This window comes from Xenopus laevis, chromosome 1L (assembly GCF_017654675.1).
Source record: "Xenopus laevis strain J_2021 chromosome 1L, Xenopus_laevis_v10.1, whole genome shotgun sequence".
Taxonomy (NCBI): domain Eukaryota; kingdom Metazoa; phylum Chordata; class Amphibia; order Anura; family Pipidae; genus Xenopus; species Xenopus laevis.
The window spans coordinates 176,354,600-176,593,508 of NC_054371.1; the positions used below are offsets into that span (position 1 = coordinate 176,354,600).

A 238,909-nucleotide genomic window follows, 5' to 3' on the forward strand; every position below is an offset into this window, starting at 1 on the left:
CACATTCCCCAGCAGCAGGTACAAGTGGATTAACCCCTAGCCGTCGCATGTCCGTATACAGTAAAGTTCCAGAGGATTCACTGGTGTTTCCTGCGCATTTGCCTGTTACCTACTCAGTACAGGTACAGTTGAGATAAAGGGCGCCCACCTACTAGTTGTATCAGTACCGTAAACCTTGTTGCGAAGGCGCACACATTACCCTATGACATAAGCGAGGATTCCCAGCTGGATAAACCTGTTGAGGAGTCCGATCTTCCTGCTCTTGATGAGCGCTATTCGCGGAGTGTCGTAGTCGAATAAGCAGCTGTACACTTGCCCACAGCAGCCGTCCCTAGACATGGCTCAGTGCGGCTCTCCGGCTACAATGGTCACATGATCGCTGCTCGATGCTTCATAAGCCTGGGAGGAGCCGCACTCGTTCAGGACTCTCTGGCTCCTTCCAATTTGTTATCCCTGAGGTCGGAGGCTTGTGCAATCAGTAACAACAGGAGATGAGATTTAAAGAGGCAGCTCACTTTAAAAGATTAACTTTTAGCATGATCTAGTGGGTGATGTTTTGAGTAAAATTGTGTGATTGTGATTCGACTTAATTTTTTATTTGTCCTTCGCTTTCTGTATAGCAGCTCTCCTGTTTGGAAATTCTACACCTACCTGGTTGCTAAGGTCTAAATTACCCTAGCAACCAGGTAGGGGTTTAAATGAAAGACTGGACTATCAATAGGAGTTGGGCTGAATAGAAATAAGGCAAATAATTCAGAAACGATACCAATTAAAAAAAATAAAAAAAGAAGGCCAACTGGAAAGTTGCCAAGAACTGGACATTGTACATTATACCAAAAGTTAACTGAACTGCTTCTTTTAAATCAAATTTACCAACTAAAACAAAAGTTTAAAGTAGCATTTTGGCTGCGCATTATAGCACTATAATATAATAGCTATACTATGTAACATTATGTGCACCTATATACTGTACAGATATGGGGCCTGTTATCCAGAATGCTCCGGACCTGGGGTTTTCCCGATAATGGATCTTTCCGTAATTTCGATCTTCATATCTAAAGTCTACTAGAAAATCATTTAAACATTAATAAACCAATTAGGGTTATTTTCTTTGCAATAAAGATTAATCATATCTTATTTGTATGAGGTATAAGGCTCTGTTTTATTATTACAGAGAAAAAGTAAATTTTTTTTAAAAAATTGGATTATTTAAATTAAATGCTCATGTGGCGAGTTTGTGGCCATTATCACCCTAATGACATGGCCTTAGTTGACATGTCTCTAGTTGCACCAACATTGATAGCCCTTGTTGTAACTTTCCCTCAATTTATTATTATAGGACTCTGTCCTGTCACATTGTTAGATATATTACAGTGTCATGGAGATTTCATGATGTTGTTAAGACCAAAACACACTCCTTTGCACCTCCATATAGTTGCATTAAATATCAGGATGCCAACCCACTCTGCACTGCTGATTTATGCACCCAGGCCCAGATTTGTGGTGAGGCCACAAAGGCCCAGGCCTGGGGGCGGCACAATTTTAGGGGCGGCATCCAGAGCCGGAACTAGCGGTAGGCAGAGTAGGCACGTGGCTAGGGGGCAAAACTGGGGGGACGCCAGGCACGTACCTGCTCTGTCACCTACCCCATTGACCGGTCCCGTCTCTCCCCGACTGCCGCTGATATTTTCTCCTCAATTGTGCTTCTGCGCATGTGCGCTAGAGCGTAATTTCGCACATGCGCACCTGAGAGTAATTTTGCGCATGCGCACATGAGCGTAATTTTGCGCATGCGCACCTGAGCGTAATTTTGCGCATGCGCACTCCAGCACGCACTCAGCCGGCGCCGTGGCTGCCCAGGTTGCCTAGGGCTCCTGGCTGGGTTGGCCCGGCTCTGGCGGCATCTATTGCCTACGGAACACTGTGTGGGAGACTTTGACAGTAGATTAAATCTCCCGGCACTCAGCTGCAATCCAAGGGAGCACTGAGGACGCCTACTCCTGTACGCATCATCCCCAGTGCTCCGATGCATGCGCATGCTCATGCACGATGCAAGTGCAGATGCCGGCACTAGGACCCAGTGGCCTTGTGGGCGCCGCAGCATGAAATCCGGTCCTGCTGATGGCACGATGACTGCATCAACTAACTGATGTGGTCCTCGATCGCAAGGGAAAAACAAACCTGCCCGATCAATATCTGGCTGATGGAGAATGCCCCATACATGGGCAGATTAGCTGCCAAATTGGTATATGTTTTCATAACTGTGGTCAAATAACATATGACACAGATCTGGTGACAATGCCCAAAAATAATGAAGCTTGGGTCTCACAGATACACTCGCAGAGAATATTACAGGCACTCATTTACAGAGAAACCAGGTAATAGCATAGCTGAACAAATGTATAGGAAACAGATAACATTTAATTTGCTTAACGCCGTACATAACAGTAACCTATACAAGTCAGTGTTTAGACAGCCCTGCCCTACTTAGCACTTCTTATATTACCTCTGATCCAGTACAGTTTTATAATGATTTTACTTGGCAGCACTGTTTATCCAGGGTGTTACTATTGGTACTTAAAATACAGCACATCTTTTATTACTTTGAAACTAGCCAAGATGTCATACTTACCTGTTCAGTTGCTTTTGTACTGCCAAAAAGCATTAATTTCTTATGGAGTATTGGTTCAGTGCAGCTTGGTTGACCACTAATACCTATCCATATCGTGATCCCCAACCAGTAGCCTAGCCTGTGAGCAACATATTGCTCTCCAACCCCTTTGTTGTTGCTCTCAGTGTCCTCAAAGCAGGGGCTTATTTTTGAATTCCAGGCTTGTTTATTGCATAAAAACTAAGTATAGTGCCAAGCAGAGCCTCCTGTAGGCTGCCAGACCACATAGGGGCTACCAAATAGACAATCACAGCCCTTATTTGGCACCCCAAGGTAGAGCGGATCGGGTACCCGCAAAAACCTACGGTACCCTGTGGGTTGGAGGTAGAAGTTCTGGGTGCGGGTATAGACGCAGGTTTGCGGGTCGCGGGTCGGGCGTGGGTCTTCTCAATAGTGATATTTACTCCTTTTTTCTGGTCATGTCTACTTCCGATGACGTCACTTCCGGTTTACAATGATAGCACTTCCTGTTATACTTCTTTTTTCTGATCACGTCTACTTGCGATGATGTCACTTCTGTTTACAATAACAGCACTTCCTGATTCTTGATGGTCATCGGGTCGCGGGTCTGGGTTGCGGATAAGGTACTTGCGGGTCGGGTCAGGTAGTGGGTCCAATCAGGTAAGAATGCAGGTTGCAGATTGCAGGTTGCGGGTACGGGTCCCAAAAAATGGACCCGCGCAGGACTCTACCCCAAGGGACTTTTTCATGTTTGTGTTGCTTCCCAACTCTTTTTACATTTGAATGTGGCTCACGGGTAAAAAAAAAAAGGTTGGGAACCCCTGATACATATGTTAGTCCCCGATACAAATCACATGGGTATTTACAAGTGGCTTAGTGAGTCAGTAAAAGTACATTATAACTCCCCTGCTGTGACAGAGCTGCAACAGTGTGCCCTACAAAGAAAATGGCATTCACACAAATGGTAAGACTTTTTTTTAATCATATATTATGCAAGTTTAACATATTTACAGTGAATCCAAACAGTGCATGGTTACTGGAGCCCCCAGCACTATTCTATGGGATGGTAAACTCCTTCAGGCAAAGAAAGCGACTGGCCCACTGCCCATTGTATGACAAGCCTGAGAAACAGTATTATGTCAGTAAACTAGGGTCTATTGACATTCTTCTGCAATATGGAACAAATACATAAACCCTTGTGCCCAATAAATTTAACAAGGGAGGGAAAGAAGACTAACTTGGGTGTTACCAAATAACGAATATCCCAGAGATGCAGTGAAGTGATACAAGTACATATTGCAGCCTGAGAATCCCAGGAAAAATAAAAGTGAGTGCTTTGTCCCTAAGGTGTGTTTGTCTTGTACTTTCTACCCTCTTTAACACATATGCTTATTGTTTTAAAAGACAGGGTTTGCTAAGGGATTTGTTTATAGGACAACTAAAGCCAAGATAAATGACTAGACTTCTTAAGGTAGCCATATAAGCACAGATCAAATATTTTCCTATGATATTCTTTGGGTTTATGCGGGCCCACTGATCAAGACCGATATCCAGGTACTATTGATAGGGGATCAGCCAAGTTTCAAAATATAATCTGTTGATGCAGCATTTGACCAGTGGGTAGGGGCTGGGGAGGATTTAGCCCTCGGTGAAAAAACAGCATTCAACGGACATTGATTACAGGTAATGCTAGAATGCACATAAAAAATAAAACAAGTTAGGGACCGCCATTCGGGGTTTACCTTGACGTGGTATGGTGGCTTATCAATTTTATGATCATAACTTTGTAACAAAATAACCCCTGTTTGGGTACATATGCAATAGCATTTATTATACTTATCTATATATACTTTAAAGCCTTTAGAGTGCTCCCACAACCCTCCTGTTTTGATATGTATATATATATATGTATATATATATATTTTTTTTTTTTCCCGGAATTCCTCTGACACAGAATATATACATTTATCTATAGAGCATTATACCTCAAGCAGATAAAACTGATTCTCTGAGAGTTTTTAGTTAAGGAAGAGAATTTAATTTTCACAAAACCTACAGTATTGAGCAGGTCAGTAAAGGTGGCCATACACTTTAAGATTGCCAAACTAGCAGATCTTTCCTCAGATATGCCCACCAAAGGCTAATCCAATCATTCAGACCTAGGGCTAAACGATTGGATTACAATGATGGGAATAGGCACCAATGGGCAGGGACCGCATCAACTAGCTGATGCAGTCCTCGATCGGAGTGAAAAATCAAACTTGCTCGATGGATATCTGGCTGATTTTGGTCAAATATCGGCCAGGGAGGCCTGTCGAAAAAGCCCTATACACGGCAAATAAGCTGCTGGATCGTCTCTAAAGGACCCAAATCAGCAGCTTAAATTTGCCCATGTAGGGCCACATAAAATCAGACTGCTAACTTTCTTAATGGGAAGTTCACTTTATAAGTTATAGCCAGGGGCAGTTTGCTAATGCTGCCCATCCCCCCACCTAACATTTGGAGCGTCTGTGCAGGTCAAGGGGAGCTGCATCGTTATTGCAGAGAGTGCAATTGCATGCTTAATTCGCCTCTGGTTACAGCTGGACCTATTCTAAGCACAATTTCAGATGGTCTTCAACAGATCATCCGGGTGAGGACTACATAAAGGAGTCAATGTGGTCCTTGTCCCAACCATATTTTTGCCCAGATATCAGTTGGGCAGGCATATTGGAGGGACCCATACATGGGCCAATAACCACTTGGCACTTTGTCTGGAAGGGTCAAGTCACCAAATTTTAACAGCCCATGTATGGCCAATTTTGAATATTTCTTTCCCTGCTTACTGTGGCAGCCTTCACCCCAATATAACCAGAACCAGAAAAGGCTAAATCACTGTGGGGCAATTGTCAGACACTTCTCAGTGAATAAAGGGATTTTTCCCCCTTAGCTAGTGCTCTTCTTTATGTCTTTCAGTAAAAGCTTCCTACTGCCATCATGTTACCTGTATTTACCAGGAAACCCTTGTGTAGATCTAGACTTGCGCATATGCAGTATATCAACATTTTCTGGTATTAGTATACTGTATATGTGAAAGCAGTAAAGACACAGACTATAGCAGTCACTTGTTCAAGGGAATCCTGTATCTACCGCATGCCATGAGCAGGAAGTAAATACAGGGTTCCTTATGGGCCTTCTGTTTGCAGGTTGCAAGTTTCTATTGCAGTTTTACAGCAGTTGGGGATCACTGCAAAATTTAACATATACTTTCTGCATCCAAAACGCCACTCAACATATTTTTGCTTAGCATAATATCTTAGATGCTCTTTGCTTATTGGTGTTTTCGATAAAGGATTGTCATACTGGAAAGCATATTCCAAAGATTCTCTGTTCAAAACCAGGGAGTTAAACATTTTAGTATCTGTAATACATTCTCCCTCTTCAAGTCTGCAGCACAACTGCTCCTCAAGATGTGTTGTATTAATGCACTTGTTACACTTGCACCAGGCAGGAGGCAGCATAGCAGATCTCCCTTTTATTAGCCTCATTTCATTTTCATCTTGCTTGTGAGAATCCTTACATTTGGCTTTTGTGTCTGCAAATCTTTCTCTCTGAGGCACAAAGAAACAATGAAAAAGAAGCATTTCATTCGTTTTTGTAATGTTTACAAGACTTTATGACTGTAGAGTGTGCAACCTGTTCATAGATATAACATATATATGTATATAATATATATAACATATTACAAATCAAGATGTACCGATGTCCAGTAAATATCAAGATGTCCTTCCATCAACTCACAAATTAATAAAAGTTTTATTAAAGGGAAGTTCACCTTATTGACCTATTCTAAGTAACTTTTCAGTTGGGCATCTTTAATTATTTCTATGTTTTTGTATTCACATTTCATTTCTGCCTATTTGTAACTGAAAATCCCAAGTTCGCTGACCCCAGCAGCCAAAAAAAAAAAGATTTCAGTTTTATTGTTTTGTTTTACTTATCTTTATTTTTACCCCCTTCCCTTTTAATGTCTGGCTGTTAAAATTCCAAGCTTAATGCTTGTGGCATATGGGCCATATTCTCTGCCTGTATTACAATGTGTCATAAAATTCTGCTTTCTCTAAATCTAAAAGTTGCATTTAAGGTGAAGAACTCCTTTACCTATACAAACAGTCTTAATTACAAATGATCAAAATAGGGTGGACATGACCAGATTATGTGAGCATACAGCATTTTGTAAATCATAATTTTATTCCCGTAGAACGCTCCCAACTCCCCAGGGACAAAGAACCATGTTTTTCAAATTTTGCACCATGTAGTGTAGTGAACACCTATAATAGAATGTACATTGATCTTTGCTCTCCAGAATGCAGCACAAAGACCAGGCCACCATGATAAATACATCTTTGCATGTGTTCACCTGTTTTCATGAGGAGGGAGTGGCACATAAGCATCCCTTTCCCCACCCCTGAACAGGGTCCCTGTACTTATTGCCTCCCCTATGGCAAATGTTAAGCACAAGGCTGCACTTGCCCACAGCAGCTAGAATTGTAAAATGACCACTCTGGTTGCTAGGGGTTATTGCACTGATGCAAATCTTCACAGTGTTTGTTAATAAGTAGGGATGCACCAAATCCACTATTTGGGATTCGGCCGAATCCCCGAATTCTTTGTGAAAGATTCGGCCAAATACCAAACCGAATCCTAATCCTAATTTGCATATGCAAATTAGAGGTGGGAAAGGAAAAAGTGGGGAAACACATCCGTTCACCCCAGTCTTTATACATTACATTTTTGGCTAATTAACTATAACAAAATATTTTTTTATTTTACACTGTATAGACAAATAAAAAAACAGATTAAGCCGAACCCCGAATCCTGGATTCGGTGCCTCGTTATTAATAATAACTGACTGCTGTTTCATGTAGTTATTGTGTTTCGGGGGCTTAACCTTTTATACATCAAAGGCCAAATTAAAGCACTATCCTGTTAGACTGCCTTCATCATATTTGGCAAAGAGGGACACTCATAACTTCTCTGTGTGCTATTTGTCAGCATAAGGAGAGACAAATGTGTTGTGGATTTCTAGGGAACAACCTGGACTTTTTTGTGTCAGAAGCCTGTTTGGTGCAATAAATTTTCTAAAACGCTTTTCTGACACATTCAGATTCATTGAACTTATCTATGTACGTTAAACTTTTGGCAGAACAGCATATGAATCACAAAGCCTTCGGGTAAGGCTTAGCGCCCTCATGAGGTACTAAATGTGTGTTTAAAACAGGAAGTAGAATAGTATGGCTTCAGCCACAGTTTCCTATGTGTTGGTTATACTTTCATTTCTGGTTCTGCAAAATGTGTATAAAAGAAGTCTTAAATTCTTTCTCTAGTAACAATCCATTGTCTAATGGCCTTCGACAATTGTATGGTAAGCAGAAGTTGGTGCGCTGATGATATTACAACAAATATTTGTTTCTTCTTTCATGAACACAGAGCAATCACTTTCTCAGTTGTGGTTCTATTTGCTTAAAGATACTGAACTTACCTGGATATATGGGCCCGAAGCTAACTGCAAGCTACCCTTTAATTTCTGGTCCACCATCAAAATATCTTCTTTATCCACAAATGACACAAATTTTAGGTGTGCTTTTAGGTTTGCCTTTGAAAAGCAGAAATAATGCAGTTCAGTTTTACTGCCAACACTTTCGATAAGGATGCTTAGAAATACATTCCAGACAGAATATAAATGGGGACAGTCCTTATTCCGGTATATTTTAGTGGTCATAGGAAATCGCTAAATGACACGAAAAAGTTCAAACAATCTATTTAAGATATCTTATATTTCAGGTCTACTTGGCCCAGTGAGCCAAGATCTCATTGGACCACCACAGCTGCCCCAAGCAATTTGTAATAGGACTACCTTCACACAGTAACACCAAACAGTAACACAAAAAACGAAATGTTTTAATGCAATTAAAATGTAATATGCTGTTGCCCTACACTGGTAAAACTTGTGCTGTTTGCTTCAAAAACACTACTATAGCAGTGCTATGTTGCCATGGGGGCAGCCATTAGTCTGAAAAGAGAGAGAAAGGGCACAGATAAAAGAAAAGTTCTTTAGAATGCAGTGTCGGACTGGGGGGCACAGGGCCGACACGGCCTGCAGCCTCAGGGGCCCCCCACACTATCCCCCAGCTGCAAACTTCTCTGTGCAGCCGATATTCTCCCCCTGCGCACGAGAGCACATGGGCACGCGTACGGTTTTCCAGCGATGCAGCGAGAAAGAAGAGGGAGCGCAGGAGCGGGTCTGGGCCGACGGGGACCACTGGATTTTTTCCTGGTTTTCCACCGGCCTAGTCTGACTCTGGTAGAATGCCATTGTACTCAACAGAGCTTATCTGTTACATAACCTGTGCCTTTTATCCTTTTTCAGCTTTGAATGGCGTTAAGGCAGGAAATAAAGAAATAGCTTATGCTTATTGTGGTGTTCATACAAATGACCTGTACATGTCACCATGTACAATTCATTCAGAAGCTGACTGAATGAAGCTGTTAATAAAGTACTGTGTTCGGCTGCCAAACACAACATTTTTAGAAGTAGATGTGAGGACCAGGCAGACTGACTGCACTGCACATTTACTTATTTTGACTTTCCATTAGAACAATAGTAAATGTTCCTCTGTGATATTTTGTATTTATGTTTACCTGCTTCCAACAGTGATGATAAAATTTGTTAAATAAATAATTGTTATGTTGAGTCCTTCTGGCTGATCAAAATTATGAGGCATTTGTGGGCAAGGTAGCCAACTTTTGTAGGAAAAAATATATAGTTTTATGTTTTTTATTTATTAGCATTGGTATCAGACACCATTTTTACCAACGCGGCTAGTAAAATACTGGACAGGTAGCAAACCATTTATTAAAATAGCCCTGAATACAAAAATATGTAAAATCAATAAATATGGATATATGGATAAACTTGTCACAGCATGGTCTGCCAGGTTTTGGGTGGTTACCTAAGGTTAGTTTCATCAAATGTGGGATGAAACTTGAGCACACAGATAAACCCAAGGAAACAATGAATTAATGTGCAAGCTCCAGGTCTCCAAATTGCTCTTCAGCATTTGAAAAAGTAGCCAGGAAGATACCTTTACAACTATTGTTTTTCAAAATGGCCTCTTGTTTAAGAAAAAGGCAGATAATTCCCAATGGTTTCTAAAAAGGACAGGTATGGGATCCATTATCTTGAAGCCCATTATCCAGACAGCTCCAAATTACGGAAAGGCCATAGAATCCATTTTATCCAAATAATCCAAATGTTTAAACATTATTACATTTTCTCTGTAATAATAAAACAGTACCTTGTACACGAGCCAAACTAAAATATGATTAAAGATTAAAGAAGCAAAACCAGCCTACTGGGTTTATTTACCGTTTACATGACTTTTCTAGAAGACAAAGCGGTTGTTCACCTTTGAGTTAACTTTTAGGGGCAGATGTAAGAAGGGTCGAATATCGAGGGTTAATTAACCCTCGATATTCGACCAGGAACTAAAATCGTTCAACTTCGAATATCGAAGTCGAACGATTTAGCGCAAATCCTGCGATCGAACGATCGAAGGATTTTAATACAACGATCGAAGGAATATCCTTCGATCAAAAAATCACAGGCAAGCCTATGGGGACCTTCCCCATAGGCTAACATTGACTTCGGTAGCTTTTAGCTGCTGAAGTAGGGGGTCGAAGTTTTTCTTAAAGAGACAGTACTTCGACTATCGAATGGTCGAATAGTCGAACGATTTTTAGTTCGAATCGAAGTCGAAGTAGTAGTCGAAGGTCGAATAGCCCAATCGATGGTCGAAGTAGCCCAAAAAACACTTCGAAATTCGAAGTTTTTTTAATTCGAATCCTTCACTCGAGCTTTGTAAATCTGCCCCTTAGTGTGATGTAGAAAATGATAATCTGATACAATTTGCAATTGGTTTTCATTTTTTATTATTATTATATTAGCCATTCTATAACATACTAAAAGTTTACTTAAAGGTGAACCACCCCTTTAAGGTATGAAAATCCAGATTACGGAAAAATCCATTCTACGGAAAAGCATTCTGGACCCATACCTGTACTTTTATACCTATAATTCTTAGGCACAATGCTAATTCATCTGAAACAAATGTAATTGGTTTGGGTTAAAATAAAACAAGAAATAGCAGTATTTTACCAGTGAAACTGAGGGTCCTGGGATTGTTTCATACTTTCTGTCATCATAGTATTTTAGAACTGACTTTGCGTTACAGCAGCAAGAATTATACTGGCCAATGATGAAATCAATTGCAAAGGAAGCCTGTATATGGAAAATAAAAGCATTTCACTTGCATTGATTCACACAAATATGTCTGCAAAGTTGAATCATTACACACCAAATGTCAACTTACACATCCAAAGTAAGATAGACAGGATCCAATAAATAACGCTAGTTCTAATAAATTAAATTTACCTCCCTGGAAAAAAAACAAAAAAAAGCATTACAATCACAATTTATTCAAGCAAGCTAGGCAGTAAATATTGTGTTTTTTTTCAAAAGGTATTAAAATAAAAACACTTTCTTCTATTTTACATTATTTGAAATGGTTTGATGCATTGTGAAAATTTATGCTATATGTCCCCTTTAAAGAGACATTCCATGCAAACAAGAATTCAGTCCCTTCTGTCTTAAAACCCAGAATGCATCTAACTGCAATTCTTTCTCATATAACTATTATGGTAAGCAATGTTCAACTGGGCATGTTTTGCCACCATTGCATCGGATACAGCTGGAATTATAGAAAAAAAACACTGCATTGTGGGCAAAAACATGACATCCTTTCATCTGAAATTGCAATTCGCACACTGCACTTGCAGTCACGCACAGCGCAGTATCAGGAGGTGCAGGTGTACCCTGTCTTTATCATGTGTTACACCTGTGACTGGTTGAGGGACTGACTGCTTCTCCATAGCTTGTGCTTCTGAATGACGCTTAAGTTAGGGGGCAGAAAGAAGGGATGCCTACCCGCATCCCTCCCAACTGACCCTTCTATATAGAGCACTGTCTAACAAAGACTGGGCTCTGTTCAATGAGCAAGAACAGAATGCAGTGACTGAATGGATAGTGATTGAATGGTAGAGAAACATGTTTCCTAATGATATTAGATTAATTATTACCGTGCCATAGACTTGGATGTCAAATCGAATTCCATATGCCTTTATTAGGGTCCTTGTCTCTGTTCCATGTGCATTTTTGTAGTATCTTGCAAATCTTGGGGGAAAAAGTATACATTTATTTGTTTTACCATACTTTATAAGTATCAAATCCACAAATCTATTATAATTGTGTAAATTATCTCAAAAACCTTCAGCAATGGTACCTTCTGCTTATTACTTACCATTCTGACTGCCTGATCAGAATTCTAAGGGGAACTAACAACATGATGATATAGATTTTAGTTTTCCAGCTGAAATACTCTGGAATGATGAAGTAATGAGTATTTTGAAAGCCCTGAAATCTCTATAATATAATATAATTATAAGTCAAATCAACTGGACTATATTCTCTTGAAGATGTTTCGCTAGTCATCAAACATCTCAGTGGGGCCCTTAAAACATGTGGGTATCCAGACTGGACCTTTATTAGAACTAGTAGAAGGAGAAAGAACAACACCAAAACTACCAGTGAAGGTGAAAAACAGGATAGACAAAAGAACTTGGTCCTCCCATATATTTCTGGGGCGTCAGAAAAACTTAGAAGGATAAACACTGCATCCCGGTCTGCTTTAAACCCAGAAACACACTGAATCAACAATTGGTTTATCCAAAAGACACAATACCAAAACATATGAGAAGTAACATTATGTATGTAGCACATTGAGGAGTGCTTGGACTCCATGCTGGTTATACTGACAGATTATGCTGATTGGAGAAATAGGGATGCACCGAATCCAGGATTCGGTTTAGGATTCGGCCAGGATTCAGCCTTTTTCAGCAGGATTCGGATTCGGCCGAATCCTTCTGCCCAGCATCCCTATGGAGAAACCACAGAAAGATTTCTGTATAGGCCATTCTGAATTGAGAAATCCAGTCAGATGACTAATGAAACATCTTCAAGGGAGAAAATACAGCAAGTCCAGTACATTTGACTTATTACTATAGATATACCATGACCTGGCTGAAGAAGAAAATATAGGGGGGTTATTAATAAAAGGTCAATTATGTTTTTCCCAAAAAAAAAGGTTTTCGAGGGTAGTTTCAGTAAAAACTCAAATTTTTAAGCATAAAAAAACTCCTAGTTTTCAAGATTTATTATGCCCCAAAGCTGCAAAAAGCCCAAATCCAAAATACTCCAGCTTAAACCTGCCAAGGTCATGTAGAAGTCAATGGTCCCTTGAACTATTTGAAGATGTTTTTAGCCTTCATGATTTTTGTTTTTTTTTCAGTGGTTTGTGCTCGAAAAATCATTCAATTCAAGATATTCAAGGTTTTATTCGCTGATAAATCGATCAATTTGAGTATTCAAGTTTTTCCCCGAATGCATTAATTCAAGTATTTTACAATTCAGGCTTTTTCATAAATAAGCAAAAATTTGAGTTGTCAGTTTATTTGAGGCAGAAAAAAAAGACACAAACTTGACCTTTGATGAATAAACCCCATGATATATATAAATAGTGCTTAGTGATGTCTTAATTTATAATCAGTGCTTAGTGAAGTGAGTCACGTTACAGTGAAACATACAGTATGTAATGTAAAAAAAAAAATGTTCCTCGTAATGAGGATATTAGCAGTCACCTTAGAGTTTCATGATCTGCATACATGATCATGAATGTCCTTGGTAACTTCTAATAACCTTATTTTTACAATATGGTGTACATTATTCCCTTTATAAGGCAGTAATATGTTGCAGCAAGTAATAATGATAGACAGGGAAACATATTTGCCGTTTATAATGAACAAAATAAGCCATGTTATTTTATATGATTATAGGGCAGAAAGTGCATTATCATAAATCTTAAACATAACCCTGACTACTGCTCACCTTCGTCTGTAGAGTGAAGTATTTAAAAAATGATGTTTACTAGGTATAGGTCCCTGGCTTGTTATACATGTCCCCTATAACTGAATCACCCTGTGCCACCTAGAATGTCACCTTACCTAAAGTTTAATCCAGGATACAAGCTTTCATCAACAACTTTATCATCCAATCGTCGGAAACCGTAATGAGGTTCACATTTGTATCTCAAGGGATCAAGATCACAGTCCCAGTTGATCTCAATGCCCATAACTCCACCCTAAAAGGTAGATTAATGTAGAGATGCCCAGACTGAATGACAGACAGACAGATGGCAATAATCACAGATGAAGTACATAAACAACAGACACATATCCACTATTTATTCAGTGTGTTTGTGTATTGTAATCACAGACTTAACTGGATCTTAAAAGGAATAATATATCATATGCTCTGGTAATAGTATCATCCAATATTTTGTTTTTATTTCTGTAGCAGTTGTACCTCTGCACCCCAAGTTCTCGTCTCACCTAACATATTCAGGCAATTCCTTAGCGTGAATAAAAGATGAACAATAGGAAAAGTAAAGGTTGCAATTCAGTCAAGCTGAACTAGGGCCATTTCAGCAAATATTCCTTTCAATAATCAGGTTAGTTAAGAAGTGGAATTCAGTTAGTTTCCCTTCTTGACAAACAGACAGGTTTATATAAGCTAGGGATGCACCCAATCGATTATTTCGGATGCAGCCGAACCCCCGAATCCTTTGCGAAAGATTTGGCCGAATACCAAACCGAATCCGAATCCTAATTTGCTTATGCAAATTAGGGGTGGGAAGGGAAAAACATATTTTACTTCTTTGTTATGTGACAAAAAGTCACGTGATTTCTCTCCCGGATTCGGTTTGGCATGGCAGAAGGATTCGGCTGAATCCCGAACCCTGGATTCGGTGCATCCCTAATAGAAGCTAATTGTTCATATTATAAAAATAACTTTAAAAGGGTTTGTGAATGAAATCATGACAAAACTAAAAAATATGAGGCATATTAAATATTGGGCTTCACAAGGAGGTCTGTTCCACAAGACACACAACTAATATAATTACTTTCAATTTGTGGCCTCCATGGTGCCTATGTTTGGGCATTGTGGGGTTCTGTAATGACACTTCAAGCAAATCACCATGGGCCTCATTTAAATTTGTCCCCAATAAAAGTGCTTAAACACTAAGAGGAGCAAAAGCACATCACTTAGCAGTCATTCAGAAAGCAATTGTGGCTGGGGAATACCTGTGTTCTGCATCTTGCTGACTATCGTATAAATACAGTGTCTGTGGGTGTTAACAACAGGGCAGCATGCAATGTTCAGAAAGTATGGTGCTTGTGCTTGTTTTTTTCCACTTCACATCCAGTCCTGTCATTTATAAATCTTCTGATTACCAGAAAGACTGCAACCCTCCAGTTTCATCACAGAACACTTCTAAAAAGAAACACAGTTCTACATGCATTATATGAAATACAAACCAATACTGCTACTTGGGAAAAGTTTTCTCCAGTTTCCCTTAAAATGTCTCCTAAACGAAATATGGGACAGAGAGGTGCTTTGACTCGGTCGTAAATGCATGATACATTATAATTTGGTAGAATATTTTTCCTGAAAAAAAAAAATAAAGATAGTGACAAAATCTATTATTATAAAGAATTAGCAGCAGAATAAGCAGCTTATTACTTACTTTGTGAAATTGAAGGCTGCAAAATGTATATTGTTCTTTATTAGGACAGTGAAATTTTCAGCACTTTCCAAAACAGCAGGACTGCAAATATTCAAGTAACACATGTAAGTATACAGCATGAACGATAGTCATAATCTTTATTTATTTACTGTATATAGTTCCAATAAGTTCCAATGTGAATTACTGTAAATCTTGGCTAAAACAGGCCTTCTCAAACTAGTGACAAGTAGAACATGGGTCACGATGGACTTCCCCCACCCCCAGATGGGGCTTCGCAAATTGGAAGAGGAAGGTGAGGGTGTTGTGGAATTGCTCTTCCAGCTGTTCTGTAAGAAGAATGAGGATGCCAGTGGCTCTTGCCTAAGGCCGGAACTAGGGATAGGCATAGGGCACAATGATAGGGGGGCTCTGGGCAGCAACCTCTAAAATTGTCTTCTGCCTACCCCTAGTCCGTGTTCGCACCCCTCAATCTTACTCCCCTTCCATCTGTCACCCACCCCTCCATCGCTCTCCCCTTCCTGCTGTCACTCTCCCCTCTGTCGCTCTCCCCTCCATCGTTCTCCTGTCCCTCCTATCATCCTCATCATCATTGCCAATAAAATAACAAAACAGTTTTATTGTCCAAGCTAATCCACAGGGTCCAAATAAGGAAGTATTAAAATAAAAGCAACCAGTCACAGTCAAAGGGGGAAAAACACAATATGACACCCTGTGGAGATGGCCTGGTAGGTTTCTAACAATAGTGGTCTGGATCTCTAACTGTAAAAATGGATGATGGAGTAGAGCATAACCTGAATCCCTCTTCAGTACAGTGGTCTCTTCACTTTAGATGGAACCTAGGGGAGAGCTACCTCCAGATATCAATCTTTGTTGGAGTAAATTGGAAAACTGGGCAGCAAACTGGAAAATGAGGTTCAATGTTGATAAATGCAAGGTTATGCACTTTGGCAAAAATAATATAAATGCAAGTTATACACTAAATGGCATTAACTCAAGCGATGAAAACATAATTATGCCTCTTTATAGGTCCCTTGTAAGGCCTTGTCTGGAGTATGCAGTGCAGTTTTGGACTCCAGTCCTTAAGAGGGATATAAATGAGCTGGAGAGAGTGCAGAGATGTGCAACTAAATTGGTTAGAGGGATGGAAGAGTTAAATTATGAGGGTAGACTGTCAAAGTTGGGGTTTTTTTCTCTGTAAAAAAGGCGCTTGCGAGGGGACATGATTACACTTTACAAGTACATTAGAGGACATTATAGACAAATAGCAGGGGACCTTTTTACCCATAAAGTGGATCACCGTGCCAGAGGCCCCCCCTTTAGACTAGAAGAAAAGAACTTTCATTTGAAGCAACGTAGGGGGTTCTTCACAGTCAGCACAGTGAGGTTGTGGAATGCACTGCCGGGTGATGTTGTGATGGCTGATTCAGTTAATGCCTTTAAGAATGGCTTGGATGATTTTTTGGACAGACATAATATCAAAGGCTATTGTGATACTAAGCTCTATAGTTAGTATAGGTAAGGGTATATAGAATTTAAAGTAGGGAGGGGTGTGTGTATGGATGCTGGGTTTTCATTTGGAGGGGTTGAACTTGATGGACTTTGTCTTTTTTCAACCTAATTTAACTATGTAACTATGTAACTATGTAAATGGTTCTGTTTCTAACTGTTTTATTAGATTATCTTCCTAGAATGTACTCTGACAAAAGTTAAACCTAAAACTGAGTTTGCCTCGTTCACAGGGTCCCTGTTCCCTGACTTCCACTAGAAGGGTTGTCCCTGTAGGGCAGAATTCTTAAAGGGGACCAGTCACCCAGACATAAAAATCTTAAGCTTGCCTTAAAACAATGTCCACAAAATGGCACCTGCCTGCTTCATGTGATTTTGAATTCCAAGATTAAAAGAAGCAAGATTAAAATAATTTATACAATATAAGTGAAGTTTATTTTTCTTGACTAACATCATAAAATAGGATTTGGAATTATTTCTTAGGGTGACAGGTCCTCTACAACTGGACCTTGTTGACACCAGGTGGTCACTATATCTAAGAACCAATAACATAGATATGTAAATGAAAGAAAGTAGATACATGGCTGCTTAGTAAATATGGAATAGGAAGTGCAGGAATTTAAATAAATAGGGACTATGAGTCCATACATTACTATATTATTAGAACAAAATAAATCTTAGCTTACCATGTAATGGGATACTTTTTTTGCCCCTGGACTATTTATTTTCCCTTAGAAATGCAACCTCTTCTTATAACACCTTACAACAGGTAAGTCTCTCACTGTGCCATACCCACATCCCTATCTTTTCATACCTACTCCCCTTATAGTTAGTTAGACAAAAATGTAATGTATAAAGGCTGGAGTGAGCAGATGTCTAACATTATAGCCAGAACACTACTTCCTGCTTTGCAACTCTCTAACTATGAGTTAGCCAGCTCTCATTCTGAAGATTACTGAAGAGAAGAAGATGGCCCCATGAATCCCGGCTGGACAGAAACTGCATGGAGGGGTAAGTAAACAGTTAGGGGCATTTGCCTGGGTAGCAGCTAGGCTGGGGGGAGGGAGGGGGAGTCTATAGGGTAGGGAGGTAGGGTTTTATTTACTTTACAGTTACATTTTCCTTTAAGGGAAAATATATCAGACAGAGCAATATTAGAGTCAAAACATGTATTCACTCTGGAGAATTGCTTCTGATTCTTAGATCATTGTGTTGTTTTTTTATATAGTGCACAATATGTTCTCCAGTGTAAATTCATGGTTTTTTTTTTTTACTTTAATGGAATGAAAGGCTGCATGGTGCCTTTTGACTCTATATAACATATTGCTAATAAAAAAGGGAAAATATCACTAATTTGTGGTGGTGGTTTAATGCACACAATATCCTTGCATATTGATTATGGGTGAGTGCAGAGAACCTCTTGTCTTTGTCTGTAATTTAAAAGGGTACAGTGACTTTTAAATCCTGATTTATAATAGTAATTTATTAGAATGTTTTTTTCTTTAAAACAATTAACACATGAAAGAGGAAGTCACTGAAAGCATGCATTGTATTTATACTCTACTGAGTTCAGATCTGAGGAGCATGTAAATAATTGTGACAATGGAAATTATTATAATAATATTGCATTCAATTCATTGCTAAAAAAGATTTAACATATTGTATCAGAGCAAATTAATGCCACAGCATTTTACAGTCCCTTTCCATGTTCTGTTGCCATGGCTGGGTCACTTGGCTACAGCTCTATGTGTGTCTAAGTGGGAGCTGGATCTCTACTTTTACTGAAAAACAAAATACTGCATTGGCTAGTGAAACATCTTGATTATTATCTGAAATGCAAAAGAGAATTTTTCAGAGTGAATACTATTAGCAGGCCTCCCATCAGGTCCGGACTGAGAATTTAAATAGGCCCTGGCATTTCAGGTACACAGAGGCCCAATCAGCCCACATAGAGGCCCAAACAGCCCCCACCAGCCCACTAAATACTGACTTTCTATGGGACCTTATAGCAGCCCCTCTGGCATTTGCCAGAACCCACAGATTGCCAGTCCGGGCCTGCCTCCCATAACCAATACCCCTCCTCACTACTAGCTCATTCATATTTCTAAGGGTTGTTCACCTTTCAACACTTTTTTCAGTTCCGTTGTTTTCAGATAGTTCCCCAGAAAGAAATACATTTTTCAACTACTTTCTATTTTCTTTTTGTGATAATTTTAAATGTTAATTTTTCACCTTATGCCTTTCAAAACCAACTTTGGGAGGGGTGTCACAGACTCTAAACTGTTTTTAATCGTTACATAACTTGACACATTTCTTATCTTTGGTCTTGCTGAGTAGAATGCTTGAGTTCCATTCAGGCAGTGGTTAACAATACCATAGTTGCTAATATTCTACAGATGCTGCTGAGAAAGTATCAAATAATGTAGCAAATTGTGACAGTTCCGAATCTGCACCTGTGCAATAGACTATAAGGGGCAGATGTATTAAGGGTCGAATATCGAGGGTTAATTAACCCTCGATATTCGACTGGCGAATTAAAATCCTTCGACTTCAAATATCGAAGTCGAAGGATTTTGCGCAATTCGTTCGATCGAAAGATCAAAGGAATAATCGTTCAATCGAACGATTAAATCCTTCGAATCGAACGATTTGAAGGATTTTAATCCATCGATCGAAGGATTATCCTTCAACCAAAAAAAGGTAGCCAAGCCTATGGGGACCTTCCCCATAGGCTTACATTGACTTTGGTAGCTTTTAGGTGGCGAACTAGGGGGTCGAAGTTTTTTCTTAAAGAGACAGTACTTCGACTATCGAATGGTCCAATAGTCAAACGATTTTTAGTTTGAATCGTTCAATTCGAAGTCGAAGTCGCCAAAAAACACTTCAAAATTCGAAGTATTTTTTCTTCTATTCCTTCACTCGAACTTAATGGGCCCCTAAGAGTATAGTGTACTCATAAAACCAAAAAGTCATATAAAATGTAGCACAAACCTTTTTTTCCCTACTAATTAATAAACCCATTTTATGTCAATCGAGTGTTGGGGGAAGGTGTTTGTAGCTCTTTCAATTTTGTCTCTATGGGGAACTATTTTTTTGGCTTGTGAACTGCAGCTGGAAATTTCCCTAGATCCCCATACAGCTGAAATTATTGTAACAGATTATCCTGCTTACTCAAAAAGATATGACCTTTTTGTAATTAATCAAAGCTAGGAACACAGACTAATATTTCCTTTATTCCCATCCCGTATGCTGTTCTGTAATTTCTGGCCTTACTGGTCAACAGGGAAAACTGGACTGGCAGATTACTCATTTGAATGATGCAGGGGGGCACTGATCAATGTGGAACTGCATAGGTCATACTCTCATTGCAATTAATATTCTTTTAACCTATTTTTAATTTCAATAATTTCAACAAAACATTTTCCAAAAATGCAGTCTCCTCAATTTGAATGACTAAAGGACAAAATATCTTATATAGTGTATCTTTAGCATAAGCTCTGTGCTATTGCACCCTCAAGTACCTTTTCTGTTGGAATACTAGCCTTTCCATCTGTTCTTCTCTTTCCCTCTTAAAGAGGTAGTTAACCTTTAAGTACATTTTTAGTAATTTATGGAATGGCCAATTCTAAGCAACATTTCAATTGGCCTTCATTATTTATTTTTAATTATTTGCCATTTTATTCTGATTCTTTCCAGCTTTCAAATTGGGTTCATTGACCCCATTTAAAAACAAACGCTCTGCAAGGCTACAAATGTAATGTTATTGCTCAACTTTCTATTCAGACCTCTCCTGTTCATATGCCAGTCTCTTATTCAAATCAATGCATGGTTGCTAGGATAATTTAGACCCTAGCTACCAGATTGCTGAAACTGCATATTGGAGAGCTGCTGAATAAAATGCTAAATAACATAAAAACCACAAATAATAAAAAATTATTTCAAACTATCTCAGAATATCACTATCTACATGATACTAAAAGTTAACTCAAAGGTGAACAACCCTTTTAACAACAGGTACAAAGTTTGGTGCAGTAGCCCATAACAACCAATAAAATGGCTGCTTTTAAACATGTGGCAAGTACAGTAAATGCTGTCTGCTTGGTGTTTGCTGTAATGTAAGTGCTATAGCAAAACATTGCAACTTTTATTACATAAGTGTGTTTTCTTAATGGCTGGAATAATAATGATAATGTCTTTTACACATGCTACTCAGACTGATCCTTTCTTTGGTACAGTAGCTCTCACATACACACAAAGCTCATAACTGAATATCACTCACAATTATCTTTGTTATTATTATGGATTAACATAAAATGTAGTCTAAGTTTAACAACTTACACTGGGGTGGTCTGTGACTCCACAGGGCACCACGCTGACACCTCACAAGTCTTTAAAGTATTGTTAAAGTTTATACATCGTCCAGTCTGGATACCTGTAGAGTGAAAAGTAGAGGTTGTATAATGTGGAAGTTTAGTCTAAAAACTGTCTTATACCTCCCAAATTACTGTCTGGTACTGTGGGATGTCTGGTCCGAACATTGTTCTTTCTAATGTTCCTAATTCCTTCTAACTTTTTGGCACACTCTAAAAAATCTTTCATGTGCTTTTTAAAACTGTGTGCACAGATGAGTGAAAGAGACGAGTGGCTTGGAACAATTACAGTACAGGTATGGGACCTGTTATCCAGAATGCTCAGAACCTGGGGCTTTCCGGATAACAGATCGTACTGCAATTCGGATCTTCATACCTTAAGTCTACTAGAAAATCATGTAAACATTAATAAAACCCAATAGGCCAGTTTTGCTTCCAATAAGGATTAATTTTATCTTAGGTTTCGATCATGTACAAGCTACTGTTTTATTATTACAGAGAAAAAGGAAATAATTTCTTAAAATTTAGATTTTTTGGATAAAATGTAGTCTATGGGAGACATCCATTCCATAATTCGTATCTTTCTGGATAAAGTGTTCCCAGATAAAGTATCCCATACCTGTACTACATTTTTAACTCTCAGTCACATAACTTTCTGTGCACCACAATTTATAGTGTGCATTGGCCTCAAAATTTGTGTGTCCATAAGGGTATGGCTTAGAAAAAACATTCATTACCTGACAAACACCCAGCCCCAAATCAGTCGTATTTCCATTAACCTTCAGGTCTTCTGGGCTTCATGAAGCTAACTGGCAATGATTAAAAGCACTATACAGGTGCCACAGTGCTGGTACACTCTGGATTGTGCTTGACATACACATCTTTTTGTGGCTGTGATGTTATACAAATAATAAATACAACACATACCATTACTTTGTGGGTCTGCAAGGCCTTTTTTGCAAATATCATCACGAGAGCAAATTGTTTTTTGGCTTGGAAGCTAAGAGGTAAGAGAAAGTAAAGGTTTACAGTGTTAGATCTCTGAAGCAGCAGCTGAGTATGTCTTCACAGACACATTTACATACCACTAAGAGAATTCTGAAACAATGCAAATAAAGCTTTCTCCTCATATGTAAAATATGTCTGAATAAACCATATATAAAAAAACATTGGGGGTGTTGGGGAAAAATCCAAAGACCAGAGATCACTTGAGGTGAAAGGGTTAACCAAGTTTATTATTTATACTGTGTAATAAACATACACAAGCTACATGGATCTTGTTCTCAATAGAGACAGAAGACAGAACAAAGGATTGACCAGACATTATATACCCTCTGATCATAGAAATGGAGTTAAGGGAGTAATGAGCAGAACGTTGCAGTGTCCAATTAACTTATATGTGAAAATAAAGGAGTAGCTGTAGATGAGCTCAGGGATGATACTCCTAGGCACAAGAATACAAAAACAATATAGGATACTGATAAGAACCGACTTTCTAGAAGAGCCCCATGGGCACTTTGAAACTGTTCACTCCACTAAGGGGGGCCAAGCATGGCCTGCAAAACTTTTCCTCCACAATTACTAAAAAAATAGTTATTCACATCTGAATATTGCACTACTGAGTGCAAATTTAGAGTACAATGTGGCATATCTTACTTCATAGTTTGTGTTTGCAAGCAGCACTTTATACAGACTCAGATGCAACTCTTTTTGCTTCCTTACGCTAGTGGGCAGGTGCATTTTAGGCAGAAAGCATAGTGCTGTATTTGCCTTTTGCACCTTGCCTCCATGATATATGAGCTCTCATATACATTATAGCATCTATATTTTGCCTTATCTTTCTTGTCCAGGGGTATTTCTGTTTCTGAGTATACTGCATTTTCCCATTCGTTTCCCACTTGTATGTATGTACACCCATTATTCAACCTATTATTATAAACAGATGGAAACACAGAAGAAAAGGTGCGTGTTTAATGTTTAATACATCTTCACATGTGCTTACTCTTTGTGTAAATATCCTGAACTTTATTGTACCCCAATACTGAATTCATTTTTCTGTCCATGTCTTTGTCTTTAGATCTGCCCTTTCCCCAAATTTGTACTCTGCTTCCTGTTTTGGAATAAAGGGTTCATTATTGCAGAGGATTATGGCTGAGCAATCTTTTCCAGAGTGTAAGACAAAAACATCTTACAGACTGAATAACTGTGAAGAGTGAGGGACACTGAAGTCACAAGGAACTGTTTTTACTGTTGGTTAATTTTCCATTTGTCTCCCCATTTCCAATATATGAACTATTTATTGCAGATCAGTTATATCTTAACATCATGCATTGAATGACTGACCACTCACCTCTGAACATTTACTTTGCATTTGACCTTCTGTTTTAACTATGTTAGTTATAACAAAAAATGAGTCTCCTCCCTAAAAAAAGAAGGAAAAGAATAAAATTCATTGGAAATTCTTTTAAAAGTAACAGATTTAGATGCAAAGAAGAAATGATGCGCCTGTGGCAAACACTTGTTTGTGACAAAGTTTCAGTGCTTTAATGCCTCACCTGAGAATAATAGGTAAAAAAGAAGACAGGGCTTATTTACAAAGCTGGGTGCTAACTTGCACAAGGTTTTCATAGTAACCAATATTTACTACCAGTAGATTTGTGTCACATAGCTAATTATTTCCATTAACACTTTAATGATTGTGGACCAACAAGCAAAAAAAACTCCAAATAATTACAATCACAAATGAAACACTTGAATGGCAAATACCGAATTCCCGCAACCTGAATTGATTGAGTTTTTGGCTCAAATCGATCAAATTGAGTTCTCTATTTGAGTTTTCAAGCAAAACCCTCCGTAAAAAAAACTTGAACATCAAGCAGGCTGTTAACCTCTTCAAATGGTTCAAGGGACCCCTGCCACTGACTTCTACAGAACCTCGACAGATTTTAGATGTTGTATTTTTGGATTCAAGCTATTTACAGAGCTGGGGTATAATAAATCTCGAATATATTCCTGGGCTTTGAGAAGGAGCCAGCACTTCAGGGTGGAACTGCTTTAAGACAGCTATTGTTTCTCCCCTTCCCATTGTATAATACCACGACATGGGTCGTATTTGCAGGGTTAGTCTACCTAGTGGTCACGTTTGCAGGGCTAGTCTACCTAGTGGTAGACATGAGAATAACACCAAAGCAGGAAAACCCCAGATTTTTTCCTGCTTGGGTGCTATTCTTATACGTATCTACCGCTAGCAATGCAAACAAATCCTTCAGCAGATGTGTCAGATAGCTATCTGGTTAGCTGCCCATTGTTTTGTTAATGGGCCCCCAGAAGCATAAAGAATTAGAATTTCCATGCAGGGGAGCAGAGCCAGAGTGGCCAAAGAAGATTGCTGGGTGATATGCCTTGTGAGGAGAACACTGAGAACCTGTGTGCAACCTGTTCAACATATTCATACTTACAGGGGATGGGACAGTATATTCTGCCGTGTCCCAGATCCTTGAATGAGCATCTGCAAAGCCTTTTACTTTCGTGTGAACCGAACTGATAATAGAATCTTTTTTCTGGTAGCGCTTCTGTGTTATGAGGCTGTAGCTAAGAAAAAAATGAAAACAAAGAAAAATTGTAATAACCAGTTGCCTTCCATTTAGCTGGCTTCACAACATTGATGTAGCTATTAATCCAATATTAGGGTAATTAGGTTGCATGTGTGGAAGTAGGGTTGTCCTTAAAGGAGAACTAAACCCCCTGTCTAATAAAACCCCCTACCCCTTACCCTCCATTGTCCCCCCTCCTTGCTCCCCCCTGCACAGGTGTTAACACAAGTTAATAACCCTTAGCCGGTAATTACCCCTTGTTGTAGTCAGCACAGTGGAGCTCAAGGGGGCCATATTTAGCCGCTTCGGTAATCTTCAGGTCTTCTTCCGACGCTTCGGTAACTTTTGTACAGTTGTAGCGATCCAGGAAAATGCTCCAACTGCGCATGCGCTGATACAGAGCTTCCTTACTGAGATTACCGAAGCGGCTAAAGATGGCCCCCGTGAGCTTCGCTGCACTGACTCTGCAACAAGGGGTAATTACCAGTTTAGGGGCATTTACTTGTGTTAACTCCTGTAGGGGGGGAGCAGGGAGGGGGGACCATGGAGGGTAGGGTTTTTTATTAGAAAGGGGGTTTATTTCTCCTTTAAGCCCAGGTAACAGACAGCAGCTCAGACCATGCACAGGGAATCTACAGAAAAGAAGATGGGGAGCTACTGGGGGCATCTTTGAATTATTTATTATTTTATTATTATTATTATTAGTATTTATATAGCGCCAACATATTGCATAGCACTGTATTCTTCCTTGTGTTATGTATTTGCATAAGCTGTATTAAGGTTTATAAAGTTAATTGCTTTTGAAGGATGTCAGAATGTTGCAGCTTTGGGAATAGTGGGAGGAGACTGGGAAGCTAGTCTCTCTGTGTGTGAAAATAAAGATGGTGAATTGATAACAGTCCTGGCCTGCCTGCCTTTCTGAGATACAACACCCTGCTAAAGGCCTTCGGCTAGAACAGCTTCTCAAAACATAGGGGCAGATTTATCAAAGGTCGAGTTGAGTTTTCACGAAAAATTTGAGTTTATCTAGGTTAGTCAAAAAATTCGATTTTTCGGGTAAAAATGTTTTTTTTACCCGGACAGCCCGGTTTTTTAAAGGGCTGCCTGGTTGTCCAAATTAGGAAAACTGGGCAAGATTCTCTATGATTGAAGCGGCAATCAGCCAATCACTGATCACCACGTCATAGCCCCTCCATGACATTACAACCTGCCCCTGTAGCATCATAGACACACCCCTACTGTGTCACAGCCATGCCCTCTGCCTGGATTCAACCTGGGCCAAAAGGTGGCAACCCTACCTTTGATAAATAACCCCAGGTTACATTTTAAAGGGGAACTATCACAAAAATAAACATTTTATATAAAATAATACTGAAATAAGAAACTCTAAACACAATCAATTAAAATTATGAGCCGTTTCTGAAAGAATCAAGTTTTACTTCACTATCCCTCTCAGCAGCTGTCTCTCTTCATTCTGTCTTTCATTTTCATGATAGGTCCCCTTTAAACTATGCAGGATCCATTACCAACAGAAACTGCTGGCAAACAAAGGTTAAAGTATATTGGATTGTTAGGAATCTTTTAAAATCCATTTAGTCATATTTTCAGCAGTGGATTTTTGTGTGAACTTGACTGTGTTGTGGGATCCTTGGTTTCATGGCATTGAAAAGTGTTTCAGTGATTCAGTCATAATCACACAAAAATCACTGCTAAAAATATGACTAAATGGATTTTAAAATATTTTTAAATATTCCTAACCGTTCAATACACTTTACCCTTTATATGCCAGAAGTTTCTGTTGGATTGTGGTTAAAGGGGGCCTATTACAAAGAAGTAGGGTAGAAATGTTGCACATTATGTTTTGGGATTCTATACCAGGCCAATTGGGATCCTTGGTTTCATGACCCTGAAAAGTGTTTCATTCAGGGGCCCCAGAAAACACAGTCATTGTTCTTCTTTGCTTACTTACATGATTTTCCAGAGCACTAGGGCTGTTCTTTAATACCTTACTTTCTCCTATTTTTAAAAATAATTTTATATTTTTTTGCAATAGTATTAATTATTCTGCTGTACAAGGGGTGCATATTCACCCTACTTATTATGTTCATTATAATAAGTTCTGAAAAAGCTGGAACTTATCTGTGTTCGTGTAAAACTAACTGAACTGTGCCTTTTGTTTTTTTGTTTTGTTGTGAGTGGCCTATTAAGCTTTGTTTTTATACAGCTCTACCCTCTGCATCAGTAGTGTGTGGGCATTTCTGAATATCCCATTCATAGGCATTCAGTTTGAACCCAGATATAAGAGCTGGATTGTCCTTTAATTCCAGCATTGTAAAGTATTAAATTCAAGTCTTTTGCTTCAATAATTTAAAGTTTTATTCTACTGTAACATAAATGCTGAAGGCCCAAGTCTCTTACGTGGCTCCATATATTATTTTTATGGTCCCATGCATGTGCAACATTCTGCTTACAGGGAAGCTTGAAGTGTGAATCTAGCTCCTGTAATCGCTCTATATATTATTTTTATGGTCCCATGCATGTGCAACATTCTGCTTACAGTGAAGCCTCAAGTGTGAATCTAGCTCCTGTAATCGCTCTATATATTATTTTTATGGTCCCATGCATGTGCAACATTCTGCTTACAGTGAAGCCTCAAGTGTGAATCTAGCTCCTGTAATCTAAAGGTGGCATGCATAGGCAGATTTAACCTGGAGATTCAAGCTCTTAGACCAATTCAGCAGCTTCTCTGTCTGTTTAAGGGGCCTCCAACGGACCCAATCCACCAGATGTTGATCGAACAGGTTCGATTTTCACGTTGGATTGAGGATCACATCTGCTAGTTGATATGTTCTTTGCTCTGATGGCTTGTATTCCCTCTATTATAATACCATCTTTTGGCTCTATGGCCAAAATTTGGATTAAGCCCAATATCACCTACCTCAGGTGGGCATATTGGGGAAAAGAACTGCTTGTTTGGCAACCTCACCAAATAAGCAGATCTTATAGTTTATGGCCAGTTTAAGGGACAGATTTGTCAATATTCAAGATTATGTCCCCCCTCACAATTCAAGAAAATTGTGGCAAAAAGATCAGTTTCAAATATTTGAGTTTGAGCGTTTAAAACAGAAAAAAAAATGTCATTGCAAAACTTTGGTAAATAAAAGCTCCCGAGTTTCTAGATAAGTACCTGGGATGTAAATTTGCAATCAACTCTTTTTGTGTGTTTTTCGTTAAATATGCTAGTGATCATAAAAAAAAAAACTTTTGTTGTGATTTTTTTTCCCTGCAAACATAGTTTTTAAAAATGTGATCTCAAAAATTAATAAATCAACTTACCCAAGTGTGAGATAGATGTAGCTAGTATGAGAAGTTCTATGCATCACAAGGAGGGATACTGTGGGGATAGTTCACCAGATTCACCCGAGTAGTGGCTTCAGTGTGTAAGTGTATAATGTGCCCTGCTGAATATCCAGTATAATGAGTCTGACACCTCTGGTGACATTGACCCATGAAAGAAATGTGTTATATCACTGTGTACTGATGAGTATGAGTAAGCTATGCCTGTGTACTAAGCCTAGTATCCTTTTTCCTTCATATTTTACTTGTAAAGGCCATCAGTGTAAGAACCACCAACGGCCAAGATTTATTCTGAAACGATGTAGGGGTTGTAGTTTAGCTTGGATACCTTTTGCCTCCACTGTTCTGCGAGAAGCCAGCAGAGTGAGGGTTTCATGTGGCAGTACTCTGCCTGAAGAGCAGTAGAAGTAAAGTAACCCCTGTGTCCATGTTGCTACACATGTTATAAATCTATGCAATTCTACTTGCTAAAGCAATATCTGTACTTTTGAGTTCTGCAAATGCAACACACAGCAATACAGTAGTAAGATAGAGGTCACTAAATTATAAAAATGTTTCTTTGGGTGGGAAACCTTCTGTTTTTCCCATTAAGCATATTAGTTACCTGAATATGACTTTGTGCTAAAACAGAAAATATGCCCCCTGTTTGGCATGAGCTCCTGCACCTTTTCTACATAAGCCCAACTGAAAGAGCTCATGTGAAAAGTGGGGCATACTTTCCCTTTAAATAAAGGGCAGTTCTGTTATTAAGAAAGAGACATGTCTGTACTCACCACACAAACACAATCACACCGAATGTAATGCACTGTTTCAGGATCCCAAGGGGAACGCTTTGTATGCGAACTTCTTTTTTTGTAGAATAATCAAAGCAGTCTGCTAAGGTCAGTGTCATTTCTGCAGGGCTCCAGACGTGGGCTAAAGGGCTAAGTGTGCAGCAATGCTTCCTTCCCTCATACACCAGCTGTAAAGCTGAACTGAAACTAACTCAATATGAATTATTGAGACAGGATGCAGGGGGAGGTATGCAGCCCAGAACATCCTATGTCACTCTTTTCTAACAGATCACACTGGTGGTACAGCTGTTTTTTTTTAGATGCAAATGAGAAATGTAGCTAGCAGGGAAGACTGACTCAATGCTCCTTTGTTCATTGTGTCAGGACAGTACGAATGTCCTATCTGCAGCACATTTTGCTTGTTTTATTATTGTGATGGCAACAGCCAAAAGATCTGCCCACCAGAAAACCTCATTTAAACAGCCCACCCTACAAACATTCTTTTTGTCCTCTCTCTCTGCCCTGCACTCGTTTTCTCCCTTTCCTGCCACTTCTTCTAATTCTCTCTTATCAACAGCTTTTTGCTATATCAGAATTTGTATATTTCCCCTTTCTCTGTTACCCTGTCTCCTCACTGTTTCCTCCACATCACCTGCCCAGAAGAAGGGAACTTCGTGCTGCAGGAAGTGGTGGGTGTGGCTGCAAGATGGCAGGTAGCCCTGCCAAGCAATGTGTTGTCTAAAGGCAAATCTGTAAACGGTAGAGCACATTGACTTTTTTCCTTTCTTCTTATTCCTTTTTTTATTTGGTTCTTTGTTAACTTAGAAAACAGACCAGGACAGCAAACATTGTCCTGGTAAATGTTGAACAAAAATAAATGATATGTTTATTGTATATCGTTGCTATGTTTGTAAAATATGGACTCTATAAAACGTAACAATTACGTACATAGCCTGTATAAACTTGCAAAGGCATTATAAAAACAGCATAATTAACACAAGGGCAAAAAGAGAGATGTAAAATTGAGCGTTCACAATTCTGCAAGGTGCTTACAGTCACAAATGTTCCTTTAAAGGAAAACTTTACCCCCAAACTGAATACTTAAGCAACAGATAGTTTATATCATATTAAGTGGCATATTAAGAAATCTCCCAAACTGGAATACATATTAAAGTAAATATTGCCCTTTTTTATCTCTTTTTGGATTAGACAGCACAGAGACAAGGCAATTTTTCTTAAAAAGCCTTTATATAGAGGGCTTTTTCCCAGACAGAAATACAGCACAGCAAAGTTTCAGGCTTACAATAGCCTTTCCTCAAGCTACTGGGTACAGATTCATGAATATATTTCATACACTTTAGAGTAACGCCATCTATTGGCTATTTCAACTCTAAAACACACAGGTGCAGTTCCTTAAGTAAATTACATAACAATGTTGCAAATTGACATTATATACATTTTAACATCTTATAACCATTTTCTTCCTTTATATTGTTTGGAGTATATCCATGCATAATACATCAGTCCAATGAATCAATGTCTGAAAAAAGATAAAAACATTTAAAATGTTTTACTAAAAATGATTTAAAAAACGATTTACCGGAACAGGTAAAGTGGCCCTTAATCTTTATGGGGGTACCCTTATGTGAATGGAAAATAACGTCGCCCCACTGGCAGTTGGAACAGCAATTGCATGTCAGACAAGGAAAAGTGCCCTGTTTCATTGGTCTCAATACCTGTTGTGTCTTACTTTTACTCCCCATGTTAGATTTAACTAAAAGGGAACCCAGGGTTTTATTTTTCTTATAAGACATTGTTGGTGGACCTGAAACTCCTGTATACTAGGTATACCATCCTTGAGGAGTCCCAAATCTTTATATCTTTTATATCTCTTGCCTTGAGCCACCTGTTTGTGATGGTCTGTGTGTTTCCTCAGCGTTCACCTGACCAGAAAAACTGCAGCTCTAACTGTAACAGGAAGAAGTGTGGAAGCAAACAACAGAACTTTGGGCATGTTTACTAACGTTGGAGATAAATATCTTCAGAGATCTCCTGAGATGTTACCCATGGCAACCAGATTTAATCTACAAGTTAGAAAACAAAATTAAAGATCTGATTGGTTGCTATGGGCAACATCTCCGGAGATCTCCAATGTGAGTAAACATCCTCTTCATCCATTAATTGGCTAATGTGACCTAACATGTATAGTTTTTGTTATGTTCACTGTGATTCGTAGGATCCAAGGGGGTGGCCATTAGTTCGTAAAACAGCAATTTTCTATTTAGGATTACCCAGAGCTGGGCCAGGCTGGCCAGGCGTCCTAGGCAACCTGTCCAGTCATGGCGCTGGCTGGTTGAGCACATGCGCAAACCGCCGCTCGCGGCACACATGTGCAAAATGCCACTTTTGGTGCACATGCGCAAATCGATGTGCAAATACAACAAAAATAAAACAGACTGGTGGAGAGAGGGGACCGGACATGGGGTATGCGACAGAGGCGATACGTGCCTGGCGCCACCCCAGCTTTTACACCCTACGCATGTGCCAACTCTGCCTACCCCTAGTTCCGACCCTGGGATTACCCAATGGCACATACTACTAAAAAAGTGTATTACTATGAAAATAGGGTTGCCACCTTTTCGCCCCATGGTATCCAGGTAAGGGGCGGGGGCGTGACGTGGCAAGGGTGGGATGATGACGAGGCAGGGTCATGATGTCAGGGGCAGGGCTATGACGATGTGATCATCAATTATAGGAAATCCTACCCAGTTTTCCCAATTTGGCCGGGTCAAAACCGGGCAGGAGGCAACCCTAAATGAAAAAAGTGTATTTACAAAAAGCAAGGTTTACATATGCTGTTTTGCATAAGCTGTTTTATACAATATATTTTTATAGAGACCTACATTGTTTGGGAGTATAGTTTAACTTAAAGCTTGCTGGTGGCTGGTAATATATACATTGTTCCTTTAGCAAATGGTGTCAACCAATCCAAGCCAAGAAAATCATATTCTAATGCTAAATTATGTATTTCAGAAATTAACCCATTCCAGCACAAATGATGGGGAAATTGCAAGCAATTTGACATGTGTCCATATTCATGCATTGTGCACAAGTTGCTATGGAAACATCTTAGCATGTACCCACAGTAAACTAGATTCTGGGAATGCTGTATTGTGGGTAAAAAAACATGTTGCTTTTGGTCCAAAACTTGCATGATAAAATGTTCTAAATTAAGTTATTGTACCTACTGCCACTAGAGTATTTATGTCCCATTCACTGTGGGAACCTGGCAGCAGCCCAGAAGTCTTATATTGTTTCTAAGTCAATTCCAGGATGTCAGAGGGAACGTTATTTTATTGGTTGCTGACCTTGGTGTTGACTTAGCTTGGCCTCATACAAAGCACATTATTTGTTCGCAAAGAGCCTGACCACAGTATCTTTATAACCATCAAGGCAAATGTAACTCCAAACCACTTTATACCTGGCATGCAGCTATGAATGGACTAAAGGAGAATTTAAGGAGGGCACACGAGGTCAGGGGAGCCCACCATCAACTTTTTCATCTATGATAACTTTTGAAGCAAGTACCACCCCTCCTCCCTAAAACAGTCTTTTTTAATCAACTAGAAAAACTCTGCTATATGACCAGGGTGGTTTCTAAAAATTTTAGAGGACCTTTGGATGTTTATTTAGGTTGTTTTTTTCGAGCAGACAGGAAAAATATAAATACTTGTATGAATTAAGTAGGTTAGGGAAGTATTGCCACATTTGTTGTGGTGTTGGTGCTTCTGGTTTTTCAGCAATGGGGCCTTAGCCAGGCTTCACTGGTTCCTTAAAGGGTCATGGTTTTTATGGTGTAGTTTTTATTTCTAAATTACACTGTTTACACTGTAAATAATTCTTTCTACCATATAAAATTGTATTCCTGAACCAACAAGTGTATTTTTTAGTGGTAATATTGGTGTGTAGGCAGCCATCTCAGGTCATTTTGCCTGGTCGTGTGCTTTCAGAAAGAGCTAGCACTTCATGATGGAACTGCTTTCAGTTAAAGGGATTCTGTCATGATTATTATAATGTAATTTTTAATCTAAATTACACTGTGTAGGGGATCACACAAATCTTTCCCCTGTTTTTCTGTCTGTGACATCATCCAGCCCAGTTACAGGCTGGAGAGCCATCCGATTGGCTGGGTGCCCCAGTGCATCCTTGGGAGAGGGGGAGTGCCTGGATAATACAATAGGTTTAGTCCAACACTTCTACCTGTGTAGAGTGCTCACTTTCCAACCGGGCCACACCCGTAGACCAACATGTAATCACTCTAAATAGTATGGGATGGAGCACACAGTAGGCAGACTATATAAATTTTATTCGGATCACAACATGTTTCGGATCTACATGGATCCTTTTCACTTGAAAAACTTGAAAAAGGATCCATGTGGATCCGAAACATGTTGTGATCCGAATAAAATCTATTGCAGCAGTGTCTGCCTACTGTGTGCTCCATCCCATACTATTTAGAGGGGGAGTGCCTGACTTTGGAGCCAAATGTACAGGGTTTCCGACAGAGCTTATAAAGGGATCCCTGCTGCAGCAGTCAGAGAGATCCAGATCTGTGGAGTGTGACAGTACTGTTTGAAAGGAGTTTCCATGAAGAAGGAAAAGTAAAGGCTGCATTTTGCTCTGCTTTGAGGAAGTATTTGAGCATCAGGGAGAACCAGTTTCTAACTCCTGCCCAGGCCTGTACTGGCAATCTGTGGGTTCTGGCAAATGCCGGAGGGGCTGCTTTAAGGTGCCATAGAAAGTTAGTATTTAGTGGGCTGGTGGGGGCTGTTTGGGCCTCTATGTGGGCTGATTGGGCCTCTGTGTACCTGAAATGCCAGGGCCTATCTATATTCTCAGTCCGGACCTGCTCCTGCCTGTGGATACGTTGGCCACTGTGCGTTTCCCCAGGGTGAGGACAGGTCTTGCCCATGTACCTGCTACATGGGAGCGGCTACTACTTTAAAAGGGAAAGGTGCCTTGGGGCAGGTAGTGCTACCTGGGTACATAAGAGCTCTTGGGGAAGGGACATTGAACTGACAAATTTATTCTACATCTATCTGGAGTGGAGTGTGGGACTGTGGCATTGAGAGACTGTGCCAGGGGTTGATATTCCACAAAGGGTCCCCAGAGCAAAGTGAAATTGTGTGATTTACATTTACAGTCATTGCATACAGTTTTACATAAAGTTTATATTTGTTTTATTGCAAACTGTGTGTGTTTTATTTTTCCTAGTGGAAATCCCTTGAGGTGTGCTCCTCAGTGTTCCCTGGGTGGAGGCACTGCATTGTAAATCCCAGTTCCCAGTACTTTTCATACGCAAAAGGGACTCAGGGCCCTGGATGGCCATGGGTTAATTGCTATTTAAAGACACAGTGACTAAATTAGGTTTATAACTGTTTACATTGCAAATAATTCTGTCTACAATATAAAATTTCATTCCTGAACAAACAAGTGTATTTTTTTAGTTGTAATATTGGTGTGTAGACAGCCATCTCAGGTCATTTTGTCGGGTCATGTGCCTTCAGAAAGAGTCAGCACTTTGGGATGGAACTGCTTGCTGGGAGGCTATTGTTTCTTCTACTCAATGTAACTGAATGTGTCGCAGTGGGACCTGGATTTTACTATTGAGTGCTGTTCTTAGATCTTCCAGGCAGCTGTTATCTTGTGTTAGGGATCTGCTATCTGTTTACTTTCCCATTGTTCTGTTGTTAGGCTGCTGGGGGGGGTGATATCACTCCAACTTGCAGTACAGCAGTAAAAAGTGACTGAAGTTTATCCGAGCACAAGTCACATGACTGGGGGCAGCTGGAAAATTGACAATATGTCAAGGCCCATGTCAGATTTCAAAATTAAATATAAAAAAATCAATTTCTCTATATCTATATCTCTTTTGAGAAACACATTTCGGTGCAGAATTCTGCTGGAGCAGCACTATTAACTGATGTGTTTTGAAAAAAAAGCATTTTTCCCATAACAGTATCCCTTTAAGCTATTGTGTCTTCAACTCAATGTGACTGAAGGAGTTGCAGTGGGACTTTGATTTTTACTATTGAGTGCTATTCTCATATCTACCACTGTTTTCCTGGCCATCCCCCGTCAACATGAAAATTCACTAATGGGTTAATCTCCTGCTACTCCCAGCCTGGACAGAAGATAGTTAATTTTAAGAACCCATGAAGCCCACCCCCTCCTGGCTCACATCAGTGTTTTTCTTCTGTCCCATAGTGTGAGAGGGTTAACAGTTTAAACTAACTCTCTTTTCTTTATTTTACAGGACAAGAAAGTACTCACTTATTTGCCAAGTTGTAGATTACCGGGTGCAGTTTTGTTTGGAGGTTCTTTCTCCACCCGAAGCCCCTGTTCCGTATTGACAACTGCGTTGTCAGGAAGGGGACCCTGTGCGGCCGGGGTATTATTGCTGCTGCTTTGCAGTGCCTGCTGGTGCTTTGCATACCCTGTATGGAAAGCTGTTTGGCGCCAATCTGGATTTTCCTTCCTGCTGCTGCCTACATGTGCACTATGAGGATCTGGCTGCATCTAAAATAGTTGCTCCAAGAGCTGCCGAGTGAGTACCATGCTTTGCACTTCGAAAAAATAAGAACCTCCAGAGTGTTATGCTTATTATGCATTCTCTTACTGTTTTAAGTGCCTCTGCTCCTTCTGAAGAGCCCAGTAAAAGTGGGTAAGTGAGATTCCGAAGCATTTAACAAGTCTGCAATGAAGGGCATAGAATTTGTAATACATTTTCATTGAATATCTTTCTAAGAAGGTGAATTGTTTCACATTATGCAGCCATTCCTCCTTGCCAGATCAGGAGTCTTTAATTAAGAGAGAGCAGTATCCCAAACTCTTAAAGAGACAGTGCTTCTGCTTAGGATCTCTCTGTGCCTATCAAGGTTTTCTCTATCTAGGAAATTTCCTTTAATATAGGGCCAGCAGCTAAGCTCAGTGACATGGTCAGCTATTAAAGAAAGCCTACAGCTGTACTCATTTGCCTTGTAGAAAAATCAAAGCTCTGCCTTTTATACAGCTTAAGAAGGGGGGCTGAGAGAGAGATCTTGCTATTTGACAAAAAGCGTTTAATCCCCTTATTAAGACTATTAAATGTACCCTCAACCTGGAGGAGTTTGACAAACTAACCACTTCTCTTCTTTTTCCAAGGGCTCAGACCTTGTGGCACAGCGCCTGGTTTACGGCTGTGGAGCTTTGAGTTCGAATACCGGCTGTGATCCTTTGATGAATACTTAAAGGGATACTGTCATGGGAAAAAAAAAAAATTCAAAATGAATCAGTTAATAGTGCTGCTCCAGCAGAATTCTGCACTGAAATCCATTTCTCAAAAGAGCAAACATATTTTTTTATATTCAATTTTAAAATCTGACATGGGGCTAGACATTTTGTCAATTACCCAGCTGCCCCATGTCATGTGACATGTGCCTGCACTTCAGGAGAGAAATGCTTTCTGGAAGGCTGCTGTTTTTCCTTCTCAATGTAACTGAATGTGTCTCAGTGGGACATGGGTTTTTACTATTGAGTGTTGTTCTTAGATCTACCAGGCAGCTGTTATCTTGTGTTAGGGAGCTGCTATCTGGTTACCTTCCCATTGTTCTTTTGTTTGGCTGCTGGGGGGAAAAGGGAGGGGGTGATATCACTACAACTTGCAGTACAGCAGTAAAGAGTGATTGAAGTTTATCAGAGCACAAGTCACATGACTTGGGGCAGCTGGGAAATTGACAAAATGTCTAGCCCCATGTCAGATTTCAAAATTGAATATAAAAAAATCTGTTTGATCTTTTGAGAAATGGATTTCAGTGCAGAATTCTGCTGGTGCAGCACTATTAATTGATTCATTTTGAAAAAAAATTTTTTTCCCATGACAGTATCCCTTTAAGGATTTTATTCAGGCAGAGTAGTTTAAAATCTCCAAAAGAGTTCTGGTTGAGAGATAAGTGTAAGAGCTGTATCATTTTTTTTTTCAGGTGAGACAAGTGGATCTGATGGCAGACTCCAATGGTGAGATTAGCTAAGAAGGCGGCTTTGCCAATAGATGACATTTCAGCACTGAAACATCCCAGGAATTAAAGAAATGTTATATGACTTCTGGATGGCCTATAGCCTACTGTAGCTCTGTGGCAGTTACAAAGGCCCGTTCTATGTATGCAAAGAATCTGGAACAAGTCATTGAGGATTACGTTCCCAGAAAAATAAATAAATAAATATTTAATAAAACTTAAAAGGTCTGGATGACTTCAGAATAAGTCTCTCTAGAGCTTGTCCAGCTGTCAGCTTGCTCTTTGTCATTGAAGTTCCAGCGCAGCGCCCTTTTGGTTAAAACATGGTTTGTAGATACTGGCTCCAGGAATTTCTTTGCAAGATGCCTTTTGAAGGGAAAGGATTATTTGGGAAAGCCTTAGATGACATGGTCTCCAAGTATTCAGGGGGAAGAGTACTTTTCTTTCCCAAGCCATTTTTCCATGACAATTCCAGGAACATTTGTAGGTCTTCTCCAGAAGAAGGCAGGACTCCAAAAATTTCAGAGAATAATTTAGATTTTCATCTTGGCGATCAGGACAAGGTTCTTTCAGGTCCAGAGTTGGAGTCCCAAGATCTCCCAAACCTTCCTCAAAAGCTCATTTACAGTCTCTCCGTCCAGCCTACCCCAGGTTGCTCACCTTTCAGGAAGTCTCGGCTAGAAAGGTTCAAGATTCAGGGGTGAAAACTTATGTATCTTTCAATTATTTGTTTCTACTGCAATTCCTCAAGACGTAGGGGAAAAGGGCATTTCTTGCCAGTGTTTCCAGGGCTGTTGTTAAAGGGATACTGGCATGGGAAAAAAAATTTTTTTCAAAATGAATCAGTTAATAGTGCTGCTCCAGCAGAATTCTGCACTGAAATCCATTTCTCAAAAGAGCCAACAGATTTTTTTATATTCAATTTTGAAATCTGACACGGGGCTAGACATTTTGTCAATTTCCCAGCTGCCCCATGTCATGTGACTTGTGCCTGCACTTCAGGAGAGTAATGCTTTTTGGCAGGCTGCTGTTTCTCCTTCTCAATGTAACTGAAGGAGTCTCAGTGGGACATGGGTTTTTACGATTGAGTGTTGTTCTTAGATCTACCAGGCAGCTGTTATCTTGTGTTAGGGAGCTGTTATCTGGTTACCTTCCCATTGTTCTTTTGTTTGGCTGCTGGGGGGGAAAAGGGAGGGGGTGATATCACTCCAACTTGCAGTACAGCAGTAAAGAGTGATTGAAGTTTATCAGAGCACAAGTCACATGACATGGGGCAGCTGGGAAATTGACAAAATGTCTAGCCCCATGTCAGATTTCAAAATTGAATATAAAAAAATCTGTTTGCTCTTTTGAGAAATGGATTTCAGTGCAGAATTCTGCTGGAGCAGCACTATTAACTGATTCATTTTGAAATTTTTTTTTTTCCCATGACAGTATCCCTTTAAGAGAGCAAATTCAGTGGTTCCATCTCCAAAAGAAGGAAGAGTTTTCAATTCTCTGCTATTTGCTACTGGAGACTTATGTCCCATATTAGATTAGATATTAGATTCCCGAAGATCCAAACTTTAACTGAGACCCTTTGTAGTTTGTCCAAGAGATTGGCTAGCCTCTTTAGATTAAAGATGTTTATTTGCATGTGTCCATTGCTTTAGAACATCACAGATTTCTACAATTTTGTCTCTACGACCAACATTACCAATTTTGCGGTCTTCGCATTGACCTTGCTACTTCTCCCAGAACTTTTACCTTCGTTCTTGTTGTGATAATAGCCAAGCTAAAGGGCAGGAGAACACAGAGATCTACCATTACCTGGATGATTTACTTAAGGGGTGTGTGATCCAGCCACATCACCATCCATCTGATAAAAAGGAAATTTTAGAGAAGTTTGGCTGGATCATAAGGGTAGCCAAAAGTCAGATGATACCATGCCAGAAAATGGCATACCTTGGAGCTCAAATTGACACCTGTCCTTCAGGTAACGCAATTTTGTGAGAGGTCATTCATATCTGTGAAGTAATTCGTGATCATTCTAGGCCTTCTGATTTCAACTATAAACTTGGTGAAATCGACCAAATGGAGGATGAGGTTTATTCAGTTATTTTCTCAGGCAGTATGATCCTATAGTTTGAAACTGGCAATTCAGATCAACACAAGAGTGCAAGAGACATCTAGCCTGGTGGAAAATACCCAGCAATCCCTGCAAGGAGTTTCCCCTCGGGAAACCAGCTTGAATAGAGGCGTTCACAGATGCCTCAGGGTTAGGTAGAAGACCTTTTTCCTAGATACTGACCAATATCCTGGAGCTCAGTGTGGTTCTCCTAGGGTCTGCAGTGAAGATCAGTCAAGGCAGTGGCTGCAGCTTATTTTAGAAATCAAGGAGAACAAGGAGCAAGTTCTTGCTCAAAGTGACTGTCCCAATCATGGAATGGGTTTAGACCCACCTTCAAGATTTAACTGTTCTGTGCATTCCAGGAGTGCAATATCTTGAGGCAGATTATCTCAGCCAGCATCTATTGGGACTGTCCGGAGCTGAATATGATGGCAATAGATCTGAACTCCAAGCTTCAGATCTTCCTCTTCAGAGTCCCTTGTGTGGGACTGTGGCAGTGGATGCCTTCTCCCAGAGTTGGGAGGGTCTGTTTGCTTACATCTTTCCTCGAGTACGGATAATATTGAGAGTCCTGCAAAGGATCTTATTGTCAAGGATGGACATGATGACCATTCTTCCGCTTGGCCCAGAAGACCTTGGTATCTACTCCTGAGAAGACTGTCAATTGTGTTTGTTACTACTTCCACAAAGTTGGAAGCATGCAAACCCAATCACCAACTGATTAAAAGGAGAATCCTAAGAATATGAATAGGAGTATGAATGTTGTGATCAGGTCAAACCCTTATCAATGACAGTAAATTCAATACAAATTGTAAATATTATAAAAACATGGCATATATTCTCTTACTGGGCTGTTGAGCTGCATCTCAATCCATAACACCATCTGTGATGGATATCCTGAAGTTTCTTAACACAGGGCTACAAAAGGGTCTGATTTTCAGCACTCTAAAAGACCAAGTCTCTGCATTGTTGGCGATTTGGAGAAGAGGTGGTCGAGAGATCCATTAGTAGATACGTTTTTCCAATCAAAACTCAAAATACGTCCACCGTTGAACTGGTCTATTTGTCCAACCATGGGTCTTCCTCTTGATCAAAGATCCCTCTCTACTGCACGACTGAGCATTTAGATCAAGTTCTTTGTGGTTGCTTACTCCTAGTTAGCTGTGAAGTCAAACTTTTGACGTCAGCCCTTCGAGGCCCAGGCCCTTCAATAGATGCTCCTTACAGGATGTTCCATGAGGAGAAAATATTTCTCAGACTGTAATCAGTATCCTGCCTTAAGTTGTTTCTAAGTTCCACATTAATTAACCAATTGTATTGCTGTCCTTGGAGCCTCCAGCATCCTCTCGGGATGAGGATTCAAATATAGATATAGTCTTACATTGCTTTGAGATTTATTCAGAAGAAGAGAAGACTTCAGAAAGTCTAGAATACTGTTTGCTGTGCCAGCAGGAAGGAAAAAAGGGGAACTTGCCTCCAAGTCTACTCTTCCTGGATAGTCAAGACCATATCAAGGGCTTGTAAATAGCAGGGCAACTATTTGCCTAGGGGAGTAATGTACATTAGACACTTGGTGTGGCAGACTCTTCAGAGGCATCAGAGGCAGGAGTGCCATCCGAAATGATCTGCAGTTACCCCTACTACGTAAAAACAGATTTGAGGTTTTGTCTTCATCTCAGGTCCTGTTTGGACAGTTAGTTCTCTTATTTTTTAGCCTGTTGGGCCATATAAATTGAAGTATAATTATTTTCCCTCCCTTGTGGTTTAATTGCTTGGGTATGACCCATTAGTGAATTTTCATGTTGACAGGGGATGGCCAGGAAAATAGAAAATTCATATCATACTTACCGGAATTTTCTTTTCCTGGCCATCCTCCCCGTCAACATGCCCTCCCTATGGTGGCTTTATAAACAGACTGATGTGAGCCAGCAGGGGGTGGGCTTTATGGGTTCTTAAAATTTACTATCTTCTGTCCAGGCTGGGAGTAGCAGGAGATTAACCCATTAGTGAATTTTCATGTTGACGGGGAGGATGGCCAGGAAAAGAAAATTCCGGTAAGTATGATATGAATTTTCTATTATCTAGGGAGCTGGTATCTGGTTATATTCCCATTGTTCTGATGAAGGGCTGCTAGGGGGTTGGGATGGGGTGATATAATTCCAATTTGCAGTGCAGCAGTAAAGAGTGACTGAATCTTATCAGAGCACAAATCACATGACTGGGGGCTCCTGGGAAAGTGACAACACATCTAGCTCCATGTCAGATTTTAAAATTAAATATAAACAAATGTCAGTGCTGAAGCCTGCTGGAGCAGCACTATTCACTGATGCATTTGGGGAAAATACATGATTTCCCATGACAGCCTAGTGTTCAGGTACAATACAGCTGGGTTCTACATTGACAGGGTAACATTTTATTTAGGGGAAAGTTATAGGATATAGGAGATTGAGTGACTGGGGGCTAGTGGAGACTCCACACCAATCAGAAATAACAAACATGTCTGTGCGAACGTTCTCTCTCTCTCTTGCTCCAAGCTGCTGTGCGATACTTTTAGCTCCAGGTGGCACTACAACATCAGAATTCAAAGCCGTTAACCAGTTATGAAAGCACAGGTTTCGGGTCCATCAAATACCTCCTGGTCTATCCGAGGAAGCGACGTCACAGACTAACGGAAGCGTCGTCAAGGTAACTATCTCAAGCGAGCTTGTTGTAGAGAACGTTTCGCTGTTCTGTCAGGTAATGAACTGCTGTTTAACTTATTGCTTTGCTGCGTAGCCGCCTCTTGTAAATTTGATCACTCTTTACAGATTTCACAGCGTTCCCAAAACTTGCCCCTGATCAAAATGGCTGAACGTATTTTTCGATGTCCAAATGCCAGACTTACATCTGTTATGATAGTGTAAAAGTGTCCAAAGTTAGATCCCTGTAATGCTGCAAATAAAATTCTGCCAGAGAAAGTCAGCGATGCAGTGGTCCAGTGTGATGCTAAAGTAGCTGATTAATACTTATTGTGCTCATACTACACAGTGTTCAACATGTTAATTAGGCCCATATCATGAGGGGGGAAATGATCCACTCCTGGCTTTTTTGAGAGAATAATGCAAATGAATGTATTCAAGTGCAGTGAGTAAAGTGACATTTTGAGCGCAATGGAAATGCTTTCCCCCAGAGTCACTTTGTCATTGTATTTTCAAAGAGGTGTTAAACTTTATGCAGCTGTGGTCGATTCAGCAAAATGTGTTTAATCGCAAATCAGACTTAGTTGCTCCAAATACATTTTGAAGTGTGCCTGGCATCATTTACGGTGTTCGGCATGCTCACTGTTCATTGAACTACTGTGGCTGCCACCTTTTCTGGAAAAAAATACAGGCCTCCCTATATATTTATCTTTTTTTCCTATTAATAACATTGGGAACAACCATCATTTTTACCGGCCAGGTGGCAACCCTACCGACAGAGGCAAGATGCTGAGGGAACTCTGCCAGAGGTGCCAGATGTGCAACTAACTGCAGGGAAAGTGTGGACTGCTATCACTGTCTTATGTTATCATTTCCAGTGAAGAGGAATTCAGTTTTAGAAAAATCTAGCACTGGGTTGTTAATACCACATGCCATATCATACAAGTGACCTGTTTTTATACAGGTCATGGAACTCCAAGGTAACGTCTAATATCCTCATATTTTGCAACTGGGGGTACTTTATTTATCATAATGCACAAGTTTCGGTGAGTCATGTGACAGAAATTACATCAGAACTCACCGTTTATACCTAATGACATCAGAACTCACCGTTTATAAGGATATAATTTACAAGATATTCATGGCTTTTGTGTATTATATCCTTATAATACACAAAAGCCATGAATATCTTGTAAATTATATCCTTATAAACGGTGAGTAGTGATGTCATCTGTTATAAACGGTGAGTAGTGATGTAATTTCTGTCACATGACTCACTAAAATTTGTGTATTATAATAAATAAAGTACCCCCAGTTGTAAAATATGAGGATATTAGAAGTTACCTCGGAGTTCCATGACCTGTATAAAAACACTCGGCCTTCGGCCTCGTGTTTTTATATGGTCATGAAACTCCTCGGTAATTTATAATATCCTTATATTTTACAAGAGGGGGTACTTTATTCACTATATAAATGATGCTGAAGTGATGTCATTTCTGTCACATAACATGAAACATGTGTGTTATAATAAATAAAGTACCCCCTGTTGCAAAATATGAAGATATTAGAAGTCATCTCAGAGTTTCATAACCTGTATAAAAATGTTTGGCCTCGTGTTTTTATATGGTCGTTGAACGCCTCAGTAACTTATAATATCCTATACAAGAAAGGATACTTTATTCACTATATATTGTGTATTTCTTGGATTCAGTGTTAAACTGGGGTACCTGGGGCCCAACAGAGAACTTTACCTCACCACCTTGGCCAATGCCACAGAAACCTTCCCACTGTCAAACCTCTCCTTCCTTCAACAGAATTTGAATGAGATGCCAGTCCAGCCCTGCATGGTTTTGTGTGCTTTATTATAAGTGACTCATGGCATAAATAATTTTCTCTTAGGTCTGAAATTCCATTGAAGATGAGTGACCAACTGAAATTCATTGTTGAAAAACTCAACAAAGAACCTTTTAAGAAAAACTACAACCTAATAACGTTTGATTCACTGGAACCGATGCAGTTATTACAGGTTTTGAATGATGTTCTTGCAAAAATTGACCCAAAGGTAAAACATTTAGAATTTCTCTTTAAAAAACTGTCCTTTCTATTTGTTGTCTTTCCCTTTTCCCTGTAAAATCCATAAATATGCACGATTTTAATTACATTTTCAAAACTGAGAGTTCTAATTTCATTTAAAGGAGTTGTTCACCTTTAAATTTGCTTTTAGTATGATGTAGAGAGTCCTATCCTGAGACAATTTGCAATTGGTTTTCATTTTCATGCAATTGGTTTTTGAGTTCTTTGAAAAACACAAGTAATAAAAAATGAAATAACTTATTTAGCTTTTTATTCAGCAACTCTACAGTTTGCAGTTTGAATGAGAGACTGGAATATGAGTAGCAGAGTACTGGAATAGAAAGATGAGTAATAGAAAGTTCCAATAATAACAAATGTGTAGCCTTACAGAGCATCTGTTTTTAGATGGGGTCAGTGACCCCTGTTTGAAAGCTGAAAGCTTGAAAGAGTCAGAAGAAGAAGGCAAATAATTAAAAAAGGAGTAAAAACATAGTTTGTAAGGGTTTACCAAACAATACAGACTCACCCCTCCTCCCTTAACTGGAGTTAAAGATGGACTGTTGAGGATTCAGTGTGCCTAAACTCATGCAGAGATCCTCCAACTGCAATTATCCAAAACTAAAAAAGAAAAAAAACTGAAGGCACACCACCTCATAAAGTAAAAACCACTGTTTACTGTAACATAATAAAACAGGTGGCTGCTATGTAATGGATGCCTGATGCGTTTCGAGAACACGCCTTAATCATAGGCTAAATGAGATGACATCATGAAGTTTATTGATACATTTGATAACAGCGCCATGTCCAGTATTTTTTAAGTGAATTCAGCTATATGTAGACATTTCAGTAAATTTTATTTAAAATTAATTTTTGCTAGCTAAAATACAGCTGTTTATTATTAATTGGCTGTGAAGTAACTGAAATGTCTTACTTATATCTGTTACCTATTAGCCTTCTTCTGTTATAGCACTCCGTTGACATCCGAGAGGAAATGCCAGATCAAACTGCTAAACGAATGTTGAGTGTTCTTGGAATCCTGAAGTATAAACCTCCAGGAAACATAGGAGATATGTAAGTGCCAATTACACCATTGCTCACTGATATAACAGAAAGCTGAACCTAAGGGTGCTGGCAGAATGGGACATTTAGCCTGTTTGTAAGTAAGGTTTAATATATTTCCATGTAACCAGGGCTGGAACTAGGGGATTAGTCGGCCAGCGACAAATCTTCTCTACTGCGGCGACTAATCTCCGCGAAATGCTTTCCCGCTGGCAAGAATACAAATCAACAGCATGATGGCAAATGAACCGTTTTGGATTTCTGAAGTCGCCCGAAGTTTCCTCGTGAGGCAACTTTAGTTCTTCAGACTTCAGAAATCGGAAGCAATTTGTATGCCATCCCGCTGGCAATTCATATTCTTGCCGGCGGGAAGGCATTTTGGGAGATTAGTCTCCCACAGTAGAGAAGATTTGTCACTGGGCGACTAATCTCCCTGTCTGCCACCACCCTAAATGCTTTCTGCCAAAGTGGCTGACTTACCTCATCTTCGAAGGGTTAAGGGGTATATTATACAATTTTTATGTGGTAGCTCTTTCATTGCAGTGGAAGAACCCAGCAAATAGCAAGTTATTTTGAAATGCAGGTATAAGATCTATTATCCGAAATGCTTGGGACCTGGGACCAGAAAAGGGATTATGCTATAATTTATAGTCATATGAGAAAGTTTGGGAACCCCTCTCAGCCTGCATAATAATTTACTCCACTTTCAACAAAAAACATAACAGTGGTATGTCTTTAATTTCTCAGGAACATCTGAGTAATGGGGTGTTTTCTGAACAAAATTTTTTAGTGAAGCAGTATTCACTTGTATGAAATTAAATCAAATGTGAAAAATTGGCTGTACAAAAATTTGGGTACCCTTGTAATTTTGGCAATTTGAATGCATGTAACTGCTCAATACTGATTAATGGCAACAAATTGGTTAGATTAGCTTGTTAAGCCTTGAACTTCATAGGCAGGTGTGTCAAATCATGAGAAAAGGTAGAGTATGTACAGTAGGATGCCCAATTGCAAGTTGTGCTTCTGTTTGACTCTCATTTGAAGAGTGACAGCATGGGATCCTCAAAGCAACTCTCAAAATCTGAAAACAAAGATTATGGTTTAGGGGAAGGCTACACAAAGCTATCTCAGAGGTTAAAACTGTCAGTTTCAACTGTAAGGAATTTAATCAGGAAATGGAAGGCCCATGTAAAACCCAGGTCTGGCAGGCCAAGAAAAACACAGGAGCGGCATATGCAGAGGATTGTGAGTGGTTACAGACAACCCAAAGATCACCTCCAAAGACCTACAAGAACATCTTGCTGCAGATGGTGTATTAGTACATTGTTCTACAATTCAGCGCAATTTGCACAAAGAACATCTGTATGGCAGGGTGATGAGAAAGAAGCCCTTTCTGCACTCATGCCACAAACAGAGTTGCTTATTGTATGCAAAAGCCCATTTAGACAAGCCACAGTCATTTTGGAACAAAGTGCTTTGAACTTATGAGACAAAAATGGAGTTATTTGGTCAGAATAAAAATCGCTTTGCATGACGGCACAAGAACACTGCATTCCAAGAAAAACACCTGCTACCTACTGTCAAATTTGGTGGAGGTTCATGCTGTGGGGCTAGTTCAGGGACTGGAGCCCTTGTTAAAGATGAGGGCTGGATGAATTCAACCCAGTATCGAAAAATTCTTCAGGATAATATTCAAGCATCAGTCACAAAGTTGAAGTTACACAGGGGTTGGATATTCCAACAAGACAAACACAACCTGACCCTTCACACACTTCAAAATCTACAAAGGCATTTATGCAGAGGGAGAAGTACAATATTCTGGAATGGCCGTCACAGTCCCCTGACTTGAATATCATCGAATATCTATGGGATGATTTGAAGCAGGCTGTCCATGCACGGCAGCCATGAAATTTAACTGAACTGGAGAGATTTTGTATGGACGATAGGTCAGTTTTATGCACCTGTCTAATTTTGTTATGATGCATATTTTCTGTTTATCCAATAAACTTTATGTCACTGCTGAAATACTACTGTTTCCCTAAGGCATGTTATATATTAAAAGAAAGTTGCTACTTTGAAAGTTCAGCCAATGATAAACAAAACTCCAAAGAATTAAAAAAGTTTCCCAAAATTTTCATATGACTGTAGATCACTATACCTAAAGTCTGCAAAAAATAATTTAAACATTACATAATAAAATAATATGGATTCATGCAGCTTAGTTACCATCAAGTACAAGGTACTGTTTTATTATTAGTACAAGGTACTGTTTTATTTTAAAACTAAATCATTTTCTTTTCTAAACTATTTTCTTAAAATGGCCATTTATGGATAATGGGTTTCCAAATAAAGGAATCTCATACCTCTACAATAGTTCTATTACTTCATTATGGCCTGTGGAGTGGAAACCTTTCTGATAAAAAATATTAGGTCCCAGGAAAGATTATATTTGCAGGCTTATATGTGTATAAAGGAATGCTATTTTTGTGTTTTCCATATAATGTCTTTATTTGTGTATTTCATAAATCCTAAACTATTGCTATTTTATGAATTCAAAATTTTTGTTTCTCTTTTCAAGGAGTGTATTTCGACAAGGATTAGTTGTTGGAAGCAAACCTGTAATTCATCCAGTGTTGTTCTGGCTACTCCAGCGAACTAATGAACTGAAGAAGAGGGCTTACTTGTCACGATTCTTGGTCAGACTTGAAGTTCCAGAAGAGTTTCTTCAGGATGATGTAGTATCTGAGACTAATATGCAGGTATGAGCAGCCTCATGCATTGAAGCATGGGATATTGCAGGATTATTATATTGTATATTGTATACTTTATGTATTTTAGCTTTTATAAAAATGTCCCTTTCCATACAGTCTCCCTTGTGGTAATGATTTGAGATTGCATTTTTTCACCACCTATAGTCCTATATGGTACACTTAGGTCTAACCTAAAGGTCAGAGTATGGCCTAATGCCATTACAAAGCATATGTGTTTGGAATTTGGGCAAATTTGTTTACAGAAGATTTAGAAAACTAACTGGTAAGCATTCAAGCAAAGTTCACACTGCCAAGCTAGTTACATCCTCATAACTTTTGACCATCTTGCAAGTGTGCAAGAGTGTTTATTCATTTCTAGTGACATACGGTAAGCTGTCGATTATATTTGCAAAGTTGCATCCGAAACAGGTTTCCACATACAATGCTTGGGATCTGGTCTTTTCCAGATAAGGGATCGTTCTTTAATTCACCAAAGGGGACCTGTCATCCTAAGAGATAATTCCAAATATTTTATGATGTTAGATAAGCAAAATAAATTTCACTTACACTATATAAATTATTAAAAAAAAATGTCATTATGCTTGGAATTCACAATCACATCAAGCAAGCAGTAGCAGTTTTGTAGACACTGTTATTGAGGCAAGCATTATATTATGCCAAAAATGTTTATAATTTTTAGAATGGGGCACCTGATGCCCATGCACTTGCTGCACATGATGTTGAGAAGGGAGGCGAATGTATGGAGTGCAGTGACATCTAGGAAGTGCAGAATGGAAAATTAAGGTAATTGCCTGCCCTGCCTATATGCCTCTAAGTGACATTTGAGAGTTTTAAACCAGATTATAACAGGTATGGATGTTTAATATAAAAAAAAATTTGGATTTCATGTTTAATTTGAAAAGGACTTTTATTATATAGCTTTTTATGTCCTCTGTAAGTCTGCTAAAAACATTTAAATATTAAATAAACCTAAAGGATTGTTGTGCCACCAATAAAGATTCATGCATCTTAGTGAGGATTAAGTACAATGTACTGTTTTATTATTATTATTATTATTATTATTATTTGCTTAAAATGGACTCTTTCTGGTTAACGGGTTTCCATATGTGTATTTATTTCCACTTCACTTTACAGAGATAATACATCATTCACAATAGTCCCTGCCCCAGTGGAGATTACAATCCAGGGCCCCTATCTAATTGACGCACAGTAGGGCCAGATATCATTAGGAGTCAGTTAATAGTGGAGAGCCAATTGCCTGGGTGCTAGTTAGATACTGTAAACAAATTAGCAAAATATTCTGCACTTTTTTTTTTTTTGCATTTTCAGTAAAAAGTTCTTTATGTGATGCAGTTGATGGCAGTTCCTTCCATTTCTGTAGTCAAAGCTACAGTGACCCTAAAGAACATATTTAAGACTTTTAAATATAAATAAACGTAGAAGTTAGAAGTTGCGCTAGCAGAAGCAGTGAATGCAAATAAACCATTTGGTGCATGATGCAGCTGCTTCTCAGGAAACAATATTGTTAAGGACTTAAAAAGAGAGACGAAAACTTTAAAACATTTAATGAATCAGAAGAGCTACCGGTATTAAAAACTTGTTAAAATAGTTTTTAGTTAATGCCACCTTACAGAGCAGGAGTCTCCTTTCTCATATGTCTTTGAACATGTAGAAGAGTCCTGCATGGAACCAATTTTTAAAAGCCAGACCCGAACCTGCATTTTGTCCCACTTGGACCTGCTACCCGACCTGCAATTGCTTTATCTGCAACCCAATCCACAACCTGCTGACTACCATTAAACAGGAAGTCAGTTGTTGCAAACTGGAAGTGACATCAGAAGTGGACAGGGACAGGAAAAACATTTTTAAAAATGTATGAAGGAGTAAAACTGGCTATAGATACAACCCACAGACCCTTAAACCTGCATCTATAGCCACATCTAAAAGTCCTACCTGTAACTTGCAGGTTACCTGCTTTTTTGCTATTACACTATATAAATATAACCCTGTTCTAAAATTCACTGCTATAATATGAAGATGCAGCAATTTTAAGCCAAGTTAAATCCCTTACACTTGTACCTGCAAAAATAGTAGGACTAGCTGGGCTGGTGTAACGGTTATGCAGTAACAATCTTTTTTATATATACAAATAAACAGCTATAAAATTTGGAGGAATGCACTCGCCTTGGGCTGATAATAGATCCAATAATTAGAAAATATTTATAGCACTTAAGTATTACCAAGCTTAATTGTTTATTACTATATTTCTTTATTTACAAAGAGAAGACGCAGCAGTAGTGATGGGCGTAATTTTTCTCCAGGTTTTGCTGTGAAAAATGCCCCATAGACTGCAGTGTATTGTTAAAATGTATCGTATTGTTAAAAAAAAGTTGAAACAAGTATGGGACCCATTATCCCATTATGTTTGGGACCTGGGGGTTTCTGGATAACGGATCTTTCTTTTTTTGGATTTTCATACCTTGAGTCTATTAGAAAATAATTTAAACATTATATAAACCCAATAGGCTGGTTTTGCTTCCAATAAGGGTTAATTATATCTTAGTTTGGATCAAGTACAAGCTACTGTTATTTTTTTTTAATTATTAAAGGAAATCAATTTGAAAAATGTAGATTATTTGCATAAAATGAAGTCTATGGGGCAGAGACTTTCCACAATTTATAGCTAGAGATGTCGCGAACTGTTCGCCGGCGAACTTGTTCGCGCGAACATCGGGTGTTCGCGCTCGCCGGAAGTTCGCGAACGTCGCGCAACGTTCGCCATTTTGGGTTCGCCATTGTTGGCGCTTTTTTTTGCCCTCTCACCCCAGACCAGCAGGTACATGGCAGCCAATCAGGAAGCTCTCCCCTGGACCACTCCCCTTCCCTATAAAAACCGAAGCCCTGCAGCGTTTTTTCACTCTGCCTGTGTGTGCTGAAGAGATAGTGTAGGGAGAGAGCTGCTGCCTGTTAGTGATTTCAGGGACAGTTGAAAGTTTGCTGGCTAGTAATCGTTTTGATACTGCTCTGTTATTGGAGGGACAGAAGTCTGCAGGGGTTTGAGGGACATTTAAGCTTAGGTAGCTTTGCTGGCTAGTAATCTACCTTCTACTGCAGTGCTCTGTATGTAGCTGCAGTGGGCAGCTGTCCTGCTTCTGATCTCATCTGCTGACTGCTGCAATAACAGTAGTCCTTGTAAGGACTGCTTTTATTTATTTTTTTGTTGTTTTACTACTACTACTACTACTACTACTATAAGAGCCCAGTGCTATTAGTCTAGCAGTGTTGGGGAGTGGGACTGGTGTGCTAATCTGCTGCTCCTAGTAGTTCAGCAGCACCAACTTTAATTTTTTTTTTTTAATATTCATTTTTTTTTTATTTTACTTTTTTTTATTTTACTACCACTGTAGTAGTGTATAAGTTGACCTTTTAGGCATTATTTGCCCTGTAGGCATTATTTGCACACTGTTTTCTTCAACCCTCCATCTAGCTGTGTGACCTTGTTCACATTCTGTCTAAATATCCATAATATTACCGTCTCCAGAAAAAACACCGGAGTGACTTTTTTCAAGCAGCCATAATATATTTTACGTAATCCGTATCCACCGCTGTAGTAGTGTATACGTTGACCTTGTAGGCATTATTTGCACACTGTTTTCTTCAACCCTCCATCTAGCTGTGTGACCTTGTTCACATTCTGTCTAAATATCCATAATATTACCGTCTCCAGAAAAAACACCGGAGTGACTTTTTTCAAGCAGCCATAATATATTTTACGTAATCCGTATCCACCGCTGTAGTAGTGTATACGTTGACCTTGTAGGCATTATTTGCACAGTGTTTTCTTCAACCCGCCATCTAGCTGTGTGAGCTTGTTCACATTTTGTCTAAATATTGATAATATTATCGTCTCTAGAAAAACCACTTGAGTTACTTTTTTTCAAGCAGCATTCATATATTTTACGTAATCCGTATCCACCGCTGTAGTAGTGTATACGTTGACCTTGTAGGCATTATTTGCACACTGTTTTCTTCAACCCGCCATCTAGCTGTGTGACCTTGTTCACATTCTGTCTAAATATCCATAATATTACCGTCTCCAGAAAAAACACCGGAGTGACTTTTTTTCAAGCAGCCATAATATATTTTACGTAATCCGTATCCACCGCTGTAGTAGTGTATACGTTGACCTTGTAGGCATTGTTTGCCCAGTTTTTTTGGTCGCAGCCACTGAAGCACAGAGGCCAGAAAAAATATGCCATATAAATGCTGAAAATAGTCATTTTTTGCCATACGTTGACTCAACGTATATGGCAAAAAATGACTATTTTCAGCATTTATATGGCATATTTTTTCTGGCAACTGTGCTTCAGTGGCTGCGACCAAAAAAACTGGGCAAACAATGCCTACAAGGTCAACGTATGGCAAAAAATGACTATTTTCAGCATTTATATGGCATATTTTTTCTGGCAACTGTGCTTCAGTGGCTGCGTCCAAAAAAACTGGGCAAACAATGTCTACAAGGTCAACGTATGGCGAAAAATTACTATTTTCAGCATTTATATGGCATATTTTTTCTGGCAACTGTGCTTCAGTGGCTGCGTCCAAAAAAACTGGGCAAACAATGCCTACAAGGTCAACGTATGGCAGTTGTTTAAAGAGAACAGTAGATTACTAGCCAGCAAAGCTACCTAAGCTAAAATGTCCCTCAAATCCCTGCAGACTTCTGTCCCTCCAATACAGAGCAGTATCAAGCAGATTACTAGCCAGCAAACTTACTATCATCTGTCCCTGAAATCACTAACAGCTCTCCCCCTACACTATCTCTTCCAAGCACACACAGGCAGATTTTTCAGATACATTTTTGCCCTTGATCCCCCTCTGGCATGCCACTGTCCAGGTCGTTGCACCCTTTAAACAACTTTAAAATCATTTTTCTGGCCAGAAATGTCTTTTCTAGATGTTAAAGTTCGCCTTCCCATTGAAGTCTATGGGGTTCGCGAACCGTTCGCGAACCGCTCGCATTTTTGCGCAAGTTCGCGAATATGTTCGCGAACTTTTTTTCCGACGTTCGCTACATCCCTATTTATAGCTTTCCAGATAATGGGTTTTCAGATAATAAGTTCTTTACCTGTATAGATAAAGTTGCACTGAGTAAGATTTCCCTTTGCTTCAACCTGCTGATATGGAAAGATTTTATTCTGGCATTATTTCTGAAAGAATCAATGTGAAGAAACAATTTTAAATAATTTTTTTCTGCTGGAATGCCTGGTTTATGCTAAACATTTGCCATACTGACATGCAGAGTGTGTGTTTTGATAGCACAATGGAACAAGAAGTATTTACTCTGTGTCTGTCATTGCTATAGGAACACCAAGGGCAGATTTAACAGCAGCAAACTCAAACCAGACTGAAATTTGTAAGAAATTCTTTTGCTCGCCCACCTATTTCCGCCCACACGCACACACTACCTGATCTTGTACTTACTTGTGTTAATAACAAATTTCATCACTCCACGCACTCCAAATGTAAGACTGTTCCGAACAGAATGTTTTTTTTTCCATTCAAGGTTATATACTGTTTCTATATATTTTTAAAGGAGCTGTCCACATATTAAGCTAATTTAAGGTAATTTGCTAATTAGGGTTTTCCTAAATAAACAATCATAAAGGGAACTAAAGAGTTAATTACCAAAATGAAGAGTTTTAAGCAGATTTTTGTGAACTTAAAAATTAATATACTTATTTCTTATTTACTTATTATATTCTTATTTCTTATTATATTTACTTAGGGAAGACTGAAGCAGCATGTCAGTATTCCCAAAGTCCAATGTTTGAAGTGTCTTTCCTTTATGTCTATCCCAGTGATCCGTAACTATTGTTGTGAGATACATGTTGCTCACCAACCCATTTCCAGGTGCTTTAAAGCAGGTGCTCCATTTTATATTCCTGTCTTGGAAGCAAGTTTTAAAGCCATAAAGACACAACTCTTATTTCCTCAGGAACTTTATTTATATTTGTTCGGCTCCCCAACATTTTTTGAATGTGCTCGCAGGTACAAAACAGACCTAGCCATTGTACCTTTGCGTACAATTGAATGCAATTTTTAACAACCTTGTTTACTGTATAAATGGTTTACATGGCGATATTCATATTTTTCATCACAAAAAATGCAATTTTGTTTTGTGATATACAGGCTGATGAGCCCTTTTCATAAAATTGTATAAATGTGTTATTCAAATAGTCTATGTTTACCAATAAAGACCCATATTTGCATGTTTTTGTGCACATAATCTGGTTACCTTATTTGTAGGCCTCTGCCTAAAGTCTTTAGCTTAACAATATTGCTGCTTTGGATAGTATTTGACTTGTGTTTTATTAATACTGAAATAATGAGTTCTTTTTTTATTTGTTCATCTGTATGGTTCTATGCCAGTCTGTATATTTTTTTTTATTTGATGTGAGGTGATTAGATGTGACCTTACAGAATTTGGGGTAAAGTAACAGGGTTCTTTCATTTTAGTGCAGGTATGGGATACATTATCCAGAAGCCGGTTATCCAGAAAGATCTGAATTACGGAATGGCTGTTTATAATAAAATAATCCTAATTTCTCTGTCATCATAGGGGGACACAGGAACGATGGGGTTAAGATCCACCCTCCAGGAGGCAGGACACTTACTAATAAAATTGTGGGCGTGCCTAACCGGCTTAACCCCCACACTCCAGTTTATCCAATCAGTTTTTTAAGTGTCCTGCTACCAGGAGGATGGACGTCCAGCGACATGGATATGTGACATGGGTTCTTACTCTGGGCAGTATATATTTGTCCTTAGTACAGTCCCAGTATTCTCCTCCCACCGGGGTCATTTTCTAGCCGCTAAAGGCTATAACGACCACCCAGGCATATTCCTGCTAAGCTTGGCGATGGCAGACGGTCTGGCCGGGATGGGCACGAGGTGAGTATCTGCCTTGGCATAACAGCTCACCTCACAATTCTGGCTTGGCAGCCTCCCCCCTAGCGTTACTCTGAAATCCCCCCCCCCTTCTCCCTCTCCTTACTGTGTGTAAAAGGGTGCTGGACGTTCTCCAGTACTGGCCAGGCTCTCTCCCTCCATTCCGCTTTTAGTGCAGGGGATCGGTGCACTCGCTGCGCCTTCTGGCTAAGTGAGGGAGACGGCTGAGGGAGGAGAGGGCCGGATCACGCTGCGCTGGAACGCATGATGCGTATGCGTTCCAGCGGCCATCTTGCGTACCTCGTGCGCGTGATGCGTATGCGTTCCAGCGGCCATTTTGCGCACCTGGTATTTCTGCTGCGCACCGAGCGGTCCACTTTCTCCGCTCCTGCACGTTTAAAATAGCCGATTTTGTAAGCGGTTGGTGGCTTACTCCACACTCCTTCTTATTCAGTCTCCATGGCAGAAGGTAGGTCAGAGGGGTTATTCACCAGGGCGGGGGGGAAGGCTGCCAAAACAGCGCAGATTAAATTTTTTGCCTGTGCCAATTGCAATGTTAAGCTGCCTCGAGGGCAGGGGGAGCCGCTCTGTAAATCCTGTTTAGTGGGGCAGAGTACTGCGCTCATTTCAGAAGATGTTTCGAGTCTTCCAGCAGCTCAGCCAGAGAATCCTACAAGGGAGAGTATTTCTCAGAGTCAGGGGCTCAGCTCGGATACTGATGTGCCAGCACCATTGTGGGCTATTCAATTAACACAGTCCCTTGCTTCCTTGCAGGGTCTTCCCTATATTGCTGACAATTTAGGTAGAGTGTTAGCCAGACTTGACCAAAAGACTAGCTCTAAGCGTAAGCGGTCTGAAGAAACTAAAGTGGCCACTACTTCTGTTCATTTTTTATCTGACGAGTCTGCAGCTGAGCAAGTATCCTCACAATCTGAGGGAGAATTACTTCCCTCTGAAATATCGTCGGGTGAGGAGGAAGAAACTGTGGAGGACTAAAGAGATCATGATAGTCAGCATGATGTGGAGGGTATTATTAAAGGTGTTATGGATGTATTAAAGATATCACAATCGCCCAAGTCCCAAGATGATTTGGGGTTATTCAAGAGGAAGCAGAAATCCGAAGTTTGTTTCCCTTCTCATGAGCACCTTCTTCACATAATACAAGAAGAGTGGAGTGTCCCAGAAAGAAAATTTCAAACTACTAGAAAATTTTCTAAGTCTTATCCATTTTCTAAAGAGCTGGTGGAAAAATGGATTAATCCCCCAGCAGTAGATGCACCGGTATCAAGGTTGGCCAAGTCCACTACATTGCCTGTCACAGATGCGGCATCCTTTAAAGACCCTTCCGACAGAAGATTGGAAGGTTTTCTTAGGTCAATTTATTCGTCGTCTGGGTCAGCTCTTCGACCAGGCTTGGCCTCGGCTTGGGTGGCCAGAGCTATTCAAGCGTGGTCCGAATCTCTTGTCAAGGACATCCAGAATGCAGTTTCCAGATCCGACCTGTTATCATCAGCCAGTGCGATAGCAGAGGCATCGGCTTATCTGTGCGACACCGCACTAGACACTGTTCAGGTTACGGCACGTACATCCGCTCTTTCTGTGGCAGCACGTAGAACACTATGGCTGAAAAATTGGTCAGCAGACCTGAGTTCTAAGAAGTCTTTGACATCTCTTCCATTCAAGGGACAGCGTCTGTTTGGTGAGGAGCTCGAAAAGATTATTTCTCAGGCTACGGGAGGAAAAAGCACTTTTCTTCCACAGACCAAGAGTAGGACAACTACTTTTTCCAGACGGGGAAGGTTTTTTCGTGGCTCAAGTAGGCGATACACACGAAGAAACAATTCACCACAGAGGTCACACTTTCGAGCCAAAACAGACGACAAAAGTCGCATGCATTGGAAGACCAATCGACCTAGTGTCAAGCCCGCAGCAGATAAATCTTCTTCAGCCTGACGGGGCACCCCCTCCGGAGTCGGGGGAGCGCATTGGGGGCAAGTTGCTCCGATTCCGGGAGGTGTGGAACAACCATGTGTCCGACATGTGGGTGAACGAGATCATTTCCGAAGGTTACCACATAGATTTCTCAGCCATTCCTCGCAAAAGATTCATCATGTCCAGGGTACCTGCAGACCCAGACAAAGCTGCTGCCTTTCTAAATTGCATCACAATCTTAGAACAAACTGGAGTCATTATTCCAGTGCCACATTCAGAGAGATTTTCCGGATTCTATTCCAACATTTTCATTGTGCCAAAGAAAAACGGCTCGTTCAGGCCAGTGCTAGATCTCAAGCAACTGAACAAGTTCGTCAGATCAGTACGTTTCAAAATGGAGACCCTAAGATCAGTGATAAGAGGGATGGAGAAAAATCAACTGCTAATGTCTATCGATATCAAAGATGCGTACCTCCATGTACCAATCTGGCCGCCACATCACTCCTTCCTTCGATTTGCATTCAGGAATCAACATTACCAGTTTGTGGCTCTGCCGTTCGGACTCTCTTCAGCCCCCAGAGTGTTCACAAAACTAATGGCAGTATCGGCTGCAGCATTACGTCTACAAGGGATTTCAGTCACTCCTTATCTGGACGATCTGCTTCTGAAAGCCAGATCAGAGAGGAAGGCAGAGGAAGATCGGAGTAAAGCAATCAGTCTTCTACAGAGTTTCGGCTGGACCATAAATTGGTCAAAGTCCAATTTGCGGCCCAGTCATCACATGACATTCCTGGGTCTCGAGTTCAATACCATCACACAAATGGTGCATCTTCCGGTGGACAAGCAAATGAAGGTCAGGAATCAAGTCCGTCTACTTCTCCGAGATCGGAGTCCAACTGTTCATCTAGGAATGAGAGTTTTGGGGCTCATGGTCGCTACCATAGAAGCCGTTCCATTTGCACAGATTCACTTACGACCATTGCAAGCAAACATTCTAACATCGTGGAAAGGAGGAGCTCTCACTCGCAAGCTCAATTTATCCCAGTCGACAAAAGTAGCCATTCAGTGGTGGCTGCGTCTGACCAATCTCTCCAAGGGTCAATCCTGGGCGACTCTAGATTGGAAGATAATTTCCACAGATGCCAGTCTGAGAGGTTGGGGAGCAACCTGGGACAACTTGTCTGCCCAAGGCCAATGGTCTCCAGGGGAGTCCAAACTTCCCATCAACATCTTAGAACTAAGGGCGATAAGACTAGCTCTGGCCGAATGGACAGAGTTATTACAGGCAAGTCCGGTTCGGTTACAGAGCGACAATGCTACTGCAGTGGCGTACATAAACCGCCAGGGAGGTACTCGCAGCAAAGCGGCGCTGATGGAAGCTCAGCAAATTCTCAGTTGGGCGGAAGCCAACGAGGTACAGCTGTCCGCGATTCATATCCCAGGAGTTCTAAATACCAAAGCAGACTACCTCAGCAGAATTCGTCTAGATCCGGGAGAATGGGAACTTCATCCAGACGTGTTTGCAAGATTAGTTCTCCAATGGGGACAACCACAGGTCGATCTAATGGCATCAAGAAACAACGCAAAGGTGCCTCGATTCTTTGCTCGTTACCGAGAGAGTCTGGCGGCAGGGGTCGATGCCATGACGCAGAATTGGCAGTTCAACCTAGCATACATATTCCCTCCACTTCCCATGCTGCGACGAGTCCTCAAGAAGATCAGGCAATCCAGTATCACGGTAATAGTAGTAGCTCCATACTGGCCTCGAAGGACTTGGTTTTAAGACCTTCAGGAAATGTCAATAGCACAACCGATACGCCTCGAGAACAGGCCGGATCTTCTGTTCCAAGGGCCCGTTGCTCATCACAACCCAGGACTGTTCGCTTTGACGGGATGGCTGTTGAGGCAGACATCTGGCGAAAACAGGGGTTAACAGAAGAAGTTATTGCCACATTGTTGAGAGCTCGTAAGTCTTCATCTTTAAAGTCATATTACAGAGTCTGGCAATCCTATCGAAGTTGGTGCGAGGAGTTCAATCTATCTTTTCACGAACTTAGCATCCCGAGAGTTCTGTCTTTCCTGCAGCGTGGGCTCCGGCGAGGTCTAAAACTCAGCTCTCTGAAAGTGCAAGTATCAGCTCTGTCAATCCTATTTCAGTCCAAACTGGCCTTGAATGATACAGTACGCACATTTCTGCAAGGAGTGGCACATATAGTTCCTCCATATCAGCCTCCAGTTCCAGCATGGGATTTAAATGTTGTTCTCGAGGCTCTTCTTGATCCACCATTCGAACCGATGGGATCTATTTCAGATATTTGGCTTACCTGGAAGGTAGTGTTCTTATTGGCAATTACATCCACTAGAAGAGTGTCAGAACTGAGTGCACTATCGGCAGATCCGTCTTTTCTAGTATTTCATAAGGATAAGGCAGTTCTACGCACAGTCCCATCTTTCCTTCCTAAGGTGGTTTCGTCTTTTCACATCAACCAAGACATTGTTGTTCCCTCTCTCTGTCCAGAACCAAAGAATGATAAAGAACGTCGGCTACACAATATAGATGTAGTTAGAGCTTTACGATGGTATATTGAAAAGTCAAAATCTTTTCGACGATCTCAAACTCTCTTTGTATTACCATCAGGGCCCAGAAAGGGTCATCCTGCATCTAAAGCTACCATTTCTAGATGGATCAAGGAGACCATCAGACAAGCATACATGTCCAAAGGGAAGAATCCACCAGAGGGAATTCGAGCTCATTCCACAAGAGCAATCGGAGCTTCCTGGGCTTGGCGCAATTCGGCCTCATTGGACCAGATTTGCAGGGCGGCTACCTGGTCCTCTGTACATACTTTTACAAAATTCTATAAAGTTGATATTTTTTCTTCAGCTGAAGCTTCCTTGGGGCGCAAGGTGCTTCATTCTGTGCTGAAGTAATGGTTAATTCTTTTTTCCCGCCCTGCTGTTTTCGGGGGCTGCTTTGTTAAGTCCCCATCGTTCCTGTGTCCCCCTATGATGACAGAGAAAACAGGATTTTTTATACTTACCGTTAAATCTGTTTCTCTGTGATCAATAGGGGGACACAGGGCGGCCCGCCCTAAAGATTTCTTTTGTTGTTAACCATTTGGTTATGATGGGATGATTCCCTGATTTACCTTCTACGTGGGTAATTATTATTTTGTTTATTACGATATCTTGTTACAGCATTTTTTGTGACAAACTGATTGGATAAGCTGGAGTGTGGGGGTTAAGCCGGTTAGGCACGCCCACAATTTTATTAGTAAGTATCCTGCCTCCTGGAGGGTGGAGCTTAACCCCATCGTTCCTGTGTCCCCCTATTGATCACAGAGAAACAGATTTAACGGTAAGTATAAAAAATCCTGTTATTTAAACATGATATCCATTTTCTCTGTAATAATAAATCATTACCTGGTACTTTATCCAAACTAAGATATAATTAATCGTTATTGGAAGCAGAACCAGCCTATTGGGTTTACATGATTTTCTAGTAGACTTAAGATATGAAGATCCAAATTATGGAAAGATCTATTATCAGGAAAACCCCAGGTCCCGAGCATTCTGGATAACAGGTCCCATACCATACCTGCATTTTTAATTTATAGGATTTAATATTTGTGAACTCTCAGGTGTTGTTTTATTTATTCTTAGACAAGTTCAAGTAAATACGTATTATTAATATGTATTAAAAGGGCTGCCATCTTGGGAGGAAGGGGGCTGTTGAGATGGGCCCGGTTAAATCTGCACCTGAAGGGGGGCCTGGTCGTGGCACAGAAGTTATGCAAATTGTGGAAGTTACATTAAGGGGGCTATTTATCAAAGGTCAAGTTTGTGAGGGGTTTTATACCTAGAATAAACTTACACCTCTGTTTGCATTCATTCGAGTTTTTTGCATTCAGGTTTTTTCAAAAATGGAAAAACTTGAATACTGAAATTGATCACGTTATCAGCGAAATACCTTCAAATACCTTGAATTAATTGAGTTTTGATCATCTGTGTACTCCAGTTTCCCCGTTGATTTTGACCTTTGGGCTAGATGCTCCAGTACACGTCGCATTGCATTGTCTTATCTACATTGATGCACTACATTGAATCATGGCCCTTGCTCCCTTGTCAGAGCAGTGGGATAAAAATCTTACACGCTTACAGTTTGGCATACTTATACAGGTATATGATCTAGTATCCAGAATTCTTGGGACCTGGGGTTTTTCAGATATTGAATATAATTGAAACATTAAACAAACCCAATAGGATTTTCTAGCCGTCAATATGGAGTCATGCAGCTTATTTACATTAAGTACAAGGTACTGTTTTATTATTACAGAGAAAAGTAAATCATTTTTTAAATAGAATTATTTGTTTAAAATGGACTCTATGGGAGATGACCTTCCTGTAAGCTTTCTGGATAACAGGCCAACAAACATAAATATACTGCAGTCAGTACAATTATGTCCAGCTTTACTTATTGCAGAGATTCTTTGTTGTCTGTGTCTGGCTGTCCAACAGCTAAATCTCTTATATTGTGTTTCCTTACAACCTTTTACCTTCTTTTTGTAGTATGAAGAATTAATGGCGAACTTTAAAATTATCCATAAAGAGTGTGAACAACTTAAATCCTCTGGATTTTCCACTGCAGAAATCAGACGGGTATGGTTGATATTGTATATTATTCAAGACTTTTTTGTAATTATTGGTTTACACATATACTGTATGTAATTTGGAGGAAGTAGAGGCTTTAAAAAATGGCATAATGTATAAACACAAAACAGTTCATATGTAATAATATCTTTGACATACCTTTTTATTTTGTAAGCATTCTTAATATGCAGGTTGTGTAATAATCCATTGATTATTACATTGATTATTATTATCCATTTTTTTTTCTCCCGACAATGAGCACATTTTGAAACTTTGTGCTTGGTCTTATAGGAAACTTTGCCTCAGTAGGCATAATGTGGCCATACACAGGCCAATAAAAACTGCCTGCTGAACTTTTCACACCATATTCGTACTACCCTTACTACACTTACTATGTAAGGGGCCCTTTCGTTGCCCTGACCAATTCAGATTCAATCAGCTATAAAATCTATGCAGGTAAGAATATCCTGTGAGAACAGCACTGGCACATTTATGTGGTCCACTTTCAATAGTTTTCACTAGGCCCATGATACTAGACTTATGCCTGCCAGCTAAACAACGGGATTTCTATGTTTTGGTCCAGTTTGTTGGGGGGCAAACTTGGTAAAATCTGCACATATACTTTATGCTATCAGTTACGGCTTAGGGACAAACAATATGTACTTTTGTTCTATAGTTATATTTAACTGACAGTGGACTACAGGGTGCATATTGTAAACGAGCTGAAAAAAAGATTAGAACCAAAGGTGGCATCTTCAGAGGTAAAAATCTCTGCTAAAGGGCTGTGGTGGCCTTGAGCTGATACAGCAGACCAAAATGTCCTATAGGAGTAAGGAGGAGAATGATTTCAGTCAGCATGCTGAAAAGAAAAAACAAGGCAGTAGTTCCTTCTACTAACAAAAGAAATATTTCTGACAAGGTATTGCTGTTATACTTGCATATGTGCTCTCATTGAAATTTGTTAAACATGCAAAAATATATGAATGTTTAAATAATAATAAATAATGTGTAAATACAAAATAGACACATTTTTTAATTCTATGGGGCAGATGTACCAAGGGTCGAATATCGAGGGTTAATTAACCCTCGATATTCGACTGCCGAGTTAAAATCCTTCGGATATCGAAGTCGAAGGATTTTGCGCATTTGATTTGATCAAACGATTAGAAGGATTTTAATCCAACGATCGAAGGATTATCCTTCGACCAAAAAAAGATAGCCAAGCCTATGGGGACCTTCCCCATAGGCTAACATTGACTTCGGTAGCTTTTAGGTGGCGAACTAGGGGGTCGAAGTTTTTTCTTAAAGAGACAGTACTTCGACTATTGAATGGTCGAATAGTCGACCGATTTTTAGTTCGAATCATTTGATTCGAAGTCGTAGTCGAAAGTCGAAGTAGCCCATTCGTCAAAGTAGCCAAAAAAACACTTCGAAATTCAAAGTATTTTTTCTTCCATTCCTACACTCGAACTTAGTGAATGGGCCCCTAAGTGTATCCTAAAAGCTTCATGATTAAAAAAAATGTATCATTAATTTCTTTGTTTTAGGATATCAGTGCAATGGAAGAAGAGAAAGACCAGCTCCTTAAGAGAGTGGAACGTCTTAAAAAAAGGGTAAGACAAAAGCTGTCACTGTAACTGTTCAATGTCAACCGTGTTGGCTGAAGGAATGCAAACAAGGATTAAGAACCAGCATGTTGTCATTTAAGAATGATACTAAATGTGCAGCTGCAGGAAAGGGAATCTCCTTAGGCCGCTGTCCAAAGCTGTTAAATATCTTGTGTCCAATTCCTTACTGTCATCTCCTTGTAAGATACACAAAGAGGAGGCGCTAAGTGCCTGAGTAAAACATGATACTACTACCACATTTACTTAATAATTCAACTTAGATTACTGCATCTTTTGTGTAGGTGGAGACAGTGCAGAATCATCAGCGGATGCTTGAAATAGCAAGACAGCTGCGTGTTGAAAAGGAAAGGGAAGAATCCTTGGCACAGCAGAAGCAAGAACAAAAGAATCAGGTATATACCACATGAACTAATTCTATCATTTTAGCCTGGTTTGAATTCAGCGATTGTATGCATTCACAGACTTGGTAATAAAGATTTCAAGCAAAAGGACCTCAAATGCATCTGTAAAGTATCTGAACAAATGAACAGGCACTTTTGTTTACATATACAGTGTAAGCTTTTGGGATCCACAACAGACTATGGGGTATATTTATCAAAGAGTGAAGTTAGAGATCGCCACAGTCCTCTAGAGTGAAATTCCGCCACTCTCCATTGAGGACTGTGGTGACCTCTAACTTCACTCTTTGATAAATATACCCCACTTTCTTCTTTTTAACGCAGTTTATTTATACACAGGGGTGACAGGATACAAAACAAAAATCATAAAAATATATCCTGCCCCCTGGGAGCTACCTTCACATGTTTGGTGAGTTCCCTTAATAAACTGGGCCCCTTATGGACTACCAGTAAGAAAACTTGTCCTAGGGTCACCCCTGTACTCATGATTCTTCTTGGGGGACTGCTCAGCCTCCTGGCTTTCCTCAATCAGACAGACTTATGGGCTCCCTCTGCTCCTTGCAGTTGCAGGCAGCACCTCCAGCCCCTTTGGGAGTTCCTCACACAGGCAGGTAACCTCCCTGCTCTTTGCCCTGCTAAGATAGATATTTCTAATAATCCCACTAGCATTAAATACTTTTCCACAGTCAGCCTTCCTGTGAAAAGTGAGCTCCAACATGCGAGCTGGACTTACGGAATGGAGTATCTGGCCTGCTTGTTCCTTCCAGAATACTCTAGCTTTCAAGACCTGGCTACTAAAGTCTTTAAACAGAGAAACCCTTGTGCTTACATCTCCTACCTGAGGAGAAATTAAAGGGAAAACACATCTTTTTATAATTTTCTTTGGTCACGCTAAACCATAATTTTAAACGTCTTACCAGGATAAACATTTTAAATGTGGGAACAATGTAAATTCAGAACCTAATAATAAGCTTACCTGGAAAAATATAAAACTGGGGAACCTAAGTTTAGCTTTATGCATGCATTAATTTACATACACATGCTGTAATTCCAGGGCCAGTTGCATAGATAACATTCTTTACTGAGATATAAATTTTCTGAAGCACCAGAAGTGTTTACTTTACACTTAAGTTATATTTTTTTTTAACAACACAAATGTTTAAATAAACACCTTTAAATTCAATTGGAGCCAGTGTATATGGTTTGCAAACTTATGCCTGAGCTTGATTGGAACAAAACTAGCTGCATGTTACTAAAGATGGCAATAGACATAAAGATAAAGTCATATGAAAAGAAGGTTTGGACAACTTTCAGACTGTGTGTGGATTCAGATATATTCAGATATATTTCGTACCATGTCGATCGGTCGTTTAGTCGATCGGCTAGGTTAGAAGATTTCTGTTGGCTAACGATAATATCTCTGCATGTATTGCCTATCTGACTTTATTAATGGGTGACTGTCACTACTATTTGTCGACATAACTTTTGTACAATTGCTGTCTGCCTATTCATGGCCAGAACATTGCCTGCTTTGTTATTTTTACGACTTTATTTAATCTGAATGGTAAGTAGTAGATCGGAAGATTGCAATGGACAATCGTTCACATCTGTGGCCAGCTTAATGAACCACATATACAGGGTCGGACTGGCCTACCGGGGTACCGTTTAAAAATCCGGTGGGCCCTGGCATTGGTGGGCCCTAGGCCCTCAGATTACATTAGTGGCGCAGAACTTCCTGGGCCAGCCGGTTCGTCAGTACCAGTGGGCCCCACTGCCATCAGCCCAGTTGCCAGCCCGCCTAGGTTGACTCTACACTCACACAGCAAGTGACATGTCCTGGTCCTGCGATAGTGGAGCAGATCCCAGACACTGTCAGCTGACGTGTACTGTGTCTGCATGTAACCCATCCTGGCGAGATGTTCTCCCAGGCTGCCCAAGAACATTTAGTGCACATGTGCAGGCGGCAGTATTAATGGTGTGGTTTGGCTGGGGAAGTGGTGAGGGCCTGGGGGAACCAGTAACAAGAAACTGTAAGCAGAAACAGAATCACCTCACACTATTTGACTACTGCTAGTAGTTACTACAGAACATAGAAGCTTGGAGTTCTTAATTACTGGCTGTGCTTAATCCTCAATTTGTCCACTGCTGCAGCATCAGGTATTGAAACTGATTGAATCTGTAAAGCTTTTCTTTTATTTTAAAAAGAAATGGACCTGGTCTTATATTTTATATATATATTTTTATATTTAAAAGATAAAAAAAAAGTTCTTAAAAAAGTCCAATCTGTTACTAACGTGGAGATAAGCAGATAAGAAATTATTACAGCAGGCTTTTCTGATATATAACTCAACATTTGTTGAAAGTTTTTTACCTCTTAAAATTAAGTTTCACTGTAGTGATGAGTGAATCTGACCCATTTCGCTGCGCCAAAAAAGGTGAAGCTGTGGAATTCCTTGCCAGGTGATGTTGTAACGGCTGATACATTTAAAGAGGGTTGTTCATTTTAAGATTTACTACTATCATGTAGATTATATATATATATATATATATATATATATATATATACTGTATATTTACTAAAAAGCTAAATTTCAAATCTCTGAGTAAAACTTAGCTTCGAACTGCAATTTTTCATTGGAGAAGTTGGATGAGATAAAATTTTCTTTTTATCTGTTTTTCTATAATTGTGAGTTCTGTACTGCTTTCTATACATTTGGCTTTATTTTGTTTTGAAGCTGTTTCATGCAGAACAGAGGCTGCAAAGAGCACAACATCAGCTGAAGAATATGCGCCATGCTGCTGCAGATGCAAAACCTGAAGGTTGGTAAAAGCTTATTTTCAACTGCAGTAGCTAAAGTATGGTGCAGTTCAAGTTACATGCATGACGTTGTAATTGTAGAAAATTATAACTGATAATACATACATTTAAACTTTTAATACATTTTGTTCAGTACTCCTCTCATAGGATGTTATGCAACTGAAATACTATTGCAACTGTAGATGTGTTAAAAAGTGAAAAGCATTTAAAGGGAATTAACACTTTAGCAAGTAAGGAATCATCTGTTGTTTATTTTGGGGGGTGATGGAGAAGGTTTTGATAAATGCAGAAGTAGGTGGAGTGGGGTGTATAAACTGTTTATCTAGAGGTTAATTAAGGCAGGATGGTTAGTTTACTTCAATAGACTTATCAAGAACAGCTCTGAGTTTGCCTCAGTGGAGAAGAAAGTTAAACTGTCAGTTAATTTATAAACCATGCTTATGTACCATATTGAGGTAAAGCAAACATTTTGGGGCAGATTTATCAAGAGTCAAAGTGAATTTTCGAAGTAAAAAACTTCGACCATTGAATAGGCAAAAATTCAATTAAAATTGAAAAAACTTAAAAAATTCGAAAATCAAAGTACTGTCTCTTTAAAAAACTTAGACTTCGACACTTCACCACCTTAAACCTGCCGAATTGCTGTTTAGCCTATGGGGGACCTCCTAGAACCTATTTGAGGCTTTTGGGCAAGTTTTGAGAAGTCAAAAGTTTTTTTTGTAAAATCCTTCGATTCGAGCGATTAATTTGTTTGATGGTAAGATTTTAGTTAGATCGAATACAGACGTTTTCGCTGGAAAAAATACTCTGACTATCAAAGGACTCAAATTCGATGGTCGAATTTCGAAATTTTTTTTTTTCAAAATTCGATCCTTGATAAATATGCCCCTGTGTGTTGAAAAAGCTTAAACCTCACATTAAAAAAAGCTCAGTGGTAAAATGCTAAAAATACATGTTTTCCATAAATATATTATATGACATAGTACTGGATCAGTATGACGTATGACCTTACCAGAAATGAGTATGCATACTGTATTAACAAGCCTTCTTCAAATTATCTTTCTTTAAAGGTTGTTAACTTTTAGAATGATGTAGAGAGTGATATTGGGTTTTGTATGTTTCTGTTTGATGTTCTGTCAAGGTCTTATGAAAAGACTGGAAGAGGAAATGAAATTTCATTCATACATGGTTTCTGAAAAGCTTCCGAAAGAACTAGAAAGTAAACAACAGACTTTGCATTTCCTGCAAAAAGTTGTCACAGAGCCAGCAATGGGTCAAGCTGATCTAACTGAGCTTGAAGAAAAGGTATACATGATTTTTTAAATAAATTTTCCTATTATTTACTAAGAGTGCATCCATGAAATTGCTCATTTATTTATGCCTTTACATACTCAGTGTTCTCCCCAGTTCTCTCCTACTGGTGCCAAAAAAGACTGGGCAGGGGTGACCACCTACACTCCTCGGCCACCCTGCATAGGCTGTATGCACTCATACACTTTTTTGTTTGTTGCAAAATATGGGTACCCCAGCACTCTTAGAAGTATACTTGCTGTGCTTTTCGGTGCTCGCTACAATCGGAGACGCCGTCACATCCAGTGTTGGACTGGCCCACAGGAATACCAGGAAAAGTCCCGGTGGGCCCAGGTGTCTGTGCCCTCATGCTGCAAAACATTTGGCCTATTTTATGGTCATTCCTTATTTCTATTAGAAAAAGAGGCTTAATAGATGGAATAATAGATTATAGTATGTAAAGAAAAGAGACTAGGAGAATAGAGGTTGAATGAGGAGAGGAAGAAAATAGTAGTGAGAGTGGACCCCTAGTCTAAAGTTTTTTGGTGGGCCCCTGGTCTAAAGTTTTTTGGTGGGCCCCTGGTTTCCCAGTCCGACACTGTTCACATCCCCATACAATATAGAAATATGGAAAGAAGAAGTAGCACTCGTGTATTGCAAAAAGATATGTTAGAAAATCAGTGCATCACTTAGCGATGCTAAGTGATGCACTGATTTTCTAATATATCTTTTTGCAATACATGAGTGCTGCTTCTTCTTTGCATATATTTATATATATATATATATATATATATATATATATATATATATATATATATATATATATATATATATATATATTTATTATAACGAATGATGATATAAAAACAAATGCTGGTTCTAACTGTAACAGGAAGAAGTGCAGGAGAACAATGTACAGCCCTGTCTATTCATTGGCTGATTCAACCTAGCATTCGTGCCTGTGGCGGATATGGGATTATCCAGTGACACATACTATTAGAAAGATATATTTTTCATAGAAATATATACCAAAAACAGCCCATATTCAAAATATGGTTTTACATAAATTAAAAATATTCTTTCCCTAAGTAGGCCTAACAAATTATCTACATAAAACATATAGTTTCCATATGTAAACACTATGTAAACTAATATTTCCCAGGTAGTAGGCCTTACATTTTCAAAAGATTGAGCTTGTAGACAAGCTTGTACTGAAAGGAATCATAAAGCCTTTCTTAGAATGTACAAAATTATTAAAAGAAACATAGTATTTGTTTTTATTTTAAGATCCATGAAGTCAATTTGCAGATTAATCAGCTGATTGAAAATCGAATGAGAAATGATCCAATGGATGACAAACTGTCTCTTTTCCGGCAACAGGTAATACATTTTTTTTTTTAACAATTACCAACTTGAAACACATTTATTTAATATACTGTATTGAATGCAAGGTAATACAGCTGTAGGCTCAGTTAAATTTATGAAGCGACCATGTCAGTCATTTTTAAAGGTTTATGAAAAAATCTTTGCTGGCTTTTCAATTTTTGTATTTTCTGTCTATAAACCAGTTACAGACAGCTTTTTTTTTTTTTTTCTCAGATGAGTTTCTGTTCAGTCAAGAGCTTCAGTGATAGATTGTTGTTAGATTGGCAGTTAAGATATCAATTGCCCATAAAATTACAAACAGGCATTTGTTACAAAATAAAATTAAAGTGGGCGAGAAGATACAATGAAAGAAAAAACTATTGAGCAAAAAAATATCAATATAAAAGCATATTGCTATACAATAGTAGAGATAAAGATAAAGTACAATAAAGACAGAGCATAGCTTTGATAAAGTGGGGGAGGCTAAAAATGGCCTCCCTAGTTTTGTAGCATACAGTGTTTCTTCAGTGTTAAAGGGGAAATGTAATTATCATTAAATTATATAAAATATAATTTAACCAAATAACACATATATTTGTCATTAGGACTCTCTTTTCAGTCATGATGTTTATTGTATATTTATAATGAGGATAAAATGTAACTTTCATATTTATTTCCTTTTAAAATTAGTGATTAATGTATGTATACAGACTGACCATTGTGCGGTATCTTATGATTTCCTGCTCAAAACAAGTTACTTTCTCTGTACCCTGGAGAGTATTGGTGACTGGCCTGTCACCCCTGTATAGAGCCTGTTGATGAGGGGCAGCTCTACAGGCAGGAGACATTATGGCTCATTTACAATCACATCCAAAAAGGCAAATCACTAGTTTGGACACAAAATTGAGCGTGTATTGATTGATTATTTAAAAAGATACTTGTTTCATACCTACTACCAGCAACTAGCAGTGAGTGCCCATTCAGCATGCAGTAAGAAATTATGTGCAACTGCATACAGGGATGCTATCAAACCTTTGAAGTAGCTCCAGTCTGGAACTTATGGTAGTTCTAAGGTTCCCATAGCTGGTTAAATCCATTGATGCAGCTGACTTGCTCTTATCAAACTGGACACTAAATGATGTGAACCCCATCGCTAGAACAACCTCTGCTGTCAAAAAATGCAACCAAAATTTGAATACATATTAACCTCCTACTTTTTCAGGAAAAAACTGAATCATAAATGAGCCATAATGTATATGTAAAAGTGTGTGATTCACAGAGTCTTAGATATGCTGCTTTCCAACAACAGAAACAATATTTGAGACAAAAGTTCTTGTGATTTAATATCTGGTTCTGAAGAGTGTAGGGCTCATTATGAAAGTAATTCTGCAAAATTTGGATGAAAATAGCAATGTTTTTCACAGATTTTGTATAGCAAACATTTTCCTTATGTGCAAATGCATCATTTCTGGCACTAAATGTCAATAATAGCATTAATTTGTGATTCACTGGATGCAAGCCAGTGTGTGTTGGTATAACCTTCTAAATGCCATTGTGTATTTGCAAGTACTAGCAGCATGTGCCAACTGACCCTAGGCACTTTCTGTTCAATGAACGGTAAGCAAACTAAAGTGAGAAGCAGCATTTTAATCACTACCACAAGTAGCATTGCTCAAAATGCTGAGTGAACCATGGAGCTAAGAAGTCTGTGGAGACAATTAGCTACAAGTTGTTATGGGGTGGGTTAAAATTGATTAAGTAACTCTAAACACCATAAAGAAATAAATCAAAAAATATTAGACTAGTATCTCCTAAAGAAGGATGTGTTTAGATAGAATTTGAATATTAGCACTGTCTTTCATATAATGGCAGCACATCTTTAAAATCAGTGTTTAGGGGGCAGATTTATCAAAGGTCGAATTGAAAATTCTAATTAGAAATTCAATTTTTTTTATGGTCAAATTCAACTAGGGAGTTATTCAAATTAGCTTCGAGTTTTTAAAAAAAATTGAATTTGATTTTTGAGATTTATCATACTCTGGCCCTTTAAGAATTTGACGATTCGCCACATAAAACCTGCTGAATTGCTGTTTAAGTCAATGGGAGAGGTCCAGGGTTCAAATCTGAGTTGTTTGCAGCCTTCCTAAATACATTTAGAATTTCGAATTTATGGGAGTTAAGAGGAGTTTTTAAAAACATGAATTTGAAATTTGACCTTTGATAAATGTGCCTCTAGGTTTCCTTGTACTGTATATGTTTGTGTGTTATATGTGTTTTTGTTTTCATAGGCAGCTATTATTGCACGAAAGAAAGAAACCAAAGCTGAGGAATTACAGGAGGCAAAAGAAGAGATTGCCAACATAGAAAGAGAAATAGCACAAAAATCCACACAGGCTCGAGATATTGATGGCTCTGAGGTATTAAGAGGAGATGAGGTAAGAAGCAACTTTAGATGTACTATGTGCATCTGGAATTAATTTTATCATTGAAGCAGTTTCGATATTTCTTTGTTTCTTAACATAGAAATATAGTTTTTGTTTTAGATGTAAAATATATTTTATTCTGCACAGAAATATGTGAGAAATATGTGAGAATGTAGTGTTTGTGACTAGGTTGTAGAGTAGTAGGCTGAATATGGTTTGTTAACAGAATGTTTTACATTTACCATAAACCATGGCAAGGTTTATTATGTTGCAGCAGGCTAACGCCACATCATTTTTTAAGGTGAGAATATGACCTGAAAAGAGTGTATGACAGGTGAGTGTAGGTAAGCTTTACTGCTGTGGGTCAAAGCCCTACTGCACATGTGCTGTGTCTTCTCATTTGCATGGCATTACTTTGATAGGACCTTGCAAAGGTGGACATTCTACAATTTTAACATCATGAGACACACATTCTGGCTAACATGAAGTAAAAGAGTGAGAGATTGAGTGCAAGAGCTAAAGTTATCTTACTGGAGCATAATTCACTTGTAAACATTGCTGTTGGGAAAAGTGGAAGAAGTAAAATTTAACAGGCAGTCTCCCGTTAACTGTAATGTGTGAAAATATAACAGAGGTGTTGTTTTAATGACTGGTTTGTCTGTTGCTGATAATGACCCAGTCACCCAGATTAGTATTTTTCACAATGCTGACGTTAATATCCAGCATGATCATGCTAAGACAAAGGAGACTGACTACATAATTAAAAACAAACAGCTTGCAGTGCTTAGGTAGTCAGAATCTCATAATGTACAATACTCAGATGTCACTATTTGGAGAGCTAAACATGGGCATCTTTCAGCGCTCACATCTTTTGCGTCCTCTTCTGCACACTGTTAAAATTTGTATAAATAAGATCACTGCTAAAAAATATTGCCATTTTCTATAATGGCTTCATGGTGTTTCTGTGTGTGGTTTAAGTTGCATCTTCATAGTTTAACTATTTGCATATATTTGTAGCCTTTTTTTTTAATTTTCAATAAACTTCATGTTCTGGTATTGCTGCATTGTCAGACTTGACTATGACGTATTTTTAGCTTGTTGCTGTTTAACATGGAACTTCAGAGAAGGGCTCAGTCCATGGGGTACATTTATCAAAGAGTGAAAATAGAGATCACCACAGTCCTCTGGAGTGAAATTCCGCCACTCCATTAATTTTTATGGGATTTTTAAAATAGTATTTATCAATGGGTGAAAGTGAAAGTTCATCCTTTGATAAATACACCTTTCTCTGTCATCTCTGGGGGACACAGGGACCTTAGGGGTTAAACTCCATCCTCCAGGAGGCAGGACACTTATAAAATTGTTCAAAAGGGGCGTGTCTAGATATCCAGCTTAGCCCCACACACTTCCTTATCCCATCAGTTCACAGGAGGATGGACAACTCTGATATTTCAGTCAGGGACATAGCATTACTTCAGGAAAAGCAGGGGCAACCCCAGGAGCAGGAGTAACCCTTGCAGCCTAGAGGGTTGGCCTCCTACAAGGGAATTACACTGGGGGAAATAATTACAGCCAGAAAAAGGCTGAATAGACCCACCAGACGAGCCTGTATCCAGTAGGTCTGACCTGTAAAAACGGGGAGGAGGAACAGGAGCAGCGATTAGATGCACTAAGGTGAGAAGGAGAGCTTCCCTCTACCTCCCCTTAATCTCCCTCTGCTTACCAGGGCACACTGTCGGCTAATACCAGCAGAAACCAGGCAGGCTGAGTCCCTCCAGAACAGGGAACAAATGCTCCGTCTTCTCCCTCCTTCTTATCTCGGCTATACGGCTACCATCCGGGTCAGAGCGGCTCCAATGCCGCTTCTCCCAGAGAAGAGCCAGTAGAAAAACCCTGCGTTCGGTGTTACTCCCTTTCTGGCGCAGGAAGACTCAGCATAGCTGGGGAGGCGTGCGACCGCAGGGAGAAGGGCGCAAAGAATGCGGCAGCATTTTGGTTCTGGGCACGTAATAAGATAGGCGCGCCGACGCAGGCGCCATTTTGGTTTTGGGCACGGAATAGGAAAGGCACCATTGATTTGGCTCTGGTGCGAAAACCTCCAGATAGCACCGCTTCCCAGTCCTTCTTGCCCCTCACGCCAGTCACTCCACAAGCTCTGCTCAAGCCTCGGTTTCAGGATTTATAGCACAGCTACACAGGGAGGGAGCAGAGTTGTAAGCAGCAATACCCCACACGCCTGCTTAATCCAGCAGCATTTACTGCACAATGGCAGAAGGTAAGACAGGATGTCTCTTCCCTAAGGTGGGGGGTAAAACCACAACAACGGCGCAGGTGTTATATTTTGCCTGCACAAAATGCCAGACAAAACTTTCGGGGAACCACAATGAGCCATTATGCAGAGGCTGCTCGGAGGGACAGGGGACACCCCCCACGCAGGTGCCCAACCCCAAGCAATGTCTACCTCAGGCGGGGGGCTCAGTTATACAAGGCACTTCTCAAGACACAGGGGGAAATGCAACACCAGAGGCCCCAGCCCCACCATGGGCTATTCAACTTTCCCAGTCATTGGCTTCCCTGCAGGGACTTCCTGCCATTGCAGATAATAACCTAGGCAAAGTATTATCTAAACTGAGCAATAAGCACTCCAGCAAGCGCAGGAGAGCAGACAGCCCTAAGGCTGACAACCTCACACAATAGATCTGATGTCTCATCTGCAGATCAGAATTCCTCCCATTCAGAGGGTGAACTCCCTACGTCCGATGCATCCTCAGATGATGATGAAATTCAGGAGGAGAGCAAGGATAGAGATGCGCAACATGACATTGATGGAATCATTAAGGGGGTACTTGATATACTCAATATCACACAAACACACGAGAAGGACCAGTCTACAGGTCTTTTTAAATGACAACACAAAGTAACAACCTGTTTTCCCGATCATGACCAGCTGACTAATTTGATTCAAGAGGAATGAAACTTTCCAGAACGAAAATTCCATACGTCTTATCCCTTTCCAAAGGAATTGGTAGAAAAATGGTCCAATCCCCCCGTATTCGACGCACCAGTGTCACAACTGTCAAAATCTACCACTTTACGAGTCACCGATGCCGCAGCATTTAAGGACCTGGCAGACAGACGAATGGAAAGTAACCTGATAGCAATTTACTCCTCTTTGGGGTCAGCCCTACGACCGCTACTGGCTTCAGCATGGGTATCTAGAGCCATACAAGCCTGGGCAGAGGGACTCCTCAAAGGTTTACAAGAGGGTGTGCCCAGATCCGATCTCACTGTAACCACTCTTTCAATTGTAGACACATCAGCATACCTATGTGATGCCACCCAAGACGCTTCCCAGACTACAGACAGAACTTTAGCTCTCTCAGTAGCAGCAAGACGGACCCTGTGGCTAAAAACAACGGTTGTTCGTCGAAGAGTTGGAAAAGATAATTTACCAAGCGACAGAGGGGAAGAGCACATTTCTCCCCCAATCGAAAAGCAGAGCAACAACTTCTTCCAGACGAGTAAGTTTTTTTTTTAAGAAACAGTTCTCCACAAAGGTCACACTTTTGCTCCAAACCAAGTGAAAGAGGAATACCAACATGGAAGAATAACAAGCCCCACAGTAAACCTGCAAACGACAAATCGACGACAGCCTGACTGGGCACTCCCTCCGGAATCAAGGGAACAAATAGGGGGCAAGTTACTGCGATTCCGGGAGGCATGGACCCACCCCTCTTCAGATGCTTGGGTCAAAGAGATTGTATCGGAAGGTTTCCATATTGATTTCATCACTCCCCCTTGCAACAAATTTTTCATGTCCAGAGTCCCCTCCAGCAACATCAAGGCTCATGCCTTTCTGGACTGCAACACCATTATGGAAGAATCAGGAGTCATAGTCCCAGTACCCCCACAAAAGAGGTTCTCTGGGTTTTACTCACATCTCTTCCAAAAAAGGATGCAACCTTCAGACCAGTACTGGACCTCAAACTGGAAATCTTACGATCAGTGATCAGGGGAATGGAACAGGATCAGCTCTTGATGTCACTGGACATAAAGGACCCATACCACAGCTTCCTTTGCTTTGCATTTGCAAACAGACACTACCAGTTTGTAGCCCTACCCTTTGTAGCTCCCTGAGGCTTCACCAAACTGATGGTGGTATCGGCGGCAGCACTGCGTTTGCAAGGGATATCAATAACACCTTACCTGGACGACCTCCTCATAAAGGCCAGAACAGTGAAGGAAGCGACGGCAGACCTCAGCCTAGCAATTTCAATGCTCCAGAGTTTCGATTGGACCATTAACTGGTCCAAGTCCAACCTATACCCCAACCACCAGATGACCTTTCTGGGACTGGAATTCAACACAATCACGCAACTAGTCTGTCTTCCACAAGAAAAACAGAGGAAACTCAAAGATCAAGTCAGACGACTTTTTCACAATCAGAGGGTTACGATCCACGCGTCAATGAGAGTACTAGGGACGATGGTCTCGGCCATCGAGGCTATACCATTCGCACAGATGCACCTGCGTCCTCTACAGGCGAACATATTAGTGGTTTGGAAAGGGGGACCCCTATCTCGAACCTTCTCTCTGTCTCAACCGACAAGGAACTCTCTCCTCTGGTGGCTGAGACCCAACAACCTGAACAAAGGCCAGTCATGGGCGACACCAATTTGGAATGTCATAGCCACAGATGCCAGCCTTCGGGGATGGGGAGCGTCGTGGAACAACTTATCTGCACAAGGGCCATGGTCGCCAGAAGAGTCCAAACTTCCGATAAACATATAGCAACTAAGAGCCGTAAAGCTGGCACTCAAACAATGGTCACAACTGCTTCAGAAAAAAATAGTAAGGGTGCAAAGCCAAAATGCCACCACAGTGGCGTACATAAATCGGCAGGGAGGAACACGCAGCAAAGCTGCCCTGACAGAGGCTCAACAAATACTATGCTGGTCGGAAGACAACAATGAAGGGTCACAAAATATTTCACACAAAATCAGCATCAGGAACAGATGCAATGACGCAGAACTGGTGCTTCAACCTAGCGTATGTCTTCCCACCTCTTTTTATGTTACCATGGGTACTAAAGAAGATCAGACAATCGAAGCTCACAGTAATCGTGGTGGCACCATACTGGCCACGGAGAACATGGTTCTCAGACCTACAGGACATGTTGATAGATCATCCAATACATTTGACTCCCAGGTCAGAAGAGGTCATTTCTACCATGCTGAAAGTTCGCAAACATCATCTTTTAGATCATACCACAGAATATGGCATGCGTACTACAACTGGTGTGATGAAGAGGGGTTTCCCTTCCTAGAACTCAACATCCCTAGGATACTATCCTTTCTCCAGAGGGGTGTAACAAAGTCCACTCACCCTGGTGGTCTAGTGGGGGGATGGCAGGGACGCCTGCTGCCCCCTCGGTGGGGATGCCTGCGGCGCCGGTATCTTAGGGCGCGCGCCTCTTCCTGGTTTAAGGCGCTGGCGTGCTATTCTGTTTAAACCTGATCCTGATTACCAGTTTTGACTGGCTTTTTGACGATTCTACATTCTGTATCCTGACCCCTTGCCTGATTACTGACTTCGATCCTGCTTAACCCTTCTGATTGATTTCCTGGTTTGACCCTTGCCTACCTGACTACGTTTATTCTCGGCCTGATCTGACTACTCTATTGTATATAACGTCTTGTACCACGACCTTCGGCCTAAAAGACTCTCACTAACAGTCGTGCACCTCTGCCTATCCAGAACCGCTAGCCTTGCACCTCTCGTTTAAGTCCTGGTGGCATCCAAGTAACTGAGGGCTCCTCCCAAGGCCAAAGGCGGTCACACTACAGGTGAAGTACGAGCCGAGACCAGGGTGCTTGGCATTTTTCTGGTGTTGGGTGCCGACCGTGACAAGGGGACTCCAGTTAAACCTGAAACTCAGCTCTCTAAAGGTGCAAATATCAGCCTTATCGGTATTATTTCAAACAAGACTGGCGTTTGATGATTCCATACGGACATTCATGCAGGGAATACAACATTTATGGCCCCCCTTCCATTCTCCAGTACCAGGTTGAAACCTTAACCTAGTACTCGAAGCCCTACTCACCATTTGAACCCATGGGATCAGTTTCAGAGTCACTACTTACCAGAAAGGTGGTATTTTTGATGACAATTTCTTCAGCCAGAAGAGTGTCTGAGTTGAGTGCACTGTCATGCGATGCACCGTTCATTTTCCACAAGGACAAAGCTGTTCTACGAACGTTACCATCCTTCCTACCTAAGGTGGTTTCCCAGTTTCATGTCAATCAGGAAATTGTAGTTCCAACATTATGTCCTGATCCTAAGAACGACAATGAGCGACAACTGCACAAATTGGACGTAGTTAGAGCACTCCGTTGGTATATAGAAAGATCCAAACCATTTCAACATTCTACATCTTTATTTCTGATCCCATCGGGACCCAAGAAGGGTCAGGCTGCGTCCAAGGCAACCATTGCAAGATGGATCAGAGAAACAATACGCCAAGCTTACTTGTCCAAAGGGAAGACTCCACCAGTAAAGGTTCGAGCCCACTCTACTAGGGCAGTTGGAGCTTCCTGGGCGTGGTGCAACTCTGCCTCAGCCTAGCAGATTTGCAGAACAGCTACGTGGTCCTCGGTTCACACATTCACAAAATTTTACATCCTTGACACGTACTCCTCAGCCGAGGCGGTGTTTGTCTTAAAAGTGCTGCACTGTGTGGTGCAGTAAAGTGTCAACACAATTCTAATCATTCCCACCCGTTCTGGGGCTGCTTTGTTAAGTCCCCTAAGGTCCCTGTTTCGCCCAGACAGAGAAAACAAGATTTTTGTTACTCACCGTTAAATCTGTTTCTCTGTCGATTGGTGGACACAGGGCTTCCCGCCCTTATTAGAAATTGTGGGTCACGTTGGTCTAAGTGGGAAGATACCTTCTGTTTTATTGTTTTGTCATTGATCATCGTTTATTGTTATAGCAATATCTTTGGTACAAATTTATGGAATAAGGAAGTGTGTGGGGTTAAGCTGTATATCCAGACACGCCCCTTTTGAACAATTTTAGTTCAAAGTGTCCTGCCTCCTGGAGGATGGAGCTTAACCCCTAAGGTCCCTGTGTCCCCCAATCAACTACAGAGAAACAGATTTAACGGCGAGTAACAAAAATCTTGTTTTCAAAGTTCCATAGAAATGAACGGAGAGTGGCAGACTGTGGCTATCTCTAACTTCACTCTTTGATAAATATACCCCTATGTCTGCTGTAGGAAAAAGAGTACAAAATTTAGAAAAGGGCTAACTGAACGGCATCTTCATATGCAAGTCCCACAGTCCCATATGTACGTCCTTAAAAGTCTACAGTTATGTACATTTTGTCTCATTGTGTATGTATGTATGAGAGAGAATGTGTAGGGAATGCTACGGAAATTTTAAGCATTTTTCTGATACATATTTCAATAATCCTAACCCCCTATAGCCTGTCACAATATTTCTTTACTCCTCTTCACACTTTCCAAATTGCAACACAGCACAAACTTCATGGAGATCAAATATATACATCATCCTGTGATATTTTGATTTATTTTTAGCACAAATTTTCAACAAACAATATTTTTTATTTAAATAGGAAAATATTAATTGTATAATTCAAAAGAGAAATAATACTCAATTTAAACAAATGTGTACCTTTACTACCTCAATCAATAACAGTTGAGATAACTGTAGGATACTCTTTCACTGTGTTGAAATGTAGTGCTGCTCTGAGTCCTCTGTCAAAAGAAACACCACATGTCTTTCCTTCTATTGTGTACACATGGGCTTCTGTATCAGACTTCCTGTCTTCATCTTAAACCTTATTGCCCTGGGCAAGAGCATGCTCATTTTGCTCTTTTCCCCCCACTTCTCTGCTGTAATCTGAGCCCAGAGCAGGGAGAAACTCAGGCAGGAAGTGATGTCACACCACGTTAATACTGCAACTCCTATCCTAAACAAACAGAGAGTTTCTAGAGCTTTTTACTCAGGTATGGTAAAACATTCTACAGAATAAATATAGTGTTCCTAGCTTGCACTATTACAGCTAATCTATTGGCAATAAAATGCCTCTGTAGCTTTCCTTCTCCTTTAAGGGGCATATTAAAGAATCTTACCAAATGGTATATATATTCGAGTAAATATTGCCCTTTTACATTTCTTGCCTTAAACCACCATTTCATGATGGTCTGTGTGCTACCTCAGAGATCACCCGACCAGCAATACTGCAGCTCTAACTGTAACAAGAAGAATGATTTATTTACACGAAGCAGGGTTTTACATATGAGCTTTTTGATGCAATATTTGTATTTTTTTTATGCAATATATTTTTATAGAGAAATACTTTGTTCATGGGGTATAGTTTTCATTTAATACAAACAATGCTTCATGCTGTTGCAAAAGTAGGTTATTAGGTTGTGAGCTTTTGTGCGATAGACACTCCCATCCTATCCATATTTGTTCTGTAATCCTTGTTTGTTAAATGCCTCTGTTTGTTATAAAATTATTGTAAAGCACTGCATAGCTCACTGGCACTTTACTACTGTAAATGTTGACAAATGATAAATTATGACAATTAGAAATCCATTAAATATGTTGGTAGTACTTCAGTCTGCTACAGTATATGAAGATTTCAGATATCTGCATTTATTTGTAGAGGAAATGTATGAAAACCTTCATAAATTTGTTTTGCATGTATTTTTGGAAGTGGCTAACCTGAAATATCAATAATCTTCAGACCAGCACTCCCTTAAAAACTTGGTAATTTTATTATTATTCTGCAGTATCAAATACCCGATGTTTCGGTCCACATTTGGACCTTATTCAAGGATGATACAAAACTTTAAAAATCCACAATAAATAACAAAAGTGCTCCAAAATAGACTAATCAGTGCCCTCATTCAATTAACAACTCAATGTGAATCATGTGTTACAACCAAGTGTCTCTCAAATATCATGTGTTATAATCAAGCTTTGGAGTGCAGATACTCATTGGAAGAAAAAAAAAAAAATATATATATATATATACCCATTTGCATTTATACCATTAGCTAACATTGCTGCTATAGTCCTGTAGCCAATTTTATTAAATTAGATGCTGACAATCGGCCATTATTCTGACATTTATCTTTCAGTGTCAAGTTCATACCATTGCCAAAGAAAGGCTAGCCTGCATAGAGCACATTCAGACATTTTTAACATTTGTCCTTTCCTCAAAAATGTTTATGGCGGTTGACTTCCAAAATAGTTCTGGAGTATAACAAGCTTTAAAAAAACAAACAAAAAAAAACAGTTGGCTTCAACGTTGTAGAGGATGTTTGATGAAGAGGTTAGATTTAATTTTAGGCACTGTGCCCAGGGCACTTCTAATAGTACATAAAGTTATTCCAGTTAGTTAGTTTAAATTACTTATGCAATGTTTGTTAGTTATACTCATAAGAAACCGAAAATAATGATGTAATAACTCCAATATTCTTACATTTGAACATAAATTAAGTTGGAAGTGATAAATTTGTTTCCTCCGAATGTAGCCGCAGATCATTTGAATACTTCAGTGTTTCACTTTCATTTTGGGACATGCAGAAGGTCCAGTGGGTTACAGTACCTGTGTTATCATCAAGCCTCACAATTCTCTACTTGCTTATAATGAAGCATTTACACATTTACCAGCAGGATTTAATAAACACAGATACCAAGCAGTGTTTTGACAGATTTCGGGAACAGATTAATGTGTTCACACTTTTGAAAGATCACACAAAAAATGTTTCCCATAACCCAATTTTTATTTCATTGTACAGGGCCCAAAAGTATTTGTTCGGGGTGGGAGCACTCAAAGGAGAAATCTTTTTTTTTTTTCAATATCATGTCGTTGACCACCCCTTCTTAATTTTCAGTTAGGTAGAGGGTTCTAAAATATATTTTATGACTACTAGCTTTTAAAAGGGGAGGCGTTGCGGTCTTTTGTCAGCTGGAGAACCCCAGTGAAATAGGTAGAAGTTAGGAGGATAGGTATAGGGTTTGGAGGTGTCTGAGCAGTAGAGCTACTCACACATTGTTTAAAAGGGAGTCATGCCTATTCTTATTCCAGTCCTTTGTACAAGGCTACAAACATTAAATACAGTGGTGTAAAAAATTAAGATGGGGCAGGGGGTGCAACTGCACCAGTGCCCACCCCATGAGGCCCACCAGGAGGTCACCAGGCAGCAACGTTGCTGCAGGATGACAAGCCAAATTAAGAAGGATAATTCTTTTGCAAAATCCTACCACTCTGATAGCCCTTTAAGGCTACTTAAAAGCATGTAAACTTGAAATAAACTCAATAGTATTGTTTTGTTACCAATATAGATTTATGCAGCTTAGTTAGTATTAAGCAAAAAATGCTGTTTTATAAGGCTGATGCCACATAGGGCTGATTCTTGGCCTGCAGATAAACACAGACGGAAACAAGCCCCTTCACTAGCACCGGCCTTCTCCTGTGACTACACCCAGAGCCACTGCATTGGCCTGGGTTCTGGCACACCAATCGAATTTCAGTGGCAAAATGCTTTATAATGCCAGGGCCGGATTTGCCTCTCTGTCGTACGAGGCCTTGCGGTCCTAGCGCCCGTGGTCTGCGAGCATGCGCTATGGCACTGGGAACGATGAGTCCCTAATGCAGCCACCCTAGGCCCAGGCCTTTGTGGCCTCACCACAAATCCGGCATGCATAATGCATTACAGTACCAAAATCTTCTCTGTGTGTGTACATTTTATTGCTATTTCAGTGTGCGTGGCAGAACCACTGAGGATATGAGTAATTTTTCCTATTGCACTTAATATGAATTTAACTTATTTAACTTAATTTAACTTTAAATGCTTGCTGCAATTTAGACCTTTAATATCAATCTGAAAAAGTTTTCATGTAAATACTACAAAGCTATCCTGTGTCATTACACTAAAGACATGAAATTATAGCTTGGTCCATAAAATCCTGACAGTTTGTTATATTACTGCTGTGATATTTCATCCAGAAATGTACATCTTAGGATAATGGTACTTGTAGAGTTTGCTTCGCAGGCGACCACTGATGCAAATGGAAGTTACCAATCAACAACAGTGACATGCATTTTATTCTGGAAACACCCATTTTAGCATTTTCCCTGGTCACCACTGGTAACAGGCAGTTTCTGTCCAATTCTATGGAAGACAGCATATTACAACTTTCTAATGTTCAGGGGTAAGATGACCTACTAGAGCACCTTTGTATTACATTCTGGCACAGAGGGGTGTAGTTTCATACAGTCCTTTAATGCTGGTAACTTTTCTTTAGAAGAAATTAAATGTACAGTTAGGTCCATAAATATTTGGACAGAGACAACTTTTTTCTAATTTTGGTTCTGTACATTAGCACAATGAATTTTTTTTTTTTTAAAGCGTATATTTTATTGATTTCCAAAAAGAAAAAAAAAGGAAGGGGGGGAAGGGGGACAAAAGAAAGGGAAGGGGAGGGACGATCAATTACAACACAGAAAACATATACATTACAGTCTGTTGCACAAATCAGCATCATGTATCATACCGGAAAAATACTGCAGGTAACAAACAATAGCCTTGAAGGGGCATCCCGACACAGCTGCCTGTCCGTTTTAAGGATCATGTTCTGGGTGTGAGTCTAGCCAGGGGGACCATATCTTATCAAATTTGGAAGGACATCCTCTCGCCTCATACGTCAATTTAATGCTTACCAATGACTTTCCTACCAGCGAGAGCCATTGCTGTACAGTGGGAGATTGGGGGGCCATCCATTTCAGTACTAGGGCCTTTTTAGCATAAAATAGTGCAGTTTTGATAAGCATTCTGGTCCTGATGAGGGGGAGAAGGTCTTCAACGACCCCTAGTAGGCAAATTTCAGGCGTACAGGTACCGGGAAAGTCTAAATACCCAGTCAGGTGGTTCATTACATCCGCCCAGTACTTAGAGATGTGCGGGCATTCCCATATAAGATGGGCAAAGGAGGCGTTGGGGGATTTGCATTTGGGGCAGCGTGCTTCATTGGCCCTCCCAAACTTCTGAAGCTTAACAGGGGTGAGATAGAGCTGGTGTATGAGTTTAAATTGAATAAGGCGATCTTTAACAGATATTAAAAAGCCATAGAGATTGTCTGTGGCCTCATCCCACATGTCTTGGTCCAGAGAAGGAATCACAGTGTGCCATTTCTGCTGAGCTTTAAGGAAAGGGGGCGGTAGACTAGCAAGTAGGGACTGATAGAGTCTAGACATCAGTTTCCCAGCTTGGGGGTCCCATAATATCCCTTCAAATTTCGGGCCATCATAAGAAATTTGGAGTGTAAGGAATTGAGGTCTGAAGGCCTCCCTGAATTGCAAGTATCGAAACCAGTGTAACGCTGGCTGAGCAGTTAACAGTCTAAGTTGGTCCATGGTGGGGAATGTGAGGTCTATCAGTAGGTCACCCATGGATCGAATATGGTTCTGGGGCCAGAAAGAGAAGTCCTGTAGACCTCGCAAGTGTGGCAAATTTGAGTTCCTCCATAGAGGTAAGTGGGGAGATCGTAGGGGGGTCTGCATCTTGAAAAGTTTGCACGCCATCCCCCACACTTTACAGGGGGTAGAGATGGTAGTAGGGAGTGAATCGTAATCGCTCACCCTTCTATAGGGGGCACTACGAAGTGCCTCCAGCGAGCCAACTAGGGTTCCCAGTAGTGAGCTGCTCGGGTTGTCTTCAGAGGGGTGGAACCATGCATGGATATGATATAACTGCCCCGCTAAGTAGTACAGTTGTAAGTGGGGGAGACCAAGGCCACCCTTAGTAGTGGGGGCTGTCAGAGCTTCCCATGAGATTCTGGGTGTCTTGTTAGCCCATAAGAACGGAAGCAATGCCGACCTAACCCTTTTAAAGAACGACAGTGGGACATACACCGGAGAGTTCAATAGGGCATATAAAAATTTAGGTAAGTATATCATTTTATACCCATTAATCCGTCCCCACATAGTGACAGGCAGTTTGGCCCATGTGGTGAGAGATTGCTTGAAACGGTTAAGTATGGGGTCAAGATTATTCCCAGCAAAGTCTGCAACGTTCCTAGTAACATGAATGCCCAGGTATTTGAAGCGGGTCACACACCTCAATCCCTTTATGGTGTCGGAATGAACTGGTATAGGGTCAAGAGGTAGTAGCACGGATTTCTCCCTATTTATAGCCAATCCGGAGTACCCCCGAAATTCTTCTAAAATGCGAAGGGCTGACTCTAGCGACTCGTCACTATCGCCCAGAAACAGCAACAGGTCATCGGCATAGAGAGCCAGCTTCTCCTCTCGGAGACCTAAGCGGAAGCCCCGAATGTTGGGAGATTGGCGAATTCTCATAGCTAGGGGTTCTATAGCCAAAGCAAAGAGGAGGGGCGACAGAGGACACCCTTGTCGTGTACCTCTAGATAAGGGAAAGGGTCTTGAGTTAAGGTTGTTGACTCTAACCTGGGCCGAGGGGGTTTTATACAGCATTCGAACCCACTTGATGAAGTTGGGGCCAAAGCCAAATTTAGACATCGTAGCCCACAAATATTGCCACTCCACTGAGTCAAATGCTTTGGCCGAATCGATTGATACCACCACCCTCGACCCTTTGTTGTCATGATCAATTTGAAGGTGTGTATGTAGCCGCCTTAGGTTTATCGCAGTGGATTTTTGGGGCATAAAGCCGGATTGGTCTGGGTGTATTATCGAGGTGATCACCTTAGCTAATCGCTTGGCCAGAATCTTTGCTATCACCTTCATGTCCGTATTAATGAGGGAAATAGGGCGATAGGAGTCCCATTTTCCGGGGTCCTTCCCTTCTTTAAGTATAAGCGTTATTAGGGCTGAGTAAAAGGATTGAGGTAGTGTGCCCGTCTCCATTGCATCAGCAAGTGTACTGCAGAGATTGTTGAGTAGTGTGTCACCTTGTGCCTTGTACCAAGCAGGGGGGAGTCCATCCGGACCTGGGGTCTTCCCGGAGGGGAGGCCCGCTATAGCTTCCTGCACCTCTTGTCTAGTGACTGGACTATCTAAGTAGGCGGCCTCTAGGGGCGATAGGGTGGGGAACTCCAGGGACGCTAGATAACGATGTATCTGCTGGGGGGTGGCATTGTTGCGGGAGGTATAGAGTTCAGAGTAGAAATCACCCATGGCATTGGCAATATCAGAGGGATCGGTTATGGGGTCGCCCCTGGGGCCCTGTAGTCTAGGGATTACCATGGGTGAGCGGTGGGGATGGGAGAGATACGCCAGGAGCTTGCCGGCTCTATCGGCTTGTTCAAATACTCTCTGGTTAGAATACAGGAGTTTCTTCTGAGTTAGCTTAGTTTGGACTAATTCCAGGGATTGCTGGCTCTGCGTGAGCCCAACATAGTTGACATCAGTTGGGTCAGAGGCATACGCTGCTTCCGCTTGGGAAAATTTGGTAGATGCCTCCGCAACCTCTTGCTTAGCCCTGTTCCTAGCTGATGAAATGGCATTAATCAGGGTACCTCGGGCCACCGCCTTAGAGGAATCCCAGAGAGTATCTGTGGAGGCCGAACCATTGTTACTATCCCAGTAATTGGCATATTCTATCTGACTTTGTTCCAACACTTCTGGGTTCGAGAGCCAAAGCGGACTAAGGCGCCAACATCTATGTGTTTTCCCCATGCCCTCATGTAGGGTGAGCGCAAGGGGGGAGTGGTCTGAAAAGGCTCTTTGTAAATACTCCACCTGTTGGACAAATTGAGGGAAATCTGGGGTGCACACCGCCATATCTATTCTGGAAAGTGTTTTGTGGGTGGCTGAGTGGCACGAGTATTGTAAAGTGTTGGGGTGTTTCCATCTCCATAACTCAAGGAGCCCCATGTCGTTTACCCAGTCATTCAGTAAAGGAGAGTGGGCAGAGGAGAGTCCTAGTCTGTCTTTATGGGCATCCAGGGTAGCATTGAAATCACCTAGCAGGCATGTAGGGACAGAGGGAAAATTGGCCAATACAGTAAATACATGCTCCAACAGAGTTAGAGAGAATGGGGGTGGTACATATAGGTTTACCAAAATCAATTCTTGATAGAAAAAATTACAGTGCAAAACAACATATCTACCATAATGATCCGTCCGAATGGACAATAGCTCAAACGGTATGTTCTTCCGTACCAATATAGACACACCTCTGGAGTAGCATGAGTACGTGGCGTGGTAGGCGTGGGCCACCCATCGTTTTTTGAGAGCTAGGATTTTCTGTCCCATTAAGTGTGTCTCCTGGAGAAGTAGAATTGAGGGGTTAAAGCGCTTGATATAGTCGAACAGTGCTGCACGCTTAAATTTAGAATTTAGGCCCCTAGTGTTCCAAGAAATAATTGTAGGGGAACTCATGTCGGAGGTGTGTCTATATAAGCATCAGGAGCAGGAGCAGTAAAAAGGAGCCACAGTAAAGGCTGCATACAGAAATTAGGCAACATATATGTGACTGCAGTGCATTGCATAGTTAGGTGTAACAACAGACCTGTAATTAGAACAGAATAACAAGCAGTCACCAGCTGAGGAGCCAGTGTCTGCACACCCTGTCTACCCCCCAAACTTGGGTAGACCTGTACCCTAAACATAGAAAGCAAACCGTTAAACTTTTAGCAGGAGGAGTAAGAAGTTCAGCGAAGTGGTGTAAGTCCTGAGCCGCCCAAAAGAGAGGGCTCCCCGCTGCTGTGTGAAGGCATGCAGATATAAACAAACGGGAGAGTAGGTCAGCCGAGTTCCCAACGGCTTCCTCGATAGAGCCAATCGGCCATTGGAATCTCAGGAGAAAGTACTGAAGTTTCAGAGAAGGAAAGCAGTTATAGGAGAAACCGCACTTCCAAACAGCAAAACAATTGTAATTCCAGCTGGGGCAACATAACTAGAACTGCATCGATTAAGCAGTGAGGCCCGTCCGCCTGAGAGTGGAACAACTGCAATACGCCTACAGACAAATCGCTGGGCTTGGGGGGGATCACGGCCACCGCCCAGGTGTGGGTTACTGAGCATTCCCTTCGCCCGGATCGTTGGGGGGGGCGCCCCGTCTGCCCCTGCCATCCAGCCACTTATCCGCGTCAGCAGAGGTGGTAAAGAAATGGGTGGCGTTGCCCGCCACTATGCGCAACCTAGCAGGGAACAGCATGGAGTACACCAGTCCTGCCGAACGGAGACGTCTCTTTACCCCCAGGAATGATGCCCGTTGTTTTTGTACCGCAATGGAATAGTCAGGATAGAGCGATACATTGGCACCGTCGTGTGTGATTTGCCCCTTTTTCCGCGCAGCAAGCAGTGCTGCGTCACGATCTTTATAGTTAAGGAAGCGCATTATTAGCGGTCTGGGTGGGGCCCCTGGGGGTAGCGGTCGAGTGGGCACTCGGTGGGCTCTTTCAATGGTTAGTAGTGGGGAGAAGGGGTCCAGGCCAAAGGTGGTTTTAAGCCAGCCCTCCATGAAGGCTTCTGGGGATCTCCCTTCCACCCCCTCCGGCAGCCCAACTAACCTCACATTGTTGCGTCGCAAACGATTCTCTAAGTCGTCAGTCTTGGACGCCATTTCAGCGAGCTGAGAGTGAATGCGGGCTATATCTGATGGCAGGGGTGCTGTGACGTCTTCCAGCCGGGAAACGCGCTGCTCAACTGCGGTAGTGCGTTCGCGTAGCTTCTGAAGGTCTTGGCGAATAAGGGAGACATCGATGGTAATAGCATCCAGCTGTGTCGTAGTATTCGCGTGTGCCAGTCTTATCGCCTCCAATATGTCTTTGTTGGATGGTTCCACATCCGCATCGTGGTCTGTGGCGGGATCTTGGGACGGGGCGGGTGCGGCCTGCTCAGGCTCCACTCCGGAGGTTTTGCCTTGCTGCGACGGTTGCAGGTAACGATCGAGCTTCGAGCTCGGCTGCCTGTTGCCGGATTTGCCCATAGTCGAGTCCCCCAATTGTCAGCGTGAAAATGCAGGTAGAGAAACCTGGTTGCCTGAATCACAACGTGCAGAATAGGTAAAGGATGGGACTCGTAGCAGGGAGCTCCTCAAAACGCGTGCTCTCAGGTCGCCATCTTGGCTCCGCCCTCAGCACAATGAATTTTAAATGAAACAACTCAGATGCAGTTGAACTGCAGACTTTCAGCTTTAATTCAGTGAGTTAAAAAAAAGATGTGAGGTGAGGAACTAAAGCCTTTTTTTAACACAATCACTTCATTTCAGCAGCTCAAAAGATTGGACAATTGACTCAAAGGCTGTTTCATAGGCAATTCATTTGTTATATCATTATCAATGAAGCAGATAAAAGCCCTGGAGTTGATTTGAGGGGGGGTGCTTGTATGTCAAAGATTTTGCTGTGAAAAGACAGCATGCAGTCAAAGGAGCTCTCCATGCAGATGAAACAAGCCTTCCTTAAGATGCAAAAACAGAAAAAACCCATCCGAGAAATTGCTACAATATTAGAAATGGCAAAATCTACAGTTTGGTACATCCTGAGAAAGAAAAAGCACTGGTGAACTCAGCAACGCAAAAAGACCTGGACGTCCAGGATGACAACAGTGGTGGATGATCACAGAATCATTTCCATGGTGAAGAGAAACCCCTTCACAACAGCCACACAAGTGAACAACACTCTCCAGGAGGTAGGCATATCAATATCCAAGTCTACCATAAAGAGAAGACTGCATGAAAGTAAATACAGAGGGTGCACTGCAAGAATAGAAGGGCTAGATTGGACTTTGCTAAAAAAAACATCTAAAAAAGCCAGCACAGTTCAGGAAAAACATTCTTTAGACAGATGAAACCAAGATCAACCTCTACCAGAATGATGGCAAGAAAAAAGTATGGAGAAGGTGTGGAACAGCTCATGATCCAAAGCATACCACATCATCTATAAAACATGGCGGAGGCAGTGTGACGGCTTGGGCGTGCATGGCTGCCAGTGGCACTTGGACACTAGTGTTTATCCATGATGTGACACAGGACAGAAGCAGCCAAATTAATTCTCCGGTGTTCAAAAACATACTGTCTGCTAAATGCAGTCAAATTGATTGGGAGGCTTTCATAATACAGGTGGACAATGACCCAAAACATACAGCCAAAGCAACCGAGGAGTTTATTAAAGCAAAGAAGTGCAATGGCCAAGTCAGTCACCTTATCTGAACCCAATTGAACATGCATTTCACTTGTTGAAGACTAAACTTGGGACAGAAAAGCCCACAAACAAACAGCAACTGAAAGCCGCTGCAGTAAAGGCCTGGCAGAGCATCAAAAAGGAGGAAACCCAGAATCTGGTGATGTCCACGAGTTCAAGACTTCAGGCTGTCATTGCCAGCAAAGGGTTTTCAACCAAGTATTAGAAATCAACATTTTATTTTCAGTTTTTTAATTTGTCCAAATGCTTTTGAGTCCCTGAAATGAAGCGATTGGGCTTTAGTTCCTCACATTTTTATCTAATCTTTTTTTAAACCCACTGAAGTAAAGCTGAAAGTCTGTGGTTCAACTGCATCTGAGTTTCATTTAAAATTCATTGTGGTAATGTACAGAACCAAAATTAGAAAAAAGTTGTCTCTGTCCAAATATTTATGGACCTAACTGTATATGGGAAACTATTATTATAGTATGAGAGGATCAAACACAGGAACAGGAAACTAGGGTCTGAAAACAACTAGAACCAATAGGCAATTACATGCATCACACACAAGAAATGACATCCTAACCTATAGCAGAGGAACTCTGGGAACTGTTGTATTCTTAATGTAGCATAAGTAACATATAGAGAGGTATAGGGTCTGTTATCCAGAATGCTTGGGACCTGCGTTTTCTATATAAGGGATATTTCTATAATTTGGATCCCCATACCTTGTCTACTAAAAATCATTTAAACATAAATAATACCATACAGGAATGTTTTGCCATCAGTATGAATTAATGATATTTTCGCTGGAATAAAGTACAAACTACTGTTGTTTTTTTTTAAAAAAATTAGAATTATTTGCTTAAAATGGACTCTGTAGGAGATGGCTTTTCTGTAGCTTTTTGGATAACTGGTTTCTGCAAAGGGATTCCATTCCTGAAATTTGTGACGAAGATTCAACACAGCATGAGTGGTGACAGGCAATTCTATGCTGGCAGAAATACATCAGAGGAGCAACTTGTACATGTGTTATGAGCCATAGCCAACATCTTTGCATTTTTGCATGTAGCACATAACTGCACCTGTCAGTAATTTCATTTTCATCATGAATAGTTTTTATTTAAATGTTTCCAGGAACTTGCTTTGTTACTTTTTCCTGAATCAACCTCAACTGCTCATTTTGGGGGATTAGTTAGCTCAACATCCAGTGGAATAACTATTAGCAAATAGCAATACAGGTTGTAAATTTGTTGTTGCCTGTATCTGTTCACCAAACGTTATGTCCCAGAGCAAAGTAGATATGCAGGAATCCAATAAATTGTGGAGAGAGAAACAGATACTCTGATGCAGAGATGTGCTGCTACATTCTACAACACATCAGTTTTAAAGGGGTTGTTCCCCTTTCAAACCCTTTTTCCACATCAATTGTTCACCTGAAATAAAGGCTTTTTTTTTACTGTTTTTCCAAAATTGAAGCCTAAAGTTTAATATTGCTCCCCCCTGATGTTTCAGTCTGGCAGCTCAGTAATCCAGGCACAGATTCGAAACTGTTACAATTTGCTACATTAGCAGCATTTGTGGAAAATTAGCAACCATTGTATCAATTATTACTGTGGCTTTTAATGAACTGGGGATTCTGCTCAGCAGGGACAAAGATAAGAAATGTATCCACTAATGTATCAGTTTCAAACAATTTCTAAATTCAGAGTCGTTGATCCCCCCTCCAGAGCTGATTGAGAAAGACATAACATAAGTTAGACCTCAGTATTAGAGAAAAAAACCAGTCACAAATAGAAAATAGTAACATCGATTCTGGTGAATGGATGGTGATCTGAGAAAAATGTAACTGAAGTGTTGGAAGGTGAATAACCCTTTTAAATAAAGAATGTAGCAGCACAGTTTCTACATAAGAGTATCTGTTTCTTCACAATTTATTGGATTCTGGGTTACATAGATACGCAATACAATCGTATAACTACACACCAGCCTGTTTTGTACCAGTGAATTTTGTTGAGAATATTGGTTAATCCTAAAAAAAACTTCCATAAATAGGTATGTGGAGGCCAAGAGGACATAGAAAGCCTAGCTTACATCTAGACCTGTCTAAATATGGGTATGCACTTGGCGACTAAATTTATATATTAAATTCTTGTTCATGCCATGTACAGAAAATGGTCTCTCTTGTTTATGTTGGCATAGCATATTGTTACTGAATTCAAAACAATTGTGATAAATGTCAGCTTGGTTTGCATTGATCTTTGTGTTCTAGATATTAGCATGTCCTACTAAAAGTTGTTTTTTCTTGTTTTTTTCAGTTTAAACATTATGTCAGCAAACTAAGATTCAAAAGCTCAGTCTATAAGAAAAAACGGCAGGAGCTGGCAGAACTTAGTGCTGAGAATGGTGTCTTGCAGAGGACAGAGGAGATCTTGAAACAACGACATGAGAATATACAGCAACAGCTGGTAATGACAAACTCTGTTCCTTAAATAATCATCTGTTTACTCTCCAGGAACAGATGTGTCTGTCTGGGGAAGCTACTGAATTTATATGCTTGAAAATAGATCCATCAAGAAAGGAAAAATACCAGGCTTCATTCCTAATTTAAAATTATTATTTACTTGGTAAATATTAGTGCAAATTTGGGGTTAGCTACTGTATATATTTTCATTTTGGTGCACATTACAATTTTTAAAACAATTATACATTTTGATATGAAGCTGTATGCTACAGAACTTTCTCTTTAGCAAAGGTAGGTAGAAAGGATTACATATTTTATACAAACATATTCATGATGAGTCAGTCAGGGAAATGCAATGCATTTCTTGCACTACTTCTTCGTATGACTGCAAGGGACCACTTGAAAAGTAGCCGTAATATTTTAGAGAGGATTAATAGTAAAATGGACTATTTGCAGTATGATAAAAAGCCAAAGTGTTAAGAGATAATTGATGTGTGCAGTAACTATTGGAGTGGATAAAACAAAGTATGGCACTCAAAAGTTGAAGAGATGCCAAACACAACTTAAAATACTGCACAATACTACATGAAATTCCCAGTCTCATTAAGTGTTGCACAACAACCTTTAGTGCATATACAGTATATGCACCTCTATCTACACTGTGGTTTTTTTTATGTTATTTTCAGTTTGGTACATAGTTTACAGCTCTTACCAAAATATTGTTATATATTCTGAAAGGATCCTCAATATATGCAAATGAAATGTAGCAAGCTTAACAAAGCATGCACATAATTCAAACAGCTGTAATTAAAATATTCCATGTAAATATCACCAGATTCCACAGGGAATTCTCAAATTCCCACTTTCTTCACACTTTTATTATACAACATCAGATTGAAGCAATGCAGCTCTTGCATGCAAGAATGAGCAGCTGCCAACCAATCTGACCTGCAAGCCAATATGAATAGCAGTCCATAACATAAACACATGCTGACTATTGTATAGCTTTACTACTCTAATCTGTAAAAACTTTAATGCTGAACTACTGTACATATTTCGATTGAGTACTATGATATGTCCTTCCATCTGTTTCACCTCTTTGTTCCATACCTAAATACCATACCATGATACAGACCAAATTGTCATCTTGCTCGCCAGTCTGACCCTGATGCCTTGTACATGATATCTAACCCAGTAACAGCACCCCTACTGGTAATAATAATAGCATATTATTGCATTTTTATAGGGGCTCCAGCAAGGCAAACAACATGGCAGCAGGGTGCAACTACAACAATGTAAATAGGTTGATTTATTTCCCTTAACTGGGAGTGTTGACTGTAAATGCGATTCACTTTATTTTTCCTATAGGTGGAAAAAATACAGTAATTTACATAATGGAGTGCTGAATGTATTTTGTTTCTTGCAGCAAGCAATTGAACAGAAAAAAGGCATTCTTGGGTACAGTGACACGCAGGAAGAATTGGAGAGGGTTTCCGCTTTGAAGAGTGAAGTGGATGAAATGAAAGGAAGGACTCTGGATGACATGTCTGATATGGTGATTTTGCAGTGCATGAGTATACATTATATTGCCTACTTTAATAACCAGAATAAAGACAGTGTCTTTATTCTGTACTGCAAGCTTTTTATTATCAATGTAAACAGATGTTTTGGCTACTTTAAATAACTGTACCATAGACCTTAGAATGTAATTTTTTGCTAACTAAACCCAGAGGGATAATAACATTACAGTTTTTAGAAAGGTGGCTTCCCTATGTCTGCCAGTTGTGCTAAGAGATGCTATATTCTGCTTAGTACAGGGGGATACCTATGTTAGTATAGTTTTATCTCATTTTTCTATAAAGGTTATAATAAACATAAATTGTTGTTGTTAGGCTAGACACCTTGCTGGTTCCTTGTAAAGGAATTAGAGTAATATATCGGTACTGTGACGTATGGCTTGAGCTGAGGGTCTGAGAACTGTCAGGCAAGACCAAAACTGCAAGCACCCTCAGTAACACTTTTAGATAATAGGTAAATGATTATACATTCTACAATGAATATTCCATTGGATATATACAATGGTAAAATAAAAAAAATCTAAATTATTGAAGATTTTACAGCTGGGAATCCTTTTACGCTGGATAGTCAGCAGATGATGGCACAGTAAAAATAACATGTTTTGCCTGCAGCAAGACAAGCATAAAATCATGATACAGGAGACCTTGTTTCAGTAATAACTGCCTCTAAGTTTCCTATTTATTTGTTTTTTGACAGGTAAAGAAATTGAATTCCAGGATAGCAGAGAAAAAGTCAGCACTGGCACCAGTTATTAAAGAGTTGAGACCATTACGTCAGAGATGCCAGGTCTGTGAAAAGAATGTAAACAAGTATATAGTTACATGTTTGTCGTCATGGATGGTGCATACTGTAGAGTGACTTGACTTGTAATGAAGAAATATAGAATTCCACTAATGCACAAATTAATTCATTGTACTGCTGCAGTGAACCTATTACAAATCGAAACAAAGAAAATCCCATGAGGGATTGTAATATTTTCAGACTGGATTATGTTTTAAAATAGAATTCAGGAATATAACTGTTTTATATATACGTAAATAACATGTCGTTTAAAAGTTCCTCATATTTTAAGGGCTGACCTATCAAAATTCAGGTTATGTTCCGGTTTCGATTAATTTCAGTTAAGCGCTCCCATCAGTCCCCATTCCCAGGGAAATGCCTCATTTCAGGACCTTGGTCCAGGGGAAAAGTGTCCCCATATAAATAGTGCCTGACATTAACAGCAATGTTCATAATCATATACTTCCAAAAGTGAAGTGGGACTTTGATGGCACAGTTAAAGCACTCTATTTTGTGCTAAAACATGCTACACAAATATGTTATAGGCTTGTTTATTACATAATAGATTAAATGCTTTAACCAAACTGAGATTAATATTCTGTAAACGACTGCGTGTACACAGGTCAAATCCTTCTCTCAGAGCAAAATTTTGTTAAATAAGAGGCAGGCTAAAAAAATGTGTTTCCTTTACCAGTCTTCTGTTTGAAACAAACCTCTGCTTGCTTTTCATTAGGAACTGACTCAGGAACATGATGACAAGAAAGTCCAATATGACAGCTGTGCTGCTGGTTTAGAGAGTAACCGTTCAAAATTAGAGCAGGTATAAACTAACTTGCCAATATTTCAATTTTTTCATTGGGGCAAAGTCTAAAGTCAAAACTCTGAAGAGCATAGACAGTAATGTCATTTTTTTGTGCTGAATATTAAAGGGATAGTGGCACGTTTCAGGTTTTAACAGGAAACTTTTTTTTTTTTTAATAAGTCACTTTTGGCAATTTTGTCTTATATGATACCTACATAAACTCTAGCACTGCTATTATTTTTTTACTGGGAAGTTCCTTCGGTCTCCTCCAGCTCACCCTTTACTTACCTGTGGCGGTCTCTGATATGGTTTGAAATTAAACAGCTTCATGAGTGATGACGCAGGGGGCGGGACAATGTTTTGATGGGCTGGAGGACAAAAACCCTATGACAACATTGCCCCACTCCATTGGAACGTAAACCAGGAAGCTGCTCAATTTCAAGCTGTGTCAGAGACCAGACTGTAACTGTGTTCAAACTAATTTCTGCTTAATGGGAAGACATGGAATGTATTGGGATGTAAAATTAGTTGGTTAAATTTTAGGGAAAAAAAGTCAGCTAGTGGAAAGATATTGTGGTCAGGATCGATAGGATATTATACATAAGTGTTTTATTAGCCATAAAGTTAAGAGATATCTATTTGTATATGAAATGGATAACTGTAGAAAAAGATGAGGAACATGAATTAGAGTAGCTCTGTTTAGTCTGTGGGGATTGGGGATGATAATTTTAGATGGAAGCTTCTTCAATCAGCTACAGTGCTTTGAGAAGATTTTGGATTATCCTTTCAGTTGCTGAATATGAGATTATGGCATGGACTGATTTGTTATTGTTTAGTTGCCCTGTAGTAGTTTTGTTTTCGATTTTATGAAAAAGGCTTTTTTAACCGCACTTGTTATAAAGTCATATAAATCAGAAGGGAGATTTTTAATAGTGGCAGGTAGAACAGTAGTTATTCTTTAATCCCTGCAGTATACACTTACATTTCAGATGGTCAATATTCGCCCTGCGGTTATAGCAAAGTGCCTTTCCACTTTATAACATGCATTTGAGTATGGAATTTGAGAAATGGACACAGTAAACTGTTCTCTAGACAAGGGTATTTTTAAACCTTACTTGTTTATATTTTAAAAATATCAAAAAATCATATTCAAATCTCAAGATATTTTTTTCCTTCTTAAAAAAGGAAGTTCGTGGACTTAAGGAAGAGTGCAGCCAAGCAGAGAGTCAGTATAATTACATCAACTTAATGAAGAGGGTGAGGCAACAATCGCTTGTGTGGTTCTCTTTCTCTTAGCTTAAGACACCCTATTAATTATATTCTTATATCATTCACTTTTTGTCTTGCCATTTCCTCCTTAGGGTGTTGAAATACAGATACAACGAGCAGCAGATGAAATGAAAGCTTATGTGTCTCCCGACCCACAGGACCGCAGAAAAGCTATTAGGTACATCGTATGTGTGTGCATGCACCTGATACCTGAGTAAACCGACCACTTTTACAGTTATACAGTTAATAGGGTGAATTAATTTTTACAAAGCTTAAAGGTGTTTCAACTTTAAAGGAACAGTTCAGTGTAAAAATAAAAACTGGATAAATAGATAGGATGGAGTGACTGAATGTCTAATATAATAGCCAGAACACTACTTCCTGCTTTTCAGCTCTCTAACTCTGAGTTAGTCAGCGACTTGAAGGGGGACCAGATGGGACATAACTGTTCAGTGAGTTGGCAATTGATCCTCAGCATTCAGCTCAGATTCAAAAGCAACAGTTATAACCAATGCGGCCCCCCTCAAGTCACTGATTGGTTACTGCTTGGTCACCAGAAACCAAGAGAGCTGAAAAGCAGGAAGTAGTGTTCTGGCTATTATATTAGACATACAGTCACTCCAGTCTTTATACATTACATTTTTAGGCAGGTTATTTGATTTCTGATAAAATTGACCTTGTGTGTATGTGAATGTGAAAGGGACCTTAGATTATATGTGTGCAATTAAACGTTTGCACTCTGAGCCAGTCTTTTGTTGATGAGGGTGCTGGGTCAAAACATTATATACAGTTCAGAAGGACCCACACTCCAAAATTAGTCAACCATCATTATTTATTTTTCAAATCTTGATAAAGGCCCTAATGTGGGCCGAAATGTTGGATGCACAAGTTTGAAAAATAAATATATATATATATATATTTTATTTTTCAAACTTGTGCATCCAACATTTCGGCCCACATTAGGGCCTTTATCAAGATTTATATATATAAATAAAGGATAATAATAATGTAGTCAGTGGTACCCTGAAGTTATTTGAAGTAGTTTTTCATTCGCCATGGTTTTATAATTATTTAACTTTTTGTTCAGTTGCTCTGCAGTTTGGAATTTTCAGCAGCTGTCTGATTGCTAGGGTCAGTTTACCATAGCAACCTGGCAGCAGTTTCAATAAGAGAAAGACAAGTCATATAAAGCGGCAATAGCTTTTGTACCCTCACAGAGCAATAGTTTTTTTTGTCTGCCAGGGTCTGTGATCTCTTTTTGAAAACTGGAATAAGGCAGAAGAGGAGGGCATATAAAAATCTGTAAAAAAAACAAAAAACTTTTTTAATAATCGGACATTCTATAACACTATAAGTTAACTTTTGCTTCATATACCCATTGATTGGCAAAAAATAAATGATATGAGAACATTTTGTTTCAAAGTTAATATAATCCCTTCATGACTTCACATTTTCCATAATAAAAAGGCATCTATCATGTTGGTTGTGACAAAATGTGAACTGTGTATTTTGTTAGCTAAATTTAGAACATTTTAGAAGCTATGGAGCATTCTTTCCGAGGTCAGAAGTATAAATAGTAGTAAAAGTAATCTAAATAGCACCATATCGCATCGTCCTAGCATGACGCTTTGTACTCTTTTATCTAACTGTTGATTCTGGTATCTGAAGGCAAATGTGTTTGTCAAGTAACACCTCTGTGCTGCCCCAAACTTCCATACAGGGTTAATTGTTTGAGCTACTGAAATAGCAGTAACATATTCTCTCTTCCACCAGCATTACTTTCAGTCTCACTCTCAAGGTTGTAACTATAGAAAAAGCAGAACTTTGTGTCTATGGGGGGGCCTAGTGGGGACTGACCATCATTTTTAATATACATCTTGTTGCCAAGTGGCACCTTAAACTATCGCTGTGAGGCCCAATTAATTCTAGTTTCGCCACTTCTCATCCTCATGGTTATCATATTAAGCTATTTTCTGTGGATCAATTACAGAGAGATAATAAGTATTCTGACCTTCTTTGCCTCATTGTCTGTGAGGTCATTCTCACTTGTGCTTTCAATGGTTGTTCACCTTTAAATTAACTTTTAGTAGCATATAGAGAGTGATATTCTGAGAAAATTTGTAGTTGGTTTGCATTTTTTAGTCATTCTATAACATAATCTTTTTTTCGGTAATTCTACACAACTTTTCAATATACATAATTAACCATTTTTAGTGTTTATAAAGTTGTTACAAAAAAAGTATAAAGAAAAAAAAAATATTGCCATGTCCCTTTATTGATGCTATTTTAGCCATAAATTCTAAAGAGATTACTATTACACACCCTCGATTTAGGATATTAAACAAAGGATGAAGGCTGTGATCCTTCCCTCATTTCACCTTTCTGCAGATGTTTTTTTGGTCACACAGTCTCAATGATTAGCTTTGAAATCTACAATATCCAACCTCCCAACTGTCCCTTTTTCAGAGGGACAGTCCCTCTTTTGACAGCTCAACCTGCAGTCCCTCATTTGTCCCAGATTTACAACTTTTAAGATCTCAAAAGGAGTAGACTTCTTTGTAGAGAAATAATATATTGCCCAGCTCTGAGCAACTTTACTACAGCATGAAGTAACTTATCACCTTCTGTATCTTGTAGGGAACAGTACTCAAGGAATATATTGGAGCAAGAAAATCTTGGAAAGGTAAGAGTTTTTTTTTTTATCAAGGGAAAATGTGTAGACAAAATGAATATGTTCTTTTCTTTAACAAAGTGCATGAATAATGGACATGGAAAAATGTATTTGCTATGAGAGGATTTTAGGTAAGAAAAACACAGATAGATTGATTGGTAGGTAGAAAGGTAGGTAGTTGGATGGGTGGGTGGGTGATGGCGTTTTTTGGATGGATGGATAGATAAATAGGTAGATAGGGTTTGGATGGATGGATAGGTAGATAGGTAGGTAGATTTTTTTAGGCTTCTAAGGAATTATTATTATTAATATTATTTTTATTTCTTTTTAGAGCATATTTCTCAGCGCAGTAAACAACAGATTTAGGGCTGTGGCACATGGAATGTTCTGATGTCTTGAATGAACAGCACTGTACTGGACTGCATGGAGCAGGGACAAGCAGACCTTGGCAAAAACTCTTTCTTACCATTCTATGTGCATTCAGTATAGTGCTTTTCATTCACTTCTATTGGAGCAGTGACAAGGGTTCTTCGCTGGAAGGCAATGGCCATCAAGATGCGTGTGTGCCATAGCCTTTATGTTCCAGTGTGTGGTGGGAGTTAAACAACATGTATTGATCAATATGAGTGGGTTTCCTGTAAACTCGTCTAAAAAAAAAAAAAATAAAAAAAAAAAAAAAGTTAATTGTCTTACCTTCCTCTGTCTTATGCTGTCCAGCAGGTTTTTAGGCTAGAGCCACATGTGTTTAATTCTAACACACTACATATCTGAAATAATGACTGTACTGTTCTCTGTTTAATCCACAATTTTTTCATAATTTATCAAGTGTAAAAACCATAAAAATCTACGAATACAAAAGTATGGCAAGTAAAAGCTTCAAGGTCAAGTAGAAGTCAGTGAAAGTTCCCTTTGTTTTCGAGGTTTTAGATGTTTTTGGAGATCAAAATGTTTATTTTTGTACAAATCTTTTGTTTGTTCATGAAAATTCAGGGTTTACAAATGTTTTCTTTTGTACTTTTTTAATTTGGATCCTTTGATAACTTTCATGGCATTTGTGATTTTAGAGAAATAGAGTTTAATCGTGGTTTCAAAAAGCTCTAATGCCATTTGCCTTTTTCTTCTGACTCTTTTCAGCGCTCAAATGGGGGGGGGTCACTGACCCCATCTAAAAAAGCAAATGCTCTGTAAGGCTACACATTTATTGTTATTGCTTCTTTTTATTACTTCCCTTTCTATTAAGGTCCTCTCCTATTCGTATTCCAGTCTCTTATTCAAACCAATGCATGGTAATTTGGACCCTAGCAACCAGATTGCTGAAACTGCAAACTGGAGAGCTGCTGAATAAAAACCTAATAAATAAAAATCCACAAAACCAATTTGTCTCAGAATATCACTATCTACATCATACAATGACCAACCCCTTTAACAAAGCAGATGGTGTATTCTAATATTAAGCAGAAAAGGCAGGAAGAAACCATTATTTTGCAGCAGAAAGGCATAAAGAAGCCAGTATTATAAAAATACAAACTAATATAAATCACCAGAAAGCTGTGAGACGGCATTAGGAAACGAATGCCTACCAGCAAGAAAACCAGGAGGCTGTTAATTGCACAGTAAAGTTGTCTTAGAACAGCAGCATTAGGTTAATCTGCATTTGCAACAAGAAATCTAGGCCATGACTGAAAAACTACAGGGTAATGCTGCTCTAATGCTAGCACCAGTAACTCTTTGCAAAGCAGTACAACATTCTCTGCAGAGGATGACACCTGTAGGTGATTTGGAGGCAAACTTAATGATAAAACCAATTGCAAATACATTTAGAGCAGGCTCGTCCAAAGTCAGGCAGAGTAATAATTATTGACTTTAAGAAAGATTAAGTGTTACGGGCAGATGCTCTTATATAGGGTTAGAGATGGTACTGTACTGTGTTTTTGAGCAGAAAACGTTCCCCGTCTAAGAAAAGCTACAACATTGTAGAAAGGGAGGGTCTACCTATTAAATGGGCTCTTGAATTTTAAAAATATTATCTATGTCACCACTTTAAGCTTATTACAGATCATGCCCCACTCACTTGGATGAGCCAAGCTACAGAAAAGGAATGTAAAAGCGACAAGATGCTTCCTTTCTTTACAGAACTTCAGCTTCACAGCTGAGCATTGTCAGAATGCAGACGCTCTATCTGTTTCACTGTCTGTTAGCTAATAGTGTCTGACTCCATTGAACCAAGGGGGGGGCAGAATATGTGGCAGAGTAACTGGGAAAAATAGTGGGAATGAATGAATCTCCCAGAATTCTATAGGAGAGAGCAATGTGGAGTCAGTGTTTTTTTTTATTGTTGTATAGCTGCCCACAGCCTACCTCACTAGCTATAATGGTCCTGCATGGTCACGACAGGATTAACTGCACTTCTTGCATGTGACATATTTTCAGTTGATGCATCCCCTGATCATATATTAAATGCATGCACATAATGAGCAAGCTGGGACACTCAATCATAATACACATGAATGTACCCCAATATGTCTACCCTGGTGCAGGAAGCAAAGCACTCACTTTGGTGCCTTTTTTTGAAAAATCCTATTGTTTCCCCCACCCAGAGTACCAGCTCTGGTAACCCACACCTCATGTTTTTACATGATAGGTGCCCTTTAATCTGTATTTAGCTCTGCTACCAAAGCAGCTGTTACAGTTGTATACATTTATTGATGTTTAAGCTTCAAGTCAGGCATTATGCTCAGTAGTGATACACTGGTCTGGTATTTTTCACCCCACACCTATCCTAACCTGCCCCATTTAGACCTGGGCCAAACCGGATCTGAGCTAGAGAAAGAGCTTTTATGTCTGCTCTTCCCCCATAGAGTGACATCAGAAATTATGTCAGATGAGGTCACACTATACCACCAACAATTGTCTGCTGGTTGGGGAAACCAACAGCAGAGCACAGTTAAAAGTTACGGTGGGAATCTAACACTGGGCAAATATGCAACTTGGCAGTAACCCATGGAAACCAAACAGTGGAGTAACTAGGTGTTACTGGGCCCCACAGCAAAATTAATTTTAGCTTCCCCAACATATCCAGAGGTTGTCCTGTCTTACCAATATATGTTGAAATAGCTCTTTATTTTGGCCTCATCGGGCCACCATACACCCAATGACCCCCTCACAGCCACAGGGTCTGCTTACTCTATAGTTACGCCCTTGAAACTAGTGAGATATTTGCTTTCATTTTTCTACTGGCAACTGGCTGAACAAAAAAAATATAATCACTGGTTTGTTGCTATGCATTACCCGGGTACTAATTCCCCCATTGTTTATAAATGAGCCCCACCGTGTGTATAAATGAGCAGACTGCAGCCAGAATCTCCCCTTGGGTTCAACAGGCTTTGGTCCAACCAGAGCATGACTAATGTTCCTTATGGGCGGACTCTGCTTCCACTGGAAAATGCTAGCAACTAATGTGCTGTGAAATATGTTGGCTCTATATAAAAACTACTAATGTATCACTCTGTAACTGATGGGTGATCAGTGTAGTTGAGCTGCTACGGGGAAAATACTTTTTCAAAATGTACATTTTGGAAAAATGTTAGAAAAATAGAAAGCAATTTAAGTAAACTCGTTATTTCTGACCTGGTATTTAAAAACAATATGTTTTGCAGAGGTAAATGTCCCATTTAAGCTTTATCAGCCTTTGCACAGTTGTTTCCGTGTGTATTTATTACAGTTGGATGACCGGATTTGCACTGTATCAGCAGCCGGAGAAACAGTAAAGTTCCCTGTGTTAGAACATACACTTTCCCTGTTGAAAGTTCCAGTGTGGAACTGAGACGTTGGAACCAATAAACATTTTGTTTGCTGAAACCTTTGCCTCAAAACTTCCTTGAAGTGCTGTCAACTCACTATCTATTTATATTCGGGACTGGTAACCAGGTTCTATTTTTCGCTAATAGTGTGCGCTCTGCCTGCATGTTTTATATATATATATATATATATATATATATATATATATATATATATATATATATATATATATATATATATATATACAGTATATACTATATATATATATATATATATATATATATATTGGAGTTGAACTTGCCATGAATATCTCTGCTCACTGACAGCTATTGTATGTAACCCATCTTGAGCTCTAGAGCAATGCAAGGCAGGTCATGCGGACAGTGCATATTTAATTTACTATGTAAACATGCATAAAAGTTATGGTGCATTTGGGCTGACACTGTACTGAGCGAGCTAATCTGCAGGTTTCAGGGACTATTTTCCTGACATGGGGAGAGACACATGAATACACAAATGCACACATTCCTATTTAGCAACTCCTGCTGTTTAATGCAGCATTGGGAAACCTTTGCTCTGTGACTGTAGAGAGCCATGAGAAATTAGGACAAGCATTTTATTTAACATATATATGATAAAGTATGTTGTTGTAACAACATTACGATTCATTTAAATTAATGTGTTTCCCCAAACAGGGTTGAGCAAAAGAATAATACATAATATGTGGGAGATATTTTTGTCTCTCTCTATTTATAGTAACTAGGCCTTTATCATAACCCACAGCGGCAAGAGCAGAGCAGTTCTTGCTGTACTAGTTAGATAATGTCTTTTCCCATGCCCTCTGTTGGATAAACCAACTTTCTTTTCCCAAGTTGTAAAACCATATGATTGTTCCATTAACCGCCCCCTCCCCACTGTTCTCCCGTGCAGACTGTGAGAATCCGGCATTGTGCTGGGTAGGGAACAGAGCAGTGTCGTCGGCTGAAACCCCTACTATGATTCATCAGGTGTAACATGAGCTTCCTCTTCTGTGTTTCATCGGAATAATGGAAAGTCACTCTCCATGGAAATGTTATTCATACATACCATCTTTATTTAAGCACCCAATTATAAATCACACCTGTCTTTTACACATCAAGCTCAGTATTCACCTTCTTGGAAAGGCAACCTCTTGTGGTGTTATTTGTACTGGAATCCCCCTGCATTTTCCATAAAATACTACAATGCCAGAACATTTGCAGAGAGTGACTTCAGACTGGGATAGAAGGGATTTGTCTTACATTGAATATAATTAATATCCACACAGGAGGGTTTAGTATAACAGTGTCTATAATATATAATTATACATTTACTGCAGGACTGGAACACACAAAAACACACAAAAAGTTATTTCATGCAGATTAAGTTTGGACTTGGGCAGGTAACCTCTAGCTAGCAATAGTAACTCACATAGTACATATTAGGATATTATAGGAGTTATTTACTATAAGAAAGACATCATGCAAAAAATGGCAGTGGAGGCAAGAAGGCACCCCCTTCTCATACCCTTATTTGCATGTCATTCAGATGTGTTATAGAATGGCAAAGGGCACAATGGGTGCCCTTGACAGAGCAGGACTGCACCCCATGACCCTGCACCCTGCCAGATTTTTTAATTCCAGAACAAGGTGCAGACTGCAGCCAGACCAGAGGAAGAAGTGTTGGTCAATTAGCTCTTGCTCCCCTTAGTGTTCTTCCATTTAATCCCTATGTTCATAGTAAAGGACCCCTTGTGAGTTCCATGCAGGTAAAAATTTGAGTCTTGTCAGAGCCCTGTGGGTAAATAACTTATGGGAAATGTAAGGGGTAAGGTTAGGAGCCATGTAGCTGGTTAATAACTTTTAAAAGCCTAGTAAGGAGGGCCGATTCTGTTCTCTGTGCCACCTGAGGAGGAATTCCTTATACCACAAAGTCCCCCCAACCCACCCTTTGTGCTCTTTAGCTCTTTTTTTCTGTCCCTACTAACCTGTGTGGTACTGCTGTCTGTTGCATGACTCTTAACTTGCCCATGCTTATAAAATGGGACTTAAGTTGTGTAAAAGGATCTTGTGTGAACCATGGGTGAGTATTTACAGGCTGCAGGAGATGCTTTGCTGAAGGTAGGTAACTGGAATTTAAGAGCCGATGAGACAACTGTAGGTAAAGATTGGGCTGGTGGGCCCTGATGACCCAGACCTGCTATTGCTGCTTCCCCCGACCTCCCTCCCAGTTTCCCTGAAGCAGCAGCCCCCCAGTCTGACCCTGGGTAAAGATCAGGCACTTATGAGAGCTGTGTTGGAGAATACATAGTAGAATTTTGTTACAAAGAAGAAAACGGTATTTTAAGAAAACTAAAGTGATTTTTTTTTTAAATTAATTTGTGTGATGTGTTTTCCCCCAGTATAATTTGTTTAACTGTTCTATTCTAATAGGCATTAAGAGAAAAGCAGAAATTAGTGCGGGAAAGCCACGGGCCAAATATGAAACAAGTGAAGATGTGGCGTGACTTTGAAAAATTGATGGAGTGTAAGAAGTTGTGTTTTCAGAAACAGCAACAGGCATCAATCGGCCAGGTTATTCAAGGAGGAGGGGAAGACTTACTCATATTATAAAGCACCGCCTCCTTCATTACTGTTATATATATATATGTGTGTGTATGTAATTTAATGTAGCCATTCTGTGAGCATACAATTGTAGTTACCAGTCCTGTGATCATTAATGTTATCCCAAGAACAGACAGATTCAAATGCAGGTAGTTCTTCTGGTTAAAACATTAAAACAATTTTTGTCAGTATCAATAAATATAACCGAGTAAAGCTCTGGCATGTTTGGAGCCTGAGACTTTCCCGATAAGAGATCTTTCTCAGAGCTGTTTTTCAGTTTGTTGCCATACAAGACACCAGACCACCAACTGCCTCCTCCCCTCGCTGATCACCATCTTCACAGTACAGTCTGCACATGTGCCAATTACAGAAGAAGGAGGTGCCATCATCACGGATTTATGTGGAATTGTGTATATATTGCACCCCACTAGTGCTCGCTTTAAGCCCTTATGGAATTATAACAGTGGTTGGCAAACTTCAGCCCTCCAAAATAACTTGGAAGTAAGACTTGCATTTTTTTTTTACAATCTAGAAGTTTATAGGTTGTCCATTGACGGATCCACAGGAAATAAACACGAAGGGACAGGATTAAACATTGAATTTTTGCTGGTGCGTTATGATGTCACAATAAGTGCATTAAGTCCCAGAAGATACAGAGGGCAGATAAAAAGGCACATGTATAATATTACATACACTCTGTAACAAGAGCCTGCTTCCTGTCTGTTCTGTTTCAAACAAAAATAAAAAAGATTCTTTTGACAGTTTGTTTTATCAGTTTACCAGAAATGGATATCTAATCTGAAGCTTACTACCAAAAGTGCTTACATTTTAATTTGGGGAAATATGGGTATCCAGTTTTATGTGTCATTTGAGGTTTTATTCTTGTTATGTAACGCAGCTACTGTATTTCTAAATCGCTATTTCTTTAGATGTAGGTTTTGTGCCTGCACCCAAATATATATACCCACCAGTCGCTGGGTGGCCTGGGGGACGGGAGGGCCTGAACAGTGGGGTCAGCTTCCTCTATATCTGTAAGAAATCCCTCCTCCCTGGCTGCTCTGTTATTTGTGTGTCAAAGAGCAGGGGATATGGCCAGGCAGGTTGGGAGGTTTGGCTGTTGGAGGGCAGGTGAATGCCAGGCCCTTCCAAAGAATTTTTTGCAGGGGGGCCCAGTGCACCATTGTTACGCCACTGTATATAACCCAACATTCGTTGCCAAAAATCCTGCCATAATCAGGGGCAAATAAAAAAAGTTGCAAAGATCTATGACTGTTAGTAAATGGACTCAAGTTGCACTTGTGAAAAACATTTGGGCAGGGCATAGGGGTACAAAAATCCTTGTATTAAATGCATGCAATTCAATTAGCACACCAGCAAGCACCTATAGCACACCAGCAAGCACCTATAGGTAAATAATTAGGGGTAGGTTGCATAGGAAAACTGTCTAGGGTGCAACCAGGGGCATAATTAGAATAAAGAAAATTACACTTTGGTCACTGTGCTGCCCCTCCTTCTGCTCTATCTTGCTCTGAAAAGAGTGAGTGGAAGTGGTCTGTGGCAGAGGGGGGAAGGGGGTTGTGGCTGCTGCAGGGAGGTTGCTGCCAGTTCTGTAGCGGAGGGGGAGCTGGGACAGGAGGTTGCCTTGGAGCAAGTACCTCTTTGCCCAACTCAAGGCAAGCGATAGTTACTGAGCTCCCCTTTGCCTCTTGTATCTGATGCACAAAAATAGGTGCAATCAGCAGTTTGGCATCATCATGTATGTCATTTTGGCGCAATTGTGCACACAGTAGATTGCCCCCTACAATCATAAGCATAGTCCTAGACATTCTACATCTTGCTATTGTTCTGCTCCTGATATATGTTCAGATGGGCCCAAGTAAGGGGTGGGTGACGGAAGGAAGGGTCGTAAGGGGTGTGAACCCTGTTAGGGGTAGGCAGAAGACCATTTTAGAGGTAGCTGTCCAGCGCCTCCCTATCATTGCGCCCAATGTAGCTGCCTCTTCTGCCTACCCCTAGTTCCAGCCCTGCATTGCCATTCGTTTGCGTGCCAAAATTGCATGCCCACTACTGTTACATAAAGATATCAAAAGTTACCTTAGAGTTCTGACCCAAATAAAAGCACTAAGCCTGAAGCACTGTGCATTTGTACAGCCATAAAACTCCTAAGTGACTTCTAATATGTGTCTATTTAACAGTAATGGGTACATTATCCCCTTTAAAAGATATAGCAGCATGCACACATATAAGCAAACAGAAATGCTTTGAGTACTGTAAGTGTAATTATCCACACAAATCAAAGACTTATTTTAACACCTGCAAAGCCCAAAGTGACTATTTACTCTCTTTTACCCAGATAAACCTACATCTAATGTTATATGATATGAATACCTGAAGCCATCTCTGAGAACCATGACACCCATAAATGCTGTGTTTGTATAGCTTATGAGATGTTTACCATTTGCAGTAGTGCTAACAGTGCCCTTTTATATACAATACAATATGTTGTATATTCCTTAATATATCTGCAACCTCTGTTTTGCAAAAGAGTCATTGCAAATTGAGAACTATTTTAAAGAACACCACGTAATAAAAAAACTCTTACACAATATATCATTGAGGATGTTAAAGGCTGCCATCCCTAGACACATGCAGTACTCTCACACTTGTTCTGATTGTTAAGTGTGCAATGTTTTTATTGAAGGAAAGTATTTCATTTATTCTATAACTGGGAAGCATCTTTATGAGACCCATAAAGGCCACGGCTGACTATCCTGGTTTTCAAACGAAATATTCCCAAGAATCAACCATTCACACACAAGCATGGAAACATGAGAGGAAAAGCTTAGAGGAGAACTAAAGTTTAGCAAAGCATTAGGATGAAACAAGCGACTTTTGTTTCTGTACCAGCCATTTAGCAGCAAAGATCTGTGGCTTCAAAGGTTCCCCCAGTAGTTTCCCAATTATTTTTTTTGCTGATTCATAACATAATAATTGCTTTTCATGCCTTGAATCACTGTACCATAACTAAACTGCTAACACATGACATTTCAGCTACCTTTTTACCATCCTTCTATAAGCCAGCAGACTTTATTTTACCCTTGATTTTAGCATACAGCTAGGCGCTGACAAATGATTATTTGGGTGCAAATTACTGACAGCAGGTGATTGGGGCTGTTACTGCAAGTAACTGGATACGTGGGAGTATATGAGTAAGTTGATATGTCCGACAAACAAAGCTGGTCACGTATCAGGTAATTCAATAGGCAATTTTTTGGCTGCTCTGTCTCAGAAAATACAGTCGTTTCAGCAAAACTATTTGCTGTTACAGATCATCAGGTCCTAGGCATGGCATTTTACATCAGTAATTGAGGTTGCCAGCATCACTTTTATGCACAGATGTGCCTACCGGCTGTTATTCAGTAATTGTAGAGAAACTATTGACTTTCACAATTTATTACCCTACCCCTTGTAGCAGGGTAAGGTAATAATTGTGATAGTGCCCCTTTAAATTCATTTTTATGAACAGTCAAGGAATCTGCTTTAAGTGATACCTTCTTGTTTGGATTGCAGAGTTTTTGAACAGACTATAAACCAATCTGAATTAGGCATTTGCTTCAAACAACAGCTACATTTGTCCTGCGACGCTAAGAATGAACAGCAAACTATTTAGAGACTTGGCATTCCTCACAGCATTGGAAGGAAACATAGAATGCACACCACTTATCTTCAACTACATAAATAAATGAGTGCATTTTCACATTAAATAGGAACTAGTTGTCATATCACATATATATATATATATTTATTTACAGTACATGGTATAGAAGTATACCATAGAGTTTGCCCTCCATGCATCTACTCAAACTATTTGCTTGAAACTAGAGCTTTAATCTCTGACCAATTCATACTTGGTATAATTGGATCTGGTGAAGCTTTTCTACCTTGTGATCAAAATATGTATGCAGGGAACTCAGCCATGGAGTTAAATTCCAGATTTCTCTCCAGTGACGCTGATAGAGGCTCTCCTCCTCCAACTCTCAGGACAAAAAAGGGCACAAAGGCAGAAAATAGGATTGGATCAAAATCTCTCCCTGAAATCAAATGAGTGGTAATTAGAAAGCTACATAGTCAAAGCCATATGTTTGTGAGTTTCATTTGCATTGCTAAAAAAAGCTGTTTGACAAAAAAAAAAAAAAAAGCATTATACTTATTTATAGTATTCATATACTTATTTTATTGTATTTTTGTTTTTCTCAGTTGTAATTATACTTGCTCAGCTAGTGCACAAGGCTTTGCTTTTACAATGTTCTGTGTAATAACTGAGACTACTCTTGTTGTTTCACTGAAGCTCTACAATTATGTTGGGTAGCCAATAGATATCTGTATTCAGTAAGTATTGTAATATAAGATAATGCCATAATGCAAAAGCAAGTGTATATAGTGTATTTCATTAAATGCACCGCAATAAATCCAAACAGTTTAGTACCAAATTGTCTTGCTAGGAGGTGGAAATGCTGTCTCCTATAGACTCCATTCCATCCAAACTATCCAACTTTTTAAAAATGGTTTCCTTTAAGATACAATTAATCCTTTATTGGAAGCAAAGCCAGCCTATTGGGTTTATTTAATGTTTACACAATTTTCTAGTATCTAGTTGACTTAAAGTGTGAAAATCCAAAAAAAACTCAGGTCTCGAAAATTCTGGATAACAGGTCCCATACTTGTATTTGTTAATACAATCATACAATTATATCTATGGCTAGACCACACTGCCTATGTTATTATATATACAGCACTGTACCCATACCCAGTTAGAAGCCAACTAGTACCTTCATTTGCAAACTGAATTTACCCACCTGGGTCTACTTTTCTGTTAAATGCATTACCAGTTGGGTACCAGAAAGTGAAACGAGGGGGCGTGTTTGGAAGGGTATGGATGAAATACATTTAGGTAACCAGATCTCAAAGCACTACCAAATCCCCTCTTGGAGGATTAACCTTTCTTCAGGGCCTCCATTAGCCTGCAAAAAGGTTACAGATATATAAAAACACTGGTGTATCAACCACTGTTCTAAGAAACATCATGTACTGTTCCAGGAATATCTAGTACAATGAAAAGTCTAACCTAACTCTCTCCCTAACTGACCTTTAAACTAGGCTTTTGTATCCATCAAGAACAAATATCACCTTCAGGCTGAGCCCCGGGGCAATGTCACCTGCTCCTCAGGATTGCCAGGCCCACAGTCTGGGAACCATTGCTTTTTGTTCTCAAAACCTACACAGGCGGCAAGTTTACTGGAGGTACATGGCCCATCATAAGACTTTATATATGGTCTTGTTATTTGCAATTTCCAATTCAATCAGCCTGTGACATTATGTGACATTTTATTTATATAAGTAATATTTAATGTAGGTGTCCCAACAGAATATCTGGCAATAAGCGGTGGTGCTATTATCATTGTTTATTATTTTTCATGAAACTGTCCACTTCTTGTGTCACAGGCCTGTCAGCATGTTGAAAGGGTTTTTATTTTAGTGGTTGACGATGGAATCTGCTGGTGTTTGCAGTCGAAGGCCTTCCAGTCTGCCTGTTCCACCCCTATAATCCGGTTTTCTTGTTATTTTTTTGTTAGGAGCAGCAATGGCAGTTAAAACATGTAGTAGAATGCTTTTTAGTTTCCTAGGGATTTGTGATTCGTTGGGGTGTTAGAGCTCAGCCCGGGAATTGAACTCATACACCCCTTAGCGCTCCACCTGTGTTCGGAGTTTACATGCATCACTATGAGGACTGAACCATACAGAAGAATTGGGTATGTCTGGGCCTGTGCTCCCCTGAGGTTGAACAAATTGAAACGGAACACATGGGAGTGGACTGGAGCCCAAAACGCATGTGTAAGAGATCCTTTTGTCTTGCATTTTGGTTTAATTCACCGCAACTGAGTAAAAGGCTGTGCTCAGCTTTACCTTTCTCTATAACATCACTGAAATTCCATTGAAAGGTGGAACATCTTCATTAATCCATCAGAGTCCCTGGCAGGGGAATGTGCAGGTATGAAAGAAATCGTGTTTCCTATACAAACCAAACTACAGAAAACAGAAAACAGAAAACAAAACAAAGTTTTATCCAGGTTTTAATGTTTACATGACACAAGGTGTCTGCAATGTCCCTATAGAAAAACTGTGATGATAAAACACTGGGTATTGTGGATTGCAACACATCATAGTCGATGGGAATAGCACGGGTGTGGCCGTGGGTTCAGTTATTGTCCCAAGATTTCGAGATTTACTGATCCTATTGAGAAAGAAAACACTGTGTCCAGTATTACTTACAAAGGTCGACTTTACAGAGATAATTCCAGTATTTCCTAAAAAGAACTGTTCCTATGTGCTGGGGGCAGGGACAAAAATGTGAAGGATCCATGCTATGACGCTGCTGCCAGTTTAGCCAGTGATGTTTGAAGTGCACATAAAAACTGTGATTAACTGAAATAAACATCTTCCAAATTTGGCAGTGAATACAAAGTGCAATGCTTATACAGCCAATCGTGGCATAATTACAGCAAATGTCAAGAGCTGTGGGGAGGTTTAAGAAGGGGTCTGAAATGTTCAGGTTGTTAACTGTCTCTATACTGATTTATTTTAATTATTTTTCAGGCATTTATTTGGCTCAGAACTGACAAGGAACCGAAGCTCATTCTTCAAGGGGCCAGAGGGGGTGCTGCAAGATGATAAGTCCTTTTAAAGTGTCTCATAAATGACACCCTGTACTTATTAAGTACCTTTATTACCTCTGGGCTGAAACCAATTAATATATAAAGTATGAAAAAAGCAATACATTTTGCAAGGTGAATAACAGTGCAACAAATACACAATAAATACATATACCTGTAGTTACAAAGATTGTACCAAGCACATTGTGTTAAGAGACACAAGGGTAAGTAAGCCTTGTTGAATTACAGTCTTAAGTAGTGTAGTCATTTACAGACAGGTTTTAATTGGTGTTTAATTCCTACATATAGGTTATATTTTACCTTTAATCATGGTGACTGTAGGGAAGGGAGCCTCGGAGCAATGCTGCACAGGGATAGAACTCAGTAGAAGTTGCCCAGTGGTCAGTGAGGGACTGTGTGTCACTGTAGGAAGTCATTGGATAGTAAGGTGTCAGTTAGTAGAGGAGGTATAAAGCAGAGTAGGTGTTCTTCCACCAGAACCCCTTTTGCTCAATGTTCTCATACATAGGATAGGTGTGGTATAATGTAACTGTAACTGTACACATAAGTATAAAGACAAGGACAATATCATGAGAGTAAATACTATGGTTTATTGGCATGACTGCTAAATGCAAGTATGAAGTATAGAGGAGTATGGAGGCATTGTATCAAATTCAGAACTGACAGCACTCTGAAATGAGAAAAAGAACAAAAAAAATAATAAAATCTTAGTTTTCATATATCAACATATATTACTTTATAAGCCCTAGCTGTCCCACCTCAGCAATATGACAATAAATACACATTTTGTGATCATTTTTAGAATGAAATAAAGATGTACTGCCTATTAGTGACCAATAGGGAAACATTTGCTACTGCAGAATGGTCAGACTTACTGCTGACTTGGTCAACAAAAAGGTACCTCCTACTCACATAAAAGCAAATAACTGGACAACTGTTTTTTTAAAAAAAATTGTATTACATATTTTAAAACAAAACATTGTCGGGTGTCATTGTGATTGTCAAGAGTCAGTGTGTGCCCAGGCTGCTCTTATTATTGCTGCTTCCATGGATTCTGTTTGCATATTGACTCCTATTAGAACTTTTAGAAGAGTACAATGCCAGATATGTCAAACTTTGGGGGCATTTTCTTATGGCCATTGCAGTTCTTATTTGAAGACACCAGCTACTTATTCTAACTTACAGTTCAATGAGGTGTTTTGGACCCTTTAATTGAACCTCAAATTTTTCTGATCGAGTTTTTAAGGTGGAAAACTTGAATTTTTAGAGGAAAAAAACCTCATCAAATTAACATGTAGAAGTTAATGGTAGATATCCCTGAAGTTGTTTCTTGACGTTGGATAATCCGATAAAATCAAGGTTTTTTGTCTGATAATCTGGCAATCGCAGGATTCAAATTGACGCTCGAATTTGTTGAGCTGTTTTTTCTGCTCTGACTTGACCGAGAAGAATTATTGATAAATGAGTTCAGTTCTTGGATATGAGTTTGGTTGACTTTGTTTTAATAAAAAAAATGATTAATTTGAGTTTTAATAAATATTTATCCTATATGATTTAATTGGACTGCATGACCCTATATAACCTTATGTCACAAGCTTCTGACAAAATCTGTCATTGACGTCTACATGATTTTGACAGGAGTTTTTTCGGGATTGTTGCAGTTTTGTCACATAAATTCCGGAAAAGTTAAATGCTTTGACTCGCTTGCTATATGAATCTCAGGAGAGGTCTGGGTGGTGGCACTGCCCATTGAGTTTGGTGAAACACAATTAAGTAGGATATTTAATTTCTATACTTCTGTGGCATGGCATGGTAGCCATTATATTCACCGCAGAGTTCTACATTATCATTAATTATTTCCATAAAGTACAATAGCTTGGTAGGAGAGGTTTCCTAAGGTCCTAGCCACACCTAATCGGAAAGGCTTTTTGCAGGTATTATTGAAATGACCATTGGCTAAATTCTATAAATATAATCTTTAAATAGTCACAGTCATCTCAGAGAAAACAAAGGCAAATAGAAACAGCAGAAAGCCATTAATGGCAGTCTATTCCTGTTCTATTCAATAGAAATCACAGAACAGGTGGCACACCACAACAAGTACTGGCACTTCCATCTTCTCAGGTTTTCCTCACTACAGTGTGCCATAGGACTCCAGTCATTCCAGTTTAATGGAAAGAAGTTCCCACCAGACTCAGGTATCTTTTAGTATGTTATATATGTTCCTTGTCAGTAAGGGGCCATGTGTGGGCCAATTTACAAAGACAATTCGTACTTCATTTTATTTGTGATTTTTTTTCAAAATCTTTTTAATTAAATTTATATTTTTTGTTCTGCAATACTCCAGCTTGGAATTTTAACTGCTAACTTAATTAATCTATTGGGAAATTAATTACCCTGCAGCCAGACAGCAGTTGGGAAGCGAGACAGGAAGATCACTATCAGAGGACCTGAAAAGAAATATAAGCAATTAAAAATAATCATTAAATGAAACCATTGCAGTCTAGTTTTTTATGTTGACACTGGGTCAGTGACATCAGCAACTAGACAGGATTTCAAGTTCCAGGCTGGAAAGAGAATAGAAAGGCTAGTACAGGTATGGGATCTGTTATCCAGAATGATCGGCACCTTGGGCTTTCCGGGCTTTTTTTTCGCCACAAATCTGAGCCTGTCTACTAGAAAATCATGTAAACATTAAATAAACCCAATAGGCTGGTTTTGCTTCCAATAAGGATTAATTTTATTTTAGTTTGGATCAAGTACAAGGTACTGTTTTATTATTACAGAGGGAAATCATTTTTAAAAATGTGGATTATTTGGATAAAATGAAGTCTATGGGAGATGGACTTTCCGTAATTTGGAGCTTTCTGGATAACAGGTTTCCGTCAAACAGATCCCATACCTGTATAGGATCCATTTATAAACCCCCTATTTTCCAGAAAGCTCAGAATTATGGGAAGGTCATCTTCAGTAGAGCTCGGTTTAAGCAAATAATTAAAAACTATATCCTTTTTCTCTGTGATAATAAAACAGTACCTTGTACTTCATCCTAACTAACCTGCATTAATAAGTCACCTTGGAGTTCTGTGGCTCATATAAAGGCACTAAACCTGCAGCCTCGTGCCTATATATAGTGTTTATATTGGTCTTACTGGTCCTTTAATTGATCCTTCAGTATCAGTAACAAGCATATTTTATAACACCTAAACCAGTCCTTTATAAGACTGTTGTTTGTTTTTTTGGGCTTTGTGTACCCATTACACAATATACAAATCAAAAAAAAAAAGATACAAATAGTCATTAAAACACAGAAAAAAAGTAGTGATGGGTGAATAAATTCGCCAGGCACGAATTCACCGTGAAGCACAGAAAATTATCGGCTAAAAATCCGGCACGTCAAAAAAAAAAAATTGGTGCGGGTCAAAATTATTCAGACGCCCATTGACTTTAATGCATTTGGACAAAAATGCGTGTCTAAAAATTGCCATGCCTCAGAATTATTTTGATGCCCATTGACTTCAATTTGTTTCACACCTTTTTTGCCGTTTTGCAAACTTTTCGGAAAAGCTAAATGCCCCAGATTTGCCCATCACTATTAAAGAGAACTGTAAACAACCCCTTGTGAGTAAATCAGGCCAATCATTTGTTAACACTAAAACAGTAGATGGAAAAAGCAGCACAGTTCACTATGTATCTGTATACACAGTTCCAGTCAAGCATGTTTGCTCATTTTTTTTCGTGTTATTTATTTTCAGACCTTTGAAGCCCAATAGTTCTCAAGGGAACCAGAAAGTACCTGCTAAAACTCCAGATCAGCCTGGGAATACTAGAAAAGACCAGTATCAGCCTAAAAGATACATTACTCTGTATTCATATAAATATATACATATATTTAAATACATATATATATATATATATATATATATATATATATATATATATATATATATATATATATATATATATATAGTACAAAATTGGGGGGTTGTGGAAGCACTCATAAGGCTAAATCAAAGTATATTTAAGTATAATGGAAGTGCTACTTACAATGCACTTCCCTGGGCCCCTGTCTCATAAGCAATTCAGTATAAATGCAAGTGCATGTGTTTACAAAGACAGGGGGTTTTTAGTTAGCACTTCCATTATACTTAAATATACTTTGATTTAGCCTTAGGAGTGCTTCCACAACCCCCCAATTTTGTACATTGTATTAGCCTGAAGCTGTGGCTTAGCTTCATGTGGTTTTTAATAGCACCCCATACCCACCCCTATATACTAATGGTGGTCCTATGCTTTTAAATATGGGCGTTGGTTTGGGCAATCTCTCTCTCTTAAAAGCCTTAACTGGCGGGGGAGGATCTAGGCTCCAGAGTGAAACCAATGTTCCACAAACACTGAATACAGGTAATGCTATTATGCAGAGAATTGTCTTTTTATATTATGACCTGAGAATAAACAAGTTAGGGACCGCCATATGGGGTTTACCTTGACGTGGTATGGTGGCTTTTCAACTTTATGATCATAACTTTGTAACTAAAAACCCCCTGTCTTTGTAAACACATGCACTTGCATTTATACTGAATTGCTTATGAGACAGGGGCCCAGGGAAGTGCATTGTAAGTAGCACTTCCATTATACTTAAATATACTTTGATTTAGCCTTAGGAGGTATATATATATATATATATATATATATATATATATATATATATATATATATATATATATATATATATATATAAACAGCGCTAGGTCGGTGCACCCAGACCACAAAATGGATGCCTAGGTGCTGGAACTGGAAAACACAATTGTAATAAAGTAACCAATGAGTCCGCACACACAGGACTTATGTGAAAGAAAAAATGGTCGTTTATTCAACGTTTCGGCTCAGCTCACTTCCTGAGGACGGCTCATGTAGCTGAGCCGAAACGTTGAATAAACGACCATTTTTTCTTTCACATAAGTCCTGTGTGTGCGGACTCTTTCGTTACTTTATTATATATATATATATATATATATATATATAGCGCGTAAAAATTCAGGCACAGCTAATAAATGCATGTTGCAGGGGCTTCAGTGATTGTATTTAAATTGAATTGCAAACACTGCAGCCCTTCAAACTATGTATTCCCTGAATTTCCATGTGATCTGGTAACCATAGAGACCCTTATTATTGCCAGGTTTTTTAATGTCACTGCCCAACTAAAATGACTGACAGTTTTTCCTCTACACATGCTCTCATCTTTTATAAATTGGATTTAACACCATAACTCACCAAAGAATTGGTACAAAGTTTTGTGATATTAAAGAGACATGATGAATGTGACAGTTTTCCCTTGTACCACTGCTTCTTACATTTGTCATGCCACCCCATTCATTAGTCTGATGCAATAAAGTATATAACTGTATATTTATTCCATAGCTAATGATAAAACCACATTCCCTCCTTTTCCTCTCTGGCTGGCAAAATACACGGTGTGCTCAAAAGATTTGGACTGTTAAGATTTTTTAATTGGAATGGCTCACTCTCTGAGTATATCCGCTAGCACATATTGCTTAACCTCTCTCTTCATTTCACAGAGTTCTGCAATGCAGTACAGAGTAAAATGTAATTAATTGCATTGTTTATACATTCCACTAAGCACTCATGGAAAACCAGAGAATGCGATACGTTCCACTGCTTGCACGTTACACGTGCCAATAAATAATGTTGCTTTTATTCTGTGTAGCGAGTTCCAAAAATATATATGTATGCCATTTGTGCCAGCATCACAACACGCGGGTCTTTATGTGTGTATTTCTTTTCTGTAAAATCTACAGTGGGATAGAATAGCCACCAGCTGCTGCGTAGAGCTGAAATAAAAGCAGGTTATTAAGAAAGCTATCATTGACGTAAGTAATTGTATCTGCTGTGTTACAGAAGCAGCGAGAATGATGTACCATACAGAAGCAAACAGGATCTGCTCTTTGGATCCAGTGCAATGTGCTGACTTCACTCCCTCTTTATATAATACTCCCAGAAAATCATCACACTGCCTATACTTCTGAAACACAATCCACTTTAAGTAAGTGTCACCCACAAGGTACATCTTGTATTCATCAAGATCAAGAAAAACATTGCTGTTATTTTTATTGATTTATTCCTTGTGCCAGATTTTTCTCCTTGGCCTTTAAAGGGATCCCTTTGCTGAAAGGTTGGCAACTTCAGATACATTTTAGACTGACACTTCTTGAAGAATGGGATTGAATCTATATATGTCTAGATAACATCCAGCACAGTGCCCCTCTCCTGCCTTTGTTTCAGGATTATTTTTGGAAACAACAGGGGCATCGCTGGACTCAGCTGCTTTTCCAATTTAGGAGTTTATACGGTTGTATTGTAATGCACACATGGACTGTATATGTGTGTTGACCAATCTGTGCATAGACAGGGGGAGGCTAGGGCCCTTATCTCAGTTAAAAAAAACCTGGTGCATCCAACCTGAAAACATTAAGTGCAACCAACCTGTTACCAAGCTGTTATTAAATTACAAATGGTATGACCCCCCAACAGCCCTTTGTTCTCAGTGGGATTCTGGACACTTTAATTCAACTTTAGGGCAGTAGGTTTAATAAATGTGTAAATAATTATTGCATAATAATTATTTTTCAAATATCAGAGAAAACCTAACTTTTAATGCAGCCCTCTGATATTCACTCACCCCATTACTTTCTGTGCATGTTGTGTCATCTGGGCGTTCCTCAGTGCCAGTGATGACATGTGTGTTTGCAGGGTTAGATTGGGCTGGCGGGACACCGGGAAAAAACATGGTGGGCCAAGGTCCAGACCCGCTCCCTGCCTGAAACCATTGCCACTGATCCTGAACTCCTTTCCTAGACTCTGATTATGGCCTTGAGCAGCGGCAGCTTTAGTGGGAGGCGCACAAAGCCACACGGGCCCCTTCCCAGCAGACTCCCCTCCCCATGAGCACACATGCACCCCAGCACTGGAGCACTGAGGAGCTGTGCGACATGCCACCCCTAATATTTTAGACACTAGGCCCGGGTCTTTGTGGCCTCGCCACAAATCTGGGCCTGGCCTTGAGAAGAAAAAGGTACATGCAAAGGGGGGTTGTGGCTTTGACCCACCAGGGCTGCTGCCTCAGTGGCCCCAGCCCCCCAGCCCCACACTGCGTGTTTGTACCTAATACCAGATCATATACAATCTATATACTGTATATATATATATATATATATATATATATATATATATAGTGCATTTATTAGAACTCATAATATTACTTTAGTAATATTAATTTAGCACATACATTATGCAGTGATATGCATGGGTACTGTCTTGGAGAGACAAGAAGGCCATTCTAACAGGGCCTAGAGGGTTCAAAGAGGGGATGGGAGGACTGTAATATAAAATGCACAGGACTACTGCAGAGACATAATTAAATATTACTGGGTCAAACAGCAGGATCATTATGGACCCTCATACCTTCAGGGGATATTATATTTTACTAACATATATTAAATTGCTCATAAACTAGGGCCCACAAGGCCCGTTACTAGAGGAGGAAATACATTTTTCAGGGGAGGATACCAATAAACCGTTGTCCATTGTAAAGCATCTCACTTATATATGGCAGTTGGTCTAGTTTTGGGGAGGCTAAGCCTCCCTAAATTTCATGATTCTCTGCCTATGTCCCTTACACTCCCAGGACAGCAGCAGCTGCAGAGTCTGTTTCCCCTGTTGTTATGCCTTTGGGTTGGTGTTACTGGGTAACAGCACAGCAGCCCTAGATATCAAGACATAAGTTGTTTTTGGGCTTCACTTGCATAATTAAGAGACTTGAATTGTGAAATCCAAATGGATTATGTCAGTTACCCTAAACTATATTCACGGATTTGGAACCACACGGGAAATAAAATAAACAATACGCTTGAAATGTGTTAATGGGATATGTACCAGACATAAGTAACCCAGCACCGAAGAAGAGGGAAATACAATGCATTTAACATTTGTCTGCTGTTACTGACATGAAAGTTTGATATGCGGCCAATGTGCATTGTGCCTGGATGTGAAGTCTAAATGAGGGCAGGGAAAGTCTGGCAAGGTTCCTGCTATTACCACCTGTTCAGAACAGATCTGAAGTTCATGTCAAGTCTCAGCTTTGAAGCCAAGGTGAAGTATTGTGTCTCTGATAACAAAATATAAAACTCCCTTTCAGTGTTCACATTACCTTGCGCAGGGACAATGCAAAGCTTTCTACTGCCTCAGCTGAATCCTCTACCTCTCTTCTGTGCCAATTAGTGTGCCTTGTAGCTAGCATGGCACACATAAGAAAAAGAAAATGGCACACAATTTAGGTTGCTTTTTTTTTCTAAAACAAACTACACAATCTGAGGCAGAGGTCCCTAACCTTTTTTTTACCCGTGAGCCAGATTGATACGTAAAAAGAGTTGGAAAGAGAGCAACACAAGCATGAATAAATGTTCTGGGGGTGCCAAATAAGGGCTGTGATTGGCTATTCCCTTTGTGAACTGGCAGCCTACAGAGGCTCTAACTGGCAGTACACCTGTTTTCTGTGCAACCAAAACTTCCCCCCAAACAACTTATTTACAGGGATACTCTCATGGGAAAACATGTTTTTTTAAAAATGCATCAGTTAATAGTGCTGCTCCAGCAGACTTCTGCACTGAAATACGATTTTTTTTATATTTAATTTTGAAATTCGACATGTGCCTAGACATATTGTCAATTTCCCAGGTGCCCCCAGTCATGTGACTTGTGCTCTGATAAACTTCAGTCACTCTTTACTGCTGAAGGGTAGTAAGATACAGATCTGTGTTTGAAGGAGAGTAATACTGCTGGTAACTTATACAAAGTGGATTTTCTCCAGACTCAAAGTAAGTTGCTTAATAGCATGCAGGGGTGATTATAAGTCTGCTGTGCTATGAACTCTATGGGGCCAATTTATCAAGGGTCGAATTTCGAGGGTTAATAAACCCCTCGAATTCGACCCTCGAAGTTAATTCCTTCGACTTCAAATATCGAATTCAAAGGATTTCCTTTGATCGATCGAAGTAAAAATCGTTTGATCGAACAATAAAATCCTTTGAATCGAACGATTCCAACGATTTTAAGCGATCGATCGAAGGATTTTTCTTTTATCAAAAAAACCTTAGAAAGGAGCTGGGGAAGGTCCCCATAAGCTAACATTGCACCTCGGTAGGTTTAAACTGCTGAAGTATGTAGTCAAAGTATTTTTTAAAGAGACAGTACTTCGACTATCGAATGGTCGAATAGTCGAACGATTTTTAGTTCGATTCATTCGAATCGAAGTCGAAGGTCGTAGTAGCCTATTCGATAGTCGAAGTACCCAAAAAAATACTTTGAAATTCAAAGTTTTTTTCATTCGAATCCTTCACTCGAGCTTAGTAAATGTGCCCCTATGTGATTTTGTTTTGGAGGGATTACAAGTGTAGGAGCAGCACCACTGCACCTATACATTGTGTTCATCTGGAAGAGACTCCAACATATTTGTTATCTCATGCAGGCCTGGACTGTGAATCAAAATAAGCCCTGCCATTCCAAGTACACAGAGGTCCAAACAGCCCCCTACCAGCCCACTATATGGTAACTTTCCATGGAACCACAGCAGCCCCTCTGGCAATTGCCAGAACCCACAGATTGCCAGTCCGGGCCTGATCTCATGCACATATAAGTGACAAGATAACTGTGGGAACTTTTAACATCTAACAAGTAACCTTTATATATGTATGAAGCATTGAAATGGTTTGAAAGGAGCGCTGTTTAACTCTCTCTTTTAGCTACTCTTTACTGCTGTGCTGCAAGTTGGAGTGATATCACCCCTCCCTTTACCCCCAGCACCCCATCAGCAGAACAATGGGACGGTAACCAGATAACAGCTCCCTGGTAAATATAAAAACAGCACTCAATAGTAAAACTCCATGTCCCTCTGTGACTCCTTCAGTTACATTGAGTAGTTAGAAAGCAGTTCCATAGTGCAGCACTGAAAGCACATGACCAGGCAAAATGACCTGAGATGACTGCCTCCACACCAATATTACAACTAAAAAAATACACTTATTGAGTAAGGAATTAAATTTTACATTGCAGAGTGAATTATTTGCAGTGTAAACAGTGTAATTTAGAAATAAAAACTGCACCATAAAAATAATGACAGAATCTCTTTAAAAATAAGCACCTGCTTTGTGGCAACTGGGAGCAACATCCAAAGGGTTGGTGAGTAAAATGTTACTCACAAGCCACTGGTTGGGGATCACTTATCTAAGGTACCGTATGTTGGCGTTGGCTCAAATTGATTTAGGCCTATGCAGAGGCATAGCTATAGAGGATACAGACCCTGTGACTGCTGGGGGTAGGGTTGCCACCCGGCCAGTAATTTACCGGCCTAGCCGGTAAAATACCTGCCAAGGCCGGGGTCGTTATTACAAATTTACGTGCAATGTAGCTGCCGGTAAATTTGTAGTACAATTAAAAGGAGCCCTCGGCCTGCCCCCAATCCCCTGGAACTTACCTTTTCTTTACTTCTTCAAGCGTCCGTGGCGCGGCCCCACCCCTTTTGACATCACGGCCCGCCCCTTTGTGTCCCCGCCCCCCAGCAGCCAGTAAAATTTTTTAAAAAAGGTGGCAACCCTAGCTGGGGGGGAGGTGCCAAAAAGTATAGGGGCTTAACTAATAAGCAGTTTCAGTGTATATTTAAGAGATTTATCTAATTCCCAAATTTTAGGGGGCCCTCAAATCATTTTGTTGTGGGTCCCAGTTATTTCTAACCATGCCACTGGTTCTGCTTTAGTTCAGTTTGAGTGTTTATGGCTAGACACAAAAGGAATAAAGGCAGAATGAAAAAAAAGAGTTGCTAGAGGAATACAGAGCACTGAGAGTGAGTCTAATATTACCCTCACTTAGCTGCTAAAGGGGGGCCCAGGAGGATAGAAGCCCCATTGGGATTAATAACTGCAGTTTTACTGTAAATGAGACAACTCTTCTCCATGGGTCCAGAATGTTATAGCAATGACTTATACCTTATCCAGTTCTACATATATTTGCAAATTCACAGTTGTGGTGAAAATCAGTAATTGTCTTGACCACAGTGTGTCCTGGATTAGCATTCTGCTCACTTGCCTGTAAATAGAATTGCTAGCAGGAAGCAATAGCTGCATATTGGCCTAGTCACAATGAAAATTGTTCTCTTTCTCTAAACAGGAGCGGGGGTTTCATTTCTCTTTGCATGAGACAGCCTTTCCTTAGCACTCACTCAGCATGAGAAAGAAATTCCACATATCTGAGAAAGAACTCAAAAAACCCTCAATGTAAGCTCAATGTATAACAAGTGTGGTTTATATTTACATCTGAATTTTCTAACCGTCCTATGGGCCACCTGCCATTACTGTCTCACATTATAACGCATTGTAGAGCTGATCATTAACTAGATCACAAAGAGTAGAAACATGGAACAAAGTACAGCTGATCCTTTTATACCCCGATGCTATGCAAGTGAAATTGTCTTCTGCCAATAAAGAATGTGTTGCCAATTCTTCTTTTCTAATGATCCTGTAATTGCACAAAAAACAACACAACAGGCAACCATGTAGTTGAATGATTGGGATGTCATGTGTCCTTTTCTCCTCTGCCCCCCTCCAGACATATGGAAAGCATCGGGTTGTTGCAGTACAGGTATGGGATCCCTTATCCAGAAACCCTTTATACCCAAAGCTCCGAAGTACAGGACCATTTTAAGCAAATAATTCTAATTATTAAAAAAGATTTCATTTTCTCTGTAATAATAAAAAAGTACCTTGTGCTTGATGCAAGATAAGCTGCATGACTCCATATTATTGGCAAAACTCAGAGGCACTGCTGTTATGAGTCGAGTCGAGCCTCAGAAGGAGCAAGTAACCTGGGGCTGAAAAAAACACTCCTGGTAAATTCAAGAGATGAAATGCCAATTTTTAAATCAGAATTGTGGCTCCTCTAGTGCAATATGGCCCACCTCCACCCTCTCTAATACAAAAAAACTAATATCAGGGGGGCAAGGGGTCTGTGTTGGACTGGGGGTCAAAGGCCCACCGGGACTACCACCTCAGGGGCCCACACACACCCCAAGGCCCCCCCAGGCACTACTCTCCTCCCACCCCCTTGGGTATCTTTAACTTCTGTCAGCTACAATCAGGGGAGGTCAGGGAGAGAACAGCGAGAACATGCAGTCTTCAGCAGGGTGCAGGTCTGGGTTGGCAGGGCCCGTCAAGTTTTTTCCATTTGTCCATTTGGCCCAGTCCAACCCTGAAGGGGCTTGCAAGCACTAAGCAGACAATGTATGGTGATCCAAAATACAGAAAGATCCCTTATCAGGAAAACTTCACGCCCTGAGCAACAGGTCATATACCTGTATAATCAGGATAGGTTGCTCACTGTCCTCCTGGGTAAAAATAGAGCTCCGAAAATGATTGTTTCCCCACCTTAATGGGAGAAGAAAATCTTCTTAGACATATGCCCATCTGATAACATTTCTTGCCATATCAGCAGATACCAGGATAGAATGTTTCTTCATCTCTAATGGAAGAATGTGTTAAATATTAAGAGTGGCATACTGATTGACTAAGAGAGTTAATGGGCAATTAAAATGACAAAGAAAGGTGTGAGAAAACAAAAAGAAAGAAGTAGAAAGGATGAGGTTAAGTTAGACATCCAGGGAGAACTTCAGAGTGTGTTACAGTGCAGCAATAATGCAGAGTAATTGATGTGGCTGGTTGCCTGCCAGATGTATGTGACTAAAGATCAGAGTGCTGATACTCTATAATAGCTCTTCCAATCAACTAAGTTAATCTTTGGATTCACATCTTTAGACACACGCTAAATGATTGTGCACTAAGCTGTGCAAATCTGCAGCCCAAGATGATGAGATAAAAACATCACTGCATATTCATAAGCAATTTCAGTTTGAGTTTTAAATGCAGTAGGGATTTCTGAGAAATTCACTAATAAACCATGGACCAGATTTATTGCTTCTAAAATTGATCCTTAGGGCTCTCCAACCCCTGCCACTTCCAGCCGCTACAGGCTGCAGCAGTGTGGATCAAGTTGTTTCTATGATATTCAGAATTTAAGTTTTTATTCCAATAGTAAAGGAGGCTCAAATGGCACATGAGTCAGAAGTCAGCTTTGTGACTGACAAATGTAGCCTGTTTATACTCTGTAATCTCCTGCTTTATTATGATGGCTGCTGATTTTAAAACTTACATCTCATACTTACCGGTTTGTGCAACTCTCCAGATTTGCCGCTTTCCTGACAGTCATCATTCCCAGCAATTTACTTTCCTCTATGATCTTGTGTTGTAACTGCTAATGTTTAAACATAAATAAGTGGAGATTTAATGATGTCGTCATTTCTGTTGTCATGTGATGTCCATATGACTCACTGAAACTTCTGTGTGCTAAGAAATATGCTACAGATTATAGGGCTTAGGCACAATGCCCCTCACAGTGTGCACGGTGCAAAACCTGCCCATTGTATGAGGCATTGTCCAAATAACCCTATAGGCTGTAGCATATTTTTTAACACACAGAAGTGAGTCATATGTCACAAAAGACTTGGCATCAGAAATGATGACATCATTAAGCCAGGGGCTCTAATGCCATGAGACAAGTTGAATTATTCAATTACAGCAGCCCCCAAGTTACTAGGAAGGCAAAACACTGCTCCTGGTAACTTTAAGAGATGAAATTTCAGTTTTTAAATCACAATTTCATCTCTGCTAGTGTAGAGAGCACAAATGGCCTTGGCCAGGTTTGGGGGATGCATCAGAAAGGCCTTCCCAAGGCAACAAGGACCCCCAGAATGCCACTGCATTAAGCACCACTTGTTTATAATTGTCCTCCCCTTACGCCCTTACCTTGTACACACAGTGCCTGTCAGTGCCCTTAGTAGATGGGTATGGATTCAATTCATTCAGATTGGCTGTTTTTCCACCTGCATTTCTGCATTTATCTGCAGGTTGTGAAACAACATCATGTGACTAATTGCATTAAGTGCACTGCATCTGCCTCTGTGTGCACAAACAAAGGAATCAGTGCACTTAACGGAAAGAGCAGTCTGTTTTGGTCACATTAGCATTAATCACACTCATCAGATTCAGCTGCATGCCAGTGCTCAATAATGTATGATTAAGCCTGTCTCTTCCTTTCCCTGTACTGGTTCTTTTGGTGATTTAGCCCTTGTTCCAGTGAGCCCTGAGTTCTTTTAAACTGATCTCCTGGTTTGACTACTGGCCAGTTTTAGGGCTCTTACACACTGGCGTTTTTTCCTGTGTTCCGATTTCTTCCATTCAGCCGCAGGGGAGCGCATGAGTAAACGCACTTAATTATTGTCAGAGGGGTGGAATGCAACAGGCTGTGTCCCACTTGCATTTGGCGCTTACATTCGTCTGTGTGAGTACAGCCCCCTTGACAATAATTGAGTGAGTTTACTCCTGCGCTCCCCTGCGGCTGAACGGAAGAAAGCGGAAAGAGCCCTTACTGACTTGTAACCTCCTGCCCCCTGCCCAGACCTTTTCCCACCATAGTACAGTTTATCTGCTGTTTCTCCTATTTTGTATTCATTAAATCATTCTGTTTTCACCATATCTAAATACTACTATGTATCCTCAAGGTTACACAGCACGTAGGGTTCTACCAGCCAGTTTGACACCTATAAAATATCCTGACACACTATTATGACTATCATATTATATTTCAATATTTTCATATTATCATATTTTGCAATACAATGGGTACATTATTACATATGATACTGCATGCTCTGTTTTTTTATAGCAACTAGTAGAAGCCAAATTTTCGTTTCTTCTCACATTGTCATCTTCTTCCAAAAACTGTTTTTTTAGGACTCTACCAAATCTTGAGTGTAGATTGAACGATTTAGGACCAATAAATTGAAATACTTACAATGGGAATTAATCCCATTTTACTTACACACTCATCCCAGAGCAGCCCCTAGGTTTTCTGAGACTGCCTCTACCTTGTTGTTGCCTCTATTAAGCAGTACAACTGAAGCCACCTCATCTTTATAACTATTTATGCACTTATCTCTACATGCATGTGTTTAAGGGTAACTAGAATTACATTTAGAAACAATGTGCCATATTCATAGGCTGCTGCACTAGCACCTAGCCCAGTCGATCCATGATGCTGAAGAATATGTTTTTTATTCTAAATTCTATTATTCTCATCCATGTCCCTTGAATCCTTGTCTCCCCTATAGTGCTGTATATGTATGCCCAGTTGCTGGGTCACCATAGGTCACCTTGCACATGAATAGTGATGTCAATGCTGGAATTGGTGTGGACATTTTCTGAGGTACATAGAACAACTTATTCAGTGTGTTGTCACCCTTAGCTAATACACTGATTGTAACATTGTTCATTTTAATGGCACCAAACTCTTGAAGCAAGAAAGTTACACTTTTACCATGTAGCTGGAAGGGGTGGCTCACAACAGCTGGGGGGGGGAGCACATTTAATTTTTGTCCTAAAGAGCAAATATCCCTGTGAATCAAGTGGTTCTCAAAAACATCATGACATAGCCTGTGGGTTTGTTACATTCTCAGAGTCTGAGTTCTTTCATGTTCTCCACCATGGAAAAATAAAATGAGGGCAGCTGAAAGTATTCCTCTGTGTATAATAAACCAGGGCCAGTTTCATGATCCAGCTAAACCCTGTCATGGAGTGTTCTGGCTCACTTACATGAAAAAAGGCCATCCCTCCATCCTTGCCTAGATGACAGTATATTCTCATCCTCTCTGTAATATAAAATGCACAGAGCCACGTGTTACAGCATAAACCTCCTTATATAGAGTGTGTGAGAGAGATGAACTGCTGCTACTTTACACAGCTGTAATTCCAGGCCCATCCCTGTTCCTAAAAACTGTGTGAATGTGTGATGCCTGTAGAGCAAGTTCCCTAGATACCAGCTCTCCTTGGATAAGTGCTTACGCATAGCTCAGAGAAGCACTTCCACTTAGTTAGGAGAAGTGACAAAACTCAGCACCTAGTGTCGCTGCACATTACCAGCACTTTTCTTTTCCTTTAAATGCTACGACATGCAATACTGAAAAGGCTTTAAATCCAACTTTCAAAGTATCAGCAACAGTAAACAGTATTTTATAAAGGTTATTTTTGTATAAAATTGTATTATTTATGTTTATTTTCCTGGAAAGCACAAGCTACAGAAGAATATTCACAGTAATGTCAGCTGAGAGTGCAGTCACACTCAGACAGTGACCTCTATAACTAAAGTGGGTGCACTGTAGGGGAATGCAAATGCAGAAGGGACAAGTGGTGGTGGTGGGTGGGGGCAATTGCCACAAATAATTAGTTCTTTCCTATGAGATGTTTAAGAAAACTGGAATGAAAAATAGCCAGTCTCCAATTATATACACAGGGGTTCAGGGATATGAGTGGATAGAGACTAGGATTATAAATTTGCTGTTGATACAAGATGTGGAGTTTGGGGGGTGGGCATAAATATCACTGAGTGCCGGGTGTGCAACTGCACTGAAACCCAAAAGATCCAGTTGTAAAAATTATCCCAAGAGTCCCTAGTAATACCAAAGTGACTTATTTGCAAATGATTGTCTGTGTGTCACTGAGCACACCCAGAACCCTTTAGCAGCCCATTATGAAAGGAAAACTATACAACCTGAAAAATTTAGGGGTCTATAAAAATATATTGAATAAAACAGCTCATATGTAAAACCCTGCTTTATGTAAATAAACTGCTTTCGTTATAATATACTTTTCTAGGAGTATGTGCCATTGGGTAATCTTAAATAGAAAACTGCCGTTTTAAAAAATAAGGGCAGCCCCCTGGGATTATACGGTTCACTGTGCACACAAACAAACCAAATGCAAAGCGAAGCCTTCTGATGTAAATTGCTAGTGAAGGGCTTTTTGACTCCTATTAGCCCTTCTCGCCCTAACCAGGTTCGGTTTCCCATTCCATCAAACAAACAAAACAAACCATACATGTTAGGTCAAATGAGCCAATTAACAGACAGAGTTCTGTATTTTGCTCAGGGCCGGATTTAACCTCCTTGCCCCCCTAGGCCCAGCTACTGTGCCGCCCCCCCCCCGCGCGCATTTTCTGGATGTGAATCTTTTTCCAATCAGGACATTTATGCAAAAGTGGATCAGATGGATCAACTAGCAGTTAGGCTTGTTTGAGATATATCTATATATATTCTCTATATATAGACACCTTTTTATACATAGATGCAGAGAGAGATGTGTCCATTGTTTTGATAAGTTTGTCAATTGTGCTCCAGTGGGCAGCCGCAGCACCAGTTAAATATTTATTATAAAATAAAAAAGTCAAATCTTGGCAGCAGCATAATCTTTGTAGTTCCTATTTCTCAGCAGACATTATCCCTTATAATACATGAGTGATACTCAGAGTTCCCTGTATAACTCAGCCTGCAGCCTTGTGCCCTTATATGGCCATAGAACCCCTCAGTGACTTCTAATATCCTTATCATTTACAGTAGGGGGTACATTATCTCTTATAAGACATGAGTGATACTCAGAGTTCCCTGTATAACTCAGCCTGCAGCCTTGTGCCTTTATATAGTCACAGAACAACCCCTCAGTGACTTCTAATATCCTTATCATTTACAGTAGGGGGTACATTATCTCTTATAAGACATGAGTGATACTCAGAGTTCCCTGTATAACTCAGCCTGCAGCCTTGTGCCTTTATATAGTCACAGAACAACCCCTCAGTGACTTCTAATATCCTTATCATTTACAGTAGGGGGTACATTATCCCTTATAATACATGAGTTATACTCAGAGTTCCCTGTATAACTCAGCCTGCAGCCTTGTGCCTTTATATGGCCATAGAACCCCTCAGTGACTTCTAATATCCTTATCATTTACAGTAGGGGGTACATTATCTCTTATTATACATGAGTAATTCTCAGAGTACCCTGTTTCCAGTTTTATAATTTACAAATAGAACAAACTGTGTCTGATGTTGCACTTGGTACTGCAGCGCAGCTGTTTTTATAAGAAGCAGTTTCTGGCCGTATCTGCTGCTGCACAAGTCTGTATGTCAGATAACAGAAAACCAATATGTTCTGCTGAACCCTGCAGCTAAGATGCAAGTCAATCACATTTTGTAAACAAGGGAAAAGTGTAAGGAAGGAAACCTAATTCTGTAATAGGTTGAAACGAAAAAGGTCCCTTATGTCGCACTCTTGTAAATTTCTTCTTAATGAAATATAATAATCATTAATTAATTAAATGGAGTAAATGGATTTAAATTAATTGAGGTTTTTAATTTCATCACACAATATATATAAAATCATGTACAAAATTCATTTATCAAATTTCATATGTAGCCATTAATTTATAGCATTAAATTAATATTATTAGTTTGTTTATAAACATTTATTTCATCTTGATTATCGTAGCAGTAACTTAAAGCATAAAAAGTTCTATATTAAAAATAGACTAATTGTGTAATAGAACTGAAATGGTTTTCATTTGGTAGGAAGCAGGAAAGGGCCATAAAAACATCTATAACAGGTTTAGAACACTTGTGATTCTGCACCTCCAGCAAATCTGCAAGTTGACTATGACATATTTCTCTACATGGCCGATATACAGCAGATCTGCAGGGGAAATGTTTATTGTACATACCAGCTAAGGAACAGTTCAGCTTGCTGGGACACACGCAGCACAGCAGAGGCAGCAGCAGCACGAGCACAGAGAGGAGTGGGAGGGGGCGGAGCCACCGCGGGAGATAGGCTGGAGGAGCGGTCCTAAAGCCAGCCGGATCTATCAGGAGCAGCCGACTTACACAAGATGTTAGGGGGCGCCTTCTTGCCGCCCCTAACATCTTGCCGCCCTAGGCCCGGGCCTAGGGGGCCTTTCCCTAAATCCGGGCCTGATTTTGCTTCCATACTTCTTCCTGTTACTGTTAGAGCTGCAGTATTTCTGGTCAGGTGATCTCTAAGGCAGCACACAGACCATCACAAAATGGTGGTTCAATATAAGGGATGTAAAAGGGAAATATTTACTTAAATATATATATATCAGTTTGGTAAGATTCTTTAATATGCCACTTCATTTATATATATATATATATATATATATATATATATATTGCTTAAATATTCATTTTGGCGGTATCGTTTTCCTTTAAGGGATTATTTTTTTAAAGGACCAAGGCGAAAGAATGGCCCTGATCATTTTCTTGAACTAGGGACCAAATTGGTCCTGTTCTACAAACTAGAATTAGGAAAACGAGCATCTGGAATACCCACATTGCCCAACTAGAAGATGAAGGTGATATAAACCAGGTATGCCCAAACTCTACAGTTTATCTGTTGTTTAACTTCAGTGTAATAAGGATTAGACTTATGGCACACCAGGAATTGTCTCGTCTGGTGTTTTTCTGTGGGTGGATGAATTCCTGTCACGCCCATGCTGCTTCCATTGACTTGAAAGGGCAACATTTGTCAGCAGTGGTGACAGATGGATTTCAGCCCGAAACGCTCAAATGTGCACTGGTGACAGGTAAATGCCATTCAAGTCAATAGCAGGTAACACTGTGGCGACAGGTGGTCTACTACTGTATAAAAAATGTTATCCTTAAGGAAAAGAGAAAAATGGAAATACAACTTCTGTGCCCTAAGTGATCAGGACTGGGAAAAATCTTTAGACTTCCCTGCATTTGTTTCCTTAACTTACAGACACAAAATGCTGCAACTGTATTTATTACTATTCCCCTGCTAACAGTGGCGTAACTAGATATTACTGGGCCCCACAGCAAATTATTTTTCAGGCCCCCAAAATGTTTAGAGTTTGACTTGTTTCTCCAATATTTATTGAAATTGTTTATGAATTAGGGCCTCATGGGGCCCCTATACCTCCTGGGCCCCCCTGCAGCCGCAGGGTCTGCTTCCTCTATAGTTACTCCCCTGTCTGCTAATTTACATAGTATCTACCAATTAATACCAGTTCTACATGCCCTACGTGTTACAGGGAAGGGTAATGTGTTTATTATGTAAGCAAAGGAAAAGTAACATTTAGACCAATTTTGGGTCCAAGTGGTGGACCAAATGGATCAAGGAACTAAACTTAAATCCCTAGAAACCCCAAAGCGATTTATACTGAGAGCTGGTTTCAGGGACAACCTCTCTTATCACTTTAACTACCTGTGGCGTTTTCTGCGAAGTTCGCGCCATGGTTTTTAAAAAAAGCCAACCGATTAGTGGTTTCAAGTTTAGGCAATGGCACTTATGCAGTGGTTGGCTTTTTAAAAAACAGCGGCGCGAAGCGGAAAAACATATGTGTGTCGCTAAGTGTAGGCCTTTTGCTAGGAAATTGACACAGTGGTTCATAGAAATAGAATCACCGTGTCCCTTCGACTTTACACAATGAGAAAAGGGAAAGGTACTAGTTCCAAATATAATTAATACAGAAAAAGAGGTCCCTGCACTCACACTCATATATTAAGTATACTAAGATATTTTTTGCAAGGAGCCCTGTCTTTTAGACAAAAAAAGCAATGGTTATCCATATATTGCAATCTACTGTATCTAAACAGGGCCTGGTCCATCTGACACTCACTTTCATTGGTGAAAAGTAATGAAGAATTAGGGAGGCTTTGATAACACAAAAATAAATCAACAGTAAGTTCTGCAATGAAAAGTCTTGTATCGTTACCTCCCCAAAGCAATATATTACCCCTCCTCTGCTCACATTCACCTGATTCATTTCCACTATGTCATTGTGAAATTTGAATTTTGATAACTTGGATTAAAGGGGTTGTTCACCTTTGGGTTAACTTTTTGTATGATGTAGGGATTAATATTCTGAGACAATTTGCAATTGATTTTTATTTTTTTATCATTTGTGGTTTTTGGGTTATTTCAATTTTTATTTATCAGCTCTCCAGTTTGCAATCTCCCCAAACTGGTTGCTAACGACCAAATTACCTAAAATAATAAGCAGGCACCATTCCGGGAAGGCCAAATAAAGTTGATTAGTTAGTAGAATCCAGGAGTCCAAATGTTTTTATAAAGTAATACAAAAATCTTTATTTACATTTTTTTTACATCATTTTGTAAATAAACACATTTCTGTGGTTTTTATGTGTTATTACAGTTTTGCTAATGAAGGTGAATTGCCCTTTAAGCTAAAAGTCACAATTTCTCCAAGAGACCTGCTCATCTTAAATTGTTACAGTTACTTCTTTGATTATCTTAAATTGTTACAAAAGTATCCAAGTGCACCTGCCACACATTCTAGGCTCTCTACCAAAAGCCAATTAAGTTTTAGAAACTTTGTATCTTTTTCTGGCTGTTCAGTGCAGGAGATCAAAGAGAAAGACGGGACATTTCAGTAGCAATCCGGGACTGCGGGTTGAGCTGTCAAAATAGAGACTGTCCCAAGAAAAACAGTTGGGAAGGACAGTTGGGAGATATGCAATACACACCCAACTTCCATTTCCACAGCCTCGATTTTAGCGTGCCCTATTTGCAGTTGCCTTTGTAAATGAACCTTTAGGTATTCTAGTCTGCTGGGGCTAGGTTTGCCACCTTTTTTGGAAAAAAATACTGGCCTTCCTATATATATATATATTTTTTTTCCCTATTAATAACATTGGGTTCAACCATCATTTTTACCGGCCAGGCCAGTAAAATACCGGCCAGGTGGCAACCCTAGCTGGGGACCCTAAAACTGACAGGGCCCAAGTAGGGGTCAAGTGCATAATCCAGATCTGGTTAGGTGACCTTTATAGCCATTTATAATTTGGTTGAAATGTAGCCAACTGCTTTAGAGAGATACATTGAATCAGCCTCCCAGAGTTGCCATCAGTCTCATAAGAGCCTCATTCTTTTTGGATTGAAATGTGATTATTTTTAGCCAGGCATAATCCTTTGTTTATCATACTTGCAGAATTGATTCCCTGTGAAAAATGACCTGATTAAATGCAGGTACAGGAGAAAAAGAGACAGATTTTTCAACCTGAAAGTGTGCGGCAGCCCCCACAGAAAAGCCTTTATTACTGACAGTGCAGCAGCATGAGGAGAGAATACAAACTTTCCCACTCACTGCTCTGAATACTAAAACCTACACCTCTCACTCTCACTTTTATATGCTGCCTGTGACAATTCTGTCTGAGATATGAATATTCTGTTTCTTTTAGCAACTATGAAAGTAGCGACTGCCCAGTGGGTGAATAAGTAATTTGTTCTGCCAGCTGTGTGGACCCCATGCATCTCACACAGACACATGTAAGCGGCAAATGCAGGTGGGGCGCAGCATGTTGTATTTCACCTGTGTTCGGAGCATACATGCGTCTGTGTGAGTACAGCCCCCTTCACAATAATTGAGTGCAGGGGATCGCAGGAAAAAAATGGCCGTATGTAAGAGCCCTTAGACTCATGTGTGTGCTTTGGTGCGTTATAACTTATGGAAAGTGCCTAAAGAAAATAACAGCAAATAGGAAAGTCATGCGCCATTGTAGGGCACATGTATGTCCATAAATTCAGTAAGCACTGCATTGTTTTCCCAGTACTCCAGACGGGCAATTCTCTAAAATGAACACAACTGCGCGTGCCTTTTGTCGCAAATTGAGTGTCATTTTTGGTGTTGGCTGGCATCAATTCACCAGTAGTAAAGATAACTAAGAGGCAATGCTCCCTTTGAGGTGTCCGCGTGCACAAACATTTTGAGGCCAGCGTGCACAACAAATTGTGGTGCGCACAAAATGTTGTATCAATTCTGACCTGAGCACACCTGAGCACACAGAAAAGTTTAAAATGTGTGCACAAAATAATTTTTTGGTGCGCATAGCAGAGAAGGAATTAGAGGGATCATTAGTAAGAGGCAATTCCAAAGATGAGACAGGGACAGTATTGGTTCAGTTGCAGTACTTCAGTTGCTTCCAGCCCAGATCTGCAGATATGTTTTCCAGAGGTATCTGATCTCTTGTCCAGTTGCAACACACAGGCCTGATCTTATCAGTATTAAAACTTCCAAGGATTCTCTATTCTGCTGTCTTCAGGTCAGTAGATCCTTGGAGATAATAGAGCAGGGAATGCAAATGAAGATCTGCCCAAGGCAATAACTCAGAACCAATGATAAATTAGGTTACAAAACTGAGCTGAACTAATGGAGACCAGAGGCAACTATAAATAGAGATGTCGCGAACTGTTCGCCGGCGAACTTGTTCGCGCGAACATCGGGTGTTCGCGCTCGCCGGAAGTTCGCAAACGTCGCGCGACGTTCGCCATTTTGGGTTCGCCATTGTTGGCGCTTTTTTTTGCCCTCTCACCCCAGACCAGCAGGTACATGGCAGCCAATCAGGAAGCTCTCCCCTGGACCACTCCCCTTCCCTATAAAAACCGAAGCCCTGCAGCGTTTTTTCACTCTGCCTGTGTGTGCTGAAGAGATAGTGTAGGGAGAGAGCTGCTGCCTGTTAGTGATTTCAGGGACAGTTGAAAGTTTGCTGGCTAGTAATCGTTTTGATACTGCTCTGTTATTGGAGGGACAGAAGTCTGCAGGGGTTTGAGGGACATTTAAGCTTAGGTAGCTTTGCTGGCTAGTAATCTACCTTCTACTGCAGTGCTCTGTATGTAGCTGCAGTGGGCAGCTGTCCTGCTTCTGATCTCATCTGCTGACTGCTGCAATAACAGTAGTCCTTGTAAGGACTGCTTTTATTTATTTTTTTGTTGTTTTACTACTACTACTACTACTACTATAAGAGCCCAGTGCTATTAGTCTAGCAGTGTTGGGGAGTGGGACTGGTGTGCTAATCTGCTGCTCCTAGTAGTTCAGCAGCACCAACTTTAATTTTTTTTTTTTAATATTCATTTTTTTTTATTTTACAACCGCTGTAGTAGTGTATAAGTTGACCTTTTAGGCATTATTTGCCCTGTAGGCATTATTTGCACACTGTTTTCTTCAACCCGCCATCTAGCTGTGTGACCTTGTTCACATTCTGTCTAAATATCCATAATATTACCGTCTCCAGAAAAAACACCGGAGTGACTTTTTTCAAGCAGCCATAATATATTTTACGTAATCCGTATCCACCGCTGTTGTAGTGTATACGTTGACCTTGTAGGCATTGTTTGCCCAGTTTTTTGGCCGCAGCCACTGAAGCACAGAGGCCAGAAAAAATATGCCATATAAATGCTGAAAATAGTCATTTTTTGCCATACGTTGACTCAACGTATATGGCAAAAAATTACTATTTTCAGCATTTATATGGCATATTTTTTCTGGCAACTGTGCTTCAGTGGCTGCGGCCAAAAAAACTGGGCAAACAATGCCTACAAGGTCAACGTATGGCAGTTGTTTAAAGAGAACAGTAGATTACTAGCCAGCAAAGCTACCTAAGCTAAAATGTCCCTCAAATCCCTGCAGACTTCTGTCCCTCCAATACAGAGCAGTATCAAGCAGATTACTAGCCAGCAAACTTACTATCATCTGTCCCTGAAATCACTAACAGCTCTCCCCCTACACTATCTCTTCCAAGCACACACAGGCAGATTTTTCAGATACATTTTTGCCCTTGATCCCCCTCTGGCATGCCACTGTCCAGGTCGTTGCACCCTTTAAACAACTTTAAAATCATTTTTCTGGCCAGAAATGTCTTTTCTAGATGTTAAAGTTCACCTTCCCATTGAAGTCTATGGGGTTCGCGAACCGTTCGCGAACCGCTCGCGTTTTTGCGCAAGTTCGCGAATATGTTCGCGAACTTTTTTTCCGACGTTCGCTACATCCCTAACTATAAACTGCCAGGCGAATGGGTTGCGCAATGGTGATTATTTATAATCATATATAATTATAAAGGGGATCTCCACCCTAAAACTGTTTTTGCAAGAGGAAATAAATCTATCCAGCTGCCCAATATACTTTATATTGATTACTAATTGAAGTCGTTTGTAAATACAATTACTATTAAAGCAGTATCTGTACTCTCTGCACTCTTGGCTCTGACTTCTGAAACAATGTAGCACAATCCAGCTAATACGTAGACCTGGAAGAGAAGGGACCTGCTAAATTGTTTTATGAGTTAAATAAGAGATGAATAAACACTGCTTTCGATAACAGTGACATTTACATATAATATTTAAACCACTGAAAATATGTAATGAATGTATATTGGAGAGTTTCTTAGAATGATATTTTCATTTATTATGCAGGAACAGTTTTTAGGTGCAGGGTCCCTTAAAGGTGTTCAGTGTGAACTGTATTTATATGGAAATAAAGCAAAAGGAATTGTGATCAAATAGAATAGCAATATATAGAATAGTAATATAGAATGACAATGTAGGGCTAATTTATAAACATGAGGACTACAATGCACCAATACACTTACCCTTAGCACACCCATACTTATCCATTTGTTGCTTTCATTTTGTTAGTTGTAGTAGAATGTTCAAAGTTAATTGCTGATTGGTTATTATTGGCAACGGCACTTGTGCAATATATCACCTATGTAAGTCAGTAGGAAGTTTCTTGTACAGTCCAATTAAAGGAACAGTAACACAAAAAAATGAAATTGAAGTAATGAAAATATAGTGTATTGTTGCTCTGGACTGGTGTAACGGGTGTATTTGTTTCAGAAAGACTACTATAGTTTACATAAACAAGCTGCTGTGTAGCCATGGGGGCAGCCATTCAAAGTTAAAAAAGAAGAAAAGGCACAGGTAAAATAGCATATATTTCTGTAATACACAGTGGCATTCTACATAACTTATCTGTTATGTACTATGTATCTCCTGTGCTTGAATGGCTGCCCAATGGCTACACAGCAGCTTGTTTATATAAACAATAGTAATCTTTCTGAAGCAAACACCAGTTTTACCAGTGCAGGGCATCAGTACATTATATTTTCATTACTTTTAAGGAATTTTAAGCACTATTCAAGCTTGAAATAGTTCCTTAGCATTCCAACAAATTTACTTTTTTAGAGACAGTTTGCAATAAATGTTTGTTTGTCTAGAAAAAACCCATTAGCTAAAATATGAGGTGCTAAGGTCTGTGTTTAGTGAATTAGCTCTCAAGCTAAACGCGAGGGTACTATGTTAGTCAGTGAAAATACTACAGGATATAATTTATGAAATTAAATAGAAGTAATGTAAAGGTGATACCTCTCTTGGCTTAGTAAGATAATAACCATAGCAGGCTTTCAGATGTGTTATCTGGAAACCCATTATTCACAATGCTCCGAATTACAAGCTGGCGTCTCCCACAGACTCCATTGTAATCAAATAACTTACATAATTAAAATTGCTTTCATTTTGGGTGTATGGGGGGCCCTAAGGCGGCAGCACTGGTGGACCCCCAGTCTGATACTGATTATTGTTCAGTACAAGCAATTATTCTACCAGTTCAATGACATTTTGGTCACTTGGCAGAACATCCTTTGAATGGCTAAATATCCCAATACCTTACTGGTTGGATAAGCAAAATACTATCCTAGCTGCCTGTAGGATATTGTCACACACAAAACATGCCACCTTTACATTATTATTATTAACATGTATTTATATAGCGCCAACATATTGCGTAGCACTGTAAAGTAACTGTGATTATACAACTACATCACATGAATTACATACATAGAATATATGGAGTAACAAACATCATAATCAATACAGGTACAAAGAGGTGAGGAAGGCCCTATGCATAGGCATACAGTCTAAAGGGAAGGGAGTAATACACAAGGTGTGGGAGTGGGCAAGATCGAAGTAAGTGGGTGAGAAATGTGGTGTTGTATGTGGTGTTGCGTTTGGTAGTTAAGCAGAGTGAGGGTAGGCTTCTCGAAAGAAGTGCGTTTTCAGAGATTTTTTGAAAGCAGAAAGGTTGGGAGAAAGTCGGACAGATCGTGGGAGAGCGTTCCAGAGGAGGGGTGCAGCCCTTCCAAAGTCTTGAATGCGAGCATGTGAGGAGGTAATGAGAGAAGAGTTGATTAGCAGGTCAGTAGAGGAGCGAAGTAAGCGAGTGGGTGAGTATATAGAGATGAGTTCAGAGATGTAGGGTGGAGCAGAGTTGTGAAGTGCTTTGAAAGTCAGTGTCATTAAATTGAATTTGATTCTGAAAGGTAACGGAAGCCAGTTCAGGGATTGACAGAATGGCGAGGCAGAGGATGAGCGGTTGCTGAGGTGTATGAGCCTCGCAGCAGTGTTCATTATGGACTGGAGAGGTGACAGTCTCTGGAGGGGGAGGCCAATTAAAAGAGAGTTACAGTAGTCTAGACGCGATATGATGAGAGAGTGAATAAGAATTTTGGCAGCGTCTTGGGTGATAAATGATCGTATTTTGGATATGTTCCTTAGGTGGAAGTGACATGATTTAATAAGTGACTGGATATGAGGAGTGAATGACAGGGCAGAATCTAGGATAACCCCAAGGCACCGGCCCTGGGGAGAGGGGGTGATAGTGGAATTGTTAACTATGATGGATACTTCGGGGATGCTACTGGTGTTTCTTGGAGGAAAGAGAACCATTTCAGTTTTAGAGAGGTTTAATTTAAGGTAGCGTTGCGACATCCAGGTAGAGATAGCGGACAGGCAGGAGGAGACGCGAGTTAGGAGTTCTGGGTTGAGATCAGGAGATGAGAGATAGATTTGAGTATCGTCAGCATAGAGGTAGTAGTGGAAACCATACGAATTTATTAATTTGCCAAGGGAGGAAGTATAGATACAATGTTGTCCCAGCATTTGCATTGTTGTCCTCCCAAAGGGCCTTTAGAAAGTCATTGACCTGTTTATTTGTAGCAAAAGCACTAATCCACTAATTATAGGGTTTCTATGAATAAAAGCAGGTAACTTTTTCTGCAAAGAAGCTCAACAAAACTGCCCGAGGGTGAGAACAAAAATCATTTAAAAGCCTCAGTTTGCAAAACAGACTAGTGCCCCGAGGCCTTACACACCCATTTTGGGCCTATATATTTAAAGACAGCTATGTTTTGTAAAAATAACGACCTACTAGATCTAATATTTTGTTTTTCAAATACAGACAAATATTACATTGCATCTGAAGGCTTATAAACATGTTATTACTTCTAAATTTGTATATGGCAATTATGAGTTAGGAATGCTGTAACCATGTGATCTCACAGTGCAATTTCCGAATTCTGAATGTTAAACCACTTTAGCTTTTGTCTTTGGATATGCTGATTACAAACACTAACACACTTATTTCTACCAAGGGCAAAACCGACCTGGATATCTTATCTGCACCCAGGGCCATCCATAGCCCATTGGGGCCTCATACAGTATGGGGACTGCTGTAAGTGAGCGAAGCAGATTTACTATGCTGCCTTAGGTCCTCCTGCCCTTATTTGTAGATCTGATTGAAGTGGAATAAGGGAGAGAAGTGAACAGGCAGTGTTACAGCAGCATACAGCAGCAAAGAGGGAGAGGTATGTAACATTTGCCTTATCAGCCTGGGAGCCCCATGGCCAAACATACAGCAAAACCCAGTCTAGAGGCCTCACCAATATGCCAATGATTATGTGCCTTTGGCATCGAGTTCATTAAAAGTCAGAAATGTTATTTTAAATAAATACTTTTATATATATTTAATTTGGCCTTGTGGATTCCTTGGGTCCCTACCTGTTGCTGCATGTTATATGGTTTGCCCCACCAAAATGGTCCAAACTGGTCCCCACAGTTGATCAGGCCCAGATTTGTGGAAAGGAAACAAAGGCCCAGAACTAGGGCGGCACAATTTTAGGGGCAGCATGTGGTCCATCTGCATGTGAGAGATTTGCTAGCTCTTTAAATTTCTGATGCGTCAATCCCTGTGCTCCAGACCCAATAATATAAGACTCGTGCATGTGGGGGAAAGCAAAAAGGGGGACAATGAGTGTTCCCGGCCTAGGGGTGCCCTTTGTATAAAGAACAGCCCTGTCTATGTCTACTCTGACTGTGTTTTTTAACCCAGCTGCAAACTTCATTTCATTTGGTATTCCATGAAAATGTGAACTATTGTTTTGCTTTTGATCACTCTTTGTATTTTTTGCACAAATTATTTTGCTGCTATGATCTGTCACTGAAAATAGTAATTTGCCAAAAAACAGCCAAGAAAACTCCCCCAACAACAACATTTAAAAAAGAAAAATAATTTATTACATAAAGTTGGTATTTCCAGTTCAAGAAAATAAGATGAGAAAAATGCTGGTGTAGCGGAGCAGAGTCTTTGTGTAGAGATATAATAATCATCCCCCAGAAATAACTTCACTTGGATATAAACAAGTTGCTGATTTATGACACCAAGTTTGTTGAGGCCAAGTGGCTGCAGTAAAGTCATTTAATGATGTTGACAAAGAATATACTGTATATGCAGATGATACAAGGCTATGCAATCCTGCTTGGTACAGTCATATTTATTATATTGCAGATATTAAGTGGATGAGCGCATATTTAATCCTGGGCTAGCACTGCAGCATTGTGCAGATAAATGTGAGTGCTTCTCTCAGACAGTGGTCAGGGGTGTATGTGTGGTTTGGGCAAGTAGGAAACAAAAGAAACTGTTTGCTTAGAAAAATACGGTGAAGTGGATCTAAAGATATAGACAGGCCATTGAAAGGTACATTCATACGTTTTTGTCCTAAATTGTTTGTAAAAGTTTTATTATTACAGAGAAAAAGGAAATATTTTTTTAAAAAATTTGGGTTATTTGAATAAAATTGAGTCTATAGGAGACTGCCTTGCCATAAATTGGAGCTTTCTGGATAATGTCTTTCTGCATTATGGATCCCATACCTGTAGTAATTTAGACGTTTTTCTTAGATCTTGTTCTTGCCCAGAGCCTGGGGTAGCCAGCCCTCTGGGAAATAAAAGCAAGAGGTCCTGTGAGTGAGGATTTACCAATGCAGAGTAACATCCACAGATGAGTTGCTTAGGAGCACAATGCAGGTAGGCATATAAGTGGGTTAGTTGGTATGATGAGTTAGTTTGTACAGGTATGGGATCCATTATCTGGAAAGCTGTGAATTATGGAAAGGTTGTCTCCCATTGACTCCATTTTATCCAAATAATCCAGATTTTTAAAAATGATAAAACAGTACCTTGATCCCTAAACTAAAATATAATTAGTCGTCTTTGGAAGCAATTAATGTTTACATGATTTTCTAGTAGACTTACGGTATGAAGATCCAAATTATGGAAATATCCGTTATCCAGAAATCCCCAGTTCCAGAGCATTCGGTATAACAGGTCCCATACCTGTACTAGCAGTCATTTACCTAATGAAACACTGTTGCCTTTTTTGCACAGCCTATCTATTTAACCCCTTTTTCTTATACTGAACAATTCCTTTAAAGGGAATGTCAACCCAAAATACTCTGTCTAATAAAAGAAGAGCAACTTTTGAAGCAACTTTGCAATATGCGTATTTGTATATGTATTACTATTGAAAGCAGTGTTTGTCTGTCACTCTCTAGTCCCTGCCCTGGTGGCTCAGACTGCTGATACAATGTAAGACAAGGCAGATGATTAACAGACCTGTCTTTTGCTGGGGAACTAAGACTTTTGCAACATTGTTTAAAAAGCTATGCAAATACTGCTTTAATTAGTAACTGTTTTTACAAATAACTTTAAAAGCATTTTAAATGTTTAATAAATGTATATTGGATTAGATATATATTATATTTTCTCTTAAGATTTTTTTTATTTTGGGGTTGACTTGCCCTTTAAGAGCCACTTGCGCCCACTAGTTTATTGCGTCTTTTTAACAGATAAATGCACTACATTCTGTTCAATTGCTAATGCTCAAGTAAATATATATATATATATATATAGCAGTGACCAGCTCCATGTTGTAGCTCCCACCCCCTCCAGCTATAGTCAGGTGATCCCACTGGTGTCTAATAAAAGGGCAGCCAAGTTTGGGAGTTTTACTTTGAAAGCAGCAAGTAAGTTGCAGGTAAAACGTATTCGTCCCTTTTATAAAATGTATAATTAAACCATAGAATTCTTAATGAATCAGATGAAAATTAAACATAGGACTGGCCAGATATGGGATGACTTTGACGTAGTTGGCCAGCTTAAATATATTGCAATATATGCAATATATAACAATCCCTGTTTTGTTTAAAGGGTAAGGCATTTTTCAGTAGCAGTATGCACAAAATGTCTCTGTCTTAAATATATTGATAATGGGTTGAGTGCAGAGGAATCTTGTATTTGTCTATATATATATATATACATATATATATATTCATATACTATATATTTATCTGTCAGAGGGATTTGTTATAAATAAAACGCCTGTGAGAGGCAAGGGGAAGTCCAAAGCTCAACCACAGAACTCAACTAATTTAGACTTTATCAGTAGGAAACAGACACATTTATCCATTATAGGTTTCTTTAAGAAATGAGACCGTGCATGTTTCATAACATTAAACAATACACTGTAACTGGTTCTGTACTACATTCCCAGTATTCCTGTACATGCTTCAAATTTGTTCTTTTTGGGTGATGTTTTCATCCCTAATGAGTGAATATATCACACTCCAGTGCTGTACAAAGAAGCATTTGGTCCTGAGTTTATATTTTGCTTCAGTTAGGAACTTGTCAGACCTGCATTGATCTGGAGTGTAGAGGTGTCCTCATACTATAATGTAGGTTAAAGTAATACTGACGCTAAAAAATTTCTTTTCAAAATATTACTGTACATTAAGGGGCATCTTTATCAAGGGTTGAATTTTCGAATTGAAAAAACTTCGAAATTCGAATTTAAAAAAGACCAACCAAAATTAAGTCACAGTTTTTTTTTCCCGATCGAATACGATTCAATACGATTGATTTTTCAAAGTCCACCAATTGACTCCAACTAGGTTCTAGGAGGTCCCTCATAGACTAAAACAGCAATTCGGCAGATTTTAGATGGCGAATGGTCGAAGTTGAATTTTTAAAGAGACAGTACATGATAAATTTAGATATTCAAATTTTCTAAATTTTTTCAAATTCAAATCGAATTTGGACTATTTGAAGTATGCAAAAAATAGATCAAAATTTTAATTTTTTTATTTGTAAATTCGAATTTTCACATTTTTTTTATGGTCTTAACTGTCAAATTCGACTAGTGAATTATCCAAACTCGAATCAAGTTTGATTTTTGAGATTTATCAAAGTCTGGCCCTTTAAGAATTAGAATTAGATATTATCCATCTAAAACCTGCCAAATTAATGTATAAGTCAATGGGAGAGGTCCAGTGACCAATTTGAAGATGTTTGCAGCCTTCCTGACATTTGAGGTTTTTTTAAAAAAAACTTGGAGAGCAACACAAGCATGCAAAAAGTTCCTGGGGTTGCCAATTATGGGCTGTGATTGGCTATTGGTAGCCCCTATATGGACTGGCAGCCAATAGGAGGCTCTTTTTGGCAGTACACCTGGTTTTTAATGCAATCAAAACTTTTCCCAAAGCCAGTAATTCAAAAATAAGCACCTGCTTTGAGGCCACTGGGAGCAACATCCAAGGGGTTGGTGAGCAACATGTTACCCATGAGCCACTGTTCGGGGATCACTGTCCTAGAGCAAGAAGAATTAGGCTTACAGGAGAATACTTAGTGCTTTCAACAGGGAGCTCCATAAGGGTAGAACTAGACTATTGTTTCCACGCGAAAAACCAGGTGCCCTTCCAAACAGAGCCTCTTATAGGCTACCAGTCCTCATAGGGGCTACCAATAGTCAATCACAGCCCTTATTTGGCACCACCCAGGAAAATTTTTCATGCTTGTGTTGCTCCCGAAATCTTTTTACATCTGAATGTTGCTCACGGGTGAAAAAGGTTGGGGACCCCTGATGTAGAGAGTGATATTCTGAGGCAATTTGCAATTGATTTTTTATTATTTGTGTTTTTTGTTTATTTAGATTTTTATTCAGCAGCTCTCCAGTTTGCAATCTCCCCAATCTCGTTGCTAGGGATCAAATTACCCTAGAAACCATGCAGTGATATCAATAAGAGACTGAAATATGAATAGGAGAGGGGCTGAATAGAAAGATGGGCAATAAAAAGTAGCAATACAAAATGTGCAGCTTTTTTTTATATGGAGTCAGTGACCCTTATTTGAAAACTGGAAAGCTTTCACAAAATATAAAAGATAAAGGTAGTTTAGAAATGTAGTGTAGAATTCTATGACATTCTAATAACTAACTTTAGAGATGAATTACCCCTTTAGAGATAAATTACCTATGTAACTTGTTTTTAAATCATACTTTGGTCTCATTCAAATACTGTTTATTGGAACCTTGTTGAGTTTATTTGCTAAACTATGTTTACCAAAAAGAAATCTATTGGACTAGATGATCTGGTTGTTAGGAATAAAGATTAGGAGGTACTTAAATTGCCACCAGTGTGACACGAAGCTTCCTGTTGCCATAGGAGATTGGATGCTGCTCAAAGCAGAGAAAAGAAAAAAAAGCATTCAGCGTAATCCTTCATTCTGTCAACTCGGTTAAAAAAATACATTAGTTATTGCAAATAAAACAGGGCGGAACAAGAGATTTAAATGAAACAACACTTCATAAAAGCAGAGAATACAGTGTATGTCAATAGACTTTCATCTCTTGTTGTGTGTAAACAGGATCATACCTGGGTAAAATAGTAGATAACCAATCACACAATAGTATGTTTACATAGGCAGACACCAACTGCCAGGAGAACAAAAGGCTTTACAGAGCTGGCATTTGGCCATCTACACATATTCTGTCCAAACAGCTTACAAATGATGATTGTTTATAAATGGTTCACTGTATAAATGGTGATTAAGGGAATATGATTATACAGTATATCTGTGCAAAGGCACTGTATGCATATACAGTAACAAACTCTCTGGAAACTAATTATCTCTCTCTCTCTCTCTCTCTCTCTCTCTCTCTCTCTCTCTCTCTCTCTCTCTCTCTCTCTCTATATATACTTTCTAGAGGACATAAGGTGCTCCCTTGAGATTAGAATGAAGGATTTCATTATTTCATTATTATGGAAAAAAGAATATGTATCAGTAAAAAATGGAGTATTGCTTGTTTAAACAGGACACCAATGCAAAAGGGCTTTGTTGTATTTTGTATGGTATGTCAAAAAAGAAAAAATATTTTCTTCTTTTATTAGGAGGTATCTTGTCTGTTTTTCTCCACATTTTTGCTGGCCTAGGTACAGTCATAAATGGCCTTTATACATATCCAAGTTCTATAACAATATGGAAACATCTTGAAAAGTGCTTTTGTGCCTTCCTGCAGATAAACTGGAAACTATGCAAGAATGATTTAAAGGAAAACCATACCCCCAAACCGGGGCTGCCTCATCAAGGGCCCACACACACCCTTGGGACCCCTGTTCCCCCTCCATCACCTCCATGGGCCCCTCACCCCAGTCTCAACCCACTGTGTTTTTTCCCAGTGTCCCAACGGCACAGTCCGACCCTAAAAACAACTCATATGTAAAACCCTCCTTCCTTATGAAACCATTTTCATAATAATATACATTTTTAGTAGCTTGTGCCATTGGGTAATACTTAATAGAAAATTGCCATTTTAAAAACTAAGGGCCGCCCCCTGGGATCATATGATTCACGGTGCTCACACATACACACACATAATGGATAACGTTCTGTCTTTTCCTTCCACACTTCTTCCTGTTACAGTTAGAGCTTCAGTATTTCTAGTCAGGTGATCTCTGAGGCAGGACAGAGAATGTCATAAAATGGGGGCTTAAGGTAAAAGATGTAAAAGGCAAAAATATACTAATAGACCATTTAATAATATATAAACGATGTATTCATGTATTGAAATATATTGAAACCACTGCTCAACTTCAACTTGTACTAGGATAAAAGTATTGTAAATGATGATGATAATATGTTGGTGCTAAGAGTATTAAGCCATGCCTTGTTAAAAATGCTGTCTTTTTAAAAATTCTGCTTAACCTGACATCTTTATCCTTAAAGGGGTTGTTCACCTTTAAATTAACTGTTAGGGCTGGACTCCAAGAGCGTTTTTCGTCAATTCGACACCTGGCGACAAAAGGCAACATGTTGGACGGAGTGGCAGACGTCAAGATATAATTGGACTGAATGAAAAGTCGCAGGTAAAAATTACACGGTCAGACTGTTGAATAAAGACGCTGCTTTCTGCGTTCACATTCAGTCGTGTAGCATCAGATGTAATGTTGTTTTTACCTGCGACTTTTCGTTCAGTCCAATTATATCTTGACGCCTGCAACTCCATCCAACTTGTCCCCCATGCGTTTTGTTGCCAGGCACCGATCCGACGAAAAATTATTGTGGAGTCCAGCCCTGTAGAGAGTGACAATTTGCAATTGGTTTTTAACACCCCTTTGTAACAAAAAGACACAGATAGTAACCTTATATGAGCTACATTATTTTAGATCAGCTTTAATTTTTACTACAATTTGATCGGAGTTACACAATGACACCGATACACGCGTATCAACATATTAATCAACATATCAGCCGCAACGTCAGCGATTGTCCACAATAAAAAGTTTTCTTATTTATCTAAGACCTGCCAGTGCGATCTCTACAGTTCTGCTAGCCGAAATGTTAGTTGTTCTTTTTTGATCAAACACCCTTATTTCTTAAGGTGGCCATACACGGATAGATCCGCTCGTTTGGCGATGTCGCCAAACGAGCGGATCTCCCTCCGATATGCCCACCTTGAGGTGGGCAATATCGGGCTGATCCGATCGTGGGCCCTAGGGCCCAACGATCGGATCCTAGCGTTCGCCAAACGGCGGTCGGATCGCGGGACCGCATCAACGAACAGATGCGGCCGCGATCCGACGGGATTTTTAATCCCATCCGATCGAGATCTGGCCGACTTTCGGCCAGATCTCGATCGGGGAAGCCCGTCGGGGGCCCCCATACACGGGCCAATAAGCTGCCGACACAGTCTGTCGGCAGCTTTTATCGGCCCGTGTATGGCCACCTTTAGACTCAAGCCTTCCTGATGACGGCTTGAGTCTAAGAGCGGAAACGTTGAATAAACCCATTTTTTTCTTCACAAAAGACCTATGAGTGCGGATTTCTTTGCTATATATATATATATATATATATATATATATATATATCTATATATATATATATATATATATATATATATATATATACCTACTCACTTGACAACCTGGAGTAAGAGGGACTTTGGCCAGTCAGAGCACCCTACATGTTCTGTTCAAGCTCCATTTTTTCCTTTGCGCTGAAGAAAAGAAGCCATTTATTGCTACTAAGGGCATCTTAAAATAATAATTCATGAAACGTCTATAAAATATTCCTGTTTGGAAGAACTAATAAAACAAATCTTAGTGTATAAAAATGTACAAGCTGCGGCTATAAAACTTAATGCACTCATAACAATGTCTTATTCCAACTCTCCCTCTAGATATACAGCGTAAGGATAAGGCCAACTGGCAGATACCAATGAAATTGGAAAAAGTACAGGGAGTCATTGGTGTGAGTGAAGTGTTTGATTTGATTAGGAAATTGTGTTTGAGACATTGTGCAGGTCCCTTTAGCTCTGGTTTAATTTGTTTATGGGGTGTAGGGCAGGGTTTATTCCATGTGAAGTACTGTGTGAATTACCCTCCTTAGGGTTGGCAGTGCCAAGAGTAGACACCGGGGCATGTGGATGATTTGTGATATTAAAAAGTCAGTGAGGTCCTAATTTATAGTCCCAGGCCCCCAGTTAAAAAAAAAAATTCTTTGACTCCCTCAATGTGTGAGTAACTATGCAAAGGGGGCTCAATATTGTTTTCTTACTAAAAATAATATAGCCCAATGGGCTTAAAGGAGATATATTGTGTGAAAAACAAGAATGTGGCAGTACATTTTACAATTTTAAATAAACAGGTATGGGATCTATTATCCAGAATGCTCGGGACCTGGGGCTTTCCAGATAATGGATGTTTCCGTAATTTGGATCTTCATAGCTTAAGGCTACTAGAAAACCCTGTAAACATTAAATAAACACAATATACTGGTTCTGCTTCCAATAAGGATTAATTATATCTTAGTTTGGATCAAGTACAAGCAGCGTCGGACTGGGCCGGCGGGAAGCCGGGAAAAAACCTGGTGGGCCCCGGCCCAGCCCACTTCCCCCGATGTCCTGGCCCCCTTCGCAGATGTCTGGGCCTCCAAATAAAAATTAATCGGTGCGCCGTATCGCATTCGCGTCGGCGTTCGCGCATGTGCACCGGCGATTTCGTACACATGCCGGACTCTATGAGAGACAGCCTTTCTGTAATTTGAAGCATTCTGGATAACGGGTTTCCGGATAATGAATTCCATATCTGTTTAAGGAATGTGCTTTAAAAAGTGTTTAAAACCCCATCTAGTACCACCCATATGTTCCACTTCCTGCTGCCGCCTTTCCCAGGCTATGCAGGGGAGCCAGTGGCACTCAGCACACTGCACTGTAAGCAGGCCCAGATTTGTGGCGAGGCCACAAAGGGCCGGGCCTAGGGCGGCAGAATAATAGGGAGGGCATGCCGCTCCAAATGCTTACCAGGGAGCACATCTCCCCATATCTCCATGCGGGCGGGTGCTAGGACAGTGCAGCCTCTTGGCACCCACCCACTAAATACGGAGCTGACTGTAGGATAGGAACCAATATGCAGCTAGGCTGACCTGATAGGGAAGCAAAGCCTGTCTTTGCTTGTGTGACTGCAGGGCTGTGGCTGTTCCCAACTCCTACTGTGCTTTTGGCAGGGATCGTTAGGACATGCCCATCCTTAATTTGAAACACAGATAGGGATTGTAGCAGATCTGTAGGGAACTCCAATAAAGGGCACATTTTTAAAGATAATATACAATTTTAGCCCAAAGTAAAACCACCACCATATATTATTCAATGCTGCCTACAAGATTAGGGTTTTTTTTCTTATCCTATATGTCTCCTTTAAGAATTCTGTTTGTAGCTCTGTTCAGTCCGGCTATAATGAAATAATGATATTTTGGCACATAACACAGAAACCCCTAATATGTCCATCACAGTTACCTATTTCTTCAAAAAGTATGAATAAATGCCATTTTCTATGCTGAAATCCAGCTGTTTAACAGTTCTTCTCTTTCTGCATCATTTGAAATCCTGGCAGGGAAGGAGGGACTAAACACTGATGTAAACTGCATAACCCACAATGCATTGCACTGTGATGTTCCTTTCCTTATTGTCAAAAAACATTAAAAACCACGAAAAGTCTGCATATTTTTTAATTGATGTATATTGCAAAGTTGCTTGAAATTACAGTATGTTTACTTTTCAAAAACCTTAAGTTATATATATATATATATATATACAGCTTACCGGACCTCACGATAGTTCAGTATATTTTGCCTGGGTGCCGACCACAAAATAGTAAAGTAATATCTGTAAGTAGAAGTCGCACTCACAGGTCTTAGCAGGAACAAACGGATTTTATTAACAGCGGAACAGTGGAACAGCCGAAACGTTAAATGTGCCTTTGAGAGCATTGTTAATAAAATTAGTTTGTTCCTGCTAAGACCTGTGAGTGCGACTTCTACTAAATATATATATATATATATATATATATATATATATATATATATATATATATATATATATATATAATATGACTAGTATTTAGTATTGTGCTTGCTTGCCTTTGGTCCCATTGACACAATGTGTGAAATAACAGCTCAGTTGCAAACTTCCACCCTAGCAGGATATTGGTGGCCATTGGCATCAGGAAGAAGAGCCTGCAAATGGCAGCACAATCTGCTGTTCTGGCAACATACATGATGATCTTCTTTGAAAACCTCCTCGTGACTTGAAATGGTACATAGGAATTTCAGCCAAGCAAATGAGCAAAAAGGCCTGAAATGTGGAAATGCATATTGAAATAAAAAGCAAGCCACTGACAATTCTAGCACAGTGAGAACTGATGAGATAGATGAGCAGTTCCAGGATTAAACTTCAGCGTGTTCGCTCCTTTAGAACCACAACTAAACAGGCAATGGGCTTCTGAATTTCTGACAAGCAGTATTGGAGCAGGCATTAATATTCTTTAAAGCAAGCAAATTAACTATGTTGTGTTATTTGTTGCCCACAACATACCTTTAAATAAAAAAAAAACCTAAGGTTATTTGTACCTTATGCATCCTGTTTGATCTATGTACTTTGTAAATTTCTGGGTATGGCTCTGGTAATCTTCATACTTGACCGACAGTACATGATTTACTCACTATTATACACAATAGGGTATTGGGGCATTAGGCTAAGGGCACACTAGGCGATAGCGCCGCGATTTGACTCGCGGCGACTTTTCGCAGCGACTTTTAATCCGCAATCGCTGTGGAAACTTTTGCGCTGGCGTCTATGGGGAATCGCGAGCGTAAAAACACACGCGGCGATCTTTTTTCTATTGTCGCTCGAAATCGCCTCGCTAGGCGATTTCGAGCGACAATAGAAAAAAGATCGCCGCGTGTGTTTTTACGCTGGCGATTTGTCGCGATTCCCCATAGACGCCAGCGCCAAAGTTTCCCCAGCGATTGCGGATTAAAAGTCGCGGCGAAAAGTCGCGGCGAGTCAAATCGCGGCGCTATCGCCTAGTGTGCCCTTAGCCTTAAGGTGTGTTCTTTTCCCCCATGTACATTGCTATTATTTTAGCCATAAGTACAATTTCAGTCAACTCCTTCTTGCTTTTTAAGTTTTGTGATTTTTTGGCTACAGAACTAAGCATTAAAGGCACCTGCCCAGGATGGGGGGCACTTGCAGAAAATTACTTTTGTATTTGAGTTTGTGTATTATAGACATAATATATGGCTTCCTTTTTTCAAACAGAAAAAAAGAGCAAAAGACCACAGGAAAAATTAGTTTTATCAGGAGCCTTGCAAATATTTCTTTACCTTAGAGGGTGGTCAGGCTGTGAAATGCTTTGCTTGGTGATGTATTGATGGCAGATTCCTCATTAATGCCTTTAAGACCAGCTTTTATAATATCCAGGGGTACTGTTAGGTTTAAGTATATACAGTATATAGGAGAAAGAGACAGAGAGAAGAACATTCCATTTGTTTTTCTTTTCTAATGTGGGTCAGTGATGCTGGGAGTTACACTGAAGTGTTGACCTTCATATGCAGCTGTCTTTCTTCAATTTGAATTAAGTATGTAACGTTGTGAAAGTCATACAGTACATCATTCTAGTCTACATCATTTATCAGCTTCATTGGAACCTTTATAAATGTTTTCTTGCATCTAACAGAGGCACTTGAAATCTCCTTGTGCTCCTCTAGATCCATCTGCACTGTGTCACATCAAATACTATTTTTAGCATCAAGGTTTATGTCCTTTCCTCTTTTTCACAGAGTTGATGTACTGACTTGGTACAACTATTTATATCTTACACCCAGGAATGTTACAACAACCCTCTACCTTGGCTTCTGCTGACTCTGATCCAGTTATGGACAAAACTGGTACATAAGCTCAAAGTTTACTGACACTGTTCCACAGTCCTGGGAACATTACTAACTGGGTTCTCTATTTTCCCAGACTGTTTCTCAAAATACATTTCCTGTTTGTAAAATGCTCTACTGTAAATAACAGTCAATAGCATTGATTGTGATAGGTTGTTCTGTTACCTTAAACCACTACTTAAATCACTTCTATGTCCTAATACACTTTATTCTAATGCTTTGTACAACAGTAAGGCTCAACCAATACAACAACTGCACTGCTTACCTGAGTCATGTGTCATGTGCTGCTTTGTTGTTGGGAGCACTCCATGTGAATAGCATTGTTGTTGTCTGTTTAGGCATTCATGGTGCCAAAGTGCCATAAAACATAAGCTTGTTGCAGATGAGTGAAATTATACATTGGAGTCAAGCTGTGACTACCGCAGGCATGTGTGATTGTTCATACAGGGCAGGGCTCTAAACTAGATTTCCTAATCATGCAAGACTTTGGGCACGATTACTAAAGAGCAAATTGTGTTCTTTTCAATAAAAAGACAATTTGCAGCGACAAGGAGCAACACGCGTTGCTAGTGAACTACCTTGTTTCTGGAGAACTTTTGCTGCATTTTGCCAGGCGAACGATTGTAAATCTGCTAATTTATCAAAGTGTAAAAATTTCAATTCATCACCCTATTCACCAAAATCTTTTTTGTCAGGTTCTGACTGGTTTAATAATACATTGAAGCTACATGCTCAACATTATTATGTCAATGACATAATGACTGAATGTGGCCCCTTTGTGTCTATCACTGATAGACACAAAGTTTTTGAAGGATGACACAGATTCTTACTATGAAATCTGTTCTGTCTGCTTGTTAGTGTTGCCATCTGATATTTTACAAATCTGGTCAGTAAATTTGATGCTTGATACCCATGTCATTAAAGGGGTGATTCACCTTCAAATGAACTTTTAGTATGTTATAGAATGGGCAATTCTAAGCAACTTTTCAATAGGTCCTCGTTTTTGTTTATAGTTTTTTAAATTATTTGCCTTCTTCTTCTAAAAAACAAATGCTCTGTAAGGCTACTTTTTATTACTTATCATTCTATTTAGGCCCTCTCCTATTCTTATTCAGTGGCGGAACTACCGGGGGAGCAGGGGGTGCTCAGGGACCCCCGGCAGCTCTCACACCGCTCGAAGCCACTGATGTGCACTGAAAATCACGTATGGAGGGGGCGGGGATTCCGCCCCAGGGCCTGCCCCCTCTAGTTACGTTACGGTTCTTATTCCAGCATCCTATTCAAATTAATGCATGGTTGCTAAGGTAATTTAAACCCTAGCAACCAGATTGTTGATATTGCAAACTGGAGAGCTGCTGAATAAAAAGCTAAATAACTCAAAAACCACAAATAATAAAAAATGAAAACCAACTGCAATTTGTCTCAGAATATCATTCCTTACATCACACTAAAGGATAACTCAAAGGTGAACAACCCCTTTAATAGTAAAGAAAGATATATCTATAGTAGGGTCAGAATTTAAAAAGTGGCAACCTTAGTATTTGCATGCTCCCTCTTGAACCTCTTTGGCTTGAATATTTTATGTTAAATTCTGCTTCATGTAGTTACCTTTCACTGGGCCATATTATCTCTCTGATATACCTGAAACCCCAGCTTGCAAGTAAGTTAGGGTGAGCTTTGTGGTATTTATGTATGTAAAACTTTATTTATATAGTGCAACAAGGATATGCAGTGTTATACAAAGGTTAGACCTTCAAGGTGGGCCCTGAACAAAGTTTGGTTTTTCAAGTAGGGCTTGGACTGAAAACGTTTGATCATCAATGATGTAACTTGATTCTTTATTTACATTCACAAATGTTCCTTTATTTACATTAACAAATATACTTGAGGGTTAATGTAGTTTATTTGATACTTTTTTTTTTGTTCTGATTACCTATATTCCCAAAGGAACCTTTAGTACATTGTAACACTATTTTTTACCATTTTTAGACAAAGAATGAAAACACCAGTTGATCCACTCCAGTAAGAGAAACAGAAGCTCCATCTCAGGAAATAATGCATACATCAATCATATTGGTAAGGCATACAGTGCCTGCTAAGGTTATATTACAGATCAGGCCAAAGCTGAATGAGAAACTGAATGGATTAGCAGAGATCTGTTCTTTCAGCAGGGAGAGATTTGTGTTAAGTTACACAACCATTTACCAGTAAGGAAATTCAGGAAGTAAACTCTGTGGGTCAATTTACTATTCATCATTATATTTTTACAAGTGGTAATGATGCATGCTGCTAAGATAAGATAATTATTCTTTTCTACTTCATTTATTGCCATGCTGGAATGAATACATTGTTGCTCTTTGCTCCAACATCCCAACTGAATGTGCTCCAAACACGTTCTTAATGAACAGTGTGGGATGGGTCTTCTAGGGCCCACTATTAGGGCCTAACATTTAAGACTCACTCTCACAACAATTAGATGTAGACAGTACTAAATGTAATAGGTGCCATATAGCTGAAAGCTGGAAATAAGAAAGGGCTCTAGGGGCATGGCACATCGGGACATCTTCGGGTACCACCGGCAGACCAGTACAACCCTGCTGATAAATGTGTCACGTTCCTGACTGTTCTGACCAGACAATGTCAGTTTGCTGGAAATACTTCTGGGACTCTGTTTTATTCTGTTCTGGAGATTTATTCCTGGGAAATGAAGCCACTGAAAAGATATTTCAAAGAGATTGACTGTGAGTGTTTTGTGATCTTATTCAATGATGTGACAAATCATTTTGGAGTTTATAAACATGAAAAAATGTAGCCAGCAAAAAGAAAAAAGTACTTTCACACACATTTTTTACATGGTTACAAGCTATAAATGTAACAGAGTGTAGCAATGAGTAGCACCATGGATCCTTGAGAAGGTGGTTAATACATGGTTGCACCTTTCATCTCCTGGTCTTCTTCCTTGGCCAAGTAAATGATGTGGAAGGATTGTGGAAGAGGACCCACACTTCCATCTCTTGTCCATATTGGAAATACTTGAAAAGAAGGGAAGCAAGATGGTTTATGGTAAAATAAAATGACACTTTGCTCAGGTTTTGTGCACTTTACACTCACCTCTTCCTAAATAAGCTGTTATAAAGAGGAGACTGTACTTTTGAAACATTTTAAGACTAATTTACTAAATGCAGCAAAACACCAGTTTTTTTTGTACACAATTTTTCTTGCCAACAATCTTTTGCATAAGCACCTCTGGCATGAAGTGCAAAGAGTTGCACCTCACAGCAAACTGCATTCTAGAAGACAAATTGCTTGCACCATGTATGGAGCCTAATTGTGGGAAGCCCATAGGCATCCACATGTTCTGCTTTTGATTGCATGTCAAGAATTATACCTTGGGTGCAAGGCACATCGGGACACCTGTGCTACACGCTTTGCCTAAGATGTGCCATAAAGGTGCCAGTGGCATCACTAGCACTAAGCATCAAATAGATAAATGCTCTGTAAATAGTATTCTAAGCAACTCCATCAATGTTTTCCAGCACTTGTACCTATCTGATATTAAATGTGCCTGGATAAACTAGTAAACTAGTATAAAGTAAACTGAAAGGCAAATCAGTATCCACAAGGAGAAGACACCCAGGTAAAAACAGCCCCAGGTAAAAACCAAGCACACTATATTAAGAACAGAGAACAGGAGTGTGACGTATCTTATACATCACTGTGTGGGACTGGTTTGTTAGGCACAAATCACATCCAACTGTCCTTGTGTTCCCAAAATAGAGAGGTGTTTAAAAAGGGCAATTAATGACTTATGAATGGTTTGTTCCTGAACCACATTTATCTTTCCTTCAGTGATTCCATGTGGACTATCTATATATATTTCTGGAGAAAGTGAATACCCTTGGGCATGTCATGTAAAATAACCTTATATCGTTAAATAAAACAAATAAATGTGCTCTGCATGTAATACCTGCAGCCATAATAATTGTACAGAAAATTACTTTACTGTCATTCATCACTATTATCTATGCATGTAGCATCTCCTTTCAAAAGAATGATCAATTCTTCCTCTTCTGACAGTTAGATCAGATTGTAAACTATGAGGAAAGCATGTTTCTGCTGCTGCATTGTTGTTCGAAAGTCAGTGGCATTGGCTGCATTTATTCATTAGCAGTAAATTCATGTCACAAGGACGCCGCTTCTTTCAACATGTCTATTATTAAACATTTTGATCTGCTGTGACGCACCAGCTTGCAATGTGACGCACCAGGTTGGAATGGCGAATATTCTGCAATGTTGGGGACAAAAGTGGTTTCAGAAGATGGGATAGTCCTTCCACACACACACACACACACACAACATCTGCTACCTCTGCCTCTCCGAGGGGAAGAAAAGGAGGTTATATATAGATCTCCCTGCATAACAATGGAAGCATTCTGCCAATACTACAAACACTATTTTTATTTATAGATATCGTGGAAAATTCTTTTGAAAAATTTGTAATATTATAAAAGAATAAAGCAATAATGTCCCGTTATTCTGTTGATGACTTGTGATACTAGCTAATGGTGCTTACCTCCCCTTTATCCCACAGAGCTTCCGGCAGCATTCTAGTGTAAAAATCAGGTGTTTACTTGACACATACAAGTAATTATCTGCATGATTAAACTACAAAGTCAAAAGCCCTCCTTGGGAGATGGAGTCAACAGACTGAAAGTCATATGTTACAATACCATACACACAGCACATAATACATTGTATTTAATATTGTTCCAAACTGATTTTGCAATAGATATCATAACTTTAAGTGCCCACTTATATTGACTCATATTACAGGTAGGGAATATTGGTTTGTTTAACACTAACAACCTTTTATGGTTCTTACAAACCCTCCTAAGTGAATTTAGTAGCATAATGCCAATGGTGATTTCTGCTCTGCAGACTGTTCTCAATCCTCTGTTTATTTGCCGAGTATTTTTCTGTACCTGAGATATTACTTTGAACCAGTGTAACCTACTTTAATCACTTATTACATTGGCTATTTTTCTGACCCATTCCCTAGCTCATGTTTAGTGGTAGAACTTTTCAGGGCCCATTTGCTAAAAATTAGTACTATACCATTTATTAGAAACAGCTTTTAGCACCACCCGATAGCCTTAAGCTGACACACACTAGTGCCCTGATTCCAGTCAGAAAATGCATCACAGCCTACATACAATGGGTAAAAGCAGGCCAGATCCCTGTTTTCTCAGCTGGCATTTTCTGCTGGCAGAGAAAGTGCTGTGACATGAGCCTAGCAACAGTTCAATGGTATGATACTGACATTTGTCTTACTTCACCATCTTGCCCTATTAGTATCCTTTATTGTACAGTGCGGATATATTCTACAGCTTTTATAGACATTATACATCATTCAATTGGATCTTACAAACTAAGGTCCTTAACACACTCACATAATAGCCAATGTTATCAGAAACCAATAAACCTATTATGGAGTGTGGTAGGGAACTGCCATGCCAAAAAGACTCCCAGGCAAGGAATGACTCCTACAATACCTAATGTCCCACAGCCATGGTAACTTCCAAGCAAATGTTTTGCCCATTGCTATTGATGATGGCTACACTGTCAAGACGTGAAATTTTTTTTATTACTGAGCTTTCACACATTTTTCCCCTATGCAATTATAGGGAAAACCTTGGCTATTAGTCTATATAATATGCTAGTCTATTTTTGATATTTTCTCAGTGCGAAAGGCTAATTTTCTATTCTCTCGCCTTTACTTCTTTTATGTTTAAGAACCCTTGAAGTTGACGTAACTGTACAATTAACCATTTATAACCTTGAGTGAAACAGTCGTACAGGCTGATACATTAGATAGCTTTAAGAAGGGGTTGGATGGCTTTTTAGCAAGTGAGGGAATACAGGGTTAGGGAAGATAGCTCATAGTACAAGTTGATCCAGGGACTAGTCCAATTGCCATTTTGGAGTCAGAAAGGAATTTTTCCCCCTCTGAGGCAAATTGGAGAGGCTTCAAATTGGGATGTTTGCCCTCCTCTGGCTCAACTAACAGTTACACAGGTTAAAATAGAGTTAAAAGGTTGAACTTGATGGACGTGTGTCTTTTTTCAACCTAACTATTACTATGTTACTATGTTCATTAATAATTTGCTGCTATGCAGAGTAGTCATTGGGATTATCCCACTCTAGAAAGAACAAAAAAGTTATGAAGACACCCTATTAAAAAACATGTCCATATAGCACCATGTCACTACCTAGACTAACACTAGACTTACAGTCATAATTATGTCAAGCTCATAATGCAGAAAAATGGACACAGTTATTACAGTTATTATTTATTACAAATAATTGTAATAATTACTAATACAAACACACATGCTGGAGAAGTTTGTATACAGCACAGCTGTCAAGTGTCATGCATTGAGTGTGCATTTGGAGTAACACTTCCAGAAAAATCACAACGTTTCCAAGTCACTGCAAGACAACATGGCCGCTCGTGAAATTTTTCACTCATATTTAGAATTTCATTGACAAAAGAATGACACTAAAAACGTAAATGGAGACCCAAGTGCACTTGCCCTGAGCCTTCTGCAAAAGAAGCGGAACTACAAAACATTCCTTATGGCAGGGACAAACTGAAGCCTTTAAGAGAAGATTCTTAAAATTACCCTATTAAGTTTATAAAATGTTTAAATTATATTTAGCAGACTTAAGGTATTGAGATCCAGATTACAGAAAGATCCCTTATCCAGAAAACCAAGGCCCAAACAATCTGGATAACAGGTCCCATACCTGTCATCTGGTAACTAAAGCTAGAAGCTTCGTTTTCCTGAAGTTGCCTGGGCGACATCACAAAACTAAGCGATCCCAGTGCCATCCCACCAGTGATTTATATTGTAGCCAGTGGGAAGGCATTGCAGGGAGATTAGTTCCCCAAAGAAGAGGCGATTTGTCGCTGGGCGACTAATCTCCCCCAAATAGAATTGTGTGCCTCTACTCTTAGGGCAGAGACACACGTGGAGATTCGGGGAGATTAGTCTCCCCCAAATAGCATTGTGTGCCTCTACCCTTAATGGTCCCAAATCTTTACTGCGGTGTGATCACTGATTTCGCTAAATGGATAACAGACTATTAATTGGTTGCTAATTACACTTATCAAAGTGTTCATTTTAGCATGAGCACCCATATATTAAAATAGGCTAAAAGAACTGAGTAGATCAGGTCCCTGATTTAGATTATCACTTGATGAATAACATTTCCCTTTACTTAGGAATCTTCATTATTTTTTCAGCAAATACTGTAGCATACATCCTGTTTGTCAGCTTGAACAAGTGAGAGCCTTGTTTATAGAACGCTCTATATTTGAGCTCTGATTGTTTGTCTTGGTCCGAGAAATACTAGATCTTCCATCTGAGAGCTATCGTATAATATATTTTATAAAGAATTGAGCTCCCTTGACTTGGTTTATTGCACCACACTGTCCATAAGACCAACTTGTACTTATATGGTAAAACATATGATTCATATTCAGGGATCTAATGCACAGCCAAGCAAGAGAATTGTTTCCTACCATCCTACATTTACTATTATCTGTCCTTAGGTCAGAACTAAAGTTCTTGAATCTGATCCATAAAAAGTTTTATTGTTTCTGGAAGGGTAAGGCTAACATTTAGTACTGTCAATACGCATAGGAAATAATGAAACCATTTGGTTAGCTACAAGAAGCCCATCTATTATAGATTTAAAGCTTTCATGTGTGTTGATAAAACTTCACAAGTATTACATACACCCAAAATGTAGCTTGAGATGCATTATCATTCTTGAGCACACTAACTGCTGTTTTTCTGTTCTATTAAATAGGTGGTATATAAAAAGTGCAATTGGACTTTTCATCATCAAATACATCAGGGCTGATCTTTTCCATTTTTTTCACCAGTGATCACATGCTTATAATAGTCTTCCCTGATTTAAAGCATTACTATAAGACCCCCCACTGTAGTACTGCCACACCACTATCACTGTCTGATAGTGTTATCAGCAGACACCGATTGTTGGAAGTTCATTGGATTTGCACAATAAACCTGCAATAACCCACAATAAAATTTTTTCCACTTTTTCTCAAAATGGTTGTGCCATAGGCCAGAGCCTCTGTTGCCTTCCCCTGGCACTGGCACTGGCCTTACATTGCCTCCACAGAAAAAGTACCATCTGAACAAATAAAATGCAATATTTTATCTAATAGACAAATTACACAAATCAACATTCTAATATAATACCTTTATTTGTGAGTCTTTTTATTCCTGGGAAAAAAAGATAATTTGTACTTTAGAAAGGCTTAATTGTACACCAGAAAAGTAAGTGTGTCACTCAGCTTGAGAAACACAGTATTATATGGCAGAAAAGAAAACAAGGCACCTTTGTAGATCTTCACTGCTAAAGGGTTATAGACATTTCTAGCCTATTTCTTTATTGGACTTAAGTTCCCTTTTAATGCTTTTAAATGGGTGTTTCACATTTAAGTTAAATTTTAGTATGTTATAGAATATCCTATTATATCAACGTTTGTCTGCTATTGGTCTTCATTATTTATTCTTTATAGTTCTTTTTCTTCTACCTCTTGCATGCTTTCAAATAAGGGGGTCACTGACCCCAACAGGCAAAAAAACTATGTTCTCTGAGGCTTGAGTTTTATTGCCATTACTTTTTTGTTGCTTGTCTTCCTATTCAGCCCCCACCTATAGTTACTTTAGTGTTTTATTTAACCCACTGCCTAGTTGCTAGGGAAAAGAGGACCCTTGTATCAGATAGCTGCTGAAATACCGTACTGAACAAAAACCTGCCGAACAAAAAGATAAATAAATGAAAAACAAAAAATTCAAACTGAGGTTTTGCAAAGATAGTTTCTTAAAGGGGAACTATCACGAAAATAATATATGCTTCATCATACTGAAATAAGAAACTTTCTAAATACAATCAAATAAAAATTCTGCATTGTTTCTGAAATCAAGTTTATCTTCACTATCACTCTCTCAGCATCTGTTTATTTTCATTCTCTCTTCATGCAGGAGTTGGGTGTCAGATATTCATTGACAGTTAGATCCAATATATGTTATATGGGGACTTCCTTTCCTAGCAGATGTTTTTAGCTCACTCAAATAACTGATTCCAGTACAAACAAAATCTAACAAAATAACTGGCTTTTGTACAAATCCTGCATGTAGAGAGACATGATGTCTGGTGATTTTAATAGAGTGACCTCTAATACATCTTCTAGACAAAAGGAGCCCCCCTATAAGATGTATTGGATCATTCATCTGACACCCAACTCCTGAATGAAGACAGAATGAAGAGAAACAGATACTGAGAGAGGAACAGTGGAGATAAACTTGATTATTTTCAGAAACTATGCAGGATTTTTAATTGATTGTATTTAGGAAGTTTCCTATTTCAGTATGCTGAAGCTAATATTAAATATTCATTTTTGTGATAGTTCCCCTTTAATTTGAGCTGGTGTTATAGCTTAAAGTGCATTTCTGCTACTGACCTCTATAAGATGGAGATGCATGTACCCATAGATAAAAGGCTCCTCTGAACTCTTTGTTCTACAAGCACTGTCAGAAAAAGTAAACATAGTCGAGAGACAGGAATTGGAAGAGAGGAATGTGTTGAAGTTTAATTCAACTGGCTGCTTCCCTGCTCACTGCAGATCAGTGGAAAGTCCCACATCTAGGCAGGCAGCCATTTTACCCATTTAGGGCTGAAGCTCATGATCCACCCTGAACACAGGCACATGGAAAATGTACACGTAAAGGGACTGAAACTAAAATGGGAAGAAACAAAATTGTCCAAAGACCTGTGATTATCGCCAAAGTAAAAAAATGGTAAAACGCCCCCCAGTTGCACTCTGGGCATGTGCCTCTTCTGCATACCCCTAGTTCTGACCCTGATCACTATGATGCAATTACTTCAGTCTTTTATATCTTTTTTCAGTAGGGGGAAGTTGGATCTGCATGGGCATAGATAGTTTATTGGGACTGGGGCAAAGCAAGCAAGCACTTATAGCAAGGCACTGGGGCAAAGCAAGCAAGCACTTGTAGCAGGTTAATTGAAGGGTACCTATTGGTGGAAAATTGTTTCCCCCACTAGAGGTGCGGGCTAATAACAAGTGCTATGATGCCCATGTCTGCTCTGTTAGCCCAAACCTTAGGCAGTGGATTTTCCACTGATAGATGCTTTTTAAGGGAACCGATAACTTGCTGTATTTTGCTGCATTTGTTTTTTTCACTGAAAGGCACTTGCACTAGATGTGCTCAAAGTTCCAAAAAACAGACTTTTGTTTTATTCCTGTACATTTTTATTGACATACTGTGTGGAAAAAACCTAACAAAGTAAAGAGCTATTCTTAGAAAAGAGACTTGACACTAGAGTTAGCAAGGCATGTTACAAGGTACTGATGGCTGGAACATTCTACAACACGCCATATTTGCTTTATTGAGTCAGGGTGTGGAAAAGGTGAGCTAGGACAAGGAAGTTCCAAAGACAATACTATGCCATGAAACTGGTATCTACAGACACAGGAATAAATTGTGGCAGAGATACTGTATGTAATGCTTTCCCTGATCAATCGATAGTTATCCAAAATTCTGATATTGTATATGCTTGGGCTTTACCATTACCAATTCCTGACAGCCAGCAATGTTTGTGTTGGATTGAAAAAAAAAATTAAAAAGCAAATCTTTTGAAATTGATTAGAAATATGTTGCATAATATGCTGGGTCTTTATAAATATGTGTCAATAATAATTGTCATTTATTAGTTACGTATTATTACTTATGTTAAGTATTAATTATATTTGTGTTCATTTTACTGTTTATCACAATATGAATTTAGGTCTGTTTCCACAATTGCTGATTCCCATTATTGGGTGGAGCTTTCAGCTGGGGGTGTAATGTGCTTGTTTATTTTGCTTTCAACCCATGCATTTCTTTTTTGAACAATAATAAAGATTGGATTAATATTCCACACATTACTGTGTTCTTGGATATGAAAAGGTGCATTGAGTGCTTAATGGATGCTGGCAAATGCCAGCGGGGCTGCTGTAAAATGCCATAAACAGTCATTATTTATTGGGCTGGTGGGGGGGCTGTTTGGGCCTCTGTACTTGAAATTCCAGGGCCTATTTTTATTCCCAGTCCGGACCAGGCTAAAAGTCTTCTAAATTGGCTATAACCTACCTCATTGTTAATTTAGTGCTAATTGTCAGATAATTTGTGCTTCCCTATCTTCCATATATTAATGTTCTGAAGCCAAGTCAGGTTCTAACGCTCAAGCCCAGTTCTACCATAAAAAAAAAGCAATCGTACAGGATGGGAGCAAATCTGACATGGAGCAGGTCAATTCCTCCATCACAAAAAGCACGAATAAAAAAAGGTATATGGACTGCGGGGGCGTGGCTGGTCAGGCAGCGAAGAGGCCGCAAGTTGGTGAAGCTCCTGGGGCCTGGGCCGCAATTATACCCCACCATCCTCTCCCACACCATCTACCAGTCCCTAATCGGGTCCTCTTACCTGAGGAGGCGATCCGCTGACCCCCCAAAAGAAAAAACGTGGTCCGGGAGGGCTATAACATCAGAGAACCGGCTGAGGCCTAGCGCGCAAGGGAAGCCGCGGCCTCGCGTGATTGCGCTACCCAGTCGGGACCCTACCTACGGCGCGGTTCTATCCGGAGATTGCTAGAGAGAGTGCGGAGATACACCTGGACTGCGGGAGAGGTTGTGTGATGGGGTGAGTGGATTTAGACCCCTGGGGGTCCCTTTTGCAGCCTATTGGCTACCCATTAGCTGCCAATGAAAGGGGGAGCAGATTAAAGGAATTCCTTGCTATGGGGGGCTAAACGAAAGATTAAGGGCCCAGCAGAGAACAGTAATAAGGGGGGAAGATATTGAATACCTCCAAAATTATTGAATACCTCCAGAACTATGGGAAGGACTAGGAAGAAGCCGTCACCAGTAAAAATGACAGCATTTTTTGTGAAAGCAGGCACACAGCTGGCCCAACATACTCCTTCCCAAGATGTAGCTAGATCTGGAGGTAGTAGCCCAGACCATGAAGAGGGAGACCCCAGCATGGAGGAGCATATGTGTCAAGAGCGGGCACAGCAATCCCCCATTACTCTGCCACTTTTAAAAGAGCTACTCACTACCCTAAGAACAGACCTCCAAGCAGACTTTAAAAAAGTAGTTGCTGAACTACACCTGTAGGTACGTCAGTTAGGGGAACGAACAGACCAGCTAGAACAAAAAATGGCAGAATTGGTGAGTTCTCATAATGCCCTCATTGACACAAACAGTAACCTAGAAGAGGAGGTACAGCAATTAACTGGCAAATTAGCTGATATGGAGGACAGAAACAGGAGAAATAACATTAGGATACGGGGCATTCCAGAACAAGTAAAGAATGAAGAGTTAGATCTGTACATACAAGGAATGCTCAAAGAACTATTACCTGGGGAAAAAACTGAACTGTTATTAATAGATAGAGCACACAGACTGCCAAAAAATAAAAATGCACCACCAGCGGCCCCCAAAGAAGTGATACTGAGACTGCACTTCTATCAGGTGAAAGAACAAATTATAGCCAAATTTCGTAATATACAAAACTTACCACAGAAGTATTCAACCTTGCAATGTTACCCGGACCTATCAATACATACTAGAAATAAGCGGAGGGAACATGGTCCAGTAACAAGAGTACTACGAGAAGCCAACATTCCCTATAGATAGCTGTTTCCGGTCAAATTAAGAATAATGTATGAAGGCTCCGCTTACATTACAGACTCTCCACAACAGGGGAAACAATTGCTGAGAAAATGGCATCTAGGACCGCAACAGGAAATCTTGGGGAAAAAAGTGGCTAAAATGTCGAAGGTACCACAAGAATGGAATGGAAAACAGAAGAACTCAAGGAAAGGTACCAGAGGTAGCCCAACTAAGGATGGGGAGGATACAGAAATCGAGAACGATACATCATTACCCCGAGAAATTACTTGAAGATACTGCCTCCTCCAGTAAAACATTACTAATCCTAAATAGGAGAGCCCTATACTACTACGATTATTAAATATGATGCCCCCAAGCAAGGACTAAAGAGTAAGATTTAACCCCCCCCCCCCATGGCTCAAAGACAGGGAAAATATTACCTCACAGACGTCTATTCACTACAGAGAAAATATTCAGAGAATTACATAGAGCCAAAAGTTACAATGCTCAATCAAGTATTGTTGTATATAAGTCTTGCATGTTTCTTTTTGAAATTGAAATGTTTTATGTCTTTATCTATCCCCTTTAATCTAATTTCTGTATCTTTACTCTTTTTTATTTTTGAGTTGCTTTGGAATTTGAAAATTGCTGCAACACTAGTGATACAACAACCGACTCAATGCTGGAACGACTTAGGATCAAAATCAGGTAGATCATCAATTATGAGATACCATATTATAAAGCCAAGATGAGTGAGTATATCTTAATTTATTACCATCTTACATTATCATGAATTTATCCATTATTACATTGAATGTAAATGGACTTAATAGTCCAAACAAAAGAGCAAAACTTCACCATTGGGCAAAACAAAGTAAAGTGAAAATAATATGCCTCCAGGAAACACACCTAGCTGCTAATCAGCCAAATAGGCTAGATAATATGGAATACCCTAATCAATACTATGCTAGTGGTCCATCCAAAAAGAGAGGAGTGGCAATATGGTTCCACAGATCACTTAAGCTACAAATACTTAAACAGATAGCAGATCCAGGAGGAAGGTATCTTATACTAACAGTTCAAATATTCAAAAGCATTTTCACTATTGCATCAGTGTATGCCCCGAACACTAAACAATCAGGTTATTATAGAGTATTTTTTAAAGCTTTAGATAAGCAGAAGGAGGGACAGATATTAATAGGAGGAGATTTTAATATTCCATTAAATCAAAATCTAGATGTACAAACACAAGGAATGGCTACTCCACGACAAGAAACCTTGACACATGCAAAAAATTTAAAACATTTGTTGAAGTCTCACTCCCTCTTTGATGTATGGAGAGAAATGCATCCAACGGAAAAAGACTTTTCTTACTATTCTCATCCACATACAAAGTATACAAGAATTGACTATATATTAGTAGACAAACACTTACTTCAGCAAATCACCAAAACAAGTATTGGACTCAGAACATGGTCAGATCATGCTCCAGTAACAGCAATAATAGCAAATAAGACCTTAAAGCCAAATATGGCATATTGGAGATTAAATGAATCCCTCCTGCGTAATAACACAATAACTCAACAATGCCAACAGACACTACAGGAATACTTTAAATTAAATGCTAATGGGGAGGTAACCATGGGAACTCTATGGTGTGCTCATAAACCCGTTATAAGAGGACAGTTGATTAAATATGCGTCACAATTAAAAAAACAAAGAGAACAAACAATGGAAAATTTAATGACACAATTACAAGAATTGGAGAATAGCAATAAGGAAAATCCACAAAAATCCAAAGCAAAGTTAATCAGAGAAGTTAAAAGTAAAATCCATGAGATCGAACTAATAAAACTAGAGTACAGTCTTCAGAAATTGCGACTAACAAGATACACTAAGAGCAATAAAGCATCTAAGCAATTGGCGAATCTCCTGAAACAACGACAGATAAGTCGAACAATAGACCATATTTTAGACCAGAAGGGGAAAAAGATAACAAACCCAAAAGAAATCGCAGATGTATTTGCATCATACTACTCGTTACTGTACAACCTCCAAAAAGATAAAGATACCCCTCAACCAACAACACAGGGAGTTAAAAACTTTTTTATTAAAGCAAAATTACCGCAAATTTCAGAAATCCAATTACAAACTCTTAATCAACCAATAAGAGAAAATGAAGTACTTACAGCCATCGATACAGCTCCAACGGGCAAAGCACCAGGACCAGACGGACTTACTTCATTTTACTATAAACACTTTAAGGATATATTAGCTCCTCAGTTAACAAGCCTCTTTAATGTAATTTGTCAACAAGGAATACCACTAGCAGAGATGTTAAAAGCAACAATAACTACCATAGCAAAATCAGGGAAAGCACCAAATCTATGCTCAAACTATAGACCTATATCGTTGCTGAATTGTGATATAAAACTTTACGCAAAGATATTGGCCAATACCATCTATCATACATCAAGACCAAACAGGATTTATGAAAGGGAGACAAGGCAGTGATAATACCAGAAAAATGTTGGCAATCATAGAGAAAATTACCAGGCAAAAAACGCCGACAATTCTCCTTGCGTTAGATGCCGAAAAGGCTTTTGATAGGGTAAATTGGCAATATATGGATGCGGTACTACAGGAATATGGAATGAAGGGGACAATACTTCAAGCAATAAAAGCATTATATACTAAACCCTCAGCGCAAGTGACAAACATGGGATTTTTGTCAGAAACATTTCACATTACAAACAGGACCAGACAGGGATGTCCCCTCTCACCACTAATTTTTAATTTGATCTTAGAACCATTAGCAAAAATAATAAGAGAATCTGAAGGAATAACAGGAGTCTATACACGACAATCACAAGTTAAAATGGCACTTTTTGCAGATGACATAATTTTGTCACTCACAAATCCCAGCAAATCATTAGTAGAAACATTTCAGATACTTTCGGACTAGAGCCAGATCTCCTATTATAAACTCAATATTACTAAAACCAAAGCATTACCCTTAGAAATTTCTGAAACTGAATTAATTCGGCTAAAACAAAACTACCCTTTTCAATGGAAGCAGCACTCAATTAAGTATTTAGGAATAGAACTAGGGGATACTATAGTTAATACTTATAACAGTAATTACCCTCCTACTTTTCTTAAAATAAAGAATCAATTAGAAAAATGGAATCCCCTACACATTTCGTGGATGGGAAGAATTGCAACAATAAAAATGATGTCCTTGCCGAAATTATTGTACCTTTTTAGAACTTTACCAATTATGGTACCCACATCATTATTACGCCAAATCCAAATAACATTGGATAGGTTTATTTGGGGAGGTAAAAGACCTAGGATTAAACGGAAATTTATACAGCTCCATGTTGAAAAAGGCGGATTCGGTGCACCTAATATAGAAAATTATTACAAGGCAGCCATTTTGAAACAGATGGCAATGTGGAATCTTCCCATAATACAAAAACAATGGCTCCTTATAGAACAAGAAGCAATCTACCCACTCACGTTACAACAAATGATGTGGGCTAGTAATATAAGAACTTCCCAAATAACAAAGGCAAAACCTTATCACACTACAACAACAGCTCTGAGAATATGGAACCGCATTAAAAAGGAAAAGAGCATTCATGTCTTTCCAGCTAGACAAACTCCAATAGAGGTATTAGAGGTAATGATCCCAGGAATTTCAATAAGAAATTGGAACCTAAATGGACTAAACAGAATTGAACAACTGATTCATTCAAATATGCTAAAGCCATTTGAGGACCTTCAAATTCAATATAACATATCAAAACATGATTTATATAAATACCTACAAATAAGGCACTTATTATTTCCTTATTTAAGGGATTTTCCAACAGACTCAACTGCCTTTGAACAGCTGTGCTTCAAATATGCAGGACAAAAGAAAGGACTATCTAAAGTATATAACATACTAACGAACCAACCGCTAATTGGAAAACCACAGCATATTATTAAATGGGAACAAGACCTGCAAATAAACACTTCCGCAATGGATCCAGGCAATTAATCTATCTCTCGAGTACTCCAGGTGTACAAATCATATGGAGATTCAGAGGAAGATAGTGTATAGATGGTATAACACACCAAAGGTCCTACATCAAATGTTTGCCGAAGTACCCACTACATGTTGGAGATGCAACAAGGCGGAAGGTACACTGCTTCACATATGGTGGGTATGCCCAAAAATAGCGCCATTTTGGAATGAAGTATCATCTCTACTTGGAAAAGTAATAAAAAAAACTATTAAATTAACACCAAGTCTAGCGTTGTTCAATTTGGAAATACAAGATTACCACCCGAATGTGAGAAGATTAGTGTTCCATATACTTACTTCTGCCATGCTATTGATACCTAGACTGTGGAAAACAACGGAAATACCAACAATGGAGGAATTAATACCAGATTCTACTCATTCAAGATGGGAGTCCTGGAAACGGAATGAACAGTCTAACCAGCAAAATCAAAGTGACTAGAGAAGTAACTAGTGAAGCAGCAAATATGAAATATGAAACATGAATTTTGCAACAAACAAAAATTTATTTATTTTTTCCCTTTTTTTCGTTTTTCTCTTTCTCTTCTTTCTTATTCTTGTAGGCAGTAGGTAAAGGGAAGAAATAGAATATTTTTAAATCCAAGCACTTGCACTAATTCTGGGGGGAAACACTGACACTTATTTCTAAAGCAAAACAAAAGCTGGCTCTCGCACACCCAGTGTATAATGCGAAGTCCGGTGCTCAGTGGTAGAGGTTCGGCCACCTCACAATTGAATCAATACGAAAGAAATCCACGGCACACAGGCTGCTGCAAGCAAGGATCCCCTTGCACGTTTAATGCGGAAGTGAGCTCACTTCCGCATTAAACGTGCAAGGGGATCCTTGCTTGCAGCAGCCTGTGTGCCGTGGATTTCTTTCGTATTGACTTATTTCTAAAGCAAAACTAGATGCACTTATTTCTAAAGCAACACTAGATTTTCTTAAATATCACGGCTATCACATTCACTGGTTTTATTATTAGTATTGAGATATAATTTTCCCTGGCACTTTCCCCACAAAATCCTTGATAATTGCCCTTAAAAGTAATTGGCATTCATTTCTAACAAGAGCACTGATATTAGATCTTTATAATAAGTATAACACTAGCACGAGCCCTAACCAACACATGGATATACTTGGGAAAAAATATACTGGCACAGAATTACACATTAGCCCTGGCATTCTGTTTATATAATTTCATGGGCATTCTTCACAACACTATTGGTATTAGGTTATACAACAACACGTATATCCTACCCATAATAATATCACAATAGGAAAGGTAAATTTGGTAAATGTATGGGTTTTACAATTTTAGATGCACTTTGGGTAGTTTTATCACTTATTATTACCCCCTCATGTATTAGATTTTAAAAAGTGGGTTTTAAATGATGTCTATTCCTAGACCACTGTTTACAGGAATTCCCCTTTTTACTTAGTAAATTATTAATGTTAAATGTGTAAATTGTAATTCGTAATTTATAATGTGTAATGTAAAAACTAATAAAAATGTAATGTAAAAAAAAAAAAAAAGGTATATGTTTGGCTTTGGGTTGAGTAAAGATGGCAGCTGTAAGAAAACAGTCATCTTCACAGTGTAAAGCAAAAGGGCAAAACTTCTACTTCGGCAATAGATTAGAAGATTTAAGTTTGAGAAATATTTTCCAATAATGACTGCATAAGAATATACACACATATATATATATATATATATATATATATATATATATATATATATATATATATATATATACCAATTGGTGAACTGATAACTTGCTGTATTTTGCTGCAATTGTTTTTTTCACTGACAGGCTCTTGCCCCAGATGTGCTCAAAGTTCCAAAAACAGACTTTTGTTTTATTCCTGTACATTTTTATTGACATACTGTGTGGAAAAAACCTAACAAAGTAAAGAGCTATTCTTAGAAGAGAGACTTGACACTAGAGTTAGCAAGGCATGTTACAAGGTACTGATGGCTGGAACATTCTACAACACGCCATATTTGCTTTATTGAGTCAGGGTGTGGAAAAGGTGAGCTAGGACAAGGAAGTTCCAAAGACAATACTATGCCATGAAACTGGTATCTACAGACACAGGAATAAATTGTGGCAGAGATACTGTATGTAATGCTTTCACTGATCCTTAAGTAATCGATAGGTATCCAAAATTCTGATACTTTATATGCTTGGGCTTTACCATTACCATTTCCTGATAGCCAGCAATGTTTGGGTTGGTTTGAAAAAAAAAACAACTCAAAAGCAAAATTGATTTGAAATTTGTTGTACGAGGCTACATAATATGCTGGGTCTTTATAAATATGTGTCAATAACAATTGGTATTTATTACTTTCATTTTATTACTAATGTTAAGTGTTAATTATATATGTGTTCATTTTACTGTTTATCACAATATGAATTTAGGTCTGTTTCCACAATTGCTTATTCCAATTATTGGGTGGAGCTTTCAGATGGGGGTGTAATGTGCTTGTTTATATTGCTTTCAACTCATGCATTTCTTTTTGAACAATAAAATATTGTATTAATGTTCCACCCTTAACTGTGTTCTTGCATATGAAAAGATGCATTGAGTGCTTAATGGATACTGGCAAATGCCAAATAGGCTGCTGTAAGATGTCATAGACAGGCACTTTTTATTGGGCTGGTGGGGGGCTGTTTGAACCTCTGTATTTGAAATTCCAGGGCTATTTTTATTCCTAGTCCGGACCTGGCTAAAAGTCTTCTAAACTGCCTACAGCTTATCTCATTGTTAATTTAGTGCTAATTGTCAGATATTATATTTTAATTCCATATCTTCCATATATTAATGTTCTGAAGCCATGGTTCTAGTACCAGTTCTACAAAAAAAAAAAGCAATAGTACAGGATGAGAGCAAATTTGACATGGAGCAGGTCAATCCTTGTATCACAAAAAGCTCATATGAAAATGTATATGTTTGGCTTTGGGTTGAGGAAAGATGGCAGCTGTAAGAAAACAGTCATCTTCACAGTGTAAAAACCAAAGGTCAGGGCAAAACTTCTACTTGGGCAATAGATTAGAAGATTTAAGTTTGAGATCTATTTTACAATAATCACTGGATAAGAAAAAGAAAAATTATATATGAAGTATGAAGTCGAAGTTTTTTTTAAAGAGACAGTACTTTGATTATCGAATGGTCGAATAGTCTAACGATTTTTACTTCGAATCCTTCAAATCGTTCGATTGAACTCAACCAATTCGATGGTCGAAGTACCCAAAAAAATACTTCGAAATTCGAATATTTTTGCATTCAAATTATTCACTCGAGCTTATTAAATCTGCCCCTAAGAAGTGAACCAATGCCATTGTGCTTACATTGTGCTGGCATTTGTATTATTTACTTTGTAAAAACCTAAAATCTTGTACTTTATTACATTTAACTCAAAGTCTCGCATGTCACATAATTGTTAAAAACAAATCTACAGACCGTAATCCAAACGGGATATATTGCATTACATCCCATTAAATATAGTAAAAAAATGGGTACAAGCATTCAATATTTCTCATGAAATACCCTTCATCCACACTGAAAAATTACTAGCAATAATTAAGACACAGACTCTTTCTTTTACAGGAAACAGTTCAGGGATAATGAGCTGTTGAGGACCCTAGGGGTAACACAATTAAGTTCATAAGTCCAAAATGCCTCCCTCTGAAGCAAGACACAATCTACATTTCCACCTCGTGGCAAACCTGAAATGCATACATTTAATACATTTTTAATGGGCATATATTTAAAGGAGGAAGCTGGATGTTTGGCTAAAAGCCAATGTTGTGCCACCGGTTGCTTGGAGATGTCTTGTTTAACATCTTTTTTAGTTTCCTTTTTTGGTTTTGGGTCCAAAGCTGCTCTAATGGTGGAATGGTGCATGCTGATTCTCTCCTTCAACTGTCTGGTGATTTTCCCACAATACAGTCCACATGGACACTTTATGTACATTCTGAGATATGCATGTAAGTCTGTGTTTTATAGTGTATGTCTTTAAGGTGGCCATAGACATAACAATTACGATCTTTCCAAGAAAGATTGTTCGTTTCAATACACACGTGTAGAGCTGAATCGTCAGATATACAGGTAGAAACAATAGAATTCTACCTGTATCTGATGATTCTGCACTAACAATGGCCGATGTTTGGGTGCCTTCAAAGGCGCGAGGAGCCGACCGTTATCCAAGTCTTCTGCTGATATTGGTCGGCTCTTTTCCCACCATAAACGCACCGAATATCGTACGAAAATTATTTTCGTGCGATATTATCTGTGCGCCTATGGCTACCCGTATGTAATTAGAGAATTGTACATAGTGCAACCACCACACTTGAACACCCCCAGTTTACCCATTCCAACATTTGTTGCATATATTGTAGCATATCACAGCATAACACTCATCAGGTCTTTAAAAAGTTTGTAATTTCAAGGGCTTGAAATAAAACTACTTTTTAAAAACCTGATGGATGATTGCTATGCTCTATTACTACATTGATTATTCATCAGTACCCAGGAGCCTGATTTTAGTGGTGTGCACCCCTTCCAGGACAGTATATATATATATAATATATATATAATATATATATGGGGCTCTCAATTTAAAGCATGTAGTAGGATGTGTTAGAAGCACTCCATATTAACATGTCAGCACTTATTGTCAAATAAACAAAGTGGATACATTCATTGAGTGACATATCATATACAGTAAATAAATTTAAGGGAGTTTAAAAAACTCACATGAATTCGAATAGTGGGAGCTGTTACTCCTATAGGTATTGTGGATAGTGTTTTGGCAACACTCACGTTTTTTGCAGAAAAGTGAATACCTTTACATTAAATGGTTTAGTTCCCTAGTGAGTGGAGAACAGTAAATCTGTGAGTATTTTTTACCAGTTAACAATGATCTATGCCATCACTTAGTTAATTGAATACTTATGTGAATAGTCTCCTATATGAATAAAAAAATTCTTAATTTTTCCTAAGTCCTGAGAGTGCAGACCTTTTTTGTACTATGTACTGAATAAAGCACTGAATTTTGATGAAAAATTTTGGTGTGCGGATCCTTATGAGCTAATCTATATATATATATATATATATATATATATATATATATATATATATATATATATATATATATATACATATACACATATAATATATTCAGTATATAAAGTAAGCAGGTGTATACAGCTTTCCAAGCAGTTCAGATTTTGCATAGTGGTATCATCATCTGCACAGGTCCGTGTGAAGTAGTGATGTGCGGGTCGAGACCCGCACCCGACCCTAACCCGCTTGCTCCCGGGCCTGCTGCTCCCCTTTATTTATAGATCCGCGCCCGCCCCACAGTGACATCACAAAAGGGGCAGGTGGAAGTCTATAAATTCCAGCGCCAGAAGCCGGCAGTACTAGGTCGACCCGCACCTGCCCGTGACCCGCGCATTTTGTCCAGGGGTCGGCCCGAACCCGCCTGACACGCGGGTAAACCCGTGGGTCCCGCGGGCCTCGGGTCGGCCCGCACATCACTAGTATGAAGTGAATGTTGGTGTGCACCGTTTGCCCTTTTAAAAAGTTCTCTCCTAATACTTGTTAGGCTTTATAGTCTCTATAGTGAGGTCTAAAAGCAAATATGGAAAGTCCTGTAGGTACTCCTTATGGGCAGGCAGAAAGAAGAAACAGGGAGTCAAGTGGAAGAAAAATCATCAAGAATTAGGGCCCAATTTATTAATTCCCGTGATCTTTTAAACCTTTTTTCACCTTCTAAACACTTTGTTCAGTTCAGTTATTTTAAGATTGTTCACCAGACTAATAAAGACTATTTTCAACTGTTTTACATCTTTTATTTTGCTATAGTTTTTCCAAAATAGAAGTTTAAAATGGCTAATTCTATATAACTTTTCCATTGGTATTCATTTTTAATTTTGTATAGTTTTTTTAATTATTTGACTCTTTCCAGCTTTCAAATGAGGGTCACTGACCCCATATAAAAAACATATGCTCTGTAAGGCTATACATTGTTATTGCTACTTTTTATAACTCGTCTTTCTGTTCAGAACCTCTCCTAATCATATTCCAGTCTCTTCAAATCAATGAATTGATATCAATGGTTGATAGGGTCATTTGGATCCACTGTATGGTTGATAGGGTCATTTGGACCCTAACAAACAGATTGCTGAAATTGCAAACTATCAAGCTGCTGATTAAAAAGCTAAATTACTCAAAAACCACAAATAATAAAAAATGATACCCAATTGCAAATTGTCTGAGAATATCACTCTCTAAATCATATTAAAAGCTAATTTAAAGGTCAACAACCAGTAGCATTCGCTGAGGGGGCGGGCCCTGGTGCGTGACGCGCAGCTGGGTCCGGCCCCCTCCGTACCGCCACATTTGGCCGCATTTTCAGCGGCAAACGGACTGCCGGGGGGCCCTGAGGGGGTGCGGGCCCTGGCCTGCTCGCACCCCCTGCTCCCCCGGTAGTTCCGCCACGGTCAACAACCCCTTTAATGAAACCCAGGGGATTTGCTCAGCAGGGCCAAAGATAAGAAATGTATCAAGTTACAGTATGTATCAATGTAAAACAGTTTACAAAGTCGGCTACCCCCATTCCCAGAACTACTTTAGAAAGACAAAAAAACAAAAGTTTAAACTTCAATATTAAAAAAAATAAATAATAGGAAGTCATTTAAAAAAAAAAATAAAAAAATCTTTATTTCTGATACCAACTGAACTGAAAAGAAATGTTGGAAAGTGACTCCTTTAAAGGGGTTGTTCACCTTCCAAACACTTTTTTCAATTCAATTGTTTTTAGATTGTTCCACAGAAATAAAGACTTTTTTCAATTACTTTCCATTATTTATTTTTTATGTTTTTTTCCAAAATCTAAGTTTAAAGTTGGATGTTCGTGTCTCTGGTGTTTGAGTCTGGGAGCTCAGTAATTCAGGCGCAGACTCTAAACTGTTACAATTTTGCAACATTTAGTTGATACATTTCTCTGCAGTATCTTTGGAGTATTAGCAACAATTGTATCAAGTCTAACAGCTGCCTGTAATGAAACCCAGAGATAAGATAAGAAATGTATCAACTAAATGTAGCCATTTAGAACAGTTTACAGGGTCGGCAATCCCCCCTCCCAGAGCTGCTTCAGAAGGAGAGAAATGACACTTTACACTTCAATATTAGAAAAACCGTCACACATAGAAAATAGAAAGTCATTGGAAAAATACGTTATTTCTGGTGATCTATCTGAAACCAACAAGTTGTTTGAAGGTGAACCACCCCTTTAAAGTAGACCTGTCACCCCAAAAAACATATTCCAAATCCGATATTATTAAGTTAGTCGAGCAAAATAAACTTTAATTACACTATATCGGTTTCATAATTATAGCAAGAAGGTAGGAGCCATGTTGTGGACATTGTTTTTAAGGCAAGCCTTGTATGATCTCAAAATCTTGTTTGTGCACCAGAATGGGGGACCTGATGTCTATCCCCATGCACTGGTTACACAATTATATGGTAAACAGAGAGGGGGAATGTAGTGAGTGCGGTGATATCTACCAAGTGCCGAATGGAACGTGAAAGCCTGCTCCGCCTCTACACCTAAGATTGACAGCTGAGCTTTTGAAATTAGTTTACAACAGCTATGCATGCTTTGATAAAAAAAAAAAAATTTGGATTTTATGTTTAATTTTAAAAGGACCTTTATTATACAGCATTTTATGACTGGTTGACATGTCCACTTTAAGAGTAATACATGCACACTACTCGTAAAACAGATGAGATTTTTGGATTTAAGCATTTAGAAATAATTATGCAAATCATCACACATTTATAAGGGAGATTAATGATTTGGATGGGTATTAGTGCTCACTTTTTCACTGCACTGAGCATGAATACAAGATAGGAAATGCATGTGTTTGACTGCTACATTTCTAATTCTGTTATATTATGTTTACTGCATACTACATGATTTATGTTTATTTTCAAATGAGGCAGCCTAAGACCAAGTTGAAAAATGTCTATGATTACTGCTTTCACATCCAAAACTGATCTTAACCCGGGCACCTATTCAAAGCAGACTGGCAATCTGTGGGATGTGACAAATACTAGACAGGCTTCTGTAAGATGCTATAGAAAGTCAATATTTAGTGGGCTGGTGGGGGGCTGTTTGGGCCTCTGTGTACTTGGAATGCCAGGGCCTATTTTCCCTCCCAGTCCAGACCTGTACCCATAGTTTTATGGAGGCATATCGGTCTATTAGCTATCCTTTCAGCAGGGCAACTATATTGCATATTCAGGCATGCACATTTGATGTAACCATTTTTGCTTCACATCGAGTCTAATTTGAAAAAAAAACCATAAACCATGTAGTATGCAGCAAACATAAAATATTCAAATGACATGTAGCAGTAGAACATAATGTAGGTAATATGTTCCCCAAAAACTGCAGTACGTCACATTACATTGCACAATGTTTTCAGGTATAAGTAAAGTTTTTTTGATGTTATCCATTTAAATCAAATATCCATTAATCAAATGATAAATGATACATGAGTTAATGAGTTGATACATTTCTTATTTTTTGTCCTACTGAGCAGAATCACTGAGCATCATTAAAGGCAGCTGTTAGAATTGATACAATAGCTGTTAATATTCCACAGGTGCTGCTGAGAAATGTATCAACTAATGTAGCAAATTGTAACAGTTTAGAATCTGCATTACTAAGCTGTCAGACTGAGACAGGAACAGTAAACTTCAATGTTTTTAAAAAAATTTTAAAAAATAAAAAAAAAATGAAAAGCAATTGATAAGTTTTCATTTCTGATGTACAATCTGAAAATAACTGAAAGGGTGGTTCACCTTTAAGTCAACTTTTATTATGTTATATAATGGCCAATTCTAAGCGACTGGTCTTTATTATTTATTTATTATAGTTTCTAAAATTATTTCCTTTTTCTTCCAACTCTTTCCAATTTTCAAATGGGGGTCACTGAGCCCATCTAAAAAAATGTTCTGTAATGCTACATATGTATTCTTATTGCTGCTTTTTATTACTCATCTTTCTATTCAGACCCTCTCCTATTCATATTCCAATCTCCTATTCAAATCAAAAACTTTTCATATGATGTTCCCCAGTGATCATTATTCTTATACAGAATAGATAAATGCACACCAAAGGCCACAAAAGACAAGTGGACAAGTGCCTCCCAATCCCTACTCAACTATTTTCAAATTTCAGCTCATAGTAACTCCCATGACTTCCCTTCATTTGCTAAACCGATAAAGAAACAGCATTTGGCAAGCACAAAGGTCTTTGCTTGTCAGTATTGCGTAACTGCAGTTAGTCAGTAGAGACTACTCCTCCCCTACATATATGAGAGAGCTTGTGGGGGCAAAATCTGTGTAATTTGCATAAAGTTCACTGTGCACTTTACTTTATTGCAGGAGAACAGAACAACATCAGGTCTCAGGAAATGGTTAATTATAAGTTGCTGCCCAATCTGTGATACTTATAAAGTTGATCTGTTGTATTTGTTGCATACAATTTCACAAGGTTTCATTATATGATAACTGTGCTCAGCTAGTTCTGTACATAGAACCAAAGATCAGCACACATACAAACTGTACATGTGCTGATCAGCAAAGGTGGGTGCAATAGCAGACTGAAATGTGGCCCTGCTACTGCATTTAGACAAACATTGAGGAGAAAAGGCCACTACAAAGTTGTGATTTCCTTAGGTTCAAAGGCCACCCAGACTCTAACTGCAACCAGAGTCGAATTTACATAGTGGGCACCCCTAGGCCTGCTGCCGTTCATCACCTCTTCTCCTTCCCTTCTTTTGAGCACATGCACAAATTTTCAGCATCGGGTCTGGAATACTGGGGATTGGTGCACTACCGTGCACAGGAAATTTTAAAACTATTGTATCTCCTGCGGATCTCAAGAGCTTTTGAACCAATGCAAGTTTAGTTGGGCGTCATGCCGCCCCCCTAAAATTCTGCCGCCCTAGGCCCCGGTCTTTGTGGCCAGAAACCCAAGCCTGACCCCAACAGCCAATAGGGTTATAGTTTACAGAAACTGCCAACAAAAATCAAGTCTTTTGAATTGTAAAATAATGTAAAAATCCCCAACCTTTTTTACCCATGAGCAACACTCAAGTGTAAAAACAGAAACCTGTACCTTTATGCCTCCAAAACTTAAATTTAAGCCAGGTATTTCAAAATGGGGAATTACTATGAGGCCACTGGTAGCCACATCAATGGAAGTCAAGAGCAACATGCTGCTCAAGAGCCATTGGCTGGGGATAGGGTTGCCACCTTTTCTGGAAAATACCAGCCTTTCTATATATTTATCTTTTTTCCCTACTAATAACATTGGGATCAAGAATAATTTTTTACCAGCCAGGCCAGTAAAATACCGGCCAGGTGGCAACCCTAGTTAGGGATCACTGATCTATAGCATCTTACAGCAGCCGCCCATTCGCCAGAATCCACAGACTGCCAACCCAGGTCTGTTCTACCACAAAAACAACTATATGCAAAAGCCCAAACATCCATTTTCTAGTGCCACATACCATTGCAATCAGGAATTTGGTTTAATGTCACTTTTTTTCCTATTTTCTCCTCTCATGTTTCTATTAAAAAATCCAAGTAAAACTAAGTTTACAATTACCATGGAGAATTATTGAAAGCTGAAAAAGTACATGATATACCTTCTGATCACAATAAAATGTACACTTAAAGGAACAGTAACACCAAAAAATGTAAGGTCTTTGAAGGAATGACAATATAAGGTAGTGTTGCCCTGCACTGGTAAAACTGGGGTGTTTGCTTCAGAAAGACTACTATAGTTTATATAAACAAGCTGTTGTGTAGCCACGGGGGCAGCCATTCAAGCACAGGATACACAGTAGGTAACAGATAAATTCTAAAGCATCCCATTGTATACTACAGAGCTTATCTTGTTATCTTCTGTGTATTCTGTGCTTTTTCTCCTTTTTCAGCTTTAAATGACTGTCCTCATGGCTACACTACAGCTCATTTATATAAACTATTAGAGTCCCTGAAGCAAACATGTCAGTTTTATCAGTGCAGCATAAAAGTATGTTATATTTTCACTACTAATTTTTTTGGTGTTATTGTTCCTTTCAAAGGTTAGCATGTCATTATGCGCCCTGATTAAACAAATAAATAATTTCATCATTGGCTCTTCATAGATGTTGGAAATATGCAATATCATCCAGGACCGGTGCCATAAAATGCGCTTTCATATATATAAGCAACTTCAATTCCACAGTTACTCTTACCTTCCAAAAGACCTACAGCAGTGAGAAGCACCGCCCATCTAGCATCAGCTGATCGTCCGGCATCCTTCCCCGACTGGGACAACTCGAGCTACGTCACCGCGATCCGGGATCCTGCTGGAAAGTGGAGGTGGAGCTAGATGACGCGTCTTTCAACCAATCAGACTCGTCCACATGCCGCGACTGTGTGCCTGGGCAGCCTTGGAATAAAATGTTATAGCGGCTAAGTGCTGTCGCCACTAGAAGCCAGAGCGCAGCGGGAAGGCAAAGGTTGGGCGACGCATCACGGGGACCTGAGGGAGGCCGCAGCCCGCAAACGAAACAGAGGACAGCTAGTTCATTGAGGAAGGAGTGCTATTGGGCAGGAAGTAATACTTTATTATTCTGAAGCGGTAAAGTGTAGACAGGACGTCGATTGTCGGCTCTATTGAGCGTAGAAAGCCGGCTCTCCTCTCTCATTGAAGCTCTGCGTTCGCGGCTTACCGACACCTAGCGGCTCGCAGACAGTGAGAACAAGCTGTTGCTTTGCCAGAGAAGCATCCTTCCTCGCCCTCAGAGCTGGACTCGTTTGCTCTGTCTCCTCCCTTCCAATACCGTGAAGTGAACCCGCTCCCGGCACAAAGACTTCGCTGGACTGGACCATTGTGTGCAAGGTGGGGGGGATCGAGAGGGGGTTGAGGAGGCCAGGGAGCAGCCATGGAGAACGCACACACCAAGACGGTGGAGGAAGTCCTGGCTCATTTCAACGTTAACGAGAGCACGGGCTTGAGTCTGGAGCAGGTCAAAAAACAGAAGGAGAGATGGGGAACGAACGGTACGTAGCGGGGGCTGGGGGGGGGGCAAGCAATGCTCACAGAATGGCACAGAAGGGGAGGCCCGCAATGCGTTAGTTTCGGGCATCTTCAACTACTTGCGGCTGTAATCATGCCATACTTTCCCAGCATCCCTCGCCAGCCGCCTCTTCCCGGGCATGGTGAGAATTGTAGTCTCATAGCCTCAGGGGCCGGGGGGTTGGTCATTGCGAAATGATCAGATATTTGGGAAAGAGATGGTAGATCGTGATGTACTTCCGCTACTAGAGATCCACTGGCGTTTGTGAGCTGCAGTTCAGCATCACTCCCAGTCCTGCAGGTTGCCCTGTGTGTTTGGGAGAGGTGCTCATGCCCTCAGCGCTACATATAGGCTTTTATCTAGACAATCGCTTCTTTTTAGCCAGATACTCTCTCTATAAGAACTGAATGCTCTTATTTCTACCCCTTGTAATCAGCTTGAAAAGGAACTGAAATGGTCTGAAAGCTTATAATTATCTTAGCCAACAAATGTATCACCTATACCACTTTATTTATTTCAAAACGGTTGCCCTGGAACATTACCCCTTTATAGAGCATCATTATTGGCCAGTCTCCTGTATACAGTGTAACAGGGCTCTGATCTGTGTTAGTATTCATGTACTGCTTAAACTACAACTCCCACTATCCATAGCCAGTGTAGTTAAACAATAACAGGGTAACAGGGCTCTGATCTGCGTTAGTATTCATGTACTGCTTCAACTACAACTCCCACTATCCATAGCCAGTGTAGTTAAACAATAGCTTAAAGCTAACAGGTTGGGTGCCTCTGATAAATGAATAACATGGCCGGGGGTTGTCGAATATATATTTCCGATTGGTCTGTGAGATCCTGATCCCTGTGTTCGGTTCCCGTCTCTTATTACCACAACAGATGGCTATATGCGGCGGGGGCTGCTGATGCTAATCTGTGTAGTTCAGAGCAGATGATGTAGAAGTGTAATGAATGTAGAGCTTGTGCTCCATACACCTTACTCCAGCATGAAGTCTGTCTATCCGACCGTGAAGCACTTCCTGGAAGGCCTGTCCTCTAACCGTAATCTTCATAAAACATGAATCGCATGGAAGATGGCTGCCTTGATGCAACCTCGTGCTTTTTTTTTTTTTTCTTCCTAAGCAATAACCGGTCTCACCACTTTCCCTTCCCTCTCATTGAACATGTTTGCTTATCTCTTAGTCATTTGCTGATGTATGTGCTAGGCTGCTGCTGCTATGTTTGTTTCACGTCCTTGGATTTCAGTTCTGTCTGTACCTATGCGGATAAAATGTACCTGCTAAAGATCATTCGCTTTCTGAAAAGTCTTAGCACTTAATTTGCTTAATCTGTAGAAAAGTTTTCCATATCTGATCTTAATGTTGGCATTTGTATAGTAGATGTAGTACTGGCTCACTCAACTAAATTTATCATTATAGCATGTGCATGTATAACATTTAATTCCACATGTACTGCTGCTAAATTATCCAGTTTTGCCCCTGGTTTATTCATTTAATCCATAATATCCTTTAATGTCTGATCTTGATCTACCTTTGAAACTGTTTTTATTATTAAAATATCTTTATAAAACATCAAGCAGGGAATTAATGTATTTAGAAGAAGCATAGTGGTATAGTCCTAGATCTGATACTGAGCATTTAATGAATGACTTATATTCAGTATCCTTCATTCACAACTGTGCGATTGGTATTCTGGACAGTAGCCAAATTAACAAGTGCATTCTTAAATGGAGATGTGGTTTCTGTGCACATTGCTTTGTATTACAAGTAGCAGAGTACTATGGAAGCTACTCACCAAAGCAAGGAAATGTACATTAGGTGCTACCTTTTATTGACTAATTTAGTAGATTATAATGCAAGCTTTTAAGACAGTTTAAAGGCATCTATAGTCTTAAAATTGTTTTTAATACTGCTATTACAGAGCCCGCACCCCATTTGGGAAAAAGTATGTTTTCCCAGAAAACCCAATTTCAAGCACTTTGCTGCAACATGTTGGTGCATAATGAGCGAGTTCCCCAGCGATTTATATCACATACTTGCTCATAGTGAACAAGCTGGGGCACTTGCTCATTCTGTATGTGCCCCTAACATGGCCACCCCCATTGTGAGCATAGTGCATGGGGGTGGGGATCCTTGATGAAATACTATTGTTCCCCCCCAAGAGGACTCTTGTTAATCCGCATCTTTGCTCGGGAAAACAGTTGGGATGTGATAGGTGCTCTTTAAATTAATTCTTCAGGCATGATACCTTCCCTGATGAAGGGACCTAAGCTGATCTGAAAGTTTTACTTATAACTACTAAATTGGCCAATAAAAAGTATCGCTTAGTCTACATTTTCTGAATTATTGTAGGAGAGTCTATCCATCAAACACTGTATAGGAGCTGGGTTTTCTGAAATTCTATTGTGATATCATCAAAGCGTATGTCTCATAAATACTAATATTTTTGTTTTCATTCTTTTCCTCCACAACATGGAATGCCTTCATATCCAACAGAACTGCCAGCAGAAGAAGGTAGATCTCTTTCCATAACCTTAAATTTGTTTATGCCTTTTACTTCTGAAGACTAATGCATGTCTTGTTCTTCTTCCCAGGAAAAACATTATGGGAGTTGGTGATCGAGCAATTTGAAGATTTATTAGTTAGAATTTTACTACTTGCTGCCTGTATATCCTTTGTAAGTATTCACAATGGGGCTGATTTTTCAGCCTATTTTAGGAGTAGTTTAGTGGCATCTCATTGTGGTGTGGGTGTTAGAAAATATAATGAGTGTCACTCATATGTATAAAGGTCATGTGACCTGCTCCATGGGGCAAAGGATCAGACTATGCATCAGTAGTACCCCTAGTTTGGTCCAGAGCATTGGATAGAAGGTGACAGAAGCTTCAATTGTCAACTAAAAATCTTGCTTTGTTACTTATTTATTTAATAATACAATTTGTGGTGATATTTCTAATTATAAAACATTGATTTTTTTTTTTTAAGATGTGTGTATCAAACTTTTAAATGTGATGGGGTATATAAAACATATTGGTGTTTTTATGATATTCGATATGAATTATAACCTTATAAATGAGTGATTGTTGGCTGATTGATATTAATGGAAAGCAATGCAGGCTTTCAATTATTTTTTTCTGGAATGTCCAGTTAGCTAGGGAGATATGTTAAGTATTGTCCTAAAGTAGTACAAAAATTTAACATTTGTTTTGTAGAACTACTGGTTTAGAGTGGCTTTTGTGTTCTCTGTCAAGCAGGATTGACCAGATGGCTTATAACTTCTGCAGGCAAAGGCTGTGGGCTGCCTTTCCTTGAGGCACAGTCTATAAACACAACTTGATGTTTTATTAATACAGTGGTCCAATAATTTATACTGACCTAAGGGTGTTGGACTGATTCCATTATACATAGTATCTAGCTGTTTAAACTTGTACAAAATCCTCAGTACCACACGTTACTTATCATTTCTGTAATACTTCTGTTAAATGATGTGATAGATGTATTGAGGGATAGTTTATCTCAACCGGCTCACCTACAATAGAGAAAAATATACACAAAGCAAGAAGAGGCATATCTTATTTTGAACCCAATGGGCAATTGTCCCAAAGTGTTATTCTTGATTTGTAGTGCACCATATTAAACTATGCATCATACATTTGATTTGCTGGAGGGATGTATGTGTAAATAAGCGATTAAGCAGTACTGTTATAAAGGCCCATAACCAAAACATGAGAGCAATGTTGCTGAAGATGCTGTACTTTGTAAACAGTGACTTCTCTTGGAGAGCAAAACATCTGACCTGCTCTTTTCCATGTCCGTACTGTTGTGTAGCATTAAGTAACAAGAATTTGTACCAGCTGACAGCTACTTGTGAGTGACAGACAAGTGCTTCTCTTGTGTATCTAGCATATAGATGGTTATTACTGATACAAACTAAATGATATTTAGCAATAAAAGTTACTTTCTTACTGCTCTAACTGATACGATTGCCACTTGAAATATGTTCACTTCCATTGGGAAAAGTTTATTACTGGATATTGTTGTGTAGGATAAATAAACGAATAGCTAATCCTTAAATGTATCCATTAATCCATTAATTAAAAAGTTCAGGGGCTACATGTGGAACAGTGGCTGCATGACAAGAGGAAAGCAGCTGCTAAATGTACTCCGCACCATGTCACATTTGTGCTCTTTGGCAAAGATTTGAGAAGTGTTTTATCAGGTGAAGCAAACACCATGAAGGCTTCCTACCATGAAGTCTGCTGGTGGCAGCAATATGCAGTAGGGATGTTTCTCATCCTCAGGGACTAGCTTCAGTTACCTGTAAAACTCAAGATTGAGAGAAGCTATCTTCACCAAAATGATTCTCAAGCACAGTCGTGCCCAAACTATGGGGTTGGTGGGTGATGAAAGCACCCACCAACAAAGACAATTAGAGGGGATGTTTGGAGAGCATATGTATTAGCAGTCTTAGATATTCTTGGAACTTTTATGGAATGACTGTTACACCAGTGTTTTTCTTCATCTGAAACTTTATGAGTTAAAGGGGCCCTGAACAATATATATATATATATATCTATCACTCTTGTATTCCAGCGTTTCGGCCCTCGTTGGGGCCTTTTGATCCTTGATAAGGGCCCCAACGAGGGCCGAAACGTTGGAATACACGAGTGATGTGTCAATAAAGCTGTTTGACAAAACTACTGGAGTGCTGGTCCATTTTGAACTGTGGATATTATACCGTGACCGTGCACCCACCCACCATTGATCAGTGACCTTTCTCAAGGCAACCATGTTTAGTCTCACACGTGTTTATATACCCATAATCCCACAGATCCTTGAACAGGAAGTGACATCAATCATCCATAAAAAGTGAATAAAAAAGACATATTGTTCAGTTCCAAAATTGCAATGTCAGTGTTAAAAGGTATTAAATATTAAATAGACTGGTGTTAAAACTTTTAAAGTGATGGATATAATGTGCACTTGGTCACTTTAAAAGTTTTAACACCAGTCTATTTAATATTTAATACCTTTTAACACTGACATTGCAATTTTGGAACTGAACAATGTCTTTTTTTATTCACTTTTTATGGATGATTGATGTCACTTCCTGTTCAAGGATCTGTGGGATTATGGGTATATAAACACGTGTGAGACTAAACATGGTTGCCTTGAGAAAGGTCCCTGAGTGGACCGAAACGTCACGTCGGCTTTACATGTAATTTGAATACACTTTGATTTTTTTCACCAAAGAACTCGGGGGTTGCTGGTCATGTCTACCTTAAAAAAAAAAAAAAAAAAAAAAAAAAAAAATCTATCTATCTATCTATCTATCTATCTATATATATCATCCTATATAGTGTCTTCTTTCTGTCCTTTTTTAAATCATTTTTCATGTTTTATTTCAGGTTTTGGCATGGTTTGAAGAAGGCGAGGAAACTGTTACAGCCTTCGTAGAACCTTTTGTAATTTTACTTATATTAGTAGCAAATGCCATTGTTGGTGTATGGCAGGTAAGCAAATGTTTTTTTTTCCCTTCATTGTTTCCCACTTTTATCTGAATCTGCATATATTTGTGAAGACCAATGTTAAAACATGCCCACAGTAATTTGATCCTAAATAGACAAGTGATTCCATAAATGTATTATTTTTGCATAAATACTTGATGTTGCCTTTGGTCTATGGAAATTCATTAAAAGCAATAGGCAAGTGGAAGAATATAATTCTCCACAGTTCTCTTGTACAGACTTTTTTTTGCAGATTTTTTTTATTATTTTCAGCTTGTGGGAACTATGTCCCATAGTCTGGGTTGAATGCAAGTCACTTTATAACTATACCATTTGCATTAATATTAAAGGGGGCAAAAATAGATTTGAATTGGGACTTTCCAGTATACTCTCATTTTAAAGTGTTTTTAGTGGTGTTACAATTTCACCTCCTGTTGTAGCTTAGTTGACTGCTTCTTTGAAACTGTTAATCAGCTTTGCAACATTGGGATGTAGCAGTTTCTAATAACTTTGTAGTCATTATTCCTCTATGTACTTTTTTACCAGATAAGAACTTGTGTAGTGATGTAGCAATATCCTGTTACATAAGTTTAGGGTTTCACCGCAACTTTTTATAAACAGAAACAAAACTGAGTTCCAACATATGATTTTCTATGCTTCTCTTATTTCTAGTTGTAATGAGCATGAAGGTAAAGTCTTCATAACATTACGACGACTGTCGCTCTCCTCATCCTATGAACACTCAATTACGGATTTATCCAGTTGGTTGCAATCCACATACATTGGAGGTCTTGATCTATAGCGTGCACGCAGTTTCTTACATTGTGCTGTATTGTATAACATATGCAAAATAGGATAAATGGGATCCCCACCCCCTAAGCAGCGCTGCTTATTTTAAATGATTTTAGATATTTGGCATGGTGACAATAAATATTGCTTTTTAATATAATCTGTATGGTCCTGGATATCTTGTATTGTGTATTTGCATATAGAGGTTAAGTCCCATATGGTTGTGGGGAAATACGTCAATAATAAGTAAATGTGGACACCTCTTCTTATGCGGGCCTTAATTGGCTGCTATTAACTGTGTGCACCTTGCTTGGGTCATATGGATACTTGTCTTCATAACATTAACATTGATACATATATATAGATATATAGATATTGGTAATCACTGATTAGTGGCATGATTGTAAAAATGCCACAAACCAAGTGCTTTTATGCAACTGACGGAGCTCCAAGGCAACTTCTGATTTCAGTGAGTCAAGAAACAAGTGATGTCACAAGCAATGATATATGGTGTAAAATATAAGGGTATTGTAAGTCACAGTGAAGTGCCCTTATGCAGGTCATGGAACTCCAAAGCAACTTAATAACCTCATATTTTACAACCAGCGATCTATTATTATAATACACAAGTTTTTAGAAGTCGTGTTAAAAATGACCTCACTAAGCATAACCCATGATGGCACTAAGCGCTGTTAATGAGGATATAGTTTACAGTATATCAATGGCTCTTGTGTATTATAAGGATATATTTTACAGGTCATTTTAGGTTCTTGTTTCTATATGCATTTATGTATTCTATATTTATCAAAATACATTAAAAACATAGGTTGTAGGAAACTGTCAGATGAATTTATTTATTTTTTAATTATCAGGAAAGAAATGCGGAAAATGCTATTGAAGCCCTCAAAGAGTATGAACCTGAAATGGGTAAAGTGTACAGACAAGACCGAAAAAGTGTCCAGCGAATTAAAGCAAGAGATATTATACCTGGGGACATTGTTGAAGTGGCTGGTAAGGATTTTTGTTGTAGTTGTCTTAGGGGTGGTGGTGTTTTTTTTCCTGTAATGTGAATGTAAGAGGCAGGGGACACTAAGGTACTATAAATAAAAAAAAAAAAAAAAACCAAAACACAAATAAATAAATATATATATATATATATATATATATATATATATATATATATTATATGTGTGTGTGTTTATATATACATAAACTATTTAGTAATTTGCTGAATAAAGTATATTATAAGAGTCGCATCATAATGCAACGTTTCGGGCAAGTCACATGCCCTTTATCAAGTTACATGCAATATATATTTTATATAAAATGCTCTGCGCATTTGTTATGTTTTGTAATTAATTTGGTGCATACAAATAGCATTACAAAGACAGAATATGCTTCATTAAGAATTACTTGTGGCTGAGTAGAATGAACAAATGAATAACTGACAAGTAACAACTGTAACTAAAGTACACTTTTCTTCAGTAGCAGCTATGTAGTATGTCCTGTATTTGTCTTTGTACATCCCGATCACTTTCTAGTTGTCTTTGTACATCCCGATCACTTTCTAGCTTTATATTAAATATAAGCTCTGCCTTATATATTGCTGTATTGTAGTAAACTGCAGGAAAGCTCAACCTGGCATACAAACATACATGTGCCCAAAGCCTTAGGCAGTCCGTAATTAAAGGTTTTATTTCTTCACTTGCACCAACGCATTAACAATAACACTATAAAGAGCAGGCGTGGCAAAAAACTTTGCCCATAAATAGGTCATGTAAGCAAACCAGTTGTGTTTCCAGGAAAATGTGATACAAGTTTAAATGGTATGAATGTTCCTGTCTACAAATTGTATAGAATAATTTTTATTTATAAGCTGTCTTCAAAGTCTGGCGTAAAAGAGCTCCAAAACATTGTATAGCCTTGAGGTCACCACATGTTTAGCACATCTATTTTGACAAATTTATTATTTTTTAAATTGAGCTTTGTGTATATAAGGTTTCATAGGCCTGTAAATGTCCTATTTGTTTCAAAGAAAGGTAGGCATGTTTTATTGAATGACCATGATGCTCATTTTGGTGTAAATATAATATATAGCTATTCATTTGTTTATTATTATATAGTTCTTCCAAAGAGATGACCATGTAGGGAAATGGTGGTGGTGGTGTACCTCACACACGGATTCATATCTCCAGATGGAATTCTAGGCATTGTGCCAATGACATTTGTATGTCCTAACCATCCTTAGTGACAGTTGTGCAAGTGACAGTAACATTGCTGGCATTGTGTGCACATGGCCACCGTATCTTATCAAAAAGATTTTCAAAATGCATTTACATTTTTGTTCCTTTTTGATATTTATTACTCCTTATATAGACATGCATTTATACAGTAATATGCTGTCTGCAGTATTTTGAGGAATGACATTGTTATTCTGCAGGTTAGATTGTATAAGATGCTCAGTTTGAGTTTTGCTTTTTTGCACACAAACTATTTTTGCAGTTTGTTGTGATAAAGTCACATCTGAAAGTCTTTCTGCTTCAGGAAAGTTATTTTAATTCTTTGTGCATGGCAGCACATGGCTTTTAGTTTAGATCTGTGTGGTCAAAATAACATTTACACTTCACAGCACATCACAGAACATCACAGAAGCTATACTTAAATTTCTATATATTTAAAAATGTATTTTGTCCACAGTCTGAAAACAGCTGTTGCTGCATTTTTTAAAAGATAATTCTATACACAGTGAGTGGCAAGAATAGGTATAAAGTCACCTTTTCCTGTTCTTGAGAAATATCTTATTAGTTTATGTTAAAATGATAGTGGGTAATAGGTGGTTCCCTTTGTCCAATTATACATGGTCATGTTTTAGAGCTGAAAAATTGCTGTGGTTTTTGCTGACTTGAATTTAAATTGTTGTCCATCATCAGTCTCGGGGTGTTACTAAATCCCATGTTGTTTTCAGTGTAGTAATGGAAGATATTTGTTGCATATCTTTCAATTAATGGGCAACAAGGGTGCATACATTAACTTTACCCCAGCCTATATCAAAGTAACTGTTCAAATATTAAAGCCGAACTAAACCATAAAAAAATGAATGTCTAAAAATGCCATATTCTATATACTGAACTTTTTTTTTTACCAGCCTAAAGTTTCAGCTCCTGAACTATACTATATATTGTGAGTGGGCCCCTAAGCTCAGTAAGTGACAGCAGCACAGAGCATGTTTAGTGAATCAGCAGAAAAGAAGATGAGGAGATACTGGGGCATCTTTGGAGACGCACATCTTCCCTGCTAAAGGGTTGTGGTTGCCTTGGGCTGGTACAGAAGACCCAAACTTAGGGGCAAATTCATCAAGGGTCGAATTTCGAGGGGTTAAATCCCTCGAAATTCGACTGGGGAATAGAATCGAATAGACAATTCAGGCGAATTTACACGCTGGCGAATAGTCGAATTGGCGAATATTCGCCAGGCAAATAGGTGCTCGATCGAATATTCGCTCGAAGGATTTTCATTCGATCGAATGCCTTTTTATTTGATCAAAAACTATACTCGAGGAGCACAAAAATTCAAAGTTTTTTTTACTTCGAATCCTTCACTCGAAGTTAGTGAATCGGCCCCTTAATGTTTAACATCTATAGCCTGCTTCTTTGGTTAAGCTTTAGTTCTCCTTTAAACATAAATTGCTGGTATTTCTTTGACCCTGCTGAAATGTATCAACTACATAATTGCTTCTAGATGTTCCATAAGTTAATGTAACAAATATTGCAAAAATGGCAACATAGTTCTTATTTTTAGGTTATAGGCTGAATACAGCCATTTCAGAAGTACCAGCCCCTCTTCACCACTGTGGTCCAAACTTATTTAAACCAGCCTTGGCAATAATAAAGATTAAACTTTAAAAATAAACTTTGTCTTTGATGCTCCATAGGCATTGACATCACTCCTGTGTTTTTGGAGCAACAAAGCATTTTCTAGGGGTCATGTTACGAAGTAAATATTAACTTATATCTGATTTTATTACATATGTATTAATTTATGCATGTTTTTGTGTTTAAATTATGATGTAGGATCTCTTAATATATTTTGTATATCTCGTTTTACTAAATATAAAAATGCAATTGTTGTGGAGGAAGGCTTTTGGGTAAATGCCACATTCAGAAAATGATCTTCTGTGCTATATTTGTTAGCATAAAAATTGCTTTTGCATAGAATTTAATCCTTCTCTGTGTTTTTTTTTTTTTTTGAGTGGGTTAAAAAAGCTTTTGCTTCCAGAATGTTAGGTTTTTATAGGAAAGATAATTGAAGTGTATGAAACAGGACAATGGGAAGAACTTTATAATTGATTTGGAATTTGTATTCCATAAAAATCCAGTAATCATTATAAATATGACCGTAATTGTACCGTGTACAGGATTTATCGTTTTTTCATTTTCGGCCTTTTAAAATTCGCATGTGGCACAGGTTATACTGCAAAAGAGATTCTCTGTACAGAATGTTGTAACCTCTTTTGGACAATAGAGTTAACCTGCTCTTTGTGGTATTTTGATAGCTGCAAACCAGCTGCTATCAGATGTCTACATGTAAACCAGCTTGCAACACCAGGGGAGCCTATTCAAATAGTTTACCCATTTTTGGCCTTGATCATTGTTTAGCCAATGCTATTTTCTCTTGCTGCTCAAGGACACCCTGGCTAATATTAGTTTTCATGAAGAATAATGGTAGAAAGGGAAATGAGACTGCATCTGCCTATTAGCACTCCTAAAGCCAGCTTAGTATAAAATTCCCACAAACTATTGCTAATAATTGCATAAGCAACCCTACTGGGACTGTAAAGCAGTAACCAATTAATGCTGATGTTTCTTTTTAACCCAGTGTTTAAAACCTTTAACTCCATTTGGAATATGAATCCTGACTCTAATATTATATAATCCTTATAGTGTTTTTTTATATTAATAATTGTATATTTTGTCATTGTTTTTTTTTTGTTTTTTTTTACATTTTTAAGCTTTAGTTAATAGAAAGTGCTTGCCATGTAATATAAAGAGGATTTTTATTCCATTGATATTTGATATTCCATATGTATGTGTATACCACTTCCTGATGACGGCCCGAGTGTTGGAGCCAAAACGTTGAAATAAAGACAAGCACGTTTTCTTCATCCAAGTCCTAGGAGTGCGGTTTCATTATTATGGTTTATAAATATGTATATAACACACTTTACATTGTTTTGTGGTCCCACCTATATATTATCTGATCCCCTGAAAAATGTAAAATGAGGATTCTTCTGTGTGTATTTATATTTATATATATATATATTTATGTATATGTGTGTGTATATGTATGTATATTTATATATGTGTGTGTGTGTGTATATGTGTGTGTGTGTGTGTGTGTATATATATGTGTGTGTGTGTGTATGTGTATATATATATATATATATATATATCTATATATATATATATATATATATATATATATATATATATATATATATATATATATATATATATATATATATATATATATATATATATATATATATTATATATATATATATTATATATATATATATTATATATTATATATATTATATATATATATATTATATATATATATTATATATATTATATTATATATATATTATATATATATATATTATATATATATATATTATATATATATATTATATATATATATTATATATAATATATATATATATATATATAATTAGTACTTCAAGATGGACCACCAAATGTGAATCATCACTTGTGTGCGCAATATAAATATGTTGTGTGTAGTATCTATATATATCAATTTTTTTCAAATTATTTTTCTAAAGTTGGTGACAAGGTACCTGCTGACATACGGCTAACTTCAATCAAGTCAACAACTTTAAGAGTAGACCAATCTATCCTTACAGGTATGCCGAATGCTTATCCTCTCACTGATGAAATAAGCTTTTAATGCAGTTGAAGGGAAATGTAACAAACATACATATACACTAGAAGAGCGTTAAGGGCATTGGGTCATGGAGCAGTCTTTGACGCTTTGTCTGCCACAATTTTTAGTTGTGCAGACATGTAGTGGCAAGTACATTGCTGCATTTTTAGACAATAGCTGCTCTTAGATTTTCTCCCCACATGGTGCTACAGAAGAGGATCCAGGCCTGGGGCAGTTGCACCCCAGTAGTTATGCCACTGTTTTGGACAAAGTATCTGTGTCAGTGTACTGCTAGATCTGTGCCTCTTCGCTATGGTGTATTTCATAGACATAAGTAAAATGAACATGTTTATTTATGAGCTCACCTCAGTCTCTGTTGTACTGTCATTTTAAGTCTGCACAGATACATGTAGATAATGCTCACAAGGGATAGTCTGTGCCTAAATTTCCTTATTTTACATTTTGTACTTTTAACCAGTATTGAATGCTTTTTATGTTGTAGGTGAGTCGGTGTCTGTTATCAAGCACACTGACCCTGTTCCTGATCCCCGTGCAGTTAATCAGGACAAAAAGAACATGTTGTTTTCTGTAAGTACATGATATAAAAGAATTGTTTATTTTTGCATTTTGTTTGGTTTGTTTATTGAAAATATTAAATGGCATTTTTAACATGATATTATTGCTCTGCGTGTGTGTGCTTGAGAAAGGGTTCCACAGCCACCTCGCATCATTTTCTGGTTAAAACGGTCAACCGTAAAAGGGAAACCATACCTATTATAACCAATTTAATAAATGCCTGTCACTTTTTTTTTTTTTTTTCACTACAATTTTTGTATTTATTAATATATTTTTACCAGCCTTAGGTTTTTTATTTTTTAGCAGCTCCAAACACATGCTGTGAGTCACCGACAGGTTTCAATCTCTCTGACTGGTTCATTTCATTAGTCAGCAGTTTGCAATGCACTACTGACAAACACCATGGGTTGGCTTGTTTGTATCAGAAAGATTTTAGGTTGCAAGCATACACATGTGAATAAAACGAAAATAATAAAAGGCTAATTGAAACATCCACTTCAGCTTAGGCACATGTTGATATGAATCATTTCCCCAACCAATCCGTATACTCTTTTGCTCAGTTGAGCCGTCTAGAAGGTTCTTGGCATGTTAGTCAGTATTTTATTTTTTATGTTGGCATTATTAATATAACTAAATCCTCTCCCCAGGACATTTGTGTTTGTAATTAGAGCATGTACGGACCTTTCCAATCCTGACAACCCTCTTGAAGTACATCATTACAATTCTAGTGTGCATTTTATATTCTCTTCTATTTCAGGGTACTAACATTGCTGCTGGTAAAGCCATTGGAGTAGTTGTAGCAACAGGAGTGAACACTGAAATTGGAAAGATTAGAGATGAGATGGTGGCTACTGAGCAAGAGAGAACTCCCTTGCAGCAGAAATTAGATGAATTTGGTGAACAGCTTTCCAAAGTTATATCTCTGATTTGTATTGCTGTTTGGATCATCAATATTGGACACTTCAACGACCCTGTCCATGGGGGATCTTGGATTCGGGGAGCTATTTACTATTTCAAAATTGCAGTTGCCCTTGCTGTTGCTGCCATACCTGAAGGTCTGCCTGCTGTCATCACTACCTGTTTGGCTCTGGGAACCAGGAGAATGGCAAAAAAGAATGCGATTGTTCGAAGTTTGCCATCTGTAGAAACTCTTGGCTGTACATCCGTTATCTGCTCCGACAAAACTGGCACCCTAACAACTAACCAGATGTCAGTCTGCAGGGTAAGGAAAACTGTTTAACATTTTCTTTTCTCTGAAGTGTGCATGTGAGCCCTGGCTAGCTTATTGCTGAAGTTAGAAATTGTGTGTGTAAGTATTAAAATAATTGGTGAATAATTACTAATAATGGAAGAGGGATGGGGGGTCCCCTTTTTTTTCATATAGACTGGGCATGTTTTTAAAAATAAGCCCAGATATAATGACAGTATAAAGAAGCAGTATAAAGATCCAGCATGCCGGAGCATGTTCTGATGCAAGACCTTTTCAGGGAGTGCAGTAAACCTTTACTTGGAGAATTTGGCATTTAGACTCTAGAAAAGCAGGATTCCATCCCCATGGTTACTTTTATATGGGTAGACATTACAAAAGCGCTATTCTATAAATAGAGGAAGAGCCAAAATCTTCCTGCTGAATTGTGCATAGTGTAGACTTTTCCTTAATGTTATGGTAGTTCACTGCACAGACTGAGAAAACATACTATGCCTTTATAATGACATAGTGATCTTTTGTGGTTGGCCAGTGCCCAGTAATGGCAAACACCTTTAAGACTGGTACGTCACATCTCTGTCTTCTTACAAGACAACTGGGGTATAATTTGAGTTCTAAAAGGGAGTTAGGGAAGGTTATGGCCACAGTTTGACATTGCATAAAGTTTCAGCCTTGAGTAAGAAACCATCGTTCTCAGAAACACAAGTGGTAAATAATTTTATACTTATATGTCTTAATTTGCCCATTAAATACACCACAGGGAATTAAGTTGTAGTACCCCTTTATTGTTCTAGATGTTCTGAACTCGCTCTTGCCTATTAATCATGTGTTTGCAACCCTGAAAGAAGATGGTTTTTGCTAAATTAATTCTTATTGTCCATAAAGGACACTTATCCAAAACATTCCAGTAACTTTAAAAATGTTTACTTGTATCAAAAGTGTTTTTGGTTTGTGATAGATAGATAGATAGATAGATAGAAATGAAGAATTGTCATGCAGGGCCCATGCTAGAAAATTGCTGGGGCCCTGCATGCGGTTTTCTTTTGGCCAGTGGTGGAGGTCAACACGTGTGCCATTTCTTAGATGAGGCTAAAACTAGCCACACACAAGGTTAGGGAAAGAATAAGTAGCAGATAATTCTGCTGGGCAGTTTTTTCCAGCTAGATGCATGTTGACAACACACAGCAACCATCTTAACGCTATCATAAAGTGTGGCCTATGCGTTTCTGGATGTGCTGATGTCCCAATACAAATGCAGCATTGACTATTAGTTAGACCCAATTTTCTGTTTTGTAATCAACTTTGATGGATGTTTAAAGGGCCGCACACCAAGATGATAATGTGGTTTGGTTGGAAATGAATATGCATGCATCAATTTCAATTTTAATAGCAAGTTAACAGGTGAACTATTATTGCATACAAAGTTGATTCCTTCCATTAAGGGAAATAACCTTTTGTACAGGTATAGGATCCCTTATCCGGAAACCCGGTATCCAGAAAGCTCCAAATTACGGAATGGCTGTCTCCCATAGACTCCATTTTATCCAAATAATCCAAATTTTTAAAAATGATTTCCTTTTTCTGTGTAATAATAAAACAGTACCTTGTACTTGATCCCAAATAAGATATAATTAATCCTTATTGGAAGCAAAACCAACCTATTGGGTTTATTTAATGTTTAAATGGATTCCTAATAGACATAAGGCAGTGATCCCCCAACCAGTAGCTCGTGAGCAACATGTTGCTCTCCAACCGCTTGAATGTTGCTCCCAGTGGCCTCAAAGCAGGTGCTTATTTTTGAATTCCAGGCTTGAGGGCAAGTTTTGGTTGTATAAAAACCATGTTTACTACCAAACAGAGCCTCAGTGTAGGTTGTCAATACATATAGGGGCTACCAAATGGCCAACCACAGCCCTTATTTGGCACCCCGAGAACATTTTTCATGCTAGTGTTGCACCCCAGCTCCTTTTTCTTCTGAATGTTGCTCACAGGTTCAAAAGGTTGGGGATCCCTGACATAAGGCATGAAGACCCAAATTACGGGAAGACCCGTTATACGGAAAACCCCAGGTCCCGAGCATTCTGGATAACAGGTCCCATACCTGTACTGTGTATTTTACATATTTTATATGGACACGTATAGATTTCCTTCAGCGCTTTTTTTAGTAGTTCATAAATAACAATTACAGAAACTTATATTCAGCACTATATCCCATTTGTAGGGCTTTGTGTACAAACAAATCTATAAGGGACAAAGGTTTTTTTACAAATACCCAGAATTCCCCAAAAAACTGGTCAGGTCAAATGAATTTTCACTTTTAATTTGGTCGTCTTCATGGCTGCTCTGAATACAATTCAAAAATCAGGAGGATCTGTGGAAACATAGGACATATAAACCAAGCTTAGAAATGCTGAAAACCCCTTTCATTATGCTTACACGAAAACCCTTTTTGTCTGCCCCTACCAGAGAGTTTATTTTTTTTTTAAACTTCGTCCGTAGCCAAAATTGGAAGCTCAGCAGAAAGAACAGGAAGTTGACGTTAGCTTTAGGCCTGCTTTAGATTTAAGTCCAGCCTTGAAATATTTTCACCTCCACAAATATATGTATAATTTCCTATATAAATAGCTGTGGTATGGGGAAATTAGTCCAGCTCTTCTGGTACAAGCTGACTCATAAATTGAATTGTATTTGAGCTAACTGGCATACTTGATTCCAGCACAAACAAAATCGAATTACTTGTTAATTTGTGGCGAATCATTCATTTTGAGTTCACTCTTTCAAAATAACACTGCCTAGAACATGTATTAGGATTTCTCAGAGAGCACCCCCGCAAAGATGTATTAGACCTAGCTATCAATTAAAATCTGTCTCCTGCATGAAGAGACCGAATTCTTTATTTAATTGAAAACAGTATTATTTCAGTGAGATGAAGCTCATATTAAATGTTCATTTTCACAACAGATCCCCTTTCAGCTCTGAATGTTTAATTGTGTGACTTGAAAACACAGTGAAAAGCAAAGGCATTTGAATGCAGAATACTCCTCGCTCTGTCAATGTCACCTTGAATGTTAGTTTGAACAGTGTAACCATCTTTCTGCTTTAGTACTTTGGCAAATATTTTTCTGCATTTATTACAGTTAGGCGGTTCAGCCTGTGGTGCATTGCCTCGCTGTTAAATTAACCATTCATCCATGACGCTTATGATTTTGCTCCTCTCTTATAAATAGAAATTGTACTAAATGATTGCTTTTTTCATGTATTTTCTTTGAGGCAAAGAGAGGTTGCTCCTTACAATCTGACAGTGTAATTGCTTGCAAATTTTGGTTTATAAATCATAATTAATATGCTTTAGCCTACTAAATCCTCTAATATGAAAGTAGAGTTCCTCTGGGACAAAGTAGAAGCTCATCACTATTTACTCTTGCATTTGGACGCAGTACCTAAATCTACTTTACAAACCTTATGGAACCATAACAAGTAAATAAATAGCATCCATTAAATTATTGCATAATAATCCGTTTCACTGCATGTTTAAATAAACAAATTGAACTGTACAAGCAGACAGTCAGTCTGTTTCTATTACAACAAATAAGCAATGGCACCATATTTTGCACAGTTTTTTAGACTTCATTGTGTAGTCCATATAAAGCTTCTTTCATGTTAATGTGATGGGCCATGCTACATACATCTGCATGGCAGTCATGCTGAATGACCGCTTATACATGCATGCGTGTGTGAGCATTTTCATGTCATGCTACCCTGGGGAAAAATGGATTAGGCTAAATACCTGTTGTGGCCCCACACAGCAATTAAAAAATGGATGATCTTGATTTAAATCATTTGTGGTGGTAGACCACGATGTGCTAACTTTTTAATCAATTCTTTGTTCATACAGTAAAGTTGCGTATGTGGAGGCCCAAAAAAACGCCTCCCAGCACAAATGACCCTCTGATTTATGGTGCAACTGGCCAAGCAGATCAAGATTAGGCTTTCGAGTCAATCACCTTTTGTGTGCCTAGCTTTAACAAGACTTTTAAGACATCTTCCAGCTAATTATTGTATATTTAAAATTGATCTTTTCTGTTTTACCCATTGGCTTAGTACACTGATTTGTGCATAAACATTTGAAATGAACCAGGTCCAGTATTCGGTTCAGAATTTGACCAAATCCTAGAACTTTTTTTTGCAGAATTGAGTTTGGCTGAACATTGGTACTTTAAAGCTCTGTACAATTCAGTGCAGGCATTTTTAAATATGCATATTAGGATATGGATTCTGTTTGGTAGTAGACAAAATTATTTGTATAGCATTTGGTAAAATCCAAAAACGTATGGGTTTGATGAATCCCTAATTTATATTGTAATTAAATCAACATTTGCTTCAGCTTGAGATGTAGCTACATTATGTTCATAAATGATCTCAAATATGTATCATTTCAATTTTACCATGTATGTATGTGATCAAATAGATTATTTTATCACCCACTGCACCCAATTGCATTTGATAACCCCTAACTGACGAGTACCAGGCATTTAATGTAGATTTTGCACAGTATTTTCCGGTTTTATATCCTCCATAAGTCTGTTTTCTTTTTTTTTTTCCCCAGATGTTTATTGTAGATAAAGTGGAAGGAGATAATTGCTTTCTGAATGAATTTAATATTACTGGGTCCACATATGCACCCATGGGAGAAGTGTAAGTTTAACCTTTTTTCTAAATGCATTTAAGGCTTTTGCTTATTTGTAGTTCTAAGCAATATGGATAATGTCTATATATATATATATATATATATATATATATATATATATATATATATATATATATATATATATATATATATATATATATATATATATATATATATATATATATATATATATTCTCAGGAAAACTGATTGTATCTCCAGTTAAACATTTATTCTAGCCTTAAAGTGGTACTGACCTGTTCCTATAAAATTCATAGGAACGTAAATTGCTTTTAACAGTCTAAAACGATCTCAATCTGCTAATATATCAGAAACCAAAGCTAAATCTGTAATTCTATGTATAAAGTTACAAACATTTACAAATAGTTCCTTGTTGACTTCTATTTATTTTACTTAATGGAACAGTAACATCAAAAAATAAGTGTTTTAAAGTAATAAAAATATAATCTGCACTGGTAAAACTGGTGTGTAGAGGTGGCCATACACGGAGAGAACCGCTTGTTTGGCAAGGTCGCCAATTGTCCATTCTATAACATACTAAAAGTTAACTTAAACGTGAAACACCCCTTTAATGTAAATGGAGTTAATCTCCTCTGATTAGGAGGACCTTAAGAAATGGGTGACCGAATACAATAAGTTGCTGTGTATCTCAACATTTTACCATCTGTTAACGGAGTTGCTTATGATACTTTTTTTTTTTTCTCTCTTTTAAATCACAGGTTGAAAGATGACAAGCTGGTAAAATGCCACCAATATGATGGTCTTGTAGAACTTGCAACAATCTGTGCCCTTTGCAATGATTCTTCTTTGGATTTTAATGAGGTTTGTATAACTGTTCTTGATGTTGTTGTTCCTTTTTATTCATGTATAATGTGGGCAGTGTTTATGTATAAATGCAGAAGGGTAAAGAATGACTGTGCTATTCACAAAACAGGAAAAAACATTTCAATAGAGCACTGTCAGCTGATTTTTTTTTTTTTTTGCTTCAGATGTCATGTAAATATATAATTGTCTTTTAGTATGTCTATTCGGGTACAAAAATATTTTTTTGGTAAGGTTTAAAATAGGTAAAAAAAGTATTGCTTTTGTTATAAGAAACATAATCTGCCCACAGCCCATATTTCTGTTGTGAATTATCTGGCTTGCCGTTATATCTTCTTCTTTTTTTTTTTTTTTTTTTTTTTCCCCCCACCTCAGGCTAAAGGAGTCTATGAAAAGGTTGGAGAAGCTACAGAGACTGCACTCACATGCCTGGTTGAAAAGATGAATGTCTTCGACACGGAACTTAAAGGGCTTTCCAGGATAGAACGTGCAAATGCTTGCAACTCGGTTAGTTACCTACATAGACCCTCTTCATGCATTGAAAAGAATGTGTACTCTAGATTTTTATTGACTTTTAACTCCATTAAACATAACTCGATAATCTAATGGAAGCAATGTATGCACTTTCTATTGGGGTACAAAGTGACTTTCCTGCAAGGGACCCGTTCATGATTTAAAGTGGTGGTTAACTTCTAAAACTAGAAATACCTGGGTGTATATGCACTCGTGCAAGCTATGTGTGTACGCACAAGCTGATGGATCATGCTAGGATTCTGCATATTTCATTCATTCCACTGGTACTTGTGATAAACAGATACGTTGGTTCTGTAAAGAAACTCTCGAGTCCATTGCAATTGATTATATTGGGGACTCTTTTGTAGGTCATAAAACAACTGATGAAGAAGGAATTTACTTTGGAGTTCTCAAGGGACAGGAAGTCCATGTCCGTCTACTGTACACCAAATAAACCGAGTCGCACATCCATGAGCAAAATGTTTGTAAAGGTAAGTGATAAAAAGTGATTTTGATATCTCCTTTTTTTAATCCTATTGTTCTCTCTTGTTCCCTCATATATGTGAAAACAGGATTATTTTTTTTTTTTAATGTTTTCTTATAACAACCAATAGGGGGCTCCTGAAGGATTGATAGAGAGATGTACCCATATCCGAGTTGGAAGCGTAAAAATGCCACTAACAGCTGGAATTAAGCAGAAACTTATGAGCGTCATTCGGGAGTGGGGGACTGGTAGGGACACTCTGCGCTGTTTGGCCCTTGCAACTCATGATAACCCACCAAGAAAAGAAGAAATGAACTTAGAGGATTCTAACAATTTCATTAATTATGAGGTAAACCACTCCCTAAAATGCATTTGTGGGTTCAGATTCTACAGTAGGTTTGGTACGCTACATTTACCTTGTACCTCTTTGTGACTAGTTCAGACAAAACTCTCTAAAGCCTTATCTAAATGTAAATGCAAATACTTTTGCCATGTTTGTATGTATGTAATGTCAACACTGTTAAATAAAAAGCTGGGATTCGGCTGGGTTTTCGCTCCTGTATACTTAAAATAGCATTGCTTGGTTCACGTTCAGTTAAATGTTAGAAAATGTTTTATTCTAAATTAGTAGCTTATTTTCTGTTGTCATAGTTTGAAGGTCCGTGCATATTTGCAGTTCTACTATTACTGTAACCTAATGCTGTTTTTCCTTTTTTTCCTGTTTTTAATTCCAGACTAATTTGACATTTGTTGGCTGTGTTGGAATGCTAGACCCACCAAGAACAGAAGTCGCTGCCTCTTTGAAAATTTGCAGGCAGGCTGGCATTAGAGTTATCATGATTACAGGCGATAACAAGGGAACTGCTGTTGCAATTTGCCGTCGCGTCGGTATCTTCCGTGAAGATGAAGATGTTTCTGAGAGGGCTTTTACTGGACGTGAATTTGATGAACTGTCCCTAGCTGCACAGAGGGATGCTTGCTTAAATGCACGCTGTTTTGCTCGTGTAGAACCTTCCCACAAGTCAAAAATTGTAGAGTTTCTGCAGTCTTTTGATGAGATCACAGCCATGGTGAGTATATCTATAGATAAATGTAGATGTTTGGTGCTAATGTCACCAAAACTGTTGTTCATGTAATGACTGGACCAGAGGATACTGAAAACAAATGAAACCACAGAGCAACAGTAGTTCAGACACTTCACAGTGTGCCATATAATTAGTAATGGCATTCATTATTCAAGTAGTAAAATCCCACATCCAGGGGACAGCATATTGTATCAAGGTTTATTTATTCAGCACAATTATACAGCACAGGATACAAGCAATCTCAATACAGTATAACATAGGACATGACATACCATGCTTAAATGACCATTTCACTGCACAGACCTGCTATACCTGTATAAAACATTTTCTAAATCAGTATGAAATTGATTCATAGATCTAAGAAGGAAATCTTTACAATTATTTGACATGAATATTTTTTGCAGACTGGTGATGGTGTAAATGATGCACCTGCACTTAAGAAAGCAGAAATTGGAATAGCCATGGGATCTGGCACTGCGGTAGCTAAAACTGCATCTGAAATGGTGTTGGCCGATGACAACTTTTCAACCATAGTGGCTGCTGTAGAGGAAGGACGTGCCATCTATAACAACATGAAGCAGTTTATTCGATACCTTATTTCCTCTAATGTTGGAGAAGTGGTTTGGTATGTGATCATATCAATTTAAATATTAGCACCATTAAACAATACACAATATTATATGTGGAAAGGATGTAAATTGATTTTTTTTTTTTTACCCTTTCATAAGGGTAATAGGCACGTGCATGATTTAAAGATCAAGAAATATTTTTATTCAGTTTTAGGGCATGTGTCCATATTTTTTTTTTTTTCCAGCTAATTATACATTTTGTTGGTGCAGTAGTAAATGATTCATTCATTCCAACAAAAAACTTTTTATTTTGCAAAAAGTTTAGTATTTTCTCACTGTACAGGGACAGTACAAGAAAGTTCATGTTAACGTTAATCTGGATTTATTTCTGTTTTGTTTTAGCATTTTTCTCACAGCTGCTCTTGGATTCCCTGAAGCTTTAATACCTGTTCAGCTTTTGTGGGTTAATTTGGTCACTGATGGGCTTCCTGCTACTGCATTGGGTTTTAACCCCCCAGACCTGGACATAATGAACAAACCACCCCGCAATCCAAAAGAGCCACTTATCAGTGGCTGGCTTTTCTTTCGTTATCTTGCCATTGGATGTAAGTACAATTGATTCCATTTTTTGTCCCCCCCCCCCCCCCCAAATCCACCACATGTGCCTGCAACCAGGCCAACGCACAATGAATCTGGGTGAAGGCATTTAAGAAAGGAGATAGCATTATATATACTATTCTCAGCCTGCATTTTTCAGCCGATCTATCAGCCCCCGTCTAGCATTAGCCTTTAGTATTAGGGGGGAAGAAATTATTAATTTTTCACAATGCTTCCCTTCTGGCGCAGCAACTGGTCTCATTATCCTTTATTAAAATATTTTCTTGGTATCATCTACCTGTGAGAGTGTAAGATACGAGGCCTGCCTGTGGCAAAACAAACTGCTGAACTGATAGAACATGTACAGACTCTTGTGTTGGAAAGACTGACATGGTGTCATTAACTCTGTAAAAGGGTCATGTGACTGCAGTTTCCCTTACATTTTGCTTGGGTGTTTGTACCTCTTCATGTGGTCTCTATAGGACTAATGTACAACAGTTTTAAGGCCATGCTCTCCTTGTGATATGCCTTCGGTTTTAATTGAATCCACTCTCCCCAGCAACTATTCTGTAGAGAACCTCTAAAGCAGAATAAGATTGCTGTATTTGGAAATGTTCTAGCCTTGTTTAATGCTATTATACACTTGTCAAAACTTATTTACCTTTTTGTTTTTTAAAGGTCCCTGGCAATATTCTGCTGTCTATTTGCTCATATTGCATAGCATATTTATACATAATAGAAAGATGACAGATGTGGTTTAGGGCCTTTTTACTTAAAACTTCTGTCTGTATTGTGTTTAATAAAGTTGATTCCATATCCTTGCATAGCAGGGCATAGGGCTGTAGAAAGCCTGAGACACTGGCAACTTTGCAAGCTGAGTGGTCAACATATATATATTCATAGAAGGCAGGGTTTAAAATAACGTCAGAATTATCTCAACATGCACCTCTATATTACAATTATAAAAATACAAGGGGACAGAAAGAAAAGGTATAGTGTAGCGGTAAGAAAACCGTATTATGACATCATTCTTCAGTTTCTTTATATTATTATGTCTCCTCCTAGGCTATGTTGGAGCTGCGACAGTCGGTGCAGCTGCGTGGTGGTTTATTGCTGCTGAAGATGGGCCAAGAATTACCTTCTATCAATTGGTACTAGTCATTTTACCTTCCCCCCCCCCCCCAAACATTTTAACATTTTTATTTTTCAAATAAAATACTGTTGGGGAACCTCGCTATCATTCTATTAGTGAATTTTCTGGGAGCAATCTTTAGCAAACTGATTATAAAGGAATAAGATGCTTACGGTAGTTGTACAATTACAGATAAACTGACATTACTATGGGGGAGAAAACTAGTAAATGTTAATGCAGTTTTGAAAATGTTGAATTCCCTGGGGGGATTTCGAACACATTGGCACCCCCCATTGAGATCAATCGAAAGGTTTATTTCCCAGGCCGGCGCACCTCGGCATAAGTCTAAAGTCTGCATGAGGGAGGCCTTGGCAGTACAGGAATGATTGAGGCACAGGTTTAAAAAATTGCTGTTTTTTTCTTTTTATTTTTTTACCCAAATATATGAAGATTGCTCTGGCCTCTGGGGAATAAACTTATCAATTGAATTCACCAGTGGTACCTAACATTGGCACTCTAAATTGAATTTGGCTTTCCTTTTCCTTAAATGCTACATGCTTTAGTGCTACTGCTAGAAATTAAAAGTTAAACTTAGTGTTATAATAAGCAAACTGCAAATATAGCTTAGACTTTTACTGAGCATTAGTGTACCATATTATGCATTTTGTCAAATGTACTGAAATATTTGTTTGCGCATACTGCCCATTTTATTCTTCTATGTAAAACTGACCAAATCTATCATTTTAGAGCCATTTCCTGCAATGCAGAGAGGAAAATCCAGATTTCGAAGGTGTGGAGTGTGAAATTTTTGAGTCCCCTTATCCAATGACCATGGCTCTTTCTGTTCTTGTTACCATAGAAATGTGTAATGCATTAAACAGGTATGTTTTTTTTTTTCTTCCTGTTTAATCTATTGGCTTATGTTTGCCATGAAGTGAATTGTAGTCATTTTATGCTTTTTCACTATTACTGATGCCCTCTATAAATCATAAGATTTGTTTTATCCAATATGTCTGCTTTTAGGACAAGGGTTTGTCCTTATTTAGCTACTGAAGGTAGCCAGAATTTCAGTGGAAAGTTAGACAAGAGGATACAAACACTCTGAAATTGCATTTTAAGTTACAAACAGCCTCTGAGTGTGCAGTTTTATTCATTCAACCTATGTTATGCATCAAAACGAACATCTCTGGGTACAATCGCTTAAAGGGATACTGTCATGGGAAAAAACATTTTTTTTCAAAATGAATCAGTTAATAGTGCTGCTCCAGCAGAATTCTGCATTGAAATAAATTTCTCAAAAAAGCAAACAGATTTTTTTTATATTCAATTTTGAAATCTGACATGGGGCTAGACAACTTGTCAATTTCCCAGCTGCCCCATGATGGGTGTTCCAACCCCCTACTTCTGTACTCTGGTTCTTGAATGTAATCCTAACATTACATTTTTGTCTTTCCTCAAGTCTTTCTGAAAACCAGTCATTGCTGAGAATGCCTCCATGGGAGAACGTGTGGCTTCTGGGTTCAATCTGCTTATCCATGTCTCTTCATTTCCTCATTCTTTATGTAGAACCACTACCAGTAAGTGAATTTCAATTAAACACTTGAAACTTACTAAACCTGCCATGTTTGCCTCTACTAACCATGGTTTCTGTTTCCTTCTGCAGCTTATTTTCCAGATTACTCCACTGAACTTGATACAGTGGCTGATGGTGCTGAAATTCTCACTACCAGTTATACTTTTGGATGAGGCTCTTAAATATGTTGCTCGTAACTACCTGGAACCTGGTAAAGAGTGTGAAAAGCCTGAGACCAAAACATGTTCTTTTTCAGCATGCATTGAAGGGATCTCTTGGCCGTTTGTAATCATTACAACGCCCTTGGTTCTTTGGCTTTACAGCACCGACACTAACATTACTGAAATGTTTTGGTCTTGACTGACTGTTTTACGGAATGGAAATGTTTAAATTAACCAGTTCGTTTTTTTTATTTTATTGTTTAAAGCAATTGTCGATTTCTGCTGAATTTCACATGAACATAGTGTTGGTGACGGCAAGTCTGTTTTTCATAGTAGATCATCCTTTGCTTCCCCGCACCTCCTGACCCTAGACCGGATGAGAGGCTTTCAATTTTTTTTATACACTTAGTGTTCATTGACATGTACAGAGAGCTAACACTATTTTATGCAAATATTTTTTGTAGATGCGGGAAAAAAAGTGCATGTACAGTGTTTTGTTTCATACAGTTCATCCTCATAACATGGAAGCAAAAAAAGGAAATAATCAATGGACACTATCTGCAGAAAATTGGCAGAAGATGTAGGGAATGTGATTATGTTGCGAAAACGCAAGCGCATGCTCTTGTCTTTCTGCATGGGTTTTTGTTTTTGTTTTAAATTAAAATCACTATGCTGTCTGTTTAATGGTTGGTCTTAGCCATAAGCCAGTTTTTCTGCCCTAAGCAGAGCACTGCTACCTCAGTCAGTATTTTGTTTCCCCACATTCCCATTTCACTGTTTGTGCTTCTCTGTTTACACCATTCTCTGTAAGAGGTATGTCTATTCTTGCTTGTGCAGAAAATTCCTTTCAGGTTCAAATCTTCTTTCCAAACCCATAGCTTTTAAGGTTATTTATTTAAATGTCTAATGTATTTTATTGTAATAGACATTGTATTTTTTTTCTTTTCTTCATTTTTTTTTGCCAGTGTTGCCCATATTAGGATTTCAATGTCACAATTAGTTGAAAATAAAACCTTTAAACAGACGGAGGAGAAAAATAACTTGCCGTTTGTCTTACGACCGCTATATCACCTAAGTTCCTTATTTTCTTTCAAGAGTTTTTTTCTACCTACATTTTGTAATCATAATATGTGCGTGTGAATGGCAACTTGCACTGCAGAGTTAAAGGCTGAATTATTTCACGTGTTTTAGTGCATAAATAACCGTTCATCTGCTATTCTTATTATATAGCAAGTGATCTGACCTCTTAACAACAAAGGTTAGGAACAGAACTTGACTTATAAACGGTGTGCTTTTTTTTATGTACAATCTGTAAATAGCACATGACCAAATGGACATATTGTATAGAACAATTTTTTATTTTTAAGTGACACTAATATTCATCATTCCACTGTAATTGTTAGCGCATGTTTTCAAGATGATTTTCTTCAGCCTCCACTGTTTGTCATTAACCGTCCTAACTGTGGCGTTTTCTCTCCAATGCCTTCCAAATTCCACCAACTAAAGTGAGTATCCATTGTCTGTGTTATAACACTCCGTCTCAGCCAGTTCATGTAGTGATGCAAGAAATGACTCTGTATTGTTGCTAAAAATAAACAGTTATGGTTCCTTTGTCTTCACTGCCTTTGTCATAACATTACATTCCATTTAATTAACCCTGAATCAAGTAGTTTTGTGTAGGCTGCGTAGGTGATTTGTGTCTCCAGCTACAACAAACAATGATCGCTATCACATGGACCATGTCAGATGCATTATAATTTCTAATCAAGGACCTTCATCAGAATATTCACTATTACACATATTAAAGGGATACTGCAACAAATATTTAACCTGTTTTACAACATGTGTTAATTGTGTTGTGCTATTTCATGTGCAAAATATTAGAGGTCCCTGGCCTACACACTACATGAAGGCTTGGGTCAGTGCTTGAAAATTGCTTGAAAAAAAAAAAAACATTGCAAATTTGTCTCCCTCCAAATTTTTTGAATGTGTTTATTTTACTCCTTTTATTATTATCTCCTTCACTCACACTATTAATGGCCATCATAGATCATTATCTTTAATCATGAATGGCTTGGTTGAAGGGAAGGAGATTAACATGTCTGGATGAAAATGTTGCAATGGTTTTTCTAAGTAACAACTTGTTCACAACAGCTTTTCTAAGTAACACAACGTGTACACTATAGCATCTTTTTAAGGGGTGGTTCACCTTTAAGCTAACTCTTAGGTTATAAAAGGTCCTATTCCTCGCACCTTTGTAATTGGTCTTCATTTTTTTTTTTTTTTTTTTTTTAATACTTTTTGAATTGTTTGACATCTTTCCAGCTTTTAAATGGGGGTCACAGACCCCAGCAGCCAAAACACTATTCGTCTGTGAGCTTGCAGTTTTATTTATTATTGTTCAGTCCCTCTCCTATTAATAATAGTCTCTCATTTAAGTTATTACCTGGTTATGAAGGTAAACAAGACCCTAGCACCCAGATAGCTGTTGAAATTCCAAACTTGAGAGCTGCTGAAATTCCAAACTTGATAGCTGCTGAGCAAAAAGCAAACTGAAAAAACATAAAAATGAAAACTAATCTCTCATAACTATATCTCCTAATATCAAATCTGGGCCATAATAAAAATTGAAAGGTGAACCCCTTTAAGGAGACCCCCAAGAAATCACATTTCCTATGCACCTCATATATTTCTTTTGAAGGGCCATATCTGACCCTTAAGGGGCTCCATAAAGTGGCATTAATGTATGTGGAGATCTGCATCTAGGAGGTATGTTTCTTACAGGCTATACTTTACATGTGCACCGGTTTATTCCACGTGCATCCACATACATTCAAATGTAACCTGAAAACTCCAGCATGGTACATCCTCCAAAGCCATACATATTGGGTAGTGGAGTACAAACTTCTTAAAAGCCTGGCCAATGATATATAATCACAAGTGCTTTAGTGCCCAAGTGTCCGACCAACGCTGCTCAGTTAATACGTCCCTATGATACATTTTTTTATTGGAAGGAATACTTGAGCATAAAATTAGAATAACCTCCAGTGCCCTATAAATAAAATTATATCACCTATACTATTTGATTCTTCTCTTAAGTGTCATTCTGAGTACAGCCTAGGGATTGAGACTGGGAACAAATGCACCAATATAATGACACCTAATCCCAAGAATAAGGCTCCAGCCACTAGCGAAAAGCCTGGTGTCCTGCACAGATGAGTGAACAGAGCCTTGAACAGGACCTTGCTCAATGTTATGGCAGCTGGAAAATGGATTTTGAAAAGTTCAAAGTAAAGCAGAGAAATTTAGGAAGAGACCTGACCCAAAAGTGTAATGTGCAATAGGCATCTAGTTCATTTTGACAGCCATCGACCTAGGTCCCCTGTTTGCACGTTAATACGCATCTAATTATAGCTCTTGATCCCAGGTCCGGACTGAGAATTAAAATAGGCCCTGGCATTTCAGGTACACAGAGGCCCAATCAGTCCACATAGAGGCCCAAACAGTCCTCACCAGCCCATTAAATACTGACTTTCTATGGTACCTTATAGCAGCCCCTCTGGCATTTGCCAGAACCCACAGATTGCCAGTCCAGGCCTGCTTGATCCCTTTGATATATATAGTATAGTTCTTTCTCATTTCTTTATTCTTAAGCAAATGATGTCTTGTGTATGGTCAGCTGAACCTTTACATCTGAATAAATATATTATTGGTATATAAGACAGCCAGGCAGTGCTTTCCATTTCACCTTCTTCCATTTGTTTCCTACGTCCGTAACATTTGACCTGTACCGGATAATCAATAATAACCCTTAACACTAAGGAAAGATTTGGCTTGAGAAATCACTGTGTGCCATTAACTTCACTAGTGCGACACCTAAAAATTTTTAATCCTCTACAATTACACTTCACTTGGCAATCTAATCATATAAATCCTATTTAGTCCTGTTACCCAAACGTGCAGATATTTCTTAGGATAACTAGAATACAAATAATTTAATCCTAAATAAGAAATCCAGAAATTTCTCTTATGTTTGCAAAATGATTTTGGAGTGAAATGGGGCTCTCTTTCATCCGCTGGTTCTCCTTCAGCTGCTGTAACTACCTTTTTCTCTTCTTTCTTTTCAGAAAAACTGGAGTAATCCCCTTCTTAAACCCAATTTTGCAGAAATGTAAGGTTGCTTTGTTGCGTGCATGTGTATATTTAGAGACTGTTCCCAAAACCGTTACGAAGAGAAAACTCTGCATGTGTAATAAGCTTCACAGAGTGTGCTATATGGAGAGAGAGAATAAAGTGAAAGATCAGTTCTATGAGTTCCCACAGAGATCACTGGATTGTTTGCTGCACAGAGAAGATTCAATGTTTAATCTTAACAAGTTAAACCCTTTTGCTGCTGCTTGGGGGGGTGAGGCTCTGCATCCCATCTGGTTCCAAGTCACCCTAGCATCAAATGGCTATAAGAATACCCAAGCAGCACAGCCAAGTTCCCATGTTTTCCACCATGTAAAATGTCATTCGTTCATGTACAATATCATTGTAGTGCATGCTTTCAGTTGTAAGTAGCCAAATGTCTATTTTCCCATCTCCTTTTTAAACAGCTATGTACAATATGCACTTCTATTTATACATTCTTTGGAGAGAAAAAAACTACTGGTGTTAAATGTCTAAGATGTAATCTCCAGTTCAACCATTTCATAGTTCATTTTTTAATTTTATTTTTTTGTGCAAAGGGAACCTTTGCACTGTAATAATGTAACTTATTAAATGAGTTTTAGAGAGGTTAACAGAATTTGGTGCAATACAGATATTGTGATGCATTTATTTCAATCCAAGTCAGTTACTGCAAACGCATGTTTGTGCTATAGACAATTGTAAATAAAAGCCAGTTGTTTATTTTAATGCTGACGTGAGCATCATACAGACGTCATGGTTTCAGGTGAATAAAAAATGTTCTACTCTAGACTTTGCCTTCACTTTTATGTGTTTTCCCCCCACTGGGTTCAGCTCTAATTTTATTTTTATTAAAACACTCCAGATGTCTTTGGAAAAGTTGACCTTGATGTTAGCAGATTGGCTATGAGCAAAGTTGTTAAGACAGTTGTATCATTGTATGGATAACTGTGGGCTAGTTTCCTCTCTACACACAGCCCTATTTATAGAAACAGTCCCAATTTGCAAGATTAATTGGTTTCACTTACATACACACATTGGGGTTGTTTTCTAATCATAGTTAAAACCAAGGTCTCCCCTCAATTATAGATATCATTTTATTTATATAAAAGCCACTTGAATGTGGCTAAAATGTTAAACAATATATTAACAGAAGAGATATGGGGACCCATGTAATAGAAACTGTTATATGCAATATGTATTTATCAAAGGATGAACTTTCACCCATTGATAAATACGCTTTTAAAAAGTCCATAGAAATGAATTGAGACTGGTGGAATTTCACTCTGGATGACTGCTGCGATCTCTAACATCAGTTTTTATTATAAATATACCCAATGGAAGGCCACCAGAAAGTGTATCACAGATAATTAAGTAGGACAGGTTTAAATCAGTTGTAACGATCCACTATCGCCATTCTAAAAATAGTGCTAAGTTTTCAAATGTGCAGATAAGTTAACTCAGTAACTGCTGTCAGGGCATTTTATTTTCTGTGCTCCTAGCCCTTTAAAGGTAGGTTTGAAGATTTGTTCTTGTTAAAATGACCTAATATGGAAAGCCTACCCTATTTCCAAGGAATGTTGTAGTACTCAGGTGAAGATGTTTAAATTCGACTTGACTGCTGAAAGAAAGGATAAAGTTTTTACTGTGAAAGTGATAGGGTTATAAATTATTATATAAATAAGAGATTAGAGCTACTGGGAGAACTTGGATATTACATGCACAGTTTTCCAACACAAAGACTTGTCCCTATTCTGTCTTTATTCTCCAAGTCTTTTCAAAGTATATGTCTCTAACTGTCTTGAGAAAATACAAAGCACTCAGATATAGTAAGAGGTCATCCAGTAATATCCAATAAAGCAGTAGATGAAGGTGTTTTTATAAAATTGTAAAACTCTTTATTAGGACATAAGTAAGCTTGACGCGTTTCATGCCTGAGGTGGGCACTTACTCTTAGAGGTAAATTTACTAAGCGAAAATTCGCCATCGACGGCTTTGCAGCCATCGCAACAATTCGCCAGGCAAAAATTCGCTCAGACAATGCTAATTTATTAAAATGCAAAGTTGCGTCCAGGGCACCGAACGCTGGTGAATTTTTGATAGCATTACTTGTTACATGGACGTATATGTTGCAGCAAATACATTACACTACACAAGCCCAGGGAACCTTAATAAAATAAAATATAGTTGTTATATTGCCCTACACATGAGCCCAGTGTATCATTTATGTGCCATTTGTTAGGAAATGTATGGGGGAACCCAATTACCCAAAAAAAAATGGAAGGACTTTTGCAGGCTATCACTCTGAAAAAAAGGAAAAGAGCGCAGCGTATTTTGGACTTTGATGCATTTTCCACTCAGAATATGATGTAAGTGACAGAAGAATGAGGAAGATCTATGCACTCCAATGCAGTGAGCCTGGTCTGAGCTAGCGAGGGCAAGTCTGGCCTTTAAAGTCTACCTGAAAGCGGTAACGTTCCGTAAAATCCGCATCTTAGTGAATTTGCGGAGTAACGTCCATTTGACAGAGCAAAATTCACCTAGAGATCGAATCCCCGCTAGCATCTATATCCGCTAGCGAAGTGACGCCTGTGCCCATTAAATTGCCGACGTTCCTGAAAATGGTAACGCTGGCGATTCTTCACCAGCGTTAGTCACTTCGCCCTTTAGTAAATCTGCCCCATAGGCTCCAACTGTCTTACCTCAATAGTCCCACCTAGAAACCTCTGAGAGCAGTCTGCTTCTTTGCAATGACGGGCCAAGATGGAGACTGGAGATAATGCAAGTAACAACCAATATTTCAGTCTATGCCAGTGCATACAAAGGCAAACTAGACTGGCTAATTGCTCAATGGTACACACACTGTATTTACTGTATATACATACAAATATATATATACAAATATATATATATATATATATATATATATATATATACATACCTTCATACATACACAGTGTTAGTGTGACCATAACAAGGAAATTCTGCCTCACTTGTTGCCAACACTGGCAACACTTTCTACCATAAATCAATACCCTGCACATCAAAGATGGAATGAATCCTACATACTCATTGACACATTCCTTCAGTCACTTGGTCCCACTATATCATCAATGCAATATCCCAGCATAAACTGTTTAATTGCGCTGATGGTTGGACGTACACAAGGAACAATTAGGGTTCTAAAGATGCTCATAATGGCAATGGCACATGTGATATATTAGTTTATATTTACTCCTCGTGTGATGAACCAAACAATAGGTTACAAAACACTAACAGTTGGATGGGCAGGCGCATTGCCCAGAGCCTACAATTTATGGAGTAGATAAATAAACCGAATTTCAGTTACGGCAGCTACTTCAAGAGATCACCCAAGACCAGGCAAGACTGCTTGTAGATGCTGCAGAATAAGCTTGCCTTATGCATTTTGTGCAGTACATAGCACTTACTCATAGACAATTAGTGATGGGCGAATCTGTTTTGATTCGCCAAAAAATGTGCGAAAACAATGTAGCCCGCCAAAACGCGGAAAATCGCCGCAGATCCATGCCTGACGAATTTATTCGCCCATCACAATAGACAATGTATAAGTAGAAAAATAGATGCATGTACCTTCATGAATAGCATTTGGAATAGTTTCTGAATAGTTTTCTTACCCACTTCACTTCCTCTATTTGGTTTTACATTCTTTAGTTAGAAGCAGAGTTAATATCAAGGTCTCACTTGCAAAATGTCTGGTTTAGTGTCTGTTCGATTGTTATGGCAAGTTGCATTCCTAGGAATCATTTGTACATTCCTCCAGACGGAGCACAGAGATCTGTTCTTGCGACGAATAATAATTTTGCCTAATCTCACATCTGCATCTAAGATAAACTCACCAGAACATGCCTCTGTTCTACAGAGAACCCATTTCATGCTGGTGAGCGTCACTAGCAGCTTATTTACATCAGGCAGTCAGTTTTACATGTCTTTAAAAATATTTCTATATAAAAAATGTTCTCAGTAGTTTTAAAAGGCCATGGAGGTAACTGTGAGAAAACTCATTTTGTCTCGGCAGACATTGGCAGTTGATTTGGCCTTTATTGGTCAAACTGCCATTATATGTTGCCCCTCTTTAGGCAGAGTTGGATGTTTCTAGCCCATTCAGCCAAAGATCCACTTTTTCAGCAATGCAGCCAGACAATGGGATCTTTCTGTTTCTGGCCAGATTAACTCTGCCATCCTCTCTCTAACACCCCTATAGTCACAATATGTAACTCAAGTTACCCAGTGAAACTAAAGCCCATTGGTTGGCTTCATTACATTATCATCCTATTCACTGTAAATGTTGCTGTTCATTGTAACCTTGGAACATTGTAAACAAGCAAAAATTCTAAATATTACTGCCATTGTTCTGGTCAGGTAACCTGCTCATAACGTAAATCATAATATATTTTATTTTGTACTAAATGGAGATAATTGGGCTAATTTGCTAAACTGCACCAGTGCAGGTTTTCATAGCAATTCGTTTGGACTACTGCAAAAGGGAAACAGCCAACGAATATCTGATTTGTCACTAAGAATAAGGGGTTGTTCACCATTAAATTAACTTTTAGTATGATGTACAGAGTGATATTCCCAGACGATTTGCAATGGTTTTCATATTGTTATTATTTGTGGTTTTTTAGCTATTTCGTTTTTTAACCAGCAGCTCTCCAGTTTACAATATTAGCAATCTAGTTGCTAGGATCCAAATTACCATAGCAACCATGCATTGATTTGAATAAGAGAATGGAATATGAATATTGAAAGAGTGAACGACTGCATGGATCTATAGGCATTGACTCTAGTTTGTTGTCTCTGCTGCACCTACAGCACACAGCTGGCCGATCACAGCAGGATGTCCAACAACCAGCAACCCTCTTTCTTTTTTTTCTCGCTGAATTATGATGTTCTATCCTCTTTCAGTTGGAAGTAGAAAGTTTAGTAACAGGGTCATAGGTTGTACATGCCTATTCTAAGATCAGCATATATTACACACAGGATATTTAAACTTTCTGGCTTGGTACGCGAGTGGAAATAATTCCAGTCCATATTCTGCAGGGTTTGTTTAAAGTAGCTAGGAGCTTCCAAGATATGAACATTTGTACATAATTGTTGTTGTAAAAAAAATAAAAAAAATAACAACAAGTAATTCTAACCAGTCTCGGAAAATGCCAATTAACAAAATGTATAGTGTTGCCATTGGTAAATAGTCCACACACATACCTCCCAACATTTTGGAAATAAAAAGAGGGACAAAAAAGTTGCTGCATGTAGAGCTACAAAAAAACATTTCTGACCACGCCCATTTTTGGGACTACATCCCATAATTACCATGTTCATTTTACAAAATTTGGCAGGTTATGAAAGTTTGAACATATTTCTGTGTTTTTTTCAGTTATTACAGTTTTGCTAATGAAGGTGAATTGCCCTTTAAGCTGTGAGTCTAACTCAGGGGTGTCCAAACTTTTGGCTTCCCAGGGCCACATTGGAAAAAGAAAAATTGTCTGGGGCCACACGTGAAATACACAAACACTTTTGATTTGTAAAATTAAAGAAAATACCCAGAAAAGAACAAAAATACCAGTTGGATAACCAGATGGAGCTATACACTGGAATATGGGACACCTGGATATTAAATAGACTTATTATTATATTATTATTACTAACTGGGCAATGGACAGAGTTCCCCATCCTCCCAACTCCACAGGTCACCACATTTTTACAAACTGGCATAGTAAGCCTGTTCCTTACAAGACGACAGACTGAGGTGGTTAATGTGTCTGGACTTAGAGAGCACATAGGGGCAAAGTTACTTATGGTCGAATATTGAGGGCTAATTAACCCTCGATATTCGACTGCCGAATTGAAATCCTTCGACTTCAAATATCGAAGTCGAAGGATTTACCGCAAATAGATTACGATTAAATCCTTCGAATCGTTCAGTTCGAAGGATTTTAATCCATCGATCGAACGATTTTTCTTCAACCTAAAAATTGTTCCAAAGCCTATGGGGACATTGACTTCGGTAGGTTTTAGGTGGCGAAGTAGGGGGTCGAAGTTTTTTTTAAAGAGACAGTACTTCGACTATCGAATGGTCGAATAGTCGAAGGATTTTTAGTTCGAATCGTTGGATTCAAAGTCGTAGTCGATGGTCGAAGTAGCCAAAAAAAACATTCGAAATTCAAAGTTTTTTTTATTCTATTCCTTCACTCGAACTAAGTAAATGGGCCCCTAAGTGTTATTTCACTCTTGTTTTCTCTGTATTTCCATACATTTATTTCTTCATTTCTTTCTTTTTTTCCCTTCTTTTCCTTTTCTCTTTCCTTCAAGCCGGGCCTCATTAATATCCATCCTGGGCCGCATGCCGCCCTTGGGCTGCAGGTTGGACACCCCTGGTCTAACTAGTCTAAAAATTGTTACAATTGCTTATTTTTTTATCTCAAAATTGTTACAAAAGTATCTTATCTGCTGCTGTGGCTGTTCTGGGTTCTCTGCCAAAAGCCAATTAAGTTAGAAACATTGTTTCTTTTTCTGACTGTTCAGTGAAGAGAAAAACTGGACTTTCCAGTACAAACGAGTGACTGCGGGTTGAGCTGTTAAAAGAGGGACTGTCCGTCTAAAACTGGGACAGTTGGGAGGTATGCACACACTGCATCTGTTTATCGGGCATAAGATCCGATGATCTTCTGTAATGCTCCATCAAGATAAATCTGTCAACTACTGGCTGTCTGTCACTGTCAGCTACTGAATTCAGGATAAAGTCTCCCCTATTTTGCCTACTGTTAGTGTTACTTAGTGCCCAATGCCCACTACAAATAGGTTTCTGGGAGGCTGGGACTGATGACATTGAATCATCCTTCTGAGTCCTACCTGAAGGCATGGGCTCCATTGCCCAAGTGTCCCAGGCTACCGCCCACGGACAGCTTGAACGGATGGGTCCCCCTTCGCCGAAGCTAGGGAGGGCCCACCATCCCCGCCCCCCGAAGGGGTTTGGGGTCGTTTGGACTCCCCTTCGCTGAAGGGTCCCGTCTACCCTGGGTTCTGCCGAAGCTTCCCCCAGGGCGTGTCATAGCCTGGGGTCCAGCCAAAGGACTATGACCCCATCCAGGGTGCTCAAACCAAACACAAAAAAGATGCTGGAGTGTGCGGTGCAAGGCCATTGATTGCCTTTAGTAAGGCTCCAGCTGGCAGCCGGAAAAAGAAAAAACTTCCAGCCTGCCTAATGGCCGGGACAAAGGAAGTGAAGCATGATTAGGCATAGGTGCATGTGCATTGCCCCTGACTCAAAAGCAAATCAGGTGCCTCCCACATGGGAGCACAGCAACCCAGCTTTCATCAAGCTTCCGTTTGCCAACCTAGTCCAGAGGACCAAGTGTTTCTCCGTTCTTCACAAAGGATTATAAGAACAGATACTCCTCCTTGATCTTGCCAGCCAGAGGACCAAGTGTTTCCAAAGGTACTACACTACAAATCTTAGCCAAAGCTGGGACTGATAGTAGTCTTGAATTGCTCCTTCTGGGGGCAGGCTTGTAAAGTGAGTGTGCAATAATAGCGATAGATGTTTTATGATTGTATTTACCATTCTGGCTTGATGTTTTGATCTCTCAGGGAGGGCAACCCATAACCATTTTATTAATAACCCTTTAGGCGCTCTTGCTCTCCAAGCCTTGCCCTCCGCAGGCCCCGATTTGTGGAGAGGCCACAAAGGCCCGGGCCTAGGGTGGCAAGATTTTAGCTCAATCTAAGGAGCACTGGGGAAGCGTATACCTGTATGCATAATCCCCAGTGCTCCAGCAAATGAGCGTGCTTGTGAGGGAGTCGGGCACTAGGACCCTGTGGCCTATAGGGCTCCCTGGGCTGAAATCCGGGCCTGGTCCTCCAGATTCTAGAACAAATTCTAATATTGTAACACCGCCCACCATATTGCATGCAGCATTAAGTAAAATGTTTGGGATCATTTCAGGGCGTTATAAGACCAATCATGTTTGCCACCCAGAGTGTTAAATTAAAGTTGTTGCTCACCTTTGAGTTAACTTTTAGTATGATGTAGAGAGTGATATTCTGATACAATTTGCAATAGGTTTTCATTTTTCATTATTTGTGTTTTTTGAGTTATTTAGCTCTGTATTCAGCAGCTCTCTAGGGGATGCCCTAACAGCACCAAAAATATCAAATACGTTCTTGGCACTTAGAGCACTTGCCTGCCAGCACATATAGGGTACATGCTTGCCTGGCAAAGCGTTAGAGACTGGAATAGGAGAGGGCCTAAATAGATTATTATTATGAATAATAAAAAAGTTGCAATTACAATTAATTGGTAGCCTTACAGAGCATTTGTTTTCAGATGGGGTCAGAGACCTCCATTTGAAAGCTAGAAATAGTCAGAAGAAGAAGGCAAAAAATTATAAAACCTATACAAAATAAATACTGATGACCAATTGGAAAGATGTTTAGAATTGGTCATTCTATAAAATACGAAAAGTTAACTTAAAGGACATGTAAAGCCTACATTTTCCTACCATGTATATAAGTCGGGCTTATCTTCCCCACCCAAGCCACATCATTTGTACTGCATATACCCCCTACATTTGCCAACGCCATCACATTTTCCTAAAACAAATAACAGCTTTCACCTGGCAGCCATTTTCCTTCTGACACATCATCAGTAACATTGACATGTGCAAACAGGACATGTATGCTGTAAAGTTCATGCAATGCAGAATGCAGGTTTACACAGGCACAACATAATTTAATAAAAAGTTCTGCTGGATTTGAGCACTGTAATCAGTGCTAGACAGCTAGAGTTTCTATGGGAACCAGCAATGCTATATTTTCATTGGCTGTTAGACTGGAGGGTGTGTTTAGTAATATGAGCTGAGAAGAACTGAGCAATGAGCCAACAGCCAAAGTTAATTCCTGAGGTAGGGGGCAGAGTGGGTTAGAGGAGGAGAAAGAATTCTAAGTTATTAAGGTAATGCTGCAGCCTTACTGTTAACCTTAAAACAACCAGAGTGACAGTTATCTGAAGATTTGATTTCAAAGAGGCTGTTCACGGATTATATATTTTTAGGTGGGTGGGTTTACATGTCCTTTAAAGGTGAACCACCCCTTTAATAGCTGTAAATGCTAAGTGTTGCTGTACTTTAATGCTACTGCCCCTTTCTGGGCCAAATCAACATTTCTCAGGTTCAATGATATTTAGAAATGTAAAACATGTGAGCTTTGTTTACGTAAAACAAATGTATGTTTATATTGCAAACACTTAAAAAGCTACAAACTAAAAACCCACTAAAATACTGTATAGATCTGTTAGTGTGTTGGTGTACAAAACACAGGTGACGGTGCTGATCTGCATTCCAGTTGAATTTGGCCTGACATGCCATTTCATTAATGAATCCCATTCAGTATGCCAGTTGCATCAGACTGCATGTATGGGAGGAAGCCCGGAACTGGGGTTGGCAGAAGAGGCAGCTGCCTAGGGTGCAATGATCGCTGGGCAACTACATCTAAAATTGCCTTCTGCCTACCCCTAGTCTGCACCCCTCAGTCTTTTCAGGTACACATAGGCCCAAACAGCCCCTCACCAGCCCACTAAATAGTGACTGTGTATGTAGGCTTGGACTGGCAATCTGTGGGTTCTGGCAAATGCCAGAGGGGCTGCTATAAAGTGCCATAGAAAGTCACTATTTAGTGGGCTGGTGGGGGACTGCTTGAGCCCCTGTGTACCCAAAATGCCAGGGCCCATTTCAATTCTCAGTCCTGGTGTACGGCAATTTACAGAAGCCCCTCTGGTAATTTACCAGAACCCACAGATTGCCAGTCCAGGCCTGGTGCCCATCTCAGCATACGAACAACACATAAATCATAAATACAACTTCTGCCCTCTGAGTGTGTTTTCTCGCTATGCTGGCACCTTGTAGAATACCAGCTAATTAAAATGTTTCCCCTGTACTCAATTTAGTTAGCAGTTCTGTTCAACATCCTAATACCGGCCATGGTATGGGGTGAAGCCATGATGTTCGTAAGGAGACTTAGAGTTGAGCATTGTCCCCATATGTAATATAAGGCACTAAGTTTGTCCAGGAATCATGACAACCAATAAGATTCTTGCATTTAAACAGGTGACTAGTAAATGCAACCTTTTTATTGGTTGTTATGGGTTACTGCCCCTGGGCAAACTTAGCAGCTTTTAATACATAACCCCATTGGTCTGTTAGCTCAGACAGAGATTTGGGCATGCCGGGGGGGGCAGATTGGAGGTGGTCCAAGGGCACAAGACTAGGTATTACAAATTTGCCAGGACCTACTGGCACTTAAAATGCAAAACTTGCACAAGGCAGCTACACTTCTTGTATCCACTGAGTAAATAAGTCTAATGGTTTATATTATTTACAGTTGAAACTGGAATACTGTGCAAGATGGCGTGGCTCATCAGAGAATTTAGTACTGTAAACCAAATGATGTTCTGGAGAGGCAGTGGAGCCAGCAGGAGAATGGAATCAGACAAAGCGCTTAGAGGAGTTGACAGTAAGCAGAGCTTGTGTTGGGGAAACAATGACTTCATCAAGTCACGGAGGGAGTCAGCACCATGTGAGGGCGGAACTCTGAATGGAGTAATAGAGGTTATCTGAGTCTAACTCACCCTGACCCATGAGGATATCACAGATGGGCAATTCTTTTAAAATAATGGAGTACTCAATGATGTCACAATCAATCATATGGAGTAATTGCCATACTGAACTTTAACAATCCACTATAGGCATTCAGTACACTGTTAAGTGATTGAGACCGTAGTTTCCCAAACTTGAGCATTACCAGAGCACACAATGTTGCTGGATACCATATAAGACAGAATTGGAGCTGGAAGAGGCAAGTATATTCCTGCATCAACGAAGTACAGGTGCAATCCTTGTGTGTTTCAGGCATTACTGCCCTTAATCATAGGCATATAACAATTTTAACTATCATAAATCCTTATATAAAATAGTGGGCTAGACACAACATTGCCCTCTAGTGATGCATTAAAAACAGAACTTTAAAGGGAAACAGTACCACTGTATATATAAAATGTTTCCAAGCATATGCTACAAAAGGGTTGCATTTTACCTAAAAACATGCGTGGATACCAGTAGTCAAACATGTACAGTATGCTTAGGAAATCATTGTTTCAAACTCAATTCACAAATACGGATGCTTTACTTTGCTATTAAGGGAGTATAATTCAGGGCCTACTGGTCATTCATGGATACAAGAAGAAGAAGAAGAAAAAATAACAAATCCTACACCAAATTATTTAAATAAAATGTGTTTAAACTAAACAAGTGATATAAAGTGTATTAATATATATATATATATATATATATATATATATATATATATATATATATATATATATATATATATATATATAAAGGAGTACTCAGTGATGTCATAATCAATAATATGGAGTAATTGCCATACTGAACTTTAACAATCTACTATAGGCATTCAGCACATTGCTAAGTGATTGAGACCGTAGTTTCCCAAACTTGGGAATTACCAGAGCACTCATCGAAGTGGGAACAGGGGAATCAGTATTTACCAACACAGGGTCTAATTGTGTGTAGTGGGTCCAAATGTGTAGCAGACGTAGAACCAAAAGTCAAGCCCCAATTATTGTTGGCACTAGCCAAAAGTCAAACGCAGCTGGTACAGTGTAACAATTTAGGAGTTTTCCCAGGGGTGCTCTAATGAACAAATATGTTTGTACCTGAACTTCAAATCTCAGCTTCCCACAAAAGCATTCAGTTGCACATAATGCACATAATGGAGACTGAAAAGCTCAGCAAATATGTGCTGCTTTTGAGGGTCTCTGAGATCCTAGCGCAGTGATCCCCAACCAGTAGTTTGTGAGAAACAAGTTGCTCTCCAACCCTTTGGATGTTGCTCCCAGTGGCCTCAAAGCAGCTGCTTATTTTTGAATTCCAGGCTTGGAGGAAAGTTTTGGTTGTACAAAAACCAGGTGTTCTGCTAAACAGAGTCTCAATGTAGGATGAAAATCCACATAGGGGCTACCAAATGGCCAATTACAGCACATAGTTGGCACCCCAAGAACATTTTTCTTGGTAGTGTTGCTCCCCAACTCCTTTTACTTCTGAATGTTGCTCACAGGTTCAAAAGGTTGAGGATCCTTAATATATCATATTACTGTTGCAGCCCCTTCCCCTCAAACACATACATTTTTTACCTTTCTTTTTCCCCACTAACATCAGGGGCCAGGGATATCATTCCTACCAAATTCCCTAAACTTTCCAATACCATTTTTTTGTCAGGCTTGCCAATACTTTTTACTGCAAAAAGTGCAAATGCAACATTTCAGGGCTCCGCCCCTTTCTCATGCTCCTTGCAATTACATTCCTCGTGTGCCGGTGTGTTTTTTCTTGCTGTCTTGGGAGGGGCGATCCTGCCCAATTTGCCGCCCAATTTGCCGGCCATTTTTTTTGCTGCCCCCACCTCCAACACGGCACTCACCTTCAGCGCAGGACGGGGGTCGGGAGGGCCCACGTCGCTAGTGCAGAGAGCGCAATTGCGCTCTCTGAACTAGAAGAGCCGAATTTCCGGGTTGAAACACGGAAATTCGGCTCTTAGTTACCAGAAGCAGCATTTTTGCCGCCCCTGGCAACCGGGGGGGTGCTGCCGCCTGAGGCGAGTGCCTCAACTCACCTCATTGGCGGAGCGCCCCTGTGTCTTGGCGACTCTCGTGCTTGTCTGCATTGCAATCTGCATTGACTTAGCAAAGTAACTTATTTTCCCATTTACTGAAATGGCATTTGGCTAATGATGCTCAATCAATCAGCTGCAGTAATAGACAGTATTAGACGTAGGAGGCAATGGCCTCTCATGCGTCCGCTTATCACATAATAATTGGAGGATGTGGTACAGTCACACAGTGTTTACATATCAAACCACAAGCTGTTCTCTGGCGCTGCAGTGACACATTCACAGGCAATGAATTGATGGTTTTGCATCTCCCCAGACAGAAAGCGAGGTCAGCTCATGTTCTGTTCAGCTGTATTATTGGCCACAGCAGACTCATCCTGTACCTCTTACAGCCTCATCAGGATCTGTGCCAAGCTTTTATAATAAACTTAACTCCCCATGAAATTCAATGTGGCCAGGGTCGGCTCTACTGTGGTGCTGGTAGTTTTGTTTGACGTAAAATGTATTTAAATTCTAATAGGTTTACATCTCTGGAAAACTGAAGGAGGAAAGAAGAATTAGTAATAGGAGAAAACCTGAGCAAATCTTCCATATTTGGCCTCTATATATTTATAGATTCCACTGTACAAATGATTCAGAGGCGCTTTGAGGCTTTAGTAGAGAAGCTACACAATGCCAATCCTGACCACTTTCTCTTGGATTTAAAGGGTTCTCCTTTTGGGGAAATATGAACTGCTTTGTTGTCTGAAACAGATACAATGGCTACATGCCCATTCCAGCAATGCACCCCAAGTTAAGTCCTATTTTGCAAAGTGTTGTTTTATCAGTATGGGGCAGATAACTTTGCATCATTAATCTGGGCACCTGTTCTCACATATTTTGCCTCAACCACTTGGTGAGCACATCCCTAAACACAATACTCATTTTACCCAAACATAATGCACATATTAACCCTAGATATGCCAGTATAATTACTACAAAAATAGATAAAGAGCATATTAACCCAACATGAGCCAATACAATTACTATAGAAAATAAAAACTCAGCATATTAACCCCAGATGTGCCAGTATAATTATCAGTTTGCATGGAACACACAGGAGCTCATTTATAAACACTGGGCAAATTTGCCCATGGGCAGTAACCCATAGCAACCAATCAGCAACTGGCTTTTTTCAGCCATCTGCAGGTGAAACAATGAAACCAAACACTAGATTGGTTACAATAGGTTACTGCCCAGGTGAAAATGTGCCCAGTGTTTATAAAGGAGCCCCACAGCCATCTTGGATTTTTAGAGGAGCAGTGAGCTAAGAAGAACCAAAGACCTGTGGGCAATGAGGGACATTTAATCAGCAATCGGGGACAGCAGACTGTGAGCTGAAAATCGGAACTGTCCCACAAAACATGTTGGCGATAAATAAAAGAGAATAACAATGATAACTTTGGCAGTGATGGAGTGCCACCTGTCTGGTTTTGAACTGGCCAATATTGTAGTAGAAGGATGTACTTTACACTTACACAAAAGTTGGTCTAAAATACCTCCAACTGTTTTTATTTGCAGAGTAAGCTGAAAACCCAGATTGTCCCGTGAAATATGGTGATGCTATTTAAAAGAGCATAATAATGATAATGTAGGGACCTATAGGATTGCTATGGCCCTATAGAGTTAATTCCCTACCTTTCTTATACTTTTCTTATATCTGTTGTTATTGGGCATAAGCCCCTGTAACAGTTTTCCTATTACACCAAAAGCTATTGGCCAAGAGTGTAGTGACCCCTCCCTGACACACTTCTATATAGTGTGTGTAAGGGGGGAGGGACTTCCTCTTTGGCTCCTGGTGTCCTTCCAGCTAGGTGTTCCCATTGAGCCTGGGATCACCAAGGCCCAGTAAAGCCATTTACCCCAAAGGGACTTGACTCCTTTGGTGCTTGAGTGGGGGACCAGGTAACCCCGTGAGAGAGGAATAGCTAATCTAGGGAAGTGGTGGTTATAGACTCTCTAGGAGAGTAAGGCAGATAGTACTTAGCAGCATGAGCAGTTGTCGCTTCATCAAGGATTGATAGCGGAAGTAGCTTCCTACAAGGCTTCCCTTGTTGTTGCCTTTAGTGCAGGGATCTCAGTGATAGGGACCTAGGTTAGCAGAGGACTGCCTGATTCTACAGTGATTGATCCCGATCCCCACAGAGGTGACTTCGGTCTAGTAGGAATTGATGTACTCCTTGACTGTTGAGACTTATGGGAGTGACAACCATCCTGCTGTATCGTGTGATCTGTCTGACTCAATATCATCTGCTATCTCCTCAAACTCCTGTGTGAGTAAAACCTGAGGTCAATTGTCAATAAACTCCCTCCTGTTATTTTATCAAGAACCTCCTTGCGTCCAATTAAACTATTTTTATATGCAGTAGCCTGTGTGTTTTGTAGTTCTACTACACCTTAACGGGAAAGCTTCCACTTGGCGAAGGCCCTGACCCTGTTGTGTACGTCGCAGTGTAACCCATGCTCATACCAATAGCTGGACTCCTTTTGGTCTGAACAGCCCAGATTAGCATTACAATAATTTTGGCAGTGATGTAACTACCTAGTACTAACTGCTGTCTGAGTTTCAGTATTGAAGCAAAATTCTGGCCAATACCCACCTCCGATGTCAAGACCTGCCCAAATACATCAATGTTTCACCCACTAATGTGCCAAAATTCTGGTTTTTAAAGGAATTGTTTGGTATAAAAATAAAAGGATCAATTGCTAATTCACTGAACAGTCCCATGTGGCCCCCCTTAAAGTCGCTGACTAACTCAGAGTTAGAGAGCTGAATAAAAAGAAGTTGTGTTGTTCTCTTCTGTTATGTTAGATGTCTGCTCACTCCAGCTTTTATACAATACATTTTTGGGTAACGTACTATATTAGAAACATTTTGCAACAACCTATTTACCCAGTGTTCATTTTTACACTGAACTGTTCCTTTAAATTGGAATTCTAACTCTTCTTGTGTAGAGAGTGCAATCGTACTCACTGCACTAGGGATGTGACCCACAAAGAAGCACAGAATGTTAGGCACAGGGGTGAGGGGCAGCATTGGAAAGTCCATTTTAGGAGATATGGGGCGATGAATTGCTCCTGGTCCAGGTCACAAGTGGCAAATATACTTTAAAAGATGGGAAAGAAAACTGAAGAGTCTTTTCTATATTTGCTCTGCAACAATGACTTTGATCCAGCAATAAGGGCAGTTATAGAGAACTGACTCACTGTGGGGAGGCATTTGGACAGCAGTGACCCAGGACAAAAAGCTACAGCGTGAACATATTTGTTAGATTAAGATGATCTTTTACAGCAGTGACCTCATTGAAATGATTACCGAAGTACAAATAGTCTGACATTCTGCTCTGTCAACTTTCAAATTTCAGCCAAAAAAATCAAAACAGACATTTCTGTTAATAACTTTAAATCTGAAGGGACAATCTGCCCCAATTATTCATTTGACAAACAAGCAAATCCCTTCAGGACTTATTTAATTCCTTTTTCATAAACTATTTTTTATTATACAGTTTGTTAGTATGACGGCATATACAGCACACAATGGGCTGGGTCAGCTATATATACTGTGCCTTGGGCTGCAAAGATAGCAAATTGCCACCAACAATAGGAGTTAAACCTATAGCTGTTAAAAGAGAAATGACATGGAGACTTGAGCAGTTTCCCAAACATACTGTGGCATGGACTCATATACCAAGGTAAGAACAGTAGCTCACTGGCCAAATATGTCTAATACTTATCCAGGCACTTAGTTATTGCCCAGATGGTATAAAAAGTGAGTGATTTTTAGTACTGAGCCTTAAGGTGGCCATACACGGATAGATCCGCTCGTTTGGCGATGTCGCCAAACGAGCGGATCTCCCTCCGATATGCCCACCTTGAGGTGGGCAATATCGGGCTGATCCGATCGTGGGCCCTAGGGCCCAACGATCGGATCCTAGCGTTCGCCAAACGGCGGTCGGATCGCGGGACCGCATCAACGAACAGATGCGGCCGCGATCCGACGGGATTTTTAATCCCATCCGATCGAGATCTGGCCGACTTTCGGCCAGATCTCGATCGGGGAAGCCCGTCGGGGGCCCCCATACACGGGCCAATAAGCTGCCGACACAGTCTGTCGGCAGCTTTTATCGGCCCGTGTATGGCCACCTTAACACATAAAATCTGTTGTAGTTCTGTTGAATATAGGGTTGCCACTATTTGCCAAGTTGCAGACCGGGTGGGGGGGAATGTGCCCAATGACTTTGGAGGCAGGCCTGATGAAGTATGGGGCGCGTCGATGACATTGGGGTGGGTTTCATGACGTGGCAATCAACGATTGGCTGATCATTGTGCTATTCACTTTAAAGCCCTGTCTAGAAATCCGGAACAAGCAGTTTTCACCTGGATAGTTTTGCTCAAAAACTCCATTAATTTGAGGGATTTGAGAGTTTTTGCCGATCAATTTGAGTATTCCAGTTTTTCAGCACCACTACACTGATTCTAGTATTTTACATTCAAGTTTTTTCTTAAATTCAAAAAGATTAGAGTTGCAAGTTCATTTGAGGTATAAGATAACCTCACAAACTCGACCTTTGATAATTAACCCTCTTAAAGAGATACGGACACCAGAAATTAAACAATTTTTACATCTATCATAGTATTGGCTTTGTTTACTACTTATAATTTTGCCATGAAGTATTTGCTCAAAGCTTTTACATTACCTGTCTGACTCCCTGTGCTCGTCTATGAGGGAGCTGCCATATTTCTGCAGTAGAAGTCCGTTAGCATTAGAAACTTTAACTGACAGAGATGGGACAGTCAGGTTGGCAAAACAGTCTGGTTTAGGAACATCAACTAAAAATTATTTACAAACACAGACCTCCCAGCAAAGAACGATGGCCTATAGGTAACTTTTAGTGTACATTCATATTTTGAAAAGTAGTTTTTTAGCATCAGTATCACTTTAATGAAGAATTTGAATTGAGTATTTAGTAAAATTGCATGTTCAGGAATGTTAAGTAAAACTATGTAGACTGTTTATTAAAGCTCTATTCCAGTAAATAGTCCATTTAGTTAAAGATGTCATTTCAATGAAAATTCCCTCACATTAAAAGCTATTCTGTGAATATTTGGCTTCTCCCATTTCATTTCAGTAAACATCTTTTTTACCTGAAAAGTACATTTCCCAGAACATTTCCTTTGATTCTGTACATATTTCATGAAATTGACTGTTCAGTAATCTTTATTGAAATGCTTTAAGCGAGTATAAAATGTTTAGTAATCTGAATCTTGTTAGTAAAAATGTATGGATTTTTTTAAAAACAATTTAATATTTTTTGAAATGCAATGTTCATTGGAAACTGAATGTTTTGGTAAGTGGATATTTTTGTGGATAAAATAGTAAAATGTAATGCAGAATCAGACTGAAATGCAGTGCAACGTACAAGGAAATAAAATATCTGTACTGAAATGGAATATCTAGTGAAACTTACTGTCTAGTGAAACAGATAGTTTGGGTAAATGTAATGCTCAGGGAACAAGGTATTCTAGAAAGCAAATAAACACATGATTTGTGTAGAAAATGTAATGCAACAGAAAAAAATGTAGATATTAAAAATTGAATGTTCACTAAAATAAAATGTTTAGTGAAAGGTAAGGGTTTATCAAATGGAATTTTCATTGAAATAATATTGACTAAAATGAGATGTTTATGTAAATAGATTTAGTTATCACTATCATGTATTTATATAGTGTCAAAATATTTAAACAGAAATCTACTGAAAAGGAATAAACAGTATAATTTGAATAAAATGTTTAGTGAAATTGAATTGTAATGATATTACATTTTCAACCAAATGCTCATATACATGTAATTTTTATAAATATTGAGTAGACACTGAAATACAGCCTTTAATTTAAGGGTAAGGCCACACTAAGCGATAGCGCGGCGATTTGACTCGCGGCGACTTTTCGCCGCGACTTGTAAACGGCAATCGCTGGCGAAACTTTGGCGCTGGCGTCTATGGGGAATCGCTGCGTAAAAACACACGCGGCGATCTTTTTTCTATTGTCGCTCGAAATCGCCTCGCTAGGCGATTTCAAGCGACAATAGAAAAAAGATCGCCGCGTGTGTTTTTACGCTGGCGATTTTGCGCGATTCCCCATAGACGCCAGCGCCAAAGTTTCGCCAGCGATTGCGGATTAAAAGTCGCGGCGAAAAGTCGCCGCGAGTCAAATCGCCGCGCTATCGCTTAGTGTGGCCTTACCCTAAAGGGAAAACATGTAAAAAAATGCATCCATTAAAAGTGCTGCTCCAGCAGAATTCTGCGCAGAAATCCGTTTTTTAAAAGAGCAAACAGATTTTTGTTTTTTTTAACTTTCATTTTGAAATTTGACATGGGGCTAGACATATTGTCAGTTTCCCAGTAGTCCACAATTCATGTGACTTGAGCTCTGATAAATTTCAGTTACTCTTTATTGCTGTACTGCAAGTTGGAGTGATATCACCCCTCCCTTCCCTCCCCAGCAGCCCATCAGCAGAACAGTGGGCAGCTAAGCAGATAACAGCTGACACCTCTGCTGAATGATTTATTTGCATTGCTAAAATTGCTCCATGGCCCTGCCTTTTTCTGCTTGGGTGTCTATCATGTCTACCCCTAGGTGCTAGGGAGCATGGCCCACGTCGTGGTATAATACAATGGGAAGGGGAGAAACAATTAGGTGTCTCAAATCAGTTCCATCCTGAAGTGCTGGCTCCTTCTCAAAGCTCAGGTTCAGACACAATGCACTGGCTCAACTTGTACTATGAGCTATCTCCCATAACCCTGTATTCCCTCACTTGCTAAAAAGCTATCCAACCCCTTCTTAAAGCTATCTAATGTATCAGCCTGTACAACTGATTCAGGGAGAGAATTCCACATCTTCACAGCTCTCACTGTAAAAAACCCCTTCCGAATATTTAGGCGAAACCTCTTTTCTTCTAATCGGAATGGGTGACCTCGTGTCAGCTGGAAAGACCTACTGGTAAATAAAGCATTAGAGAGATTATTATATGATCCCCTTATATATTTATACATAGTCATCATATCACCCCTTAAGCGCCTCTTCTCCAACGTGAACATCCCCAATTTGGCCAGCCTTTCCTCATAGCTAAGATTTTCCATACATTTTACCAGCTTAGTTGCCCTTCTCTGTAGCCTCTCTAATACAATAATGTCCTGTTTGAGTGATGGAGACCAAAACTGTACGGCATATTCTAGATGGGGACTTACAAGTGCTCTATACAGTGGAGGAATGACCCCCTCCTCCCTTGACTCTATGCCCCTTTTAATACAAGACCTTATTTGCCCTTGATGCTGCCGACTGGCATTGCTTGCTACAGCCAAGTTTATCATCTACAAGGACTCCAAGGTCCTTTTCCATATTGGATTTGCCTAGTCCAGTCCCATTAAGGGTATAAGTGGCTTGGATATTTTTACATCCCAGGTGCATGACCTTACATTTATCAACATTGAATCTCATTTGCCACTTAGCTGCCCAGATTGCCAGTTTGTCAAGATCAAGTTGCAACGATGCCACATCCTTGATGGAATTAATTGGGCTGGATAAATTGATCCAGAAATGTCCTCCACTGTTTAGACCATTGGGTAATGAGTTCCAAATTGTACACATAATCATGTCTCATGTATTGATAGTGAAGTAATTGCTCAATTTTTTTTTTTAGCAATTCTTTTATTTAGCATCTCAATTGTACAAATAGCATTGCATATAAACAGTAAGAAAGTGTCTTATTTGTGAGATTGCTGCATATTCAATAAACTTTAAATAAAAAACCATAACAGAATGGTGTCTTGCTAACATTCTTTGTTTCTAGACGGCAATGAAATGAGTAAGAACATAAAGGAAATACAATCAATATGGAGGAAGTGAGAGATGACTCTGAGTAGCCTACACCTTCCCCTTTTTGCTTTTTCTGTTTTTCCGTTTATTTTCCCCATTCCTCTTTCTTTTTTTGTTTCCCCTTCCACATCCCATCCATCTCCAAAGCATTGAGTGTTGTGTATCTCTAAAATAACATAGTACTGTTCTCTTGCGGGTACACCTCACTACTTTCTATTTACCTTTTGTTTTTTCCGTTTCCCATTTCGAATATTGAGGGGGGGAGCGGGCACCCTTCGACCCGAGTCATATTTTGCTTTAACCATCCCTTTCATGTGTGGTAGTTATATACGGTTAGGAGAGCTTACATCAGGGTCTTCGTCAATCCATAAGTCCATTTTTACAGAAAAGTGGGGATAAAGGGGGCACCCCTCTGCACCCCAATTGTGCAATGTAGAAACCTGCCCGCAGAAGCGTTATTTGCAAGTAGGTTATTTCAACAGGACCAATGTCCACCAATAAGATGGGGTGATTGGGGGGGACAATTGTGTGGGATTTTTAAAAACATTTACCAAAGGGAGAACTTTAACTCTTTTGTAAATATGCAGCTACATTTCTTATACAAGTAAACAAAAACAGTAGAATTTTCCGCTGTCAATCTATATTTCACCTTTTGATAAATACCGTATATCCCTTATTTCAGTACAGCCTTAGAGAAAGAATTGCATCTGACTCTTACATTATCACTTTATAAACAATTCATTTTTCAGAAGAACAAAAAACCTCTACTTAGGAAGAGCAGAAAATTACTCTGTAAGAAGCAATTTGTCTAACTGACAGAGATTTGTAACGTAATTATGGATTATGCATGTGTTTATTTGTTTCTCCCTCTGTCTCAACAGCTGGAAGTAATTTCTTTTTTTTTTTAACAAAAAAATTAGTTACAATGAAAGTAAATTTGATTATAGATTGTTTTACTGCAATTATTATCTTGTGAGTAAGAAAGTTAATTAAACATGCTAATAATGTATAGAGCAATATTCTACTTGGGGAAATATAACATATTGCACAGGGTGAGTATTATGTATTTACTTAGTCATCACTCTAAGCAAACAATTCAGAATTTGAAGTTACAAAGAACTAATAAATTAAATGTTATTTCTACTGAGCTCAATGGAAAGTGGACTGATAAAGTCATCCCAAGGAGCTTATCAGCATGTTAAATAGTAGGCTATAAATGCTGCACATTTTAGGCTTCTGTACCAGCCCAAGGCAACCACAACTCAACAGTGAGTTGAGCTCTAATAATGCCCCCAATAACACCCCATCTTCTTTCCCTTTTCTGCCGATTCACAGCAAATATTCTATATATATGCACAAACCGTCTGTTGGACTAAAGCTGGCCAGACACAAAGATCTGATCGTACAAATCGAGGATTCGTATGATTTTCGGATCGTGTGTGGAGAGTCCCGACATTTTCCGTCCACGGAGATGGGTCGTTTGGTTGATCGGACAGGTTAAAAGATTTCTGTCGGCTCTACATGTATTGCCGATCGTACGATTTTCAGTGGGAGACTGTCACTAGCTTTTGTCAGACATAACTTTCGTAGAATTGCTGTCACGGGCAGAACATCGGCTGATCTGTTCTTATCTACTTTATTTGATCTGAATGGTTAGTGGCAGGTCGGGAGATGGGGACGTCCGATCGTACCATGATTCATAAGATCGGATCTTTGCATCTATGGCCAGCTTAAGAGCTATTGACGAACTGAACCTCAGTAGCAAGAGTATGAGACCATGATAAATATCATTATCAGATAAAGAACCGCATTGTTTAGGCTCTATATCAACATCCTTCCATATGAATAAACTCTGGTTTTATCTGCAAACACAACGCTACTGGGCCTTTAACATCCGCTGTTCCTGGAGAATGACAATAAGAGTATCTGCCAGAGCCTCAAGCCATGGCCTTATTTAGAACCTTTGCGGAATCAATATCCCTGCTGTATATCCACCCCCAATGGCAGGATTCAGTATACAGCTTATCTTAGAAATAAGCAGGCACAGTCAGGTCATAGAGCCCTGAATATAAGTAATGAATTCCTATGGTTAATTAGTGCAATTCAGCAAACCTACAGTTGTGAATGTGAGAAGTACATATCACATATATACCAAATAGCTGTGGCAATCAAATTGGTCTCAGCTGCTATAATACAGCAACTGTATAATACTGTACATATGTAGGTCAAGCAATTTAGGGGTTTTAGGGTTTGATGTGAAGGATAAAAGTAAAAAAAGGTCTGGCCGTGCTTCTAATAGATAAATGCAGGACAGTCTGACCACAAAACACAAGTAGCACAATCTCCCCCCCCAACTAACAAGCTGCTACTTTAAAGGACTTGTTCAGTATAAAAATAAAAACTGGGTAAATAGATAGGTTGTACAAAATAAAAAATGTTTCTAATATAGTTAGTTAGCCATAAATGTAATGTATAAAGGCTGGGGTGACTGAACATAATAGCCAGAACACTACTTCCTGCTTTTCTACTCTCTTGGTTTCCACTGATTGGTTACCCTGGTGACCAAGCAGTAACCAATCAGTGACTTGAGGGGGGGGCACATGGGTCATAACTGATGCTTTTGAATCTGAGCTGAATGCTGAGGATCAATTGCAAATTCACTGAAGAGTAATGTCCCATGTTACCCCCCTTCAAGTCGCTAAGTAACTCAGAGTTAGAGAGCTGAAAAGCAGGAAGTAGTGTTCTGTTATGTTAAACATCCGGTCACTCCAGCCTTTTTTTTTTTGTAACTTTTTTTTATTGGATAAAATCAAGTTTGCATCAGTTGCATAGAGAAAACATTACATAAAATGGATACACACAGTGTTCCTTTCACACTTCACAACAATGACTTTATCAATGTATTTTGTGAATTCTGCTGCATACTGTAATGTCAGTTAAACAGATAAATTAAATTTCAATAACATCAACTGGTCTACCTTTACTTACTTCTTCTGCATGTTCAATATATTGTTCTTGGAAAACAGATAATTGTTCATTTTGGGACAGTGGCCCAATCATGCCATTATATCTCAGGATGGATCCCAAAAAGTTGGGTAATATTCCTCTCACCTTTATACCAGTTTTTTTTAAGTACAGGTTACAAATCAGCTGGCTTACCTAAAAGTTCGTAGGGAGCCCATATAGCTAAAAATTTAGGGGTTTTGTTTTGGATATGAGCAACCACACTCTTGAAATGCATATTCGTGACAAGCTTTCTATGGATTTCCATAATTGATACTTTTACAATTTTGTATTTTATCCGTATGCTTGATAAAGGGGCGTGGCCCCGAAATGTTGCATCACTGAAATAAAGCAAGGTTTTCCTGCAAACTAAGACCGTGAGTGCTGGTAACTTTCTTCTTGTAACTTTCTTCTTTCCATAATTGAGGGAATGGTTTCTGATCTCCATTTGGCTGCTATAGTTATACGTGCTGTAGTCAATATATGGTTAGCTAATTTCTGGGAGGTTCTAGCTATCCCTTCCAAGGGTCTTCCCAACAAATGTGTTATCGGGTTTTTCCCTATATCTTTACAGATAACTTTTTTAACAAACTATGTACATCCTCCCCGAAACCCGTAATCATTGGACATTCCCAGAGTAAGTGGAATAATGATCCTCTATTGGAACATCCTCTCCAACACCGATCTGGAAGATCCGAGTTAATTTTATTCAACTTCTGAGGAGTCATGTACCAATGCATCATTACCTTATTTACATTTTCTTTCTGTTTCACACGTCACCCCTGATTTGGCATTTCGCCAAATAGCTTCCCAGTCCTCCAATTCCAAGGGACCTTCTAGTTCTTGTTCCCAATACCTCATGTATTTATGTTTTGGAAAATTCTCTGTTGGTAGAGAATTTAAGATCTTATATATATTTGACAAAAGGGCTTTTTGAGGCCATCCGCCCCTCATAATCTTCTCAAAAGGAGTGAGAATTGTGTTGCGCTTGAATGCAAGGAACGGTAATATAAAGTGCCGTACTTGAAGTTATTCATAAAACCGTATTGGGATCTCGGGACATTTTGCTTGTAGGTCTCTGAATTGGAGGATCTGGGAAGCATCAGCGGTAAGTACATCATATATTTTAAACATACCTTTTCCCCCTCAATTTCCATAAAAGGATGCTTGTGTTCCTGGTTTAGGTCACTCCAGCCTTTATACATTACATTTTTGGCTAACTAAATTACAATTTTTTTTTTATTTTGTACAGCCTATCTATTTAAACACTTTTTATTTTTATACTGAACTGTTCCTTTAAACCACTAATGTGAGTCTACAGTATATAGGCAATCAAGTAAAAAAATGGTTGATGCCATTTGGCCAGTCACCCATATTGATAGCAATTCTGAAATTGGGGGTAAATATTAAACTCTAAGGAGGCTTTCTTGGGTTCCCAGGCATAATGTGATAAATAAACAGGACTTACAGTAAAATTAAAACCTATAAATGAATAGGATGAGAAATACAATGTTTTATATATTGAAATTACTGATCCAGCCTAAAGGCTCAGTATTTATAGTAGTAATAGTAAAAATCTAGGCCTTCAAAGTTGTCTTCTTGGATCTTGGTGTTAGAAGTGTCAGTGGCACTGCACATGCTCAGTGTGCTTTGATCAGCTGTTGTGAAGCTAAACTTAGTGGTCATCACAAACCTGGGTATTAGGGCCGATTATTACATTTTTGATGCTAATTGTGCTGATTTCTGAGCTGCCATACACCAATAATCTGAATTATTTACCAATCAGCCTTACATTGAGACATTCATATTATAGATATATTCAGTATATTGTGTGTCAGTCCCTAAGCTCAGTAAGTAAAAGCAGCACAGAGAATGTGCAGTAAATCAGCAGAAAATAACATATGGAGCTACTGGGCATATGCAGAGGCACAGATCTTCCCTGCTAAAGGCATAATGTACAACATTTCTGCCCTACTTCTTTGGTTAAGCTTTAGCTGTATCAGTCATCCTCTCTATAAAAGAAATAATTGTTCATCTCAGCCCAGAGGATTTGCAGGAATAGCTCGGACAGCAAATTAACTTCACACCCCAACTTCCTAAGAACCCCCTCCAATTGGAAGCCTCTTGTGCAGAGTGTAAGAATTCCGAGGCAGCACAGCTTAACAAGGAGGTTATATAGAAGAAGTGTCCCATTTAATTCATATCAACTGGCTACTTACATTCTGAATTAGTTGTAAAGCTACCACTTTCCCTCACAGCTTAATAATACTGCTGCCTGGGTCCCTGAGAGGGATGCAATTTAATGAGGGTGATCTGTAATATGAGTAGTGAGACTGCTGGCCTATAAAACCATAAACTAGGACACAGTCTCAGAATGTTTCTATACATATATTTCTAGAAGCCTGCAGCAATTACCCCTGCACATTTCTGTCTGTTGCTTTCAGACTGGAGCTGCCTCACCTGTATATAGAGTAATAACTCATCCCAGCCCATTCACTGAAAACAGATGAGCCATTTCTAACCATCATGTCACCTAATCCCTAGTCTGATTGGTCCTTTTATGGTTTCTCTTTAATATGTTTCCTGCTTCGATGTTGCACAAGCATCAGGGCTCAAATATCATATAACAAAATTCTGTTGTACTACAACTCCTATCACCACCCACACCACATCAAGTGCTAAAATTAGTATTCAACCTTGGCCACATATATGGTATATATATAAATATATATATATATATATATATATATATATATATATATATATATCTCTATCTATCTATCTATCTATCTATCTATCTATATCTATAGATAGATAGATAGATAGATAGATAGATAGATAGATAGATAGCAGCTCCTGCTTCCCCAGGCACAGACAGACTCTCTAACTGAAGCCCTATATTAGCAGGGATCAGCCTCTCCTGCACACCTGCATGCTAATTAAGCAGCTACCTGGCTGATCAGCTTCAAAACTCTGATCAGCATATAGAACATAGAATGGAGGGCCCACCCTACTCTCCCTCCATTCACTCCAGGGATCCCTTATCCAGCTTTCCCAAGCCGGCTAACTAAATGTAGCATTTACCTCCTACAATACGACTTTTCCCTGGAGCTAAGGGCTCTTACACATGAGCGTTCTGACCTGCGCTCCCCTGCGTTCCGTTTTTTGGCGTTTAGCCGCAGGGGAGCGCAGGAATAGACGCAAGTCATTATTTGAAATGGGGCTGTAGTCACTCAGGCGCGTGTAGGCGCCGAACGCAGGTTCAGACGCAACATGCTGCATTTTTCCTGCGTTCGGCGCCTACACGCGCCTGAGTGAGTACAGCCCCATTTCAAATAATGACTTGCGTCTATTCCTGCGCTCCCCTGCGGCTGAACGCCAAAAAACTGAACGCAGGGGAGCGCAGGTCAGAACGCTCATGTGTAAGAGCCCTAAAGCATATACCGTTTCATCCTTGGTGAAATATACACACCATCAACTACCTGCCCAGCACTTCTCTTACATATCCCCCCTCCTTGTTTCGACCCAGGGGGCAGAACACATGTAGCCCCAGACAATGTACCCGTAAACTAATAGTTCTGCAAGGACAAAAACCAGCTAGTGACCCGTCTATTTTTCTCTCTGTTTTCACACATCCACTTAAGTGGGGCATGATCTGTCACCAGTTTGACCTGTCGTCCTAGGAGGTAGTATCTGAAGGCTTCCAATGCCCATTTGATTGCCAGACATTCTTTCTCAACAATTGCATATTTTGTCCCAAAACTAGGGTACAACTGATCTGCAGTCAGTTTTATTTAGGGAAAAAAAAGAAAACTGAAAAATAACAAAACCTAGGCCATCTTGGCGCTATCTAATACAGAGAATCAACCCTCTCTATAAAGGGTGAGGCCTA

The 238,909-nt window shown here is 39.1% G+C and overlaps 4 protein-coding genes and 1 long non-coding RNA gene across 14 annotated transcripts in view; 2 read left to right on the forward strand and 3 right to left on the reverse strand.

Moving 5' to 3' along the window:
- p2rx4.L (purinergic receptor P2X, ligand gated ion channel, 4 L homeolog) overlaps nucleotides 1-462 on the reverse strand; it is a 23,794-nt gene extending 23,332 nt beyond the window's left edge. Inside the window, exon 1 of one of the 3 annotated variants that reach the window (XM_018236560.2) lies at nucleotides 236-462. In XM_018236560.2, the coding sequence (XP_018092049.1) occupies nucleotides 236-339 (104 nt within the window). In that variant the 5' untranslated portion in view covers nucleotides 340-462. 3 annotated transcript variants of the gene reach the window in all.
- A 3,132-nt stretch (nucleotides 463-3,594) lies between these two features.
- p2rx7.L (purinergic receptor P2X, ligand gated ion channel, 7 L homeolog) lies at nucleotides 3,595-36,033 on the reverse strand. 2 transcript variants are annotated; one of them, NM_001088727.1, is given in 13 exon segments: nucleotides 3,595-6,222; nucleotides 8,154-8,267; nucleotides 10,830-10,952; nucleotides 11,044-11,109; nucleotides 11,810-11,903; nucleotides 13,790-13,926; nucleotides 15,164-15,293; nucleotides 15,373-15,453; nucleotides 21,217-21,310; nucleotides 22,176-22,248; nucleotides 23,599-23,670; nucleotides 24,707-24,839; nucleotides 28,972-29,621. In NM_001088727.1, coding segments are annotated over 13 exon segments (1,662 nt in total). In that variant the 5' UTR covers nucleotides 29,091-29,621; the 3' UTR covers nucleotides 3,595-5,796.
- A 5,637-nt stretch (nucleotides 36,034-41,670) lies between these two features.
- ift81.L (intraflagellar transport 81 L homeolog) lies at nucleotides 41,671-106,059 on the forward strand. Of its 3 annotated transcripts, none has more exons than XM_018263343.2 (19): nucleotides 41,671-41,820; nucleotides 43,713-43,875; nucleotides 44,854-44,957; nucleotides 47,524-47,704; nucleotides 61,169-61,258; nucleotides 62,797-62,862; nucleotides 63,159-63,269; nucleotides 66,011-66,095; nucleotides 67,235-67,398; nucleotides 68,671-68,763; nucleotides 71,037-71,183; nucleotides 91,636-91,785; nucleotides 93,208-93,336; nucleotides 94,056-94,145; nucleotides 94,873-94,959; nucleotides 96,127-96,198; nucleotides 96,303-96,388; nucleotides 98,848-98,893; nucleotides 105,130-106,059. In XM_018263343.2, exons 2-19 carry the CDS (start codon nucleotides 43,732-43,734, stop codon nucleotides 105,307-105,309), a joined length of 2,025 nt encoding a protein of 674 aa, XP_018118832.1. In that variant the 5' UTR covers nucleotides 41,671-41,820; nucleotides 43,713-43,731; the 3' UTR covers nucleotides 105,310-106,059. The 3 variants fall into 3 exon arrangements, with proteins under 3 accessions (XP_018118832.1, XP_018118840.1, XP_018118823.1); XM_018263351.2 differs by lacking the exon at nucleotides 105,130-106,059 and adding an exon at nucleotides 99,213-99,929 and having other exon boundaries at nucleotides 41,672-41,871; XM_018263334.2 differs by having other exon boundaries at nucleotides 41,676-41,871.
- A 5,345-nt stretch (nucleotides 106,060-111,404) lies between these two features.
- Nucleotides 111,405-127,138, reverse strand: LOC108716854. Of its 4 annotated transcripts, XR_005962254.1 has the most exons (6): nucleotides 125,317-125,938; nucleotides 124,450-124,616; nucleotides 123,862-123,969; nucleotides 114,428-114,481; nucleotides 112,332-112,701; nucleotides 111,405-111,592 (listed from the first exon to the last, which is right to left on the reverse strand). It is a non-coding gene; the product is annotated as an uncharacterized LOC108716854 (long non-coding RNA). The 4 variants fall into 4 exon arrangements; XR_001935772.2 differs by lacking the exon at nucleotides 125,317-125,938 and adding an exon at nucleotides 125,957-127,138 and having other exon boundaries at nucleotides 123,862-124,616; XR_005962253.1 differs by having other exon boundaries at nucleotides 123,862-124,616.
- Nucleotides 127,139-180,844: 53,706 nt separating this feature from the next.
- On the forward strand, nucleotides 180,845-212,167 carry LOC495046 (uncharacterized). 2 transcript variants are annotated; one of them, XM_041581899.1, is made up of 21 exons: nucleotides 180,845-181,515; nucleotides 184,040-184,057; nucleotides 184,138-184,220; nucleotides 186,952-187,056; nucleotides 188,712-188,850; nucleotides 193,682-193,762; nucleotides 194,285-194,370; nucleotides 195,116-195,580; nucleotides 200,172-200,260; nucleotides 200,991-201,093; nucleotides 201,469-201,600; nucleotides 201,975-202,097; nucleotides 202,221-202,439; nucleotides 202,825-203,160; nucleotides 203,580-203,800; nucleotides 204,147-204,349; nucleotides 205,407-205,492; nucleotides 206,221-206,354; nucleotides 206,933-207,050; nucleotides 207,137-207,257; nucleotides 211,335-212,167. In XM_041581899.1, exons 1-21 carry the CDS (start codon nucleotides 181,398-181,400, stop codon nucleotides 211,346-211,348), a joined length of 2,994 nt encoding a protein of 997 aa, XP_041437833.1. In that variant the 5' UTR covers nucleotides 180,845-181,397; the 3' UTR covers nucleotides 211,349-212,167.
- Nucleotides 212,168-238,909: the final 26,742 nt, after the last annotated feature.

Excerpts from the sequence above, each read along its gene's own strand:
- LOC495046 (XM_041581899.1), top strand. The coding sequence starts at position 181,398 with ATGGAGAACGCACACACCAAGACGGTGGAGGAAGTCCTGGCTCATTTC. Across the intron at positions 201,601-201,974 it reads GTGCAAATGCTTGCAACTCG|GTCATAAAACAACTGATGAA; the intron begins GTTAGTTACCTA and ends ACTCTTTTGTAG. Across the intron at positions 203,161-203,579 it reads TTGATGAGATCACAGCCATG|ACTGGTGATGGTGTAAATGA; the intron begins GTGAGTATATCT and ends TATTTTTTGCAG.
- ift81.L (XM_018263343.2), top strand. The coding sequence starts at position 43,732 with ATGAGTGACCAACTGAAATTCATTGTTGAAAAACTCAACAAAGAACCT. Across the intron at positions 47,705-61,168 it reads TATCTGAGACTAATATGCAG|TATGAAGAATTAATGGCGAA; the intron begins GTATGAGCAGCC and ends TTCTTTTTGTAG. Across the intron at positions 66,096-67,234 it reads TGCAGATGCAAAACCTGAAG|GTCTTATGAAAAGACTGGAA; the intron begins GTTGGTAAAAGC and ends TGTTCTGTCAAG.
- p2rx7.L (XM_041571855.1), bottom strand. The coding sequence starts at position 35,465 with ATGCAAAGCACCAGCAGGCACTGCAAAGCAGCAGCAATAATACCCCGG. Across the intron at positions 13,927-15,163 it reads TTTCCCAAGTAGCAGTATTG|GGTGGAGTTATGGGCATTGA; the intron begins GTTTGTATTTCA and ends TCTACCTTTTAG. Across the intron at positions 10,953-11,043 it reads GTCTATCTTACTTTGGATGT|GCTTCCTTTGCAATTGATTT; the intron begins GTAAGTTGACAT and ends TTCCATATACAG.